Consider the following 288,358-nt stretch of genomic DNA (forward strand, 5'->3'; position numbering starts at 1 on the left):
GCGTCCAAGACAGGAGGAGGCCCCCAGCGGAGGAGGGAGACAAGGAGAGGAGGGAGACCGCTGCTGGAGCTGGAGACAAGGCGACAACAGGATGAAGAAAAGAACAAAAAACAGAAAACAAAAAGAATAAAACAACAGCTTACCTGTCCTGACGGGGATTGCTGATTGGTTCGCCAGCTTGCCACTTCTGGAAGTCACGGTGACCTGATAGGCTGAGCCAGGTGTCAGCTGGTCAATGATCACCTCTGTGGTCTCCGGCAGAAGCGTCCTCTCCCAGAGACTCGTGCCATTGGTCAAGATGGTGGCAACTAGTGCGTCCAGGTCCCCTTCTGGCTGTTGCCATGACAACAACAAGCTTGTGCTGTCATTGTGGTCAGCAGTAAGGTTGAAGACGGCCGCAGGAACTAGAAATAGGTTAACATACAATAATTATTTCCTTTACCTCCTGTCTCCTTCCTCTGCTTCTTCTTCAATCTGTACCTGTCTGAGCCACCATCATCTGACTGTTTTGCAGCCCGCCGGCCTCCGTCACCATGGTAACGTTATACAGTCGCCCCGGTGTCAGGTCGAGGAGCGTGTGTTGCGTTGCCGTGCTCTCTAACGTCACGTTCCTCAGCAGACCTGCAAATGGAGAGAAGGTCACATGACTCTTTTATTCTGAATATTTCATTCGGTAAATGAGAGGAATTTCTCAAAAATGTTTCCAGTAAAAGAATAGTAAACTGGCTGAACTGGTGATTTTAAAACTTTCAAACGGATTATGAAAGAAAGGAAAGTTTAAACTAAATTAACAAAAACCGAGGCAGCAGTTAAAGTAAAGAAAGAAAATAATCAGGGAGACAAATTAACCTACCATCATATAAATGTTGTAAAAAGTAAAATATTTGCCTGTAGTTTGATGTAATTTAGGAAATTCTGTCAAAATAAAAGTAATCAAAACACCCCTAAGAAAACGTGTTTATGTGGTTACTTTTGTAGGGGCCACAGCCCCACGATTCTCGGATGTGACTTCTCAACGAACGAAAGATGAACTATTCACCCTTAAAAGATATACCGACAAAGGTCCCATTGCAGCAGTTGAGTAAACATTCTCCTACAGGTCACTGGACTAACCTGGAGGAAATGTGAGGCCGCTTTATGGCTCGGTTAGAGGATTTACAAACCCTTAAATCAGAGCATCTACAAGTTCTCCACGCACCCCCAAACGAGGAGGACCAGACCTTCAGAGTCACCAGACTTTGAGGCACCTTAACACAGCTGGAAACTGATTAACACCTTTGTTTGACAGAGAGCCTCGATTGAAGTATAAAGGATAACACCTTATCTCTTCCTCACCATTTGCTCCTAAGTCATGTTGAAGACCCCTTCCTCCCCTCCGGGAGTCATAAACTAACGACCTGGTCTGCTGGCATGCAGAGAGAGGTCACATGAACTCTGCAGGAAATCATGTTCACATTTTGACCAATCCAAGAAAAGGATGAGATATGTGTTCAACATTAGTTTAAAACCATCCATAATAATCATTGAAAAATTATGAGCATACTGGCGAACTTCCCGTCGTTCTACGCCGAAGGACAGAGAAGTTACCAAAAATGCTAAAAATTAACATTGTCATTGTAATGGACTTAACTACTGCACTCATGCAGTCAAACGAAAATATGTTTGCTCATTAATCTGCCCACATCACCGAGGACAAAATGCTTACTAAGTTACCAAACTTGTTTGGGCTAACTTGATAGGTTTGCATTGTATGTGTTGGATCGAAGTTCCTTTCAACTCTACCAAAAATGATTTGTACAGAGAAATGTTCACAGTTCATGTTACATTTGTTTGACCTATCATTCTGTGTGAGAACTATATGCAATGTGCCAACTTTGACCATAACGGCAAGATGGTGTTGAAACGTTCTAGTCATAGGATTGCATTTCGTTTTTTTGTTTAACAGTTTAAATCACAAAGATTTCGGACTGTAACTCGAACGGGTCCCTCCTGGACACGCCCCCTCGGTCAGCATAAAAGCTGCGTGTTACAGACACCCGGGGCTCTTGCCTCCCGGGCTCTGGCCTCCCGGCTCTTGCCTCCCCACTTGTGCCACCAGGCACTGGCCACCCGGCCTTCGCCTTTGCTCTTGACCTTTTCATTTTTCGTCCTTTTCTTAGTTCCCAACTTTTACTAGCCTACTTTTACTAGAATAGTTCGTTGTCGTTAGATTCTTCATTTTTGACCTTCGACCTTTTTGAGTTTCAGTAAGCCGAGAAGAAGCGTCATAAAGTAAGACCGAGTCCGCATTCAACAGTAATGACCGAGTTGCAGGGTGAAACTAAGTATAGCGTTTGTTAATATCTAATATCTGTGAGGTCATTTATCCCATTATTCACCTTTTCCTCTTACTAAGGAGTCCAAATTCTTAGGAAGAACACACTCGCCTTTATCGCCAAACGTGCTAGATGAGCTGTTAATCACATTTCCAGTTATATTTCTGGCGTTGTATTGGTGTTTTGTTTATTAGATCTGTTATTGTTTATTCACTTTTGTTTAATCCCTAGTTAATCAATAAATTCTCCTAAAGCATAAAGTCGTTGTCCGTGGATATTTCTTCTGTGCAGAATACAAAGATCCCTATTTCAAGAACTTATGATCTAAGAAAATGAGACTGATTTATTAAATGATATTGATTAATTGTTAATTAATTAATAAGTGGTCATTAGAGTCATTAACGTGAGTTCTGTCTGACCAACAGATGGTGCCCCTTTTATGAGAGCAGGTATTGAAATTGTAGATTAATATACATTGATATACATATTTTAATATCATCCTTAATTTCCTTACATACACAGTTTACGTAGGTACCATTAGGTATTAGGTTACCTTACCTTCCTACACTTTCCTCCCCTGATTGCTTTTTTCTTTTCAAACTGAACTAAACTCAAGGAGTAAACACAACATAAGTGAAAAAATTGAATAAAGGTAAACATAGTTCAAATACTTTTTAGAGCCTGAAACATTTGTTGTAACATGCTGCAGCATTTTAGGATAAGGCACACGACTAAACCTACTTTCACAAGCCTTAGCTTTTATTGTGAAGGTTCCTTTTTATACTTTCAATTAGGGCTTTCACAATTTCAGATTATCATATCCAAAACAATGTATACTTTAATGTGTACGGAGGTGGAGAGAGTCTTTAACCAAAACTGTACATATAAAATGATGTAAGAGGTGTTGGATTATTTCCACAATATTATCATATGTGTATTATTAACATGATATACAATATGTCATTTTTTAAAAACATCACAACACCCTACTTTTAATGATGCTTTTGTTGACTCTGGGCTCATTCACAAACAGTAATATTAATAAGGCTCTAATGTGTCTTTAGAGGACATGAGCCTGAGATGATAAAGATTTGGATGCAACAAATAACATCCTAACATCTTAATAATTAATTTACATAATTAAAATGGTCACTTTGTGAGACACAGAAAACAACAGTTTTCACAACACTTGGATTCATCCTATGGGGTTCATGAATTTAATTTTGTGGAAATAATCTGCCAAACCAGACTTCCGTTTGAAGCTGTGGAACATCTGTGCATGTTTGTATTGATATCACATGAATCTTCAAGATATTTCTAAGCTTTTGTTTCATATGTATCTTCAGTAAGGACAGACTTACCTGAGTGATCCAACAGCTGCAGCCTGAAGCGCTGCGTCCTGCCCAGGCCGGCCTGCCAGGAAAGGCCCAGACTGCTGCAGGTCCTGGAGGTCACCGCCAGGCCGTTCACTGCCGATGGCCCTGATCACACACGCACGCGCACACACACACACACACACACACACACACACACACACACACACACACACATAAATGCATCATTGTTATGCTCCACCACTAAACCAGCAGTGGTAATCCCACATATTCACAGAGGCATATCCACAATTCATATTGTGTTCATATTTCTTATAAAAAAGGGGCAGTCTGTCACAGTTCAGCCTAGTACCCGCCCTTCCCGTTGGTGACTAGGCAGTCTCCTGTGAGCCATACCGGGTTTTCCACATTGCCCGGCATCCTGGCTGACTGACAAGTGAGGCAGCCAATCACATTGCTGGCTGCTCCACACCTGACTCCACTCTCCTCATCAGCCTTGGCTTTAAAAGCCACACTGGGATTACCGTACTGAACTCTGCCTGTTTTTGAACGTGGATTTTTGCCTAGCCCTGCCTGTACTTTTGCTACCTTTTTTGAATGTTTTGTTCCTCATTTGTGGATTCCATTTTTGTTGTCTCCAGTGTCTTACCTGACCTGCCTTGTTTACGAAAAGACATTAAAACACATACGATTGTACTCCTCCTGCTCCTGCGTCCGCTTTTGGGTCCACAAACATTTCTGGCCTCCCCGGCCCTGACACAGTCAGCATGGCTGGACCACACACACACACACACACACACACACACACACACACACACACACACGACACTGTTGTTTAACACCGAGTCTGGATCTTGAAGACAATTTATACAGACGTTTGCCTACAATGGTCACAATGGCATAAAGCATGGAAAAATGGCCGTGACTCTAATCCAGCTACGTTGATTTAATTGCATATGTCCACTAGACTCTGATACTATTTGTATTACATTTACTTTAGCTACTTTTTAAAGTACATTTAAATATATATCTGAGCTTGTCGTAAATGTTTGAAGGCAGAAATGTAAATGACTTGAGTACTTGTTCCTCTGCTGCTGAAAGACAAAAAGCATCATCACTCATGACAGTGTTTTTCTTGGGTAAATGAGGCGGAGATGGTACCATCCAGATCATGTGCACTGTGGCGGTGTGCCTTCTCTAGCTCAAGCCAAATATATTATTGAAGAAAATAAAAAATATTTATTCTAAAAACAGGTTTTCTCTGGTCTCTACACCTATAAACTGGTCCTCCCTGAGCCTGTCAACTACCAGAATGAGGAAAACAAGCACATGGTCTCTGCAGCCCCCCCACTGGTACAACGGCGCTCCTTCAGGCTGTTCAGATTCAGCTCCCGTCGTAACGTAACAAAGGGAGTCATTTGCATTGACCGAACTCCTCTGATGATAGGAGATATCCGAGAGGGGGCGTTCATCACCGAGGTGAAGTTCGGTGTGTCCTGATAGACCAAACTCCTCTGATGATGGGAGATATCCGAGAGGGGGCGTTCATCACCGAAGTGAAGTTCAGTGTGTCCTGCGGTGAGACAGCAGTGAGATAGCGGTGTTTCACAATGTCGTCGCTCAGAGCTAGACACGCAGATTGCTCTGTTGTTGGTTGTACAAATCAACATAAGTGCTAATATTTTGTCCCAGCTACAGAAGAACAGAAGAGACAGTGGTTGCGTTTAATTTTTAATGACAATACCTGGCGTCAGTCAACCTGCACTGCTCCTGACAATTTCATCTGTTCTGGAATCGTTCCTCCCTTTTTAGGGCTGACGGGGTTCAACCGAACTGGCTAGGTAGCAGCATGCTAACAGACAACATGCTCCATGCTGTCCAGTCTGCCACAGGTGAATGACTGTTGACCTGCCACGCTCCCCTGGTCCCCGACGAGTCTTTTTGGTCACCCAAAACTCCACTGTCGCTCACTACAGAACCTCCCTCTTCTTCTCCAGTTCTTCCTCAGGACATTGTTTACAGAGTGAACCCCCCTACTGCCCTTCTATAGCAATAACACAATCACTGGTCACCGGCCAGCTGAAGTAGAGGAGCGAAGTGCTCGCATCGGGGCGTGTGGTTTGACCAGTGTTTGAAGGTAGATGGGTGCCGTTCCATTGATGGCCTTGAAGGCCAGTACTATCGTCTTGAATTGGATGCATGCTGCAACAGGGAGCCAGTGGAGGTCACGGAGGAGGGGGGTCACATGGGAGAATTTAATACTACTACTACTGTTAATGCTACTACTACTGTTGATACTACTAATACCACTACTACTACTGTTAATACTACTAATGTTAATACTACTACTTATGTTAATACCACTGCTACTGTTATTACTACTACTACTACATGTACATTTACATTTAGGTTATTTAGCAGACGCTTTTGTCAAAAGCGACTTACAATAAGTACATTTGTCAAAAGAAGGAAACAAAGAAACCACAACATATCATTGCCGATAAAGTATTAGATACTCGTCTGAGTATAGTAGCTGTTCAGCAAAACATACCTTAAGAGCAACAGTGCTATGATCAAAGTGTTATAGGTAAGGGTTTTTTTTTTTTTTTTTTGGGGGGGGGGGGGGGGGGGGGTGTTAGTAGGTCATGCTATGTAGAGTCGAGGTGAAGTCTGAACACTACTACTACTACTACTACTACTGTTAATACTCCTAATGTTAATACTACTACTTCTGTTAATTCTACTACAACTGTTAATACTACTAATACTACAACTACTACTACTGTTTATACTACTACTGCTGCTCCTGTTAATACTGCTACAACTACTGCTACTGTTAATACTCCTAATGTTAATACTACTACTTCTGTTAATTCTACTACAACTGTTAATACTACTAATACTACAACTACTACTACTGTTTATACTACTACTACTACTGCTCCTGTTACTACTACTACAACTACTGCTACTACTGCTACTGTTAATACTACTACTACTACTACTGTTAATACTACTACTAAAACTAAATGCAGATGGAACGCAAGATCCTGGTCTGCTCCAGATGTCTTGCACAACATCTTTGCACTGTTAAATTGTACATTTGTAATTTGTTCCACTTACGTCCTGTACTGCAGTACTTTGTTTATTGTTTATTCTTCGTAATTATTGTGTGCACTGAACACCAAATTCCTTGTATGTAACAACGTACTTGGCAAGATACTTCTTTCTGATTCTGGTCCTTGTAGTTAAGGCTCACATGTAGAGGTTCATGGAGTGACTTTTACAAATGCAGACTGGATTAAAAAAAATACGATTTTAAAAGATTGAACCACAGGAAAAGAGAGAAAAATCGACTGTGACCTTAAGATGGACAAACAGATAAATGTTTTAGTGGGAATGAGCTTTGTCCATCTCAGGAGGCTGTCCAAGGACAAACCTTTTTTATGTCGTAGTGTTTTTGAAAATGTTATACATGCTTTTATGACTTCTCGTCTTGATTATTGTAATGCCTTGTATGTTTGCGTCAGTCAGGCCTCTCCCTCTCTCGCTTGCAGTTAGTCCAGAACGCTGCTGCTCGTATGCTAACGGGTACTCGTAAGCAAGAGCACATTTCCCCTGTATTGGCTTCCCTCCACTGGCTTCCTGTGCGTTTTAGGATTGATTTTAAGATTCTGCTGTTTGCTTTTAAGCACCTAAATGGCTTGGCATCTTTCTACCTCTCGGACCTGCTGGAATCTTATGTTCCTTCAAGGTCCCTCAGGTCCTCTGATCAGCTCATCCCGGCTGTTCCTCAGTCCAGGCTGAAGCTTAGGGGCAGCCCCAAATTATTATTTATTAGGGCCATGGGGCAATCGCACCGAGCACTGGCCCCTACAGCTATGAAATAGCTGAGGGGACCAGTGCTTGGGGCAAAGTACATGACAGTACATAGTACCTAGTAGTTCTCAGTACTTGAGTCTCAGTAGTACTCGGTAGTACTGAGTACTTGAGTGACAGCTGAGCTCGGTGACATGTATCAAACTTAAACTCATCAAATACACAATCCAACAACTCAAACGCTTTTGTGGACAAGTTGTGACCTGCACATTCACCACGCTATGTGATAATAATGTAACGTTACGAGACGGAGCCATTTTAGAGGTAAATTCATGCAAAACTGCTGATGCGCGTTCCTTTCAGGGACAGTTTTTCAGCAAGCAGTCTCTGTATTTGCCTCTAAAACAACTCCGTCTCGTTTGAACTCTCAAAGAATCTCATCATAATGAGAATGAATGTATATACACTCCGGCAGTAGAATTTTCTAGTTTATTTATTATTATTTTGTTTTTTATTCTTTTATTTTTATTTATTTTATGTTATTCTAATTTCTCATTCATTTTCTCATTGATATCATTGTTGTATCTTATTTATCTTATAAACCTCTAACTTTCTTTTTCCTATTTTGTAAGCATGGATATAACTAAATTGATTATGAAGCTGAGATTTGGCTGTCTAGGGATTAGCTGGGGTTAGGAGAGTCTTGTCTGTGTGAGTGTGGGTGCATGTTTAAGTCCTATAATGTGTTTTCACTGTATTATGTGTTTAAATGTTTACATGTTGTATCATTTTATGAAAGGATGAAATGAGATGATTCATCTCAAGGGGTCTATCCTGAATAAGTAAATTCTAAATCAATTCTAAAGCTCTGGAACAAGCTGCATGTTAGGCAGGCCCCCACTCTGCAGGGGTTTAAATCACGGCTCAAAACATATTTATTTTCTTTGGCTTTTGACATAGCTTAAGAGACTTGTCTTTTTATTTGACATACTGTGTATGTGTTATTGTGTGCTCTGTGTGATTTGTTGTTTGACTTGTACAGCACTTTGTTGTTTTTAAATGTGCTCTATAAGTAAGGTGGATTGGACTGGATTGTTTTGGACATGAGGTTGAGCGGGACTGCAGGGAGGTTGCAGCAGGAAAAGCATCCATGGCTTCAATTTATAACCTTGTCATCAAAGTGTGAGCACTGTGGGAGTCCTGTTGATACTCCCACTCCCCTGCTTCTCTTCAAGCATCCGCCTGACTGAGAGCTCCCTGTTTGTTTTTTCCCACAATGCCTCTCTGTGTGTCGCCACTGGTGCTTCAAACTGAGGTTGAACAATATAATCAGGCGGCAACATCTCTGCCTCAAGTGCCACACTGAGAGAAACAAACAGCAAGTGTCTGCTGATGTTTCTGGATTGATGTTTATGAGTTTGTACGGAAATTAAATGATTCAATAATCCACATGTTTTGGCTGAACCTCAGTTCAAGGGACAGTTTGGTTGTATGAGACAACACTTTCTGACAGGGAACTGAAGCCATTATCTTTGCTCTCTTTGAAGCCACAACATTACACAACAGTACACAACATTACAATCAGTGATTTGATCACAGAACACAGGGGTCTCTGTTCTACCGCTGATCTCTTACTATATTTGTGTCAGTGTGCGACTTTGGTGTTACTTGTCTGACAGCAAGCTTTAGTGGGGGGCGGCTGTGGCTCAGAGGTAGAGTGAGTCTGCATGCCGAGGTTTCCTTGGACTGGAGTGCTAAACATGTTTTAAATTGCGAGTATTTTCAGAAGTTGGGTTTCCAGCTGGCTTCAAGCTTTAAGGAGCCTGCAACAACAAACAGAGGTGCAGAGGTCGTGTGAACTCTAAAGGTCAGTGGACGTAACGGTCGGAAGATAAGAAACCACAAAGTACAAGTGTTTTGCATTACTGAGAAGGTTACTGTCGGGACTCAACTGGGTGCAGTAACACCCCGTTTCCCACACACACACACACACACACACACACACACACACACAAACAAACACACACACACCCTTTTCCCAGTGCTTCCCACAGAACAAAGAAACAATGGAGGCAGGAAATGACTGAACCCTAAGCTCTGCCCACGATGGAAATACTCACTGAGGGTCCAACTTCTGTTCTGGACACTGGCCAGCATGGACATACAACACACACAATACAGACAATACGCACATGCATACACACACAATACACACAACACACACACACTTTTACTGCTCTATCACTCTCTCTCAGCAGGGCTCTGGTTCCTGTAGCTAATCGCAGAGCTACAGAGAAGGGAAGCAACATGACATTACCTCTGAGATTACGCACACACACACACACACACACACACACACAAACACACACACACAAACACACACACACACATGCACTCAACGAGACAAAGAGGTTGTGTTCTTCTACTTCAAATGATGAGAGGTCAGAGGAGATGGAAACAATAGAACCAAACAGAAAACAATGGAATATTTGGAATTTTATAAAACATGAAGATGAAGACTGTGTGACACTGATGAAAGCTCTGGAAAAACAAGAAATTGGAACTTGAGTGTTAAGTGAGAAGTGCAGTAAATGCTGGTTTATGTCTGGACTGGTTTAAATCTGAGGCCTAGGGTCCGTTTCACAAAGCAGGTTTAGTGAAAACCTTGAGTTAGTTAACCCTGAGATGAGGGAAACTCTGGTTTTTCGGTTTCACAAAGCCAGTTCAGCATAAATCTGAGTCAGTTACCAGGGTAATATACTCCGTGAACCTAACCTGCTCGCTAGCAGGTTTGCTTCAACAAACCGTGAGTTTCTCCCTACATGTCTCCGCCTTTTTCCGGAATCTGAACCAACTCTGAAAAAAATGTGCCGTCCTTTCATCGTCAAGCTAATCAATATGGAAATAAAAGTGATTCTAGCAGCTTTGCGTTGGGAGACAATTTTGATTACCTTTCCTTCCAATCACATTAGATATTATCTAAACAATATTCTCCGACATTTTCAACATTTCATATCGCGGACATAATCCGCAACCAGTTTCTTTGCGGAGGTAGTGTTTTTGCGAACGGGAGATTTATGAAATGTTTAAGTACATTTCTGTGTTGAAATATCTGCTTATATTTACTGTTTAATATGTGAAATATGATTAAAATGATATGCCTTAGTCAATGTATTTGCGCAATATTCTTATGCTTCATTTTCAACTGACGCCACTTTCTTTCTGTGCCTCGGGGGATTACACCCAATGAAAATGATAATTCATTTAGTGCTCTACTTTGTGAACTACGGGAGTTGAACCCCTGTCACCTGCACCATAGGCAGCGTTGCTAACCGTTACACCACAGTGTCGCTCTGCAAAGCTGAAAATGAACACTTATTACCTTTAGATCAATCGACTGTTTCATTCAGTTATACACATTAGATCGGGCAGTAATTGTCTGCCACGCCAACTATCGCTACTTTGCTGCAGTTACGTTGCTCCGCTTTCTCAGGATGAGCTCGTTTTCTACATAAACACTGAGTAATATCTAATGACGCTCTCCCCGTTGCCATGGTGAATGGTAGTATCAGAGCTCCATTGATGATGGCTTTATAGAGTCGGCAGGCACGCGCGTAACTCAAAGTTTACATACTCAGAGTTGACTGAACTAATTCAAAACCGCTGTTCTGAAACTGAAAACTCAGAGTTGCCCATCTCAGAGTTGGTGAACTTAGAGTTCAGGGTTAGGTTCAGAGTTTGTTGAACCTGCTTTGTGAAACGGGCCCCTATACTACTCAGCGAGTTCAACATACCAATCATAAGGACACTAGTAGATCTGACTGATTAAATAAACACGTTAACTGTGCTGGTAGCTCAGTGGTAGAGTTACCACCCCATGAATCTGCCCTGCAAACCTCTTTTAAATAATGTTGTCCCTCTCTCTCGTCCTTTAACTCTCACGATGTCTTCCCGCAATAAAAGGCCAAAAATATAACTTTAACAAATTAATGTGTTGCTTGAATGTATTCTTAAAACATTGTGTTGACAATATCAGCCTCATTCTTCAGATGCAATCCCGGCGGTGTAAAACGGACTTGAGAGATAAAATAAATGTAAAAACATAATTCAAAGTGGTAAGTAGGCTGTACGCTGACACAGATAAGTCTTTCCCTCCGATGAAAATTTGTATCTCTCATATAAAACATCGTCAGGGAAAGAAAAAGGGTTTTGCTGGTCTCTGAACACTCTAGTTCTCCTAAGAGACCCTCTCACGATCCACCAAGCTTCTTCTTTTCTTTTTATCTGCGCACCAAGAGAGCTGATTGGTCAGTAGGCGATGTTTTTCTCCACGTTGATCTCTCATCAAGAACATAACCTGCCCTGGAGCAGGTTTGCTCTGCAGCATAAGTTACCATGGCGATCTACCTGGTAAGAAGTGAACCAGCATCGTAGGACAGAAAACCCAGGGTTAACCTCGCTAAGCCCGAATCATGCTTCCTAGTACAGGCCTCTGGTGTGGTTTATGTCTGGTCTGGTCTGGTTTATGTCTGGTCTCGTTGTGCAGTGTCTGTACTGGGTGAGAACTTACTGGTGTGCAGGGTGGCGTTTGCCGTCTCCTGATCTCTCTGGGAATGAACCTGCAGCTGGTAGGCGGTTCCGGGCTCCAGGTGATCCAGCACACAGGTGAAAACATCTCCTTCCTCCTTATTCCCTCCATCCGGGACTCCAAGCTGGTTTGTTCCCAGAAAGTTTGTTCCTACTTCCTCCTCCTTTCCTCGTGCCCTTCCTCTGATCTCAGTCTCCATCTCCTCATCTCCTCCTCTTCTTCTTCTTCTTCTACACTCAGCGGCGTCTGCTCCAACATCTGGAGACGTCACGCTGAAGGAACAGTCTAGTCCAGGCGTGTTGATGGTCAGTGAGATGGAGTCCAGGCTGGATAGTGGCTCAGACAAAGAGATGCTACATGTGTAGGACTGGACCTCTGTGGGATCTGCACTGCTCAGACCCTGAGGAGGAAACAAGAAGCATCATTAAGACGAAGATCTGAACCAGATTTGAGTTTGACCACTGAAAGTTGAGTCATTTCCAGAGTCTCTATCTTGCTTACAGGGATGTATTTCCAAGTAAAACAGGATAGGGGGGGGGGGGGGGGGGGGGGGGGATTACGCAAATGTTATTTAATGGCTGAAAAGATTAGCTCACTACCTCTTCTAGCTCTGATTGGTGATGAATGGATGTCATTGGTTGCTACTAGCTGATCAAGCACACATCATATTTTGGTTTCCAGGAAGAAAAACTTTAGTAGAGTAGTCTAATAATAATAAGAAGAAGAAGAAGAATGATATAACAATATCACTTTTTTGTTTCCGCTCGACTTGGCTATAAAGCGTTTCATTCATGAGATTCATGTCAGTCCATTTATTCTTTTTTAACCAGTTTTAACAAACTGGTATCACATCTCAAAGTACTGCAGCAAAATCCAAACTCCTTGAGCATCAGGATCACTTTACTGATCCTGAAACACTTTGGTTTTATTGCTGCAAGCATCGTCTGGATGGTAAGAAATCAAGGTCAAACAGATACATAGTAGCCCAAATAGAAAAATAAAAACAGTAGTCTGTCATACAACAGTGGTTAGAACACAGAACTGGAATGACAATAAATACATATTTTTGAAGAATATTTTTGGTTGATTTGGTTGATTTATTGTTTAAGTATATATTCTGCTTTCAGCACTGTATTTACTTGAGCTTGATGTTCTTAGCTTATTTACCAATCAATTATATAGAATAGTAATACTGATTTCCTCTATCAACATTTAATACAATTACCCAACAACATAACTTTTGGCGGTAGTTTTTGTGTTAATTGTCCCCCCCCCCAAAAGTGAAATGTATGTAAACCGCTCAGTGCTGAGATCGTCCTTCTGAATCCTAAATGGGAAAAGCAAATGTTGTGTCCTTTTTTTTTGTCTGGCACATGAACTGGTGCATAAAAGTGGTCAGCCTAGATCGGTGGCCAATTGTTTTTTTAATTGACACTTGGCTGGCCCAAAACAGTTAAAAAATATCACATCATTTTTAAAGACTAGGGTAAAGACTCGTCCTCTGAATGTGGGGCACCAACTTTTTTTCAGACTGACCACCTATTTGTGATCTTATGTGGTGGCCCGGTCTGGGCCAAAAAAAAGGGCAGATATTTGGTTTCAGTCCATCCCTGCTAGTAGCTCACACTAGTCCAGAGACCAGACCAGACTATGTGGAGAAACCAGAGACTGTCTGTGGTCCCCCAGAGGTCTAGATAGTAGCTCACATTAGTCCAGAGACCAGACCAGACTATGTGGAGAAACCAGAGACTGTCTGTGGTCCCCCAGAGGTCTAGATAGTAGCTCACATTAGTCCAGAGACCATACCAGATTATGTGGAGAAACCAGAGACTGTCTGTGGTCCCCCAGAGGTCTAGATAGTAGGTCACATTAGTCCAGAGACCAGACCAGACTATGTGGAGAAACCAGAGACTGTCTGTGGTCCCCCAGAGGTCTAGATAGTAGGTCACATTAGTCCAGAGACCAGACCAGACTATGTGGAGAAACCAGAGACTGTCTGTGGTCCCCAGAGGTCTACGATAGTAGGTCACATTAGTCCAGAGACCAGACCAGACTATGGGCCCTAGTTTCGTGGCGCAGCGCAGGGCGGCGCAGGGTGGCGGAGCCGGCGCAATGCAAGTTTCGACCCGCGCAGCCTTGCGCACCGTCAGTTTGGCAGTTTGGTGGATCGCCTGCGCCAAGATGGGTGTGGCGGCGCAGCAGGGGGAGGCGTCACAGATTCAGCTTGGCGTAGCGGAAGTTTCGTGGCAAAAAGCCTCGCCGAGACTGCGCTGAAAGCTCGCCAGCTCCTACCTGGACTACTTTCGGCGCAAGGCGTAAATAAAGTCCATTCATTCAATGCGAATCACAGCTGGCGGAGTGGAAGTTTGGCTGACGGTGCGCAGTGCGCACACGTCACCGAGACCTCACAGGCAGGTTTCCACAGTTCCAGGCACATTTAAATGCAATACATAATCACAACAAACACTATTTAATGCAACTAATTGAATCAACACGTGAATTTATATCTATATAGATTGTCCCGTCACATCTGACGTCAGATCAAAGGCGGATGGCACGAGTAACGGAAACTCAGCCTCTCGGACCAAAACATCTCCCTCTCGCTCTCCTGTTTTTTATAATATGGGCATTGTTATTAGGCTTGTTTCGAATCAAGCATGCGCATGCATTTGCCTCGCAAAACAAGGCATTCTGGGAAAAAAACATCACAAATGCTGGTGATAACTTCCCTTTGCGACATGTCACCTGACTTTAAAAACTTGCGGTATCTCCAGGGTACCTCCCTTCGCATGCTTTTCTCTGCTGATGGTCTGAAATAAGTGCAGACATAAGACACTCCCCTCAACGTTGCCCTAGTTGGTTAGAATTATCACGTGGTATTTCCCACGTGAGAAAATTCCTCAGCCTCCGTCAACAAGGGGAGTTCAAATGCCTCGGCTCGAGTTCGTCAGCGACGAAGAAAGCCAGCGCCACTGGGCAGGCCATATTCTTTGTGCAAAGTCCGTGAAGTTTCCCCTGGCGCGATAGTTTGTGTTATGTATACAATTATTAATAAAGTTTAAATTAAAAAAAAAAAAAAAAAGGTCCATGAAGTGCACCTGTGTCCGACTTGACGTGGTGAGAACTTGGCGTGTTTATGACGAGTTCCGGCGGATCCTCTCAAGTCTCGTGCATGCATCGGCGCAAATGCATGCGATCCGAAACGCGCCCACTATTATGATACGCGCGCACAGCGCGTGATGAGCGTGGTGGGAGCGGCGGCGCTGCTTCTGTCATCGGGTTGTCAAGTGACGGAACTTGCACTGAACCTCCCCTAACGCATTAAAGGAGAGGAGAGGAGCTCATTTGATTGGTGAAGATCTGAATCGGCTGTATTAATCCCAGTCCACGCCTCGTCTCCCACTCACGCCTTCTTCTCCTCCCTCTTTCCCACTTGCGCCGGTGGGCGAGACGGGAGGTGTGCCTGCGCGAGCCTGCGCGGTGCACGAAACTTGCAAAGTCCAGGCGGACACACCCCGTCGGCGCGGCGCAGGTGCGCTGAAAGCTGACTGCGCCTGGTCTACGAAACTAGGGCCCTATGTGGAAAAACCAGAGACTGTCTGTGATCCAAACAACAAGGTCTCTGCTGTATTTAGGTCTAGATGACCTTATTAGGAGTGTTGATGGAGCAGCTACAATGTTAGCGTAGCCTAGAACCCATCGACCAGACTCCATTCAGAAAACCAACGTTTTAAAAGTAGTTATCTTGTGGTCTTGCAGACAGACCTTCCAGTCTGTGTGTCTGTGTGAGCTGGCAGTTCTCACTAGAGTATAACATGCAGGCCAAGACTGAAAATAAGATTCACTGTTCAACTAAAATCTGTATAACCAAAAGCAATGGGTCTTTTGTGTTGGAGAGAAAGCATCAAATGGCTGTCAGAAGTGAATCAGCTGCAGCTATTTCAGGAACTGGAGTGGTTTTAAAAATAATAATTTTGGGGGTTCAACTGACCTGTGGCTTTTTATACTGGAGATATATACTGCAGAACAGAAAATAAAATCATTCACCACTGATAACGAGGTTCAGGGAATTTAGAGACAACAATGGTGGGAGGGGGATTCAGGGAGAAAAGAGAGAGAGACGAGGCAGACAAACAGACAGACAGACAAGAGAGGAAGGAAATGACAACTGAGGAAAAGGAATTTCAGTGTAACAACTTTTAAATCCAGTGAAATGCACTCAAATCAGCATATACATCCTCTAGCTCTCCATTTGTGTCCAACCAGTATAGACATACATTCAGATCATGTTATTATATATATATATATATATATATATATATATATATATATATATATATATATATACTGTATATACAGCATGGGCGAGCGGTCATAATAAGCTATAAATGCAGTGCATGCCCAAGCCCTTCAATAAAAATAATTGAAAATATTAATCTGGCAGTGTGTTCAATTATACAATACCTTAGTTTTACTGTTTTGGTCTTAAATCCGTGCCTAATCTGTCCCGTTTTGCTTGCGAAATGCTGGAAAGCTGACAGCTTGTTTCGCGCATGCGCACTGTGACACCGACTAGTACAGTTACTGCTAAAGGCTGTTTACTGTAGATGAGCATTTTGAATGGCAAAAAAGCTGTCAGTGAAGCAGCTTATCTGCCAACGCGCATGCGCAAAAATGACTTGTTGGAATTGTTCAGCGGGAAACTGTTAGTGGTTCATTCATTGTGTAGCCTGGTCAAAATGGCTGAAAATATTAATTATATTCAGGCTTTGCGTTCAGTGCCGTTTTCGCGGAGACCTTTTGAGGAAAAGAAAGCTATAATTTCAAGTGGACGGCCTACTCCTGAAGTAAATATCACAAAGACTGCAAAGAATTCCGTCCGTCACTTTCAAGCTAGCGCGTATGAGAAACATAAATGGCTAGCTAGCCGACCCCCCTCCCGTCAAACGATCCGGTCTGACAGCGACATATTGCCTGTTCATTCATGAAAACCATCTCGAAACACTCTCAGTCAAACAAGGTGGGGAATGAGAAATCTGCGGCGCTACTAGCCTAGTTCGTTTTAAAAACACACCGGCAGCAGCGCCTACTGATCTGAGACGTGTCAGTGAGTTACTGTAAATGCTGTGCGGAAAACCAGCTGTGGTCTGTGATTGAGGTGCAGACGGGTGAGTTTGGAGCTGACGAGAGGATCGCGCTGACGACCGTTTCGTTACATTTTTCTCATTGAAAAACTATACAACTGGCATTTAGATGATGTTCTCCATAAAAAAAATAAGTGAAATACTGTAATAACAATTCGGTTTTAGTAATCAACGGCTTATAGTGATCAAATGTACTCTGGACCAACGTGATCACTACAAGCTGTTTCCACTAACCATATTATATTTTTTATTAAAAAATATAATGCCCCCCCACGGGCGCGCATGGTATTGACACTTCAGCATGACCACAGTAATAGGTCACCGCTCGCCACTGATATACAGTATATATACACACACGTCAGGAGCATGCCCAGGCGTTGTATGGAGTGCGCATATATATATACACACATATACATATATATATGTATATGTATATATATAGTATTTATATACAGCTCTTGAAAAAATTAAGAGACAACGCCATTTTTATGTATGGCAGATATTAAATTCCATTGAATTCCAACACAGGTACACCTCATTCTAGGTAATGAGGTAGTGATTATGTGATCACCTGAACCAGATCTTATTTAACAAGGGAAAGTATAAAAACATCAAGGACATCAAGTGACCTACAAAAAGGATGGAACATGGCAGCTGGGGTGAAGTGCACAAGGAGGGCAGTTGGAAACAGGCTCCTAGAGGCCGGACTGAAGTCCTGCAAAGCCAGAAAAAAATGAGATGCAAAGACCATGAGGACTGGACCGTAGAGGACTGGACAGTAGAGGACTGGACCATAGAGGGCTGAACCATAGAAGACTGGACCGTAGAGGACTGGACAGTAGAGGACTGGACGGTAGTGGACTGGATGGTAGTGGACTGGACCGTAGAGGACTGGACCGTAGATGACTGGACCGTAGTGGACTGGACCGTAGATGACTGGTCCGTAGAGGACTGGACCATAGTGGACTGGACCGTAGAGGACTGGGCTAAGGTCATCTTCTCTGATGAAGTTTCAGCTTCAACACCTGGTGGTTTAATGTTTAGACTGAGACCTGGATAGTGTCTTACACAGTGTGTGTGTGTGTGTGTGTGTGTGTGTGTGTGTGTGTGTGTGTGTGCGTGTGCGTGTGTGTGTTATTTAGTGGAGGATGGTGATAATCTTGCTGTCCTCAGGAAGACTGGAATCAGGCAGGTTTGTCTGAAGTATGCTTGAATCAAGACCCGTATGAGGTCCTCCTGGAAGAAAAGCTGCTTCTCTCTGCTCTGGAAATGTTCCAAACACTCAGGATGGGTTCTTCCAGCAGGACAATGCTCCATGACAGGTCTATCAACGTGTGGATGGAGGACCACCAGATCAAGACCATGTCATGGCCAGCCCAATCTCCAGACCTGAACCCCACTGAAAACCTCTGGAATGTGATCCAGAGGAAGATGGAGGTCATAAGCCATCAAAGAAAGCCAGTCTGATTTCATGTTTGCACCAGGAGTGACATAGTGAGAGACTGGTGGAGAAATGCCAAGATGCATGAAAGCTGGGATTGCAAATCAGGGTTATTCCACCAAATATTGACTCTAGTATTGTGCTGTCTAAAAATAAGTATGAACTTGTTTTCTTTGCATTATTCGAGGTCTGAAAACACTGAACCTTTTGTGTTATTTTGACCGGTTGTCATTTTCTGAAAATGAATGATGTAAATGTCAATTTCTTTATTTTGTAGTTTATAGAATAAAGCAAAAATGTTAATTTTACTACGCATAGAGACAGACAGGTAACCAGACTATCACAGGGCTGTAGGGGTGTGAATCTTTGGCTTCACTTCGATTCGATTAACGATACAGTAGTTGGCGATTCGATTCAAGGACGATTTTTCTTTTTTGTAACGATTCGATTCGATTCGATTCTGTAAACCACGATTCGATTCAGTAACTTGTAACCAAAATTCTATATCCATTAAATAAACATGCAATAATGCGAGTGAGACTATTTGTATTCTTCTGAAAGGTGAAAAAATAACATATTTATTCTATAAAAAAGTAAACCTGCATAATATTTTATGCTGAATACAAAAATGTAATTAAAATATGCTCGGTTATTTTTAACATTTTCAGTAGACTACATGCTGGCAGGGGAGAGAGTGTCTTAAACGTATTAAAACATTAATCATAAGTAAGAATCACGATTAATCCGATTACAGTTTTTCTCAATTGTTTACACACAAATACTGGTACTTGAGACACAATGACCACAACATGTAACTCATGCACCAACACCCTGAACTAGCTCTGCTAAACTGCAAGCACAATTCCTGCTTTACACTCAAATTGCAGTTTTAAAACACACTTTTTTCAAAACACTACACACAATTCTCTGCATTTGGCACAATTTTCATGAAGAAAATCTCTTGTTTTCACAAGGAACACACTGCCATTCAAAATTCTAAAGTTAATTTCCCTACTATGCACACTGACTCATCACAAGGGAAAACACCTGCAACACAGTTTTACAATTTGCAATCAGAGCATTAGCATAAAAGTGCAACAGGTGAGCTCTTCTGTTTTGGAGCAATGGATACCAACATTGGCAACAGAGGCAGAGCCAGAGGAGCGAGAGTACGAGGAGGAGCCTAGCATGGATTTGCCATGCTAGGCGATATTTCCCCCGCTGCTCGGCCATCGCTTGAATTGCCTGTGATGTGGATGAGGTGCTGTGGCCAGACCGAAACAGAAGGGAGGATGCGGGATAGTTTGTTTTGTTTTTTTCTTTGTAACTGTAAACAGTAAATTCTTCTGGTTTTGTATGTAGACCACTGTATATGCAACTTTGTGTTGGTTGGGATGAACACTGTGTACATTACAGTATTCTTGTGGGAAAAATAAAATATATAAAAACAATATTCTAAAATATTTTACAACACATTTATGTATGTACTGTCTGTAGTGAGTGTAACACTAAACAAAAAAAGGCCAAAGTCATTATGGTAAATGGAGAAGAAGTGTTCATCGTGTTTTACATTGATCACATAAGTGTTCAACTGGTTCTTACAGTTTTTCTCAATTGTTTACACACAAATACTGGTACTTGAGACACAATGACCACAACATGTAACTCATGTACCAACCCCCTGAACTAGCTCTGCTAAACTGCAAGCACAATTCCTGCTTTACACTCAAATTGCAGTTTTAAAACACACTTTTTTCAAAACACTACACACAATTCTCTGCATTTGGCACAATTTTCATGAAGAAAATCTCTTGTTTTCACAAGGAATACACTGCCATTCAAAATTCTAAAGTTAATTTCCCTATTATGCACACTGACTCATCACATGGGCAAACACCTGCAACACAGGGCCCTAGTTTCGTGGCGCAGCGCAGGGCGGCGCAGGGTGGCGGAGCCGGTGCAATGCAAGTTTCGACCCGCGCAGCCTTGCGCACCGTCAGTTTGGCGGTTTGGTGGATCGCCTGCGACAAGATGGGTGTGGCGGCGCAGCAGGGGGAGGCGTCACAGATTCAGCTTGGCGTAGCGGAAGTTTCGTGGCAAAAAGCCTCGCCGAGACTGCGCTGAAAGCTCGCCAGCTCCAACCTGGTCTACTCTCGGCGCAAGGCGTAAATAAAGTCCATTCATTCAATGCGAATCACAGCTGGCAGAGTGGAAGTTTGGCTGACTGCGCGCAGTGCGCACACGTCACCGAGACCTCACAGGCAGGTTTCCACAGTTCCAGGCACATTTAAATGCAATAAACAATCACAACAAATACTATTTAATGCAACTAATTGAATCAACACGTGAATTTATATCTATATAGATTGTCCCGTCACATCTGACGTCAGATCAAAGGCGGATGGCACGCGTAACGGAAACTCAGCCTCTCGGACCAAAACATCTCCCTCTCTCTCTCCTGGTTTTTATAATATCGGCATTGTTATTATTATGATACGCGCGCACAGCGCGTGATGAGCGCGGTGGGAGCGGCGGCACTGCTTCTGTCATCGGGTTGTCAAGTGACGGAACTTGCACTGAACCTCCCCTAACGCATTAAAGGTGAGGAGAGGAGCTCATTTGATTGGTGAAGATCTGAATCGGCTGTATTAATCCCAGTCCACGCCTCGTCTCCTCCTCGTCTCCCACTCACGCCTTCTTCTCCTCCCTCTTTCCCACTTGCTTGGCCATCGCTTGCATTGCCTGTGATATGTATGAGGTGCTGTGGCCAGACCGAAACAGAAGAGAGGATGCGGGATAGTTGTTGTTTGTTTTTTTTGTTGTAACTGTATACAGTAAATTCTTCTGGTTTTGTATGTAGACCACTGGCAACTATGTGTTGGTTGGGATGAAAACTGTATACATTACAGTATTCTTGTGGGAAAAATAAAATATATAAAAACAATATTCTAAAATATTTTACAACACATTTATGTATGTACTGTCTGTAGTGAGTGTAACACTGAACAAAAAAAGGCCTAAGTCATTATGGTAAATGGAGAAGAAGTGTTCATCGTGTTTTACATTGAGCACATCAGTGTTCAACTGGTTCTTATAAATGTCTATTCATATGATGGTTTGTGTGTCATTTGAAAACAAAATACCATTTTGAGAAGAAATAACATTGTTTTGAATGTAAAGTTTCATTTTGCAGGAGAATTGAGGGGTTTTGCCCATTGTGTGTGTGTTTTTTGATTTGTGTGTAGAGTTCTGAGAGTATGAGGCATGCATTCAGAAAATGTGTGTAAACAATCGAGAAAAACTGTATAAATGTCTATTCATATGATGGTTTGTGTGTGTCATTTGACAATAAAATACCGTTTTGATAAGAAATAACATTGTTTTGAATGTAAAGTTTCATTTTGCAGGAGAATTGAGGGGTTTTGCCCATTGTGTGTGTGTTTTTTGATTTGTGTGTAGAGTTCTGAGAGTATGAGGCATGCATTCAGAAAATGTGTGTAAACAATCGAGAAAAACTGTATAAATGTCTATATATGATGGTTTGTGTGTGTCATTTGACAACAAAATACCATTTTGATAAGAAATAACATTGTTTTGAATGTAAAGTTTCATTTTGCAGGAGAATTGAGGGGTTTTGCCCATTGTGTGTGTTTTTTTTATTTGTGTGTAGAGTTCTGAGAGGATGAGGCATGCTTTCAGAAAATGTGTGTAAACGATCGAGAAAAACTGTAAATGCATTTATATCGATTATTGGTGAAGCCAAAACGATTCATTCTATTTATTTATTGTAGCAGATCGATTTAGTATAATCTATAGGACTGACAATCGATTCATCGAATGAATCATTACACCTCAACAGGGCTGACATGTAGAGACAGACAGGTAACCAGACTATCACAGGGCCGACACATTAGCCCCTTTTAGACTTTCTTTTCGTTGTGGGAGTATTCCACCGTTATTCAGCCCTCAGTCTAAACGCTTGCCAAGGCGGAAAGGCGTTTAGACTGAGAGGGAGGGCTAGTATTCCATGTATATTTTTGTACTTTATGTTTACGTAGGCTTACTGTATACAAGTGCTAAATGCTCAAGATTTCTGTTTTTGGTACTTTTATTTTTTATTATGTACAAGTGCTAAATAAACAGGTTTTTTGTTTTGCAACATGCATTTAACCTACAGTAAACAATGAACATTTATTTCTACCTCTTCATGTGCGTCTGAGCATTGTGTTTTCTATTTTTCTATGTAGTGTTTAGTGACTGCTCTGTAGTGTTTTTAATTTTGATTGACTCGGGGCACGATTTGACAACATAGTTCAGTTTTGAGCACCGATTGAACTGTTTTGAGGTGAGAGTTCAGTTTTGGGCACAGATTAAACTGTTTTGAGTTGAAAGTTTGGTTTTGCAAGAAGAGTCTGAGGTTTTGTGAATGTAGCTTGAAAATTGGGTTTTGTGTTCACAGTTTAGAGAAAAGGAGAGCAGCTTTCGAGAAATGTGTCTTAGCAATCGAGAAAAACTGTAAACATTCCAGTAAATTGAAAAACCCAGTTGTAACATCATGTTTTGCATTGCAAATGCTAAAATTGCATGAGAATATGAAGGAATATGCAACTGTAAAAGTACAATGAATTATTGTTTTTGTTAAGAGAAATGAAACATGAGCATTTGTTTTTGAACAGATAAGAATAAATGTCCCTTGTGATGAGGCTCATCTACAGCAGCATGAAAAAGAGTAAATTCCTAATTTTATAAGGTTTTGGAGTCACATTTCTTCACTTATTGTTGCAAAAAAATGTGACATTAAAAGCTTGATAATACCTTTGAGACTTTGTATGTAGACTGTGTATCATGAAGGTATGAAAGAAGCAGACTCACCCAGAGCAGCAGCAGGGAGGTGAACCACAGGCAGCAAAGATAACTGTGAGCTTTACATTTCAGCATTTTAATCCTCCTTCAGATCCTCCGACAGAACAAACTCCACCATAATCCTCAGGCTGCAGTAGAAGACGTGTGTTAAGGTTCACTCCTTATGGCAAAAGATATTCCTTTGTTCTGGATTTGAGGAAAACAGCTGCAAAAAACAAGTTCAAATGTGTCTTCAAATAGCTATTTGCCAATTTTCATTTTGTCCGTCGTCTCTGTCTCATATCCATCCTCAATTCAGACCTCACTCCCAGTCTTTCCTTTCTTTTCTCTGGACTCTGCCCGTCTCACCCTCAGCTGTCTGTCTCTCTTCCTGTCTGTCTGTCTCTCAGTCAGACTCTATAGTGTTGAGGTTGGGAGTCACTAACGGACTTCCTCAATCAAGCCAACAGCTCTGTGACTAAACAAAGGCCTGGGCCCACAATGGCAGCAGGTAGATGGTAGAAATGGAGATGTGTGTTTGACTCGTTCCCACTCGTTTAAAGTTCGCGCTCTTTCTTTTAATGACAGCGTCCTCTTCTTATCCTCAGTTTCTAAGGTGTACATTAAGTTTTGGCTCCACATTAAATCCTTCTTTTGCTTTGCTTTCTGATTTGCAATTGTGGTTCTAAAGAAGCTTTTAAAAGTATATTGTTTTTATTATCATTGAACCAAATGACTAGGTGAAGAAAACAGTTATGAGAAAGGCTTTTATTAACATCATTAAGCAGGTTAAAAACTGTTACATTTCAAACACTAAACATATTTATGATGCTATTATTAACTCTTATTAACAGAGTTTCTAACAACAAGGACCTTAATATAAAAGTTACCTCAAGGGGTGATAAAAATGTTTTGTGGTGCTCAATCTTAAATCAGTGAGATCATAATTACAGTACGTTGTCACAAAATGTATCTGATTTATTCATTGATAAATCTGATAAACAGAGTTTAGACTTGACCCACACAAGATTTGACTTAACTCTTCTCTTATGCAACAGATTAAAAGTCAAAGTGCTTTTGTTTCAGATGGTCGGAGCTCCTGTTAAGCCATCCACACCTCTTTCCTTCTTTCTGGCGCCCCTTCTCTCTCTCCTGAAGTTCAAGCTCTGAATTAACTTCACTTCCATTAATCATCAATAAACAAAACACCCACAACAGTCAACGTGACCAGTTAATCAGCCTGTGCACCAATTGGGATCCCAGTTGAGGATCAAAGCTCTACATGTCATGCAGCTCTACTGTCATACCCCTATGGTACTTTACAAGTACTGTCATATGGTACTTAATAATTACTGTCATATTCTTATGGTACTTTACAAGGTATAGTAACATACCAATTAATGTAACAAAAACAAATGTTCGCCTTGCATTAGTTTGACAACCGTATAATTTGTGTTTATTCATGGAATAATTTATGTTTATTTGCATCACTCGCACTAGATGCACCAGAGAGGAGGTGGTGCTTACCTCCATGTAGACACCGACTAGATTTCATGAATCATGGCTGCTGAATAGATTGAGACAGGATGGATGCTAAAATAACTCCATAATGATGGTGATCAGTAAAAAGTGTGAAGTCATGCTTTGTTAGGTCTGTCTGCAAGATGACAACCTAACTACTTTTAAAATGCTTGTTTTCTGAATGGAGTCTGGATTGATCTGGCTCTAAATGCCGCCATTTGGCTGGCGAAGGACCACCTCGCCATCCAGCACCGAGGCCAAGCAGCAGAGGGGCGTCCACTGGCGGTCACCCATCCGACACCGGTGCCCTGCAGGAAATTGTTGCCGCTACTACCACAGCACACATTGTTTCCTCCAGCCCAGATCCCCGCAGCTGCAGGCGCTGAGCCCGGCCCAGGGGGGTTCCTCAGACACTGGGGCAGGAGTGTTGGTGGTGCGTGCAGCCCGGACACTTTTGGCTGGAGTGCCCACTCATAGAGGTCAGCCAGGTGATCCAGGTTGCAGGATTGCCAACACATAATGGCCCGATTCTATTGGCAGAATTGCAGTGCTGGTGTGTGTCTTGCCCTGAATGCCAGTTGGTTAACCAACCGGCCATCCCCAGGGCGCCTTTGCAGCCATTACCACTGATAGAGGTCTTGTTTGAACGGATTGGCTTGGACCTCATGGGGCCATTTTACCAGAGCGCATGGAGATATCGTTTTGTGTTAGTGTTGGTGGATTACGCATTGCGGTGCCACTGCGCACCATCTCCGCATAGAGTGTTGCTCAGGTGCTGTTTCAGGTCATCTCCTGTGTCAGGATACTGAAAGAGATTTGCCTGTACAATAGAGGAACTAAGCTGTCTTTGTGATCACACGGCGAGTGAGTGAAGTCGATTATGAGGTTGTGCTCTCGGACACAGATATACTACGTCAACCTCCTAAGAGCATGGAGAGAGGCAACGCCTGTCTCTCTGGTAAGTACGGTGATGGAGAGCGATGTGTTGGGGCCTGAGGTGTCAAAACCCACCAATCCCGCCTCACTCATTTTTGATGACCATCTCTCACCGTCCCAGAGAGCAGATATGACCGCTTTGCAACAGCGTTTTGCTGATGTGTTCTCCCCCCTCCTCGGACGCAAAACATTCATACTTTATGTTTATGTATGTGTATGCATGCATGTATGGATGTATGGATTTATGTGTGTGTGTGTGTGTGGGGGGGACGACTATGTATGTATGTATGCATGCATGTGTGTGTGTGTGTGTGTATGCATGAATGTAATATGTACATGTATGTATCTACATTATGGTAGTTAAACTCTAGGTCCAGATTAAGGGAAAGGTAGGCTATTATGTGACGTGTTATTTAATATATTTATGGATGGATGGATGGATGAATGGTTTACTGGAGGGATGAATGGATAGGATGCTATTGCTTATGTACAGGTGGATGGATGGTTGATTGGAGAGATGGATGAATGGATAGGATGTTTTTCTTAAACATGTTCTTTTTGTAAGTTATTTTAAAGGCCCCTCTAGGGACGGGCATTGGAAATTAGCTAAGGCTATAAATGCTATGATGCTTTCTCTTGGATTGTTGCACAATCCACATGACTTGTATCTGTCCCTATCAAATAAACCATATAAAAAATGTAAAAAAATACACATCAAACCTCACCTGGACGTGACGGTGGTTACCTGAACATAAGAGAAATGTGGTTCAGGAAGAATTAGAATCTATAATAGAATTGGGTGTAAGAGAAGAATCCAGCAGTGCCTGGAGTAGCCCCATAGTTCTTGTTCCAAAGAAGGATGGGTCTATTGAATTGTGTGGATTATTGCAAGGTGAATGATGTGTCATGATTTGATGCCTACCCAATGCCCCGGATCGATGAACTCCAGGATCGGTTAGGCATGGCTAGTTTTTTTTACGACACTCGATTTAACCAAGGGCTACTGGCAGATTCCCTTGTCTCTAGAGTCCAAGGGCCCTAGTTTCGTAGACCAGGCGCAGTCAGCTCTCAGCGCACCTGCGCCACGCCGACGGGGTGTGTCCGCCTGGACTTGGCAAGTTTCGTGCACCGTGCAGGCTCGCGCAGGCACACCTCCCGTCACTCCCACCCGCGCAAGTGGGAAAGAGGGAGGAGAAGAAGGCGTGAGTGGGAGACGAGGAGGAGATGAGGAGGAGACGAGGCGTGGACTGGGATTAATACAGCCGATTCAGATCTTCACCAATCAAATGAGCTGCTCTCCTCTCCTTTAATGCGTTAGGGGAGGTTCAGTGCAAGTTCCGTCACTTGACAACCCGATGACAGAAGCAGCGCCGCCGCTCCCACCATGCGCATCACGCGCTGTGCGCGCGTATCATAATAATAATGCCGATATTATAAAAAACAGGAGAGAGAGAGGGAGATGTTTTGGTCCGAGAGGCTGAGTTTCCGTTACGCGTGCCATCCGCCTTTGATCTGACGGGAATTGTCCCGTCAGATCAAAGGCGGATGGCACGTGAATCAACACGTGAATTTATATCTATATAGATTGCTATATAGATATAAATTCACGTGTTGATTCAATTAGTTGCATTAAATAGTGTTTGTTGTGATTATTTATTGCATTTAAATGTGCCTGGAACTGTGGAAACCTGCCTGTGAGGTCTCGGTGACGTGTGCGCACTGCGCGCCGTCAGCCAAACTTCCACTCCGCCAACTGTGATTCGCCTTGAATGAATGGACTTTATTTACGCCTTACGCCTTGCGTAGAGAGTAGACCAGGTCGGAGCTGGCGAGCTTTCAGCGCAGTCTCGGCGAGGCTTTTTGCCACGAAACTTCCGCTACGCCAAGCTGAATCTGTGACGCCTCCCCCTGCTGCGCCGCCACACCCATCTTGGCGCAGGCGATCCACCAAACTGCCAAACTTACTGTGCGCAAGGCTGCGCTGGTCGAAACTTGCATTGCGCCGGCTCCGCCACCCTGCGCCGCCCTGCGCTGCGCCACGAAACTATGGCCCCTAGAGTCAATGTTTGTACCAATTCCTGACACTTCCAGTGGTTCGGTGCCCCAGCCATATGTCAACGCCTCATGGACTGGGTGCAGCGACCTGATGCTGAATATTCTGCCTATTTGGATGATGTCGTCATTATCCACGCGACAGCTGGGCGGAGCATGTGCAGCGGGTGGCCGCGGTGCTCGAGTCACTGAGGCAGGTGGGGCTCACGGCCAACCCGGAGTGTGCGGTTGGACGGAGGGAGGTACGGTATCTGGGGTATCACTTGGGCAGTAGTTGTTGCCATAGGTAGATAAGACCGTGGCAAATGCAGCCTGCCCAGGGCCCAAGACCAAAAAGGAGGTGAGGCAGTTTCTGGGAGTGGCCGGGTATTGTCACCGGTTCAGTGCAAACTTTGCGGACCTGACCAGTCCCCTGACTGATCTCACCTGGAAAGGTGCCTCAGATCCGGTCCAGTGGACAGAGCAGTGCCAGCGGCCGTTTGAGAGGGTGAAACAAACCCTCTGTGGGGAGCCGCTCCGACACACACCAAATTTCTCTCTGCTTTATGTGCTCCAGAGTATGCGGGGAAATGCAACATAACGGAAGCCGGGAGCAGTGGCCATATACGTGCGCTACTATCGTAGACTTCTTGGGATCCGCAGACAGTCTCTGGTTTCTCCACATAGTCTGGTCTGGTCTCTGGACTAATGTCAGCTTCTATCAGTATCACATACATTTCTCGCTCAAGTTTAAATATTTCTACAACGGTCAACCAGGTGAATTCATGGATGGTTTGTAAAACAAAACACAAATTATAATCCAGTTTGAGCCAGTCAGAAAACATGAGTCAGAGCTGCATTGTTTTTATGTCCAGTGTTTATGCGCAGATAACAGGTAACAATATATATGTTTATGTAGATAGAGTTACAGCACTGCTCAGTGGCCAATGTTTCAGACCATTACAACATTCAGGTTGATGAGTAATACAGTTTTAAAACCACGTATCGCACGTACACTAACGAGCATCAGGTGTACTCTAAGCTTGAATGTCCACACAGCAGGAGTTTAAAGGGACACTGACATTATTATTATTATTTAAAAAGTTTGAAATAAAGTTCTATTAGTTTGAGCATAACATACTCGTGTAAATTCAGATTCTGACTACCCATCACCCCTCATTTCCAGATCAGGATCTTTTGTTGCATTTATCGATGCATGTATTGAAAACAGAAAAAAATTGTAAATCTCAATGAAAATAATATCTACTTATTTTTCATCAGAATCAGCAGATTATCTTGGTTTCTCACAAACTTTAGCTTTAGCTAATTAGCAACAGAAAATGTTTAGTATTAATCAACATTCAGTTAAAAAAATCTTTGATCTTCTGGACTGGACAAGCAATTTAACATATGCTGAAACTGGTCCTTTCACTAACTAGTTTAAAAAATGTTAATGTTTTATGTGATCTTAAGTTGGTAATTCCATTAACTATTGTTAGATAAAATGTTTTAATTATTTAAAATTTCAACATACATTAGCTAAATAATTATCTTATTAGCTAGTGTTAACGAAATACAAAATCTTTGACTTCAGCTAATGTTTTACAAGCTGGTGATTTCTAACCCTTCTTCTGTTATGATAGTGGTATCCCTGTAACAGTGTTTATTCTGTCCCCCAGGCCAAATGTGACATTTTATTTTATATTTTATAAAAAACACTTTTACAATTTTAAAGGTAGGTGATTCTATTCAAAAACACTTTATATGTTATATGCCTTGAAATCCTTCTAACATACCAATAGCAATGAATCCATGAAAAGCTCTCACATAAAAAAATAAAATAAAAAAAATGTTGTGGCAGGACTTAACAATAAACAATAAAAAAAAGTTGGACCGGATAAAATAATTGGACGGTCTGCCTGTCTGTCAATATTTACTTTCTGATTGCATGCACTTTGCTGATCTTGAGCACCTGTTTGGCGTTCTGGGGGTTTTTATGTCCAGTGTTTATGAATGAAGGGGCGGGACACTTTCAGTTCGGTGATGCGTTCAAAGTCAAAGTCTTTGTGGTTTTTCCAAGTTACCTACTCTGCCTTTAAGTGCAGTAGCATCATTAACTGTGACAGAAAGGTGACAAACATTTCTAGTACTTCCGTTTATTGCAATTAAATCTTTGTTTGATTTTGGCGCAACCACTGTAGTGAACCAGGTGAAATGTGTCTTGGTATTCAGAGTGAATACAGTTCTATGAAATCCACCGAGCACCTCTGGGTGATGTTATGAACACCTGGTGTATCTGGGACTTCCACATGTACAAAGCAGTAATAGTGGTGATTTCAGATGGGGGAAACATTGTCGGTGTCTACACAGATTGAAGCCCCGCCTTCTCCCCGGCATGTCCAGCTTACATATAAAATTAGGGGACAGCATATTGTTCTGATTGTTCCCAAACCCCAATAATCAGAGAAATGGTCCCAACGGACACAAAACCAGTGATCCTGACACCTAACATACACACTGTCCCTGCAACAAACAGAAGCACATAGCTAACTAGTATGTATTATTTTTAACTCAAAGGACATTTACGTTTTTTTTGCATATGATGGTGTGACCCACCATTACCCCTGTGATTGGCTAGTGCTCATTGTCTTCGGTGGTTAGGTTTAGGTGTGAGGAGAGAGATGGTGAGTGTGAGATTATCAGGTCGCGCTCTGCAAGTCAAAGTCAGCAAGACACAGAACCCCAAATGACAGCAGCCCACTGCTCCTAAATGCTTAAAATGGGTTAAATTGAGAAAGAAATTGCTCTAAAAAGAACAATGGCTGTTTGTTGTCTGGATAGGCGGTCCAATGGGTCATTTTTCTACAGGACTTTTGTCATAATGGGGACAATAATAATAGGTACGATGGCACCAAAAATGATAGGTAATATGTGACCTGTAAAGTAACACCATAACCATAAATTTCAATTCCCACATTGGTCACCATGAGCAAAATGGCTGAAATGCTATGAATTTAAATGAAAGTGTTTTGTTTCGGTCTCACATTTAAAATGTCCAGCGTCCCTTTAAACTCCATCAACAGTCAACAACAATTAAGTACAGGACATGAGCAAACATCTACTGTACATACACAATACAACGTGAGAGGCAGTGTGTTGCCCCGCTGCTACAGAGGGGACGGTAAGTGAACTCACCATCACTTCAGCTCAAACAGGGAAATCACCATCACACTCTGAACTGCCACAGTGAAAACTGGGTTGTTGATAGTACTGTGGAGGAATGTTGGACATGTAGTCAAAGAGGGACTTTTTCAAGGCCTCTTGATTGTATCACAAGAAAAGGAATACTTTAAAAATGATTTGCTACATAGAAAAAGGAGAGTTTTCAAAGTTTCCCATAATAATTGTCTGTCAACAGTCCTGAAGATCCTGAAGGACCCGAAGGTCCTGACAGTCCCAACAGTTTCAGTTTCAGCAGGATGATCTCCTCTTTTGCTTCCATGGATTGGAACTGTAATGTTAGTTGAATAGCACTTATACGTAGTGTACAATTTTATCCCATCACACAGAGAGCAGATAGATGTACAATGTTCAGCTTCTTTGTTACTGGCATTACTGTAGAAACCACAGACCTCTAAAGCAAGTCAACAGCCCAGGAACTGACAAAACCAACTCAGTATTTTTATTTTTGTTTCACTTTTTATTCTAAAAGATGTCATTCTATTGGATGGCTCCTGTTGAGTTGACGATTTAGAGATGATGATGTCTGAATAACGAGCTTTCATGCGAGTTCATAAATGTCCAACAGCTGCTAAAACACATCAAAAACATGTAAAAACAGTATAAAAATAAAGGTAATATTAATTTGATACACCAAAAATAATGTATTCACTAAGATAAGAATTTACAACAGCACATCCATGAGATGACTGCACCATTGTGATGTAATTATTACATTTTTTTGGTATAATGCAACATATCACACCATGGGGATACAAGCAACAAGGTTAACTTTACACTCAATAGTGTAGAAGAGACAAAATAGCATAACATTTCTTAGGACTAATTGTTTCTCAATTAGACCAAGTTCTGAAAATGTATCTTTGAATAAAATGTCAACATATTTTAGCAGGCTTAATTTCAATGAATGGATTTAGGCTATAAATTGTGAAGAAGTGATTGGTCACTTTTGAGCTAGCCATTGTATGTATCTATTATATCTATCTATCTTTTTTAGTCCATAAAAAGATAACTTTAAGAAAAGCTAACACAATAATTTTGTTCACATTCAAAAGATGCAACTCCATACTCCAGATGTACTTGTTAAATGATATCAAAATAACTGCAATAACAAACAAATTATTCTTTTGTGAGCATGGTTTAGCAGTTGAATACTAGATTTAATTATTATTATTTGAAATATTTCATTAGCATAGCAGGCTAATGATAACATGAGCTTTTAGGTCCACATCCATTTTTTGTATCCCTATATTTGAAGCATATGGATTAACAATGAACGACGAAACTAACTTGAGTGAGCTTCTAACGAGATTGCTGTACTACAAAGACTAGTGTAGCAGGAGCTTATTTGTTATTACACTGGTTTGTTAGCTTTAAGCTTACATCTCTGGCTTATTTAGCCCCGTTTGTGACTTCAGCTCTCCTGATCCCGTCTCCTAAAATAATACATCCCCATACAACTAAACTGTAATCTTAATCACGTTTGAGGAAAACATATTACCTTGGGGATTACTGTTGCAGTTTTAAACAATGTTCCAAATTGAAAATAAATTGAAAAATGACATGGTCATGTTTAACAAAATATCATGGTTTGGGTTAACAGCCAGGGATGTCAACGAAAATAAGTCAACGAGGACTTTTGGTTTCATGAGGGATACGAATAGCAGTCTCCTGGGTGAATGTCCGGTTTGTGTGACCCATCCGTCCACCCCAATATTTGCATTACCTCACAAACAAAACCAAAAAAAAGAAAAATGTGTTTTCCTCGAAATGTAATTGACAATGCAGTATCGTAGTTTGGAGATGTCGGGCCCTAGTTTCGTGGCGCAGCGCAGGGCGGCGCAGGGTGGCGGAGCCGGCGCAATGCAAGTTTCGACCAGCGCAGCCTTGCGCACCGTCAGTTTGGCAGTTTGGTGGATCGCCTGCGCCAAGATGGGTGTGGCGGCGCAGCAGGGGGAGGCGTCACAGATTCAGCTTGGCGTAGCGGAAGTTTCGTGGCAAAAAGCCTCGCCGAGACTGCGCTGAAAGCTCGCCAGCTCCAACCTGGTCTACTTTCGGTGCAAGGTGCAAGGCGTAAATAAAGTCCATTCATTCAATGCGAATCACAGCTGGCGGAGTGGAAGTTTGGCTGACTGCGCGCAGTGCGCACACGTCACCGAGACCTCACAGGCAGGTTTCCACAGTTCCAGGCACATTTAAATGCAATAAATAATCACAACAAACACTATTTAATGCAACTAATAGAATCAACATGTGAATTTATATCTATATAGATTGTCCCTTCACATCTGACGTCAGATCAAAGGCGGATGGCATGCGTAACGGAAACTCAGCCTCTCGGACCAAAACATCTCCCTCTCTCTCTCCTGTTTTTTATAATATCGGCATTGTTATTATTATGATACGCGCGCACAGCGCGTGATGCGCGTGGTGGGAGCAGCGGCGCTGCTTCTGTCATCGGGATGTCAAGTGACGGAACTTGCACTGAACCTCCCCTAACGCATTAAAGGAGAGGAGAGGAGCTCATTTGATTGGTGAAGATCTGAATCGGCTGTATTAATCCCAGTCCACGCCTCGTCTCCTCCTCGTCTCCCGCTCACGCCTTCTTCTCCTCCCTCTTTCCCACTTGCGCCGGTGGGCGAGACGGGAGGCGTGCCTGCGCGAGCCTGCGCAGTGCACGAAACTTGCAAAGTCCAGGCGGACACACCCCGTCGGCGCGGCGCAGGTGCGCTGAAAGCTGACTGCGCCTGGTCTACGAAACTAGGGCCCGTCATCTTTAGGAGACCAGGCTGGCTCTCCATAGGTTACAGAGCCAGAATGAAAGATTGTAAAGGTGCACTAATTTCTTGAGTCAAAATGCGTGGTTAGATCAGAGCCGGACCCAATAGTCAGAGCTTCATTCTCAATGTTGACATTTCAATGCTGCACAGCTTCTTTTTTTTTGTTTTGCACGTTTATTTATTCTTATTTATATTATATACAAGATCAGGTTAAACTAATGTGATTCATTTCATATTATATGCAGCATTAGATTCTGGATGGTTTGGTGTGATGCAAATATTCATCATTAAAAGTTTTTTGTCAAATTAAATATTCTGGTTCAATTCATATTTATATAACCTTAACCTTTATATAACCGTATTGAAATTGAGGATTTTGTTTGAGCATTTTATTTATTCAACATCATAAAAACATTATGAATAGATATAGCTTTGAATGTAATATATATATATATATATATATATATATATATATATATATATATATATATATATATATGTATGAGAATGCCTTCGGAGATATGTCACGCTCCTGAATATGAGGTCACAATTACAAAGGTTGAGTCAGTGAATCACACCGCAACATACGGAGTGCAGATGTCACAAAAGCAGCCTGGAAGGGTTGGTTCAACAGTGGTTTAGTAGCTTAACCAAAGGTGCAACTAGCTAACAGTCATTGTCCAATAGCCTTAATAACAAGAAAACCACAATATAAAATAATTTTAAAATCCTGTGAGACAGAGAAACACAACAGTGTTATTGAAGAATGTACCATCGATTTCAGTCAAACTATGTCTGTCACCAAGAAAAGAGGTAATAAGGAGAGTCTGGTTAGTTGAAAACATGATCAGAGAGTTGGTTGAAGAAGGTCTTTCAAGCTCCTCTGAAGAACCACTCACCAACAACACATGAAGAAGAAACACCACAAAGAAGAATGGATAGATTCCAATTTCAGATACTACCTGTCCTCCTTCCTTCAGCAAGTTCCCCCGACAGCAGTCCTCATTGGTTGTCCATCAAAATCAAAGACTGCCTCTCGATTCCCTTATTTCGGAGTTCAAACATGCTCCTTGTATGCCAGCTTCGCTATCTTAGCACACTTCCAGGTTCAAGTCAACGCCTCCTGTGATGTGGTGTGCCCTCATTGGCCGGTTTCTGCAGATAGGCGAGCCTCATACAGACTCAAGGCGTGATGGACGAACTCATACTGCTCACCGGTCTGGATCATACCACCTCTGCACAGACGGACAGACAAATTATTATTAGTTGTTGTGATAATCAGTCGGTAAACAGTACGGTGCAGCTAGAACTTTTTTCTATGGGCTTTTCCCAGCAATCAAACTCCAAAATGTTACAATTCATTTTTACTATTCTGAACTTATCCATGAACAGCAAAAACATGTTTCCTTACCGTTTCTATTCTGCCAACAATAAACAAATAGCTGCAATGTTTATCAACAGCTGAAGGTCAGAGATAGAATTTGGAATAAAGCTTGATTTTACTTCAGTGGGGAAAGTTCACATTAAGTTAAAAGAGATGTTGTCTACATCCTGAGGTGTAGCTCATGGTGCATGGGCCCAGGTAAAATAATATGAAACTTTAAATATAAAACAACCTTCAATATATTATATCATATTGGTTAGGGGTGTGAATCTTTGGCTTCAACAGCGATTTGATTCGATTAACGATACAGTAGTTGGCGATTCGATTCTGTAAACCACTATTCGATTCAGTAACTTGTAACCAAAATTCTATATCCATGAAATAAACATGCAATAATGTGAGTGAGACAATCTGTATTCTTCTGAAAGGTGAAAAATAACATATTTATTCTAGAAAAAAGTAGTCCTGCATAATATTATATGCTGAATACAAAAATGTAATTAAACATTGCTCAGTTATGTTTAACATTATTAAGTAGACTACATGCTGGCAGGGGAGAGTGTGGGCCCTAGTTTCGTAGACCAGGCGCAGTCAGCTTTCAGCGCACCTGCGCCGCGCCGACGGGGTGTGTCCGCCTGGACTTTGCAAGTTTCGTGCACCGCGCAGGCCGTCGCAGGCTCGCGCAGGCACACCTCCCGACTCGCCCACCGGCGCAAGTGGGAAAGAGGGAGGAGAAGAAGGCGTGAGTGGGAGACGAGGAGGAGACGAGGCGTGGACTGGGATAAACACAGCCGATTCAGATCTTCACCAATCAAATGAGCTCCTCTCCTCTCCTTTAATGCGTTAGGGGAGGTTCAGTGCAAGTTCCGTCACTTGACAACCTGATGACATGAGCAGCGCCGCCGCTGTGCGCGCGTATCATAATAATAACAATGCCGATATTATAAAAAACAGGAGAGAGAGAGGGAGATGTTTTGGTCCGAGAGGCTGAGTTTCCGTTACGCGTGCCATCCGCCTTTGATCTGACGTCAGATGTGACGGGACAATCTATATAGATATAAATTCACGTGTTGATTCAATTAGTTGCATTAAATAGTGTTTGTTGTGATTATTTATTGCATGTAAATGTGCCTGGAACTGTGGAAACCTGCCTGTGAGGTCTCGGTGACGTGTGCGCACTGCGCGCCGTCAACCAAACTTCCGATCCGCCAGCTGTGATTCGCATTGAATGAATGGACTTTATTTACGCCTTACGCCTTGCGCCGAAAGTAGACCAGGTTGGAGCTGGCGAGCTTTCAGCGCAGTCTCGGCGAGGCTTTTTGCCACGAAACTTCCGCTACGCCAAGCTGAATCTGTGACGCCTCCCCCTGCTGCGCCGCCACACCCATCTTGGCGCAGGCGATCCACCAAACTGCCAAACTGACGGTGCGCAAGGCTGCGCGGGTCGAAACTTGCACTGCGCCGGCTGCGCCACCCTCCGCCGGTCTACGAAACTAGGGCCCTGTGTCTTAAACGTATTAAAACATTAATCATAAGTGAATCACGATTCATCCCATTAAATGCATTTATATCGATTATTGGTGAAGCCAAAACGATTCATTCTATTTATTTATTTTAGCAGCTCGATTTAGTAGAATTTATAGGACTGACAATCGATTCATTGATTAATCGAATGAATCGTTACACCTCTAATATTAGTCAATGAGGCATTACAATTACCAAGCACTGGCACAGTTTATGTGAATGTTAAGGAAATGTTTGTGTTTTGGAATATCAATTCAACATCCTTGCAACTCCAGTTACTGTGTGTGTTACCTGTCGGCTCGGAGCCGGCAGGTGATGCTCAGAATATCCACTGTTCCCTCCAGCTGCAGCTGTCGACAGCCGATTGTTGTGGCGATGAAGCAGCCTGTCCTGCCAATCCCAGCGCTGCAAACAAGGAGGATGGGTAAATTATGTTATTTGAGTCATTTTCAGCAGCAGTAGTAAAGTTTCCCATTTCTATCTCTCTCCATACCTGCAGTGGACGATGACTGGTCCCATGACGGCGGCTGTCTGTCTGTCCCTCTCGGCGTCAGCCATCAGTTGCAGCAGCGGCATCGTAGACTCAGGGGTTTTGTGGTCGGGCCATGATGTGTACCAGTAATGCTGCAGCACGCGGGTTTGATTCCCACACTGAAGAACAGATACAATTACTATAAACGTGGAGACTTTACATTTCTCTGCTTCACAACACAGAAATGTGAGTAATATAAATGTGAGTGAACCTTGAGTGTGAGGCGGCGAGTGGTGTAGTGTTCACACTCTCTGATGCTATTGACCAACACTTCAACTTTCCCATAGATTCCCCTCTTTTCCGGCCAATACAGAACACACTTCTGCAGAGACAAACACAGACATGTTGGGAGTCAATGCATCATACTGCCTGTTTAAGGTCATACAGCAGCTCAGTGGGATTTAAGTCAGGACTTTCACTATGCCACTCCAAAGCCCAACTGGGCTTGAGCTTCAGGTCACATACTGATGGTTCCATCAATAATCACAATTTGTCCAGGTCCTGAAGCAGCAAAACAACCCTAGACCATCACACTAAAACCACCATGTTTGGTCTACACATTATGTTTGACTGGTGGTATGATGTTCTTATTGTGGAATTATGTGTTATATTCTCACCAGATGTAACAGGACCCATGTCTTCCAAATAACAAAAAGGTAGAACACCTTTGTTTTTTTAAAGATTATTTTTTGGCCAGAGCACCGTTCAAGCCTTTATATTACTTATGACAGTGTGGAAACGGGGAGAGAGGGAGGCGAATACATCCTAGGAGGCGAACCTGGGACCACCGCATGAAAGACGGTAAGCCTCTGCACATGGGGCCGCTGCCCTAACCACTGCGCCACCGGCCGCCCCAAATAGTTCTACCTTTGACATAGGATCTAATGCCGAAGGTCTTGGGGGTCATCAAGATGTTTTTTGGTAAATGTGAGACGAGCCTTTGTGTTCTTTATGGACAGCAGGGGTTTTCGTCTCACAGCTCTCCCATGGGTGCCATGTTTGCCCAGTGTCCTTCTCACTGTGAAATCATGAACACTGACCTTGACTAAGCAAGTGAGGCCTGCAGTCCTGAATTGTTATTTTGTGCTCCTTTGGGACCTCCTGGATGAGTGGAGTTTTGGTGGTTGATCTGTCCTGGGAAGGTTCACCACTGTTCTCTATTTGTTAAAGATCCCTCCAGGCATGTTTTAAGTATATAAAAAATAATCTGCAATGCCTAATATTTTGTTTAACATTGTTTCCCCAAATAAAAAGTAAAAAAAAACCTCTGAAATTGGGCTCTAAAGACATCCACTGCTCTATCCTCATGGAGGAATTCTGAGACACTGAATATTCATGATATGCAAATACCACATGCCGTGCGCCCCGCCCACCACAGCTGCTTGCACTCATGCTTGCTCTTCTATAAGAGAGAGAGAGAGAGAGAGAGAGACACACACACACACAGACCGAGAGAGTGTGTATGCTAGTAGACAGTAGTAGTGCAGATATACCGTTGAAATACACATATTTGTTTATCTACTCTTCACATTTATTAAATGTATTTTCTCTTCCTGTTTCCCAGTGCGAGTTTAGATACACAAATCTGATCGCATTTGTCAATCGCGGTAATTTATTTTGAAAATTGCTTTAATTTTGAAAATTGACCGGATTGTCTCGTGTTTCTTTGTGTGATTTCCTGCCAGAATTGACGCGTTCGCTCGCGGCACGCGCAAAAATAGAGCAGACACGGAAACGATCGCTTCACGGCGGGTCCCGCGCCTATTCGCAGCGCTTGTGAACGCTGGTGTGAACTACACTATGGCTTAACAAGGGCACCGAAAGGAAGCGGGTTCTGCTCTGCGCCTATTCGCGGCGCTTCCGCGGCCGGTGAACCCGGCGTGACACAGATGCGCCCTCCCGTGGATGTTTGCGCGACTGCGTGTGCACTGGAAGGTTCCAGTCCCCCGCCCACATCTGCCTATTCGTCAGTGATTGGTTGGGTGTACTAGAGACGTACATAATCTCGCTTGCCAGGATTCGTTTGAATTTCAAATTTCACAGAGGTGCACAGAAATCTCCTCCTTCAGGAGAGGAATGTGAAAACACCTGTCTAGTGACAAAATCTGCTCAGATACAGTCACTATAGTCAGTGTCAGACATTTTAGAGGACAGAAAAATAAACACATTTTTGAGTGGAGGGGGACTTTAAAAATGGCTCTCACTGTGGTTCACTGTAGTGCCAGATCCTTAGAAATGGCTTTCCAGACTGAAAGATTTCAACTTGAATTTCTTTAGATTGTAGCATGATGTGCTTTTTGAGATATTTTGCCTGCTTTGCTTTGCCAGAAAGGTTCTATTTAAGTGTTTTCTTGGTTGAAAAGGACTGACAGTGATCAGGCCTGGCCATGGCTAGTGAAATTTAACTCAGATTTCCCCAAAAATTAGGTTATCACAGTTCATTCATGATTTGACAGGGATTTTTGGATTTTTTCCCTTAATCAATGAAATCAGCACTTAAAAACTGCATTTTTTATTTATGTTGGTTGTCTGTGTCTTATATTAAAATGTGTTTGATGAAATTTGAGTGAGACAAATATGCAAAAAAATAAGAAATGAGGATGGGGCAAATACATTTTCACAGCACTGTATGTATGTCGCATGGCACTGGTTCTGGTTCAACAAAACTGCAGGAGAGGGGCTGGACGATGGCCTTTTCCAGAGTTGCCCAGGGTGAGAGGCGCTGGGCTGGTGTGGGGATACTCACTCGCCAAGATGTTGGGAGTTTTCCTCGGAGAATGAGAGGGTAGCCCCAATATTCCTGCAAGATGCTGAGAGGAAGTCTCTGACTGTTGCATGTACCAAACAGCAGCTTGGGGAAATCCATAGTTCTGCTAGGGGACTTCATGTGGGCAACGATGGAGTAACGATGGAGTAACCTGGAGGGGGTGATTGGGAGGAATGGCCTGCCTGATCTGGACCTGAGTGGTGAATTGTTGCTGAACTTCTGTGCTAGTAATGGATTTGCCATTACAAACACCATGTTGGAGCATGGGGAGGTTCATAAGTGTAGTACCAGAACACCCTAAGCCAAAGATCGATGATTGACTTTGCGCCGTATGTTTTCGCCACTGGGGGAGCAACAACCCTTGGTTACAGGAGGAACGATGCAGATTCCGCCCGGGCCGTGGAACAGTGGACCAGCTTTTTACCCTTGCAGGTCTGTTGGAGGAAGCATGGAGTTTTCTAATACCATATACATGTGTTTTGTGGACATTGAGAAGGCACACAACCGTGTCCCTCCGGGCATCCTGTGGGAAAATGGGGTATGGTTTGGTTATACAACGAGCCATCTGGTCATGGTATTAACAAAGTGACAGCTGTGTCCATATTCTTAGCACGTTCCCAGTAGGCTTTGGCCTCTGCCAGGGTTGTTCCTTGTCACCAACCCTGTGTCCCTGCTTTTTGAAGATGATGTGTTCTGTTGGCTCCTTCAGAACATGACGTGCAGCGCACACTGCACTCAAGGATAAGGGACTGTGGGTGCAGTCGAATAGTCTATTTTACTTAGGAATGTTCCTAACTGAAGAAGTGAACAAGTGGCCGCCATGATAAGAGCCATTCGGATTCTCTAAATGCAAAGGAAAGGAGCTCCAATGCTTCCTTTCAGAGCTCCTTTAGCATAGGATGCAACAGACTTTCCTATACGAAAGGAAAGGAGATTAGGCGACCCACAATTCTTTGCGAGAGCAACATTTAAAGTGCCGCACACCCCGGCCGTTCATGAAAACAAACGATATGTGCATTTGCATATTTAACAATAACTTTCATGCAGACATAGAGTAATTGGAATTGTGTTGATACATGTGTTTGGACAGTGATAATAATTGAATGGTATTTTTTATTTATTTCAATCATGTTACAAACTTGACAAAAACGAAACTAAAACCACAAATTAAATGTAAATACAGCAAATGTCAAACAGGAAGGAGGAGCCGCTGAACTGAAGCCGGTCAGTGAACAAGCTGTTTATAAAACCAACATGTGGAGAAGTGGACAACGTGTTTTTTGTAGTCCATTATCAACAAGCCCTCCAACTCATACGACCAAATAGGTCGTGTGTCACGTCCTCAAATATACGACCTCTGGGAGCGTATTGCGGAGATTCTTCCGCAACGATAGTAGTGGTTAAGGTTAGGGTTAGGTCGACGTGTGGAGGGGGTCTCTGCCGATGATTGACGAGGGGCAATCGTCCGCGCACGCGCGGGGGGGGGGGGGGGGGGGGCGGGGGTAGGTTTAGGTCGACGTGTGGGGGGGGTCTCTGCCGATGATTGACGGGGGGCGATCGCATCGATTGATGAGTGAGGGGAAAAATGGATCATGACATAGACAGGCGGTTTGGTGCGGTGGCAGCCGTGATGTTGTACCGGATAGTTGTGGTAAAGAGGGAGCAGAGTCGGAAGGCAAAGCTCTCGATTTACCAGTCCATCTACATTCCAACCCTCACTTATGGTATGAGCTGAAATGAGCTTCCTCAGGTTGGCTGGGCTCGGCCTTAGAGATCGGGTGAGGAGCTTAGACATCCAGAGAGAGCCAGGAGTAGAGCCGCTGCTCCTTTACATTGAAAGCAGCCAGTTGAGGTGGTTCGGGCATATCATCAGGATGTCTACTGAACACCTCCTGTTAAAGGTGTTCCAGGCACACTCAACAGGCAAGCGGCTCCAGGGTAGACCCAGAAAATGCTAGAGGAATTATTTATAGCTATCAAGACTGGGAATGCCTCGGGGTCCCCCAGAAGGAGCTGGAAAGCGTTGCTCAAGAAAGGTACCTCTGGAATGCCCTTTTAAGCCTGTTTCCCCCACATCCCGGCCTTGGATAAGCGGAGGATGATGGATGGATAAACTATCCCTTTAACAGCAAAAAATGTTGACTTACTGTTTCTATTCAGAGTTCTACTTTACAACAATAAATACATAGCGGCACTGTATCAACAGCTGAAGGTCGAAATTGAATTAGACCTCAGCATCAACATCCACCTCTCCTCTGCTTGCTTTTTTTAAGTGATCAAACTTTATTTAAACACTCATGAGATTACCTCGTTCTTCTCCTTCAGTTTTGTAATCATGACGATAACGGGCGACTCCTCCTGCCAGGCCATCTGCCAGAAGTCGTTTACCGTGTTCACCATGGGACCCTGTGTGGCAATGAATGACTTCTCCTTGCCTAGGTAACCCTGAGACACAAGCCAATCACACAACAGCGTCAGCAGGGTAGCAACAGCAAAGTTGAAATTAATTCTGGAAGACACCTTAATGTGAAAAATTAATTCAGACTGTCAGTGGGACAGTTAAAATACATGTTATGTTTAATCATCACAGCAGGTACTTGAATTAATTTTATTTTCTAGATGTGAATACATGAGGTGATTAACCCTGTAGTTACAGATTTTAAAAAACAACATCAACATCAAAAGAAACTGTTATTCATTTCATTTTGGAGTGATGTAATTTTCCCAATGTTTGGCACAAAATGTATTAGCACACCAAGGTTGTGCTAATGAATTGAATTAAGTGACTACTGTCTGCAGACTAGCCTTGGGTGGCATTAGGTTATTTCAGGATATTTAGAAATCCTGACGGTAAGAATTTCTATACCGTCATAAATGCAGACGCTGCAGAAAATGAATTTTTATATGAACCTTTAGGTTCATATAAATATTGCTTACAATTTTTAAGTGGCCCACCTGCAAATGACCCAAAAGCATTACAAATATTTTTGTTTGACTCGTAACTCAGATGACACATCAGGGGTCCGTTTCACAAAGCAGAGGGGTATTCCACCAAACTCGCTAATTAAAGCGGCGCTTACCTGGTTAAGCCTGGTTAGAACTAACGCCAACTTCCACTTGCGGCTAAACCCGTTCCATTAACGCATTTCAGCCGCGCCTTGTTGAGGCTTATTCAAGCCAGGCTAACGTTGTCTTGTGTTACGCACGTTCACGGGATATGAAGCCAGACCAGAACCGTGAATGTCGAATCATCGAGAAAATGGCAGAAAAGACCAGAGCAAAAATTATTGATGGAACTGTACGAGGAGTACAAACCCATCATAACCAATAAAGGGAATACTGTAGTGATAAATAAAAATCGTGAGGCTGCTTGGGCAAGAATTGCCGAGCGATTTAATACGGAAGTACCGTTAAGAGTAACATGTTCTAATATAACACTGACTACATTTTCTCTATTGTGAGGATAGTGTAGAGGTAACGTGCCGGCTGTACATGCGGCCGCCCACGGTTCAATTCCCGTCCATAGTCGTCTCTTTTTCTTTCTTTGGCCGGAACTCTCTCTCTCTCTCTCTCTCTCTCTCTCTCTCTCTCTTTTTTTTTTTACAGTCTAGTAAATGCATCTACATTGACCAACTCATTTATCGCAACAATTTAATGAATACATTCAATGAACCTATTAATGAACTCACCTGAAAGGAATTTATGTGGCTGAAAATTGCATGCAGCAATGCCTTTGTCATTGGGATCTATAACATGCTATTATATCTATCATGTTTTTGCAAGTTATATTTGGGTTCTGGGAAAATTGTATGACATATTTATCATAGTTAAAGTAAAATGTTGGTCTAATTCTCTGATCTAAAGACAATTATGCAATCAAAAAAAAAATATTTGTAAGACGTCCTGGCCGGGATGTGAACACGGACTGCCTGCACCTGGGGGCAGGTGCATCACCGCTCACCCAACTGGGAGACTCGAAAACAAGAAATAGATATGTATTTAGATAGTCGGTGTTCAGGAAATAAACGATTTATTCATATTTTTTAATTGCAAGCATGTATTCTTAGACACTTGATGCAAATATAGTTTGTACTTCATATATGTAATTTTTGGTCTTTAACGTGATGAAATCACGAGGACTAGACTTGGCGGAACCTTCTGCTGGTACAGTTGTTTCCGACAGACGGACTTCTCTGAAACCCCCGCTAAAGTAAGCCTGATGTTTAGCCTGCCCCGGAGCAGGCTAGTTTGGTCGGATAAATTCCCATGGTTACTTAGCGGAGAGTCCCTCAAGTCACGTTGATGGAACGCAACTCTCGCTAAAGGTAGCGAGGATTATCGAAATTAGCCCGGCTTTGCGCTTAGCGAGTTTGATGGAATACCCCTCAGGTTTAGTGAAAACCTTGAGTTAGTTAACCCTGAGATGAGGGAAACTCTGGTTTTTCGGTTTCACAAAGCCAGTTCAACATAAATCTGAGTCAGTTACCCGGGTGACATACTCCGTGAACCTAACCTGCTCGCTAGCAGGTTTGCTTCAACAAACCCTGAGTTTCTCCCTACATGTCTCCGCCTTTTTCCGGAATCTGAACCAACTCTGAAAAAAATGTGCCGTCCTTTCATCGTCAACCTAATCGATATGGAAATAAAAGTGATTCTAGCAGCTTTGCGTTGGGAGACAATTTTGATTACCTTTCCTTCCAATCACATTAGATATTATCTAAACAATATTCTCCGACATTTTCAACATTTCATATCACGGACATAATCCGCAACCAGATTCTTTGCGGAGGTAGTGTTTTTGCGAACGGGAGATTTATGAAATGTTTAAGTACATTTCTGTGTTGAAATATCTGCTTATATTTACTGTTTAATATGTGAAATATGATTAAAATCATATGCCTTAGTCAACGTATTTGCGCAATATTCTTATGCTTAATTTTCAACTGACGCCACTTTCTTTCTGTGCCTGGGGGGATTACACCCAATGAAAATGATAATTCATTCAGTGTGCTACTTTGTGAACTACGGGAGTTGAACCCCTGTCGCCTGCGCCGTGGGCGGTGTTGCTAACCATTACGCTACAGTGTCGCTGTACAAGTCTGAAAATAAAGACTTATTACCTTTAGATCAATAGACTGTTTCATTCAGTTATACACATTAGATCGGGGAGTAATTGTCTGCCACGCCAACTATCGCTACTTTGCTGCAGTTACGTTGCTCCGCTTTCTCAGGATGAGCTCGTTTTCTACATAAACACTCAGTAATATCTAATGACGCTCTCCCCGTTGCCATGGTGAATGGTAGTATCGGAGCTCCATTGATGATGGCTTTATAGAGTCGGCAGGCACGCGCGTAACTCAGAGTTTACATACTCAGAGTTGACTGAACTAATTCAAAACCGCTGTTCTGAAACTGAAAACTCAGAGTTGCCCATCTCAGAGTTGGTCAACTCAGAGTTCAGGGTTAGGTTCAGAGTTTGTTGAACCTGCTTTGTGAAACGGGCCCCAGGAGTGTACCTATGTTCCCCGGATCCTATGCTCCCCGCTTTGTATGAGACTGGGGAACACCATCAGTGACGAATTCCACGACAAATAGGCCTATGTAGGCCTACAGGCAACAAAGGACCCTTTTTGGGAAAAACGGGGAACATGGGGATGACCCAGATACATCTAATCTGAATTGAAAGGTTTTCAATCGTAGTTTGTCTACTTTCGGACTTGAAAGTTCTTTAATTTGCTCTGAGAGCGGCACTACAGTGAGGGTGGATGCCAGAGAACTCTTAGAAAGTAAGTAAGTAAGTTAAATGTATTTATAAAGCACATTTAGAAACAGTTCACCCTGACCAAAGTGTCGTACATTGTGCATTAATTAAGTAAAACATGAAAAGATGTTAAATTAAAAAGAGACACATAAACACAAACATCCACATGCTACAGTTAAGATGCAGCAGTGATGAGAAACATAGATGTGCAGAGGTAGGACAACTAAGGAGGAGAAAAAGCCAGGGTGGAAAGATGGGTTTTGAGCCTTGATTTAAATGCAGCAATAGAGGGGGCATCTGTGTGGTGGCAGTTGGTTCCACAAGTGCGGAGCAGCTACTGCAAAGACCCTGTCACCTTTCTGCTTTAGTCTGGAGCCGGGTGCTGATGACACATCACAAACAACTGTATAAAAAGCCCTTCTCAAGACTGAAGAATTGGTCAGACTCTTAAGGAGTCTGCCCCTATCTGGCCAGATTGTTTGCTCTGAAGCTGTATGTCGGTGATGCGGTCTGCTTGGACACCCTGTTTGCGAGGGCTTTAACTTATTAGACTTTGTCTGTTTACAGTCTGTCTGTAGCGACTGCTAGCCTGTTTTGGACTCTTTATAGAATAAATTACTAAAAGTTCTGTTAGGAGTTGTATTTTTATTTCTCATTAGGTAATCATAAACCGATTCCCACCACAAACTTGGCGACGAGGATGGGATTGGACGTGTAATCTGGACTCCGTCGGATGGACACAAGGCCGTATTCCTCCCCAAGGGGTGAGAAGCTGCCCTCCAGCGGAGCCCCAATTGCCGATCCACGGAGAACGCGGTGAGAAATTTTTAATTGTCTAAAGCATACAGAGTCAGAGCAAAAAGATTGTTGAAGAAGAATTCCTCACAACTATTGAGAGTTGTTGACAGACGTGTCATAGTTAAACCTGTAATTATTGGTTAGTATACGCCGGTGAATCCTGACATCAGTGATGTTAAAAACCTGGATTACCTGCAATTTCCTAAACTGCAACTCCTAAAACGGAAGTTATTGTACTTGGGCCTAAACTCCTCCGAAGCTCGCTGTCTGAAGATATAGCTACTATTGATTGCCATCGCCTCATGAGAAAAACTCGTCCATGCATTTGTTACCTCAAGGCTGGACTATTGTAATTCCTTATCAGGCTGTTCTAATTAATCTGGATAATTAGATGATTAGATTAGAATGATACTAATTAGATTAGAATGATACTAATTAGATTGATGATACTAATTAGATTAGAATGATACTAATCATTCTGGACCAGCTCTCCAGCTGGTCCAGAATGCTGCAGCGCGTGTTCTGAACTAAAACTAGAAGAAGGGATCACATTTCTCCTGTATTAGCTTCTCTGCACTGGCTCCCAGTAATATCCAGAATATAATTTAAAATCCTTCTCCTCACTTATAAGGCTCTTAATGGTCAGGCACCATCATATCTTAAAGAGCTCAATAAACCCAACTGTCCTTCTAGAGCACTACACTCTCAGAATAAAGAGTTACTTATAGTTCATAAAGTCTCCAAAATTAGAACAGGGGCCAGAGCTTTCAGCCATCAAGCTCCTCTGCTCTGGAACCGTCTTCCGGTTCTGGTTCGGGAGGCAGACACTGTTCCCGCATTTAAGAATAGGCTTAAAACTTCTCTCTTTGACACCGCTTATAGTTAGGGCTGGCTCAGGTTTGCCTTCAGCCAGCTGTAACACTTGGCCCTTGGTGATGCGTATTCTAGTCCCGCTCAATGTATTAACTGTCCTGAGATGACTTCTGTTGTGATATGACACTATACATAAAATTGAATTGAATATATTACCACTACTGTTAATACTACTACTGTTAATGTTACTACTGTTAATAATACTAGTACTGTTAATATTACAAATACTGTTAATATTACTACTGTAAATATTACTACTAGTATTAATATGACTAATACTGTGAATATTATTACTACTGTTAATATTACTACTGTTAATACTACTACTGCGGTTAATATTACTAATGTTAATACTACTACTACTGTAAATAGTACTCCTACTACTACTAATACAACTAACAACACCAAATGCAGATTGAATCCATGATTTCTGCCTAAATGCCTATTAAGGTAGTTTTTCTCGCCACTGTCGCTGCTGGGACTTTGAAATTGTATTGACCCATAAAATCATGTGTATTCTAATCCTGCTCAATGTGTTAAGTGTGCTATGATAACTTTTGTTGTGATATGACAGTATAAATAAAATAAAATTTAAATAAATTGAACATATATTTTACTATTTTATTTTAGGTCTGGGGGCATAAGGGCCGAGAGTTCGGCGGTGTTTTTGTGTCTATTTACCGGAGGGATTCCCCGCAACGCATCCGAGGGTTTACGGGTATATGGACGGAGCAGAGGTCCGGCTTCGCGGTGCGTAATTGTGGCTACGCGCGGCCGTGAGCTGCCCGGTGTTTGAGTGAGCTCCAAGGGCTTTTCAGACAGCCTTGGGGGCACAAGTGCCGAGAGTTCGGCGGTGTTGAGCCGCATGTTTACCGGCTGGATTGCGAGCGGCGGGTCTTAGAGTTTTAAGTCCGATGGAGAGTCCACATGTGTGGATTCGCGTGGCCGTGGGCTGCCCGGTGTTTGAGTGAGGACCAAGGGCTTTTCGTCCAGCTCTGAGGGCACGAGGCCTGAATATTCGGCGGTGTTCATGTGTCTATTTACCGGAGGGAATCCCCGCAACGCGTCCGAGGGTTTACGGTTCTCTGGACGGACCAGGCCTATTTACGGGCAGTATTTCGGGCTGCGCGTCTTAGAGTTTTGAGTCCGACGGAGCAAAGTAAATTTCCGCTGCTGCTGAGAAACTAGTTCCTCAAAAAATGGATGATTCATGCGATGCAAGGTTAGTTTTGTTTCAAATATTATTCTATCAACACACATATGTACATCGACAGTCTAGTGTTTTAATGGATTTGCCTCGGGTGCACTGTGGAGTGGGCAAGACTGTTTTTAATGCTTGTCTAGCTAAGAACCATTGGCTCGCGCTAGCTATAGCATAAGCGAACTCGGCAATTAGAAGAACTGAATGAAATTTCTTGAAAACGTCTCCAGACGTCTCGAACACACCGGCTCACTTGGAAAATAGGTCTTATGTCCAAAATTCTGAACTATCCCTTTAATATTACTAGTTTTAAGGTGGCAACTCTGCTCCATATTTCCTATTTCTTTCTGTCATCTCCATGTGATGAATGTTTGAATGGGTTGACATGAATAGGAGGATGAAGAATTTGTTCTGTCATGTGGTCTGATAGTTGAAATAGTTTCATAGGTGCTTCCTGACAGGAATAACGTCTATTGTATCTGAGAGCCACTTCTGCAGGAGTAAACTTTCACTGCATGTGTGTGTGTGTGTGTGTGTGTGTGTGTGTGTGTGTGTGTGTGTGTGTGTGTCAGTGTGTGTGTGTGTGTCAGTATGTGTGATGTTTGTTTGCAGTTTTAAAAATGATTAACAAATAAAACACCACAGCACATTCACTCAGATGTAGAAGTACAAGTGTGAAGTACAATACTTGTACTTTACTTGAGTATTTTCTGTTCATTATACTTATTATAATTAATTATACTTCACAACATCTCAGGGAAATATTGTACTTTTTAACAAAGTTACTGAACATATTTAAGCAGTACTGTAAAGGTGAATAGGGTAAACAAATTAACTAATATCAAGCTGAAACTTCTCCAGTTGATTACTCACATTGGGACAATTTTTGTCATACAAGTTTTAGGTTTTAATAGGCATTATTAAATATTAACTGCAAATATTTGCATACTTTTCCAGGACAGATATCTGATCATTGAATCATAATTCTTGGTTGATGTTGGTAATAATATCACCACTGAATAGATGTATTGAGCAAATCAACGATTGGATGGAGCAGAATTCCCTCCAATTAAAAAAAGACAAAACTGAAATAATTGTTTTTGGAGCCAAGGAAGAACGGTCAAAAGTTAGCACCCAGCTTCAAGCGGTAATGCTAAAAACCACAAACAAAGCCAGAAACTTCGGTGTAGTCATGGACTCAGACCTGAACTTCAACAGCCACATTAAATCAGTTAAGAAGCCAGCCTACTATTACCTTTGGAAAATTAAAATGTCCATGCTTTTATCTGCAGCAGGCTCGACTACTGTAACAGTGTCTTTACAGGTCTAGAGCTCTAAAAACTTGATCAGACAGCTGCAGTTTATTCAGAACACTGCTGCTCGAGTCCTCACTAAGACCAAAATACTGGATCATATTACTCTGGTCCTCAGATCTTTATACTGGGTTCCTGTCTGTCAAAGAATTGATTTAAAAATACTACTGCTGGTTTACAAAGCACTGCATAGTTTAGGACCAAAATTCATTTCTGATCTTCTTCTGAGCTACGAACCATCCAGACCTCTCAGACGGTCTGGGACAGTTCTGATCTGTCTCGCTAGAGTCAGAACCAAACACGGAGAGGCAGCCTTCAGTTTTTACTCACCACATATCTGGAACCAACTTCCAGAAAGCTGCAGGTTTGCTGCAAATCTTAGCTCTTTTAAATCAAGACTTTTCTGTTTGCCGCTGCCTTTCAGTAAAAAAGACTATCTATGAACTTCTTATGCTGCACTGTAATTTCTATTCCTTGATATTCTTGTTTTTATTTTTAATTTATTTGCTTGTTTTATTTGTTTTATAATTAATTTTTATATCTGTTTCTTTCCAATACTTTTAATGTGTTATTTAAAGCACTTTGAATTGCCTTGTTGTTGAAAGGTGCTATACAAATAAAATGGCTTTGCCTTGCCTATTGTTACCTACTACCAACACCAAATGCAGATGGAACCCAAGAGCCTGGTCTGCTCCACATTTCTTTTTTTTTTATTAAAAAAAAAAAGAGTTAAATGGCCATTTCTAGTGAACAGGTGGAGGAACAGGTGGATTATCTGGTCTCCACACTACAAGGTGACCTGATCCATCACTGAGAGCTTTGTGTTTTGTGTTTCGGTTTGTTAGTGAGATCTTTCTACCCACCCTTATGTAGTTGGCATTGATGTAGGAGCTCAGCAGGTCGTAGCAGCTCTTTGAATTCAGGATCACTCTGGAATGAGGGTCTAGGACAGACGGCAAGGAGAGGAGGTGAGGACACAAGGGGGGGAGACGAGAGTAAGAAAGGAGGCAATGAGATCAGGAAAAAGAAGAGTATTTATCTTTTGTAGCATTTTACTCGATAGTTTGCCTCTTGACCCTCTTTTAGACTCAGTCCAGACCTGGTTTTGGCCCTCTTTTAGACTCAGTCCTGACTTAGTTTTGACCCTCTTTTAGACTCAGTCCGGACCTGGTTTCGACCCTCTATTGAGACTTAATCCTGACTCAGTTTTGACCCTCTTTTAGACCAAGCCCTGACCTGGTTTTGACTCTATTTTAGACTTGGTCCTGACTTAGTTTTGACCCTCTTTTAGACTCAGTCCTGACCTGGTCGGAAAGAAGGAAGGAGCCAAGTGGAGTTGGGAGGCATCTGCACCACCACATCCCATGATTTCTACAGTTTATGCCACAAACCCCCACCCTGGTCACTATATTGTTAGCCCCGCCCCCTCTCCAAAACATGAGTGGACAAACTAAAAACCAACTTTGAGGTTAAAAGCTTCGCCGGCTGTTTGGAAACAAACTGTACACTAAGGGAAATGTATTGTTGATGTGTGTGTGTGTGTGTGTGTGTGTGTGTGTGTGTGTGTTCAGGTGGGAGGGAGGCACAATAATAGCTTGTCCTTGGGGTTGTCGGCCTTTGACCTTGAGCCACTCCCACATAATAAAACTATTTCCTGGTTCAAAAGGAAATCAGACATAAGGACTGTTTAGGGACGGTTATTGTTTCCTAGCAACACTGAGATTATTTCATATCACACACACACACACACACACACACACACACACACACACACACACACACACACACACACACACACACACACAGAAAGAGTACTCACTGGGCAGTATGGTCTTGTATCTGTTCTTGGTCCCGTGGTTTGGAATATCGAGTTCCTTGGGATCAATAAAATTCATGGGAATTTCCTGAGATAGAATATTCAATGTTAGAACCATGTTAAAGAAATAATGCAGCAGCTGCACTGATACTAGAACCAACAAGTACTGTGAATGAGTAGAAATGAACACAAAACCCCTCATTTTTTTTCAACTTATTTTGTGGGATTTAAACATGTTGTAACTCTTTTTTCCAGGTAATACAATATGACAACATGAAACTCCGAACAAATACAATAGATTCGTTCAAATAAAATATAAAAAAACATGACATACTGAGCATGATTCAAACATGATAGTTTATATTCTACAGACATATTGTAGACAGTACTCAAAAGGTTTGTGTTTTAATTACATTTATCTTTTCACATTAATAATATCAGGCATAAATGTAAGTAAATAAAAGAAACAAATAAAACCCAATACTAAATAAAATAAAAATAAAATAAGGGAAAATGATCAAATAAAAAAGTAAAATAAGAGCTGTAATGATGGAGTTAAACACACATTAATCACAGAAAAAAATGTCAGTCCTTCAGGACATCATTCATCTGAGGCTGCCAGATTCAATTCAATTCAAATTCTATTTTTTTCAAGTGTCATATCAAAACAAAAGTTATCTCGGGACACTTTAAGAGCAGGGGCCTGTACTACGAAGCAGGATTTGGGCTTAGCGAGGTAACTTAAGCGTTAAGCCTGGGTTTTCCGTCCTATGACGCTGGTTCACTTCTTACCGGGGTAGATCGCCATGGTAACTTATGCTGTGGAGCTAACCTGCTCCGGAGCAGGTTATGTTCCTGATAAGAGATCAACGTGGAGAAAAACGCCGCCTACTGACCAATCAGCTCTCTTGGTGTGCGGATAAAAAAAAAGAAGCTTGGTGGATCGTGATAGGGACGATGTTTTTTATGAGAGATACAGATTCTCATAGGAGGGAATGACTTTTCTGTGTCAGCGTACAGCCTAGTTACCACTTTGAATTATGTTTATGTTATATTTATTTTATTTGCTCCCAAGTCCGTTTTACACCACCGGGATTGCAGCTGATGAAGTATGAGGCTGATATTGTCCAAGACCACGTTATAAGAATACATCTAAGTTAAAAAGTTATATTTTTTGGCCTTTTATTTTGGAAGGACATCATAAGAGTTAAAGGGATGAGAGAAAGCAATGACATGATTTAAAAGACAGATGCGGGGCAGATTCAAACCCAGGACCGCTGCAGAGAGCCTCGGTACATGGGGCAGGAACTCCCACTGAGCTATCAGCGCAGTTATTGTGCCCATTCAATCAGTCAGATGTACTAGTGTCCTTATGATGGGGCAGTCATTATACTACTACTAATACTATTGATACGACTCACGCATTCACACAGTCGGCGAGTTTTTGCCAGCTGTCCTTCCTGCATGCTGCAGATGAAACTGTTGCTTTTTGCCTGTATTATATGTTTAACTTCTTCGTATTTCTGTAAGATTATGGTTCGCTCCTCGTACGTGAAATATGCCGCTGCGCTGCCGTAGACTGATCCATGTTTGCGATTGGTCAAATGCTGCAAATGCCACCTCTTTCATGTGCACGTGCTCATAGCTCGACAGGGAAACCCTGGGTTGACTTAAGGCGGTGCTTACCTGGTTAAGCCTGGTTAGAACTAACGCCAACTTCCACTTGCGACTAAACGCATTTCAGCCGCGCCTTGTTAAGGCTAATTCAAGCCAGGTTAACGTTATCGTGTGTTACGCCGTTCACAGTATATAAATCCAGCCCAGAACTGTGAATGTCGAATCATCCAGAAAATGGCCGAAAAGCTGAGTTTTTTCACCCGCAGAGCAAAAATTATTGATGGAACTGTACGAGGAGTACAAACCCATCATAACCAAAAAAGGGAATACTGTAGTGATAAGTAAAAATCGCGAGGCTGCTTGGGCAAGAATTGCCGAACGATTAAATGCGTAAGTACCGTCAAAAGTAACATGTTCTAATATAATACTGACAAAGATGTCCTGAATGTGAGGATAGTGTAGAGGTAACGTGCCGGCTTTGCATGCGGCTGGCCAGGGTTCAATTCTGGACTATGGAAGTTTGTGAAATGTCTTTCTTTAGCCAGAACTGAGTTTTAGTGTGAAGTGTTTTTCTCTTTCTCTCTCTCTCTCTCTCTCTCTCTCTCTCTCTCTCTCTTTTTAGATAGGCCTAGTAAATGCATCTACATTGACCAACACATTTATCTCAACAATTCAATGAACACATTCAATGAACCTATTAAATGTTTTTGCAAGTTATATTTGGGTTCTGCCAGTATTGCCGCTTGGTGGGCTGCCGCTTGGTGGGCTGCCACTAGAGGATGATTGACAGGCGCTCTCCTTCATACAACCACTTCATGGCTGCACCTGATTGGACGAACGCCTTCACAGCTGTCCTGTCTGCTCCCGAATTTCAAATCCCAACATGGCGGCTAGTTTGGAAACTTTCCCTTAGTTTACAAAAATAGTTCACCGAAATGTGTTTCTGAAGTTTCTGGGGGGGGGAAGAGGGGCACATTGTGTTGTGTCTAGGTTCCCCAGTGTCACGATACCAATATTTTGGTACCGGTACTAACATGTATTTCAAATACTTTTCGATACTTTTTCAAATAAAAAGAGAACGATAAAAATGTCATTACTGACTTTATTTTAATAGAAAATCTTAGAACAATAACATATTAATCAGTAAATAAAATAAAATACCACAAAGACAAGCTTTTCTAATGCACACAATTTTAAAATGATGCATGTATGCATTTTACAGCTCTGGAAAAAATAAGGGACCACTTCAGATTTATTGTAAATCAGCATGGCTACATGTATGGCAAAAAGTTTAAAAATCACCGTGAAAATATATATCTCTCTCCCCCCTCCCTTCCTCCCTCCCTCCAACGTCTCTGCTCTCTCCAAGCTTTCCTCCTGCTCCGTTTGTTGCTCCAGCCCACGCTGCTTGCTCACTTGCTAGCTGTTTCCTCCGGCTTGCTTGCTTGCTTTTTCTTTTTTTTTTCTCCCCAAGCTCCGGCTTGCTCCTCGTCCTCTCAGCTGTAGTTACAGCGCGGTGACATCACGTGGCGAGTTCGCCGCGCTGTTGCCGGCGGCGCTGCAAGTACCGGTCCCGTCCAAATGCAATATAGTACCGTTTTAAATGCCTCAGTACCCCGGTACCAAATTAGTACCGGTATACCGTGCAACCCTACTCTGAACCTAACTCTGAGATGGGCAACTAGTTCAATCAACTCTGAGTGTGTAAACTCTGAGTTACGCGCGTGCCTGCCGAACAAAGCTTTTCTACAAAGCCATCATCAATGGAGCTCCGATACTACGATTCACCATGGCAACCGGGAGAGAGTTATTAGATATTACTGAGTGTTTATGTAGAAAACAAGCTCACCCTTAGAAAGCGGAGCAACGTAACTGCAGCAAAGTAGAGATAGTTGGATAGAACTGAATGAAACGGTCGATTGATCTAAAGGTGATGACTCTTTATTTTCAGTCATGCAGAGTGACACTGTGGTGTAATGGTTAGCAACGCTGCCTATGGTGCAGGCGACAGGGGTTCAACTCCTGTAGTTCACAAAGTAGTGGAATGAACAAATTATCATTTTCATAAAGGTGTAATCCTCCCAGGCACACTGGCTTCAGCTGAAAAGCAGGCATAAAAATATTGCACAAATACGTGGACTAAGGCATATGACCTAATCATATTTCACATATTAAACGGTAAATATAAGCGGCTATTTCAACAAAGAAATGTCCTTTTTCAGAAAACTCCCGTTTGCAAAAAAATCGAAAGACCTCTGCAAAGAATCTGGATTATGTCCGCGATATGAAATGTTGAAAATGTCGGAGAATATTGTTTAGATATGTGATTGGTAAGAAAAACAGTAATTTCCTTCTAAGTAATTAAAATTATCTCCCGACGTAAAGCTGCTAGAATCAATTTTATTTCTGTATCGATTAGGTTGACGAGGAAAGGACAGCAATTTTGTTCAGAGTTGGTTCAGATTCCGGAAAAAGGCGGAGACATGTAGGAGAAACTCAGGGTTTGTTGAAGCAAACCTGCCAGCGAGCAGGCTAGGTTCACAGAGTCAGTTACTATGGTAACTGACCTAAAGGTTGAGTTACCTCACTTTCTGGAACGGAAAACTCAGAGTATCCCTCTTCTCAGGGTTAACAATCTCAGAGTTTCAGGAAAACCTGCTTTCTGGAACGGGCCCCAGGGATGTAACAAGTAACTAAACGGATGTTTTGGCTGAAGTGCTTCTACGCTGGAAAAATAAGAAAACGCCAGTGTGCAATCACCATAAAAAACATTCCATCTGATCAACAACAATAAATATATTACACCTGATTTAATTAAACAAATTAACAAAACTAAAAATAAATAATTTTATCAAATTGCTGGAAGTGAAAGATGTCCTATTTGAGTTTATGTTCTGTGTTTTCAACACTTTGATTATTCATATCATTTACGATGGTGATTTCTTTTTGCCACTGGTTAACACCTTTTTGGGGATGCCAGAGAAAACCCTGTCAGACAGTGAGTCAATGGTAGTGCTTGTTTGGATGGATTTGAACCTGCGACCTTGTGCTTCTCACTCAACCACAGTGTCTAAACATTTGAATGAACAACAGTTGGATAGCTACTTACAGCGAACTCTGCGTGCAGCTTGTGCGTATTGTCGACGACGTCTCGGAGCTGCCGTGGCGTCAGAGGCTGTCTGGCCGCCAGCAGGTACTCTCTGGCCGCCGCCCCTCTGGGAGTTACCACGGTGGCGACGCTGAGCGGCTCCACAGAGCCGAGAGCTGACATGTCCAACACCAGAGAAACGTTGGAGCCACGTCTGAGCAAAGAAACAGAAGACCTTCAAGGTGAGGATGTGATGTCATTTTATGATAATCTCATTCTGTCAACATGAAAGATTCTTATGGAATTAATAAACCAATAACCAACCTCTATTTCTACAAGATAGAGAAATTCAGAAATAGATTCACATGACGTTTATTTATGAGGGTTACTAAATCAAAAGTATGACAGGGATGTTTATGATTGAATCAATAAAGATGATGAGAAACCAGAATGAAAACTGTAATGTAAGTTAAAGTTCATGAGATTAATGTGACAGAACTAAGATTAATTCAAAAGATTTACTACATCAAATTAATAAATAATCGGTATTGGAGAGATTTCTTTTTATATTCAATACAATTATGGAATGGTTGCAGCTATAATGGATTTTTAGCAGAATTTTAAAATAAAATAAAATGTAAAAAATTAATTAAAGCATTTAAGATTATATTTATCCATTTGAAATGTTATAGTGGACTTATTTTTCCAATTGAAGTGAATTAACATTTTAAATAAATGTAATTACATTACATGATTTTGTAAAAATGTGAACTGTGTTAGGATTCATCATTCGGCTACGTGTTGGCTGGCTTCCCCTCGAGGAGGCCGTTACTTCCTATCCGTCTGATTGCTGATGGGCTGCCATCCAGAGTGGACAACACACACAGACACACACACGCACAAACACACACACACACACACACACACACACACACACACACACACACACACACACACACGCACACAGACACCAAGAAAAACATCCTGTTCTCACTCTGGGCTGGAATCCTCCTTCCCATACGGATCCCTGTTCTCCTCCCTCTAATACTCGCTACATGCTGAGGAACCAGAATAAAATGGCCGCTGAGGTTCAAAGCTGGAAGTGAGCGGAAGTGTTCTGAGCAGCAGATAAAGGCTAAAGTGCCTTAGTGTAAGTGTAAGTGTGATGTGAGTGGAGGAACAGATTGGGTTGTTTTCGTCTTGCTGCTGAAGCAACAGAAAGTCATTGAAGGAACACTTCAAACGTTTTTCTCACACACTAACTTTGTTTTCAAGTGGTGGAAGCAGTAAAAGTACTAATACCACACTGTGAAAACACTCACAGAAATCTATCATGATGTCACTTCCTTGCAAAGCATTGACTGAAATGACCACACCCTCCAACCACCTGGTTCCAAACAGCCATCAGGTGTGCAAACACTTGTTTGCTTAATTATATACACACTAATCAGGTTTATAAGTTAATGATATACACACTGTTAAAAGAATTTGTCCGTAAACGAATAAATTCACCCAAGGAGGAGATCAGGGACAGAAGTAAAGTCGACGTCTGACTTTAATCTTGGCCAAGAGGAGAAGTCACAATGCAACAACGTGTGAGGATGCTACAGAGAAAGTGCTAAAATCAGTGTTGTGACTTGAGTCTTTTAAAGGCAAAGGAGATAATGCGTCACTGGCAGATAATCTTCGTGTAGAACCAGACATCCTGACTACCAGGCCTCTGATAACATTTAGGTCAGCAATGGGGATACTAAAGTAATAAACAGTTCAACACATAAAGCTGTAACCTGAACAAAGAAAACTTTATGACATGAGGTTATACAAAATTCTTATAACACACACCAATCAAGTTTATATGTTAATGATATACACACCAATCAGGTTTATGAGCACTATAAAAAGCAATCTGACATGTTTGTTTTTACGTATGACATGATATGACATTTTGGACATTGGAATTATATTTCATTTTCATCGTTTTGTAGTAGTTCTGTATATTTGTACTTTATCTGTGTACTTTGTTAATAATAGCCTAATCTAATCATTGGGAAGTAGAAGTGCTGAAATAATTTTAGATTTATCACAGCAGTGTGTAACTAGTTCAAACAGAATATAACGACATAGACACTAGAGGGGCATGATTGGGAAGAATGGACAACCTGATCTGAACCCGAGGGGGGGGTTTGTTGTTGGACTTCTGTGCTAATCATGGACTTTCAATAACAAACACAAAATCCGAACGTAAGGTTGCTCATAAGTGTACCTGGTACCAGCGAACCCTAGACCAAAGATCCATGATCGACTTTGTAGGCATATCGGCAGATCAGCGAACATATGTTTGGATACTCGGGTGAAGAGAGGAGCAGAGCTGTCAACCGATCACCACCTGGTGGAGAGTTGGGTCAGATGGAGGGGAAAGATGCAGGACAGACCTGGTAAACCCAAACAGGTCGTTAGGGTGAGGCGAAGATTAACTCAGGCTGTGTGGGGCCTGTGGGGAAACCTGATGACTCGTACTGAGGACATCGTCAGGCAGTGGAAGGAACACTTGGAGGATGTCCTGAACCCAATCAACACATCTTCTGTGGAGGAGGCAGAGCCTGAAGAGTCAGGGGGCTCACCCATTTCCCTGGCAGAGGTAATTGAGGTAGTTAAAAAGATGCCCAGAGATTCGCCCTGAGATGCTAAAGGCCCTAGACATTGTGGGGCTGTCATGGCTGACACATCTCCACATCCCATTTTTAAAAAAGGGGACCGGAGGGTGTGCTTGAATTACTGAGGAATCACACTGCTCAGCCTCCCTGGGTAAGTTTACTCCAGGGTGCTGGAAAGGCTCCGGCCGATTGACGAACCTGGGAATTTGGATTCTGTCCAGCCCGTGGAACAGTGGACCAAGTGAAGTCCAAGTGAAGTGTTGGGGAACTAGCAGGAGCATATTCGGTTATTAATAGATTATTATTTATATCAACAGAATTATTGATATTAATAGGATTATTAATATAATTAATAATAAACTGGGCACCACCCTGACATCAGGGAAAAGATAACCGAACCTGTATTCACTCTCAATATAAAGGGGTTTGTACTCAAATACCAATAATTAATAACTATTAGCATATGAGTACAACATGGATGCAAACAGCGCCCCGAAAAGCGAAACTCGCTTTTTTCATGGCCAAATAGGTCACTTGTGTGATTTGTCCAGATCCGAAGAGTGGGGGGGGAACTGCGCTGAGCAGAACCAAATAAGTACCAACTGGGGGGGGCAAAAACTGTCAGCCAGTCTCGAAGGCACACCAGTGTGCTGCTGATCTATGATTGGCCATTCACCGCATCAATCGAGTTGCGCGAAGACGCAGCTGAAACAAGTGATGATTGAAGACGGCGGAGCGGAGACGGATTCGGAGCTGAGATTTGGAGTACGAGTGTCGAAACATCAAACGTAACGTTAATATTAGCTTTTTTCGTTGGCTGGCTATGCTTTGAGCATATTTAGCTTGGTTATGAACTGTCTTTTAGTCAATGAATGTTAGCCTTATAAGCCTGTAAACGCATAGCCCTCGTGTGTCATGATGTATTTTGAGGTAACATTAAATGTTAGCTAGTAAAGAGGAACTAATGTGCAAGTCTGGTCGCGTTTCTGCTGTTTTGGTAACGCTCCTCTCCTCCGTGTACATTTGTTACGCGTGTGTATTTGTGTAGTCTTCACCGGCATAAAATAAAAGTTTGCCGCTTACGGTGCGCGTTTGGGTCGCGGTGCGCGGAAAGGAGAGCTAGACACCGTGGCGGCGACCGAGTGACCTTCATCTCCGTCCGCATAGTGCTCTTTCTACGTTATTCACTCACACACACACACACACACACACACACACAGTACACTGTGTACTTGGTTCACAAATACCACATACATTGATCACTATTAATAACATCTCTTGTTATTATGCCTTATTTTGTTACTTGATGTTATGTTGCTACCTTATGTTGCAATACAAGACTATGCTTGTATAGCCTAGTCATGTCAATATCATGTAATATCATCATGTAATATTTGAATTCCAGATGGAGTATGGCTGCAAGAAAACCTGTGCAAGTGCACAAGAAAGCAAGAGGACTGCACAGGAAGAGGAGAAGGAAGCACGGCAGAGATAGCAGCTAAGCAAAGAAATGCTGCTAGAAAGAAAAAGAAGACACAATGATACTTAGCAGCACATCACAAAATCACAAAAAATAAATGAACAAATGTAAATGTCTGTGCACCCTGGCAGAGGGAGTTGTGGCACATGTTACTACAAGCAATTTTTCCCCAGTTCACTGTTAAATGGAAAGCCCTAGATTTGTTTTTTGTACATAGTTTTATGAAATGATTAAACACAATTTATTACTTAACCTGTGTATGTCTCTTATTGATTTGGTAGGTGTCTAAGAATATACGTTTTTCTAGTTTAACAAGTTTTTATTGTTTAATATATCTACCATACTGATCAAAGTAAAATTAGGCAGCCTAGGGATGTTTTTTCTCAATATTGAGGAGAGGACATTTGAATCCCCCCCCCCCCCCCCCCCTTTGCAGAGAAGAGGTTGATATCATTCATTCTTATACAACATGAATAAACACATCAGTATGTTCAAAAGGGGTTTATTAACAATAAACAAATAAACATACACTAAGTCTAAGTGGCCTATCTAACTAAATACTATACAAGTGTGTGTGTGTGTGTGTGTGTGTTACAAGATGGCAGCTGTGGGTGTCGACCAGTCAGCTATGTGTGAGGCTGTGTAGTCCTGCCTGGAGAACAAGTTCCTATATATGTGTATAATTAGTGTAATATACACTTACCCACCGGCCACTTTATTAGATACACCTTGCTAGTACCAGTTTGGACCCCCTTTTGCCTTCAGAACTGCTTTAATCCTTCGTGGCATAGATTCAACAAGGTACTGGAAACATCCCTCAGAGTTTGGTCCATATTGACATGATAGCATCACGCAGTTGCTGCAGATTTGTCTGCTGCACATCCATGATGCGAATCTCCCGTTCCACCACATCCCAAAGGTGCTCTATTGGATTGAGATCTGGTGACTGTGGCGGCCATTTGAGTACAGTGAACTCATTGTCATGTTCAAGAAACCAGTCTGAGATGATTCGCGCTTTATGACATGGCGCGTTATCCTGCTCAGAAGATGGGTACACTGTGGTCATAAAGGGATGGACATGGTCAGCAACAATACTCAGGTAGGCTGTGGCGTTGACACGATGCTCAATTGGTACTAATGGGCCCAAAGTGTGCCAAGAAAATATCCCCCACACCATTACACCACCACCACCAGCTTGAACCGTTGATACAAGGCAGGATGGATCCATGCTTTTATGTTGTTGACGCCAAATTCTGACCCTACCATCCGAATGTCGCAGCAGAAATCGAGACTCATCAGACCAGGCAACGTTTTTCCAATGTTCTATTGTCCAATTTTGGTGAGCCTGTGCGAATTGTAGCTTCAGTTTCCTGTTCTTAGCTGACAGGAGTGGCACCCGGTGTGGTCTTCTGCTGCTGTAGCCCATCCGCCTCAAGGTTCAACGTGTTGTGCGTTCAGAGATGCTCTTCTGCATACCTTGGTTGTAACGAGTGCTTATTTGAGTTACTGTTGCCTTTCTATCAGCTCGAAGCAGTCCGGCCATTCTCCTCTGACCTCTGGCATCAACAAGGCATTTGCGCCCACAGAACTGCCGCTCACTGGATATTTTCTCTTTTTCGGACCATTCGGACCATTCTCTGTGACACTTTCATTGACACAGGCCTGCAGGCAGATGCGGGAGGGGGAAAGACCCCCTGTGGAGGTGCGTGGCTGTGTTTCCACACAGAGGACACTCCAATCTGAATGTTCAGAAACAATTCAATCTGCATCCATGAATTGTTTCATAGACACAAACCCTGAGGTCCCAACAGAGGTTTACAGTTTAAACAGCGGTGTGTGTAGCATTTGAACAAATGTAAATCCACAGTGTTGTGCAGGTTGTGGTTAAAGTCAGTAGAGAAGTGTGTAGAATAGAATAGGCTTTATTTGTCACTATACGAGTACATACAGCGAAATTGCAAAATCACCCTGTCCGTACATATACAGCATACAGTACATATAGTAGACAGACATAACGGGATAACCAGTTGGTAACAGTAGGTAGAAAGGGGGGAGGACAAGAGGAAGGGGGAGGAGGGGAAAAAAGGCTGCTCTCAGACTGTGTTCCTATGGGGGAGCACAGTATGGGACCGGGGAAAAAACCTCAGCAACAATGCAACATATAAGCATACTTAACAACATGAGAACTCAAAACAACAACAACAACCTGCACCAGGGGAGGGGGGTAAGGGGGAGGGAGGTGTACCAACTTTGTAGCTTTGAAAACTGTGTCCAAACAATAAAAAGGAGTTTGGTCCACATGAACTGCTGCTGTGCAGAATCTAGTTAAGAGTTTTCAACATGTGACTTCACTGTGCTCGCTGTCGTTGATCAATCAGAAAAAACTGTGAGTGGTGGAAGTGTAAAATGAGTCTTAGGCTACGTTCACACCGCAGTTACAAGTGACCTGAATCTGATTTTTTCGCTCATATGTGACCCATATCTGATTTGCTTTTGACAATGTGAACAGCACAAGTCGCATTGAATCTGACATTTTCTAATCAGATTCAGGCCACATTTAAATGTGGTACTGAATCGGATACGTATCAGATTTTTTTGAATGCGACCGCAGTCTGAACAGCCAGGTCGCATTTAATGCGACTTTGACGTCATTCTGACCCGCGCTGCACTGTTTTGTAAATGAATGACAAATAAAGTTGATTGAAAAGCGGGCGGGAGCCAAAACAAACATGGAGGACAGCAGCGAAGCAAATTTGCCGGCTGCCGCCACACACTGTTTTTAGCATGAAGCCATACAGTCCCACGTTACCGGTTGCCGTTGCTATGTTCGCTTCCGTAAACACCGCTGTGGCGTGATGTCATCAATGATCAACTGCGCATGCGGGTCACTTCAGGAGCGTGAGCTGTTCACACAGCAATCCGTAGACAGGCCGCATTTAAAGAGGTAATGTGAACAGCCAAACAAAAAATCGGATTTGAGCCATAAATCGGAATTGTGCATTAAGACCTGCGGTGTGAACGTAGCCTTAGTGTTCATGAATCACTGAAGCAGCTCCAATGTACTTGTACTTGACATGAGGACGGAAGACCATGGACTCTGTGTACATTGTTTATGGAGGAAACCTGCTACACTATCTGAATCTTTGAGTGCACACACACACACACACACACACACACACACACACACACACACACACACATGCGCCTCGGTTTGAAGCCTCCTTGTCTGCACGTACGCAGCTCAACACCAAGTGTCCAACAATCACAGGTTACAGGTTACTGTTCACAAACACTTCCGTCCCTAAACATGGCTCAGAGGATGAATCCAAGGACTCACAGGTGTGTTGCTGTCCACACTCCTGCATACAATCATCATGGTATATGTGCAAGCTTTGCTGATGATTGTCCAGTCACTCTTTGACTCAGAGATGTTTCTTTCTCCCTGTTGAGAACCAGAGCACACACTGACTTGACAAGTTGTGCAGCCGGTGTTCAAAAAAACAACAGACACTTTACTAACTAACAAAGAAACCAAAGATAACATTTGTATTTATAACATAAAACGGCAAATTAACACAATAGTCAGTCCAGCACTGCATGATGGGAAATGCTGGCGTTGCCACACACATTCTGGCTACAGCAGAGGTCAAAACAAAGTCCTTAACCCTTTAAGTACGATCCTGTCGCCAGCGACAGAAATTAACATAAATACTGTTACTTCTCAACCATTCTCGCTATCGCTAATTCCAACGGCTCCTAACAGCAGAGAGGCTGCACTTTCCATAGATATACATGACATTACAGTAATGACGTGGCTTTTGGAGGGGGGGAGGGCAGAAGCGTGCGCAGCTGCAGCGAAGAAGGGCGGAGACGGCAAAGTGGAGCGCTGTTTTGGTGGACTTTTTGTGGACTTTTAGCGGACTTTTCGCAGAGGTTTCTGTGTAAATAAGTTTTGTATATAATATAATAGTGTTAGTATTGTTTTTGAGTGATCAATAAGTGTTTACATCCAGCTCATTGATTGTTTGTTTGGATCTGAATCCTCCATGTTTTTTTGTTTTTTTTGTAGTTTTGTATAGTTTATTGATCGTATTATTAGCTGTGAATATGGACAAATGTGTGTTGAGGAGGAGATCGACCAGGGAGAGGAAAGTCCCCTGCAGATTTGTGGGTGAAGATGAACAGGAGGAAGGACCGTCTTCATCACAACTACAGTAAGTAATAGTGTTTCTTGACAGTCAAGTCAACAAACACTATTACAAGTGTAGTTTTTTTCAAGTGTAGTTTTTTTCTTGTTGACTTTGTCTCACACTGCTGTAATGCTTTCAATTCGGGTAGCAAAGTATACAGTTATTTCTCTGTGTCGAGGTTCTTATGTATAAATCTTATCTCATCTTATGATATATCTTTATATCTTTAGAGATCCTTCTAATGAAGTACCAGCAGTGGTACAGGGTGGGGACGGAGTCGGATCAGAGGCAGAGGAGGTGCTGATGCTACTGGTGATGCTCCTCCTGGCGGGTCACCGCATCACCAAGAGGCCTGGGAGTTTTTTGATATTGCTAGCAGCTTTATTGTGCACAAGGAGCAGCAGCAGAAGCCAACGACCCACCTAAGCCCCCCACTCAAGGCCACTGTCATGTCCCCACCGATGCAAGAGAGGACACTAAGGGCCTGTCCACACAAAAACGTTTTCAGTGCGTAAACGCAGAAGTCTTGTGCGTTTCGCCCTTCCGTCCATACAAATCCGGCGTTTTCACAGCGTGAAAATGCACTTTTTTGAAACCAGCTCTCAGGGTGGAAAAGAAAAAAACGGCACCCCTCCGTTTCATGTTCGTTTTCGTGTGGACGGCGAAAACGAATACGCTGACGTCATCGCCCCGCTCCTCGACCCTCGAGCCTGACTTCTTCCCCCGCGACGTCTCGTAACAACAACAATAACGGCGGCCTCCGTGCTCGTAGCAGATATTCTGCTCGTCTGTCACAGACAACACTAAAACACAAAAAGACACAAAAAAGTCACAGATATGCTACTTTATTACGATGCTAACAAACAACCGCTAGCTAACTTCCCATGAATGTAGGCATTTATTTTTCTAATTAAGCCATCTCAACGTGTGAGAATGTTTTTGTAGCAGAAACAGCGCCGCATAAGGGCCTGGAATATGTACTACAGCGCGCTGAGTCGTTTTCAGTGGATTCGTCTGGACACGGATTTTCTTGAAACGACACCAAGGCAAAACGGAGAAAAAAAGTTTGTTTTGCTTCGTCTGGACGGCCCCTAAGAATAGAAAGAAGGCAGGCCTGGGGAGGAAACAGTGCACTCTCTGCCATAGAAGCACCCTGGATGTGTGAGGAACGCATGTTGGGCTACGTCTTCAGCTGGACAGGAACTGTTTCAGGGAATACCACTGCAGCCAAAAAAGCCCGGACAAAGAAAAGCTAACAGCCTGTAACATGGACACTGAAAGCTCTAGGCAAACAAAACAGTTTGAGAAGATGTAAAAATGGTTAAATTTCATTTCTGTAATCGCAAAAATGTTCGTTGTGTACATTCGTTTATAAAGAGAAACCTGATGAAAATTCAAACATATTTTTTACATTTTTGTTTTTGCACACTGTTTTAAGCATTTCGTATAATTCTGACAAAAACTTACCAGATTTTGAAAGCTACACTTGTCTTGAAAAAAGGAGCAAAGTAATTTGCAAAAAAGGACATTTTATGACACATTTACTGCAAAAAAGACAGAAGGACCAACAATTATAGGACTTAGAGGGTTAAATCCTGAAAGTGTGGACTCCACTCTTGCACAGTGCAACCAAAATTACTACTATGATGCTGTATTGATGTGATGCGTTGTACTGACCAGCAGACGCCACCAGAGGTCAGTGTCTCTATAGATAGCTCAGGTAGCTGAGCTCAGAAAGATGGAAGTCCTTACAGTTTTTTCCAATTGCTTAACAGCGGGCACAACTGCAGCTACCTGTGTAAAAGTCACATCACCAACACTCACCTGAGTAAACATCACATCAGCTGCAGAATTCACTCCAAACAACACAACTCTTCACACACATCTCCAACAGGCTCAGTGCTGCGAAACACTTTCAACAATTATCAAGGAGACGATGCACACTGTCACTCAGAACACACTGAGAGGAAAAACACTTACATCACACACCAATAAACGTTAAGACACTTTTCAGTTTGAATCATTAGAGTGACTTAACACAAATCAATATTGTCTTAAAGGAAAGAGGGAAATTCTTTCATGTTAACATTTTTATTTATATATGTATCTCATATATAGGCCTATATATATATTGTGGCGCCCGCGGGACAGAGGTAAGGAGGAGGGAACCGGGGAGCATAATAAATAACGTGTATGTACCGCCGTGGCATGTGACAGCCACAGCGCTGTTGCCACCGCACTCTATCCATCCCTCCAAGGCACCGCGCAGGGAACGGACGGCGTGCCATATATGGAGTTCCGATTGCCCATCAGAATCACCGGCGTGGAGGAACACGGCTGGGAGGAAATCAACGCATGATGACAGGAGGGGATAAAAGGAGACGACGGAGAACACTTTCGTGTGGAGAGTAAGGAGATGATGAGAGAGAGAGAGAGAGAGAGAAAAAAAAAAAAAAAAAAAAAAAAAAAAAGAAGCCCTGTGTATGACCCGCTTCTGTAGGAGAACCCTGCGCCCTGATCGACCCCCGGACCGTCTGGCTACCCGCCTCTACTTCGACCCCCGCCTGCCTGACCGTCGCCTCTCCCGCCGAGCCCCGGACCGTATGACTGCCCGTCCCTGTGTACCGAACCCCGCTCTCGCCCAATGACGTCGCCTCAGCCTCAGCCCCCTCAAGCCAGCCCCGCACTCCGCGGCATTGACAGCAGGGTGCGAGTTACGGGGGAGCAGGGGGAGCCATGGCTCCCCTGGTGGCCACCTGAGCTCCCCTGGAAACATGATTTGTGAAATTTGGGGGGAGCTCTAAAATATTGATATGATTGCCAAATTAATTATATTTTGGCCATGGTTTTCCCTCAAAGGTGTAAAATAAGAGAAATAAAATTGTATTTTTAGTTCGTGATTCATGAAAAAAGTGTTGCCTGCTTGCACGTCGGAGGCGCTTGAAGCGTGGGGGCGCTGCCTGCAGGCCGCAGCTTCATGGTTGGTGCCGCTGGCTGCTCTTATCGCGTGTTTGGCTCTGTGTACAGCTATAGCCTATAGCCATGCGGCGTTCACACCGAACGCGATAGACGCGAATACAATCGCGTCAGAAGCGTGTATCGCGCCGCTTGATCATTTTGGACTTTTTTAGCGTCATTCGCGCCATTCGCTTCATTCGCGTCATTCGCTTCATTCGCGCATGACGCTCATTTTTGAGGGGAGCCGGCGGGTCACGTCGGCGGACCCTCCTCCTCCGCCTCGGGGTACCCGATGCCAGAGTCCGTGAGCCTCCTCCGGGAGCCACGTCCCTCGCACCTCTCCCCAGAGTCGGGGCCACATTCGACCTCAGATCAGATGAGACAATTAACCCGCTGAATTTAAGCATATTACTAAGCGGAGGAAAATAAACTATCTAGGATTCCCTCAGTAGCGGCGAGCGAAGAGGGAAGAGCCCAGCGCCGAATCCCCGTCCGACGGGCGGGCGGACGTGGGAAATGTGGCGTACGGAAGACCGATTGCCCGGTGTCGCGCGGGGGCTTGAGTCCTTCTGTCATCTGTCTGTCGGCTTGAACTCGTCGCTGATTGGATGTCGCGGCGCGATGCCGCCTGAAAAGTTCGATATTTTCAACTTTATTCGCGCCGCGTCAGACGCGCCATTCGCGCCGCGTCAGACGCGGCATTCGCTTCATTCGCGTCAGACGCGCCATTCGCGCCATTCGCGTCATTCGCGCCATTCGCGCCGCGTCTCATCGCGCCAGACGCTCCATTCGCGCCGCCTCCGCCTGAATCGCGTGTCATCGCGCCATTTACATTGGTTTTCAATGTAGAGTCGCCGCTCAATTCGCGTCTATCGCGTTCGGTGTGAACGCCCCTTCTCATGTGATGTATGATGTGATGATGATCGATCGGGTGTTTCATGTAAATATTGTACATAGACCTATGGTGTGCGTGCAACGGATTTTCTCTTTATAATAGGCATATGCTGTTGCTATTAATGACAGGATCAGCATTTAAACTTTGCCCGCCTCCAAAAAAAAAAATGATCGCCCGCCCCCAGCCCCGGCTCCCCCGGACACCGTGGTATAACTCGCACACTGATTGACAGCATCCCTGCAACAGTCTTTAATAAAGAACATTAATTGTGAATTTGGTGTGGACAGCCCTGCGTACTTTTTTTGAAGGTGAAAAAAAAAATTTATGGTGCTGAACCGGGGCCGGATTGGAAGATTTAACGGGCTAGATATTTAAATTATGCAAATCAGCGGGTGACACCAAACAACGTCTGCCCAAGCAAGTCAGAGCTTTTCTTTCTCTCACACAGTGACCTGGAGAGACGCAGCCGCATTTGAGAGGACGATCGCGCATGTGTGCGCAATTGCACATAGCGTGTGTTGGCCCCTCTCCACTACACAATACACCTCGGCTCTAATCTCATCACCTCTCTGCTGCTGAGCACTGTGGGCCGAGCCGATGCATGTCTCTCTCTCCCCGGGCCGGGAGAGTTATCATACCGTACTGTGCGTGTGTGTCCAAGCGTGTGTGTGCGTGCGTGGAGTGCTCAGAGTGTTTAGGGCGGGGATGGAGGGCACAAAAAAAATATTTGCACCAGAGCCTATCACCATGATATACGCTACTGATTTCACTGATACTGAAAACATTAGATTTGGTCTTAAAAAAGTATTTTTCCATTTGTTGTTGTATTTGCCGCTTCTGTGCGTATATTGAAATTGAATCCTGGCGGCGCCACTGGGAAGAGCTCCAGATTATGGGCGGGGAAATTATGACAGTCATTGTTTTTTTGTGAAGATAAGATCCTGATTGGAAGAAAGGATGAGATTGACAACCTGACATAGGCGTGGAAATCTTGGAACCAACAGCATATAAACCGAGGGCACACAGCGCTCGGCTGGTCATTACCCCGGGGTAATCCACGATGTTTGGATCCTGTATTGGCTAATAAACATCTTTTTCTTTCGATTAAAGACTGGCTGGACTTCTTTTCATCTGGGACTACAATTGTGAGGCTATATGTTAGATAGTTAGTTTATCTGAACTGGACCTAGAAATAATGTAGTAGAAGGTTTTTCGCTACAACAATTGGCGAGCCCAGCCAGGAGGACTGGTCCGGCACACAGCCTGCGGCTGAGGACTGGGAGGGCGCGCCCACATACCGCTAAGGTCAGATAAACATTATTATTATTGCGAGTAATGCTGTCCACTCCTCCCAGCCCACAAGTCTAAGGTATTGTCAAAAAACCTTTCCGAAAGAACCTAGAGCCTAGGAATGTTTTTTTTATTAAAAACAATTATTTAAAAAAAAAATTATTATATAACCTGAAATAAGGTATTTTAAGGAAGCATAACAGCAGTCTTCAATCCAAACAATTTATGATTGTGTGATTTATGCATGCATATGAAGGTTAAGATCATGATATGAGAATTATAAAAATGTGTAAAATGACTGGAGAAAGAAATATCTATGTGTAAACCATGCCTAAAAATGGATACATTAGAACAGCTGATTTTTAATGTGTTAATTTTTATGTGGATTTGCATGTGTTTTAGTATAATAAGTGGAATAATATGGTGTGTTGCAAGAAACATGGTAATAATGAGAATAATGCATAATATATCACAAGAAAATAATACTAACTCACTGTTTAATCAAGTAAATGGAACTGGGAATGGGGAGTAGAGAAATTTAAAGCTCAGCTGAGGATAGATGTATGTTAATGTCTGTCATTTATGTTGTAGAGAAAACTCAAAAGTCTGAATTGGAAGATTGCTGGAACCTTTTTTGGGGTGATCTAGACTTAAGAGTTCTTAGTGAAAATAGAGGATTAAGTGTCGAGGAACAACTTCAAAAAAGTAGGTTGTGGCCTTGAGGCACCAGGGACAGTCCTAGGGAAGGACTGTAGCCTGATAAGATAAGATACAGCGCCGATAAGAGGGCTGTGGTCTGCTATAGGAACAGCACCTAAAAGAGGACTGTTGCCTATATTTCTGTTATTTATGTGGTCCGTCGTTTATGTTGTAAAAGAACTGAAAAAGTCTGAATTGGAAGATTGCTGGAACCTTTTTTGGGGTGATCTAGACTTAAGAGTTCTGAGTGAAAATAGAGGATTAAGTGTCGAGAAACAACTTCAAAAAAGTAGCTTGTGGCCTTGAGGCACCGCGGACAGCTCCTAGGGAAGGACTGTAGCCTGATAAGATAAGATACAGCGCCTACAAGAGGGCTGTTGCCTGTAAGAGTAGCTACATAAAATAGGTAGGGAAAACAACTGTAAAATAAAAAAGCATAAGGCCTTGTAAATATGTAGGCTACATAAAAGTGCGCAAAGTGACAAAATATGTGATATGCTATCGGGAAATAGAGGAGAGCAGGAGTACAGTATAAATAAAAAAAGGGAGTAAAAGTGATAGAGTAACAGTAGTAAATAATAAAAGTAGAGAAATCAAATAAGTAAGAATTAAGAGAAAAATTAGTTAAAGGTGAAAAAGGCATAACTAGAGGAATAAAATGAGTAAGAATTAAAAGAAAGTTATTTAAAGGTCCGTCTATCGGCTACCGCTTATCCTGTACGCAGGGTCGCTGGAGCCGATCCCAGCAGTAATAATTTAAAGTAAAAAGAAAAATAAAAGCAGAGAAAATAGCAAGAAAGTAGCATTCAAAAGAAAATTAGTTAAAGGTAAACAAGTTAAAGTTGTAATAAAAAAAAAAAAGTAAGACATAAAAGAAAGTAATTTAAAGAATAAATCAACAGTCTGAGGGCCAGATTAGGAGAAGGCGAGCGAAATAATATGTGATAATACAGGAGCAAGATAGCACAGCGCCGTCGGGCCGCTGCACCCGGCCAGTGTGTAAAAGAAAAATGGGTACAAATTACAGTATACAGTCAGAAGGACTGACAGCAGTTGAATTGGTAATGTTGAAACACCCAAGACAAAAAAGACAAATTAAAAAACAAACACTTCTTACCTTTCTTGCAGTCCTGCGGCAGGTTTCATCCTGAAGGGGGAGGGGCAGGGCTTTAGCTCGTTATTGGCTGTCACTTGGGCAATGCTGGTCAGGGGGGCGTGGCCGTTGCTGCTGATGACAGGGGCAGGGTTGGAGCTAGGAGAAAAAGTTGGACATCTGGTTAATTTTAATGGATACAAATTGGGACATATTAGGATGCATTGTCAGCTGACTTACCTGGGCAGAGGGACGACAGGGGGAGCGAGGCGGTGACAAGCTACGATTGGCTGCTGCTGGCAAATGGGCGTGGCTACAGATGGAGGGAGCTCAGCTTGTACCATTCTACCTGACGTCACAACCTGGAGGATGAAAAGGGCTCATTAATGAGTCATTAACATGGAACAGGCCTACCAGTTACAGGCCTACCAGGTACAGGCCTACTGGGTACAGGCATCAGGCCTATCAGGTACAGGCCTACCAGTTACAGGTCTACCAGGTACAGTCCTACTGGGTACAGGCATCAGGCCTACCAAGTACAGGCCTACCAAGGTACAGGCCTACCAGGTACAGGCCAAAGGGCTAGTTGCACATACAGGGCTCCCACACCTGGTCTTATGCTAAGATAGTTACAGCGGTTGTATCATCAAAGTTTATGGTGTGTTTTTTTATGGTGAGCTGGTTTATTTATATTATTATATTTTATATTATATTATTATATTTATATTTTCACAGTGATATTTAAACTTTTTGCCATACATGTAGCCATAGCCAGAGCTGTAAAATGCATATATGCATTATTTTAAAATTGTGTGCATAAGAAAAGCTTGTCTTTGTGGTATTTTATTTTATTTACTGATTAATATGTTATTGTTCTAAGATTTTCTATTAAAATAAAGTCAGTAATGACATATTTTGCGTTTTCTTTTTTATTTGAAATAGTATAGAAAAGTATCGAAAAGTATCGAAAAGTATCGAAATACCGGTACCAAAATGTTGGTATCGTGACAACACTAGTCTGTGGTCCCCCAGAGGTCTAGATAGTAGCTCACATTAGTCCAGAGACCAGACTAGACTATGTGGAGAAACCAGAGACTGTCTGTGGTCCCCGAGAGGTCTACGATAGTAGGTTACATTAGTCCAGAGACCAGACCAGACTGTGTGGCGAAACCAGAGACGTCAAGATGACTTCAAACAATACACTAGCGGAAGACTACAGTGTTTCTTATGTCTGTCATGTTTTACATTACGTTACGAAGAGGTGCTGGCTCATAATCTACACATGCTCTTTAGGCTTTTTGTGTATTTTTACAAACATTTTGGTGTCAGGTGCTGACCTTGGTGCCCTTTGACCTCTGGGCGGAGTCTGATTGGACAGTCGGGGTCAGGTGGAGGTCAGGGGGCGGTGCCTTCAGCTGTCTGTCAGAAACCTGAACCTTCTCCTTGAGTCGGTACAAAACCTAGAGATCAGACAGGAGGGAGAAACAGAATATTACTTATTATTCTATTCTATTATTAGAATATCAAATTTTCCTTTTAAAGAAGAACTGATGAAACCTCGAGATGGTGATCCAAATCGGAAATCCAGCAAGTAGACACATCCTGCCATGAGAATTTTAGGGCTATGTATAAAAGTTTGGCATCATTTTTAACAAGAAACCTTTTTACTTTCTCATTAGTTCTTCATTCAAGAGTGATTCAACGGGAAGTTTGTTCCATCAAAGAAAACAATTCAAACATTTACATTTGCCAGACTATGAACAACGTCTTGTTTTGGTTACCGATTTGTGTAGATATCTATATGATCTAGAAACTGGGTTTCCCACCATTTAGTCCTTCTGCAGTATCTTTTCTCCTCCTTCAAAAGTGAATCACTTTTACTTTTATCTAAAACATATTTAGTGCCTTGATAAAAGGCAATTAGCATTCACATGACAACATATTAGAGGGAACAATATTTACAGAGTCAACCCTTACAGAAGAAAGATTGAAGATTGATTTCAAGAAAAGATGCAGTCATGGTATGGTAAAGCAAGTACATTAACTCCTTTGGATATAATTAGGTCCAGGTTATGATCCAGATAATGATGGTTACAGATGTGTTCTTTTCAAGTAGAAGAAAAGTTTTTATCCTCTTGAGGAAACGATGGCATGTTTGACAATATTGCAGCATCAACGTTTGAGCTGCAGCCGTTGGTATGAAACAGGTTTACATCACCGGGTCAGACAGAATAAGGCTCATGCAGCCAAAAGATTACATATAGGCAACACATGATATTAATATAATAACACACTTAGCTAGTTACAGTCAGATCTATGGTGCTCTAGACGGTCAGTGATCTCATGAATACAAATGCTAATTCTGAGCTTCTTCTTTGTTCCATGGCTTTACTGTAAATCCAATGATAAAATCATAAAAATCAAAATATGTTTTCTTGTAATTATTTATGGTTTGCATCAATGGGAACTGCTGCGTCCCTGTGGATGAGAGAAGCAGGTGTACTGCTTCACTACACTATATATGGCCAAGCATGCGCCCATAAAACAACACCAAAATAGCACCAGGGAAACTTGTTAGTTGTAAGTTAGTTTCCTATCTTACCAACGTGTGTATCTGGCGGAAAGGTCCGCTGTGCGTCGGATGGAAAATAGCAATGATACTTGCGTTGGTGTTGAAAGTGCAAGATAGGGCCCTAAGTGCGTGTGTGTGTGTGTTCGTGCTTGTGGGTGTGTCTTTGTGTGTGTGTGTGTGTGTGTGTGTGTGACTGTATTTTACCATTAAGCAGGTGATGACGATGGCGAAGATGGTGAAGAAGAGGATGATGGTGTAAAAACCTTCTCTGCTCCACATATGATCCCTCTGCTCACCCTGCAGGACGTTCTTCTACAGGAAACAATAAGGGTCAAAACAAGGTTCCAGTGCTATGTTGTGTGTGTGAGCTGCTCACTGATTGGTTACTGTAATATTATTACAGAGGAGCTGTCACATCTCTCCACTGGCCCTGAGAGTAATAATACTAATGTCATCTATAAAGCTGCTCTGTTCTTCCTCAGGCTGACAGATGGGACTTTAATTGTTCCATTAAACTTTTAGCAGCAATCTGCTCTCTAATAATCCCAATCCATCCTCTCTGCCCATCACCATGGAGACTAACGAGGCTGTTGAACACGCTGCAGTTACCAAGGAGACGGAGCAGCAGGCACACTAATAGTTTTCAAACACACACCTCAGTTGAGACTTCTGTGATGCCGAAGTGGCCCAGGTGGCGGTGGAGGACCCTGACATTCAGTGATTGGATGACTTCTTCAGCAGGTCGGGGCTCAGTGATGCCCAGCCTATCAGAGGACACGAAGAGCTCGATGCCATTCTTCTTCTCCTGTGAAAGCCATCAATCAATCATTGAATCAATCAATCATTACAATAAAGTATAATAGACAAATATTGTGTGTCTTACATTCAGCCGGTTGATGTGGACGTGACCTGCAGGAACGCCAAGTGCTGCCGCTACGCCATTCCGAAACCACCGAAGAAGACTGACGTTCAGCCTCCTCACATCCACAGCCAGGTACTGAGAGACAATGGGGGGGGGGGGGGGGAGAGAGAGAGAGAGTCATGTTCTGACCATGTGAAGCCGATAATTCTGATTTCATATTTTGACAGTATTGATGAGTAAATATGTTCGTTAACAACCTTTTCTCCAGTGACTCAGATGAGACAAACACCAACTGTGACCATATCAACATTTCATGATTGACAAACACTTATTTTCTTCTTTTCCGATCAAATAATAATATCATTATAATAATAAAACTTTATATGAAACATCATAAACTGCAGCTCAGAATGCTTAAAAAACGAATCCACAAGTCACTGTATTACAGTTTTTTACGATCGCTAAAACAAATTTTCAATACTTTTGACAATATTTCTATTTTCATCATGAATCGGGTGAGTTTGGTTGATTTTTTCCCCCTTATTTCTGCTTGTTTGCATGGCAGTCTTTTCTTTTATAGTGGTGGCAAATATGGAGTTTAAGTTGAACTGAAGACTTACATGAGAAGTTTTAGTGTAAATGTGACCTGTGGCCATTTGTGTGTGTTTTGCGACCCATGTGTGGTTTACGACCTAGGTGTGGTTTACGACCCAGGTGGGGTTTGCGACCCATGCAAGGTCTGGATAAACATCTGAGTTTATTACTCCCGTCCCTGTGAATTGAGAGTGAGAACACACCCACAAAAGATAGATAAATACTATGCTTGTTTCACAGCACATTGAGTCTTCACTTTGTAACAGACCAGCATGTTGCTCTGTGAATTCTCCTCTTGATCAAGATTAAATCCCTGTTTGAATTTTGAGCTGACTCTGATCTCCTTCCTCCAGTTCTAAATGATCGCGGAATTATTTTAACAGAAAGCTGAATTAATTCTGAATTAATGAGTCTTTTGATGTGTTTGTGCCAGTTAATATTTATAGTTTAAAGGGATAGTTCGGAATTTTGTGCACCAGTTAATATTTATAGTTTAAAGGGATAGTTCGGAATTTTGTGCACCCGAGGCAAATCAATTAAAACACTAGACTGTCGATGTATCGATGTATCAATATCTGTGTTGATAGAATGTTTGAAATAAAGAATTCGGCAACTAGAAGAACTGAATGAAATTTCTTGAAAACGTCTCCAGACAATTAAACAAACCGGCTGACTTGGAAAATAGGTCTTATGTCCAAAACTTCTGGTCGATAAGTTAACTGGAAGGGGTTTGTTTGATCAGCCAGCTCCTGTATTGGGAGTTGGAGGCTGGCATTCCTGGCCCACTCCATGCCAGACTGGCTTCAAATTGACTCTGCACATAAGGGAGGTTGAATTGGGAAACTGGGAGTTGGAGGTGAAGGCCATGCATCTCAGGTTGAGGGCTCTTGAGATAGAGCAGGGAGCTGCTGCTGCAGCCAGACCCTCACCCTCCCTGACACCCCAGGACAGTTTTGATGTTAGCAAGAACATCACTTTAGTTCCAACATTTAGAGAGTCTGAAGTGAACTCCTATTTCAACGTGTTATTTCGACCGCATCGCAGCTACGTTGAAATGGCCAATAAATGTATGGCCTCTGCTACAGTAGCATCTAGTTTGCTACAGTGCAAACTAGATGGTAAAGCCCAACAAGTGTGCACGTTTTTGTTAATTGAAGACAGTCTGAATTATGATGATATGAAAGCCACCATACTTCGTGCATACAAGCTAATGCCAGAAGCGTATAGGCAAAAATTCAGGAAATGTGAAAAAACTGCCATCCAAACATATGGGGAATTTGCAAGGGAAAAAGGTGCGCTGTTTGACAAATGGTGCCAAGCCTGTAAAATTGAAACCTTCGAGGGGCTGCGTGAACTATTGCTAATGGAAGAGTTTAAGAATCGGCTTCCTGATAAGATTGTGATTTATCTGAATGAGCAAAAAGTTGTAACCCTTGTTGATAATGCTGTACTGGCAGATGAATTTGCATTCTGTATGCAAGTGCTTTTTTCTTCCCCAGTCCTTTGGAAACCAGTCTCCACGGACCGAAGAGTAAGATCCCCCAATAGCGTTCGTCAAAATAAGTTTACCGCAACTACTGTCTGGGAAACTCGTGAATGTTTTTATTGTCACGAGCAGGGACATCGAATCAACACGTCCTTCTCTTAAAAGAAAAACACAAATTAGACAAACCAAAACACCATCTCCAATTAACCTAATCCAAACCCAACCACCCTCGGCCAAAAGCACAAGGTAGTGGAATCGAAAAAAAAGCAGCCAAGGTAACCCGACTGTGAATACGAGTGTTTCTGTTCTTCTGCTGGGCCAGACTCGTCTCCCCTGTTTCCCGTGTGTGCCATAACCCGTGCTCAAGCATGTACATTTGGAGACTTGGTGTACCTGAGTGACTCCTTCATGAGTTACTCCCAGTTGAACCACCAAGTTCACCTCTCGAGTGTGAAATAAGTGCAACCGTTACAGAGTTCTAGCCTGATGACAAAACCCTCACTTTAGTAGACAAAGAATGGCTGAGTAAGGCTCCGAAAGTGACACAACTGTTTCGGCAGCTAAATCTGCCTTCTGCCTGTCAAAGATCAACTCATCCGCCTCCAACCCCAGGAAACTCTCTCCATGTTCTCCTGCCTCCTCACCCCTACCCCTCCTTCCTCCCTCACTGCTGATGACTTTGCAACTTACTTTACCAAGAAAGTAAAAGACATCAGCTACTCATTCACTCCTATACCCTCCCAGAAAACATCCCCCCCAACTCTCACCTATGATGGCCTTAACAGCTTCAGCCCTCTCTCCTCTGAAGATGTTCACATACTTGTTACATCTAACCTGCTCTCTTGACCCGATTCCCTCCTCTCTTCTCCAAGGCATCTCACACGACATCTTGCCATTCCTCACCACCCTGAGCAACTCCTCCCTCACCTTGTATAAATATGCATTATTTTAGTAATGTCTTAGAAAGTACTGTTTTTATCCTAGAATGTTTAGTTTTATCTTACCTGGTATTTTAGTTATTTATGCACGTTTCTTTCATTTTCTGTTTTGCACGTTTGGATAATTGGGTAATTTGGGTGTTAATTATGCAGATTGGCTGTAATTAGTTTGGATTGGTCACTTTTAGTTTATACATCACGGATGCCACTTATTAGTATGTTGGGATTGCCATGGTAGAGAGATGTCAGGTCTAGTGGCGGTCACACATACTTTTTCAGCCACTTTCGCTACTGTGCTGTTTTCGTGACACTTCATTTTGGAAACATTTATCACCCTAGAAATAAAGCAACACTATCCTTTCGATACAGTTGTTGGAATTGCGTATGAATCCAGACCAGTTCACTAGGCCGACGGCCTTGTCTGAAACTTGGAACTTGACACACCCTGACGAGAGCGCAGATGAAGAGCCAAGGCGCCTTCCAGGGTCTCGCTAGCCTCCAGCTGCAAAAGTGCTTCTTCATCTTCATCTTCTAGCGTCTCCAGTGCGTACGTTCAGGCCGAAGTGGAGCACGCTGCTTTGGTAGCCAAGATGCAGGCGCTTCAAGAAAAACATGCGCTCGAACGTGAAGAGCTGGAATTAAAAGCAAGGAAAGAAGCGCTGGCTTTAAGAACGGATTTGGCTGTTGCGAATGCTAAATTGGGCGTCTTTACAGCAATGCAAGACCAGCAGCCCAGTGAGCGCCGGTCTGAAGCTTCATCCTCCAGTAGCATGGTGAGTTCCACTACCGAATGTATTCTCCCTGCTACTAATAAGAAGTCTGCAAAGCCACCATTAGAAAAAGCTACTAAAGTGTCACCTATAAGTTTAAAAGCCTCTGCCATGTCTCTGCACATAGATAAATCAACCAAGCAAGACACAACAATGAAAACAGAAAAGAAAAGTCCTGGGAAAAGCCCAGTTGATTTTGGTTACAATGCTTTTGCAGAGATAATGGGAAAACATAATGAAATCACCGAAATTCTTGTGAAACAGCAGAAAATATCCTCCCTTCCACCGGTGACAATCCCCATTTTTTTTAATGGTAAACCTCTGCATTACAGATCATTTATCAAAGCAATTGAGCAGGGAATAGAACCCAAAACAGACAATATGCAAGACAGACTGTATTACTTGGAGCAATGTACCACAGGTCACATGCAGCCACAAACCGCATATGCTGAAGCAAAGAAACAACTTGAATTGAACTTTTGAAACAGAGTGAAAATAAAATCTGCATTCGTTGATAAAGCACTGAAATGGGCAGTCATCAAACCAGATGATGCTTATGCATTAAGAGCTTATGCACTGTTTTTTAAGAAGTTGTTTTAACATCATGAATGAAACTGGTTTTATTGATGAGCTGGAAAATGCTACCAATATGTTCTGGTGTCCAAGCTGCCTTTCAGATTGCGGCATAGATGGTGAGTGGCAGTCGTCAACATCGGTGAAAAGCGTGACCGCAGGCCAACACTCAAAGACCTCCTGGATTTTTTGGAGAAGCAAGCAAAAGCTGCATTGGATCCCATCTATGGAGAGGCCCAGATCACGATAGAAAGGGTAACTGCCAAAACCACAAAACCAGTTTACAAACCTAAAGCCAACTTTGCTACATCTGTTGTTCCTGTATGCAGCAGCCCAGTCATAAGCAGTCAAGACCTGAAAAAGGAAATGCAATTCAAACCAATTGTCTTTTCTGTGACAAAAAACATTTAATTAAACTTGTTGTGATTCATTCAGACAGAGACATAACAAAGAAAAGGTGTTTGTCAAGATCAAAGGTTTGTGTTTTGGCTGCCTAGAGAAAGGACATATGAGTAACAGCTGTCCCAAACGTTTGTCATGCCAAACATGTCTAAAGAACCATCCAACTGTTCTTCATATAGAGAACCCACAAGAACCCTCAAAGCAGTCTGAACGTCTCCAGAGTGCTCCAGTCTCCTTAGATCCTGGAAGAGATGCTGGAAGTCATACTGGGGCCGGAGCAAGAGAATGTGCCCTGTGTGTTGTTCTGCGAAATGTCTGCGAAAAAGATTTAACAAAGACCCATCATTCTTTGAAGATTACAGAGAATTCATGCGAAATGTCGGTGCAGAAAAGCATTCTGAATAATCCTGCATGATCAGCTGAAACATGAGGAAGGAAAAGTGTGGTATGTACCACATCACCGTGTCACACAAAAGAAAACATTGCGTGTTGTGTTTGATTGTGCCTCAACCTACGTTGGAACTTCATTGAATAAAGAACTTTTACAAGGGCCATACTTGATGAACACATTGCTAGGCGTTCTCATCCGCTTTCGCCAAGGGCCCATTGCAATGATAACCGATATCAAGGGTATGTTCCATCAAGTCAGAATGGCTGAGGAGCATGTCAACTACCTGCGGTTCCTCAGCCATCAAGTCAGAATGGCTGAGGAGCATGTCAACTACCTGCGGTTCCTCTGGTGGCCTGATGGCGACATCACCAAAGATCTTGCTGAGCACAGAATGTTAGTCCACATATTAGGAGCATGTGTCCTCTCCCAGCTGTGCCACATATGCTCTGTTAAAAACTGCTGACGACAATCAAGATCTGTATCCAGATGAAGTCATAAATACAATCAGGCATCATTTCTGTACAGCAGGCTATCTCTCTGTACCAGCAACTTACAGAGGTGTGTGCCAGAGGGGGCTTCAGGCTCAATAAGTCTGCAACAAGCGCACTGTCCTCTCCCAGATCCCGGAGGAAAACCGTGCCAAAGAAAGTTTCTCTCTGGCACTGCCTCAAGCGGCAGCTTGTAGCCGCAGCTCCCATCGTGTTTTTCGTAACTTTGTTTATTTGTTGGTTTTTGTCTTTCGTTTGTTTTTCAAATAATTACAATCCGTTGAACGTTGAGACAATGGCTGGACTGAGTTTTGTTCCTTTTCTCTGCGTTCTTCTGTTACTTCTATTACTTTTTGTAACAGAGAAATTTGCCGGTAGTAGTGAGGGCATTGTTTACACGCGTGAACAGCTGATTGCGCTGTGTAAGCCTGTGCTGCTGCCCGGAGACAGACCTGCGGTCCCGCAGGAGATACGGAGGAGACCTCGGGGTTGCAGGGCTGGAACCAAACAGAGGGAGAAAAGAAGAAGACACAAGCCAGCGGTCCCAGCGATTATAATGGGAAACGTGAGGTCTTTGGGAAATAAGATGGCAGACTTTCAGCGCTAGTGAAGACCCAGAGGGAATAACGCGAGTGCAGTTTATTTTGCTTCAGTGAAACTTGGCTGCACTCGGACATCCTGGACAGCAGCGTTGAGGTTCCTGGTTACAGTTTGGTACGTGGACACAGAGACTGTTCCAAGAGTCGGAAGAAGAAGAGTGGCGGGCTTGCACTTTATGTGAGTGAGAGGTGGTGCAAATCCTGGACATGTCAGTGTGAAGGAACGTCTCTGTACCCATTACTATCGCTGTTTACATCCCCCCGTCAGCTGATGCAGCAGTGACCTGTGAAGTTATCAGCTCCGCCACGGCTAAACTGCAGACTGAACACCAAGATGCTTTCATGATCATTACAGTTGATTTCAATCAGGCCTCGCTGAACAATATTTTTAATAAGTTTCACCAATATGTTGACTGCCCCACCAGAGACAATAAAACATTGGATTTATTATATGCAAATGTCATGGGCTCATATGATGCCACAGCCCTTCCCCCCCCTCGGCAGGTCAGACCACAACCTGGTCATGATGACTCCTAAGTATGTCCCTCTTGTTAGAAGGCAGCCTGTGCACACCAGGACAGTGAGGAGGTGGACACAGGAGACTGCTGAGGCACTGCAGGACTGCTTCGAGTCGACAGACTGGGATGTACTCTGTGAGCCACATGGGGAGGACATCGATAAGATGACTGACTGCATCACTGATTACATCAGATTCTGTGAAGACACCACCATGTCAACCCGGACCGTTTGCTGCTTGTCCATCAACAAGCCCTGGATTACCAGTGACCTGAAAGCATGAACTCCGAGAGATGCTGAGGACGTGCAAGGACAACTACAGGAGAAAGCTGGAGGCCAAACTCCAACAGAACAGTGTGAGGGATGTGTGGGCGGGCATGAAGCACATCACAGGGATGAAGGGGAAAGACAGGCAGACATCTGGGAGCCTGGATAGAGCTAACCAGTATAACCAGTTTTTCAACAGGTTAAGCTCACCTCCTGTTACCCCTCCGACACCCCCAGCTCCCCACACACTCACACTGTCCCAAATGGCGCGACCCTCCCCCCAGCATTCTCCTGTACAACACCTCTCCATCTGCCCCCCCTATCCAGTTTCAACACCATTCAGCCTCTGCTAATGGGTGACAAGCTACGGGTGGTGGGTGTTGATGACTCTGTGATCTCCTTGATTACTGACTACTTGACAGGCAGGCCACAGTTTGTCCGTCTGGGCAGTGTCCTGTCTGATGTGGTGGTCAGTGATACAGGAGCTCCACAGGAGCTCCACAGGGAACTGTGCCGGTCCTCTTCACCTGACTTTCAGTACAACTCTGAGTCATGTCACCTGCAGAAGTTCTCTGCCGACCCAGCTGTTGTCAGTGTATAAGGGGGGGAGATGAGGGTGAGTACAGGACACTGGTAGACAACTTTGTGGAGTGGTCCGAACAGAATCACCTGCGGCTGAATGTCAACAAGACCAGAGAGATGGTGATCGACTTCGGGAGGAAGAAGAGGATGCCTTCACAGCCACTATGGATCAGGGGGAGTGAGGAGGTGGAGGACTACCAATACTTGGGAGTGGTGATTGACAACAGACTGGACTAGAAATCTAACACAGAGGCTGTGTACAAGAAGGGGATGAGCAGACTTTATTTCCTGAGGATGCTGAGATCCTTCAACATGTGCAGCAAGATGTTGGAGATCTTCTACCAGTCTATTGTTTCCAGCGCCATTTTCTTTGCTGCTGTGTGTTGGGACAGCAGCATCAGTGCCAGCGACACCAACAGACTTGATAAAATCATCTGGCTCTGTACTTGGTCTCAGGCTGGAGTCTCTTAAGACCGTGGTGGAGAGGAGAACGCTGAATAAATTGTTATCCATCATAGACAATGATCAGCACCCTCTCCATCACACAGTGGTCAAACAGTGGAGCACCTTCTCCCACAGGCTGCTCCAGCTCCGCTGTCGGAGGGACAGATACAGGAAATATTTCCTGCCACATGCCATCACACTGTACAATAAAAACTAAAACCTTAGCCTATTATGTTTATCTGTTCACTGCACCTGATTTTTTCACTTTCCAATTTGCACTTTAATTTACTGCTATTTATACATTTTATACTTTTTATATTGCTCTTTTTATATCATTTATTTACCTATTGTGTTTTTTTATCTTTAGTTTCTGTGTTGTCACTGTGTGTAATGCTGCTGCTACACTTTAATTTCCCAGCTTGGGATCAATAAAGTATATCTATCTATCTAAAGACCCTGGACCTCAGCCGTGATCAGCTCCGCTTGGAAAGAGCTCTGGGGGTCCAGTGGGATGTGGAGGGCGACATCTACACGTTCAGTGTCACCAACAAGCACAAGCCACTGACAAAGACGTGGCATTTTGTCTGCCGTGAGTTTATTTATGACCCCTTGGGGTTTTTGGCTCCAGTAATTCCCACTGCAAAGCAAATTCTTCAATGTCTGTGTAAGATGAAGTTTGGCTGGGATGAAGCAGTACCAGTGGAAATATCACAATAATGGAAAAGGCAGACAAGAAGTGTGTGTAGCATTTGTTATTGGGAAAGCAAGAGTAGCACCACTTAAACAAATAACCCTACCGCACTTGGAGCTTGCTAGCTGTTCTAGCTGTGCGCATAGACAAGATGCTCTCAGCTCAACTAGGGCTCAGCCTAAGTCAGTCAGTCTTTTGGTCAGACAGCACATCTGTCCTGAAGTACATTGCAACCACAACTGCACGGCTCCAAGCTGAACCTTGCAGATGTAGCCTCTTATGGCATGAAAGTAGGCCTTTTCCTCAACTCAACCTGGATCAGCTGACCAGAGTTTCTGACAAGAGCTCAGTGTCAGTGGCCTGCAACCATCAATGGAACATCTGTCCACCTAGAAGATGAGCCTGAGGTGAGAGAAGAGAGTAAGTCTTGTGCAGTCTTGTGCATTGGAGCAGGAAATGTGTCCCACCACTAAGCTATTGACTTATTTCTCTAGTTGGACCAAACTCAAAAGAGCTGTGGCATGGGTTCTAAAGCTTAAAGAAAAAGTCCAGCAGCAAGTCAAAGAGAAAAAACAAAAGTACACAGCAAATGGAAATGTTTGTGTTAAGCATGGAAAACTGGCACTCACAACTATCAGCTGATGACTTGGCTTTGGCTGTGGAGGCCATATTATGCTTTGTACAGACATTGAATTATGGAGATGAAATGACTGCCTTGCGCTCTGGTGTTGTGAAGAAGTCAAGCCCTCTGTACAAGCTTGATCCAGTTGTCACTGATGGAGTTTTGAGAGTAGGTGGCAGGCTTAACAAGGCGGCCTTGCCTGAAGAAACAAAGCCTCCTGCAATTCTTCCATAAAACAGTCATATTTCAAAGCTCATTCTACAGTACATACACAAAAAGATTGGCCATACAGGGAAGGAAGCACATGCTGTCTACACTGCGTCGTCAGTACTGGGTCCCTCAAGCCAACTCAGCTGCTAGAAGAATCATCAGGGAGTGCATGACGTGCCAACGACAGCGGCAAAAGCCAGGTATGCAAAAAATGTCTGATCTTCCTGTTGACAGAATCTCAGCTGATATTTCTCCATTTACACATGTTGGTGTAGACTATTTTGGGCCATTAGAAGTAAAGAAGGGCAGAAGCCTTGCCAAAAGATATGCTGTCCTATTTACATGTCTAACCTGCCGAGCAGTCCACCTGGATGTTGCATTCCCTTTTTATTGCCATCAGAAGGTTCATCTGCCGCAGAGGACAAGTCAAGGAAATCCGCTCCGACAATGGGACCAACTTCGTCAGCTCAAACTGTGAGTTAAAGCAAGCCATCTCTGAATTTAATCAAACCAAAATTCAAAGTAATTTAATGCAAGATGGAATAAAATGGATGTTTAACCCCCCGCATGGACTCGCCCGAACTTTGCAGATGGAGATGTGGTTCTCATCGTTGATGAATCACCGCCGAGAAATTCTTGGCCCATTGGACGCATTACTGAGGCAATGGCAGACTCACAAGGGTTCATTCGGTGGGTTCATGTGAAGACATGAACAAATGAATTGGAAAAGCCCATCAACAAAATCTGCCTTCTGATGGAGGCAATGTAAAAGGCAACAGTGAAAGTTGACCTTCAAGTGAGTCTTCTGCTTGAACCGCTGACTCTGCATGTACACTGATATTATGCAACCAGTCAGGTGAACAGGTGTTGGTTTTGCTGCCCGTCGTTAGTTCTGCACTGCCAGCCAAATTTTCTGGACCATATCTGGTTGATCGGCAACTCAGTGAGACAGATTATGTAATCCAAACACCTGACCGCTGAAAGAAAACTTGCGTATGCCACATCAACATGCTGAAAAAGTATGTTGGTCGTGAGGATTGTGCCAACCTGTCCACTATTGTTGCGCCTGTTTTCTCCATGTCATGCAGCACCCATACAACACTACGGATGATGGGCTGAATGACAGGTACAACTCTGTCCCCTGTGCGTGCCTCCAAAATTCTGAGATGTTGAGTAAATTAGATGTCTATCTTGAACATCTGTACGACTCCGCCAGGTCCAATATTTGTGGTCTCATCCAAGACTTTCCGACTCTTTTTGGTGACATTCCCACCCATGTAATCGAACATGATATTGACGTGAAAAATCACAGGTGTCCATCCTTGCAATACCTTCTTGATCATGGTTTCGCTGTCCCAAGCAGTAGCTCTTGGAGATCCCCTTCCATACTTGTCCCAAAGTCTGACCTTTCTGCAATGATTACCGTAAGGTTAATGCTGTTACCAAGCCAGACTTCCCGTTACTGCTAATGGGTGACCTCATTGATCGTGTCGGATCTGCCAAGTATGTGACAAAATTAGACCTCCAAGGGTCCTGGCAGGTCCCACTAACACGTCTGAGATTAGCACCTTTTTCACGCCTGATAATTTCTTACAGTACACCGTCATGCCTTTCGGGCTGAGAAATGCACCTGCCACTTTCCAGCGGCTGATGAGTACTGTCCTATATGGTGTATAGGTGACAGTGAAGTCTATCCAGATGATATTGTGGCATACTCATCTACTTGGACAAAACATGTAAAAACCGTGCGATTTCTGACCGCCACCCTTACCCTTAACCTGGCGAAATGTGAGTTCGGAAAGGCCGCTGTCACCTACCTCGGCGAACGGGTGGGTCAAGGTCAGGTTTGTCCAGTGCAGGCCATCGTTGATTTTCCAGCTCCTCAAATGTGTCTTGAGCTCCGTCAGTTCCTGGGGATGGTGGTGTACTACAGGGCCTTCTGTAAAAAATTCTCTGACGTAGTAGCTCCGCTCACAAGCTTGGCAAGCCCAAAAAAACAGTTTAAGTCATCAGAGAAATGTCAAGCGCAATTCGAGGCCAAAGCTCTCCTCTGCAGCGCTCTGGTGCAAACTTTGGGCAGCCCTTTTAAGCTTGACGTAGACGCCAACGCTCTCGGTGCGGGTGCGGTGCTCCTACAGGAGGATGAGTGTGGCTGATCAGCCGATTTGTTATTTTTCAAGGAAGTTAAAAAAACATCAGCTACACTTATAGCACGATTGAAAAAGAGGCTTTAGCCCTTCTCCTGGCACTACAGCACTAAGCTGCGTTAATTATTGCATTGAAAGCTTTTTATATAGGCTACAGTTCACTGGTTTTCTCTCAGGGATATGCTCATCGCCCGTAATAGGAGGACTTTGTGTTCATAGAAAGTAATATCTACTTGTGACAAAGAAAAGCCTTTTCTTTAATAAATTAGAGAAGGTAATTTAACCTGTTGAAATTCTTTAATAATTATCACAGTAGGATGTGACAAACTCAGATTTAATTTGTTTTTGTTAAATCATGCATGAAAATGTACAAAAAAAAAATGTTGCATCTCTTTCTCTGCGTGAGAAATACTTGGTGTGGCGTGCAAGCAAGCAATGAGCAATACATATTTTCTAGTTTAGTCTCTTACTTTTGTTATAGAGGTCTGTTGCTAAATTTTTATTTTAACCCCAGTTATAAATTAATCCCTCCTGCTTTTTTCCAGAACACATGCAATGTAAATTCTGCAAGTTCAGCAACTTCAATCAAGAGGTTCTCCTAAAGCACGTTTGCATTCATCACAGAGGACCAAACTGGCCGTGCCTTTTTCCGGATTGTTTCTGCAGCTTCAAAACTCCAGGTGCATTGAGATCGCATCTTTCTCGTACAGGAGGAGGCAGGAGAATTCAACCTTTTCATGTGAATTATGTGATTTTAAAGACATTTGTAATGAAATGACATTCTTTACTCACATCGGACATCATTTAAGAAAACAAGAAACTGTGCGGTGCCCCTTTACGAAGTGTGCCTTTAAAACCAACATACTTTCAAGCTTCAGCTCTCACAGAAGTAGGCATCATAAAGCTCACACATTTAAAGATTTTAGGAGCTCAGTATCAGTAGAGCCAAAGTCAGTTGATAGTGACACATGCGCTGATCTTGAAGAGGGGCCTTCCACACAGACAGAGGTGCCCTGCTCACAAACAGAAGAGAGTGCTGTAGAGAGAAACTTTGGAACTTTGGAAACTCTTGAACACAAGCTTGCATCTCTGTTCTTGCGTATGCAAACAGAATTGCATATTTCAAAAAGTGCAACACAGAAAATAATTGAAGAACTAAATGATATTTTGAGTGTTTCTAAATTCCATACACTAACCAATATAAAAGAGATACTTGCTAAACATAGCATACAAATCGATAATAGTGTTGTTCAAGAATTAACCGATGCAATATATCTAACAAATCCTCTTCTTGTATCTACATCAGAGAAAGGTAACTTATTTACAGATTATAGAAGGAATTTCAGAGGACAGGATACATAAAAATATCTTTGTCTATGTTTCAGTCACTCAAGTTCTTGAGCGCTAATTAAGCCGTACCAATTTCTTAGATAAGGTAGTCTTTCATCAGGAATGTTTACCAGGACAATACAATTCTTTTCGAGATGGTCAGTATTTTAAAGAAAATACTCTCTTAGGAGAGGAGGATAAATGTATGTGTGAAGTTTGTAATCCTCTGCGCACATCACGAAAAATACATAAGATCACTGCTGTGTACTGGGTCCTTCTCAATTTACCCGCAAAATTTCGATCTTCTTTACATTCCATTCAACTAGCAGTGTTTGGCAAGAGTGCTGACATCAGACAGTTTGGATATGAAAAGTTCCTACAGGAAGGGATATATGTTGAGGCTCTTGGTCAGTTTGTTAAGGGTACAGTCTTCTGTGTGTGTGCTGATAATCTAGGGGCCCACAGCCTTGCTGGTTTTCAGGAAAGCTTCAGTGCCGAAAAGTTCTGCAGATTTTGTCTTATCAGTCAAAATGAGATAGCTACTACTGAAGCCAGTGATTTTCTATTAAGAACCACCCAAGAGCATGATACCTTTGTAGAGGAACTTAAGGAAAGTGACACACTTCTGAGTGTTAATGGTGTAAAAAGGGAATGCGTCCTGAATAAGCACCTATCCTATTTTCACCCCATCAGAGGATTTCCTACAGACATCTTGCATTACTTTTTTGAAGGAATTATTCCTATTGAATTGTCCTTGTGCCTGAAGGAATTGATTTCTAGAGGATTCATTTCATTCGATGGCTTGAATACAGAGATTGACTCATTTCCGTACAAATATTCAGACAGGGTGAATAAGCCAAAAAAGATTGCAAAAACAAGCTTTGCAAAAGGGACCAAAGGTGGGAATGGACATGAGAATTGGGCTCTGCTACAATTGCTCCCCCTGATGATAGGCAGTAGAGTCCCTGAAAATGAGCCTTCATGGGAGATTTTGATGGACCTTAAAGAAATCGTTGAATTGGCTCTCTGAAAAAACACTTTGTTACTTAGAGAGCAAGATATCTGATCACAAAAGCCTACTGACTGAAACTTTTCCTGATCTGAGACTGAGACCAAAGCATCACTTTGTAGACCATTACCCACACCTAATCCGTTGCTTTGGGCCTTTGGTGGCATTATGGACCATGCAGTTTGAAGCAAAGCACAGCTTCTTTAAGAAAATAGTCCATGATACTCACAATTTCAAGAACGTGCTTCTCACGCTGGCCACCAAACATCAGCAGATGATCGCCTACTATCTGGATGGCCAAAGTGTTCTCAAACAACAGCGCTATGTTGAAGGTGTGAAGGTAGTTGCAATAGCTTCTTTGGATGCAACAAAGAGGTCTGCGGTCAGTCTAAAGTATCCTCATCAAGAGTCTTTGTCTCTGTCCTCTGATGTGCATCTGCATGGGGTGCGATATGTTGAGGGCATGGTCATTTCTGCTGGGCATTGCAGTGGACTGCCTGAGTTCTTCAAGATACTGGACATTGTTGTTGAAACTGACAAAGTGGCATTTGTGGCGATAAAGATGGCATCATGGTATGTGGAACACTACAGGTCCTATGAGCTTATTGAAAGCTGTTACACTGAGGTACACATCCTGGATTTTGAGGCATTGAATGACCATCAACCTTTGCCCGCCTATTCAGTAGGAGGAAAGCTGTTTGTGACCTTGAGGACATCTCTACTTAATTGAATGGTATGACATATGGTATAGAGATTATAATCTTGTAATCCTGGAGACACCCTGATTGCTATTCTTTTCTACCACAGGCCATGCTTCTGCGCGTGAACGTCTCTCCAGACATCTATAGGAGAGTCCAACTTACTGGATTTCCTGCTTCCGTAGACCATCTGAAAGACATACTAAGAGAAAAATTGGGACTACAAGGTGACTTCAATCTCCAGTTTGAAGACCCAGAGTTTGGGGGGGCTCTGTGTAACCTATTTGAGATCTCTGAACTTCCTACAGATAGGGCCTGTTTGAAAATACTTTTTGTGAAAGACTCTGCTGCTCTTGACAAAAACGACTCATGCTCTCAAGACCAAAGTGATGCGGTTTCTGTTTCCTCCTGTGCCAGTGCTCCCTCTGCTCCTTCCACCCCAGGCTCCTCAGATACCATTATACTGTCCACTCAAAGTTCACCTCAAAACTACCTGAGAAGTACGTCACGGTGGCCTTCAGTCTTCCCAATCCCTACCTTCTCCTATGATGTAGAGCTGAGGCTGCGCAGGTTTTTCAAGAGACAAAGAAAAGTCTCAGTGTACGGAGAGAAATTAAATCAGACATCCTACATCACATTGCACAGGCAATTTATGCATACAAACCCTACCCAGAGCCTGATGAGATAGGGTCTGTTGCTGCTGCACTTGTCCTCAAGCACCCATGCCTTAAGGAGCCAGGATCAGGCAAGGCATATGAGGGCTGGCTAACAAGCATCACCTATAAGCTTGGGAACTACAGGTCCAAGCTCCGTGCAGCTGGCTGTGCAGAAGTCAATGTGAACAAAAGAGTAAGAGATGAGGAATCAGAGGAGAGCCAGAAGACCATGAAGAAATCCAAAAGAGGTGAAGTCAATTACCTTCCTGACCATCCAGTGGGTGGAAACGATAACAGCCTAGAGGAAGACAGACTGAACCTGTTGGAAGAAGTGAAGAAAAGGAGAGGGGATCCAACTATTATCCGTGAGAAGATGCAGCACACCTTTTCGCTTAGAAGAAAGGAAATAGTGATGCAATCTCCAATGGTGTCTGAAGTCCAGGAACGAGGGCCAGCACTGTTCTGTGAAGACGAGGTGTGTATCTGTCTGTCTGTCTGTCTGTCTGTGTGTGTGCATTTTTGCGTGCATCCATCTGTCCATTTGCCTGACTGTTCTTGGGTTATGTTTTTTTACCAACAGATCTGCGCTGAATTTAAACGTGTTACAAATGTGGACCTGCTGCCTACATTTCGATCTGCATTGGACCAGCACACTTCCCAGTTCCTGAGACTGTACAGGACCAAACAGGGATTGTTTGGAAAAGAAATGGATGTAGTACTGGGCAGGCTGGACAAACAGGTAACCTCTTAGACATTTAAGTAATTTATATCATGCTTGACTTTCTTGATCCAATGAGTTCTAAATATATGTTAAAGCTGTAACAGGTTTGTTTGTAAACATTTGCATTGTTTGTAAACATTCAAGTAAAAAAAATTACCTGCATTGGAATGTAGTAGGTGTTAATTGTCACGCTGGTGAGGTAATGTCTCGTCTTGGGTTTTCGTCTTGTCATTTCCTGTCTTATTTTGAAAATAACTCCCTTCTCGTTTCAGGTCACTTGCTCTTCCTCATGTGTTCCCTGGTCTGATGTCATCCCTGATCCCTGATTGTTGCCACCTGTTGCTCGTTATCCCTCTGTGTATTTAAGTCTGCGTCTCCCCTTGTCTTGTGCCAGTTCGTCATTCGTCTTTTGTCACGTCACGTTCCATGTCACGTTCCACGTCACCTCAGGTTAAGTTAAGTTGGTATTTTTGTAGTTTTGCTTGTAGCCTCGTTTTGTTTCCTCCCGGTGGAGTGATTTTGTGTTTATACTTTTTTTGTTAAGAATAAAAGCCTTTTTTCACACTGCCCCTGCATTTGGGTCCTCCCTCCTTGCCTGGTTCATGACAGTACGAACTGGCCAGTAAGGACCCAGCGGAGGCAGCAGCAGAAGCCAGCATGGACCCAGCCATCTTCCGGATGGAATTCAATGAGGTTATGGACTGCCTCCAGTACCTCCAAATCTGCTACGACTGTGCAGACACCAAGGGGGAGAGGAAGACTTTCCGGAAGGAGGCAGGGGAACTGGTTTCCTCCAGGCCGTGACTCAGGGGCTCTCTGCCTGACTGGGATACACACCTGGTTTCCGCCCCTGAACCCCGGCCAGCCTCAGCTCCATCCATGCTACCAGCCTATGCCACAGTTCCAGCCATGCTACCAGTCCAGGCCTCAGTCAAAGCCAAGCATCCAGTCCAGGCCTCAGTCAAGCATCCAGTCCAGGCCTCAGCCACAGCCAAGCATCCAGTCCAGGCCTTAGCCACAGCCAAGCATCCAGTCCAGGCCTTAGCCACAGCCAAGCATCCAGCCCAGGCCTTAGCCACAGCCAAGCATCCAGCCCAGGCCTTAGTCACAGCCAAGAAACCAGCCTATGTCTCGGTCACTGGTCTTCAGTCGGCGGTCCGGTCGACACCTGCCATTGGTCTTCAGTCGGCGGTCCGGTCGACACCTGCCATTGGTCTTCAGTCGGCGGTCCGGTCGACACCTGCCAGTGGTCTTCAGTCGGCGGCCCGGTCGACGCCTGCCAGTGGTCTTCAGTCGGCGGTCCGGTCGACGCCTGCCAGTGGTCTTCAGTCGGCGGTCCGGTCGACGCCTGCCAGTGGTCTTCAGTCGGCGGCCCGGTCGACACTCTCCAGTGGTCTTCAGTCGGCGGCCCGTCCGTCACCAGTCCCGGCGGAGGATCGCCCGGCACCAGCCCAGACAGGGGACCGTCCCACACCTGCTCCTCGCAGCCTATTGGGGGTTCGCCTGTCACCCATTCCTGTTCCGACGGGGGGCCGTCCCACGCCTGCTCCACGCAGCCTTCGGGAGGTCCGCTCGTCACCCGTTCCTGTTCCGACGGGGGGCCGTCCCACGCCTGCTCCACGCAGCCTTCGGGAGGTCCGCTCGTCACCCGTTCCTGTTCCGACGGGGGGCCGTCCCACGCCTGCTCCACGCAGCCTTCGGGAGGTCCGCTCGTCACCCGTTCCTGTTCCGACGGGGGGCCGTCCCACGCCTGCTCCACGCAGCCTTCGGGAGGTCCGCTCGTCACCCGTTCCTGTTCCGACGGGGGGCCGTCCCACGCCTGCTCCACGCAGCCTTCGGGAGGTCCGCTCGTCACCAGTTCCTGTTCCGACGGGGGGCCGTCCCACGCCTGCTCCACGCAGCCTTCGGGAGGTCCGCTCGTCACCCGTTCCTGTTCCGACGGGGGGCCGTCCTACGCCTGCTCCACGCAGCTTTCGGGAGGTCCGCTCGTCACCCGTTCATGTTCCGACGGGGGGTCGTCCTACGCCTGCTCTACGTCGTCTTCCTGAGCGGCCCCGTCGGCTAGGTCGCCCTCATGCCCGGCCTCCTGAGCGGCCCCGCCCGCTAGGTCGCCCTCATGCCCGGCCTCCTGAGCGGTCCCGCCCGCTAGGTCGCCCTCATGCCCGGCCTCCTGAGCGGCCCCGTCCGCTGGGGCGCCCTCATGCCCGGCCTCCTGAGCGGCCTCCTGAGCGGCCCCGTCCGCTGGGTCGCCCTCATGCCCGTCCTCCTGAGCCCCTCCTCCTGGCCCCCTCCACCCGCCCTACGTATCATGGACCTTAGGGACATCTGGGATCTGTCCCTTAAGGGGGGGGTAGTGTCACGCTGGTGAGGTAATGTCTCGTCTTGGGTTTTCGTCTTGTCATTTCCTGTCTTATTTTGAAAATAACTCCCTTCTCGTTTCAGGTCACTTGCCCTTCCTCATGTGTTCCCTGGTCTGATGTCATCCCTGATCCCTGATTGTTGCCACCTGTTGCTCGTTATCCCTCTGTGTATTTAAGTCTGCGTCTCCCCTTGTCTTGTGCCAGTTCGTCATTCGTCTTTTGTCACGTCACGTTCCATGTCACGTTCCACGTCACCTCAGGTTAAGTTAAGTTGGTATTTTTGTAGTTTTGCTTGTAGCCTCGTTTTGTTTCCTCCCGGTCGAGTGATTTTGTGTTTATACTTTTTTTTGTTAAGAATAAAAGCCTTTTTTCACACTGCCCCTGCATTTGGGTCCTCCCTCCTTGCCTGGCACTTGACATTAATGGACTATTTCCCATCAACAACTCAACTCAAAATTAGAGCTTTTACCCACAATTGATATAGTTGAATAAATTACAGATTGGGCCTTGTAAGAAAATGATCACTCTCTCTCACATCTCCATTGATAGATGGTCAACTTCAGGCAGAAATCATTTTGGCTCTGTTCTACTCAAAGAAAATGCTGCCTACTATTGGATACCTCTAGGGTCATATCACAATCTTAATTAGAAGTGGGCTAGTACAAGGTAGATTTTAGACAATGGTGACAGTGGCACTAAGGAGAGGATATAGTCCATGCCAGTTGCAAATAATTGCTTTACAGTATTATGAATGTCTCAAATACTTGTATTATATTAAGTATCTTGTGCACTTTTAGACTACCAACATCATGACACACCGCAAGGCTGCAGTTATCGAAGGGTTGCCTATGTATCTACGTGAAGATCCCAGATTTCTTTTCAAGACATGTTTGGTGAGGATCTTTAATGCACCTCTGCAACAAATGCAATTTGTGACCAAAAAATAGTCTGTAGGGTTTGTTGGACTAATGTTTTTTACGCTCTGTCCTTGTTTTAACCAGGACACTGCTTCGGAGGGAAGCCACACCAGAGACATGAAACTTGGCATCCTGAAGGTGGTGGATGATGACGTGGCCATGTCCTCCACACCACCAACTGTGAAGAGCATCGCTATAGTACTGGAGGAAGCGGTTGTCCTCAAAGATCTTCCTGATGTACCAAGTGCTGTCGCCTATCTCTTCGGACTCATCTTTGCCTTGAATATGGAGTACCCGAAATAAGTTAGATACACCTTTGAGGTAATCGAGAAAATATTCTTTGAGCTGAATATCCACTGCTCTTCTAGGGTGAAGGCAGTGACGACAAAGCTCTTGCTCTAAGCTCATGGCTGGACTCTCAAGATATGTCCACTTATGTCTTAAAAACAGACAGATTTATTTAGACTTACTTTTATATTAGTGCATTTGCAATGCAATGGAAGACAGACATTGATACAGACATTGACTATACCTTTACAATTACATGTCTGGGATTTTAGTTACAGGGTTTTCTTAATGCGCTTTTGCATATGGAATAGGCCTGATTCATTTTTTTTTTTTTACATTAATGCATTCTCAATGCAATGGAAAGCACGTCATGTTATATTTATATATTTTACTATGTGCAATTTATTTTACTGATTTGTTATTACAGTCCTATTTTATAGACAGACAGACAGACAGACACAGTGAGCAGACAGACATTGACACAGACAGACAGACATCGATACAGACATTGATACAGACAAGACAATAACACAGCCACACATACAGACTGCGGCACACGCACACACACCCAGAAAGACACACAATGTTGAAACAGTCAGTGAGACACACGTGACTGGTAATGAGACGGACTTGTATTGAGAGAAGTTTCTGTTTGCTCTGTTCACAATTGCACTATTAAAAAGTGAAGTAATTTTATGTTATTACTTTTCTATGAGATCTGTCCGTTGTATCCGTTTTGACAGACAATGCTGATGACATGTTCGTCTCCATCAGATTTCAATCCGTTTAGATGGACAGAAATGTTCAAACGGTTTTAACTATTTGATTGGTCCCTAAAAAAAATGTTGATGTGATAGTGACCCTCTGTCCATCCATAGTGGCCGCCCTCTTACATGTCAGGGATTTTGCTTATGCTGTTATGCAGCTGGAATAGGCCTGATTCAGTTTTTTTTTATTACTGCATTTGCAATGCAATGGAAATCATTTGATACTAAAAAGATATATTTTACTATGCGCAATTTATTTTAACGATTTCTTATTACAATCCTATTTTATAGCCTTGATGTGGTTGTTTATTGCCTTTATTTAAGGACCTTCAAGTATATTTAGTGTTGATATATTGCTTGCTTTTTTGCAATGCTGCTGTACTGTGCCCTTTATGTTAGATTTGACATGTATTATTATATTAAATTATAATCCAGAGAGAGTATGCAAGCTGTTAATGCACCACTTTCAGTTCCTTTAATTTAATTCCTGCCAAAAAAGTGAATTGTTCTCTTTTGCTACGTATGTTGTTTTCTATGCTTGCAATGTTTACAAAGCAATGTTTTCAAAATAAACATGGATTTCAAAACAAACTGCTATAGTATCCTTATTGGTAGATTTTGCACAAATAACCAGTGTTGGTTTAACTTGATGGAGAACGGTATCGACTGTAAAGTCAACTCCTTCTTGTGAGTAGGTAACTTCAAGGTAACTTGAATTTTTGTGTACGGTTGAGTCCTGGCAATATCAAATTGTTTATGTAATGTAAGTATTTAAGTTTTTCTAACTGTTAAATATGTATCAGCTAAACAAAAGAGTGTACGTTGAGAGGACTTGTGATTTGACTCGACAATCCAAGTCAGTTGAACATGTGTGCCCAATTTTGTTCAACTTCTGTAGTCAAGTTCAGTTAACTCAAAATCCTAGTGAAGCATGTTGCCTTGAAATTTTAAGTTGATGCAACTTCTTTTTTTTAACAGTGAGTGAGAAGTAGTAGGAGGGAGTGAGAAGGTGTGATAAAGAGTGAGAAGGAGTGAGAAGGAGTGGGAAGCAGTGGAAAGGAATGAGAATGAGTGGGAAGGAGTGAGAATGAGTGGGAAGGAGTGGGAAGCGGTGGGGAGGAGTGAGGAGTGAGAAGGAGTAGGAAACAGTGAAATGAGTGGGAAGCAGTGGAAAGGAGTGGGAAGCAGTGGGAAGGAGTAAGAAGGAGCGGGAAGGAGTGATGGTGAGTGATAAGTAGTGGGAAGCAGTGGGAAGGAGTGATAAGCAGTAGAAAGGAGTGAGAAGGGGTAGGAAGAAGTGATAAGCAGTGGGAAGGAGTGGGAAGGATTGAAAAGGAGTAGTCAGGAATGATACGCAGTGGGAAGGAGTGAGAACGAGTGAGAGAGTGAGACAGTGTGGGAAGGAGTCAGAAGGAGTGAGAAGCAGTGGGAAGGAGTGAGAAGCAGTGGGGAGAAGTGAGGAGTGAGACTGTCTGGGAAGGAGTGAGAAGGAGTAAGAAGCAGTGGGAAGGAGTGAGAAGCCATGAGGAGTGGGAAGGACTGGGAAGTCATGAGGAGGAGTGGGAAGGAGTGAGAAGCAGTGGGAGGAGTGAGAAGCAGTATGGAGGAGAGAGGAGTGAGAAGGAGTGAGAAGCAGTGGGGAGGAGTGAGAAGCAGTGGGGGGATTGGGAAGGAGTGAGAAGCAGTGGGGAGGAGTGAGAAGCAGTAGGAAGGAGTGAGAAGCAGTATGGGGGAGTTGGAAGGAGTGAGAAGCAGTGGAAAGGAATGGGAAGGAGTGAGAAGGAGTAAGAAGCAGTGGAAAGGAGTGAGAAGCAGTGGGAAGGAGTGAGAATGAGTGAGAAGGAGTGGGGAGGAGAGAGAAGGAGTGAGAAGCAGTAGGAAGGAGTGAGAAAGAGCAAGACGCAGTGGGAAGGAGTGGAAAAAAGTGAGGAGTGAGAAGCAGTGGAAAGGAGTGAGAAGGAATAGTCTGTGCTGCAAAATAATACCCCAACACAAATGAGCAGAAGTTTCCTTTTCCTTTTGCAATATTCAAGTACAAATTTTAAGTATTAGAGTTTTCATCCAACAACAAAATGGAGTTGAATTGTTATTGAATCATAGATGTTCATATTTAAGGAGTTCTCGGCGTGTTGGCAGTGAAGGCTTTTCTCTTACCGTGGTGAAAAAGCAGTTTGTCGGTTTACATCCAACACCCCTCCTCCAGTCGTTCTGCATCACCAAACAGATGGAATCATGAGATCACCTCTGCGTCTCCTGCTGTGTTATTCTCCCTCTCTCTCTCTCTCTCTCTCTCTTTCTCTCTCTGTCTCTGTCCTCACCACCCACTCCCCCTCCTCCACCTCTCCCCTCTTGTCTGGTTCCTCTGGTTTTCCCAACAGTCTCTCAGCTTACAGCAAAAGTGATATGAGGGACAGGTGAAACACACACACACACTAAAGACTCATACTAAAGAGGAGTGTGTGTGTGTGTAGTGTTTTGTAAAACAACAGGAAGCATCTTCAGAAGGCCCCTGAGGGCTTATGAACACACACACACACACACTGATGTTGCTAAGAAACAAAGACTACGGACGCCTCACGCTGAAAAACTCATCTCCCTTAACGTAGGGTTCTGTGTTAAGACGATCCACCAGGGCTGTCAAACGCGATATGTGAAATGTGAAAAAGTTATTTATTTAAATGTTTCAATAAAATGCACTGCTGTTCCATTGGGCTGTCCTACTATGAGTAACAGACACTACGCTGGTTATGTTATGACAGATACTACGTTCTTATGTAGTATCTGTTTGTGCTCAGAGAAGATCATATTAAGCATCACTATCACACTCATCATGGTGAAGAACAAGAAGATACATTAATTGTTAGCAGGTTTGAGGAGACAGCAGTTTGTTTTAAGTCTTTTCTTCTTCTCGTAATTGTGAATATTTTCCATTATCGGGAAAATTATAAAAAAATCACCATTAGTGACTTGAAAAGGTAAGTGAAAAAGAGTCAGATTTTTTTAATTTTTGTAAGTACAAACATAGTTTTTTAAAATGTATTTATCATGTTTTTATGCAGGGAGACCTACTAAAAAGTATGTTCACTAAGAAAAGATGTCTTATCTGTGACACAATACAACAATATTCCTTTCTGTTATAAGAATTTTGTATAACCACATGATTTTAGTGTTTTAATGACTTTAGTATTTCCACTGATGACCTTAACAGGGCCTAAATCTATCCTGCAGAACAGCTAACCGTTATCAGGGGCCCTGTGCACATGATGTCTTGTATTACATGTTTTCAATGACGCGTTATCTCCTGTGCCTTTAAAAGACTCAAGTCACAACAATGATTTGAGCACTTCCTCTGTAGCATCCTCACACGTTGTTGCACTGTAACTGCTCCTCTTGTACAAGATTCAAGTCAGACGTCGACTTTAAATATGTCTCCGATCTCCTCCTTGGGTGAATTTATTCGTTTACGGAAAAATTCTTTTAACATTTGCCGCCCAACGTGGGGCCCAATATCTGTTTCTCTTCTCCAACTACCGGACCTGAACACCTTGCAAGGCGGGCCCGGCTGGAGAGGAGAGCAGTGACGGGGTCCGAACGAAGGAGGAATCTGAGGCATCAAAAAGAAATTAGGTGGAGTATTAACCAATCGGATAAAAAAAAAAAGGGGTTATTTTGTAAGGAAAATTCCTGAGTGAGGGTTTCCACCATTTGGTAAAACTTCCGAGATCTAGAATCTCGTAGACTGTGTTTGGAACCAGTAGTGCAGCTAGGTTTAAAGTCCGTGGGTTTGATGCCCGAAAAGCGCCGTGGAGCTGCCAAGGATTCCTAGGTTTAAAGTCCGTGGGTGTGAGGCCCAAAAAGCGCCGTATAGTTGAATCCAGGATTCTCAACTTGCCGAGAATAGGGTTTTGCCAAATAGTAAGGAAAGGTTTCTACTCATTTAGCAAGACACAGAGAACTGTGTTGACGAAAGTCGACCAGTTACAAAAAAAAAAAAAAGAGAAAGGAGGGATTCTCCTATCGGGGTAGTTTTGATTAGGAGGGAGTCTTGCTAAGTCAGTAAAAAAAAACGAGGTCATGCACCTAAGAGTATGCACCTAATAGTACTGGGTCTAAGAACAGTATAAGGTACGTCTTTGGACAGACGAGACCTACTTTGATCCCTGCCTCAGAGTACTGGGTCTTGAGGCCAGTAAATACATCTTTGGAACGACGTGAACTACTTTGATCCCCCAGGCCGCCTGAGTTATCAAAACCGCGCAGTCACTCAGGTAAGACAAACTTAAGTTTTTTATGTTAATTTTGTTTTATTGTTTGTTAAAAGTTGTTCGTATATATATATACAATCTATACAGAATAAAATAGAATAGAGTGAACTAGATATAAATAAAATATGATGGGTAACAGCCATTCGTGTTGCGGCCGGAACACGGAAGCTGAGTATACGGGAGATAGAAAAGAAAAAGAAGCACACAAACAGACAAATTCTAATCTTTGTCTTGTTCTTTATTCTCGCCGAGAGTAACGGAGAGATGATGACGGAGTCCCTCTGGGTCCGACGCCTGTCCCTCCCCCTACCCGGATCAGCCTCATCTGCGGCCACCTCCACTCCACCCCAGGCCGGCACATGTTTTGGCCTCCTCCGAACCGCCAGAAGCCTCCGCTCCGCAAATACAAGGGCACGTATCGGTAAGACATTCAATCCTCTTATTTCATCACATACACAGAAACAAGGGAAAGGAGAAGATAAGTGACTACTTTGTTTTGATGATGATGATGGTGATGATTGGAGGAGTGATTGCAATGTGTTTTACCGAGAGGGTGCACCGAGAAAGCGGGGTGGATGGCGGAGAGGAGGAGGAGGAGAGGAGGAGGAGGAGGGGGCGCGGAGGGGAGCAGATCGAGAGACAGGAACGATGTTTGCTAAAACTGGACATTGGGTGAGAGACTGCAGGTCCGGAGGAGGACGAGGAGGAGGGGCAAGAGGCAGAGGACTCAGACGGCATCGAGACTCATCTCCCCGGCACCGAGAATCACCACCTGCGTGACTATCTCAGCAGACAGGTCGTAATGGCACACACACACACACACAGCCCACAGAATCTACTGACACACACACACAGCCCACAGAGTCTCCGCACACACAAACCCACACACAGGGAGCTGACACAGAGGCAGATAAGGTTCTTTCAGTGGTAACAATAGACGTCTTGTTAAGCTTAGCAGAGAAACTGTTTGTTACATTAAAAGTAAACATTCGCAAAAATAAAATTCCTGTGCAATACCGGTGCATGCAAATCAGTTGTGCGGGAAGAAGATGCTGGAAGTCTAATTAGATCAAGGTCAGACGGACTTAGAGTTAAATCAGCCACAGGGCATGTGATAATCGAACCAATGTGCGACCCAGTGTGGATCGAGGATCCTAACACCAAAAGAAAAGTACAAACATCGATGGCCATCTCAAAACTATGCCCAGTTAACTTATTGGGGAGTTACCTTTTTACCCAAATTGGAGATTTATATCATGCAGCTAAATTGGATAACAAACGGTACAAAGGCTGTTCATCTAAAAGGGGGGAACAAACAAAACGTGGCAGAATGATACCAATTAACTGAAGAAGAAGAAGAAGAAGAACATCAGTTAATAGGTGTTCCACTAATATTATGGTCAACTGGGTCAGGCAGAGAACCAATCATAAAAGATCTGGCTAAAGCAGGAATCGTCATAGAATGTCCTGATTCACCCTGTAACACACCTCTGTTTCCAGTCAAAAAAGCAGCACCATCTACAGGATGGCGCATGGTTCAAGACTTGCAGGCTGTCAACAGAGCTGTGATACCAAGGGTGCCCCTAGTGCCAGATCCACATACGCTGCTAAATGAGTTAAGTCCACAGGCTAAATTATTTTCAGTTATTGATCTAGCGAATGCTTTCTTCTCTATTCCAGTGCACCCAGACTCACAGTTTTGGTTTGCATTTCAATACAGAGGAAAGAAGTACACAATATCCCTGAGGATCCCTCAGGGATATTGTGAAAGTCCTACCATTTTCTCCCAGGCAATGTCATCAAATCTAGCCAAATTTAACCCACCAAAACAAAGTCAAATTCTGTTGTATGATATTTTGATAGCTTCAAAAACTCAAGGTGACTGTAAAACAGACACTCTGGCGCTGCTGAAGTTTTTAGCTGAACAAGGTCACAAGGCGAGTAGAAACAAACTCCAGTTGTGGAAACAAACGGTGAAGTATTTGGGTTTCAACATATCTCAGGAAGGAAAACATCTTGATGACAAATGCAAAGAAGCTATTCTGCAAGCTCCAAAAACAAAAAACAAAAAAGCAAATGATGTCGTTCTTAGGCATGACAAGCTTTTGCAGGCAATGGATTGCTAATTACGCTGAATTAGCACAACCACTGCAGGGTCTAATCTATGATCAACCTATGGCAGCCGGGGATAAGATTATTTGGACGCAGGAGGCAGAACAATCCTTCAAACAACTAAAACAGGTTTTAGTGAGCACATCAGTATTAGCACTCCCAGACTACAAAAAACCTTTCATTCAAACATGTGACGCGAGACAAGGATTCATGACCAGTATTCTAACACAGCCTTTTGGACAAAAACTATGACCGATAGCTTATTACTCTTCTAAACTTGATCCCATAGCAAGAGCTATGCCTCCATGCTTGCAGGCAGTGCAGGCAACAGCTATTGCTGTACAAAGTTCAGCTTCGCTCGTGTCGTTTCATCCATTGACATTGAAGATTTCACATGCGATTTCTGTACTTCTGATGCAAAACAAAGTAGCTTTCATGTCGCCAGCACGGCATCTCAATTGTATGACAATACTAATGGTGCAGCCACATTTGACAATAAAACGCTGCAACACATTGAATCCATCTACACTTTTGCCACACGAACAGGACGGTGAGAAACATGACTGCTTAGCTAAAACTGAGGAGACTGTTTTGCTGAGAGCAGACCTGACTGATACACCACTCACACATCCAGACATAACAATGTTTGTTGATGGTTCCTGCAAAAAGAATCCAGATGGCACAAATGCCAGTGGCTACGCGGTGGTGACACAGGAGAGGGGGTTGAAATCCTCACGTTTGCCATCACATTTCTCAGCACAGGCAGCAAAAAGAATCTTTGACGGAGGCATGTAGATTGGGGGAAGGGAAAGCCACCACAGTCTACACAGATAGCCAGTATGCATTCTCCACACTGCATGTTTTTGCACAACAGTGGAAAAACAGAGGCATGGTAACATCTACAGGCAAATCTATTCAACACAAAGATTTGATTCTAACTTTATTGGATGCTATTCTCCTACCAAAAGCAGTTGCAGTTTGTGAATGTGCAGCACACACTACCAGGACTGATCCAGTTTCACAAGGAAACCGCAAAGCAGACAAAGAAGCTAAACGTGCAGCAACAGAGGGACGGGACCCAGATCACATTTTTGTAACTGATATTGACACAGAACACATTGACCATGATATCTTAAAGGACATGCAAGCCACAACACCAGACACTGAGAGAACACTGTGGCGAGACAAAGGAGCAAAACAAACAGATGATGCCATCTAGAGATGACCTGAGGGTAAGCCCATCCTTCCTAAAACCCTCTATCGATTGGCAGCTATTTTGAGCCATGGAATTACCCATGTCTCAACAGGAGGGATGGTGACAATGATAAGTAAATGTTTTACAATATATGGATTTCAAAATTACTCTAAACATTTTTGTGCATCCTGTTTGATTTGCTCCAAGCAAAACTCGCAAGGAAGAATGAGACCTAAAAGAGGAGCGTTCCCGAAAGCTGAATATCCTTTCCAAACAATATGCATGGACTTCATAGAACTAAACAAATCAGAGGGGAAGAAATACTGTCTGGTAATAGTAGATATGTTTTCAAAATGGGTTGAAATCATACCAACAGCAACAAACGACGCTATAGTGGTAGCAAAAATCTTTGCTACTATTATTGCACTAAGGTTCGGATTCCCAGAAACAATTTATTGTGATAACGGTCCACATTTCAGAAACCAAGTCATGGCTAAATTATCAGAAATGTCTAACATTCAACTAAAAGTTTAATTGCAGTTATCACTGGTCATCTACTCGCTGGGAAGGTCCATATCAGGTTCTGCTATCTACACCGACAGCAGTCCGCATCGCTGAGAGAGGAACGTGGGTTCATCTGACACACTGTAAGAGAGCATACAGCACTCCAGAGGGGAGACAGATAAGTAAAAACACCACACCATGGCAGACAGACCGTGGAATCCATACCGAAGGACGGGATGCGGTATGAGAGGAACACTGTGTCTAATCAGTCTGGTAGCATTGATAGTGGTAGTTCCGATACTCTGGGTACACGAACGTCACTCTCGACAATCGAATGGCAACAACAATCGCACCGCAGCTGAATCACTGATTGTAAATTCGACACTAGCCAATACAACGCTAGCTAATTCAACACCAGCCAAATTAAGAGCTAAAAGAGAAATTGGACCGCAAATTGTATAACTTTGTGTCTCTACCCGCTGACAGGAACTGCACCACTGTACACCAATTGTTTCCCCTTGTGCCAACTCACACGCGGCCACCCTGGTTTGAGCCATATGACGGCAACTACACCTGTCTGTCTAGAGAAGAAGGTACGGTTAGTGTAGGAACTTTGGCTCCCTGTAATCTAACCCTGAAGTTATCAGCAGGAGACTGGGGTTTGCAGGATGTGTGGGTGAGAAGACAACTTGTGACCAGGGCGGACATCTGGTGGTTCTGCGGTGGTAAGACACTTAGACCAACATTAACAATTGATTGGATTAACTATTTGTATTATAACCAACAAAGGTTCATCAATTATGTCAGAGACAGCATCAAGGGGTTGTCATCACAATTAGATAGGACTAGTCTCATGGCATGGCAGAAACGGCTGGCGCTGGACATGCTGCTGGCCGAGAAGGGAGGCGTGTGTAAGATGTTTGGGGATATGTGTTGCACTTTCATTCCCAACAACACCGCTCATGACGGCAGTGGGACTAGGGCGCTGGCAGGTTTGACATCGCTATATCCGAGGAGTTCGCAGAAAATTCAGGTATTGACGATCACCCTTACTTTTCATGGATGGAGAGCATGTTTGGGAGGTGGTCAGGGCTCATACAATCAGTTTTGATAACCATAAATATAATTACCATAATTATGACTGCGTTGTGTTGTTGTTGTGTTCCATTCCCGAGAGACTTAGTTCAGAGGCTGATTGACGTTGCCATGAACAAGATGTTACTGTACACCAGAGTGCCGGATGAGGAGGATAAAGGTGATGCGACATCATATCTATCAGAATACAGTGACGATGAAATAACCCCTGTGAAGTGTGCTTCCCGATTCCTAGGTGAGCAGAAAGTTCCAGGTGATCTGGAAGCTGAGGACATGCACGGGGACTTGGAGGCTTTCTATGATTAGTAGTTTAAATAAAAATAAAAACATAAATTCCACAGCACAATGATGTATTTACAGAAAATCCCAAAAAGAAGATGTAAAAACTGATAAGCATTATGAGTGTAGCCTAAGAGAAGGATGTTGTCTCCACTATGTATATATATGTTAATCACATGATGGAAGGAAGTCTGTAATGTTTTATTATTTTCCACAAGCTTAGGGTGAGATTTCTTAGGCAGGGCCAGGTTCAACTAACGGGATCGATGGGTTGACCAGCCTGCGTTGGACATTTTGTTTGATTTCTATTCTTCCTTCCTATTAAGCTTTAGACTGTTAGAGATTAAATTTGCTAGATGTATTATATATAACCTTGTTTGAATTGAATCATTGCATTTTCCCGATTGGACTGGAGGACCACAAGGCGGTCGCCTGTAGGCAGAGGGGCCGTGAGAGAATTTCCCTGCCTGAATGTAAAGATGGTCACTGGAAGTTGCTAAGAAACTGCCTGACAGGGTTTTTCGCTCTCACCCTCCACAAAATGTAACTAATGATTATGCTTAAGATAAGCATAAACAGGAGGGAATGTTATAAGAATTTTGTATAACCACATGATTTTAGTGTTTTAATGACTTTAGTATTTCCACTGATGACCTAAACAGGGCCTAAAGCTATCCTGCAGAACAGCTAACCCTGTGCACATGATGTCTTGTATTACATGTTTTCAATGACGCGTTATCTCCTGTGCCTTTAAAAGACTCAAGTCACAACAATGATTTGAGCACTTCCTCTGTAGCATCCTCACACGTTGTTGCACTGTAACTGCTCCTCTTGTACAAGATTAAAGTCAGACGTCGACTTTAAATATGTCTCCGATCTCCTCCTTGGGTGAATTTATTCGTTTACGGAAAAATTCTTTTAACACTTTCTTCACTACATGTATATTTTAGTGCCATTGTAAGAGTATTAAGCATATTTTGATGAATATCAGATTAATATTGTGAATCACAATTATTTTGTATGGTGTATGGTCCTGTTCATGCATCCTGTTTTATGCATCTGCACACAGAGTATACTGTATGTAGATCAATGCACGTAAAAGGAACTATTACTGCTGCAGCAACATGTGCTAAATGAAGTTTGTGCAAGAAAGTGAGATGCTGGAGCTGGAAGAGCAGGGGCTCAGCCACAACAGCATGCCAACGCACATTCAACCAAACATCTCCTCATGTGACTTACAGCCTGCTGGGAAAGTGTGTTTGCCAGCAGGAGGATGGCGTCTGTCTCTGACAAGGAAACGGATCCTTATGAGTGCTATCAACGATACCAAATTGTGAAAACTAAACATGAAGCAAGTTGAAAAAAGCCTCAGTTATCTTTTATTTATCTTTGATATTTTTGTGAAGGAACATCCAACAAAAGCATCTCCATGGGAACCTTTCTGCTCCCGGGGATCACCGCTGTCTGTCCCAGCAGGGGAAACACAGCAACAGTGATGTGACGAGGTAAAAGAATGTAAAGACTACTCTTGGAATCGTGTTGAGATTAGTCAATTCATCAATTATCAATTGTCATTTGCCACTTCAAGCATAAAAAGTAGTGCTGTCAAAATTAACGCATTAATATTTGCGTAAATTATGAAATATTTAACTAAATTAATGCAGCTGTGTTTTGTTTACTTCTCGTGGCGGCTGGCGTAAGACCTATGACAACGTGTGCCACAAAGCCGTTAGCCATTCGTTTTAAAGTTCAGCGTAAGTTTTTGGCTGAGGCTTCGGCGTCAGCGGGGAGGGGGGGATCGTGGCGAGCAATCGCCGAGCAGTTTTTTTTTAATTATCCTGGTAATTTGTCTGCGTGAGAAACACTAGATGTGGCGTGTGCTGCTTTGTCCTCTGACAATGTAAACAGACTGGTCTGTCTCAGTAACGGGCTGAATGTAAAGTAGGACTAAGCTGAGTTGTTCTATGGAGTGAAAAGGATTTATCATTCTGACTTCACAGCAGAATATTTCCTTGTTCTTTTTTCCATATTTGCATGTTCTATTGTGGACCTTTTTGAAATGTTCTGTTGCATATAAGAAATATGCCTTTTTCAAGCTGACAGTTAATTTTGATGGCCTTGATGGTTTCTTTGGAAATCTGTAGTTCACATGAGAGAATCTGTGCTTAAAGTTAAAAAAGCTGCTATTTAACAATAGTATTTGAATTTAAATACTTCCTTTGTGTTGATTCTACATAAATTCCATAATTTTACATTTAAATATCCATTATAACATACTTTATTCTTAAGAAGAAAGAAAGCGATTAATTGCGATTAATTACGGCAAATTGTGCGAATAATTAGTACATTTTTTTTATTGATTGACAGCACTAATGTCACGGTTCTGCCGGGACAGTCTGGGGTATCTGTCTTGTGTGTCTTTCCCTGTCTGTTTTCCCCCTCCTTCCTCTCCCTCAACGGCTCCTCCTCGGGGTGTGTCTGGTGGGCGTGCCGGCTGTCCAGGCGGAGTAGGCACACCTGTTCTCCATTCTGCTCATCAAGCTCCCAGCCTATTTAACCCTGGTCTCTCCGCCACTTCATCACCAGATGAATCAGTCCCTACGGTGATGTTGACACGCGCCGTATCGTTCACCTTCGTTAGCCTAAACGTGCTTCTGTGTACCGTAGCTTTCTCCACTAACGCCTTGTCTTGTGGCGTTGCTCTCTAGGAAATCCCCAGCGCCTCTCCGCCTGGACTCCTGCCTGCCTGCCTGCCCGCCTGCTCGTCACCTCGACTGTTCCCTGCCGATCTGCCCGCACGGCCACATCATCCGCACCAGCTCGATGCACATTTACCTCTTGTAAATAAAACTTCACCTACCGCTCAGCCTCTCTGTCTCTCAGTCCGGGTCCACAGACAAACACAACAACTAATAAAAAGTCAAACATTCTGTGGTCCAAGCTTCTCTGATGGGAGATTTTGCTGTTTTTTATGAATATAAATCAATATCTTTGGGTTTTAGATTGTTGATTGGACAAAACGACTTATTCATCTTGTTCAACCTGATTTAATCAGTAATAAAAACTATAATTTTCAAGATGGCGGAAGGCACTGCTGCATCCCCAGGTGCTCCAGTGTTTGCCAGAGCCCGATTAAAACCAGACATTTATAAGACTGTTGAAGGCAAAGTCATAGTGGAAGATGAACTTTTACACTTCCTTGCTATAAAAATGAGAATATTAAGTCAGGATGAGATTATCCTGTTAGCTGTCAACAACTTCGACTCAGACTGGATAGTGGCTTCAAAGAAAATGCTGTTTGAACTCTGTCCTACTACACAACGGAACATCTCACACAAAGGAGCACAGAAAGACGCTAATAACATCAAGAGCTGTCTCAAAGTGCGGAGACAATGTTCCGAGATTTGTATCTCACTATTTGGACGAGCTACCACCTGTGACTTTTACCAACATGGTTCGAAAAATAGAGCAGCTTCACACTGAGGTCTCTGCTATGAAACATGCGCTACACCGGCAGACTGAAACGAGTGAAGGTTTGCGTGTAGTCAAGGCGGACGTGAACCGCCAGGTTTTTGCCCTGGAACAGCACTTTGACCACAGCAGTGCTGTCTTCGTTGCGGTGGTGAGGCGGCCTAACGCAGGGAATGCTAGCGCCGCGCAGGCTACCAAGTCAGCGGCTGTTGGAGACACCGACGGATCGGCGGAGGTGACTGAAACTCCAGATGACAGACACCGAGGAGACGCACAGGGACCGCTGCATCTAACAGTGGAGAGCGCCACACCAGCACTTAGCCCTGGGTTAACGATGCCCTTGCCTGGATCATCAATGTGGAGCCGAGTTGTGCAGCAGGGGAAACAAAAGCGCACTGAGGATTACCAACATGGATTACGCACCGGCACATCTGCGGTGGGAAAGAAGAAAGCTGCCAAAACTATTGTGGGCACTGGAGTTGCAGGAGACATCAAAATGATAACAACTAAACAGGTGAGCATCTTTGCAACTAAGTTTTCACCCGACATAGGCGCTGAACTACTGCATGCTCATCTTGAGAATAAACTTGGACGTGGCGTGTCATGTGAAAGGATTGTTACTGTCAACAGCAGATACGCAAATTTAAAGTATCCGCTGAATGCAAAGATGTTGGCGATATGTATAATCCGGAGCTCTGGCCAGAGGGAGCGTATGTACGGTGTTTCTATGAACCACGTAAAGCTGGAGTCATTGCTAATGCGGCTACTGTATCTGCTGGGGCAACGAGTGTGCTCGCTACTGGCAAAAATGCCTAAATATGATGTTGCTATGGATTTCAGCATCCTGTCATACAACTGTCGTGGCCTGCGCTTGGATCAAAGTGCTGGGGATAAAGCTCGCCGCATTATTGTTGATCAGTTGTAGGAGCACTGTGACATTCTGTGCCTACAGGAAACTTTGCAAGTAAAGCAGGATTTAAAGGGACTAAACTCTCAGTCTGGGTATAAAAAGGGGCAGAATTCCAGGAGGTGTGTCTATTCTGTGGAATAAGAAACTGGACTCAGCTATTAATGTCATTAGGCTTGGTGTGGACTGGTGCATTGCTATACATTTTAAATATTTACACTCCATATGAATGTCAACATAATGAAGAAGACTATGTAAATAAGCTTGCTTTTATTACTTCCTACTTACAAAATGAGTGTTTCACAAATATTTTTATTGTTGGGGATATGAATGCAGATATTTCAGACAAGAGGTACATTTTTGCTAAACACCTAAATCATCTCTGTACAGATAATAATTTGATACTGTCTAGCAGAGAGCTCTTGCCAGCTGAAAGCTACACACATAAGTGAGGCCTGGCATACCACATCCTGGTTAGACCACTGTCTCTCAACAGCTGATGCTCATGCTTCTTTGGCACACTTGGAAATCTTATACAATGTATCCACCTCTGATCACATTCCTGTAAAGATGGTTATCAGATCTGAGCTCATACCTGAAACTGTAAAATGTTCAAATAATTCTAATCTTGGTAAACTGGACTGGTCCTCTCTTCCATGTGAAGACATTGCTTCTTACTGTAAATATACTGATCAGTTATTGAGCAATATCTCTAGAGAGGCACTCGTATGTTAAAACAGTAACTGTACAAACACCAAACATAATACAGATATTTCTGCAATGTATACTGATATTGTCTCAGCTTTACTTGAAGCTAGTAAGCCTCAACTTAAGCGCATAACGAGAGGAAATGCTCGGCCTGGTTGGAATACTTATGTGGCTGAATTCTATGCTGAGGCTCGTGAAGCTACTAAATCCTGGGCAATGGCTGGTAAACCAAGACAGGGGCCCATTTTTGAATATAAGAAGAGTACAAACTCAAAATATAAAAATGCAATACGTTTCATTAGTAAAAACGATGAGGGCCGACTCTATGGCCAAGAAACTTTTAAAGAATACTAATAAAGATTTCTGGAAAGAGGTGAAACGCATTAATAACTGCAAACCCTCCTTACCATATACAGTAGATGGAGTCTCTGGTGCTAGTGCTATTGCTGAGTTCTGGCGAAGGCATTAGAGTAAATTGTTTAACTGTGTACAGACTAATGACTATCAAGTAGCAAATGTTGAAAATATAGATATGATCACAACTCATGAGGTTTCGAAAGCGATTAAGGGAGGTTTTCAGCAAGACTAAGGCCATGTTCCTGCCTCCTCACAGACCTTATGACTGCGCGATTGACCTGCAGCCCCCAAGGGACGTCTTTACTCCCTGTCCGCTTCTGAGAGAGGGTCTATGGAGACCTACATCGCAGACTCCTTGGTCACTGATACCATCATCCTCACCTGCAAGAGCAGGTTTTTTATTTGTGGAGAAGAAGGACAAGACTCTGAGGCCCTGTTCTGCAGCGTCTTCTGGAAAACTCCCTCTTTGTTAAGGCAAAAAAGCGGGAGTTCTTCCGTCTCCTTCCTAGGGTACTTCATTGAACAGGGCAATATCCAGATGGATCCAGTTAAAGGTCTCGACAGTCACTTCCTGGGAAAATCCAGACTCCCATAAAAAGCTCCAACGCTTCCTGGGGTTTGCCAATTTTAATGCCGCTTCATACGAAACTTCAGCTCCATCACCGCCCCCCTCACAGCTCTCAGCTCCTCTAAGGTCCCCTTCCTTTGGCCCCAAGCCATGGAAGAGGCTTTTTGAACACTTAAGGCAAGATTTACCCCGGCCTCATCCTTCAAGTTCCTGATCCTGACCGGCAGTTTTTCGTGGAAGTGGACGCTTCTGATGTGGGAGTGGGGGCTGTCTTGTCCCAACGTGCTGCTACTGACCAGAAGCTCCATCCATGCGCCTTCTTCTCACAATGTCCATCTCCAGCCGAGAGAAACTATGACATCGGCAACAGAGAGCTCCTGGCGGTCAAGCTGGCCCTTGAAGAGTGGCGACACTGGCTGGAGGGAACCAAGCATCCAGTCCTGGTTTGGACTGATCATTAACACCTTGAATATATTCGGACCGCGAGGAGACTAAACTCGCGTCAAGCACGGTGGTCATTGTTTTTTAGTCATTTCCACTTCTCCCTTTCTACCACCCGGGGTCTCACAATGTCAAGCCCGATGCCTTGTCTCGATAGTTCCTGGAGGAGGAGACCTCCACCACCACAGATCAAACGTCTAGAACACTGATAAAAAAAATTCCCTCCTTTTCCCCATTGGTAGTGCGTCGCCTAAATCGCCACAATCAGTGATGGGAATAACGGCGTTATAAGTAGCGGCGTTAGTAACGCCATTACTTTTTTCAGTAACGAGTAATCTAATTGATTACTCATCTCATTATTATAACGCCGTTATTGTTACTGCCAAAAAATGTGTCGCGTTACTTCACTGAAGGCAGAAAAAAACAAATGTTACGCGATATTAAACAGAGACGCGTCAAGCACTAGGACCAAGCGGAAAACGGCCGCTCAAGCTGAAGCCTGTGTGATTGGCTGTCCCCGCTGTCACTCCTTCTTGCTTGCACACCGGTCTGCTAGTGAGGAGTCCTACAGGAGTCCGCTACTGTAAGTTGGGAGTTTGTTCTGCCTGGTTCACGTCAGCTAGAAGGATTGTAATATCAGAGGTTTCATTTACAATAACGTTTGAATCGGTGTCCATGTGCGTATGTGCGCGCGTGCGTGCGTGCGTATGTGTGTTTGGTAAGCAGACGCAGCCAGGATGTCTAAAAAAAGAAAAGTGGACATAAGAGACTCCTACACCCATCCTGCAATACCTTCACTGGCTCCCAATAAAGCAGCATATCTACTTCAAGATCCTCCTCATCATTTACAAAGCTCTCAATAATCTGATAAATAAAATGTATTATTATTATTACTATTGGATTAGAATTGGGTGATAATGTTTTGCTACATGATTGACAACCAGTCAAACCCAAAAAGGGAACAGTAAACTTAAAAGTAGCAATAGAAAACTAAAAGAACTACTAGAAAACACAGTGAACTGAAAGAGTTAGAGTTTTATTAAAAATACTTTTATCCCCCCCACCTCTGAAATCAAAATTTCGTCCTTGCACACATTAGGCAAAAACATACGTACAGTATGTCTACTGTTTTTTCCCCCTAATTTACACTACAAGAGTAAATATATTTATTATTTATATTTGGTACATTGCTTAACAAGCATAATTTAATTTTGCTTAGTTGTGACCTGTTGAGGTGCAATAAATATCAAAAGTTCCAAAAGATATATTGTGTTATTTTTATCAATCCACTCTATAAGCATAGTAATTATAATATCTCCAATAAAATTGTTTAGATCCGTGCCTGTGGATTTCTGTTTGTAATGTATTGAGTATCCATTTCATTATAATACTCAGATTTATCATAAATAATTGAACACGCACATGTATTTTAAGTTCCGTCAAAGAGGGATGGAGATGGGGTCCAAATTATTTGACACATCAGTATTTAAAAATTATTTGAAAGTAACGCAATAGTTACTTTCCAAAGTGACTAGTTACTTTTAGAATTTGTAACTGAGTAACTACTTTAGTTACTTTCTGGGAGAAGTAACTAGTACTTTAACTAGTTACTTTTTTAGAGTAACTTACCCAACACTGGCCCCAATACACAAACCTGCTGAAGCTTCACTTTTAGATTCAAAGGTTGCCGTCTGGTGTCATCGTGACAAATGCCGGTTCAGTCTGTTTGCAAAAAATCAAACCAGCTTAATCTTGTACACTGAACCAGCAACACCTATTGGTAGTGATCTAAGTGTGGATGAGTCTGGCCTCTGCAGCTGTGTGTGTGTGTGTGTGTGTGCGTGTGCGCGCACCCGTGCACACGGAGAAAATGTTGCCAGTTAATTCAATATCAGGAGCAACAGCCAGCCAGAGAGGCTCAACACACCAGTGAATGAAGAACTAGTCACCTGCAGACAACTTGTTTTGTAGATTAATCTTAGTAATTTTTTTGCTCTTTAAAGTGCCAGTAAATTTCTTCAAATCTTTGTTTTTGTCCGATTAACAATCCAAACCCCTAAAACATTCCTTTTACCGTCAAAAAAAATGATAGAAACTTAATATGTTTACATTTTTGCTTTTGATAATTGATGCAGATCCATTTGACCATTTTTTCGTTATTGTTTCAGCAGTTTAAGCAACTGAAAGACAATTACACCATTTAAAATACACCAGCAAAGAAAAACAATTCAGTAATTCAAGAAAGAATCAAACAACTACAGCCTCTATGTACGAATAAAAATGACCTGAACAACTAAACAACCTTACCAAGTAAACAAGTAAACATTGTTGATCCTCCCTGTCGAGCACAGGAAGCCTTTCACTCAACCAACACAGAGAGACGGAGAGAGAGGAGCTGCCTGTCAGTCAGAGCTCAGGGACTCTCCACTGAATATCCTGATCTAATCATTCTGTGATCTGTGATTGGTTTAGAGGGGGACAGAGCTCAACATGCCACCTGATTGGCTATCGTCCAGGTAATGCCATTATCCTGCTGCACTTCCTGTTAGGATCAGGTGCTATTTCCATCCCAACAAACACATTTGCACACACACACACACACACACAACGTAATATCCACTAATTAGCTGATAGCCCTTAGTGGAGGGAGGTCCAATCAGACATCAGTGGGTGTGTGCGTGTGTGTGTGTGTGAAATGTGACAATTTGCTATTTTTCTTTTTCATACATGACTGCAACTGTAATATGTTAAAGGTTTTGGACTGTTAGTTGGACAAAACAAAGACTACAAGACGGGTTTTGCTGAAATGTATTCCTACAAGCTGTTTATGTGCATAAAAGCCCCCATGACCTACGACCTTGGACCACACTCCCTAAAATACTTAACATTCTCTCCTCTTCCAGCTGCTCCCCTGGTGTTCTGTACAAGAACGGCCTCCGTTTTATCAAAGAAGAATCAAAAGAAGGGGTGGCCGGTGGCGCAGTGGTTAGGGCAGCTGCCCCATGTACAGAGGCTCAACGTCCTTGATGCAGTGGTCCCGGGTTCGACTCCCGGCCTGGGATCAGTTTCCCATATGTCTTCTCCCTCTCTTTCTCTACCTGTTTCCACATTGTCTGAATAAAATAATAAAAAAGGCTTGAACAGCGCTCTAGCTGGAAAAAAAAAATCAAAAGAAAGAATAAATATTAAAAAGGAATGAATTTGAAATCAAATCCCAGACAAAACAGTTCAACTTCAGCTAAGTTGGTAGAAGCAACGTGTTCACAATCATAATCATGTCGCTACTATTATTGTGTGTAAAGTTCAGGTGCAGGACAGCCCCACTCTGAACTCACAGTCAGAGTCAACGGTTGTGGCTTTTGTGGATGTCAACAGGAAGTCGACTGTTGCCCGGAGACAGTGAGGAAGCTCCGACTTGAGTCCCGTTTTCATTTCCTTCTTTTTTCAATTTTTTTTAACGATCCTCATTAAAATGATGCTAAAGTTTCTCTAACCGACTGCTGTTTGCAGCGTCTCCATGGAGTCGACGATCACTGTATGAACATTAATGGAGATCACTGTATGAACATTCATCACAGAATTCTTCTCACTTCTGCAGTAATTTGTCTCTGATATCTAAGCCTTCAACATCTTCCTCCTTGCATTTCATGTTCCTTCTTTCTCAAGCTTTCACCTTGAATCTTTGCTCTTATTTTCGCTTCATAATAACATCCCATTCAAAATACTGATCAACCATATTATCACAACTGTAAATGTTACACTGACTTTTATAATGTTTGTTTTATGAGCTGTTATCATCTCTAAATAATTCAAAAATTAATTTTTAATTAATTTATTAGCTAAAATCAATATTTTCATTCATAAATAGATCCTCATAAGTGTATAATGACCTCTGCCAATAATCTGATTTATGCTCCTAAGCGAAGAATATCTTATTTGTATTCATATTGGATAGACAAGTCCTAAGGAGGCTTGCATGTCGTCATTGCCGCCATTTTGACTATAACCTCCGGGGAGGGACATGACGCCTAAACGTGATGTCGTTCAGAGCCAGCGTGAATGAAAGGAGAACACATCAGCGAGAGGCACTTTCGCACGGGCAGGACCAGCTCTCCCCCGGGCAGACAGCGACTTTTTATCCACCAGTGATGCATTAATCAGAAAAGTATCGATGCATTAATCAGGAAAGTATCGAAGAGTTTTTAAATTCAAGAGTCTGAGTCTCTTTCCTACAATCACTAGACCCAGTAGAATAACGTCTCATAGTGCAACTCTGATTGATAACATATTCACCAATGTAATAGAAAACAACACAATAAGTGGTTTTTAATTAGTGATATCACAGATCACCTTCCAGTATTCACAGTATATGACAATAATTGTAGAATTAAAGTAAAGGAACATAAACAATATAGACGAATTAGGACAGAGGAGGCAATAGCTACTCTAAAACATGAATTAATGGCACAGGACTGGGATGCAATATATAATGAAGCAGATGTAAATGCATACAACAAATTATTAAACACATTCACTTCATTATATGATAAGAACTGTCCCATTAAGAGATATAATAAAACACTAGAACATATGAGCAGTCCATGGTTGACTAAAGGTTTAAGAAATGCCTGTAAAAAGAAAAATTTACTCTACAGGAACTTCATAAAACAGAGAACAGAAGAAACAGAAGATAAATATAAAAGATATACGGTAAGAATAAGTTAACGAATATTATAAGATTAAGCAAAAAAGAATACTATAAAATGAAATTAGAGGATAATAGAAACAATATGAAAGGGATATGGAATATACTTAACAATATTATTAGAGATGGTGCTAAACAAAACAATTTACCTAAATATTTTGTTATAAATGATAATGAAAATTATAATGTGGATGAAGTGGCAAACAGTTTTAATCAGTTCTTTGTAGATGTTGGTCCTGAGCTAGCAAAAAACATCCCAAATCCAGGGCCGGATAGAGACTACATGGATAAACTAATAGAAAGGAATCCCCACTCAATGTTCCTGGAAGCAATAGAAGAAAATGAAATTATCAACATAGTAAAAAAGTGTAAAAATAAAACATCTACAGACTACAATGGCATTGACATGTCATTAATTAAACAGGTCATTGAGGGGGATATCGAAGCCATTAGCACACATCTGCAATTTATCTTTTCAAACTGGTACATTTCCAAACCAGATAAAAATTGCTAAGGTCATTCCGCTATACAAAACTGGGAGCAAGCACAACTTTACAAACTACAGACCTGCCTTAATACTGCCACAACTCTCAAAAATATTGGAAAAGCTTTTCAACAATAGAATGGATGCATTTTTGGAAAAACACAAACTATTTTCAGAGTCAGTATGGGTTTAGGGTTAACAGATCAACATCACAGGCAATAATGGAATCAATTGAGGAAATCACAGATGCAATAGACAATAAAAAACATGCAATAGGAGTATTCATCGATCTTAAAAAAAGCATTTGATACAATTAATCATAACATACTATTCAACAAACTGGAAAAATATGGGATAAGGGGACTAGTATTAGACTGGGTAAAGAGTTATTTGAAAGGACGGCAACAGTTTGTAAAGTTGGGTAATCACTGCTCTAGATATTTGGACATTGCTTGCGGGGTCCCCCAGGGGTCAGTATTGGGCCCCAAATTGTTTATCCTGTATATAAATTATGTGTAAAGTATCTAGGTGGTTAAAATTGGTCAATTTCGCAGATGACATAAATATCTTTGGTTAAGGAGAAAACATTAAACAAGTGGAAACAGTTATAAATGAGGAAATGAAAAAACTAAAGATATGGTTTGACTGGAATAAATTATCATTAAATGTAAATAATAGGGGTGTAACGGTACATGTATTTGTATTGAACCGTTTCGGTACGGGGTGCTCGGTTCGGAACGGAGGCGTACCGAACGAGTTTCCATACGGACATATTAAGTAGAGGACCGCATGTGTGGAGCATGCTGCAGCCGCACATGCGCAGTTGCGCACACCGCGACACAATAAACAGCAGTAGTAGCGGACGTCATGGCTAATGCCGCTAGCGTTGGCAACAAGCCAGAGTTGGAGGACCCTCCCGCGACACTAAGGTCTCCCGTTTGGGAACAAGCAAAGCGGTTTGCCGACATTGTTCATGTGAGGTCGGGTATGTTTCTGGCAACACGTCAAACCTGTTGACGCATTTGAAACGGCACCACCCCCACGTGAACATCGCTACAACGAGGAGAAAGACGAGCGTAACGTTCAAACACAGCTCCCCACCGCATTTAAACAGCCTCTCCCTGCCCTGTTCAATTTTGCACATCAGATGGAGAAAAGATTTGTTTTAAAGAAACAGTCTGTTATTTTTATTTATTTTTATTTTTTAAATAAATATTTTAAATACTTGTATTTATATTTTTGAGCAGCATTCTAGCTCCAGTGCATGTTCCTACTGTTAAAAGCACAAAAGTAATAAACAACTAGCACATTTATATTTTGCATTTTGTTTTCTTACTGTACCGAAAATGAACCGAACCGTGACCTCAAAACCGAGGTACGTACCGAACCGAGATTTTTGTGTACCGTTACACCCCTAGTAAATAAGACTAAGTTTATGTTGTTTGGCAAATGCACAGCGAACACAAAGGTGCAGATAGAATTAGATGGGGTTCAAATTGAAAGGGTGCATGAAAACAAATTTCTTGGGGTTACAGTAGATGACAGACTGAGTTGGAAACCACACATCAAACATGTACAGTCCAAAGTTTCAAGAAGAATGCAGTCATACACAAAGCAAAACAATTACTGGATCATAATTCTCTTCGCACACTTTACTGTTCACTTGTCTTGCCATATTTACATTACTGTGCTGAGGTTTGGGGAAACACTTACAAAACTTCATTACGGTCACTTACCATCCTTTTATACAATCACACTACTGAAATTCACTGACATTGTATCCTACCAAACAGCACTCATGTATAAGGCAAAAAACAGACAATTACCAGGAAATATACAAAATCTACTTAGGAATCGGGAGGGAGGTTATCAATTAAGAGGGGAACATAACTTCAAAAGCTTAAATAGACGAACAACCTTGAAAAGTTTCTGTGTATCTATTTCTGGTGTCAAGCTATGGAACAATCTAAGGGAGGAACTCAAGCAAAGTCAAAATATTAACCAGTTCAAGAAAATGTACAAAAACATGTTATTTAGCGGGTACACTGGATAATGGTCATTAATGATCATTGGTGATTATTATTTATTAATTGATGTGGCAAGGTGACGAGAGGTAGAGAATGCGAATGTATATGTGTGTGTATATGTATGTATGTGTATATATGCATGTATATGTGTGTGTGTATAAGTATATGTGTATGTATATACTGTATATATATAATTTTATTTAGACAAAGGTGAGAGCTAACAAGCTATGCTTCTTCTCATTCCTTTTCGATATGTCAATTATTATTTTATTTTTTTCTGTGCTTCAATATTTTGCTTCCTCAAAATCTTCATTTCTATATTATGTTGTGCAAATAATTTGTTAAATAGCAATCAGGAAGCCTTGCAATATTTACATATTCGGATATATATATATATCTAAAAAAAAAAATAATCCTGCGGATCCCGTTCACTGTAGTTACATTCGCTTGTGTTTGTTGTGTGTCTAGTTAGCTGATGCTATAGGCTACGACATAGTAATGGAAGGCTACCAAAAGCGAAACCAATATTGGCATGGCAACATAAATCACTATCTTGCTGGAGGAGTAATGTTTGAAATATCAACCTCATCACCTGAAATGCTGGTGAACAGTGTTGGGCAAGTTACTTCAAAAGCGTAATGCATTATTTATTACTTGTTACTGTCATTTCAAAGTAATTAGTTACATTACAATATTACTGTCTTTGAATTGTAAGGCATTACACTACTTTTACATTACTTTTGCATTACTTTTCGCCAAAATAAATGGAAATATGGATTCTGTATTCTCAATAGATCTTCTTGTGTTCAATGCAGCTCATTACACAGCAGGAGGTGATGTGGTATGGCATAATGACTGAGCTAGGCTTAAAGGGATAGTTCGGAATTTTGGACATAAGACCATTTTTCCAAGTCAGCCGGTGTGTTCGAGACGTCTGGAGACGTTTTCAATAAATTTCATTCAGTTCTTCTAGTTGCCAATCCAATCCACTTTATTTATATAGCACAATTTAAACAAACACAACGGTTTCCAAATTGCTTCACAGTAAATAAATAAATTTCAACACAACTGAAGCACAATAACAATGATGGACACAATAGAATAGAATCATAATAAAATAAAATAAAATAAAATAAAATAAGAGAAAACGCAAATAAGACCAGATAAAATCAGATAAAACTCAAATAAAATAATTAAAATAATAAGAAAATAAAAGGGTGCACTGCCCGCACAAGATAAAAATAAAATAAAATTGAACAATAAAAAGGTAAAAAGTATGCACATATACACATAAAATCAACACTCTACATGGTGTCAAACGCCAAAGAGAAGAGGTGGGTTTTAAAAAGAGATTTAAAATGAGACAGTGAAGAGGCCTGTCTCATGTGCAGTGGCAATCCGTTCCAAAGTCTTGGAGCTGCGACAGCAAATGCTCGCTCCCCTCTGAGCCTCAGCCTGGCTTTAGGCACTGTCAGGAGCAGCTGGTCAGCTGACCTGAGAGAGCGGCTGGGAGTGTAGGGGTGTAAGCAGCTCAGAGAGGTAGGGTGGAGCAAGGCCATTTAAGGCTTTAAAAGCAAATAAAAGGATTTTAAAATGAATCCTAAAATGAACGGGCAGCCAGTGGAGGGAAGATAAAATAGGTGAAATGTGCTCAAACGTTCTTGTGCCAGTTAAAAGACGTGCAGCAGACGTGCAACTGAAAAAAGCTAGCTTTCACCACAGCTTTTATCTGGCTGTCGAATTTAAGCTCTGCGTCCACCTTTACCCCCAGATTGTTCACAATTGGCTTGTGATGTTGTGCCAAAGAACCCAGGTCAACTAGGGGGGTCACAGAAGCGCCACCAAAGACCATGACCTCTGTTTTTTTTTCATTAAAATTAAGAAAATTTAAAGACATCCAGGCTTTGATGTCATGTAGGCAGTCTAGGAGTGGCTTAATATTGTAGAGGTCTGGCTTTTTAAGGGGGACATAGATCTGACTGTCATCCGCGTAACAATGAAAGGAGCAGTGGAGGACACAGAGTCATCAAGGCTGACACAGAAGGTTCGATGTGACAGGTATGACCTGAACCATTCAAGTGCTGCGCTACTGATGCCCACCCACTGCTCTAAACGAGCAATCAGGATTTTATGGTCCACCGTATCAAATGCTGCAGTCAGATCTAAAAGAACAAGGATACCCCGGTGACCAGAGTCAGTAGCTAAAAAGATGTCATTAAAAACTCTTAAAAGCACTGATTCAGTGCTGTGCAATGTTTTAAAACCGGATTGGAAAATCTCAAGAATATTTTGTTCATTTAAAAAGTCCATGAGCTGAGAATGCACAATCTTTTTAGAAGATTTTAGAAAGGAAAGGCAATTTAGAGATAGGCCTGGAATGTGTCATCACTGTAGGATCAACCCCAGGTTTCTTCAGCAAAGGTTGCACAACTGCATGCTTAAAATTAGCAGGGACCACTCCAGAGGACAGACTGCTATTACTGAGAGAAAGGATGGACCAACAGTCTGGAAAACCTCCTTAAAAAGTCGGGGAGGGACAGTATCTTCAGGGGACCCCGAGGGCTTCAAATGATCAACAGTCTCCTGAAGGAAGGACAGGGTCACAGGTTCAAATGTGTCCAACTCAGCAGAGCAGGGGACACAGAGTGAAGGATCAATGGCAGGAGGTAAAATAAGTGCTCTGGCAGAAGACACTTTATCAATGAAAAAGTGGAGACATTTTTCACACATTGCAGGGGAGACCTCTATTCCAACAGTCTGTGGTGCATTCAGAGCGGAGTTAATAACTTTAAACAATACACGAGGCTTGAGGGAATTCAACAGAACAATATCAGAAAAATATTTTTGTTTTAGCCTCTTTCACAGTGTATTGATAATTACGCCAAGCATCCCTCAACACTTGAAAAGACACTTGTAATTTGTCGTTTTTCCACTTTCGTTCAGCTCTTCTACACTCCTGTCTGGCAGCACGGGTTGTTTCATTCAGCCAGGGCTCCGATGTAGTTTTATGCAGTCTGGTCTTTAATGGTGCCGCAATGTCTATGGCAGTTTGACAGGTGTCGAGAAACCATGAATTAAGAGCCTCCGTATCCTCATACACAGATTCAGGAATGACGCAGCTCTGTCCGAAAGCAGCCGAGAAGTGGGCAGCAGTGGAGGGGTTAATAACTCGACATCTGCGAGCAGAAGCGCGAGGTTTAACTGTATGACAGCAGACAGCAGCCTCAAACAGCACAGGCATATGATCAGAGAAGAAAGCGTCACAGATCTCCAGGTTAAAAACAGGCAAACCATGAGATAAAACAAGATCCAGAGTGTGACCACGTTCATGTGTAGGCCCAAGTACAGACTGCACAAGATTAAAAGAGTCAATTATGTTTAAAAAGTCCTGCGCCTGTGGGTTTTCAGGGCAACACACATGAATATTAAAATCTCCAACAATAAGGACCCGGTCATATTTAGGCATAATATCAGCCAAGAACGCAGAGAAATCTGTTAAAAAGTCACTGTTATGTTTCGGAGGCCTATAAACCACAGCGCAACACTGTGTGAGGATGCCCCAGCTCAAACAAACTGTTCAAAGCTCGTGAAGGAGGATGACAGCGATATCTTTTTACACTTAAAGTCATTCTTAAAAACAGTCACAATTCCTTCTCCTCGGCCAGACATCCGAGGAGAGTTAAAAAAACAGCACTCGTCGGGTAAAAGTTCGGTGAAGACACTCGACTCACCAACACTCAGCCAAGTCTCGGAGATGAAGAGGAAATCCAGTTCCCGGGATATGAAGAAATCCTTTAGGATGAATGATTTATTGCCAAGTGATCTAGCGTTAACCAGACCAAACCTAGCAGGAGCTGGCGGGTCCGGGCGAACAGCTGACGAGGAGGCCCGACACAGAGGCCGCAGGTTCCCCAGATTCACTCCGCGCCAGCGGAGACGAGGAGAGCAGGGTCCACGGGGATGGAACAGGACATCTGAGCCAGCCACCGGTACCAAACAGGCAGCAATAGGTTCCCAGGAACGTTGAGAGACACACGGGCGAGGTCCAGCACCAAATCCACCACGATCCAGGCTCACCAACCCAGCCCTCAGCCTCACAAGACAGCCACTACGCTTTCCCCGGCGCCGGTGCCGTTTTCGCAAAATTCGGTGCAAGAGTGCGGCGGAGGTATGTAGGGATATCCGATAGGAAATGAGGCTCACTTTTTTGTCCATAATAGTCGGATCTGACGAGATTTTGAGCATTGATTCTTAGATTTAGTAGCGTCTGACGATCATACACCAGAGTGTTAACAGTTTGTGTAAAAAGTGTGAGAAATAGCAAAAACACACACAACAGTTTGAGCAGCTGACGGCCCGCCTGACACACTGGCGCCATCTTGCCTCTGGCTAGCGCAAGTCAATCGTTCTAGTTATAGCATGGCATTAAAAACACTTATACCGACTCCACAGTGCACCCGAGGCAAATCAATTGTAATGGCAGACTATCGATGTACATATTTGTGTTGGTAGAATAATATTTGAAACAAAACTAACCTTGCATCGCATGAATCATCCATTTTTTGAGGGGCTAGTTTCTCAGCAGCAGGGGAATTTTACAAAATTTTACTAACGTGGACATAAGAGCGGTTAAAGACCAACGGGGAGAATCGGAGCCTCCGCCTCTTCGCCGCCGCCACTCAGCTGTTGATCCTCGGAGTGACCGGCTTTCACGCTTTTCCAAAAGTATGCCCATCTCGCGATCGCGAATGTAGATGACTCTGCTGCTGCCGACATCTTCTCCTCAATCGCTAGCAGTAAGAGGAAGTAAACATTTGCGAGGATTTTTTTCTCCTCTGTGGATCTCGCAGTGATGGCGAATTTGTAAAAAAACAACACACAAATTGATGTAACGCTGAAATTTTTACAGAGTAAAACTGAGATTTGTACCGAGTAAAATATTACCAATTTTTTTTAGTAATGCCTTACATTACTGCGTTACAGCTAAACGTAATGCATTACAGTAATGCATTACTTTTGTAACGCGTTACTCCCAACACTGCTGGTGAAGTAGTATTGGATGATGATGTGGTCAAAGCTTCTTGGTACATAACGTCTACCGTTGTTGCAACAAAGCGATGCGCTACAGAGCACTATTTGTTTGAATGCAAAATACAATTTCACCACGAGATGGGAGTAACTCCTACACACTGTCTCTTTAACTATTTCCATCCATCCATCGGCTTCCGCTTATCCTGTATTCAGGGTCGCGGGGGTGCTGGAGCCGATCCCAGCTGTCATTGGGCGAAGGGGGGTACACCCTGGACAGGACGCCAGTCCATCGCAGGGCCAACATGTAGAGACAAACAACCATTCACGCTCACAAGTAATGCCCATCCTGCATGTCTTTGGACTGCGGGAGGAAGCCGGAGAACCCACGCTCACACGGGGAGAACATGCAAACTCCACACAGAAGGAAGCCGGGGCCGACCCGGGAATCGAACCCAGGACCCTCTCGCTGTGAGGCGAAAGTGCTACCCACTACACCACCGTGCAGCCCTCTTAACTATTTCCAGTAAGCTGAAAATATTTTATCTCGTATGAATGCCATTGATCGGCTAATACTGACACACATAAAGCTGTCTATTCTTACAGAATACTGTATTGAATCCGGCCTCAGCAATGAAACTATTGTAAGCGAGTCATTTGCAGTGTGTTGGCTGTACAGCTTCTCATCAGAGCGTTGTTAGAATTGACTTTTACTTTGTTCACTTAAGACTTGTAGTACTTTAGACTTTTTCATTGAACTCATATAAATCACTGGTTGTGCTCATCAGAGCAGTGTGACATGTGATAAGCAGGAACCTGTTGAATCTTCAAGGCCCTCTTTGATCCGACAGTTAGGTTTGCTAGAATAGATACACGCCTGAAGGACAACACCCATACATGTTTCATATTACATTTCTGTAAGTTCACGTCAGAGATAACTGACCAGTGAGACTCGGCTGCATGAAAGTCCAACGGGGCTCGCTCTGACTGAGATCCTGTGGGAGCTCTTCCATTCCGAGCCCAGGGCTGCCATACTTTACCCGTGACTAGGGATGGCCAAAACAAAAAATATTTTTGCGTTATTAAAATGCCCCCCCCCCCGATCCGCGCCTGCTGCTTATCTCTCTCCCGTTATGTCTCCGACTCACACACACACACTCTGCCCCGGCACCGCCCTTCCACTCACGTCACTTTTTTAAATCCCCTCAGCGCGAAACATCGGGTCCCGCGGTTCATTTAGGAAAATGACAGCTCCGAGACGCTGCTTGTTTAGTTTGAGGAGATGGTAGTGCTAATAATAATAAAGCAAGATGATTATTATCATGACCTTATCTGTTAGCATTGAAAATCCTTAAATGTAGTAATGATCCGAATCCAAGCCCATCCAAGATAAAACAGGCACCTTTGGAATGCGTAAAAGACGCACCGGCGCGAAATATTTTTATTTGGGCTATTAAGTATAAATAGCCTACGTTACCTGTGTCAGCGCTTCAACACCCCACCACCCTCCAGCGCACCCGTTGAGTCTCGTTCTTACTCCCAGGAGAAATCGACTGTCGGACAGACGTTTCGGAAATCTTCTTCTGCTACGTTTTAATCACTACTTTGAAGAGTAAATGTAAGTGGACGATGGTAAAGTGAATTTAGGCCTGTGACACTTGAATAGTATTTTAGTTCGGCTATTAGGCTATTTGTCATTTGCCTGTGTGCCAGTAAGCGATTTTATTCGGCCTGTTATCATTTTTGTTCGACATAGATCCAGCTGTTAAAATTTCTGTTAGACTGTGACTGGTCGTTCATTTCTAAATGGATCTGAATCTGCTACCTGTTTACCTGAGATTGTGTTTACAAGTAAGCGCACTTTATGCACTTTCATAACTGCATTCGGGTTAAAAAAATTCAGGAGTTACCTAATCGTGTTTGGTGCTCATATATAGGCTTCCTGGGCTGGGTAGGTGTGAATTTTGATTCATATGTTGTGTGATAAAACATTTTTTTTTTAAATAAAGCGCTATGTGGCATAGTTAATTTGGTTGGATGACTGACGTTATTCATCATTGTCACAACTTCTCGGTGCATTTAAAGGAGGCTGTGTGTGTGTCAGTTAAGTTAAGTTAAGTTGCAGCATGTGCGAGGCACTGCAAACGGCTTTTAATTTTTGGTAATGCACGAGTATTCTAACGCGTTACTTTTATTCACAGGTAACGCTGTAACGTAACTGATACTTTTAATTGATGGTAACTTTGTAAGCTAATTAACTACTTTCCAAAGTAACTATACCCAACACTGATTGAGACAACAAACACACTCCACGCTGACCTGATTTTTATTTTTTTAACCGACTACCGACAAGTTTAATCGGTTAACGATACGGTCAACCACCGGTCAAACAGTCATCGGTTAACATCCCTATCTGTGACCTGAATAAATACTATATCTGTGAACTGAAGAGTTCTCCGGTTTATCCTTGGGCTTCCAACAAAAGAACTGGGGGTTAATAATTTGGTGCCGTGGGCCTGGATTGGTTGACTCTGAGGCCGCGTCTGATTGAGGACCGCCGGAGTCGATTGGAGGAGACCCTTTTTTCAGACAATTCTAGGCACCTAAAGTCAAAAGTTAGCAGAAAACCTCTTTCCTATCTGAAATTTCTGCACACTTTACACGCTAAAACTAAATTGTCTAATTAATACTCTCCTCTGATCACTAAAAGCATAGTTAATGTCTATCCATAAATAAATGTTTGTTTTTTCAACTGAATGGTCACATGTCAAGTATATAACACATAGACTCACGTGAGGTGTCCTTGTTGTTCTAATAAGGGAAACATAAAAGACGTAAAATTCATGGTATAAATGAATAACCACTGAGGGTTGTCCTGTTCTAAATGTTTAACAAGGACACTAGATTCCGTACGATGCCGCGAGAAGGCGAGGTAATACAAAGTGTTTTTATGTTGATTAATTGAATAAGTAACTCCGTAAGAGTCTCCCATTGATTGGTAGAGAAGATAATCTCCAGTTGAGCCCATAAAGTTAAAGTTGTTCATGAGGACACAGAGATAAGTTTTGTTGTGTTTCATGTAAATCAGGGGGGTTTCCTAGTTGATGGATTGATATTTTCACTGTGGGTCACATGAGTCAGTGTATCGGACAGTACAGACTGCTCGAAAATACCTTCACTCACACAGATCTCAAGTAGTTGTGTGTACGGGGGATTGGAACAGCTAGAAGGGGATATTTTAGTTAGGGTGTTTCAGAAGTTGGTGAATTAAAATTAGTGTATAGACTGGGAAAACCCTCAACGATCAAGCACACAGAATAATAGACTGCTGTGTAGAAGCTTCTTGATCGGGTCCTCACTCGGGCGCTGTGCCATTCACCTGCTCTGAATAACACGTGTAATAGTGTTTAAAATGTTGCAGAAACTTGTGGATAAATGATAGGAGTGTAAATCCGGCTCTCTTGCTGAAACAATGGTAAGATGGCAGAAAAAAGTTCCAAATGATGAAGAGAAAAGGGCAGAAAAGTTTTTGGCAGACGGCCACTGTTTTCAGGGAGATATTAAATTATCCATACAATCACTGTCCTCTGTGCCAACGATACATCAAATGCCAGTTAAGACCTTAACACAGCAACCTGAGCAAAAGATAAGACTGACACACACACACATACACACACACATACACACAACCCAGAGCTCACCTCCTATGATACAAACTATAACCCTCCTCTGCAATGGACAGCAACTGTGGAAAAAGCATTCATAGACGTTAAAACATCATGATCTACAGCATGCAGCCTACACACTCCCAACTACGGTGAACCATTTCATCTGGATGTTGATGAAAAGGCCGTTCTTTTTCAAAAGGGGGAGGGTAGGAGTACAACAGACATAAAAGTCTAGTCCTGCTCACTGTGTTAGTGTCCTGAGATGATTTCTGTTGTGATATTATAGACACTATAAATAAAAGTGAATTGAATTAAATTGAAGTGAAATTGGACAATATAGAAACAAGACAAGCACACATGATACATGACATGTATCACTGGAGAAGGAAAGTTTTTGTGACCTCATCTGGCACCCATTAAACATTTGAACCAACTATTCTACCTTTACAATGCATTATTAGAGCCACAACAAGTAGTCATAGTCAAGTGCAGAGGACATCAAGTGATAAACCAAGAAGCCCACAGTAGAGGCCACTGTGTGAGCTCAAAAGTAACGGCTCTCATTTCTCAGCATTGGTGGCAACCCCACTTTAAAGACATCACTAAATATTTTGTGCAGTCATGTGAAATCTCTAATCAGTTTCATTTAAAGGTTTCACTCAAGGCAGGACTAGGACATTTTCCAGTTCATTCCATCCAGCATCTCAGGGAGTAGTAGAAAGGGTTAATCGTACTATCGAAGGATTGGCTAAAGTCTGCGCAGACACAAAACTAACCTGAATTGAAGCCCTCCCTGTAGTGCTATTTAACCTGAGATCCACTCCAAATGTGACAATGAATATCAGCCCACATGAGACTTTGATAGGAAGGAAAATTCCCTGTCCATTTACTAGACCTGTGTTATTACAGTATGAAGATCTGAGTGAGAATGTTAAACAACTAAATAACACTGTGATAAGCATCTCTCAACAGGTCACGGAAATACTCACTAAAGAATAGGACCTCTACACATCTCCTGTTGAGGTGGGGAGCTGGGTCTGAAGGAAAGTCAATAAGCTCAATTGGTCCTCCCAATTTTAATGTTCAAAGGCTTAATAATGTGACGAGAAATTTAATTGCCGGACTACATGAACAATTGGCTGCTACTTCCCTGATGACTTACTAAAACAAAATGGCCCTTTATTTTCTCCTAGCTGAAAGAGGTGGTGTGTGTTCTATGTTTTCCCAAGATTGCTGTGTGTTCATTCCTAACAACACAGCCCCGGATGGCAAGTATAGACAATCCGTTATCTGATTGGCTAAACATAGCCTTTGGCAAGTGGGAAACATTAATAATGGTTGTGTTACTTTCACTAGTTGTTGCAGTGACTGTGTTAACCTTATTGGGATGTTGCTGCATACCATGTATCAGACACCTCTGTCTAAAGTGTATTACCACAGCCATTAATGATAAATTCCCCACACCACCTCCTTACCAATTATCACAGCATACAGGTGAAAGTGTCCCACTGATCTCCCTCTCTGAACCCGGAGAGGATGAGACAGCTTACAAGGATGCTGATGAAGACTGCTGTTTGTACTCCTGAATAGCCATAGACACACAGATTTTGCTAAAGTTACCACATACCCACATATAAGAGGAAAATCTACGAGTCTCACGCCTCTACGTGTAATACTATGATTATTGTGCTCATAGCAGACATGTTATCAGAGTTATGGAAGGTTGTGTTCTCCTGGGAAAGAGGTTATGTTCCTGGTACCATGAGGGGGTTGATATGAGGTCAGATTATTCACGCTTGTGTTGGTTTCTTTGAGAAAAAATGGCTCTAGTTCAGATCAGAGCCGGCTCATAGACATTTTCACTGATTTAATATTACATTGAAATCAATGCATTCTATTTTAAAATGCTCTTCAACCATGGAGGCAATCTTTCAAAATGTGAAATATTATGATAATCCATTATAGTTTTTTCCAATTGCTAACACACCGAGATTTTTTTCAGCAGCCGCCACTGGATTTGATGGTGAAAAAGATGAAATGTAAAATTCTTTGTTATGATGTCATGATTGATCCCGGTACTGCAGTCTTGGATGCACAAGGGAAGAAAAATGTTGCATGTGGTTTTGCATCATGTTCACGTGCATCCATAAAATGATTCCACTTACCTGAGTTGTCATATGTTTTATTGTTTTTGCTCATCATAATCTTTGTTTTTTTTCCTTAAGCTGAAGTAATATTCCCTGCCTGCATTTATAAAGTATTGATCAATATGTCAGAGCATTTGAGAGATGTTGGATATGAAACCTGCAGGTATTTATATATTTTTTGTATTTCCATATTATAACAATACAGTAATTATTACAGGTATTTTTCTGACCATATATAAATGTGATGATGATGATGTCATGGGGCAGCAGCAGCCTGCAGGGACAGGTCATGTGACGACAAACATACAGGGGGTCAATTAAGAGAGAAGAGGATTACATAAGACGGTGTGGAGGTAGTCATTGATTGCAGTTAGGCTTCGGCCTGTGTTGGGGTACTAGCAGGAGCAGATTCCGTTATTAATGGATAATTATTGATATCAATAGAATTATTGGCATTAATAGGATTATTGTACAAAATCCCCACTTGCTTCCCAAATAACCGGCTTGTCATCATGCCGCTCCGCACCTCACCTAGAGTGTTCCCACTCATTTTCATGGTCCTCCGAGCCGGAGGAGAGAGACGATGGCAGGTCTATGGGTTGGAGGCTAGCATGGCAGAGCATCCAGAGGAGGAAGATGGTCTCCAGAATCTAGATGCAACCGGTCAAGGGCTCCAGCCAGGTGGAACTGGTTTGCGGCCCCAACGAGCGAGGACACCACCAGACCGCTACATTGTCCCAATGAACTCCTCTAAGGGGACACCCCTTTCCAAACTCCTTATAAAGGGTGCAGCACAGGCTCCAGAATGCCTCGATGACGAGGTCCCCAGATCGGCTGTTAAATAAGACAGTAAGTGTCCACTGGAGGCTGTTGTGAGGACATTAGTAGTCAACAGGCCGCTTGGATCGATAAACTTAACAAAGCCGAACTGGAACGCCCCCAGCGCAACCTTTTTATCTACTGGGATTTTTGTAGTTCCTGGCACCAAATGTTTTGTCTTTTGTTTATTATAGCCACGTGTACCTTAGCTTAGCTCTGTTTCCTCAGACCTTAGCTCTGTTACCTCAGACCTTAGCTTAGCTCTGTTCCCTCAGACCATAGCTCTGTTCCCTCAGACTTCAGCCCTGTTTCCTCAGACGTTAGCTCGGTCCCCTCAGACGTTAGCTAGGTTTCCTCAGACGTGCTCCTTCAGATGTGGACAGGAGATAAGTGGATAGCCAGAAGTCCTGCTGATGGCACCAGAAGGGGAGACCCTGCGAGACTGCACACGACATCAGGAGAAATCCTGCTGATATCACCAGAGGGGAGACCCTGCAAGACGACGGAGTCAAGGGCCACCGTTCTGGCTGACCCCTGAGGCGCGGTGGCCTGCCTTCTTCCTGACAGCCATTCCTCTGCCCCCAAGTGAGATGGAGAAGCTGAGGAAGTCTGTCACCCATTACCTGGCAGAACAACAGGCTGGAAGATCTGATCACGACCGCAGCCAAGATGATCTCTGATGGGGCGGCCACTGCTTCTTCTCATCTCACCGTTGAAACACTGCTTGCCCTCTTCCGGTTTGACGAGCCAGGCCATGTCAGCTTAGAGAACGTGCTCCTGACAATTTTAGTCAAAAGTTACCCACCGCAACCCGGATATCTAAAAAAAAAATAGTTTACAGTTTGATTAAAGTTAGTGGGCCTTGAGAATGCCTATAAGAAAAACAAAAAGTCAATGCAGACGGAGTTATTCGACGACGACAGAGCTAGCCAACTTCCTCACCTAGCAATGTAATGGAGGATGGAGGACACGCAGACGCACCGCAAAGTGAGTCAAAGAGAGAGTAGGGACCTGGGCCTAATACCGAAAGAACTGAGAGGGTTCAGAGAAGATAACAATGAACAAAACCAGTGCTAGGATTGAAGAGACTGAGAGAAGGATTGATGCAACTGAAACACGGCTACAAGTGGCGGAGGATACCGTGCAGGAGCTGCTACATCTTCAGATACATCTGGACGCTAAACTGACAGATTTAGAAGGCCGCTCCAGACGAGAAAATATCAGAATCTACGGCATTAAAGAGGGAGCGGAGGAGAATTCCCCGTCGATGGTGGTGTATGTGGGCCGCTTGCTGCGGGAGGGCTTGGAGCTCCCGGGCACATTTGAACTACGCGTGGAAAGAGCTCACCGCGCCTTCATGCCGAAGCTGCCCGGGGATGCTCCGCCGAGGTCCATCGTTGTCAAGATGTCAAGCTACAGGATGAAAGAAGAGCTGCTGAGGACGGCCTGGCAAAAGCGAGGATTTGAACACCTCGGGGAAACGAGTAAATCTGGATCACGACTACGCGCCTGATGTCTTAAAAAAGCGAAGAGAATATGCCGAAGCCAAAGCGGTCCTGAAGGAGAAGAAAATCCGGTTTCAGACGCTGTTCGCCGCCAGGTTCAGAGTGTTCTACCAGGAGGGTGCTGTGGTGTATGAATCGGCAGCAGAGGCGACAGAGGATATGGTGAAGAGGGGTCTCCCGGACTCGCTTTTGGAGCGGATCCAGCGGTTCACGTGGCGCACCGTTGAGAGACCGGGGAACCGTGATAGAGCTGGCAGAGCTCTGGTCTTTAAGGATAAACTACAGGTGTTTAGGCACCAGGACTCAGGGTGTCTAAGTGATCTGAAAACTGTTGTGTGCGCGTTAACTCAGAATGTAGCGGGCGAGTCCGGTAAGTCTTTATTTTGTTTTAATTTTTTTCTCTGGGGACTCCCAGCAGAGGGAGGGATTAGTCTGTTAAAGGGGCCATATTATGAAAAACAGGTTTTCTCTGTTCTCTACACCTATAAACTGGTCCTCCCTGAGCCTGCCAACTCCCAGGATGAGGAAAACAAGCAATTCCTGCATGGTCTCTGCAGCCCACCCTCTGGTAAAACGGTGCTCCTATAGGCTGTTCAGATTTAGCTCCTTTCTTCACATAATGAAAGGAGTCATTTGCATAATCCCGAACTCCTCTGCACGATGATAGGAGATCCGAAAGGGGGGCGTTTCGCAACACAGCGCTGGGAGCCGACAGCGCGGACTGAGAAAGCGGACAGACAGCACCAACCAGAGAGACCCACGGAGAGCGCTGACGGAGAGCACGGACAGACCGACAGCAGGACTGACAGCCCAGGCCGACAGCAGCACAGACCTACATGGACCGACAGCACGCACGGACCGACAGCACGCACGGACCCACAGCACACACGGACCCACAGCAAGCATGGAGAGTGTGGACCAACATCACGGACAGACAGCGCGGGCGACCGACAGACCCATAGCTGCACGCACGGAGAGCGGCACGGGCAGACAGCGTGCACGGACCCACAGCGTGCACGCCCAACTTACCGGTCATGGCGCTGGGTGATCCGGCTGGTGCTCCGTGAATAAATCCCTGTGCAGGTGAAGCTGGAGATAATCCTCCGTCTGTCTCACGCGCTCTGGTGCGTCTTCTGCTGCCTCCGGTCGGACGGAACCCGGGGGCGTGTGTCCGACAGAGTGCCGTGCACGGCGGTCCGGGTCTCGTCTCTTGTGTTTCATTTTTACGGCTACAATCCGTGTTAGCTTCTATGTGTGTGCTAACCACTTCACATCGGGCTGCTTCAGTAACAAGGGTCAGTACAAAGCTGGCTTTGCCTCGACACTGACCCTAGTAAAAGTATCTGTTCCCCACAATACGGGCCCCAGCAACTTCACCTGAGCGATAGCGATACATTAGTGATGTGTCGGTCGCGAACGATCCGGCTCAAACAGCCGGCTCTTTGACGTGAACGATTGGAACCGGCTCTACGATGGGAGCCGTTTTAAGATCCTATTTGGGAGCCGTTTTTTTTTTTTCAGTTTTTCGCTCTCTCCGCCTCCCTGTCGCTGTGCTTGTGCTCTGCTTTTCGTTTTTTTCTCCTGCGGTGCCTCGCTGTCTCTTCCCCTGCCCTCCCCCTCTCACTCTCTCTCTCCCGCCCCTCCCCCTCTCACTCTCTCTCCTTGCGCGTTCTGCCTGACGGTAAAGCAGAGTTTTTTTTTTTTCCTCCGTCGGTGCCTTAATGTCTCCGTGTCAAGCGTGTGCTCCACACATCTGACCAATCACACGCAGCTTTCAATTAATAATGTGCCGGGAAAACACTGAAAAAAAAAAGTTTCTCTCCACTTTTTTTTTGGAAACCGCAGGCAATTGGCCAAGCAGCGTTCGTGGGCAGGTGTCAGTCAATGCACAGTCACGCATGCAGCAGTCAAGGGCACACACGGCATAATGAGTGACAGAAAACGGAGCAAAATCTGGACGCATTTTAATGCTACGTCAGACTCCACCAGGGCAGAGTGTAGACTCTGCAAAACAAGAATATCGTATCGTGCAGGCTCCACTAACAACCTGCACAGACACATGCGGACATCGTATGCAGCGGTGTTGCTGGAGGAGTCGAGGACAGAAAATGAACCACAACCGTCTGCCAGCGCAAGTGCAACAGCTGCAGCTTCCTCAGGTGCCAGAACAACTGCTTCCTCAGCATCAGCAACAACTGCCTCCATTTTTACACCCCAGCCTGCAACCCACCCTCCTGCACCCACAACCCAGAGCTCTATGAAGCAGTTCCTCCAGAAATCCTTAACTCCAGCAAGACAGACAGCAATAGACGAGGAGTTGGCCAAGATGGTGGCCAGAGATTACCAACCCTTTTCCATTGTTGAGGATGTTGGATTTAGGAATTTTTGCCAAGCCCTCAATCCTATGTATGCCCTCCCCAGCCGAAAAACCCTCACACAGAAATTCATCCCAGGCCTATATGATGCTGCACGGGCCTCCCTGCAAGAGAGGGTGAAGACAGCCTCAGCTGTATGCCTGACAACTGACTGCTGGACATCCCGCGCCACCACGTCATTCATGGCCGTCACCTATCATTTCATAGAAAATTACAGTATGGCATCATGTCTACTGGACTGCTTTGAATTTAGTGACAGGCACACATCAGAAAACCTGGCTGAAGAGCTCCACCGAGTGGCAAGAGAGTGGGGGATGGAGAACAAAGTTGTGTGTTGTGTCACAGATAATGCAGCCAATATAACAAAAGCCATTCAGCTGCTGAAATGGACACACCATCCATGCCTGGCTCACACCATAAATCTGTTTGTGAGAAATGCTCTGAAGGCTATAAAGCCCACTGTGGATAAAGTAAAGGCCATAGTGGAATTTTTCCACAGAAGCACAGCAGCCACCCAAAAACTGAAATCCACCCAACGGCAGATGTCTATGGCAGAGCTGAAGCTCAAACAGGAGTGTGTCACCCGTTGGAATTCGGCATTCCATATGATCCAGCGAATCCTGGAATCTAAGGATGCGGTTATCGCAACATTGGCGGTCATCAACGCACCTGTGGCTCCTCTCAGCCAAGAGGAGTGGGAGGCTCTGCAAGAGGCCTGCAGCGTCCTGGAGCCCTTTGACCAGGTCACAGTGGAGATCAGCGCAGAGAGGTACAGTGTTCAAACATCATCTCATTGAACTTTACTATAATATTACTATGACCTATTAAACTTTATTAGGATGTTATTATCATTGTAATTATTTGTTAAATATTTTTTTTGACAAACAGGTTTAGAAGTGGGTGAAAATAATATTATTAAATAAAAAATATTAGTAGCCTATGTCAAGCAATTTAGAAGTGAAGCTTAAAATAATATTGCTAAATAGCCTAAATGAATAAATTTTATATAAAATATAATATTTTGATGCTTCTTTTTTCAGGTATGTTACTGCCTCCAAAATGCTCATACTGTGCAGGGGTCTTCAGAGGGTGACAACAGAGCACCAGAGCAGAGTCACCACAGCGTGCGTGAAGGATCTGGTGAATTCCCTCTCTTCAAGCATTGACAAAAAATTCCACCGGATGGAATACAATGCAGTTCTGTCCGAAACCACCATCCTCGACCCCCGCTTCAAAAAGGCGGCCTTTAGTGACAACAGAGCAGTCGACGAAGCCCTCCAAAGAATTACCACAGCAGCATCCAGGCATAGGCAGTCATCTCACCTGCAAGGGGGTCATGGAGGAGAGGAGGGAGCAGCAGCACATGAGCCGGAGGAGCCCCAAGCATCGGCTGTTTGGAGGTTTTTTGAGGAGCGGGCAAGCGGAGACACTGCACCCAGGAATCCTACAGCTGATGCTATTCTGGAGGTGAGGTCCTACCTTGAGGAGCCTCTTTTCCAGCGCAGTGCCGACCCACTGAGGTGGTGGGAGACAAAGGCACTGATCTATCCACAGCTCTCTTACGTGATGGCACGTAGACTGTGCATAGTGGCAACATCCGTCCCATCAGAGAGGATCTTCTCCAAAACTGGACAGATCATAACTGAGAGAAGGAACAGGATCAGCCCTGCCAAGCTTAGACACCTGGTGTTTCTCAACGCCAATCTAAGTCTTTGAGTGATACAGTGAGTTCCTTGTCTCTATAGTGGTTCAAAACTTGTGTTGTTCACATGTGTTTTATACTTTAATTTAATAGCACTATAGGTCTAAATAATACTTGAAATTATGCCTTTTTGGCATGAAGCTGCTTTAATACTTTTCTCATACTGTGATGGGTATCTGTGTTTAATACAGTGAGTGAGTGGTTCAAAACGTGTGTTTTGTTTTGTCATAGTGTTATACTTAAATTTAAAAGCACTTTATTTGATATTTGTATTGTGGCTTTTCTGTTATGAAGCTGCTTTGATTGCCTACTTTTTGTATTGTGGTGGGTGTTGTTTGTATTTATATTTAACTGTTCAATTTTTTCTAGTTATTTTTTTTGGAAGTGGTGCTATTTTGTAATAAAGGTTTTATTCATAAAGCATTGTTATGCTGCATTTTTACTCATAAGTGCTTAACAATGTCAATAATGAAACAAAATGTTATAAAATTAGGTTTAAGCTATTAATTAATTAATAATGTAAAACATGTGTATGGGGAGCCGTTTGGGCGCGAAAGAGCCGGCTCTCCACAGTAAGAAGAGCCATTAGAGCCGCATCTCGCAAAGGAGCCGAAAATCCCATCACTACGATACATCCACGTAAAGATTTGCCGCATGCTGCCGCGTAGCGCAAGCCGTCCTGTCTCTCTCCGAGTAGGCGATGACAGCCAGAGCTCATTAGCATTTAAAGGTGCAGACACAGAAGCATGTTCTCAGTAGAGCTCATTTGAGCAACTTTTAGACAGCTGAAATTCAGGACCACAGATGGGTTTGGGGCAATGCATATCGAATACAGTGCTGTTGGACCTCTGACAGCTGTGTGAAGTTGATGAAAACAGTATAATATGTGACCTTTAACACATCCTGCTTATCAAAGAAACACTGTAAGGGCTATATAACTAAGTTTATAATGTAAACGTTGGGGGGATTTTTTCTCTATATGCTGCCGGGACAAAGACAATATCATGCTTAAAGGCCCTCTGCCAACTGACAGGGGGAGAGGCTTTACCTCAGAGCCCTCTAACCATCAGGGCTTCATCAGGGTTAATATTAAGACCCCACAGTTGGAAGTCTTATTTTCTGTCTTCCTTGTTCTTATTGTGTTATGTGCGTTGTGTCAGTATCTGTTGCTGTTTTTTGCTGCAGTTCTTGGCAGCTTCTGTGGGGTAACCTGTGATTTATCTTATTACTTATGGACACTTATGGTGGTGTGTTTTTGGCTTATTTCATTTATCTTTTCTCCCCTCATTAGACACTGAATGCAAGCAGTTAAAATAGCAACTTATAATGTGAATGGCCTTGTCAATCCCATTAAGAGAAGTAAGATATTAACTAAATTAAAAAGAGATGGAGTTCTGGTGGATACAGAACATGCTAAATTAAAACGATTGGGTTTCAACAGTATTCATCTTCTTATTCGGCTGGGCATAGGAGGGGGGTGGCTATATTAATCTCCAACAAGACCAGCTTCGAACCCATCTTTGAAAAAAAAGACACCGAGGGAAGATTTATTTTAGTGAGGGGAAATTTAGGGGGCTCATTGGTTACTCTAATAAATATGTACGCTCCCCCTCATTCTGACTGGAAGTTTTTTAAACAAATATTTGATGAACGGCGGAGACCCATGGGGGTCTGATCTGCGGGGGGATCTCAACATTAGATTGAATCCCAAACTGGACTCCTCAAATACACATATAGCCCAGCCAAAAGTGATAAACAAAAAAAGAAATCTGGCTATGAAAGAAATTGGGTTAATTGATATCTGGAGAGAATTAAATCCGTCAAAGAGAGACTACACATTCTTTTCTAATCCACATTTGGCATATTCAAGGATTGATTATTTTCTTACTTTTGCTAAAGATCTTTACAGGATTGGTGGCTGCAATATGGGGAGCATGGACCTTTCAGACCATAGCCCTATTTATTTCAAACTAAATCTTGAACAGTATCGGAGAGATACCTCATGGAGGTTAAATAGTTTTGTACTGAATCAGATGAAGGAACAAATCAAGAAGGATATTGCTGAATACTTGGAACAGAATAACAATGGTGAAGTTTCCCCTCCAATGTTATGGGATGCATTTAAAGCTGTGCTTCGAGGTAAAATAATTGGATACAGTGCCCACCTAAAGAGGAAAAGGCAAAAAAAAAAAAGTTCAGTTGGAAGGGGAATTAAAACAATTGGAACAAAATCATAAAGACACAAATGATCAGAAAATTAGGGAGCTACTTAGGAAAAAAGAATGAAATAAATTTGATTGTAGAAAAGACAAAAAAAAGGAAATTTTTACAAAACAGAAATATTATGGAGGAGGAAAAGCCAGTAAACTCTTAGCTTATAGGCTGAAAAAACAACAAGCAGAGAACTCAATTCATAAAATAAAAAGCCCTATTACTAATACTGTACACTACAAATTAAAAGAAATACAAGATTGTTTTGAAAAATATTCAGGAAGACAATATTAAAGGAATAGCAATGAAAGGGGGAGAACAAATTATTTCGTTATTTGCTGATGATGTATTGGTGTATTTATCCAACCCCGAACATTCTTTGGCACGGTTATTTGTACTTTTGTAACAATATGGATCCTTCTCGGGATATAAGCTGAATGTTCCAAAAACACAAATCCTCTGTTTTAATTACAGCCCCTCGGTAAATGTGAAAAATAAGTACAACTTGAACTTGGATCCGGAATCAATTAGATATTTGGGGTTTTTCACTTAACTACTTCCCCCTGTAGGGACCTCACCATCAGGACTACACAATGCGGCCTACAAGGAGGCCCAGAAGCCTTCACATGCGGTCAGGACAAAAGGACAAAGGGGATAATAAAAAACTACAACCGCCATTTTGGCTTTACTTCTCACCCAGGTGCGAAGTGCAACGTCACACAACTGGTGCCCTATTGGCTGACAACCACAGGTACCCCAGGGGGTCCCCGGGAGCAGCCGTGAGGTATAAAACCTGGCGCCGCCTTATGAACTCTCTCTTCCATTGCAACACCACGTTGCAACAGGAGGTGAGCTCCTCCACCGCAGCACACAGGAGAGGAACTTTTAACGTCTGCAGCATTTCCTTTGTCTTAGGCCACAGTCTTTTCCCTAAACTCGCTGGACGAGCAACAGACTGTTTTCCCCTGTTTTCCGCGACTCGCCTTTTTAGTCTTATTTTCTTTTTGGATCCTGAGAGATCGCCGCACCCCCGCGATTCTTTGTTTGCCTGCAGAAGAGGAACGAAAGGTTCCTTTATTTCAGCGACCAACAGGAAGGGTAACCTCTGCGCCCCGATCCTGTCTGAAGTCAGCTGACTAATCACCAAGCCGTGCGATTCTAGTGTTGCCCGTGGAAGGAAGGAACACAAACTGTTTTCTTCATTAGAGTTGATCAACGGGAGGGATAACTGCTACGCCCCGCTCTCGTCTGGACTCTACAGACTTGTTGCGTCCCCCGCTGCCGCTGAGGACTCGTGAACCACAAGCCGCCGCCGCCGCGTCAAGAAGCACCGCCGCCACACAAGACGGACTTATGCACATCGACAAAGTAAGAGGCTATCTGTCTGGGCAGAGATATAAGTTTGATAGTGTAGGATATGCTTGTAATTCCTGTTAACGTGTTTTAAGCTTTGATCACGGACCGCCGAGTCCGTTGCTTTGTGTTGTTGTATTTGAATGCTGATTGTGTACCCACGCCGCTGGGGTTCATTTCGGTCCAACCTCGGACACATTCATGAGCTCAGTAAGTGATCTACCATCAGTTAAAAGACCGGGGTCCCGCCGAACGAACGCCAGTTCATTCACGAGCTCTCGTGTGATGATGGTAATCGCTTACTGATCCTTTGTGCATTACGTGGGCATTCTCTCTCTCTTTGTTCCGGCTAACACACATGTGCACACACATACACCGCCCCCACACGTATCCTCTGCCAGCTGTTTCCGTCTCTGGACGCCAAGGAAATAGCTCCATCTGGTGGCTGTACCCGGCCATCTCTCTCTCTCTCTCTCTCTCTCTCGCTATTCTATCTGATGTCAGCGGCCCCGCCCCTGAACGCTGTGAGGAAAAGCTCCACTTGGTGGTCGCGCCCGGCCATCTCTATCTCTCTCTCTCTCTCTCCCTCTCCACACACACGCACGCACACACACACACTCCACGTGTGTCTCTTCCTTTGTTTAGCTTAGCTTTGTGTGTTAGGTAGTTAAGTAGTAAGGCTTTGTTAATTGCAGTGTTATTGATTGTGATCATTATTACTGATTTTAATAAATATCATTATATTATAACTAGCAGTCTCTTGTGCTTGTTGTGTATATGTCACTGGATAACAGCAGGTTGTAAAGGCTAGTGCTCGAATTTCACGCCTTTTTAATTGTTCGATTGTTTTTTGTCATGATCTGTGTTTTGTCATGTTCTGTTTCATTAGTTTTGATTTCCTGTTTTATTTTGCCCTCAGTGTCATTTCCTGTCTCGTACTTCCTGGTCCTCGTTGTTTCCACTGTCTTGACTCCCCCACCCTCTCGTGTTGATTACCATGCCTGCCCTGATGTGTTTCACCTGTCCCTCGTCAGCTCCCTGCCTCCCTGTGTATATAGTCTGTGTGTTTCCCCTGTCTCTTGTTGGTTCACTGTCATTGTCGTTTGTCGCTGTCGCTGTCATGCACCCCGTCATGTCCCTGGATTTGTCTCTGTACCTGCGTCCTGCCTTCCGTGTCCCTTTGCGTTCTGGTTTTCTTTCGTAAGTGTTTCTTTGACTGATGTTTTTTGCCCCTGAGGTCTTTCTGGTTTGATACTTTGTTTTTGTGGTCTTCCTGGGTTGATACTTTGTTCCTGTCTTAGTTATTGTTTTTGTATTTAGTTAAGAATTTAAATAAATCCTTCCTTTTTTAACTGCATTTGGGTCCTCACCTCCTGTTTTCAAGTCCACGTCTTGTCCAGAACCTGACAGAATGAACCAACCACAAGAGGACCCAGCAGTCGATGGACTTAAAACCATACAATGGTATGTGGACTTTATGACAAATCCTGCTAGCAGGGCTCGCCAAATTGCTGCAAGCAAACTTTTTTTTGAAGCCGCAGCTAAACCACCAGTTCATGTCTCAGCCACCGCACAGCTTCCCAGCTCCTGCCCGAACCCGTTTAGGGGTACTCGTCTGGCCCTGGGAGGGCCAAGGAGCATCCAGCTGGCTAACCGGCAGTTGGCTCGTCGGTTGCCGGCCTCAAGGAGGAGGTGCGGCACTAGGAAGCGAGCCTCCCCGATGCTGCTCACATCGGTTCTGACGGGGGGCCGTCCGTCACCAGTTCCAGCGGAGGCCCACCCGTTCAAGCAACTAGCCCACGCCTCGGTCACAGCCAAGCAACCAGCCCACGCCTCGGTCACTGGCCTTCAGTCGGCGGCCCGGTCGACACTCTCCAGTGGTCTTCAGTCGGCGGCCCGGTCGACACTCTCAAGTGGTCTTCAGTCGGCGGCCCGGTCGACACTCTCAAGTGGTCTTCAGTCGGCGGCCCGGTCGACACTCTCCAGTGGTCTTCAGTCGGCGGCCCGTCCGTCACCAGTCCCGGCGGAGGATCGTCCGGCACCAGCCCAGACAGGGGACCGTCCCACACCTGCTCCTCGCAGCCTATTGGGGGTTCGCCTGTCACCCGTTCCTGTTCCGACGGGGGGCCGTCCCACGCCTGCTCCACGCAGCCTTCGGGAGGTCCGCTCGTCACCCGTTCCTGTTCCGACGGGGGGCCGTCCTACGCCTGTTCCACGCAGCCTTCGGGAGGTCCGCTCGTCACCCGTTCCTGTTCCGACGGTGGTCCGTCCGACGCCTGCTCCACGCAGCCTTCGGGAGGTCCGCTCGTCACCTGTTCCTGTTCCGACGGGGGGGCCGTCCCACGCCTGCTCCGCGCAGCCTTCGGGAGGTCCGCTCGTCACCCGTTCCTGTTCCGACGGGGGGGCCGTCCCACGCCTGCTCCGCGCAGCCTTCGGGAGGTCCGCTCGTCACCCGTTCCTGTTTCGACGGAGGGCCGTCCTACGCCTGCTCCGAGCAGCCTTCGGGAGGTCCGCTCGTCACCCGTTCCTGTTCCGACGGGGGGTCGTCCTACGCCTGCTCCGAGCAGCCTTCGGGAGGTCCGCTCGTCACCCGTTCCTGTTCCGATGGGGGGTCGTCCTACGCCTGCTCCGAGCAGCCTTCGGGAGGTCCGCTCGTCACCCGTTCCTGTTCCGACGGGGGGTCGTCCTACGCCTGCTCCACGTCGCCTTCCTGAGCGGCCCCGTCGGCTAGGTCGCCCTCATGCCCGGCCTCCTGAGCGGTCCCGCCCGCTAGGTCGCCCTCATGCCCGGCCTCCTGAGCGGTCCCGCCCGCTAGGTCGCCCTCATGCCCGGCCTCCTGAGCGGCACCGCCCGCTGGCGCGCCCTCATGCCCGGCCACCTGAGCGGCCCCGTCCGCTGGGGCGCCTTCATGCCCGGCCTCCTGAGCAGCCCCGTCCGCTGGGTCGCCCTCATGCCCGGCCTCCTGAGCCCTGCCCCCAGACCCCCTCCACCCACCCTACGTATCTTGAATCCCTCCTCCTGGCCCCCTCCACCCGCCCTACGTATCATGAACCTTGGGGACATCTGGGATCCGTCCCTTGAGGGGGGGGTACTGTCATGATCTGTGTTTTGTCATGTTCTGTTTCATTAGTTTTGATTTCCTGTTTTATTTTGCCCTCAGTGTCATTTCCTGTCTCGTACTTCCTGGTCCTCGTTGTTTCCACTGTCTTGACTCCCCCACCCTCTCGTGTTGATTACCATGCCTGCCCTGATGTGTTTCACCTGTCCCTCGTCAGCTCCCTGCCTCCCTGTGTATATAGTCTGTGTGTTTCCCCTGTCTCTTGTTGGTTCACTGTCATTGTCGTTCGTCGCTGTCACTGTCATGCACCCCGTCATGTCCCTGGATTTGTCTCTGTACCTGCGTCCTGCCTTCCGTGTCCCTTTTGCGTTCTGGTTTGCTTTCGTAAGTGTTTCTTTGACTGATGTTTTTTGCCCCTGAGGTCTTTCTGGTTTGATACTTTGTTTTTGTGGTCTTCCTGGGTTGATACTTTGTTCCTGTCTTAGTTATTGTTTTTGTATTTAGTTAAGAATTTAAATAAATCCTTCCTTTTTTAACTGCATTTGGGTCCTCACCTCCTGTTTTCAAGTCCACTTCTTGTCCAGAACCTGACATTTTTATACTTCCATGCCAATGATCACGATGATTGGCATGTGAGTATAAAACCTTTATATTGAGACTGATTACAGTTTTAGGTTCTTTTCCCTGATCCCAGGGTGGTGCCCTGTATATTCATGATTATATCATAATAATATATTAAATATAATTATGAATATCGATTATCATATTGACATTAATAATTAGCTGTTGATAACCAAATCTGCTCCTGCTACTACCCCAACACCCCTGAACAAAAAGATTAAGGAAGACATAAGGAGATGGGATCTTATATCTTTTCTTAATTTTGGGTCACACGTGGAATCTGTCAAAATGGTTATTTTGGTGCAACCCAGGATACTGTGCTAGATGAAAGGAGAGTGAAAGTGCTGTATCAGAAGAATTTTCAATCCAGGCTGCAATTGGGGACAGGGGCTTGATGAATAATTTAAAGAAATTGGGTAACCCATGGATATGCTTATCACTCAAGATGTGCAACAAGGTAGTAGCTCAAAATCACCTGAAAGAAGAGGTAAAGGTCTTAAGATGGTGTGCATTTGATACAGATTTTTTGCCTAAAAAATGGGACGCAAGATTCAAGAGACGGGGTGCGCAAGGTTTAACAGCATACTGCACATTTCTACATAAGGGGATTATGAATAGCTTCCAAAATCTGAAGAGGCAGTTGGCTTGGATAAAGATCATTTTAACAGATAGCTTAAGGTCCGGCATTATATTAACCAAATACAGAAGGGGGGTACACAAGTAGGCTGGGACAATATTCTGCTGAAAGTGTTTATAGAGGCTTACCATGCTGGCTCTAACCAGAAACTCATCTCAAGAATCTACAAGGGTTTACAACAAACAAAATGTGGTTCATTGTATGTAAAACAAAAATGGGAACAGGAAGGAAACCTTGTTTTGAAGGAAGAAGATTGGGATAACTTCTGTGAGATACAATGGAAAACTTCAAGCTCAGCTGTATGGCGAGAGTTTTGCTGGAAAAACCGTATACGGTTTTTCATCACTCCAGCTCAAAAGAGGCAATACACAAATTCTTCTGCATGCTGGCGACAGTGTGGGTGCCTTGAAGCAAACCATTTACACATATTCTGGTCCTGTGCATCATTGATTCCATTTTGACAGGAGGTATATAACGTTTTGCAAAGCATTTTTCAGATGGACATTCAATTTAAATTTGAGTCTTTATATTTGGGAGCCATAACATCAGAATGTGTTTCTTCTAATGTCAAATACTTATTCCGGATCCTAAGTGCTGCTAGCAGAAAAGCTATTACTAGAAGGTGGTTAAAACCAGGAAAACTCACTGTGGAGGAATGGATTGACATAGTCTATGACATTTTTAAGATCAAAAGGATTACTTTTGCTCTGAGACTGCAACAGGGAACTTTTTTGAAAAGATGGGAAAGATGGATAATGTATGTCACACCAATATGACCATCATTTGTCTAAAGTAGATTTTTGTGTCCTTTTTGTTTTTATTTTATACTCCCTCTGTAGAGGGCTTTATGTCACTGAGGTTTACCCCAGCAGATTTGTTTGTTGAGTGTGATGGGAATTTTTCATTTAGTAGTTCATTATAGTATAATTAGTAGTTTGAGTAGTTTTAACTCATACTATTCCAAGTGTCATGAGGTAACCTGTATTCTGCACTTATGTCATGTCATGTGTTACATGAGTTGTGAAATGCATCTTGTGACACCAGCACAGCTGGCAAGTCAATATGGATCTATGGACACTGATGAGTGGTTCAAACACCACATTCTGGACAAAGTCCAGAACAATGCTTTCTGATGACACATCACAAACAACTGTATAAAAAGCCCTTCTCAAGACTGAAGAATTGGTCAGACTCTTAAGGAGTCTGCCCCTATCTGGCCAGATAGTTTGCTCTGAAGCTGTATGTCGGTGATGCGGTCCGCTTGGACACCCTGTTTGCGAGGGCTTTGACTTATTAGACTTTGTCTGTTTACAGTCTGTCTGTAGCGACTGCTAGCCTGTTTTGGACTCTTTATAGAATAAATTACTAAAAGCGCTGTTAGGAGTTGTATTCTTATTTCTCATCAGGTGATCATAAACTGATTTCCACCACAGACTCTTGTTCTTATTCTACTATAATTAAGAGAAATGGTTATATGTATAATTACTGGATGAGTGATTGCTTAATGGTTCCTTGCACGCTTTTGTATTGTTTACTATGTCTGGGATACCTACAATTGTACATTTGTAAATGACTGAATGAGAAGTATGATATGTATTATCGTTGACTGTATGGACCTAGAGAATCATAATTATAAAAAAAGAATAAAAAAAAAAAGAAACACTGCTTGCCCGAGAGCCAGAAGGGCTCCTTTCTCCTGGCCGGCAAACTCTACCTGCAAGCGTCATTAGCATGCCACAGTTTGCCTCCGGATCGCTCGCCCAAGAGCACAACACGTCTCCTTTCTCCAGGCCGGCAAACGTAACCTGTGTGCGTCATTACAAACGTGAGTGTGGTTCTGCCTTTGATCTGGGCTGTATCCAACATTCTCCAGCGCTGGCCTGTACGGTGACGTAACTGCGAGTGCAGCGCGCCCGCAAGCATGGTTGGGGAGGAATAATTTATGTTAACGTTGCCATGGTAATTATGTAACGTTCTGATGTATAGTGTGCTGATGATGGAGTGCCTTATATCTTATGTTATTCTTCCTCTTTGTCGTACAGCACACACGCAACCACACATACACCAACACACACACACGCAACCACCCACAACCACACACACACATGTACTCTAACCATTCTGGAAAGGAAAAGAGAAAAAGGAAGAAAAAGAACTGTCAATAAATACCCGTATGTGGCCAAACTGGATTCTCTGCCTGTGTCCTCCTTCCAACTCCCTAACCATCTGACCGTGGTTAGCCTGTTCCCAGCCTCTCTCCAAACTGTCCCAGTGCCGCACCTCACCTAGAGTGTTCCCACTTATTTTCAATTATTGATATAATTAAAACTGTAAGCAGTATCGTGACGGGCCCTCGCTCATATGCGGTCGTGGAGTGCCTGCGGTCACACGACAGTGTAGTGGACGCTAACTGTGCTGCGGCCGCCTGCTTGTGGCGCAAGTTGAGACACAAGCGATTGACATTCAAAGGCATCCATCTCTCATATGCGGTCGTGGAGTGCCTACGGTCACACGGCAGCGTCGCAGTTGCCGACCTGTGCTGCAGCCGCCTCCTCATGGCACAAGTTTAGACACAAGCGATTGACAGTCAAAGCCATCTATCTCCCTGACTGGTGTCTGAGGTGCGTGCGAATTGTGGAGCAGATGAGACAATGAATAAAATCATTAGCAGGTGTGGAAATTTTCAGGACTGTTGATCTGGGGCCCGTTTCACAAAGCAGGTTCAACAAACTCTGAACCTCCTAACCCTGAACTCTGAGTTGACCAACTCTGAGATGGGCAACTCTGAGTTTTCAGTTTCAGAACAGCGGTTTTGAATTAGTTCAGTCAACTCTGAGTATGTAAACTCTGAGTTACGCGCGTGCCTGCCGACTCTATAAAGCCATCATCAATGGAGCTCCGATACTACAATTCACCATGGCAACGGGGAGAGCGTCATTAGATATTACTGAGTGTTTATGTAGAAAACGAGCTCATCCTGAGAAAGCGGAGTAACGTAACTGCAGCAAAGTAGCGATAGTTAGCGTGGCAGACAATAACTGCCCTATCTAATGTGTATACGTGAATGAAACAGTCTATTGATCTAAAGGTAATAAGTCTTTATTTTCAGACTTGCACAGCGACACTGTGGTGTAATGGTTAGCAATGCCGCCCACGGCGCAGGCGACAGGGGTTCAACTCCCGTAGTTCACAAAGTAGCGCACTGAATGAATTATCATTTTCATTGGGTGTACCCCCAGGCACAGAAAGAAAGTGGCGTCAGTTGAAAATTAAGCATAAGAATATTGCGCAAATACGTTTACTAAGGCATATGATTTTAATCATATTTCACATATTAAACAGTAAATATAAGCAAATATTTCAACAAAGAAATGTACTTAAAACATTTCATAAATCTACCGTTCGCAAAAACACTACCTCCGCAAAGAATCTGGTTGCGGATTATGTCCGCGATATGAAATGTTGAAAATGTCGGAGAATATTGTTTAGATAATATCTAATGTGATTGGAAGGAAAGGTAATCAAAATTGTCTCCCAACGCAAAGCTGCTAGAATTACTTTTATTTCCATATCGATTAGGTTGGAAAGGATGGCACATTTTTTTTAGAGTTGGTTCAGATTCCGGAAAAAGGCGGAGACATGTAGGGAGAAACTCACGGTTTGTTGAAGCAAACCTGCTAGCGAGCAGGTTAGGTTCACGGAGTATGTTACCCGGGTAACTGACTCAGATTTATGCTGAACTGGCTTTGTGAAACCGAAAAACCAGAGTTTCCCTCATGTCAGGGTTAACTAACTCAAGGCTTTCACTAAACCTGCTTTGTGAAACAGACCCCTGGTGTGATCCAAAGTGAAACTACATTTCAGTCACAGAGCTCACACACTTCTCCATGCCTTCCTGACATATCTCCTCCTCCCCCTAGTGTGACCCCCCCTCCTCCCCGTGTCCTCCTTGCAGGCTGAAATGAGAGGAATTAGTCAAAAAATAACCAAGTGTGGCTGTTACTTGGAAAAAGTCACAAAAACAATGACATTTCCTGTCGCCAGTAGGTGGCGCCCTTACTGTGAGTCAATATCACAGTGCAGACATGTTCAGGAAGAAACTCTAATCAAGTATGGGAAGTTTGGAGCAGATCAGAGAAGAAACATTGTTATAATAGTTTTGATGTTTATGGCGAAGGTTCCACTGACAGCTGTCTGAGGTGCATGTGAAGTTTGGAGTAGATCAGACAATGTATAATTAGTAATAAGTCATTAGAAAGTTTCATGAGTGTTGATCTGGTGTTAAACAGTGGCAGAGGTCACATCTTCTCCATGCCTTCCTGACATCTCTCTGAGTCCCCTTAGTGTTTCTCCTTCCCCTTCCTCCACTATTTACAGTCACAGAGCTGATACGCAGGTGGTTAAAAAAATGTTTTTTGCCCACTTAATGTTGATCTTTAGGCGGTGGGTCCAAGAAGCTTTTTTGTACATCTCCACATGGGCTATCTAGGAAAAAATATTTTGTGCATGTACGCCCAACCAAGACCTAACCTAGGCTGTTACTCAGAAAAAGGGCATATAATCAGTCACATTTCATCAAGAAAATCACTTGGAAATGTTAATGTCATCACATTCAGTTTCTGTCCTTAACTATGCCCAGGCCATGTGACGTATTCAATGAGCATAGGAAATCCAATTCAAATTAAAACAAACCAGAAAATAATTACAGGTAAGTTAAAAATGCCAGAGGGAAGGTTGCTTTTCAGCACGTTCAATTGTATCATTCGTGACTGCATCTATTTAACGAAGTTCAGAGCTCATAGCATGCGCATATGAAACGCTGGCATGCTATGTGGAAGAATCTAAGGTAAATGTAAAGGAATGCAGCTTTATAATAGCTGTTCAATAGTTATTCAAGTGAAGAAGACGTACTGTGGCATGTTTGTTACGACCTAAGTCTTTCTCAAACCTCAAATGTGTGGCGCAGCGCCACATAATCAACACTGAGCGACCGAGCATTGATTCCAGGTTTTTTTTTCAAAGCGATTTTGAAATATAAATATTGTTCCGTTCATTCATCTCCGCATAGCACCCTTTCTCCCTGTCATTCTCGTTTATTTTTTCTTACTATTTAAATGGGTAAAATCGAATTTAATTGTAGAGCTGCACGCAGCACATCAGCCCCTCCCCCGCTCTCGCTCTCTCTCAGACCCGTCTGTGAACAGCCCCTCCTCTCCGTGAACAGCCCCTCCTCTCCATGAACAGCCCCTCCCCTCTGTGAATAGCCCCACCTCTCTGGGAATAGCCCCTCCTCTCTGTGAATAGCCCCACCTCTCTGTGAATAGCCCCTCCTCTCCGTGAACAGCCCCTCCTCTCCATGAACAGCCCCTCCCCTCTGTGAATAGCCCCACCTCTCTGGGAATAGCCCCTCCTCTCTGTGAATAGCCCCACCTCTCTGTGAATAGCCCCTCCTCTCTGTGAATAGCCCCTCCTCTCTGTGAATAGCCCTTCCTCTCCGTGCACACTCAATGCTCGTGCGCAGGAAGGATTGTTTTCCCTGCAGAGAAAACGGCTGGCTGAATTCCCCAATAAAATCAAACTTTGCTAGTAGTAGGCTGTGGAGCCGTCATTCAAAGTGAAGCAATGGAGCACTCACTGGATATATTTTTTTATTTGACACAAAGTGTTGGCAATGGAGCACTGTATATTTTTCAGTTATTTGAAAAAGTGCAAAAGTGAAAAAAAAGTGAAAGTGAAAAAATGAAAGTGTAGCAACGGAGCACTCACTGTATTCATTGTTCAGTTATTTGACACAAAGTACTTGCCAATTAAAATACAATGGAGCACATTATATACAGTGGCAGATATAGCATCCTTCTTCTGTCAGTATGGCAAGAAGAAGTTAGCTGAGGTGCAGAAGTGTGAAAGACAGGGAGAGATGTTTCAAGACTCAGACTCAGAGAGCCAGAGTGAGTGAGAGAGTATATATACACTCACCGGCCACTTTATTAGGTACACCTGTCCAACTGCTCGTTAACGCAAATTTCTAATCAGCCAATCACATGGCAGCAACTCAATGCATTTAGGCATGTAGACATGGTCAAGACGATCTGCTGCAGTTCAAACCGAGCATCAGAATGGGGAAGAAAGGTGATTTAAGTGACTTTGAACATGGCATGGTTGTTGGTGCCAGACGGGCTGATCTGAGTATTTCAGAAACTGCTGATCTCCTGGGATTTTCACGCACAACCATTTCTAGGGTTTACAGAGAATGGTCCGAAAAAGAGAAAATATCCAGTGAGCAGCAGTTCTGTGGGCGCAAATGCCTTGTTGATGCCAGAGGAGAATGGCCAGACTGGTTAGAGCTGATAGAAAGGCAACAGTAACTCAAATAACCACTCGTTACAACCAAGGTATGCAGAAGAGCATCTCTGAAGGCACAACACGTCGAACCTAGAAGCGGATGGGCTACAGCAGCAGAAGACCACACCGGGTGCCACTCCTGTCAGCTAAGAACAGGAAACTGAGGCTATAATTCGCACAGGCTCACCAAAATTGGACAATAGAAGATTGGAAAAACGTTGCCTGGTCTGATGAGTCTCGATTTCTGCTGCAACATTCGGGTGGTAGGGTCAGAATTTGGCATCAACAACATGAAAGCATGGATCCATCCTGCCTTGTATCAACGGTTCAGGCTGGTGGTGGTGGTGTAATGGTGTGGGGGATATTTTCTTGGCACACTTTGGGCCCATTAGTACCAATCGTGTCAACGCCACAGCCTACCTGAGTATTGTTGCTGACCATGTCCATCCCTTTATGACCACAGTGTACCCATCTTCTGATGGCTACTTCCAGCAGGATAACGCACCATGTCATAAAGCGTGAATCATCTCAGACTGGTTTCTTGAACATGACAATGAGTTCACTGTACTCAAATGGCCTCCACAGTCACCAGATCTCAATCCAATAGAGCACCTTTGGGATATGGTGGAACAGGAGATTCGCATCATGGATGTGCAGCCGACAAATCTGCAGCAACTGCGTGATGCTATCATGTCAATATGGACCCAACTCTTGTTGAATCTATGCCACGAAGGATTAAGGCAGTTCTGAAGGCAAAAGGGGGTCCAACCCGGTACTAGCAAGGTGGACCTAATAAAGTGGCTGGTGAGTGTGTGTGTGTATATATATATATATATATATATATATATATATATATATATATATATATATATTAGTGGTGGGCATAGATTAATTTTTTTAATCTAGATTAAATCCCACCGCTTTGCACTCACACTGCTCAGCCCAAATGGGCCTCGACCGATTGCCGGTTACGGGTACGGATCTGTCGCATCACACACAGACACACCCCCCGAAAGACTGTCATTGGACTCACCCATTCGATCTCCGCTCCCCCAGCATTTTTTTAATGCTCCCCCAAGCAGCCTCGCGATTTTTATTTGTCACTATACAGTATTCCCTTTTTTGGATATGAACGGTTTGTACTCCTCGTACAGTTCCATCAATAATTTTTGCTCTGGTCTTTTCTACCATTTTCTCGATGACTCGACATTCACGGTTCTGGTCTGGCTTCATATCCCATGAACGGTGTAACACACGACAACGTTAACCTGGCTTGAATTAGCCTCAACAAGGCGCGGCTGAAATGCGTTAATGGAATGGGTTTAGTCGCAAGTGGAAGTTGGCGTTAGTTCTAACCAGGCTTAACCAGGTAAGCGCCGCCTTAATTAGCGAGTTTGGTGGAATACCCCTCTGAGCATGCATGTCAGACTGTTGTGGCCGGGGCTGGAGCCCCTGAAGTTTCCTAGTGTGTTCCTGTGTTTTTCCCTCCCTTGTGTTTCCAGTGCCCCCTGTCTCTCTCTCTGTTGTCTTGTTTGTGTTCTTGCATGGGCGTGGCTTCTCCTCCTGGCTCAGCTGCTTCCTCCTGCAAATCAGCTCCTCACTCCAACCAGTCTGCACACCTGCCTCTCATCATCTCATCACCTGCAGTATTTATACCCCGGCTCTCCAACCACGCGGCGCCAGATTGTTGTTTCACTACAAGTGGTAGTTACTCTCAGGCCTCCGCGTGTTTTGCTACTCCTAGTGTTATATCGTTTCTAACTGTGGTCTCTTGTGCTCCAGGATCATCACCATCTCATCCCTCCGTCAGCCAACCTGCCATTTCCTACCTGCCACGCCACTGCCTCAGCCCACTCACGCCAGCCTGCTTACCTGCCTCCTAATTATCAGTAAATCACCTTTACTTACCTGTTCAGTGTCCTGCTTACGGTCTCCGTCCGAGTCCGTAACACAGACAGATTCAGAAAGTAAAACAGGAGCCCCTGGACCATGTGATTGTTAACATAAATAGACCTCCAGGTATTCTTTGTTATTGTCCACTTGTGTATTCTGTTTACATATTGAGCAAATAATGTACAAATGCATTAACAGCTTTTGGAAAATAATTTAACTATTTTAAAAATATGCCACCCATTTGATTATTTTCCAGGTGTTTCCCAAAGATCTGAACTTGAACACGCGAGACAGGAGCCCCCAAACGTAGTGAGTGCTGCCTCAACCTCCACGTATTCCAACTCTCTCTGATACATTAATGTTTTTAGTCAATCATAGTTATCATATATCATATCATAAAAAATCTATGAATAGTTAATATTCATAGATTTAGATAGAGTTACTACAAGCCATTGTTTTTCTAAGAAGATTGGAGGATATGTAGATCAGGAAAATTGAGGCCTTTTGAAATGTGACTGACAGAATGAGTCGCAAATGATTGATTGATTGATTGATTGATTGATTTTGGTTGACATTGGCTCTGTGCCCGATGAGACCGGACCAGTATCTTACAGTGCGAGGGGAGACAGGTGTTACGTGCAAGATCGAAGAAGAGACCGGGGTCAGAGCCAATCAGAGACGAAGGCCCGCCCCTACTCTGCCTCTGATTGGCTCAGACCGTGGTGATTCATCTCTGTACGCTGTGGGGGGGCTACACACACAAACAGACCAACTGAATGGAGCACCGGCGCGACCAAAGAACATATTTAGTAGCATGTCACTGATTTTTGGTCACATGTGCGCCCAAAATGGTCACACTCTAGAGCCCTGTACAACTATTGTTCATGAGCGCATGTCTCTGCACAGACAGATGCACCAACAGTGTATCTAAACTACACAGCGTTTTAGAATGATCTAAATGACCAGAGGTCATCAAATGGAATGCCACGATCCTCATCAGCAGCGGTCAGATGTATCCAGTCCAATAACCAGTGAACTTGTCTTGAAACGGTGAACTAACATTTGGCAGTAAAGCAAGAATTTGATCGCCAGGGCCCAGTATTTCAAAAGTGATCCAACTGGATTATCCTGGTCGGATTGGATTAAATCGTGATCTGATCTGAAAACTGGGTATTTCAACACAGATCCAGAGAATCACGATCCTGAAGATCAGGATTCAGCTTTGGTAATCCAATCCTCCCTTGAATCCAGATAAAGGGCTGGATTTGGGTATTTCAAAACGTAAGGCAGAGATCTGGATCAGCTTGATACCAAAATTTCAGGATCATTTGGATCCCACCTCAGAGGTGGATTTGACTTGGATTGACAATGTCTCAGCTCCGCTTCTCCTAGATATTGTTACTCAAGATGTTCATTACACTTAATCTAAATTGTCAGTGCATTACTTGAAACAAATTGGAGTAATTTAAGGCTCTAGCAAAAGTATTTGGCTATGTTTGTGTACAAACTGATTATTTTACTTAACCAAATCAGATGCTATTTTGCTTTAAATTACCACAATTATGTTTAGTGAGAGCCTTCTACATAAAGGGAGACAAATTAGGATGGAACATTTTTATCTAATTGTGTCACTGATCAAGCAATAATACATAAAAATAATGCAACTACAATTTCAAACACTTTCCAGCACTTTATTCAAAATCCAACAACTTATCACTGCACTTGAAGCATTTCCAAGGATTTCCAGCACTCATACAGACCCTGTCCTTAATAGCTGAGTGGGCTCTGAAAGTAGAAAAAAGGGGAGTATGAGTAATATCTTTGTCTTCATTTGGAATTCACAATAGTCACAGAAATTGTGTGCATGATGATAACAGCATGATTTCCCCAGCATTACTGTAGCATTCTGACACTTCTGAATGAACTGCATAGTTCATACACAACACACATACACAGTGTGTGGTCTGTACACATGTAGCCTATTTTCAGTCTCCTGTGTTGCCAATGACGTAATGCTAATAAACTCTAAACAGGTTGATGTTAGTTTAAACAGTTATGGTATAATGTACGTCAGGTTAATTACCTTGTAAATCAAACCATGGACCGCAAAATTCGTAAACAAAGCCAGCGACCGCTAGCCCGCTAGCTGCTTAACACGCAAGTCAATGGAGCCGAGTTAGCTACCGTTAGCACGTCCGCGGCTCAATTAGAGATCACTACAGCCTGGTTTTCAGTACGTGACAATTCATATAGTTAGCTAGCACAATATGTTGGTTGGCGTTCATATGGTCCTTAAACCGCTAAACGTTAGACGACGGTAAACTTACATTTTTGACGTGAAAGTCGTGCTCCCAGCTGCTCCTTCCGTGAAGTAGTCCGCCATGTTTCAGATCTGGAGGTGGAGATTTGAGACTTGGTAATCCGTATCCAGCCAGGTCGGGATCACGGTGATCCACCCGGCCAGTGTTTTGAAATACTCCGATAAAGTCAGCAGGATCACCTTGATCCATGACTGAGAAAAGGAGGATTTCATTATCCGGATTATTCTGATCCGGATTACAAGTTTTGAAAAACTGGGCCCAGGATATAATATTATATTGAGAACCGTTGCAAACCTAGTGTCTAGGGATAAACAATTCATGGATGCAGATTGAATTTTGAACACTAAACTAAACCATCTATTGGGAATCTTCCTATTTCTCATGAATTTGGTTCCTAGTCAAGACGCAAGATTATTGTAAGTCGCTTTGGACAAAAGCGTCTGCTAAATGACCTAAATGTAAATGTAAATGTAAATGCAAGACTTCAGAGGAATAACCAACCCTTCTTCAAGGACTGGTAACAATCTGGGCATAGTTTAGGACAGAAACTTAATATAATGACTAGGGATGTCCCGATCCGATATTTGGATCGGATCGGCCGCCGATATTAGCAAAAAATGCATATCGATATCGGATCGGCCTGCACGGGAAAATCCCGATCCGGACTCCCGATCCAGTTTTTTTTCAAAACTCCGCACCGATGTAGGTAATCCATTCCAGTTTTTTTCAGTTTTTCCCCAGAATCCGGTCCATGTTTTCCAGCACACCTAGCGCACACCTCGCGACCTGTCCAGCATCCACTAAACAACAACAAGACGGACTTGTGTGCATGTCCAGTGTTTCCCCTACCATTGTACAGGCCATAAAATCAATACGCCCAAAATAAGCCACCTATCAATTCATTCATAAATCATTAATCATTTACATTAGGAGCGCCTCCGCGCAGCACAGTAGACTTGCTCCGCAAGACGCGCAGCCAAAACAATCCTCGCCGCGCGCTCCCGCTACGTTCTTCTTCGTGTACTTTACGCGCTTGATGTTGTTCTGATGCCGTTCCGCCTCGTTAAACCACCACGATGTCGCTTTCTACTTTGAAAACACGGAGTTGACACTGTATTTTGATCAGCTGTTGCACTCTTCAGACTCGTGGTGTGAGCGGAACTGGACCGGTACCGGAACCGGACCGGCTTCCGCGCTGCCTGCTCGCACAGATCCGCTCGTGCGCACATGCGCTGATGCAGGTCGAGTGTTGTCGATAAATATATGCACTCCTTCAAAACAGCATCAAGCCATATTGTGTGTGTAGTATTAGGACGTGATGACGTGTGTACGGGCTAAAGCCCGTTTGGGCTGGAGCAGTGTGACTGCAAAGCAAGGGACTCCCTGTGGGAGGAGGATTGTTTTTGATAAGCTGTGGAACTCTGAGTTATATTTCTAACTGAATTTCTATTAACTATTAAGCTGTTGAGAAAACCTATAACTTATATTTTACTTGATAAAATAAGACAATACATGCACTCATGTCGTTCCCTGTTAAGAATAAACAGGTCAGCTTCTCATTACCAATCATTGTGGATTATTCAAACTAACCTATTTAAGTTGGCTAGTTGTTCTTAAGAGTAAAACCCTTTTTAACACATGAGTCTGACAACAAAATAAGTAAATATCTTTAATCTCTAATACATGCTTGGATCGGCCGGTATCGGTATCGGCCGATACTAAAAGCTAAAATATCGGTATCGGATCGGAAGTGCAAAAAGCTGGATCGGGACATCCCTAGTAATGACATTAATGTTTCAATGGGATTTTCTGATCGATGTGATGTTTAGTAAAGTTTGTACACTTAGTTCAGTTGTTGCTCATCTAGAACAGTGTTTCTCAACAAGGGGGTCGTGGCCCACTAGGGGGCATCAGAGAGCTGCCAGGGGGGCCTTGAGAAGGCTGTGAATGTTTAAAAATACAGAAAAATACCATCCATCCATCCATCGTCTTCCACTTATCCTGTATTCAGGGTCACAGGGGGTCTGGAGACGATCCCAGCTGTCAATGGGCGAAGGCAGCGTTCACCTGGACAGGTCACTAGTCTATCACAGGTCTGACATGTAGAGACAGACAGGTAACCAGTCTATCACAGGGCCGACATGTAGAGACAGACAGGTAACCAGTCTATCACAGGGCTGACATGTAGAGACAGACAGGTCACCAGTCTATCACAGGGCTGACATGTAGAGACAGAAAGGTAACCAGTCTATCACAGGGCCGACATGTAGAGACAGTCAACTCATGCTCACATTCACACCTACGGGAATTTAGAGTCATCAATGAACCTATCCCCATCCTGCATGTCTTTGGACTGTGGGAGAAAGCCGGAGAACCCGAAGAACATGCAAACTCCACACAGAAGGAACCCCAACCCGACCCAGGAATCAAACCCGGGACCCTCTCACTGTGAGGCAACAGTGCTACCCACTACACCACCGTGCAGCCCACAGAAAAATACTTTAATTTTCTCCACTCAATTTTTCTCATTCCAGTCACTTGTGTCACTCCTTGAAGCAGTTCCATTTGCAAAGGCTGTGCAAATGTTAATTTATCTCCATTTTGGCCATGGAAGATTTTGTATATATATATATAGTTGTGTGCTTTTAGAGGTATTCTGCAAAATACTGATGCTGCCACGTGGGATTGGTGGCACCGTGTAATCCATTCATGGTGTACAGACAGGAGGGAAAAGTCTTTGTCCTATGTAGGGGGCCTCTGAAATGTTTTATTGGATACAGGGAGGGCTTGGCAGCAGACAGGTTGAAACAACTGATCTAGAACAGTTTGCATGCTCATATGATATGATATCAACCTCTTCTCCCAGTGTAATGTGTGAATGGATGCATGTTGGCCTGCCAAACAAAGCTCTATAATAACAGTAAAGATGCTGCCATGCTCACAATGCTAACATGCTGATGTTTAGCACGTGTAATGTTTGCCATCTCAGTTTAGCATGCAAACTAGGGGTAGGAATCACAGAGTAACTCACGATACCATAATATCACGATATTTTGCCCACGATAGTGATGACATCACGATACTATGATATGCGATACATTGCAAAATAATCTACGATATGCATTATGATATTTGTGTATCTGAAGAATAAAATATACCAGCGAAAAGGCAAAAGCCGGAACAAATGGTATACTGTGTTTATTCACTGCATTGTGCATCAGTTTCACAGAAAGTGCAGTCTTATCTTAGTCCCTCACACACACACACACACACACACACACACACACACACACACACACACACACACACACACACACACACACACACACACACACACATTCCAATATAACCATAAACTGGCAAAAGGCCAAGAGGAGTCATGAAGTAGTGACTCTGGTGAGGCAAAATGGTAACAGGCTTACCATGGAATCAGTAAACAGCACTGGCATATAAAAAAAAAAAAGATTGAGTTTTTTTAAATCTTTTTTTTTTTTATCTATATGTATCGGGAAATGGTACTCCCAGGCACCGACTGAATTACCTACAATTCCCAGTTTCAGTTCCTACATAATTAAATGAAGTCATTGAAAACGATGAAACCTTTAAAGGCCCCCACACACCGCCCAGACGTCCAACTGCCTTATCCGACCACTCTCCGCCCACTCTGTTGCCTCTCGTCTGACCCGTTCGGCAGAAAAGTTGCGTTGTACACACCGCTTCGACCTGCTTCCGACAACACAGCAGCGTGTACGTTCTGCGCTTGCGCGAGATGCAATAAGCCTCCTTAACAGCGGGTGGCGCCAGTACTCCTAAACAGGAAAACAGGAAATGACGGAACGGAGTGCAGATAAAAACAATGCACACACAGTCTTGGTTCAGTATTCGTTCGACTCGAGAAGACCTTTGTGGACTAAATACTTGGCATTTCTGGAAAGATGACTCTGGCTAGGGTGACAGGGCTGAAGAGGCATTATTTGACTTTTGACCACTGGAGAGCAGCCGCTACCTTAGTTATAGTTTGAGTTTGAAAACCATTTCTTTTAATTCCCTAAAAACATTATTAAATCCTTCATTATACCCTAACTTGCTTGAGTTATCCCGCTGAGAGCCGTGTAGCCTCTCATGACATCACAGTTTGTGCTAGCTTCAAAGCTACAGTCTATGCAGCTAGCATTAGCTAGTTCAGCCAGGCACGCTAGCTACCTTACAGCAACAGTGGAGCGAAAGTTAGCATGTTGAAAAGTACAAAAACCTAAACTTGGTAAACAACAAGCAATGGCAATAATATAGATGAAGTAGCTGCAGTTTTGTTGCCACTGTCGGAAGAAGTTGCCGCGGCTGTTGCTGATTGATGGCGTTGCCTCGGATGACCGTGTCTTGTCGTAGACTGTGCAGTTGTCAGCCTCAAATTCACACGATGCAGGATTAAGGCAGGAACACACCGTGTTCCTGCCTTATCATGAGAGGTCATGAGAGGCTACACGGCTCTCAGCGGGATAACTCAAGCAAGTTAGGGTATAATGAAGGATTTAATAATGTTTTTAGGGAATTAAAAGAAATGGTTTTCAAACTCAAACTATAACTAAGGTAGCGGCTGCTCTCCAGTGGTCAAAAGTCAAATAATGCCTCTTCAGCCCTTCAACTGTGGAAATCCAAACTCAGGTACAGATCCGCTCAATAAACCGTCTTCCAGGTAAGTAATCCAAATGATAAATCCCCCACAGGTCACGCTCGTGGTCTGGCTGGTACTCTCCAGAGCATTCAGCGTGGAGCCTGTCTCCACCAACACACACTCGCACTCCCTGCGTCTCCAACCCTCAAAAGCCCTGCAGTCAATTAGTCCCTGATCAGCCTCAGGTGTGTTGGTGTGGAGTTCCGAACTCCCCCACCAGGTGGAGCCATAGCAGTCAGAGATTGGAGCCATCTGTGGGGAATATAGCTCCCCTCCAGGTAGGGCTGGGCGATATGGCCTAAAAATTGAATCTCCGATTTTTTCACACCAAACTCGATTTACGATTTTATTTGATTTACTTCCTTCTTTAAAAAAAAAACTTCAAATGACAGAAATTTTTTAAAGAACTGCTTTTATTTTTATGCTTTAAAATAGCATTTTTGTAAACAAAATGGTCCTGCCATTTTAAACAGTGTGCACCTTTATTTTGTAAAAATAAATAAAAGCTCTACCTCTTGAAAAAAAAAAAAGTTTCTCTTTTTGACAACGCTTTTGTAAACATGCACTTTTGTAAACATAAATTTAACATAGGATTGCAGGCTATTACAAAAACAGATCAATTTCCCCATTAGGATTGATAAAGTGCAAACATAACTTTAATTAAACACATTTTTTGTGGATAAATAAAAGGTGCCTTTTGTATACAAAACATATTTTGACATGAGGTGCATGCTTGCTGTTTTTACACATTTTTGGCAAGAAAGACAAGCCTGTCCACTATCTCTGGTTTGAGGCATGCCCTGTTGCATGTAACAATCCCACCCCCCACACTGAAAACCCTCTCTGACGGGGCACTTGTAGCAGGGATAGAGAGGTATTTCTTGGCCAGGTTAGTGAGCCTTGGGAAGTTTGGTTCATGGCGCTTCCACCACTGAAGTGGATCAGTATCTGGGTCTGCCTCAGGGGAGAGCAGGTAGGATGCCAGCTCAGTCTCTATTTTGACTGCCTCTGACTTGTGGTGGGAATGTGGCACTGGCGCATTCTTCTTGAAGAAGGTAGCTAAAGTCTTTTTCTTCTTGGGCTCAGGCTGAGGTTGTGCTTCCACAGCTGGACCAGGCTGCGCTGGTGTAGTGTTGCTAGCAGGCAGAGCCAGCAGCTCAGTGACAGCTCTCTTCTTGACTTGTTCCACCTTGTCTGGGTCAATGTAAGTTGTCCGGAACCTGGGGTCCATCAGTGAGGTCATGTCCAAGAGTTCATCCTTCACAGGGTCGCTGTATTTGTTGTCAAGGTACCCCAGTATGTTTCTTTTTATTGTTTTAGTGAGGTCTGTGTCTTCCTCATCTGGCTGTAGGAGACTGGTTTTAAACAAATGGAGCACTGGTTTAATATAGGAGACGCTGACATAAGCATCACCGGACAGGGCGTCAGTAAAGTCTTGGAGTGGTTTGACAGCTTTATTTATGGACTCTAATACCTCAATGTCTTGCCAAGAAGGCACAAGATGCCGGCTTTTCTTCTCCGACCCCAGAACACAGGCTATGGCCTTCTGCTGTTCCAGGAATCTCTCAATCATTTTCTGCCGTGACCCCCATCTGGTTGGGGATTCTGTTATAAGCTGATGAGGGGGTAGACCAAGCTCAGCCTGTATTTCACTCATGTCTCTTCTTTTTTTCCAGCTATAGGAAAAGGCAGCAACTGCCTTTTTACAAACCCCAATGGCACGTTCGATCCGTGGGTCCTTCACACCATTCTCTATATAAAAATAAAAACACGCACATTATGGTCAATGTCCAGGTATTTTTTTTTCACATTTCAAAAATGTTATTAATGCATACACAAGACACTGCCATTATAATGAATCATGCATTAACATTTTGTGAAAAACATGTTTTAATTTGATTAAAATGTATTAATTGCATCATACATTAAGGGGGCAGCTAATGCAGCATTAGACATTTAGACTCTTACCTATAGCGTTGTGCAGTCTGTGCCCGAAGCATTGGAGGTTTGGCCACCCGTTGTCTTTCAGAGCTTTTATCATGTTGGTGCCGCTGTCTGTTGTCATACAGATGTGTTGGTCTTCAGCAAGGTTCCAGGAGCTCAGAGCATCTTTTAGACCCTGGGCAATGAAGTCACCCCTGTGGTCCTCGGGGAAGTAAGCCGTTTGGAGGCAGACACTGCGCAGAGCCCAGTCGTCGTTAATGAAATGCACCGCCAAACTCATGTAGGGCTGCATGGTTCGGCTGGACCATATGTCTGCTGTAGTGGAGTAAAACGACACCCCCTCCAGCTCTTTAGCGATCTTCTCGCGTGTACATTTGTACAGGTGAGGCAAGGCAACTTCAGCAAAATACTTGCGGCTTGGTAGCACATACCTGGGGTCCAACGTTTTCATCATGTGGATAAACCCGGACTTTTCCACTGTATATATGGGCACCATGTCTTTCGCGATATGCAGCGTGACTGCATCCGTTACAGCTTTCCACCGGGACCCTTTCTTGTCGTATGGGATGCAATGAGAAAATAACTCCGCTAAAGTTGACTGCTTCTTAGCATGTGTTTGTGGGTTGCTGCGGTCTTGTACACGTAGAGAACAACAGTCGTCCCACTCTGTTGCGTGGTTCTGTTTCAAATGCTGAAACAAATTGGTTGTGCTGCTAGCTTTAGTGGCGACAGGCTTTAAACAAACTTTACACCGGACCGTACTTTGTTCGAGGTCGGAAGCCGCTAGTGTTGTCACGATACCAACATTTTGGTACCGGTACCGGTACCAACATGTGTTTCGGTACTTTTCGATACTTTTCGATACTTTTTCAAATAAAAAGTGAATGCAAAAAAAACTTTATTTTAATAGAAAATCTTAGAACAATAACATATTTATCAGTAAATAAAATAAAATACCACAAAGACAATATTTTCTAATGAACACAATTTTAAAAATGTGAAAATATAAATACAATAATATAATATAAAATATAATAATATAAATAAACCAGCTCTATTTTTTTCTTCCAGAGCTACTTTTGTTAAGGGGGGGTGGCGCTTGCTTTAATCACTGAATGTGGCTTTTTTTCCTGAGTAAATTACCTGTCGTTCCCTGAGCTCAGTGTACAGGTCTGGGTGCTTGTCCTTTAAGTGTTTGGCTAAGTCGGAGGTGTTTCCGCTGTTAGCCATGCATGTATTAAACACCGTTTACACAGTGGTGCATCGGCGTTAACTGCCTCGCCTTGCGCATTTGTTTTTAGCTAAAGTACGGCCATATCGGACTTCGCGGCGCTGGTTTGTCCGCAAGTTGCGGCGTGGTGATGGTTGCAGCAGCCATTCTCCTCTCCGTGCTTCGCTCGCGCTCGCTCGCTCTCGCTCGCTCTCTCTCGCTCTCTCGCTCACTCTCTCGCTCTCTCTCTCTCCCGCGCTCTCTCCAAGCTTTCCTCCTGCTCCGTTTGTTGCTCCAGTCCATGCTGCTCGCTAACTTGCTAGCCGTTTCCTCCGGCTTGCTTGTTTTTTCCTTTTATCTCCCCAAGCTGCCGGTCGCTCCTCGTCCTCTCAGCTGTAGTTACAACGCAGTGACGTCACGTGGCGAGTTCGCCGCGCTATTGCGGGCGCTGCCGGCGGCGCTGCAAGTACCGGTCCCGTCCAAATGCAATATAGTACCGTTTTAAATGCCTCAGTACCCCGGTACCAAATTAGTACCGGTATAGCGTGCAACCCTAGAAGCCGCAAAACCAAAGTACTTCCAAACCACTGAAGAAACGTGGCCTTTTTTGGGGACAAACTCCGTGCTTGCAGCCATGTTGCTTGTGTTTGTGTTTCTGTGGGAAGGAAACGCGGGGGGAGGGCGGACCCCACTATGAACTACAGGAGCCCATGGGGAGCGGCGGCGACGGAGGAGGAACTTGCAGAGAAAATAGATTTTCATTTTTTAAAATCGTCCCAAACCACAAACTCGAATTAATCGATTATTAATTATATATATATTTTACCCGAGACTGTTTTTCCACGCATGACGCAGGGTGGGAATTTCACGACGACGCCTGTCAAAATTTCAGTGTAAACAGCGCTAGTGATGCGTGGTGAGCTTTTATGGAATTACAGCCACCCTCGTGCGCACATGTTTGTAGTCAACACGAGCGGAGCTGATTGAGCAAGTGGCCATGAGCGGGCAGCGGATTTTAATGAGAGCGGCATTTTTATTATAAAAGTCCCCCGGTCCCGCTCACACCACGAGTCTGAAGCCCAAGCCCGACCCAGAATCCCGCTGTGTCCTACACAGTCATCAACAGTATGTTCAGTCATAAAACGGCTCGATTATTATTATTATTATTATTCTCCCATCCATTCTGTGATTGGTGATCGGTATCAGTATCGGCCCCCAAAAATGCTGATCGGAGCATCCCTACAAACTGATGTAAGAAAGCCTTTTTGGCCATTTTATAGAGAACTTGAACTCAGAAAATGATTTTAAAAAGTGACAAATTTATAAAAAAAAATATGAAATCAACTTTATAAACTCTTGTAAAAAGAGATTTTTCAAATGTATTCTTTGCTTACTTTTATTCCTTATTTTTCCAGCTGTGGCCCTGAGTATTGCATTGTGGGAAAAAAGTGTCCATTGACACAGGATTAAAAAATGCTGATGTGATTTTAGTGTGTGTCATATTTCAGTGTGAACACAGACTGTAAACACAGCTGTGGCTGACACACAAACAAACACACACACACACACACACACACACACACACACCACACACACACACACAAACAAACAAACACACGCGCAGTTCAATGTCTGGGACACAAAGGCTTTGTTTAAAAGAGAATCAAATGTTATGAAGCTATGTTGCATGTATGTTCTACCTTTTTCATTCCATCCATCATAAGAATACATTTTTGCCAACTGATTGCGAATCATAGATGAACCCAGAACACCCATCTGTCTCTCTCTGTCATCCTGTCTCACTACGTCTCCATTGTCAACCAGCACATACCTGTCTGCCTGTTCTGTCTCAATGTCACTCTGAAGGTCGCTGATGTTTATCTAGTTATGCAACCACCCATTGTGGCGATAAGTAGGTCTCTCTCACACACACACCCACATGAATAGTGTTTCCATGGCAACAGAGAGTGCAGCATCTCTCCTCCAGTGCCACAACTCCACAGGAGTTTGCAACTCTTCATCGAATGTTCACTTGCTGTCTGTTTGCTCTGACCTTTGACCTCCTCTGTGACCTCTTAGATTGACAGGATGAACCTTTTTTCATCAAACGATCACATCGGCCAAAGTTTGCTCACACCAGCTTCTACAAATGTCTCATCTGCAGTCAAACCGAGGCTCTCAGATGGAACACGTTACATAAATAAGTAATATAAGATGCACATCTCATTTGTCAAGATTCAGATTTACATTTGCATTGTAATCTTTAAAGTGAAGCCTGAGGCCATGAACACAAACAAAATGTACGTATCATATTTTAAGTGGGCACTGTGGGCATGCATGTGCGTCTAATGTGTATTAAAGTACACATTTATTGAACTCATTTAAATGAGGGTTAGTTAAACTATGAGTTTTCCAAAATCAAACTCAAAGTTCATGACAGCACCTCTGGGTAAAGTCATGAATTCAGACAGGACGGCGTTTGGTTTCCTGATGGATCTGGGACTTCAACATGCAATAGTGCTGATTTCAGCTGTGATGGAAGAATCTTTGTCAGTGTCTACTTGGAGGTAAGCCCCGCCCCCTCTCTGGCGCGTCCAGCCCATGCGACGCAAATAAACAAAAATGGCTGTGCAACCAAACTCACACCAAGTAACGCAACATGAACGCTTCCTGCGTGTTTGGTGTGAATGCGCTTTAAGAGAAAGAAAGAAAGAAAGAAAGAAAGAAAGAAAGAAAGAAAGAAAGCATCATGTGCTCATAAATACATAAAAGGGCCTATAGACATAGTAATGTGACTTAGACACGTAAAGTCTAAAGTATGAAAGTATTAAATAATAACATCAAACATATGTAATATATTAACATAATGTGTATATAAAAACAATATACTGTATAATAGTGTATCTGAAGTTGAGGTAGTAGTAGTATGTAGTATTCAAGTGGTAATAGTAGTATGTAGTATTGAGGTAATAGCATGATAGAATATAGTGCACAAAAGTGTAATTATACATTAGAAAAGTTTGACAGTTATACTCAATTATTAATACATATATAATATATTAAATGTGTATCGTTGTATTCTTTCCTTTCTAATTTTCATGTCTGCTAGTAGGCTAATTGCGCGTTTTGATAAGGGCTATAAATAACCTTGATTGTTGTTGTTATTATTATTGTTGTTGTTGTTATTATCATCAACAAAACAATGTATGTTTGTCAATATATTAAACTTTCATTGTACAACATATGACTAAAAGCCAACGATCTTTCAACCGTGAAATATTAGAATTTCTAATAAACATGGTGTAAAAAATAAGAGCCAATCAGCTCCTAGATGATGAAAAAACTGTCATGATGTCGTGAGGTTATCGTGACCACGTGTATGATGTCAGAGCAAGTCGGGATCAAGTCGGACACAAAACTAACCAGCATGCATTGTGCGGCGATCAGGACTGGCTCATCTCCAACGAGCCTCATAACAACCTGTTCCTTCAGTGCACTGTTCAACGTAGACATAAGATCAGATGTTGACGTAGACCTGATCTACGAGGATCACCATCATTCAAGATATGTTCCCACCACATTGCTTTATCTTGGCCAGGCGGTGTATATGGCCACAATATTAAACCATTTCATGTATTTATGGGCTTTTCTGGTGTAGGAACACTGATGACAGAACACATTCAATATTGTGCTGCTCCTTCTATTTCCCTGTCTGAAAACCTCCTAACACGGCTTGGTCATAGTTCTGCACATCCAGGCTTAGGGATCATTCAAAGGGCACAGACCTTTAGAGGATCTCCTCATCCTCACAAATCAGGTGATCCGATGTGCACTAATCAGATAACCGCAACATTTTGCAAGTGTGAAAAGATAATACTTCCCACCCACTTCCCTTCTTTTTCACCCAGAGAACCTCTGGTAGCAAATTACTCACCACAGTCACCAGATGGCGGGCAGACACCACAGCGTGCTCCGGCTGCACGTCGTGATGCCGTCCTGCCAGCAGGTGGAGGGTCCCCTGGCTGCCAGGCTCCTGCCCAAACAGAGACTCCAAAAGGGCAGCTGGCGCCACTTTGGTTAGTCTGGCAGGGTGCTGATGATGGAGCTGATGAATAAGATGCTGATGATGGTGGAGGTGGTGGGGGCGGGACTCAAGCACACTGTCTACACCGGGCTGTGTGTTCATGTCGTGCTGAGGCTGGCGTGGAAGACGACTGGAGTGGCGAGAAGAAAAGAGACGAAGCTCATGATCCCCAGAATACGATTCTAAGAGAGAAGAAGAAGAAGATGATGTAAGGTCAGATAAATACGGAGGACAAATGTTTCAGACCTTTGTTGGCACAAAGTCAGCATCATGCTTCTCTTGCCAATTTGGGGATATTCAGTGGCGCATTTAGCAATTTGGGGGCCCAAGGCGAACTTAGCTTGGGGGCCCTCCTCATTCATTCTTTTAACACAAAAAAGCAGGAAGGGCCACCCCAAAGTCACCTGTCAGTACTTGCACTAAATGAAGAGTGAATGTAATGCGATAATTAAGTTTCAGATATAAGTAAGTACCGTAAATCCTCTAATACTGGCCTGTATTCTATTTCCGGCCGGTCTCTAACATTGGCTGGTCTCGCTGTCGGTGGAGGTAAATAACGGCCGGTCTCTAATGGAGGCCGGGGCAAGTGTCCACAGGCAGCGTTATTTCCACGCTTCCCATTCATTGTCAGCCGTGCAATGCCTTCGTGTCGCGGAGGTTTTGGCTGAAGCTATATTAGAAGCCCTGCAATGCATTCGCCTTACGGCGAGTGTCGAGAGACGGTGGGCCGCAACCTCCCACAAGCTCTCGAAAATCTTTTAAACCGACCGTTGTCGATCTAAAATAAAGACAGATTCAGCAACTGCATAGCTTATTTCTCGCATAAAATGTTTTCAGAAACACATTTCGGTGAACTATTGTCGTAAATTAGAGAAATTTTCCAAATGAGCCGCCATGTTGGTCGGTTTGAAATCCGGGAGCATACAGGACAGCTGTGAAAGCGATCATCCAATAAGGTGCAGCCATGAAGTGTGTGTCTGATTGTATGAAGGATCGCCTGTCAATCATCCTCCTAGTGGCAGCCCACCAAGCGTGCAATACTGGCAAGCGGTAAACGTTGTTTACCGTAATACGGCAGTTGCGGAGCACCTAGTATTTTATAGGTTAAAATAGACACAAAATCTCGTTTTTATTCATTCTACTGGTAGTCTGTTTTGCTCAAATAGAAATAGGGGCCTGTCTCTAATTCTGGCCTCCTTCCAATAAAGGCCTAGGCTGTGATGCGCTTGAGTAAATAAAGGCCCGGGCCTATATTAGAGGATTTACTTAGGTAAGTAAGTAAAATGTATTTACAAAGCACATTTAAATACAGTTTACACTGACCAAAGTGCCATACATAGTGCAAAAGTTTATAAAAGAACACACACCTATAGCCACACATTGTAGCTAATGTAAATAAAAAGACAAAACATGAGAACATATAACAATATCAATGTCATAAAAGGGCAGGAAAAGACAAGGAGAAGACATGTGTTTTTAACCTATAGATTTATAACTGGAGATGGAAGGAGCGACCTTGATAGAAGGCAGCAGTTGGTTCCATAGACAGCAAAAGCTGTGTGACCTCTCTGCCTGAGTCTGGTGTGTGGAAAAAGCAGGAGACCCATGCTACTAGATCTAAGGGACCCGGGAGTTGAGTGGTGATGAATGAGCTCTGCGATGTAGGATGGGGCCGGGCTATTTAGCACTTTAAAAACCAATAACAGAATCTTGAAATGTATTTTGTGGCGAATATGCAACTAGTGGAGGGTTATAACACCAGTGTATTTCAAAATGCCAAATATTTATTTTTCAAAAAATCACAACATACACGTGTGTGTGTGTGTCATATAAGGCACAGAATAAGGCAGAAGAAGCTACTCACCCTGCAGAGCGCAGAGCACGTCTCATTCGTAAACAAGCCGCTACACTTCACTTCCTGGCTGCTGTCTTTCGTCTTTTCGCGGTTATGCAATAGAGATAATCCGAATTTGGCATTCTAATTTTTTGTTGTTGTTTAGAAGTACACAGTTATAATTTACAATGACAATGATGGGGGGCTACTGGCTGGTGGCCCCTGCTGAAGGGGGGGCCCAAGCCAATTGCCTTCCTCTGCCTTAATGGTAAGACCGCAGAGTTTGCATGTTCTTCAGGTTCTCCGGCTTCCTCCCAGAGTCCAAAGACATGCAGGATGGGGATAGGTTCATTGATGACAAAATTTCCCTTAGGTGTGAATGTGAGCATGAGTTGTCTGTCTCTACATGTCGGCCCTGTGATAGACTGGTGACCTGTCTGTCTCTACATGTCAGCCCCTGTGGTAGACTGGTTACCTGTCTGTCTCTCCATGTGATAGACTGGTGACCTGTCTGTCTCTACATGTCAGCCCTGTGGTAGACTGGTTACCTGTCTGTCTCTACATGTCAGCCCTGTGGTAGACTGGTTACCTGTCTGTCTCTACATGTCAGCCCTGTTATAGACTGGTTACCTGTCTGTCTCTACATGTCAGCCCTGTGATAGACTGGTGACCTGTCTGTCTCTACATGTCAGCCCTGTGGTAGACTGGTGACCTGTCTGTCTCTACATGTCAGCCCTGTGGTAGACTGGTGACCTGTCTGTCTCTTCATGTCAGCCCTGTGATAGTCTTGCGACCTGTCCAGGTGAACCCTGCCTTCGTCCCAGTCCTGCTCTGAACCCCAATATTCAAGGTAGAAATCCACCTCGTGCTGTAAACAATCTCTTTACTTGCTGGCCTAGAACGTTGGTTTGATGATGGAGCCCCAGACAAAGTAAGCACAGTCAGATGTAGAATTAATGGGAATTTAGGGGAACTAACTGGGAATATTTTATATCCAAGCATAAATATGAACAGAAGTCATAAGAAAACATCCATACAAAATGTTTTCAACAGATATTTCAACAGATTTATTTGAAAGTAGAACAGAACAGAACACTGCAAGCTCTCGAAAATCTTTTAAACTGAGTGTTGTCGATCTAAAATAAAGACAGATTCAGCAACTGCATAGCTTATTTCTCGCCTAAAATTTTTTCAGAAACACATTTCGTTGAACTATTTTTGTAATATAAGAGGTAGGTGGGAGGCTGCGAGGGGAGAACGATACAAGCTCGGAGGAGCACAGAGGGGAGGGGTGTGGGGGGGTGCTTTTTTCAAACCTTTGAAATCGTAGACTAGAGCTTTAATAAATATATTTCCCCATAATAGCATCAAAACTTACTTCACTTCATTTAGTCCAGAAGCTCAAATGTGTGACCTGTGCATTTTAACCCATTGTAAGCATTTAGAGAGCAGTGAGCGGCTGTAAAGCACTCAGTATCGGCCTCTGCCGCTTCAACAGTTTGTTTGGTGTTTCCTTTGGCTTAGTGGTAAGGTGAAAACGATTAGTTGTGTGTGCACTGCCTAGGAAGTAGTTGTTGCAAATTACCCTACACAAATAGTCTTTGTGCTTCAGGCTCAAAAGTGTGGTCCAGTCTTCAAGTGATCTTCTGTACATGTGATGGAGGCATGCACAGTGCCAGTAGGGGGTGTGGTCTCAATAGCCATGCACTAAGCAGTGTGCTCTGTGCATGTGGTTGAGGAATGGCATGGATATTCATGTGTATTTGAATGGCATCTGTTTGTTTTAGTCAAGATTATGCTACAAAATAACTTTCCTCAAATAAATTTAAGTCCCCTTTGAAGAGCCAACCATCAATTTTAAAAATTCCCAGTTTATTCCTGTTTATTCCCATAAATTCCCATGGAAAGTTTCCACTTTTGAAAATTCCCGGAATTTTGCAACCCTAGTCAGATGCAACAAAGCTGTCACCCTGCCGGCTGGCAGTGAATATCTGCTGTGGGGGAAATTTCCTCAAAATGTGAAGATATCTCCAGGCTGTACTGTTATGATTGAGCCAACCTCTTCTCACTCTGTGCCCAGGAGCATCATGGTTGCCAGGGTGGTGACACCTCTCTGGGGTGACGGATGGGTCCCACTGAAGATCCTTAACGTCTCGAACAGCCCTGTCACCCTGCAGAGAAACGCCAAGCTCGCTGATGTCTACACTTGCCTCGCGCTGGAGGATATGGAGATCCCAGAGGTCAAGAGCTCTCACCAGGCTACCTCTGTTGAGCCTGTTAGAACATCAGCTCCAACAGGGGATGCCAAAGCTGTGCAGGAGAGGCTGGAGCATATTGGCCTGGGAGACCTGGACCTCGAGTCTTGTGATGTTTCAGCAGATTGGCAGAGCCATCATCTGGACTGCGGTGAGGCCAAGGGGTTTGTGCATAGGATTCAGCTCACGGATGAGAGGCCGTTCCGTCTGCCCTACCAACGTGTGCCACCTGCCGAATACCTAAAGCTCCGCCAAGTTGTAAATGAGATGGAAGAGAAGGAGTTAATCAGGAAGTCTGCCAGCAAGTTTGCCTCACCCCTTGTCCTTGTATGGAAAAAGAACGGTGACTTGCGGGTGTGCACAGACTTCCGATGGCTCAACAAACAAACACTGAAAGATGTTCATCCCCTGCCGCACCAAGCTGACTGCCTGGTCGCCCTGGGTGGAAATGTGTTTTTCAGTACGATGGACCTAACCTCTGGCTTTTACAACATGCCACTGCATGAAGAGGACCGCAAGTACTCTGCATTCACGACACCCATGGGTTTGTACGAGTACAATCGTCTCCCTCAGGGCTTGTGTAACAGTCCAGCCAGCTTCATGAGACTGATGACCTCTATATTTGGCGACCAGAACTTTCTCAGCCTGTTGTGTTACCTCGATGACTTGCTAGTCTTTGCACCAACCGAGGGGTTAGCTTTGGAACAGCTGGAGCTGGTTTTCAGTCGCCTTTGCCTGCACAATCTGAAATTGGCCCCGAAGAAGTGTTGGCTGCTGAGAAGGTCCATGAAATTCCTTGGGCACATCATTGATGAGACTGGTGTGGCCACAGACCCGGCCAAAGTCGAGGCTGTCAGCAAAATGACCACCGTGGATCTGACGGACCCTGATGGTGTCACCCCATCTCAGTCTCATGTCAGATCTTTTCTGGGAATGGTTAACTATTACCAGCACTTTGTCTCCATTGGTTCCCCCTGACGAAGATCCACTACCTGTGTTCTCGGAGAGTGAGTTGCAGAGAGGGCAGTTGAGGGATCCTGTCCTCTCCAGAGTGTTGTACTTTGTTGAACGCAGTCGACGCCCGTCTAGGAGAGAAAAACTCAAGGAGCCTGTCATGGTCATCAGGTACCTGAAACATTGGGAGAAATTGGCGACTTGCAACGGTATCCTGTACAGGGTATCCAAGGGTCAGGTCTCTAAGAAGAGGAGATACCAGTTTGTAGTCCCTGATTCCTTGAAATCCGAGGTGCTCAAAGGAATTCATGACAGCGCTGGCCATCCGGGGCAGTTTAGGAGCTTGAGTCTGGCCCGTCAGAGATTCTTCTGGCCTCACATTGATCGAGATGTCAAAGACTATGTCCGCCAGTGCCCAAGGTGTATCATCAGCAAGACTGCTGATCCAGAGGGGAGAGCGCCTCTGGAGAGTATAAAGACCTCTGCACCCTTGGAGATTGTGTGCATTGATTTCTGGACTGCAGAGGACTCTAACAACAAGTCTGTCGATGTGCAGGTAGTGACGGACCATTTTACCAGGCTGGCGCAGGCTTTCCCTTGTCGAGATCAGTCCGCTAAACAGGTGGCGAAGCAACTCTGGGACAAGTACTTTTGCATTTATGGATTTCCTGAGAGGATCCATTCGGATCAGGGCGCCTCGTTCGAGAGTCAACTGATTAGCGAATTGTTGAAGGTTGCTGGTGTGAGGAAGTCCCGGACGACTCTGTACCATCCAATGGGCAACGGTAGTGTGGAACGCTTCAATAGGACGCTAGGTAACATTATTCGAGCCCTCTCACCTGATGCAAAGCACAATTGGCCCCAACAACTCCAAACTGTAACTTTCATGTATAACTGTACTGTCCATGAGACCACCAGCTACCCCGCTAGTTCCGCGTCTCCCAGTTGATGTCCTTTTCAAGAACATTCTGAAAGATCCAGAGATTGGCAGTTATGACAGCTATGTGGTTTCTCTGACCTTCAAGAGGCCATGGCTATTGCTCAAGGACATATTGACAAGGAACAGAGTCACCAGGCTGAACTCTATAACCGCCGAACTAAGAGGAAGTCCATCACTACAGGCGACCGTGTCCTGGTCTCAAACAAACGTGTCAGAGGGAAAGGAAAGACAGCAGACCGATGGGAGTCCATGATATACACTGTTGTGAATGTGAATTCCTCCACTCACACATATCGGATTAGGAATCCTATGACTGGACAAGAGAGAGTTGTGCATCGTAACCTGCTGATGCTTGTTAACCTCTTGCCTGTTGATGTGGACTGTGTCTCGGATCATAGCTTTCTGTCCTCCTGTGAGAATGAGTCCATTGATGTCACCGACGTGGATGGAGTGATGTCTGTTATGGAAGCCGGAGATGCTGGGAGCAGAACCCGGGAGTGGGTCGGCAATTTGACAAGCGCGTCTGTGGACAACCATGCAGGGGATTGTTTGACTGGGGATGTTCTGAATGTGGATGATGAACCCGAGCATGCAGGCAGCTCTCACCCTCGATCACAGACGGAGATGAGTGCTGAACACGGCTGCACACATGCCCCTTCAGCTGACACCCAAAGTGTACACACACGCTTCACGCATTCTGTTCTCTCAGACACTGCACCCAGCACAAAAACACCTTCCATTCACTCTGATTCAAGCAACACACACAGAGTTAGAACTCGTGTTGGACGTGTAGTGAGGCCAGTTAACCGTCTGCTGCATCAGATGTCTAATCAGGGTGTTAGTGATGCCGGTCAGTTTGTTGACAAAGTCTCTAAGTCACTATGTTCTGTGTTCCAGTGAAACTGTGGCCTTCAAGTGTAGTTTCAGTGCATTTCAGGGTATTCTTTGTAATGTTATGTCATCGCTTCACCACAGGTTAGTTTTAGTCCTGGTGTAGGGACCTGTTTCTATGTATGTGACAAGGTTTGTGTGGGGTGTAGACGGCATCCTACTTCCGGAAGCTGGCAGAGAGTTAGGCGCTGCTCTCTTTCCACTTTATCCTTTTGGGGATACTTTTCAAGTTGGAGTGGATGTGTTACCATGTCAAGTTAGGTTTTCTTTTGGAATATTATGGTGAACGCGGTGCTGTGCATGTCTATCATTTTGGGCGAAATTCAGTAGGGGTGGGTGTAACAGAGTTAGAAATAACCTGTTATGAATTTCTACAAAATAGACATGCTTGTCTTATAAACATGTATACTGTGATTTTGGAGCCACCTGGTGGGTTAATAGCGCAATTGCACAGTCAGATTCCTCTTTACGTGCCGTGCAGTACGTGCCTCCGTAGAGGAAAATATTCCCGAGCTGGAGGTGGGTACATGTGCGCGATGCTGCATTCAATGTTTCTGTCTATAATGTTCTAAGGGTTTTTGAAACCATGAGTAGCATGTAATTTTACTATAAGGACTACTAGCATGTAAACTGAAAGTTATAGACGTTTTTGTGCCGAAATAGTAACTTTATGAACGAGTAGTTTACACGTGCCGCTAATGCTACTTAGCTAGCCATGCACTTGCTAGCTTGGTCCCGGTGCAATATTCCGTTGTTATTACTTCGGATAGTAATTTTTCTACTTCTCATCACACAGATCTGAATGTTTGCAGCTGCATAACATTGTGGATATTGACTGTGTTTTGCTGATTTCTGTACCAGGTAGGCTTTGTTAAATGTGATTTTATATTATCTCAATGTAAGGTTTCTGTACCAGGTAGGCTTTGTTAACAAAAACCTGTTGTATTATAACAACAAAATGTTCTGTTCATTGTCTATGGACAAAATACAATGTTTCTGAGGTCTTTATTGTAAATGTAAAAGAGAAAATTGTATTTTATAGGAGTCTTTTGTAACGGTAGAGGAAAATATTCCCGAGCTGGAGATCTGAATGTTTGCAGCTGCATAACATTGTGGATATTGACTGTGTTTTGCTGATTTCTGTACCAGTAAAAGGGAACCAGACCGAGAGCAAATCCTGTGTGGCTGTGTCGTCCTTCCTGCACCATAGACACGAAAGAGGGTACATCCACCGTAGAACCATGCGAAGACACAACCCGTTACACATGCACGACACTGAGCTGAGAGGTGATCTGATTGGATAGAGGAGTCAACCTTTGCCTAGCCTCTGTGGGAGCTGTCGCCAGTCAGAGGTTGACACACACACTAGAAAATGTTGCTTCTAAAGTTGTGTTGCTATAAAGATAAATGAATCATTTATAAATCAGACGTTTCAGTGTTTGTGTCTCACATGTAATCAGCCGACACAAAAGTAAAACAAAACACAAAAAATCCTCCTTCACCATCCTTCAGATGCAGTGTTTTAGACCTAATAAATGTTCCTCTTCTTCCTATTATAATAGGAACTTTTGCTCTGTTTTCCCCATTTGACCAAATGTTATTAAAACTGACAGAAGTATGGATGAATCACAGACCGGAGGGTTTGTAATAGGGGTGTAACGTACATGAAATAGGCGGTTCAGTAGCTCGATATTGGGCTGAACGGTGGTGTAGTGGGTAGCACTGTCGCCTCACAGAGAAAGGGTCCCGGGTTTGATGTGTATTCTGTGTTAGCGTGGGTTCTCTCCGGGTTCTCCAGAGATGCAGGATGGGGATAGGTTCATTGATGACTCTAAATTGCACGTAGGTCCATGGATGGTAGCTCCATTTTAGGTTTTTCAGTACAATAGAGAAAACAAAGAAAATAAGTTAATTTGTTCATTTATTTTGAAAATTATAAAAATTCAACATTTACTCATTGACTATAATTGTGACTTAAACTCCATCCATCCATCCATTGTCTACAGCTTATCCTGTATTCAGGGTTGACTTAAACTCAAATACTGAAATATTATTGTTAAAAATGTAGTAAAAAAATAAAACGTCTAATAGTAATGTAACTCAGTATACCCCAGGGATTGATAAAGTATGTTTGATTGTGTTATCCTCCATCATCAGACCTGTTGATAATTCCTGAACTGGACTGTGACTTGAACTCGTCACTTAGACACAAAAAAATGATGATGGCTGTGTCCGAAATCATTCCCTACTCCCTACTCCCTATATAGGGTAGTTCTATGGAGGGCACTATATAGTGGACTCAAAGGCAAAATGAAAAAACACTTTCGGACACTACTCGGGGGATTTCTTTCGGCGCCGTTGATGACGTTGTCCTGACGCATAATTAATACGTGTCAGATTCCGCCAACGGCTCTTAAGTCTCACGCAGAGAAATTACCAGGATAATTATTTTTTAATACATATTCGTTGCGAAAATTTACAAAACCAAAAGAACTAGTCCTCCAGCAATAAGGGGAACGTGGCCGTCTCATTTCTTGAGAAAAAAATAATTTTCAATAATGAGACAATCACTACATTGTCCTCACTGCTATTTTTATTTCCAACAATCCCGATCGGGTCCAGGTTGACTTCAGGACCAGGTTGCAGCACTACCGGCACCCCACATCTCCGCGATCCACCAGACCTGAACAGGCTGCAGTCCGTCCCCGATCCCAAACTCCTCGGCGATCGCTTGCCACAATCTGTCAATCAAATCCGCATCTTTATAGTTTTCAGACTGTCATACGGCGCTTTGGTTTGAGTGACGGTTTTTGACGGACGAAGACTCAGCCGAAGCCTGTCGCAGGCCACCGCAGCTTATCGCCGGCCGGCCGGCCGCCACGGCCACCGCCAACTGCCGCCTATCACCGGCCGCCGCGGCCACCACCGCCGCCGGCCACCGCCAACTGTCGCCGGCCCCTGCCGCCTGCCGCCTGTCGCCGGGCGCCGGCCGGCCGCCGCTCGCCCAAAGTCTCATATAAATAATTTATATATATCGCGTTTTTTTTAAGTAAATAAAGGAAAACATCACACTTTGGCCGTTTGTGTCGTCTTGTTCTGCTCTGCAATAGGCCTACATATATTAAATATTAACATTTATTATTGTACGATTATTCATATTTCCTCCGCTTTTTCCTGCTCTCTCTCCTCTCTTCCCTTCGCGATTTGTCTTTCAGCGCAATGCATGATGGTAAAATTTGCTCGGCTAGTGACCATCAGCTGTACACTACTTTTCACGATGCATTGTGGGAAACTTTGAGTGGACTATATAGGGAATAGTAATGCTCACTACACATTCGGACACCCCTACAAAATGGCGAACTCCCTATATAGTGTACTATATAGGGAGTAGGGAGTGATTTCGGACACAGCCCATGTGAAGGCTCATTGTTGCGGCTCAAATACTTTGACCACATCCTCTACAATGGAGTCTGGTCACATACACACCGATAAACACTATAACATGAGTAACCTTGTGTGAATCTGCAGTGGGAGGAGCCTGAACGCTGTGAGGACAAGGACTCACCTGCCAGTCTGTTTATGTTTCATCAGCTAATCCCTTCAGGTGATGCTGTCGTCAACTTCATGTTTGAAGTGTATCCTCAGATGTTGTAAACTAAATGTTTGAAGTGTATCCTCAGATAAAGTAAATGTTTGCAGTGTATCCTCAGATATCGTAAACTAAATGTTTATATTGTATCCTCAGGTATCGTAAACTAAATGTTTGAAGTGCACCCTAAAATATAGTAAACTAAATATTTGAAGTGTATCCTCAGATGTTGTAAACTAAATATTTGAAGTGTATCCTCAGATGTCGTAAACTAAATATTTGAAGTGTATCCTCAGATGTCGTAAACTAAATGTTTGAAGTGTATCCTCAGATGTCGTAAACTAAATGTTTGAAGTGTATCCTCAGATGTGGTTTCTAAATGTTTGTCTAAATGTACAGAATCAGTTCCATGTGAGCGAGTAGTCGACATTAACAACTGATTGGGTCAAATTTGATACAAATACACCTTCAGTTCTTCAAATCATTCCTGAAAGTTTACTGCTGCTCACCAGCAGGGGAAGCCAAGAAGGCAACTACTGCCACTCGTCAAACAAGAATGTAAAGTGACAAAGTGTCTGTATATCACCCGTTCAGTCTCGATATTATTTTGAAAAGGATAATAATTCTGTATGAGAAGAAAGAGTTACTCACATGTAGTAACCTATATTTCTAAAAGTGTAGTTGGAGTTTTTTTGCATTCACATTAATGCAGCCACTATCGAATTGACAACTGCAACTGGGAACCAGTTAGACACCCAGTTCTGTGAGACCTCCGTCTGGTGCCTTCGCCTGACCTGAATTGAAAACACCTGCTGTAATTCCAAATAATCACCATATACATAAAGGGATGTTATGTTAAAACGTAGGGGTTAAGATTTAAATATGCTGCTGACCAAGGTCTTTCTAGATGAAATCACCTTAACAGCAGGCTAATATTCCTCCATATTGTGAGGATTTACAGTTTTTCTCTATCATTTTAGACTGAATCAACATCAATTTATGATGGCTTATTCTGTTCAGTATCATTGTAGCCTATCCCTGTAGGACCTTTTCCATGTCATATATTCACAGCAGTGAGGAAATATCTGGCATGTTTCTACTTATATGATCAGAATAAAAATCCAAGATTTCCCTGTGAGAACCACATGACAATATTATTATATTGTATTCTTGCTTCAGGTTTGTGGTTTAGTTATGTGGAGTGTGTGCAGATTTCTGGCCTTAAACAAAAATTATTTAAGGATCAAATTGGCAACACACTATGCAACTGAAATATGTATTAGCAACACAAAGAAATGCTCACATTTGAGGAGCATTTTTAGTTGATTTTTAAAAGGTGAAACGACCACTTCAAATGCAAATTAACAGGTTAATTAACAGGCTAAGCCGCCGATGAGAGCGCTATTTCTGCCATTATTTTTCGTCCATACAGACAACACACGCGTACCTGTGATCAGCAGCTGTCTCCATGTTAGACACAAGAAAAGAAACATGGTGAGAAATCCCCCTCTTCCTCTTCTGAAGCGCATCCTTCCTTCCTGCAGCTCAAACTGATAGAAATGGGCTCCTGCGGCTCTCTCGGTGCTGAACTGCGCACGAAGGGAAGATTTCCGTGCTTCTCTTTGTAGCGCAGCAGCGCAGCAGCATGAGGGGGAGACGCCGCCGGAGCTCCACAACACCGGCCACCTGCAACGCTCCTTCCCCGTCCTGCGATGTCCTACAGCGGCCTGGCGAAAGGAGGAACAGCCGCTCTGCAGCAGCAGCTCCAGGACGAGCCGAGGTTTTTTTCCATGAGCTCGAGCGGGGTGGGCTTCAGGGGGGGAGGGAGATGATGAGAGGGGGAGAAGGGGGAGGACAACAGGCGCGGTGGTGGGAGAGAGAAGGACAAGCTGATTCATAAAAACTATAGTTAGTTATTGCAGGATATTTCAATAACTAACGTGTATTCAAATAATAACAAAAATTTTGGTTGAGCGTTTATTCGTGTTTTATTTCATTGTTGACAGCAAATAATTGTTGTAGTTTTTAACCATAGCAAACTGGTCTACTATGCTAACATTTTACAAGATAATTAGCATGTAATATTATCATATTAATGCTCTGTGACGTCACCTCACTAATCACAAGCAGCTGGGTGTCCACCTCAGCTGAAACATCAATGAGTTGTCATTAGGTTTGTACATGTATTGCAGGGCTGCCAACTTTTCAACAAACCTTGTGTGGCATGAGCAAGGAGATAAAGGTTGCGACAACGCCACCTGCGGCAGTTTCACCCGCAGGAAATCCTGAACTTCTAACAGTTCTTCATGTAACTAAGACACACAGGTTCGAAATACCACAGGGGCGAGAGACGGTTTCAAATAAGGAGAATACTTTATTAAACAAAAATAATTAACCAAAATCCCCCACATTACTACTAATAATAATATTAATAGTCACAAATGTTAGCACTGGGCAAGGATAAAAAAAACAGTTAAGGGTGAGGGCAGGGGCTTACCAGGCGGCAGGGACAAATCAAAGTAGAAGGGTCCTTAACTTAAAACACCCGTGACACTACACTCACACATCAAACAAGAGAAAAAGGAAATGGTGAAGGGGACCGCCACCAGGAACTGGACTGCCGCCTCTGGGCCACCGCACCTAACCAAACACGAAACAAACAATTAAAACATGCCAAAAAGTGCTGAACAAGACTGGTGGGGAGGAAAAGTAAAGGGTTCAACACAAAAATACAAAATACTAAATAATGCAAAATAATCAATAACATCAATCAATAAAAACAATCAATAAATCAATAATAATCAGCCTCAATGAGAGGGTGACGATCTTAATTGAGGAGTCCGGTAACCAGGCCAAAGTTGGCTCAGCGACTCTCAGTCGCATTCAACTCAGAATGGAAGAGTCGGTAAATCACGCGCCGGCGTCACGCGGCAAGCCAGACGCGTCCACAATGTATTAAAGAGAGGGAGCCAAAACAGCAGCGCAGATCCAGGGAACGGTGGCTGGATACGCGCCAGTGGATAACCAAGGCCTCTACAAGAGGGCACACATGATTTAGTAAACAAATATATATTTACCATAAACATTTTTAAAAGAGTTGCTAAAAGAGTTTATACATACCACTCTGAGCTACATTACCGCTCCAGAGCGACGGGAAAGGGACGCGCTGCGCGTCAAATCGCCCAGCTACAAACGCCAGAGAAAAATGAGCTAAAAACAAATGAGTGATGGAGCCACTAAAATGCAAACAATTGAGGACATACCAAAAGGAGCAAGCAATCGCACCCAGGAAGGGCTTCAGGCGGAGCGATGCGTCCTCCACAGCCCCAGCAGCCGGTTACGCTATAAAAGCGGAAAGCGCGTCACCAAAACGCCCGTTTGATGCACACAGGAACAACGGTAAAGTGACAAAGTGCATTACCTGAACGATGAGGATTGCACACAAACAACCACGCTGGCCACACCGAACGGCCCAGTCCCCACAGGGAAGCGGAAGAGAGAAAGAGAGAGGACAGGTTTGCGCACCTGTATATATCAAGTGCGCCGCCCCTCAATTAGTGCACTCAGCGGATTGACATAGTGTCCCATAATGGTAAGGAGGGAGACGACCTGTCACACTTGCATACACGGCAATATTTTGCTTGGCCCATTCAGCATCATAACCATAGAGCAAAAAAAAAAAAGTTTTAATTCCATTTATCAGTGGTTCTCAATGGATTAAGTAATCAAACACAAAACAGATATGCAACATGTTGCAAGAAACATTTAAATAAAAAAATAAAAACAAATGCTAGGAAACGTTATTTTCAACTTTAAAAGATTTCTTGTTTCTCGCTTCTCTTCCCAGCTCAAAGTCCTTAAGAGCTGTGTGCTCGATGATTTCTCTCTGGTTCTGACCATAGCCAGTAGGTTCTCACCAAAGAGTAGACTATACGGGTCGAGATCCGAGCTCCACCCCCTCGCTGGCTCTGAAAGCTTAAAGGAGAAATCCGGTCATTTTTCCGACTTATTAGAAGCAAAAAACCCGACAAAAATTGACGTTGCCTAGCCCGAGATCTGTACCTGCCTGGCAGCCTTCCAGACTTGCTCCAATGCTAACCCATTGGGGCAACTTGTATCTGCTTTCCTGGGCCTCAGAAAACAATTCCAAGACCTATGCAACACAGGTTGGGTCCGTACGAGACACCACGGCGCTCGTTTAGCTCAAATAGTGTGGCAAAACGACATAAATGTGTGTTATTGCATGGAGTTACTCATCTCAAATCACCCCGTAGACATTAGCAATAGATAGCCGAGTGCCTGTCGTCCCTCCCTGTCACGCAGAAACGAAAACGTTTTCCACGTAGTTTTGATTTTGTATCCATAAAGAAACGATCGAGCAGTGCAGTCCTCATGTCCGTAATAAATCCATGAAGCTGTTATGTCCATATGTATGACTATGTTACAACATAGCAACGATAGCTTCAGCTAGTAACGTGCTGGGCACTCGTCCGTACCAGTCACCGCAGAAACAAAAACGTTTTCCTCGTAGATTTTGTATCCATAAAGAAACGACCGAGCTGTGCAGTCGTCATGTCCGTAATAAATCCATGAAGCTGTTATGTCCATATGTATGACTATATTACAACATAGCAACGACTGCTTACAGCTAAACAGTAGCCGGGAGCCAAAAGTCTCGCGCAAGTTCCCGTCTCCCGACGTCCTCACTCTGGAGCTGTTTTCAAGCCAATACAGTGACAAACTTCTTTCCATCGAGCAGTGCCGTCATGTCCATATGACAGTGTAACTAGCGCTAGTCTACATAGTAAGATTGCTTAGCCTTTGTGACAGTTGGACCTGCTACAACGGCAACAAATCTCGCGCAGTCTCAGTAGGCTAGTTGTGTTGACAGCATGAGTGGGAGTCGCGTGTGCAGACTGCAGTCTCTCATCAACAGAGTGAGATCAAAGTGACCCTCGCGCGACTGTCCAAGATTTGTCACTGTACTGGCTTGAAAACAGCTCCAGAGTGAGGACGGCAGACGGGAACTTGCGCGAGACTTGCATTGTTTTGGCTCCCGGCTACTGTTTAGCTGTAAGCAGTCGTTGCTATGTTGTAACATAGTCATACATATGGATATAACAGCTTAATGGATTTATTACGGACAGGACGACTGCACAGCTCGGTCGTTTTTTTATGGATACAAAATCAAAACTACGAGGAAAACGTTTTCGTTTCTGCGTGACAGGGAGGGACGACAGGTGCTATTGCTAATGTCTACGGGGTGATTTGAGGTGAGTAACTCCATGCAAAAACACACATATTTATGTCGTTTTGCCACACTATTTGAGCTAAACGAGCGCGGTGGTGTCTCGTACGGACCCAACCTGTGTTGCATAGGTCTTGGAATTGTTTTCTGAGGCCCAGGAAAGCAGATACAAGTTGCCCCAATGGGTTAGCATTGGAGCAAGTCTGGAAGGCTGCCAGGTAGGTACAGATCTCGGGCTAGGCAACGTCAATTTTTGTCGGGTTTTTTGCTTCTAATAAGTCGAGATGACCCTGGGGACAACGGAAATGGGGTCAAAAATGACCGGATTTCTCCTTTAACTAATCCATCACGATGGCGTTTGTCAAGCTAAACTCAACTAGAGCCCTATGCAATCTGTTTTAATTATTCCAGATTCCGTTTTTTTTCCCCCAAGTTTCGTGTGCACCAGTTTTATTTTTTCTTAATTCTGTTTTTTTTTTAATTTAAAGATCCCATGCTGTATTATGAAAAACAGGTTTTCTCTGGTTTCTACACCGATAAATTGGTCCTCCCCGAGCCTGTCAAATCCCAGGATGAGGAAAACAAGCGACTCCTGCATGGTCTCTGCAGCCCCCCCACTGGTACAACGGCGCCCCTATAGGCTGTTCAGATTCAGCTCCCGTCGTTACGTAACGAAGGGAGTAATTTGCTTAGGCCAAACTCCTCTGATGAGATATCCTAGAGGGGGCGTTCATCACCGAGGTGAAGTTCGGTGTGTCCTGATAGGCCGACCTCCTCTGACGATAGGAGATATCCGAGAGGGGGCGTTCATCACCGAGGTGACGTTCGGTGTGTCCTGATAGGCCGAACTCCTCTGACGATAGGTGATATCCGAGAGGGGGCGTTCAATCACCGAGGTGAAGTGTGAGACAGCAGTGAGATAGCGGTGTTTCACAATGTCGTCGCTCACAGCTAGACACCAGTGTTGTGCATGAACGAGTTCAAAAGAACGCGTTCATTGAACACGTTCAATTTTCTGTGAACTTTGAACTGAACGCAACGCATTTGTAAATAAAGAACTTGAATGTGAATTAGTTCAGATTGTGTGAAATGAACGACGAACGTCAATGTTGTGGTCCAATTAAACATAACAGATTTTTATTTTGTGAGTCGAGTGACATGACCTGCCTGCACTTTAGAAACATTATAGTATCTCTTCTATAAGTTCAGCAAATCACTAGGATTTCTTCACAGACTCCTCTCCACATCTCAGGTTCACACCGGCCGCGAAGCGGCGCGCCCACAAAAAACACGCGCGATCCACTGCCCCCCAGTTCAGACCAGACACGTATTTCTCCGCGGCGGTCGACAATGGTCAGTTTAAAAGATTTTCGAGAGCGTGCGGGAGGCGGCGGCGGCGCACCGTCTCTCGACACTCGCCGTGAGGCGAATGCATTGCAGGGCTTCTAACATATCGTAAATCCTCTAATATAGCTTCAGCCAAAATCTCCGTGACACGAAGGCATTACATGGCTGACAATGAATGGGAAGCGTGGAAATAACGGTGCCTGTGGACACTTGCCCCGGCTTCCATTAGAGACCGGCCGTTATTTACCTCCGCCGACAGCGAGACCGGCCAATGTTAGAGATTGGCCGGTAATAGAATACAGGCCAGTATTAGAGGATTTACGATAAGAGGATTGTGGCTCCAAAAGGCAATTAGCATAACTCCATAACCTTTGGGCCAATCATCACAAAACTCGAAAGCTATGTTGACATAGCTTCAAAGAATATAGATGTCGATTTTCATCAAAATCCAGTAATCTGGGGCGCTTTCAAAAAATGTTTGCCATTTTCGGCCGTTTTTGCCCACTCACAGGGGTTGTACCTGATCTAATTTGGACTATATCAGTGATCCGATTGATACCAAAATTGGATATATGGTTGGAAAGGCCTTGAGGACAAAAGGTTATCCAAAGATGTTCCAAAAGTTGAAGGGCGTTTTTTTTACTTCTACCACGACCAGATAAATATGCCTGTACAAAGAAATCATAATCCTGAATTAACAAACCCCAACTCCAACCCTAACCCACTAACCCTAATCCTAAACCTTAGCCTAACCCTTATTGCCTGATGCTATCTCGTCAAACAAATCCGCAATCATTAGCAATATTGGATTCACAGGATGTTTGTATGAATATGATGATTTTATATAGATATTTAAATATAAAACTGACAAAAAAAAAATCAGTTTCTCATTCGGCCACAAAAAGTTGCTCGTTAGCGCCACCTAGCGTGGCCATTCGCCAGCCCCACCACACCGGAACTCCGATTGATATGAAATGTTGCACATATGTGCAGACAAGTGTCCTCTACCAAAAAATCCTCTTGGAGTACCAGTCCGCCTCCCGAAATATTCTGCCATCTTGGATTTTATGAAAAAAACAATTTTGCTAATTTCTCCGACACCATTGATCCGATTTGGCCGAAATTTGGTGTGCCTACTCGTGCCTACTCAAAAAGGTTTTGGGAATATGGTTTTATTTAGAAGATATCAGGCAATGAAAATCAGAGGGTTGTGCCACCAAAACGCAATTAGCATAACTCCATAACCTTTGGGCCAATCATCACAAAACTCGAAACCTATACATAGCTTCAAAGAACATAGATGTCGATTTTCCTTAAACTCGAGTAATGTTACGCTTCCAAACAAAATCCAAAATTGCCATTTTTGGCCGTTTTGGGTCATTCACAGGGGTTTTACTTGATCTAACTTGGACTATACCGTTGATCTGATTGATACCAAAATTGGATATATGGTTGGAAAGGCCTTAAGGACATAAATGTATCCAAAGATGTCCCAAAAGTTTAGGGGTGTGGCCAGGGCGACGCCATGACTGCGCTACTATTTTGAACCTTCGCCAAAAGCATCAAAGCTGTTAAAACTTAAGTGTTTCTTCTCCTATCTGCTCCAAAAAATCATGTCTGCACTGCAATATTGACTCACAGTCAGAGTGCTACCTAATGGCAACATGAAATGTGACTGATTTAAGCCCTTTTTCTGAATAACAGCCCCCCCCCCCTTTAGGTTGGGTGTACATGCATGGAATATTTTTTGCTAGATAGCCCATGTGGAGATGTACAAAAAGCCTCTTGGACCCACTGCCTAAAGTCAACATGAAGTGGGCAAAAAAATGTTTTAACCACCTGTGTATTCCTACTCTCACTCTTAAGCCGAAGTTATGCTTCCGCGTTGACACAACGCAAGGGGGCTTACGGACCCATTACGTCCTTATGGACCCACCGCAAGGGCCTGACGTGCACCTCCCGAAAATCCTAGACGTGCGTTGAGGCGACGCAACACCAACGCAGCGGCATTGGCTGTGATTGGTCCGCTAACTACATCCGCTGGAGACCGTCTTTCCGGTTTCCACTCATAAAACACCGCCATTTAAACTTTTAATAAGCTACTTTTATTGTTTGCACCTTGTTTTATTGTTTTCACCTTGTCGCTTTTGCACAAAGAAATAAAACTCCAAGTTCTGAAAAATTGTGGATGTTTAAAGCCGGAAGGTAAACAAATAGGCTATAACGAGGCTAACGACGATATACGTCTATTTACACAAGAGTCTCGGTCGGTCGGTCAGTCTTTACAAAAAAACATAGCGCCCTCTACCGGTGTGGCATTGTCAGTGGAACCTTCGCCATAAACATCAAAACTATGATAACGTCAGTGTTTTTTCTCTGATCTGCTCCAAAAAATTCATACTTGATAAGAGTCCCACCCTGAACACGTCTGCACTGTAATATTGACTCACAGTCACCTACTGGCGACAGGAAATGTCACTGATTTGTGACTTTTTCCAAGTAACAGCCACACCTGAGTATTTTTTTGACTAATTCCTCTCATTTCAGCCTGCAGATAAGACACAGGGGGAGGAGGAGGGGTCACACTAGGGGGAGGAGGAGAGATGTCAGGAAGGCATGTGTGTGAGCTCTGTGACTGAAATGTAGTTTCACTTTGGATTACACCAGATCAACAATCGTGAAACTTTCCACACCTGCTAATGATTTTATTCATTGCCTTATCTGCTCCAAACTTCGCATTTATTTTAGTGTAACTTTAGGATGTTTCTTTGACAACATTAGCGCATTCATTCAGCAAAATGACAGTTGTAATGTAAAGTACGTTTACCTTACACTGGCCAAATGGTTACTAAAGTTCAAACTTCACCAGCCACGGTGAATAACGAGCTAGAGATAACCATTGTTTTGTGACTGGTGAGTGAAGCTAATGTGCCTGCCACCAACGTTATGGTATTTGAAGAGCATTTGGCTTTGTGGCTGCAGCTAATTTCTGATGTAGGAATTTTGTTCACAAGTTAGTCAATCAGAAGGACCTCACAGAGTCTATATTGCGTTGTTCAGATTCTGCAGGAGGATCACGAAGACAGCGGAGTCGTTGGTTCTTTAGTTCGCCATTACTGCAGGCATTTATTTGCAGATGGACATCAGATGAACAGACGTCTGGAGAAAATCTCTTCTCTAGCTACGAGCTGCTGTGTGCAACACAGTGCTCGGTACCAGAGGCAAAATGTTCTGGCCCCTATTCTGTCTGCTCCAGACCATATATTGTTACAAAGGCAGGGCTTATGTGTCATGCTTATGCGTGCAGATGTGTATTTTTGAATTGATGCTCCCTCCTCCGAGAGGTTCCTCTTTTCGTCTTTGAGATGATGGATGCAGTTAGAGTCCCGAGAGTTGGGGCCTCTCCCTGCTCGCTGACTTCATCCTCTCCATCCTCGGGTCCTGCAAAGAAAACACTAATGCGCGTCTACCATACATTATGTGTTCCCCCCCCTGTCTGGCTCAGACTGGTATTTCTGCAACGAAAATACTAATGCGCGTCTACCACACATCATATGTCTTCCCCTGTCTGTCTCAGGCAACTTATAAGTGATAACTTCGTGTGTGTAAGCGTCTGCTGTTTTTGTTCCTCTAATGCGATTAAATGCGTTCATGGAAAGTGTATAAGTTCATGAACTTCCTCTATTCGGCTGCGTCTGTGCTCTACAATAAGTGTCTCATGGCAGTGCTTTTGCTGTTTGTGACTTTCCAGCCGCTGTCTGAGGATGACAGGATAGATTAATATCAAACACATTACATGATTATAAAACATACATGATTATGGAAAACCTATATGATTATGAAAAGCTACATGATTGTAAAAAGCCTCCATGATTATGAGACATGTAATTTATGAAACCTACAATTTCCAGTGTGATTAACTTCTAATCATTTTTATATCTACACTGACTGTGGTAATTACCAACATAGCTAATATTTATAACATTGGATAAAGCTTGCTAACAAGCTGACATAAGTGTACAGTCATTATCATGTAACAGCAGTAGTATGATTCAATGTCTCAAGCCAAGTGTTATGTGCCAGTGTCACTGAGATAATTTGTGAAACCATTTCCATTATAAGACAATATAAATGGTATGAATAGCACTGATGAAAACAAAGTAAATACAAGAAAAACAGAAATGTCAATATGTCATAACTGGTATTATACTAAGTTGAATCAGAATAAAAATAACATCAAATAAAATCATAACATCAGAATAAAAATAACATCAAATAAAATCATAACATCCCTTTGAGGATTACTAAAGTTATTATTATTATTGTTCTCAATGTTTTTGTTTCAGGATTTGGAATCGACTCTGGAAGGAGTGGCACACATGTTCCAGATAGAGGGCAGCCTGCTTGGTGCACCTGCCTGAACTGCCGACGCATGCCAACCCAAATGGAGAACTTGTGCTGTCGGCAGGCTCCGGACCAGTGTCTGAGCAGGAGTGCCCATCTGGAGATGTACTTCCTGGATGAGGGTACACTGCGTCTGGTCAGGATGACGTGGAACGACATCTTCGCTCTGGAGGACAGCCAAGATGTGGGCAGCGATAACAGAGAGTTTCGGTTTGCTGCCTACCGGCAATTTACGATATGGCAGAATGGGCGTCTGGGAAGAGGGAACCGGAGGCCGATACCGAGCTGCTGTGTTATTCGCATCCGGGCCAAATTCCCTGACCCTTTTGCGAATTACACAGGTTAGAAGGAAGCTCCATTTAGGGTGCCGGACTGACAATTTCTACAATACCTCAAAAAAATAACATTTTTCAGCCAAAGATTTCATCCAAAAATAAAAACCATTTATGTACATTCTATATTTTTACAGTTATTTTCAAAGTTTACAGAAAAACAAAGTATTTTTCAAATTTGCAGTATGTACATAGTTTTATTTTGTATTTATTTTTTATATGTTTATAATAAAATAAATGTCTGGTAAACAAGACGGTCTTGTCTTCTCTCTTCTCTTGCTCACATCTCTGGATCATGTAGCTGAGGCCTTTATGGAGAGAAGAGAACAGTAGCGTTAGAACACATACCAATGCTCCAACTCCAGCCATTAGAATATCTTCCGTCAAGATAATGTCACCAGTGTAATCAGTGGTGTGTGTGTGTGTAGTTGGGAAGTGTGGCTAAATACATGTCAGCACTTCATGTTATTTTATATTATAATATTTTTCAATGTTTTGTCTATATTCTGAAAAGATTGAAATTCCTGAAAACATACTAACCCCTCAGACACTGGTTCGATTGGTGATAATCGATGAGAGATTTTAGCAGCTGTCCGCTTGCTGGGTGTTGATGTTCTCATCTCCTTACTTCCCTGAGTAGCTGCTTCAGGAGTTTGCTTCTTCTGGTAGCTGGAAAACAGCAATATTTTAAAAAGTTACAGTCTGAGTCAGCAAGCTGGCTGTGACTTTGCTACCTTGGTGTCTTTTCTCTTTGGCCAGAACAACTATGGCCATACAATGTTTGCCTGCAACAATAATAATATGAAAATACGCGTCTCAGTCGTTCGGTAATATTGTGCGCTTCACTTTTACAAACAATTTATTCTGCTTTACATACAACGCAATGTATAATGTCTGGAGCAATCTTGTGTGGAAGGTACAACACAAGTCAAAAAAAATAAATGCTAAAAGCTCTCTCTCTGAACTTGTTTACATGCGATTGTGCACTTCACGGTTAGCTCTAAATGCCTTTTATTCAGCTACATCACAACAGTATAATCAACACGTCAACACAATAGCCCCTAACACACAGCCTGTAAATACCGTTACTGTACCCCCTAAATACTGTATTTCCCGGGGACGGGAACGAGACGGGAGCCGGTGCTGTGTGTATGATATAGCTTTATCCCCTACACTCACGAAGCAGCCGGGGAGTTGGTGACCAACCCAAAACAACTGGATCTACGGAAAGCCAAGTGGTACAAAAAGTTTGACGAGTTGCGTAAGAGATTGCGTGCGAAAACGCGATTTTTATTGTTTCTATTATTGTTTATTCTGTTCTTTAAATATACTATTACTTATGTTATGAGTCATTGTATTTAATGTAATATAGTTAATTGCTTTTGTAATATGTCAGATCTGAGTACACGCCTGGGATCTGTTGACTTGTAAATAATAAAAAAATAATTAAAAAAATAAAAATAAATACCATGCTTTGTTGTTGAATTGGTATCGTGTCTATGCAACAGTTGAAGAGGTCAATCATCACAATGACAATCATGTAGGCCTATAGCTTATTTTATGGGCATGTCGTTCAATAGATATAGATAATGGGTAGGCCTACATTGGCTTTCAGAAAACAATATTTTGTTCGGTGAATTGATCATTGATTTGTGTGAATTCATGAATGAATAGGCATTCTAAGCTGCCTAGTTCTTTAAAATCTTATAAATCATGCATTTCTTTGGAACCAGGCCTAATAAAGAAATTACTCTGTTGTTGTCTGTTTGGTCTGATCGAGGCAATATAATAATAGCTTAATTGAATAGGGCGTAACCTAACCAATAACGATGGGCGCAACGTGTATAAATTCACGTGGGAAGGTTGTACATGAGCTGGGAAACGACGATTGAATGAATTTCAAGTTCATGGTGAAGAGTCGACAATGGACCGAAAACTGTACAATGAGATTCTCAATTAGAAAAAAACGGATCCTATCCCATAGCGATATCGAAGGAGCAGAAATATGTTATTCGTAGACGGTCCGCCCGTTTTCTGCTTGATGGTAAGCCATTGTAACGCTATGCCTACCTAATAATTCCCTGATCTCTAACTCGATTGCTTATCAGAGTAAATTAAGTGTTTATTGTATTCTACTGACAACAACCTTGTTTCAATAGGTGATACAATGTATTACGTATCATGCAAAAACGACATGGAGGTCCGTAAGAAAGTAGTGGTTGGGGAGGAGGAGGCCAACAAAATCTTTCTGGATTTCCATGATAGTGCCCATGGAGGCCACTGTGGAACCCAGAAGACCAAATATGCAGTCACCGCCAGGTTTTATTGGCCTGGAATGGGGGTTGACTTGGATAAATGGGTAAATGGAATTATTTAATCGTACTGTATAGTAGATTGAGCTCATCCATATATTTTCTTGCTTCCTAGACTTTATTTCCCATGTCTACTTTTGAACCACCAGGTTTCACAGTGTGCTAAATGCCAATACAGTAGGCTCTCCATCAAAAAGGAGCCAGATTATATTCCAATTCATGTATGTACTAAGCCTTTCATTTCACTGAATACTTTCAAACAACATCCATGCTTTGTGATAACAATGATATATATTTGGGGATTTTCAGGTTGACCACCCACTTGAGTTGGTCGGCATGGACTTGGTGGGAAAACTGACTAAAACCCAAGATGGCAACATGTACATGTGTGTCATGGTGGACTACTACACCAAATGGGCAGAAGTCTACGCCATACCCAACAAAAGTGCACAGGTGGTCTCGCAGTGCATAATGAAATTCTTTTATAGGTTTGGCGCACCGCAACGCATCCTCACCGATCAGGGCAGTGAGTTTGTGAATGAGGTTAGTCAATTTTGGCTTGGTGTATAAACCAGCACTGCTCTTCATGGTCAGAAAGCTGTATGTACCTACTACTCTATGCAATACAAAACACATCTGTGGTTAAATTGTACTCTTCATGTTTTTCAACAGCTCAACTCAAACATCTGCACATTTTTAAATGTGGAGAGGAGTCTGTGCGCTCCGTACCATCCACAGACAAATGGTCTTGTGGAAAAGTTGAATGGAACAATTCAGAGGTGAAGCTGTAATTAGGAAATGACTCAAAATAGATTGCAGAAGAGCTATTAGCTTGTCAACAATATTGGTGTCATTTAAAAAAACATGATGACTGATGACAATTATTTCCTTCTGTCTATACAGAGCATTATGCAAACTTGTGGGTGAAAAGCCAGACACATGGGACCTATACTTGGATGCCGTGATGTTTGGCCTCAGAACAAAGCCACACTTCACCACCAGGTTCTCTCCTTTCTTTATGATGTTTGGTATGGAGGCACGGTACCCATGCGAAGTAGCAGAGGATTTCACGGTATGGCATGTTGTCTCACTTGTGTCAGGTAATTTCAGCATTCCAATTCCATTCTTAATCTTTGTTTATTTTTCTATTGGAAAGGTGGACAGCTCAGTGGAAGATGTTGTGGCGAACAAAGCCGTATCTGCAGGCATAGCGTTAAAGGAAACATTTGATGCCATGGTTCGAAACAGCGTTGTGAAAAAACAGGAAAAAAGGCAGAAAATTCCTTTCAAGTCTGCTTTTACTGTGGGCCAGAGGGTCCTGCGGAAAAACATTAGAACGCAGCAGCGGAAAGGGGGAAAACTGGAGCGTACCTGGCTTGGACCATATCGCATCACTAAAATAGATGGGAAAAGTGCAGACCTCGTAGATGATAACGGCAATCAACACGCCAAAATCAACACCGACCATCTGAAACAATTCATTGATCCTGCACCGCGCATACCTCATCGAATTCAGAAAACATCCCCAGAAGAACTCCCAATGAAAAAAACGTTTATTGTCAGTCCCACTATCCCCTCAGTCACCCATTCACCTTTACCGACACCGCTTGACCTCTCAAATAAACCCGCCTACCACTCACCACCTGCTCCATCCTCACCCAAATCACCAATTAATCTAACAGTTCACGCACCATCTGCACCTTCACCGTCTCAGGCCGCTTGTACACTGGACCCAGTAATCCCATACGATCTTGTGCGCAGCCGTAAGTGATACATACCCAACAATGGCCTTTATTTAAAAACTCTTTATTGTTGTTTGTTAATTGTGCTCTGTGTTACAGGTATCATGGATGCCTGGAATGGCAATAAAAGCCAAGTGCTACTGGCAAAGGTTGGGCCCTACAAGGTCTTTTACCAAGACATCTTCCAGCTGGGCCCTGGCCAGGAATTGGAGTCCGAGGTACATATTCCTGAATTCCAAAGGCATTATGGCTTCACCTGCAAAGTTTTAATCATTTTTAATGTTGATGTAGGTAATCAATTCGTATCTGAAAATAATGGTGAGGCAGCATGCAGAAAAAAAGCCTACCACCTGGACACTTTCGCCATGACATCCATGTGGCAGAAAAAAAATCTCAAACTGAAGGTGTGCTGAAACATGATAATGGTGTTGGTGGTGGTGTTCTCGGCTCTGAGATTGAAAGAAGAGGGTTTATTTGTTCAGTGCTGCAAGTGCAAGCCACCAGTTATCATATAGTTGATGTTGAGGGTTGTTTGGGTGAAAAGGTGGGCTTAATGATGGGTTTAAAGGCTATAATTAACCTACACTCATTATTTGTGATGCTTTTCTCAGCTGGATGCCTCTGCCTATGAGACAATTCTAGGCATTGTGAATGATTGCCACCATTGGTTTCTTGTTGTAAGTATGTGACAAAGAAGGGAGTTCCCAGGACTTTTCCTAAATTAAAATGTAAAAAGGCCTACATACTTTTACAATCCTATTACCATATATATATATATATTTTCCCAGGCCATGTATCCATCCAAAAAGAAAACTATTTTACTGGACTCTCTAGGAGAGTCACCAGTGAAGATAAAAAGGTGTTTGGAGACAACGAGGTAGCCTATATTTTCCTACAGCAGTGATATTTGGTTTTTACTAGTTCACTAGTAACAACTTCACAAACTTTTCTTTAGAGCCCTGATGAGAAGAATGGCCGTGAACGTGTCTCACTGGACGTGTGACACTCTGAAGCACCCACTCCAGCAGGACACAATATCTTGTGGGGTGTTTGCTTTGAAAGTATGCTATATTACATGGCAAATGATATCACAGTAGTAAACGCTATATCACGCATTGGGGGACCTGTGAATTATGGGCTCATTCTCACACTTTCAGTTTGCAGAACACCTCATCGATGCTACAACATCCATCGATTTCCCCCCGTCCTCTGTGAATAATCTAAGGATGGAAATAGCCACCACCATCCTCACTCAATCTGGTAAGCACTTCAAATCTTTTAATCAATGCCCTTTCCTTATAGGAGTAGGCACACAGGTCAGGATTTCAACCTGTGTCAGTGTGTTGGTCGCGAGTCCTACCGCTCCACCAAGTGGCTTGAATAGGGATAATGGTGTAACCTGACCCTATTAGACTTTGCTTCCCGTGTCTGTCAAATTCTTTACAAAAGTTATCTTAATTCGTAGATGACTTGAGTGACCTGTGTCATTTTTGTGGGGAGGCAGAGACCTTTAATGATATGGAAAACCTGACTTGGGTAAGTAGCATTATACTATAGGATTGGCGTGCAGCCCTTATTAACCAGCACATATTTATAAGCCAGCCTAATTCTACCTTTATTTATTTGCAGATTGCTTGTGATAGGTGCGAACGATGGTTCCACACTGAGTGTGTGGGAAAGCCGTCCATGGAAGGCATATTTGAATGCCAGGCATGCCTTCAGGGAAAATAATGCGTTAAGCGTTAACGCAATCTTTATTTTTTTTATACAAAGAGCGAATTAACTCGCCTTCTCATTTATTATTATTTTTTTACAAAGAGCGAATTAACTCGCCTTCTCATTTATTATTATTTTTATACAAAGAGCGAATTAACTCGCCTTCTCATTTATTATTATTTTTTTTCTCAATTCAATTTAATTTGTATAGCCCTTAATCACCATTACAGTCTCAAAGCGCTTAACAGGCTTGGGAAGGAGCGCTGAGTGGGGGATTCCTCCTTCCAGGGATGGTTCAGGAGGGCAATGGTTGCCACAATTGACATACATAGATACAGACAAAACATTACAAATGATGATGGGCTGCTGGCCGGTTAACCATGAGAAGAGTCCAGTCGCAGTCACTGCAACACGCTAGAACAGACAGAAGAGTGAATTTTACTTTGATTTTGAAAGGTATTGCCCACAGAATGTCAACATTCATATCAGAAATCATTTGTTTGTTAACTACACTTGTAACTGTTTGTTTACAATTGTACTAATTAACTGCCTGTTTACAATTCCCAAATCTGTTGTGTTCCGTAAGTTTCATATTCAATCAACAAACAAAGTCAACAAAATGAAATGAAAACTCCCTGAAGATCACTTGGCCAAGATTTTGGTTATTAGGTACATTTTGTATGACTGATAACGTGTCATTCAATTTGAATCTTTTAACTTCAATTGGAGTTAATTTAAAACGGAATTTTGAAAGTGTTATTAATTGCGAGTTAACTATGAGTTAACACGATATGCGATTAAAACTGCCCTAATAAATACATCATTGATGGAAACTGTTTCCCCTATTATTGTCCTTTAATCTTATTCCTTTGTCAAATGACCAACCAATGGCTGGTCAAGCAAATACCTTTACATTTTTTTTGCTTTAATGTAATAAGTAACATAACAGTAGTCTACACAATATAGGCCTAGTTGTTTTGTGACGCTAAAATCAACGCAGCACATTACAGCCGCACAGCCTGGTGTGAGGTTTGTCCCATTTCGCTTTCCGTACATCCAGCTGTTTTCACGTTGCGGTTTTTTCCGTAAATACGTACGGTAACACAGCAACTACGCACGGATCGTCAGTAAATCGGCGTAAAGGGGAACAGGAACTGGGGGGGAACCAAATCGGGTGTCTCACCGGCTCGCTGTGTGTAGCTAGCGGCTAATATGACTACACAGACACGAACAAATCGTTAGCCTGTTGCTACAGCCAGCTGCTAACGTCACCTCCCGGATAACAGTTGGGCTTTCGGTCCCATATATAAAGGGACATATTTATAACTATTCGGTTTCAGACTAAAGGACCGTGGACAATGCGCAGTCTGTAATTATTCAGTGTTACACAGCGTTGGACTAAGTTACATGTTAGCAGCTAACGCTACTTTGCACTTTAGCTCATTCCGAGTCCTCGGTGATCTCATAAGATTTTCAAATCAAGCCGTAAACATGACCTGTAATGTATTCTTACCTGGTTACTAGGAAATTAGCCATGTCAGCATCTGTTTTCAGTCCGAGTTCAAATTGAAGCAGCCTCCATGAGTCGAACGCATATCCAATGTTTATCCGGGTGCCAGCCCGGCTTTGGTCATAACTTCGTTTGGACTCACGACTTGCCGCTGATAAAACCTTCGTTTTCTTCTTGGTATTACTTTTTAGTGGACTTTGTGTGGTGGTGGGTCATTTTCCGGCCGAAGCAGAGTCCATTACTACACATACAGTACTTGAATCCACCGCGCTTGTCTTTTTCCGGTCTCCAAGCCGTCGAGTACGCGCATTCAGCGTCATTTGACGTCACGTCCGCCTGACTGCGCGGGAAATTCGGACCACGAATTGCAGTACATCATGCAGCACACAGCCTGTTCAAGGCAATGGGGAGATATGTGTGTGGTCTCATTCTTTTTGGTTTTGAACGCTTCATCACCCATTAGCATTAAAAGACTTAAAGTGAATGTTTATTTTTTCACAAATCCTGCCCTAAGTTCCTTTAATGATAAAATATACGTTTTAAGTCGCTTGGATCTAATAGCACATGCTTTTAGTTTAATGTCTAAGGCAGTGGTTCCCAAACTGTTTCTACTTCTGTAGATAGAAAAAAATGGTTAAATTGGACATTTCTTTTCATCAAATGGTGTCTAATCATGTGGTTGATGAATCAAAATTCAATTGAAAAACTAAAAAAATGTAAGAAAATGAGAGCAGAAATATTAATGTATAAGTGCAATAATTGATGGGTGAGTCACAACACTTACCACCCACGTTTTAAATCATTACTTTTAGCTTTTTGCTTCTGCAGAGAAGACCATGTTGCATTAGAGGGCTGTGTAAGGGATGAGTGCAAAAATCTTCAGGAAGCTGCAGACAAAAAACTACGTTTGAAGCTCTTACGCCGTTTGTGTGAAATTAAAAGAAAAACCAGAGGATGTCGGTACATATTTCGTTCTTTTCCTCATTATCAGTCCTCGTGAAGTCTTGTTCTCCTAAAAACATTGTTTCTATCAAGTTTAATATAAATCCTGTGTTCCACAAAGCGTGAGACCAAAAACCTCCGTTACAAGAGATTAAACCATCAAAAAATATTTTCTTTTAATAACTGATCTTTCTCACAGAAGAATGTATTAATATTGAGTAGCCAGAATCCTCACAAAACGTCAGGAAGTAAAGAACATAACTTCTAAATTCTAACAATTGTCTCCACTCTTTCATTCATCCTTCAATCCAGAGGAGAAGAGGAGACATTAAGAGAAAGGAAATCTGGATTTAGAGATGAAAGTCTACAAATTCAGCATTGAGACATTAATCTTAGCTCGATAGGTTTCCCTTATTGTAATTTTAGTACTTTTGAAAAATGCTCTTAAATTTATTTTCTTGATCAAGTCGAATCCAGAAAAGGATTTTAAGAGCCAACGTCTGAATTTGAAGATTAAAGTCTCAAAAAAAAGAAAATACTTTTTTTTTTGTGACCTGGATCAACGAGGCCAACGACATGAAATAATTTGATTGGTATGATTAGAAGTTGAACAATCACGATCATCAGAAGAAAAAACACAAGATCCATTCAGCCCCGCCTCGACCAATCAGATTCACGCTCAACTCGACTCAACTAAAAAGAATAAGAAAGTTGCTACAGATCTTTTCAGAGCTTCTTGCCAGTAGAAAAAAAAACCCAGTGGGAGCAGTCAGGACTCCTTGTAGTGACGTAGGCACTCTGAAACCACCCCCCCTCCACAACAGACAGACTACTGGACTCCCGGACCCTGGACTCCCAGACCCTCCCCTAGTACTCAGGAGGGTTGTGCAGCTCCTGGTATTTGGGAGGAGGCGTAGTGAAGATGGCGGGGACCGTCAGCAGGACGGTGGGTCTGTTGGGGTAACGCATCTGGTGGATCATGATGGAGGACAGAACCATGCCCAGCAGCTGGAGGGGACACAGGAAGGAAGTCTATCAGCCACAACAACGGATCACTCAACCTACCAGCTTCCTCAGTCACTCTGCTACATACGGACATGACTTCCCATATGAGATACGAGTATATGAGCAGAGAATAGAAACAGGTTTACATCACCGGGGCAGAAAGAATACGGTTTATTTGTTGTCATACAGGCATAGGTCAGATTGATAAGCTCTAGATGCTCAGTGATGTTATCAGTCATTGATTTATTACGAGCTGTCCTTCCTCCATTTGTCAGTTTAAACTGTTTCTTTGAGTCTGAATATGATTTGACCTCGCTTCACCCAGGCCCGATCCCAACGTCCCCCCTCATGGACTTTGAATGGTGTTCCCGTGAAGTAAATAAATTAATGTGTTTCTGAGATGTATTCTTATAACATGCTGTATGACAATATCAGCCTAATTCTTTTAGCTGCAATCCCGGCGGTGTAAAACGGACTTGGGTGCAAATCAAATAAATATAAAAACATAATTCAAAGTGGTAAGTAGGCTGTACTCTGACACAGATACGTCATTCCCTCCGATGAGAATCTGTATCTTTCATATAAAACATCGTCAGGGACAGAAAGAGGGTTTTGCCGGTCTCTGAACTCTCTAGTTCTCCTAAGAGACCCGATCCACGATCCACCAAGCTTCTTTTTTTTTTATCCACGCACCAAGAGAGCTGATTGGTCAGTAGGCGGTGTTTTTCTCCATGTTGATCTCTTATCAGGAACATAACGGAGCAGGTTAGCTCCACAGCGTAACTTACCTTGGCGATCTCCCCCGGTAAGAAGTGAACCAGCATCGTAGGACGGAAAACCCAGGGTTAACGCTTAAGTTAAACCCAAATCCTGCTTCCTAGTACAGGCCTCTGGTGCAGGTTCAAACCCCGTGTATGCAGCTAACACTCTATTATATAAACATCCAACTCAATGGGGAATACCTTTTTATTATCTCGTTTTGATTTTCTCCAATGCTACTGTCACTTTTTTAATCATACGGCAAATAAAAGCAGCAAATTGGAGACAGAAAATTTGGCCTTTTGTCAAAAAAACAAAACCATTATTTGATGAGAAAAAATGATTGCCAATTAATTGTCTGTCAACTAAAGGCCTAATTGTTGCAGCTGAAGTCATGTGACAGATGTGGTTAGCCTTGCTAGCTCGTCTGTTAGTACAGTGAGAAGGTCATTAGTCAAGAACATGAACACAACTGTCCTTTAAAACGCAACACATTTCTTTCAAATGTAAATTCAAGACAACCTCCGCCCAGAATATTATTAATAATCATGCAAACAACTTCTACTAAATTTAGATTCTGTAAACCACATTTACGGATCCCTTCAATATAAATGACTTTCAAATTGCTGAATTTTACTTGAAGTTCAGTCAGTGTGTCAGAAATATCAGATGATGATAAGAAATCATCTTATTCCCACTGCGTTGTGTCCATTGTGATGATTTTCATATATAAGCTCATGAAACACATGGTGGGTTCATGTGAGAAGTCATTTGTTTGAGGAGGTAACAGATGTCTGTTTCTGCAAAGTGAACTGTAAGATTAACGGAACTGATGTTGATGGAACGAAGGCTTGTTTCTAGTTGCAAGCGTAGATGGAAGGTTTCCATCCCGGTTTATCGGTGTGTTAACTTTTGAAAGTAAGTGTGTTGTCTCACCGCCAGAACCCCCAGAGTGAAGACGACTCCGATGAGGACGTCAGCGAACAGCAGCACGAAGTGGACGATGGCGGGGAAGCAGGTCTGGGGCAGAAAGGTAATTCCATCAACTGACTGACTCGGCTTGTTCACTCACCTTTAGGTAATACTCAACTGGCTCCACTGACCTTCACGTAGACCGACTTCCTCTGCAGCAGGACACCCTGCAGCAGACCACAGAAGAAGAAAAACATGACTCACCTGCATTTAGAAACTCTACATGATGATGTGAGTGTTTGTTGGAGACTCACTTGGTAGCTGACTGACTGACACTTTCCCTCCATCACCTCCTGCTGGTCGCACACACACGAGTCGGGGATGTTGTCCTCCCAGTCGGAGTAGCTGAACAGACCACAGCAGTGCAGCTAAAACCAGAGGAGAAGAAGAAGTTAACTCTCCATTCCCTAACAGCAGAGTGAAGACATCACATGTGTTGCATGGAAGCCGGATGGAGGCGTTTCATAGCAAACACGTTTGGGTTCAGCTGCTGTCGTCTGGAACAATCAGCTGGTGAGAAGCAGCATCGGGTTGTCACGTTACAAGTAGTTTGATATCAAGTGCAAACAGGACAATAAATCTTCTGTATCACGTCAACTAAATGTGACCGACTTTTAGAGAGAGAGAGAGAGAGTGTGAAGAGAGTGTGAATGTGCGTGTGCATGCAATTGCATGTGTGTTACCTCTGTCTGCAGGCTGTCAGCCATGTTCTTCACATCGTCTGAAGCTTTGTCCAGAGGCAGAAACACCCGAAACTTCTCCTCCAACAGGCCCGCCAGCTACAAACAGAAACCCAGACCCTCATTGTGGAATACATGGAAAGGCTGTCGTGTCTGGATACATCATCTGATAAGATGTTATTCAGAAATGGTGAGTTTTTCTCAGGGCAAAGATCAGCGTCCTCATTTATCAACACTGCGTACGCACAGGTGTGTGTAATGGGTGTGTACGATCATTCCTACGCAAAGTGTGGAGTTTATCAACTTGTACTTGTACAATATGTGTGTTGATATAAGCACAGCTCTGACCATGCTTACACACAGCACCTAGTGGTAGAATAGGGGAACTGCAAATAGAAAGCAATGTCACAGCGTTAAACAACCTCAACATCTGCATTATGTTACCAGTAACATCCAGCTGGTTGTTTATGTGTGTAGTGAAATGTTTTTTCCCCACAGCAAACAGTGAAGAAGAATCACCACGGTCTGAGCCAATCAGAGGCCGAGTAGGGGCGGGCCTTAGTCTCTGATTGGCTGTGACCCTGGTCTCTTCTTCGCTACATGTTTGTGGGAAAAAGAAATCTGGCAATCAGATTATTCAACGCAGGAATTAAATATCGGGTACATCTCTTGTATGCAGTAGATCAACAGGAGAACAACAGTAGATCAACAGGAGAACAACAGTAGAACAGCAGTAGAAGAACAGAAGAAAAGTAGAGCGGTTGTTACCCTGGGACGGGCGGCAGCGGTGGGGATTCCAACTCGCAGCATCATCAGACTTCCAATGACCATACACACCAGGAACTGCAGAGAAAGACGGGAAAGGACCTGAAGCACTAACTCCATGATGCTGATGAATGAATCCTTCCATCGTCACCATCGCAAAGATGGCGCAAATTCAACCAATCTCTCCTAATTTTGCACAGCCTTACAATCTTGGCAATCACATTAGTGTGACTTTTTTTGTAAATTCACTTTCTCCCCAAAACATTGCAACTTTCCTAAAGTCAGGCATTTTAGGCCACAGCAATCACAAAATAATGTGCGTGAAGTCGTGGAGGGGACGGGTTCATACAGGGTTCCACGGGTCAGATGTCAGCTGGAGAAGGATTTCATACACTCTCATAGAAGCCCTTCAAATTAGGGATAAGAAATTACTCGATTAAAATAAAATGAATTGCAATTAATTGCGTTTTGAACCCGCAATTCCCCGCCAGTCCACGTGAGGGCGCGCTTGACGCCAGACGTACTTGACGCACATGCGCGAACACAAGCGAGGCAGGGCTCTGACGACAACAACAAGGCGTACGGGAAGCGGGACGCTGGCAGCAGTGTTTCACACACATTGACCATAGTCTCGATGTTCGCCCAAAATTATTTCATCAAGGCAAATGGACTTAACTAGCGGCTCTAATGGTAGGCCTAAACAGGAGGGCAGCTGCGCTTATTATAAGGGGGAATCCTCACGGCTGGTTTGGCTCATCAACGTTCTGTTTTCCCCCGTCGCCATGGCAAGGTGTCCCCCGCGCCGACCCCCCCTCAGCTGGCGAGTTTGACGGCGCGTATAGCCCCGTTCACATACGTCGCTACTCGGTTTCTCACTGAATTCTACTCGCTGGCAAAAAAAAATCACTGCCGCCGACGGCTAGTTTCAAGCGGCAACTCTCTGTGGAACTCTCTGTTGACGTTAACTGTCAATCATCTCTATTCTACATTCCGATTGGTACTCGCTTCACTCGCATCGCAGGAAGTTAAAGTTATTTTATCTCCGTCCCCGCCCACATCGCATCGCCTGTCCTGACCACATTCCGCTAGAACTCATTCACATTCATTGACAGTTGTCGCTCAGAGATGGGCGAGTGGAGACGTATGTGAACGAGGCTTCAGTCAAAACCAGGAAGGAAGGCTGAGGAATAGTCACCCACTTATATTATTAATAATAATAATAGTCATAATAAACTAATAGTATAAAGGCTCAGCACTGTGTTTTAGTCATTTTTGTTTTCACCTTTTCTTGAACGCTTAAATTCCTCAACCCCATTTAGTATGTCAACATTTGTAACAGTACCAGCAGTTTGTAAGAAATTGGTCAGTAATTGATGTCATATTTGGTTCTCAAAATTCACCAAATTGATGCATTAAAATGAAATTATTCAAAATATGATTTGCATTTTCTTTTTATCATAAGGAAGATAGCATTTTATTTTACGTATACAGTAGATAGAACCTATTCAGAGGGAAATTCAGCTTCTCAGAAGAATTGCCGCTTATCAATTAATCGATCATCCCTACTTCAAATGTCAATAACGTTTGGTATTTTTTAAGGAGGCAGCCATCATGTTTAGAGTCCAAATAAGCAAAGAAACTACACACATCCTGTTGTTCTCTTTAGACTTTAGTCTGAGCAGCAGGTTGTTTCCACTCAGAGATGCGCAGATGTGAGTCTAGATGTTTCCTGTGAGTCTGCTTTAGGAAAATGATGTAAAAATGATGAAAGCCTTTCAGAGAGACCTTTCATCACCCTGTTCAGTCCACGTGTCAGCTGATCTCCGTACTCACCACGATCAGGCACACTTTGCTCTCCTTGTGGGCGCCGTAGGCTCCAAGGATGGCGATCACCATGGTGATGGAGCCCACCACGTAGAGGACGATAAGGCTGGCAGTCCGACCCTCAAGCTGCAGGCAGAAGATGTGATTGACAGATAAAGATAAATAAAGATCTTTTATATAAACGGTTATTTTTCCATTTGTTAATTCCAGGTTTGAATGTAGTTTTTTCTTACGCCTTCGCCTCCTTTCATGTTTGTGAGGACCTGAGACAGCAGAGCGACCACAATAATGGCGCCGCCAATAATCTGAAACAAAACATAGATCACATCCAACACAGGTTAAAGCTCCTCGTCACCTGCCAAGGTGCTCCATCAGAACAGCGACTGAACGTCTGACGGGATCACGGAATTTGACAAAATGCTAAATTTTGTGAAATTTTTCAAAATCTGGATACAATTGATCAACAGTGATCAATAGTCATGTCAAAGACATTTATTATGGAGAACATATTCTCTCTGAGTTTTGAATCCGTGTGATGAGCAGCTACAAGCAGAATCCCACATCAGAAACATTCAGAAATAAACTGATTCACAAACTGAAACTTAAATAGCACCAGATACGGTAAAATTCGGGGGTCCAAAGTAATGATTTTAAAGTTGGTGGGACGACCATGAATGTATATAAGACCGTTACAATATAACAAATATAACATATGTTAAAACAATTCTATCAGGCATAAAGGTAGCATTCTTATCCATTTATGCTCCAAATGTTTATAGTGCAGACTTTTTTACTTGCTTAAAGTGATGGTTCGAAATTAAATTGGACCCTAGGTCATTTCCACCAAGAGATCCAGCCAATTACCCCCTCGGAAGCATTTTTAGCGATGGTCAGCATTGGTCAAGATAGGGCTATGAGGGTTTGATTCAGAATCATACCGAAAATCAAAGTGGAAAATCAGATCGCAGGCTGATCCAACTTTTGTGGAGATTTTCCAAGACATGTGAAAATGATCCTCAGTAGTGCGTGTGGCCTCCACGTGCCTGTATGCACTCCCTACCACGCCTGGGCATGCTCCTGATGAGACAGATGGTCCCCTGAGGGATCTCCTCCCAGACCTGGACCAGAGCAGCAGTTGACTCCTGGACAGTCTGTGGTGTGACATAACGTTGGTGGATGGAACGAGACATGATGTCCCAGATGTGCTCAATAGGATTCAGGTCTGGGGAACGGGCAGGGCAGTCCATAACATCAATGCCTTCATCATGCAGGAACTGCTGACACACTCCAGCCACATGAGGCCTAGCATTGTCATGCATTAGAGGGAACCTAGGGCCCACTGCACCAGCATATGGTCGCACAATGGGTCTGAGGATCTGATCCCAGTACCTAATGGCAGTCAGGGTACCTCCGGCAAGCACATGGAGGGCTGTGTGACCTTCCAAAGAAATGCCTCCCCAGACCATCACTGACCCACCGCCAAACTGGTCATGCTGGAGGATGTTGCAGGCAGCAGAACGTTCTCCGCGGCGTCGCCAGACCATGTCACGTTGGTCACATGTCCTCAGGGTGAACCTGCTCTCATCCGTGAAGAGCACAGGGCGCCAATGGGAATCTGCCAATCTCTGTGATCTCTAGCAAATGCCAATCGCATTGTATGGTGAGATGAGATTGTGAAATATGAGATTTTACCTGTACAAATAAAGGTTAATAAAAAAAAATAAAAAATGGTGTTGGGTTGTAAGTACAGGCCTTATTTGTGGACGTCGGGCCCTCAAACCACCCTCATGGAGTCGATTTTGGGCCGTTTGAGTTGAAACTTGAACAGCCGTGGCCTGCTGGAGGTCATTTTGTAGGGCTCTGGCAGTGCTCCTTCTGTTCTTCCGTGCAAAAAAGGAGCAGATATCGGGCCTGCTGTTGGGTTGTTGTCCTACTTCGGCCCCCTCCACTGGGCAACTTTTGTGGGTTGGAGAAACTGCCTCATGCTAACTCTAGTGGTGCAAACACTGCCAAAATTAAAAAAAGAAAAAATATGCCAGAAAGGCAGAGAACAGAGAAATGGTCTGTGGTCACCACCTGCAGAACAATTCCTTTATAGGGATGTCTTGCTAATTGCCACTCGTTTCCACCTGTGGTCTGTTCCATTTGCACAACAGCCGGTGAAATTGATTCCCAATCAGTGCTGCTTCCTAATTGGACAGGCTGATATCTCAGAAATATGATTGACTTGCAGTTACATTATGTTGTTTTAGTGTTCCCTTTATTTTTTTTAGCAGTTTATGTATATATATGTATGTATGTGTGTATGTATATGAATGTATGTATATACACTCAACAAAAATATAAACGCAACACTTTTGTTTTTGCTCCCATTTTTCATGAGATGGACTTAAAGATCTAAAATTCATTCCAGATACACAATATTACCATTTCTCTCAAACATTGTTCACAAATCAGTCTAAATGTGTGATAGTGAGCACTTCTGCTTTGCTGAGATAATCCATCCCACCTCACAGGTGTGCCACATCAAGATGCTGATCTGACATCATGATTAGTGCACAGGTGTGCCTTAGACTGTCCACAATAAAAGGCCACCCTGAAATGTGCATTTTTTTGCTTTATTGGGGGTCTGGGGACTCAGAACCAGTCAGTATCTGGTGTGACCACCATTTGCCTCATGCAGTGCAACACATCTTCTTCGCATAGAGTTTATCAGATTGTCAATTGTGACCTGTGGAATGTTGGTCCACTCCCCTTCAATGGCTGTGCGAAGTTGCTGGATATTAGTGGGAACTGGTACACGCTGTCCAGTCGTATACGCCGGTCAAGCACATCCCAAACATGCTCAATGGGTGACATGTCCGGTGAGTATGCTGGCCATGCAAGAACTGGGACATTTTCAGCTTCCAAGAATTGTGTACAGATCCTTGCAACATGGGGCCCTGCATTATCTTGCTGAAACATGAGGTGATGTTCATGGATGTATGGCACAACAATGGGCCTCAGGATCTCATCACGGTATCTCTGTGCATTCAAAATGCCATCAATAAAATGCACCTGTGTTCTTCGTCCATAACAGATGCCTGCCCATACCATAACCCCACCACCACCATGGGCCACTCGATCCACAACATTGACATCAGCAAAGCGCTCACCCACACGACGCCACACACGCTGTCTGCCATCTGCCCTGAACAATGTAAACCGAGATTCATCCGTGAAGAGAACACCTCTCCAACGTGCCAGACGCCATTGAATGTGAGCATTTGCCCCTCAATGCTTGTGGCATCTGTGGCATTTTGCTGTGAGACAAAACTGCACATTTCAGAGTGGCCTTTTATTGTGGGCAGTATAAGGTACACCTGTGCACTAATCATGATGTCAGATCAGCATCTTGATGTGGCACACCTGTGAGGTGGGATGGATTATCTCAGCAAAGCAGAAGTGCTCACTATCACACATTTAGACAGATTTGTGAACAATGTTTGAGAGAAATGGTAATATTGTGTATCTGGAATGAATTTTAGATCTTTAAGTCCATCTCATGAAAAATGGGAGCAAAAACAAAAGTGTTGCGTTTATATTTTTGTTGAGTGTATATATATAAAGATATGTGTAAACACAGCAACCAAGCGATACAAAGGTCAGTGTTCCCAAGGAAGGAGTACAAGACTTTTTTTGACGTAGTCAAGTGGTTTTATTAACACAAGTGTTTTATTTTGAAAAGTTTTATTGTTGAGTATGTACCGAACTTCCTGTTTCGCTATATTTGCCCTGTGCTGAAATGCTGCGCCGTGGTCCGGCATCCGCCAGAAATAGAAGTCCGTATTTGTTGCGGAGAGCTGCGGACTGCCGGAGCTGAGACGCAGCGGACACGCAGCGCAGCGGACCTGGTGGGGATTGACCCATAGACTAAAGTGAAACGTATCTGCTCCGCTGGCGTGGCGGAGACGCAACGCAGCGGAGACGCATGCAGTGGAAATGCGTGTAGCAACAGTGCTAAACAAGTAGCCTACACGTTAAAATTACGATATAAACGACAGAGGGTTATATCCTACGGTAGACATTTTTATATCGTACTACGATATATATCGTAATATCGCACAGCTCTACTCCCTGCTACGTACAACTGACATCGTACCATACAAGTTTCTCAGGTTCAACTTATTGTTTGGGTACAGAATGTTCATTTGTTATGCTCCCATCCCGTCACAACACCATGTCTGCCGATTCATGCCTCAGACCTTTTTCAACTATCATGCAATAATCTGTACCGTTCAACGGTTGAATTTACATACTTTTTCTTGAAGACACTTAGTGTTGCTGATTTTTTGACTTCTTCTTCTAACACATTCCATTGTCTAACACCTGTGACCGATAAGGAAAAGGATTTTAACGTAGTTCGTACCTTCCTTTGCCTGAAAATCATGTTCCCTCTAAGATTGTGTCTCTCTCTGTCTAGGAAAAGTATTTGCAGGTTCTGGGGGAGAGTTCTGTGAGAAGCTTGGTACATCATTTGTACTGTGCGATAGTTTATTGAATCATATAGTTTGAGTATTCTTGATTCGATAAATAACTGATTTGTGTGTGCCCTGTAGTTGGCATAGTGTAAGATTCTCAAGGCTCTTTTTTGGAGAATTAACAAGGGCTGTGTGGAGCCTTTATATGTGTGTCCCCACACCTCTGCACAGTATTGCAGGTGCAGAGAGACTAGTGCGCAGTATAACAGATGAAGTGCTTTTTGATTTGGTATTTTTTGTACTTTCCAAAGTATGGACACACTCCTGGCCAACTTCCTTTTTTCCTTTTTTTGTGTGGCTTCCAACTTAACATGTCATCGATAATCACTCCCAGAACCTTATTCTCACGGACCCTCTCAATATTCACTCTGTTTACTTGAATGTTGGGACTGTTGTTGCAACCTCTTTTCCCATATAGCATGTATTTAGTTTTTCCAAGATTTAGTGATAATTTATTTATATTAAACCACACTTGAAGTTTAGCCATTTCCTGATTTACTGTTTCCACAAGTTGGTTCAAGTCACTCCCCGAACAGAAAATATTTGTGTCATCCGCGAATAATATTAATTTCAGAGTATTTGACACTTTGCATATATCATTTATGTATAGTATAAACAGCTTTGGACCCAGAACTGACCCCTGTGGGACCCCACAGACTATGTCCAAGCTAGTCGATGTGCTATCATTTATTTTGACATAGTGGGATCTGTTGTGTAGATAGCTCTTTACCCACTGCAGTGCTACACCTCTAAGGCCATATCTCTCCAGTTTAGCTATTAAAATATCATGGTTAACGGTGTCAAATGCTTTTTTCAGGTCTATGAAAATTCCTATGGAATAATGTTTTTGGTCAATGGCGTCAGTAATGATTTCCACAGACTCAGTTAAAGCTAGGGCAGTCGAATGGTTCTTTCTGAAGCCGTATTGGCTGTCATATAACAATTTATGTTTGTTGATGAAGTTGTCGAGCCTATTGTTGAATAGCTTCTCTAGGATTTTTGACAGTTGTGGCAGTATTGAAATTGGTCTGTAGTTGGTAAACTCGTGTGTGTCACCATTCTTAAACAGTGGCACAACCTTGGCAACTTTCATTTTGGTGGGAAACGTCCCGGTTTGAAATGACAGATTGAAAATGTATGTCAGGGGTGAAATGATTCCATCTAATACTTTCTTAATTAGCCTCATGTCCAGGTCGTCAGCATCAGTAGAAGTTTTGGCTACGCATATGTTGACCAGGTGTCTAATCTCTGTGTCCTTCACTGGTGTGAGAAACATTGAGCTGGGATTTCTGTCTCCATCCTTATCAAAGTGGCCCCAGTGCAGGGGTGAGTCAGAAATGTCCTTGGCTAGCTCTGGCCCGATGTTTACAAAAAATTGGTTGAATCTATTTGTTATGACCTCCGGGTTATCCTCCTGCATGTTGTTATACTTGAAGTAGGGAGGGTAGTTTGGTTTTTTACTTTTATTATTAGTCATGTTGTTTAGAATATCCCATAATTTTTTAGTATACTTCATGTTTTCTGCTAGTAAATTGCTGTAATATTCGTTCTTGCGTTAATTTAGGATAGTGTTTAACTTGTTTCTATACCGTTTTAATCTCACTTCTGACTGGGCCGTCCTTGATTAAATGAACTGTCTGTACAGAGTTTTTTTTTTTTCCTGCAGGCGTTTATCAATGTTTTTGTGAGCCATGGTTTCTGCTCCTTATTCCGATTTGGGTGTATTTTTTTCACAGGACAGTGTCTGTCGTACAGTGTTTTAAATATTTGCAAAAAGGAATCATATGCATCATTCACATCTGTTTCATTGTAAACATTTTTCCAGTTTTGTATCAGTAGTTCATTTTTCAGTTTCCTTCTTCAGTTCTGACCCTTATGCATATGTTTTTGTTCGGTGTCTGTCCCACAGTGAATATGCAGTCATAGATAGCAAAGATAGGTAGGTGGTCACTTATATCATTTATCAGGAGTCCACTTGCTGTGTCAGTAACGTTAGTAAAGATATTATCAATCAGAGTAGCACTGTGTGTAGTGATCCTGCTAGGGCGTGTGATGAGAGGTTGTAAGCCCATTGTATACATCATGTTAATGAACTCATCAATTCCCGTGTTTTGTTTTGGATTGATTAAGTCAATATTTATGTCGCCACAGATAAAAACTCTCTGTTGGCTTGTTTCAGAGAATATTTCACCCACACATTCATTGAAGTCTTCTATTTTTGAGTCCGGTGCTCTGTAAACACAGCTTATAACTATATTTTTACCTTTCGTTACACAGATTTCAATTGTCACACATTCCAACAAGTGATCCACAGCTTTAGACATATTTTGTACTGTCTCATACTTGGTGTTACCGTCAATGAATAGGGCCACTCCTCCACCACCTTTGCTCCTCCTATTAACACATACAAGATTATATCCATCCAGGAAAAACTCTGTGCCTTTGTCTTCATTAATCCATGTTTCTGACACCGCGATGATGGTGAAAGGGTTTTTGAAGTAATTTAGGTATTCCTTGATGTGGCCAAAGTTGGTGTATAGACTCCTGCTATTAAAGTGAATTAAAGACAGTTTCCCGTCCATCTCAATGCTGTCATTGTATTGAACTTCAGTGTAGTACTGACATTTCCCAGTCATGTTGAAATAGAAATGGTTGTCCGGGTCAATTCCTTCATTCGGGTCAGATAAGGTATAATCCACATGTCGATTTGTAATGAGCTCCACACTTCCCTGCTCAGCAATCCTTTCAGATATTCCCATCAGTCTTTCAGTCCGTGTAAGAACCGTTGAACTTTGCTGTGTTGTAGTTATGGAGTGTTTGTGAGCCATACCTTAGTTATCGTATTTCTCCAGCTCATCCTTACTCCTGATCTGGATTACTTTGACTTCTTCTGCTGATGCTCCCTTTGTTTTGATGTAGATTCTGCAGTTTGCCGTCCAGGTGTGTTGTATCTTGCCATCCTTCCTCAGTTGACGAGCTGTTCTGGCGATGTCTGCGTTCTTTTTGGTGAGGTTCTCGTTGATGTAGACGTCCGAGCCTTTGAGCTTCCTGCCCTGCTTCAGCAGAGCAGTCTTGAATTTTCTGTTGGTGAATTTCAGCACAACAGCTCGAGTTGCAGACTCTCTCCTTCGGGGTAAGAGGTGACATACTTCGACGTTGTCGAAATTCACCTCAATGTCTTTGCCAGTCAGGAACTCAGCCACCTGCATCTCCACAGATTTAATCTCGGATTCATCTGGCTCCGAGGCTGCATCCGCAACCGCCCTTGCGTAGGTTGGAGGCCTGATTTTGAGGCCATTCACAATCACCTCATTCAGTTTACCCTGTTGGTCCAGCTCCTCCACTCTGTTCCCCAGCTCCTTTATCAACTCGTCTTTCTCCGCAGTCTCCTCCCGGAGTTGTTTGACTTCAGCCATCAACTTTTGGAGAGGTTCCATCTTTTTCTTCATGTCTTTCAGCTCCGCCATCAGCCGTTCTTCAGCCCTCTCGTCTTCAGCCCTCTTGTCATTCTTCACCAGCTCTTCCTTCATTGCCTCCAGGCTTTCCTTCATTGCCTCCAGGCTTTCGGTCAATAAGTACAATTTGGAGTCAGTTTCAGCGTAGTTTTTCTTCGGCGCCTTGTCAAACTTTTATTTTAAGAACAAGTTATCTCGAAAACTTGTTTTTGGGTCATTCCGTGCCAACTCAGCCACCCATGTACATGACACCTCTCAGATTTTGCTGAAAAGCAGTGAAAATATGCCTTATGTTACCAAACAAAGGAATCTGAAGTTTCAGGTCAATATCTCAAACGGTTTGCCCGTGGCATCCATTTGAATTTCAAGTGCCACACCCCTTTTTGACACATTGGAATTTCACATTTCATTTGTTGGCATTTTTGGAGGCCTATAACTTCTGTTCTAATAGTGATAGAAGGCTGAGAGGTGGGTCACCAAAGTCCAATTTATTTTCGACGGCCAAAATTATATTTCACTTTTTGGGTGCTCCTAGCACCACGATGAATGATCATATTTATTCTAAACAGGATTATTTGTTATATTTGGGACCTTTGCTCTTGCCAAAATGAATTTGAAGGGTATGGTGCCACTGGTGGGGGTTTTATGGGGGTCCAAAAACCCTCCCGGGCAGAGGTGACTCTTTTGGAACCCCATATTTGGACCCCCAAATGACCACGTGGGCACTTGATGATCCTAATGGGATTTATACCAGATAAAGATACATATTTGTTCTTTTTAATGAAATAAAACCTTTGACTATGAAGCTCCTTAATATGAATTTCATTGGTCAAAATGCACCATTTTGGACTTTTTTTTCCAGAAGTCTGGAATGTAGATCAGGGAGAATTTAGTGATGATAAAGCATGAAAATAGTGGAAATAACTTAGTATTATGCTCAGTGATGGCAAACCATTAAATATTATTTAGACTGCTGGCCATTCATTTCCTGAAAATCACAAATTAACCCCTTATCCCCGATGAAAGAGACCCGCCTGTGACAAGCGACTTGCAGCACGAGCAAGTCTGCAAGCCACTGATGCAAACCACATTCTGACACCAATGGAGATGTTTCAATGGGCAAAAGAAAACATTAAGAACATTACATTCTTCTTTGTTAGTGCAGAAAATATTAAAAAACACGAGGAAACATACAAATTGGAGAGACGTTACGCCTCGGCTAAAACGTTCAGTGGAACACGATCACATCATTGCTTTATACCAATTTCCAAAAATAAGATACGGATGAAAAGAATATCACAGGATACAATATTCACAGATGTCGATGCAGGACAACAATCGGATTCAGAACACTTGGATACAGAACACCCGGAAGCAGAACACCCGCAGTCAGATCAGCCACAAAACTCCAGCCAGGAAAATGCATTGCCTGTATCTGTATTCATTGGAAACGTTGTTGAAGGTTCAGATAAACATGGTGATGTTTTTGTAAAATTCATCTATGGACGCAGTGCTCGCCAATACAAACGCGACCAAAAGGACCATGACAAAATTATGTTACTGTTTCCACAATTTCTTGGATAATAGTTATCCATAGATGAATTTCACAAAAACGTCACCATGTTCATCTGAACGTTCAACAATGTTTCCAATGAACCAGTCATCATCATAGATACAGGCAATGTATTTTCCTGGTTGGAAAATGTAGTTTTGTGGCTGATCTGACTGCGAGTGTTCTCCCTCCGGGTGTTCTGTATCCAAGTGTTCTGAATCTGATTGTTGTCCTGCATCGACATCTGTGAATATTGTATCCTGTGATATTCTTTTCATCCGTATCTTATCTTTGGAAATTGGTATAAAGCAATGATGCGATCGTGTTCCACTGATCGCTTTGGCCGAGGCGTAACGTCTCTACAATTTGTACGTTTCCTCATGTTTTTTAATATTTTCTGCACTAACAAAGAAGAATGTAATGTTCTTAATGTTTTCTTTTGCCCATTGAAACATCTACATTGGTGTCAGAATATGGTTTGCATCAGTGGCCTGCAGACTTGCTCATGCTGCAAGTCGCTTGTCACAGGCAGGTCTCTTTCATCGGGGATAAGGGGTTAATTTGTGATTTTCAGGAAATGAATGGACAGCAGTCTAAATATTTAATTGTTTGCCATCACTGAGCATAATACTAAGTTATTTCCACTATTTTCATGCTTTATCATCACTAAATTCTCCCTGATCTACATTCCAGACTTCTGGAAAAAAAAGTCCAAAATGGTGCATTTTGACGAATAAAATTAATATTAAGGAGCTTCATAGTCAAAGGTTTTATTTCATTAAAAGAAAGAACAAATATGTATCTTTATCTGGTATAAATCCCATTAGGATCATCAAGTGCCCACGCGGTCATTTGGGGGTCCAAATATGGGGTTCCAAAAGAGTCACCTCTGCCCGGGAGGGTTTTTGGACCCCCATAAAACCCCCACCAGTGGTACCATACCCTTCAAATTCATTTTGGCAAGAGCAAAGGTCCCAAATATAACAATTAATCCTGTTTAGAATAAATGTGATCATTCATCGTGGTGCTAGGAGCACCCAAAAAGTGAAAAATAATTTTGGCCGTCAAAATAAAATTGGACTTTGGTGACCCTACTGTCACCCAAACAGTAAGGAATGTTAATTCTGCCTTAGAATTGTGTAGTACACATTACAATGAACTTACAGAGCAATTTTCAGCCTTCTATCACTATTAGAACAGAAGTTATGGGCCTCCAAAAATGCCAACAAATGAAATGCGAAATTCCAATGTGTCAAAAAGGGGTGTGGCACTTGAAATTCAAATGGACGCCACGGGCAAACCGATTGAGATATTGACCTGAAACGTCAGATTCCCTCGTTTGGTAACATAAGGCATATTTTCACCGCTTTTCAGCAAAATCTGAGAGGTGTCATGTACATGATACCCCGATTTTGGCTGTTTTCACATGGAATGACCCTTTTGTCTCAGCGCGCTCTCTGCTGCTGCTCTGTCTCAGGGACGAAAGACTAATGACATAATTGCAGCTAGCAACACCATCAGTCCTGCCGTCTTAACATTTAGAGACGTTAATTTAACAGGATAACACAATAGCATGTGTCTAAAAAGTCAACCAGCTAATATGGTGCCAAGTCACCAGAAACACAGGAAATAAACAGGACTGTAGCTGAATACATATAATATAAATTATACAAACACTACAGTTATGTAACCGTTTTCTTTTTTTTGCACTACGTCAGAAACCTTTTTAAAATGTGGTATATATGGTATTGTTCTAATCTTTATTTAAAAAATTCGTCCTCTAAAGTTGTATTAATTTTCTCCCTGTGGTATTGAAAATGGTATTGAGTATTTTCCTGGGTATCGGTATCGACCAGGGCTGTTGGAATGAACTTCGGGAATCAAATATGATTAGAATAGTAAAAAAATCTGTACTATTCGAATGCTGCAATTAGTATAAATTTTTTATTTATTTTTTTTAACGTGTTTTCGCACATCTGGCCCTCCTCGCCTTGGCCTACCCGCATAAACGGATGCTTTTGACACAGGAAGTCTGATGAATAAAGTTTTCTGAATCACAATCTCACTATCAGAAAAGACGACAGCGGCACATCACGGAGGTAACCATGCAGCAGCACTTGGTGAAATGAAACAAAGATATAGGCGGAGCTCTAGAAGCGATGATGTCATGACAAAGATGCATTCATGCTGCTTACTGCTAGCTAGATCGACCCACGTCTCCATCGGCTGATTCATCTGGAACGAAATAAACAGCAGGATGTACGTGAGAACGTAAAAGTAGAGCCGACGATGAGACGAGGAGGGCGTAGCCATAGCAACGGGTACACAGCATCCCCAGGAGAACGGCAATGTGGTTGTTTTACGTTCTTAATTATTACTAAACAGATTTATTGGTAACCAATACCAACCACATTGCCAATAACGGCATTGGCAACGTATACGCCTGTGTAGTGTAGTTAATATTAATAATAGGCTGAATTTGAGCTTTAAATATTCAAATATAATTTGAATATTGAAACAAATATGGAATGCAATTCAAATATTATTATAGAGGAAAATTGACAGCTTTAGTATCGACTTTAAAATGATAGTATCGTGACAATCCTAGCCAGCACCAGGGGCTTTTATTGTGAAAGATCAAAGCTGGGACTTTTCTGGAGAGAAATACAGCTGCAAACTATAACATGCAGTGTTTCCCCTAGAATTTTTTTCAGGCCCGGTGGTACCCACCGAGAAAACCCTAAACGGACGAGATGCGTGGGATGGTGTATTGGTGCAGTTGGATTAAGTCAGGTGGCACAGCAGGCAGTCTGCAATTCTGCAATTATTATATTTGCATTCAACATTTTTGTTCAACCAGAGTGTATTCAAGGTTTTCAAGGATTCAAGGAGAGAGTGACTTATTAAGGTGCCGGTTGATGGAAATGATCCAAAATTAGGGGCCGGAAAAATATGGCTTGAAAATGAGGAGCATAACATTAATAATAGCTACAGATACTGTAAAACACTACAACGACATATGAGTGCATATATTGTCTTATATTAGTAAAATATAAGTTCTAGGTTTACTCTACAGCCTAATAGTTCATAGAAATTCAGGTAGAAATAGGTTAACTCAGAGTTCCACAGCTTATCAAAAAACAATCCTTATTTTATTAACATAGGCTGCCTAAGGGCACGATCAGTAGCGTGCTGGGCACGATTGTCCCCGGCTTTGCATTCACACTGCTCCAGCCCAAACGGGCTTTGGCCCGTTAGCCGGTTGTACATACGTCACCACGTCCTCATACTACACACGCATGGCTTGATGTTGTTTTTAAGGAGCGCCATCTGTGCATATATTTCTCGAGAACGCTCGAATGTGCTCACGAGCGGATCTGTGCGAGCAGGCAGCGCGAGGAAAGCGGATTTTGGACGGAGACACACAGCGGCATTTTTCTTATAAATGCACTGGTCCGGTTCCGGCACCGGTCCGGTTCCGCTCACACCACGAGTCTGAAGAGTGCAACAGCTTATCAAAATACAGTGTCAACTTTCCGTGTTTTCAAAGTAGAAAGCGACATCGTGGAGGTTTAACGAGGCGTCAACACAACATCAAGCGCTTAAAGTACACGAAGAAGAACATAGCGGGAGCGCGCAGCGAGGATTGTTGCGGCCGCGCGTATTGCGGAGCAAGTCTACTGTGCTGCGCGGAGGCGCTCCTAATGTAAATGATTATTGATTTATGAATGAATTGATAGGTGGCTTATTTTTGGCGTATTGATTTTTTTTTTTTTGGCCTGGCGGTAGGTCTCCTTGGACTGGCGGCCCCGCCAGGCCTGTACAATGGTAGGGGAAACACTGACATGTAATTATTGTGTTGCCTTCAGACTGACTGGAAACCAGCAGAAACACAAACACAGGAACCAAAGGGGAAAAAACTCTTGCTTGTAAAAAAAAAAGTACTAGTTGGTTAAGAAAAAAATAATTGTCTCGTAGGTTCCAGCATCTAAATGTTTCTGAAACTTTGTTCTTGTCAACTTGCATAATTCTGTTTTATTATTATTTTTGATTTATGTGTCATACTAAACTGAATAATAACTACACCAAACTACATTTTGACTAGTGTTGGGACAATATATCGAAATATCACAATATGCTACCATAAGTTATCGATACATTGGCGCCAAATTTTCTTTTCCTTTAGATTTTTTTAAAATTATTATTATTATTACTCACCAGTGACTACATGACTCCTCTTGGCCTTTTGCCAGTTCATGGTAATATTGGAATGATGGCACATGTAGACAATGTTCAGTCAGTGTGTGTGTGTGTGTGTGTGTGTGTGTGTGTGTGTGTGCGTGCGTGCGTGTGTTAAAGAGGGACTAAGATAAGACTCTGCACAGGGGTTGAAACTAACTTTTTGGCTTACCAGACAACTGGCGAGTAGATGAAAATTTTTACTAGACAAACAGATTTTTTACCAGACAAAAATATTATATTGCCATTTGTTAGAATTACTTTTTCGTATGTCTGTCTAAATTGATTTTCAATCATAGTAATCGCAGTCTCTTTTCTTCACAATATTTATTAGCAGTATATATACAGAAACATTTTTCATTTCATTTGTAACACACTTCAATCTCTGTGCCTCACCCGACACCGTGTAGCGTCACTTCTCATTAAATTTGCGAACATAATATTTAGCCGGTTATGACTGAGACGAGGTGGGCGCTGAGACGCTGTCGGTCGATTCTTCCTCCGTCCTCGTTTTTTTTCTTGGGGGCTGCCCCCCCACAAGAAATCTCCACATAATGGAGTAGCTAAATCGGGAAAAAATAGTTTATAGGCTGCGGTAAAAAGGTCTACAAAGTATGAATGAACAAGTGTGGGAAGTGGTGTTGATTTTCGCGGGATCATCTGGGATAGCCCGCCTTACTCTGCCTCTGATTGGCTTACCCTGATTCCTCACTCCTCATGCCTACACCTAACCGCCAATGAGAGGCGTCCATCCCAGAACTGACGGGAGACGTGTTAAGTTGCTGATCAAAACACACAACTTCCGGTTGTTGCTGCTTCACATTAAAAGCTTCTACACAAGAAAGATATGATGGGCTTTTATTTTTTTAGATTACTCGCCAGAGTGGCGAGTGGTCTTCATAAATTACTCGACAAATACAAAAATTACTCGCATTTGGCGAGTAAAACAGCTTAATTTCAACCCCTGACTCTGCACATTTCATACATGCTGTGAAACTGACACCACAATACAGTAAATAAACACAGTATACGATTAAGGGCGGTCCACTAGGGCTGTAACGATACACGTATCGAAGCTGAAATCGCGACACTCAGATCCACGAACCTGTCTTGCGCCACGAGAAGGCAGAATCGCGACACAACTTCCGGTCCAGATCAGCACTATGAGCTGTAAGTAACACCACATTAACACCGCAGCGGTCGTTCGCCGCCGTTGTTCGTTCACACGGAGCGAAGCACCGCTGCAGTAAAGACGAACCGCTGTGTAATTCACAGAAAGCAGCGCAAAAAGACGTCCCGGTACACGTCATGATGATGACGTGTGTGCGTTTTCAAGGGGGTTCCCTGGAGTCTCCCTGTCACTCAAAACCCAACGGAGGCTGTCTTCCGGGGTAAAGTTCACTGAAGTCTCGGTCCGGAGGGCTGACCGTCGCGGAGATTTTTTTTCCCCATCATAAACACTCGGTGAGTTAAAGTTTTTTTTGCCGGTGACAGACGCTGTTTATCGGGCAGAAATGTGAGGAGGAGTCGGTAGGACGGGCGGGAGGAAGGACGCTTCTCCACGTACAGCTGCGGTATTTGTTTCCCCGTTGCCAAAGACAGTTACAGTTACTACGTTACCTTAGTTTGGTTCTGCAACGTTGCTTTGTGGGACATTTCCCTGTAGTAAGTTGAGTGAGGGACCTGTGCAGTTAACAGACCATCAGATAGACACGCCCTCCACGCTGTTGGGGTTGTAGCAGGAGCAGATTTGGTTATCAACAGTTAACTATCAATATGATTATCAGTATTAATAATTATATTTAATATATTATCATGATATAATCATGAATAAACGGGGCACCACCCTGGGATCAGGGAAAAGATAACCTAAAACTGTATTCAGTCTCAATATAAAGGTTTTATACTCACATGCCAATCATCGTGATCATTGGCATGGAAGCATAAAACAATCTAACAATTAAGAAGGGCGTGAAATTCAAGCACTAGCCTTCACAACCTGCTGTTATCCAGTGACATATACACAACAAGCACAAGAGACCGCTAGTTATAATATAATAAGATTTATTAAAATCAGTAATAATGATCACAATCAATAACACTGCAATTAACAAAGCCTTATTACCTAACTACCTAACACACAAAGCTAAGCTAAACAAAGGGAGAGACACACGTGGAGTGTGTGTGTGTGCGTGTGCGTGTGCATGTGTGTGCTGTGTGCGTGTCGAGAGAGAGAGAGCGAGAGACAGATGGCTATGTGCGGCCACCAGATGGAGCTATTCCTCGCAGCGTTCAGGGGCGGAGCCACTGACGTCCGATGGAGTAGCGAGAGAGAGAGAGAGAGAGAGAGAGATAGCCATATGTAGCCACCAGATGTAGCTATGTCCCTAGCGTCCGCCGGGAACAGCTGGCTTAGGACACGTGTGTGCGGCGTGTATGTGTGTGTGTGTGTGTTAGCGGGACACAAACAAAGAGAGAGAGAATGCGCGAGCGATATTCTGAGGCTCAGAAGCCGTGCCGCTATCACACGGGCTCGCGTGAATGAACTGGCGTTTATTCCGCGAGACCGGTCTTTTAACTGATAGTAGAGGCTTTCTGAGCTCGCGAATATGGCGGAGGTTAGTCGAAAACACTGTTACAGAAATCAACCCAGCTGCGTGGGTACACGATCAGCATTCGAATACAGCAGCACATGAACAAACGGACTCGGCGGTCCGCGATCAGAACTTAAAACACATTAACAAGAATTACAAGCATGTCCTACACTATCGAATCTCTGCTTCTGCCCAGACAAATAGCCTCTTACTTTTGTCGATGTGAGATGCGTCGATGTGAGGGTTTCGTCCCGTGCGGTGATGGCGTTCCTTGACGCCGGCAATGGACGGTAGTTCGTGGGCGCTCGTTCAGCGCCGGATCCAATTGGTTGAAGAAAACCGTTAGTTATTCTTCCTTCTGCAGGGAAATGAGGAACAATCGCGGGGCTCTGCGATTTAGTCAGCTGATTTCAGACAAAGACGGGTCGAGTTATCCGTTCTGCTGGCAGCTGGGACGAAGAAAGTTTTTCTTCTTACCGCGGGGAACGGGAGAGTCGCGCTGTCGCGGTGGTCTCCTCGGGATCCAAAATGATAAACAAAAGAAAAATAAAACGAGTAGAGAAAAAGAGGGGTAAAACAGTCTGTTGCTCGTCCAGCGAGTTTGGGGGAAAGACTGCGGCCTAGGACAAAGGGAAACGCTGCAGACGTAATGTTCACCTCCTGGTGTAACGCGAGTTACGTTGGAGAGAGGAGGTTCTTCTGGTGGCGCCAGGATTTATAGCTCACGGCTGGTCCGGGGGACCCCCGGAGTCCCCTGCAGTTGTCAGCCAATAGGGCACCAGTTGTGTGACGTCACATCTCGCGACCAGGTGGAGGTGACACTAAAATGGTGGTTGTAGTTTTTATCTCCTTTGTTCCTTTGTCCTGGCCGCATTGTGTAGGCTTTGTAGGCCGCATTGTGTAGTCCTAACGGTTAGGTCCCAACAACGCCAAATCTGCATCTTACATAAATCAAATGTTTAATTAAAAAAAAATAATAATATCGAAATTTGTATCGAACCGTGGGTCAAGAATCGTGATACAAACCGAATCGTGAGTTTGGTGTATCGTTACAGCCCTACAGTCCACACAGAAACGTTTGAGACTTTGGTGCGTGTAAACGCACCCTGTTGAAACCAGAGGGGTATTCCATCAAACTCGCTAAGCGCAAAGCCGGGCTAATTTCAATAAGCCTCGCTACCTTTAGCGAGAGTTGCGTTCAATCAACGTGACTTGAGGCACTCTCCGCTAAGTAACCATGGGAATTTATTTATCCGACCAAACCATCAGGCTTACTTAAGCGGGGGTATCAGAGAAGTCCGTCTGTCGGAAACAACTGTACCAGCAGAAGGTTCCGCCAAGCCTAGTCCTCGTGATTTCGTCACGTGAAAGACCAAAAATTACCAAAATTACATATATGAAGTACAAACAGACTATATTTTCACCAAGCGTCTAAGAATACATGCTTGCAATTAAAAAAATATGAATAAATCGTTTATTTTGTTTAACACCGACTGGCCATATCATTGTCTAAAGCCCCCAGTTGGGTGAGTGGTGATGCACCTGCCCCCGAACGTGGGCATCCCAGGTTCACATCCTGGCGAGGACATCTCATGTGTGGTTTTTTTTTGTTTGTTTTTTTTTTTGCCTGTATAATTGTCTTTAGATCAGAGAATTAGACCATTTTACCTTAACTATGATAAATATGTCATACAATTTCGCCAGAACCCAAATATAACCTGCAAAAACATGATAGGCATAAAGATGTTATTATTAATAGCATGATATAGATCCCAATGACAAAGGCATTGCTGCATGCAATTTTCAGCCACATAAATTCCTTTCAGGTGAGTTCATTAATAGGTTAATTGAATATGTTGAGATAAATGTGTTGGTCAATGTAGATGCATTTACTAGGCCTATTAAAAAAGAGAGAGAAAGAGAGAGAGAGAGAGAGAGAGAGAGAGAGAGAGAGAGAGTTCAGGCCAAAGAAAGAAGTTTCACAAAGTTCCATAGTCGGGAATTGAACCGTGGTCGGCCACGTGTGAAGAACACACCTGATCCAACCAATCAAGGTGTGAAGGCAAATCAGGTAGGTGAATAAGTCGAGTCAGGTGTTTTCTTGCTTGGTTGGAATGAAAACCTGCAGCCACAGCGGCCCTTTACAGGATCAGTTTGACACACCTGCTCTACACTATCCTCACGTTTGAGAAATTGTTGTCAGTGTTATATTAGAAGATGTTACTCTTAACGGTACTTCCGTATTTAATCGCTTGGCAATTCTTGCCCAAGCAGCCTCGCGATTTTTATTTATCACTACAGTGTTCCCTTTTTTGGTTATGATGGGTTTGTACTCCTCGTACAGTTCCATCAATATTTTTTGCTCTGGTCTTTTCTGCCATTTTCTCGATGATTCGACATTCACGGTTCTGGGCCCTCATTTATAAAACTGTGCGTAGGATCCTTACTAAAAGTGTACGTACGCCAAAAAGCCAAAGTTTGCGTGCGTAAAAAAAAAATCTGATTTATAAAACTGTGCACACGCAAGCTGTACACAATGTTACCTTTAAAATTACAGGATCACCTACAAGTGTGCGTACCTGAATCCTGCACTGTACACGCCCACATTTTACTATGTTAATGAGCTGGCATGCAATTGTTTCCGTGTGGTGAATCACGGCGACAGGTCAGAAAAATAGCGAAGAAACGTAACTTTTCAGAAACGGAGAAGAGACACTTGTTGGGGAGGTGGAGGCCCGGAAAATAATTTTATTTAGTGGTCACAGCAGCGGGATCACGAACAAAAAGAAGCAGTGCGAGTGGCAACACATTGCTGCTGCTGTCAACGGCATCAGTGGGACGGAGGAGCGGACGGTGATCTGAAGGTAAATGACATCTTTCCGCTCCTAACATGGATTTAATGTATTGCTAGAGTACTTGAGGAAGTTTGATTTTGATGTGACTTTGACGGGGATTGTGTCCGAAAAGGAGGGAGACACAGACGCGAGTGAGACCAGAGGGATAAGGGTAAACCGATTTTAAACTTTTATTGTATATAAAACAAAGCAGCAGCGCACCCCGGGCGCATGGCACATCAAGCGGTCGGGTGCTCACTGATGCTGTCCTGCAACTTCAGCGAGACACAATCACCGCCATCAACAACGTTGCAGATGAGACAGCAAACGCGCACTGTGATTAATAAAATAATACGTTTACAATGAACATTGATTGTTGTCTTCCTTATATTACAAACGCATAACATCCTCACGGATTCTTGCGCCCTGTTGATACCCCTCCAGTCGGGCAGGGGGCCGTGGCTCGGGGTCATCGATAAATTTGCGCTCTCCACGCTCCACGAATGAGCGTGCACGAGCGTGCCACTCATTAAAGCGCATTTCCTCTGCGCTCTGGTGGTTTAAAAACGAGGATAAGTGTAACAATTATACGATGGCTTAATGGCTGTATGTATGTGTGTTGATGACATATGCACATAAATAAGGACAATATTTAGTTATTCCCACTGTGTTCTGCAGTGATCGAATGGAAGGTATTTATCGTATACAGTATTACATGCATTTGGGCCGTCTCCTCCTCCTGCGGTGACAGCGCTGATTCAATATTTCAAAATGATTTTGATTTAAGATACAAGTCAGATTTTAAAAGAAGGTGTTAACATGAAAAAAACTATCACTCATTAAGGGCGTCAAAAACATTTCTGGAGTTCATCATGATAACGCAGATCTAACGTATGATATGGAGTGTAATTAAATGTGTGCGAGTCATCAAACATATATAGTTCTTCTCACGTTTACTGCTGATTCCCTTCCAGTCTCCAGAATGTGCGTACCGGTACGCATGCCTCAGAGTTTGCTTACGGGTACGCACACTTTCCCGTCAAGTTTGGTTTTTATAGATCACAACATTTGCGTGGAAAGTGGCCTTCGCACGTTTCCAGCCCCATTTTGTGCATACGCAAGCTTTATAAATGAGGCCCCTGGTCTGGCTTCATATCCCGTGAACGCGCGTAACAACGTTAACCTGGCTTGAATTAGCCTCAACAAGGCGCAGCTGAAATACGGTTTTAGCCGCAAGTGGAAGTTGGCGTTAGTTCTAACCAGGCTTAACTAGGTAAGCGCCGCCTTAATTAGCGAGTTTGGTGGAATACCCCTCAGGTCCCAGGGTGAAAAAGAAAAACACCGCCCTCCGTTTCGTGTTCGCGTAGATGGCAAATATGCAAACGTGATGTCCACGCACTATCACATCCGTGAGTTTTAACGTGATGACGCCCGAAAAGTTTTTAAGCGAGAGAAATTACGTCATACACGTCAACCGGTCGCGTGGGGGACTAAACCCTCTGTTGTTGTTGGATGGGTCAGAGAAGTTGCCAGTTTTAGAGTAAAACGTCACTCTTGTGTCACCGAGGAGACGTTCCGTGATGGACAGGGAACATACAACACCAAATACATGCAAACAAAGGCTGACAGGAATGTTTACCGTCGGTGTTGGACCGGAGGCCGACGGACTCGGTCAAATCCTCTATGTGCTTTTAATTCGTGGACCGCAGGACCGAGAGCAGGCGGCGTTTTTTAAGTGTGATGAATAGGTGCTAACTCACCGCGAAGAAGAGGTTGAAGATGGTGAGGACGCGTTTGAGGCAGGCGTTGACCTGAGCCATGGTTCCGGACTAAGACTCGAGAAAAACACAGGCACCTTTGGCGAATCTCCGACTGCTGAGCCGTCAGTGAGACGGGGGTAGGAGGGTGGTTTTAGGTGACAGAGAGACCTGCTGGGGCGGGGACTTACGGGGCGTACCCACCAAACGCGATGAAACTTCATCGCGCGACAAGATTACATGTAAAGTCAATGCAAAGACGCGATTAGACGCTTCATCGCGCCGGGCGACGCGATGGACGCGATAGCGCGGCGCGATGGACGCGATGGACGCGAAAAATCGCTTCATCGCTTCATCGCTTCATCGCGCCATCGCTTCATCGCGCCATCGCGCCATCGCTCGAGTTGAAATAATTGAACTTTTGCGGCGAATTCGCGTGAAGACGCGCCGCGACAGCCTATCAGCGTTGAGATCGTCACCGACGTGCTGACGTACGGACGTCCTGGTGTTCCCTCGCTTTTTGCCACAATATTTATATATTATATTATATTATATATTGCCCATAATCAAAGTTGGGGGGCGCACGCACGCGCGCGCACACACACACACATACATACATATCAATCCCAGCTCTTTCACACACAGAGATCTTTTTTTTTGCGATTGTTTATCACTGGGGCTTATGGCCGGCTATGAAGCACCAGTTCTGGGCAGAGCAGCAGCTAAACCTCCCGGTCCTGTACCCTGGTTAGCAGGTCTTCAAACTGGGCAACAGTCAGCCTGAAGTACCGCTGGAACCGGCCGTCGTCCAGGCGCAGCTCCTGCAGGAGACGGTGGAACTCGCCGAGCTCACGCCGCCTCCGTAGGGTAGCATGCACCCAGAACCGACGTCGGCGCCTAGCCCGCAGACGAAGCTGGGAACTTCTCCAGAGTAGATACAGTGCAGCGATGGTGGTTATCTCAGCCATGATCGACGAGAGAATGAAATGGCGGAAGAAATGTTGTTGTTTGGGCGGGCTCGTCGCGCGACGCGATGCCGCGATGAGGCGTTTTTTGGCATATTGGACCGGCGTCAAAACTGGAGCGTCTAGCGCGACGCGATTTCATTTGTCGCGCGTTTCAATCGCGTTCATCGCGTTTGGTGGGTACGCTCCGTTACAGGAAGGGGAGGCGCCGCTGGGATGCTCGCTTCATTCCGGGAAGATTGTCCGCTGCGCTGGGAGGGAGGGCGTGGCGGGCCAGATCCCGGAGATGACTGGTTTCATCATCAGTAGCCTACATTCTTGATCACAGCACAAATAAAAGAAGAACAAAATATCCCACATTTCTCAAAGTACGTATATCGTGTAGTAAAAGTAGCAATACTACAATGTCAAAGTAAAAGTCCTGCTTATATATCTTACCCAGGTACAAAACTATCATACAAATATATTTAAAGTAGCCTACAAAAAGTAGTTCATAACCATGCAGCAAAAACAAGAAATAAGTTTTAATTCTGTTTATCAGTGGTTCTCAGTGTATTAGCCTAACTCAGAGTACAAATAGAACCTATTGACCCAACAGTAAGATACAAGACACAGCTTGGCTCATCTTGTGCATGTTTACTTTGGGATTCTGTATAAAAAATAAAGTAATACGAAAAAAAAAAAAGCTAGGTAACATTATTTTAAAGTACCACGATTAAAAAGATTTCTTGTTTCTAGCTTCTCTTCCCAGCTCAAAGTCCTTAAGAGCTTTGTGCTCTTGATGATTTCTCTCGTTCTACCATAGCCAGTAGGTTCCCACCAAGGATTAGAATATGGGGCGAGATTTCAGAGCATTCTTTCCATCAAATGTCTAATCATGTGATTGATGACTAAAAATGAAATACATTAATTAGAAAATATGAGAAATGTATTGAAGAAACATTCTCGTAGTTCTAATTCTAATCCCTTGTCATTCAGAGACAAATGTGAATAACATTTAGTGTAATCACTTATGGAGGAGTCACAATATACCACCCACTTTTTAAAATAACATCATTCAGTTGTGAATCAGTTAATTTCTAAACGTTTCTGATCATTGTCGACTTCAGGAAGAACCAGCCCAGCCACACTCCACTTCTCATCAACAACACGGCCGTAGAGGTGCAGCAGCACTAAGTTCCTGGGGATGCAGATCACAGATGACCTCACCTGGTCTGTGAACACCACGTCACTGGTCAAACAAAAAAAAAATTATTCTGTTATTCTGTTCCGTGACTTTATTTATTCCGTTGTGTATATGCACATATTTTTTCAAATCTCTGCACTTAACCTAACTTTGTCTGAGCAAATGCAATGAAATTTTGTTCTGTATACACCCTGTGATGTGAGATTCTGTTTGTAGCTGCTCATCACACGGATTCTCGAGGGTCGACTCATTCTTATGTTGACCAAACTCAGAGAGAGTTCTGTGTGTGTGTGTGTGTGTGTGTGTGTGTGTGTGTGTGTGTGTGTGTGTGTGTGTGTGTGTGTGCGTGTGTGTGTGTGTGTGTGTGAAACAGACAGAGAGGGGAGACGCTGGATGAAGCGGTGTGCCATTAATTACACTATTTTCTATTAGTCATCTGAATCTTCATGTGACTGGAGTAGTTAATTACACTTTACTTTCCTTTACTTCTACCTATACTCCTACATTACCTCAGAGGGAAAGCATGTATCGGATAACTTTAGCTACTTCACAGATCATGAATACAAAATATTATAATTTTATTATGAAGAATACTTTACTTCTGGTACCTTGAGTATATTTTGATAATACATTTTTCTTGTACTTGCAAGTACTATAGTGTTGTAATTTTCAACAATATATGTTCATACTGTTGTATTATTAGTAGACTTGATCCAGCACTGTACTTTTACTTAATAACTTTTAATTGACAGCTACACTTACACTGCTGATTATTATTATTATTATTATTATTATTATTATTAATAATAATAATGTTGTTGTTTTTATCAATTTTATTATTAAGATACAAAACATTTTTATTGAATTGTTATATATTTACTTTACTTTCATGCAGACATATAGTAATCTGAACTCTGTTGATAAATGTGTGTGGACAGTGATCATAATTTAATTATATTAATTTAATGGTTTATGTATTTATTTATTTTAATCATGTTATAAATGTTTAAAAAAAAAAAACTAATACAACAAATGAAAACAAATGTAAATACAGCAAATAACGTATTCATGCTTATGAACAACATTCATAATCATGAATCCATTTCTCCATAAGTCAAACAATAAATAACTTAATTTATCATAAACTATTGTGACTGGAAGCCTGGATTCCTTTTTTTAATGTCAGTTGATAAATCATGTAAGTGAGCTGCCTGTCCATGTTTAAGTTTGAGTTGATTTGAACAGCAGCAGGAAGGAGGAGCTGCTTGACTGAAGCCGGTGAGTGAACCAGCTGCTTATAAAACCAACAACATGGGGAGAAGTGTACAACGCGTTTTTTGTACTCCATTATTGTAGTTTCTCCAGCGCAGACACACGTCAATCACCGGTGCCGATCATCAGCTGTCAATCATCAGCAGCATTATAATGATGTAGCTTAGTGAAAGTCCAGTCGGATTCTCTGAGCTCCGCAGTCGACTTTTCCTAAATCCTTTTGAGTTCTCCTACGGAGGCATTAAGAGGCAGACGCACCAAGCAGCGGGGGAGGAGTGGGATCACAAAGGAGGAAGCTGGCCAGACTAGGGAGCTGAGAGACAACTCACCCTCTCCACTGGGACCGAGACTCACCAACTCTCTCTGCTCTGCCCCCCAGGAGGAGGAGGAGGCCTGTGACTCACTGCCGAAGAATGGGACGAAGGAGCATCATGAGGTTCTTATAGGAGACAAGCTGCTTGTTGTAGAGGAATTAACTGGAAATCACTCATTCACACTGATCTGATGTTGCATGTGCATGTACTTTGTTTTAGCGACTTAGCATGCTATCATTCGGTAATTAGCAGTAAAGACTCTACAACTCAGGCTGATGGGATTGCATTAGATCTGCACACAAACCACCAAACAACCCCAAACCAGATGATGTCTGCACATTTTTAAATGGATTGATAAAAAACATTCTTCTATTGTTGGCTCATTGCATGTGGTTGCAGTGTGGAAACATTGGAGCAACTAACTTGCCGAGCCATGGTTTGGTCAAGTGACTAGTGACGTTTGAAGCAGTGGAGTGCTTCGGACGTCATGCGACTCACCAGGGCCCAGTAGTTCAAAATTTTTAATCTCAATCCGATCAGATTTTGAAATCCCATTTTTTGTGATCCAGACAGATTTTGTCCCAGTATTTCAAAGCAATTCAGGATAGGATCACCCTGATCCAGACTTCACGTTTACTAGATCCTGAATATCAGTGCTTTAATCCTACCTATATCCATCTAGTGGATATGAAAAAGAATACAAGGAAGACAAGAGACCACATTGCAGAGACATCTATATTGTCTTATTATATTTTTAAATACATAAAATCATAATGGAATTGCAATTAAAAGAAGTACTCCCACTAGGGTAACGATAAAAAAAAGATGAATTCAAAAGGCAGCTCGATCATCCAGTCATGCTTTGAGGAGCTGAATTCTAAGTGAGGTTTCAGTTTGCTGAAGCCAGCACAGCTGTATTTGTTCTCTGGCCAGACGAATCTGCATCTCTTCCCTCTCTGTTTCCGTTCGTAGGCATCATCCCCTCTGCTCTGGTTGTCTGGCGCTTTTGCATTTTCTCTTTCAAGGTGGCTCTTGCAGTGTGTCATCAGCCTTGGCTGAAGGTCCAGCTTCTGGATCCACATGGGTCAGGAGGACCTCGTCTTGAATGGTGTGTCACATCAGGTGCGTTGACTACATGAATTGAAAGTATATCTTTATACTTTATACCCCTTAATAAGATGATCAAAAGCATGCAAGCTCCTGGAAAATAGTATTGTAACAACACGGATGCTATATTAGAAATATAGCCATTGTAGTACTTTGAAAATCGCAATTATACAAGATAATAATTGTAGTTCTACAAGCACATACCTGCAACTCACCATCCAGCACAATGTTTGGTATTCCATGTAAAGATTGTGACTGTTGAACACCAATGATATCTAGTACCATATCTGTGTATTCTCCACCTTTTATATGGTTTGTTACCCATCTGTGGGTTTTTAGCCTGGCTGTGGTCTTTGGTAGCTTGCTGCTTCAAATTCTTCCACCTCAACCTCACTTGGTCCACTGTCCTCTTGTGTCCAGATCCTGTGGCATTCACATTGTCTGGAACTTCCATCCATATTCCGCTCTTCACTTTAGTCGCTCCACCCTCTCTGTTAAAACGACTAACTATGGAGTCATACTTATTCCTTACAATCTGCAGCAGTGCATGGGTCTTAGCAGATGTAGAAGTAGGCACCTTTTTGTCCATCTCTCCAACTAACTGGTTTGGTCAGGTCAGCATTTAGTTTTTATAGGTCTGGCCATTACTTGCTATCAATTACATAATTAACCACAGGCCCTAACAAATCAGGACATGCATTGCAGGTGTGTATCGGCAATTACTAATTGTTCAGAGAGTGATATTGGCCTACTGACTTAAAGAACAGTCAGAATACAGTCATGGCAGGGATTGTTCACATCTTCCATGCTGGAAGGAAAGGTTACCACCAAAGGGTCCACACCAAGCACCCCAAACCTCAAATAGTACGCAACAGAAGAACTTTACGATCGTTTTCGATTTGGACTTGATGACATCAACTACATTGCTGATTTGGTCAGGCCACAACTGCAGTGCAGAACCTGCTCTGACTGTAGAGGAACAGGTCTTCATAGCCCTGCACATTTACGCATGTGGAACATTTTATCTGGTCATAGCTGACAGCATGGGAGTCCACAAGACAATAATGGGTGAAGTGGTGACAGCTGTGCCTGCTGGATCATTTTGTGACTTTTCCCTAACCCTTCTTTTCTGAGACATGCCCAGGGAGGGAGTGGGAAAATGGCTGCTGTCAAATAGTCTATTTTGCTTGGGAAGGTTCCTAACTGAAGAAGTGACCCGGAAGTAAACAAGTGGCCGCCATGATAAGAGCCATTCGGATTCTCTCAATGCAAAGGAAAGGAGCTCCAATGCTTCCTTCCAGATCTCCTTTAGCATTGGATGCAACAGACCTTCCTATAAGAAAAGAAAGGAGATCACGCCGACCCACAATTCTTTGCGAGAGCAACATTTAAAGTGCCGCACACCTCGGCCGTTCATGAAAACAAACGATATGCTTATTTGCATATTTAACAATTACTTTCATGCAGACATATAGTAATTGGAATTGTGTTGATAAATGTTTGTGGACAGTGATAATAATTTAATGATTATTTATTTCAATTATGTTACAAATGTTTGACAGAAACAAAACTAAAACCACAAATGAAATCGGTCAAACTGAACTGAAGCCGGTCAGTGAACCAGCTGCTTATAAAACCAACAACATGGGGAGAAGTGGACGACATGCTTTTTATAGTCCATTATTGTAGTTTCTCCAGGCAGACTCACGTCACTCACCGATGCCGATCATCAGCTGTCAATCATCAGCAGCATTATAATGATGTAGCTTAGTGAAAGTCCAGTCGGATTCTCTGAGCACCGCAGTCGGCTTTTCCTAAATCCTTTTGAGTTCTCCTATCGCCTTTCCTTAACCCTGTGACGTTTTCCCCAGAGGTCAAGGAATAGGAGTTAGGAATAGGAGTAAGGACCTAATTTTTTGACTATTCGACTGCAACCTATGTCAACAGGAAAGGGAGGCACAGCATCAATATGCAACTTGACCTTGCCATCACCAACTGTGTTGTGAGATGGGCTGGGTCAGTCCATGATGCACGAATCTTCAGAGAGAGCTGGTTGTTCACTGAATTCCAAACCAACAGGCTAGATGAAGTTATATTTGCCGTCAGTGCCTACCCACTCCTACCATGGTTGATGACACCTTTTCCCACGGCCAACACTCCCACACTGGAAGAACAAGGTGTGCCATTGAGCGCTTTAAATGGAGAATTGAAGAAATGGTAAATAAATTGTAAATGTCCTCATTTATATAGCGCTTTTCTCCAAAGCGCTTTACAGGAATGACTGACATTCACCCATCCACGCACACATTCACACACCGACGGCGTAGTCAATCACGCAGGGCGACAGCCAGCTCGTCAGGAGCAATTGGGGTGAGGTGTCTTGCTCAGGGACACCAGGCACTCAGCTAGGAGGCGTTTTGCATGCCTCAGCTATCTGAGAGTCGAACCCCAACGAGCATGCCGCATAACACTGGCTTGTATTGTGCTTCACAATATCGCTGTCCTTTGCAGAGTCCTCCTCTCATATCGATGATCCCCCAGAGCCCTTTGCACCTGCTGATGATTTAGGCCCACCCACCCTCTAAATGAGAGACTGAGTGATGGTGCAATGCACTATTGCAATTACTTTTGAAAGGTGATGACAGATGATGGACTTTTCTTGTGTTGAAGATATTTTTTCTTTAATCTGAATTACATTTGTGATTGACAATTTTTGTTGTGATACTTTTATGGGCATAAACATTTATGTCATCAACATTTGGTTGAAAACATAGGCCACCACATACGTGACCAAAAAATAAAAAATTGATTTGACACGAAGCTGGTTATCAACTCAGTGGGCCCTAGTTTCGTAGACCAGGTGCAGTCAGCTCTCAGCGCACCTGCGCCACGCCGACGGGGTGTGTCCGCCTGGACTTTGCAAGTTTCGTGCACCGCGCAGGCTCGCGCAGGCACACCTCCCGTCTCGCCCACCCGCGCAAGTGGGAAAGAGGGAGGAGAAGAAGGCGTGAGTGGGAGACGAGGAGGAGACAAGGCGTGGACTGGGAATGGGCGCGTTTGGGATCGCATGCATTTGCGCCGATGCATGCACGAGACTTGAGAGGATCCGCCGGAACTCGTCATAAACACGCCAAGTTCTCACTACGTCAAGTCGGACACAGGTGCACTTCACAGACCTTTTTTTATTTATTTTTTATTTAAACTTTATTAATAATTGTATACATAACAAAAACTATCGCGCCAGGGGAAACACGGACTTTGCACAAAGAATATGGCCTGCCCAGTGGCGCTGGCTTTCTTCGTCGCTGACGAACTCGAGCTGAGGCATTTGAAGTCCCGTTGTTGACGGAGGCTGAGGAATTTTCTCACGTGGGAAATACCACGTGATAATTCTAACCAACTAGGGCAACGTTGAGGGGAGCTCCCCTCAACGTTGCCCTAGGCTGCGTTTCAATAACAGTTTGAGTCGCCCTCGCTCACTTGCCCTCAGCCCTTGCTATGACGTCACACGGAGGCCACTTGGAGGGCGGAGGGAAAGAGGGCGGAGGGGGAGTGAAAGAGGTAAATGGAACACACCTGCCCTCGTTCACTAACAGCCCAGACAATCATGAATCAACCACACGTTGTTGGAGTAGCGCTATACTGCCTATTCCAAATTACACAGAATATGCGGAGACTCATTTCATTGAGACGAAGACGTATTCTACGCTTGATGGCAATACGTCGGCACCTGGTAATTATCAGAATTATTCGTTTTGTATAAAAGTTTGTTCAGGCAATTCTTTATTTATTTATTTTTCTTTACCTTATAATTTGTAGACAGTTTTGTTGTTTAACCTACTTTAAGTTTAGTTGACATTAGTTTTAGTTTTAGATAGGGTTTTTTTCCTGATAGGCTACTTATTAGGCAAACAATACAAACACAACACTTAAAGTCATGTAGGATAGACGTTACAAGCAACAATGTTTAGAGCAAAGAACAGATCATTACCCAAACATTTACAAAACTTGTTTAAATTGGAGGAAAGGGGCAACAGACTGAAGCTTGATTTTAAACATTCATTTGCAAGGTTAAGCTTAAAACAAATGTGTATGTTTGTTGCTGGTGTAAAACTATGGCGTTCACAAAGCACGGGATTGAAAAGTTGTACAAGTATGTCTCAGTTTAAGAAAAATGTTTAAAAAAGACAAGATAAGCATCTTCAAAAAAGGAGAGAAAAAGAAGGGAAAAAAGGAAAGATAGATAGACGAGTGGTGTCTAGGCCTACTGCTATTTTGTTTGTTTTCTTGTCACTACTATGTTTCATCATCTTTCATATTTTGAAGCAGAGTACAATATTGGTGTTGAAGTAAGCCAATGTAATTGTAACAATAGAGAGGGGCAGGTACTATAAGTTTTCGTCATCATGCTCCTTTTTATTTATGGTGACAATGTGTACATCATGTAAATATGTGCAACTATGTGAGAATGTATACCATGAATGGAATAAATCTGAATGAAATGACATGAAACAATTTTCTATAATATAATAAATGAGAAGAAAGCATAGTTTGTTGTGCATTCTTTTGTGATACAGTTTTGATTTTATTTTTTCCAGACACCCTCTGTTCGTTATGCCGTCATCAACACAGCACTACCGTTGATGGCAGTATATTTGGATCCCCAGGAGGATCCAAAGAGGGATTTCCGTCTGTCACGTGATGCCATAAACATGTTGATGGAATTGCTTGACATCAACAAAAGTCATGGCTGGGAACCTGATTTTGAAGTTCTTTTATTTTTGTACTGGCTGGCTCATGGGGCCTCTTACAGTGTTGTTTCCCGGGCATTTGGTTCCCCGAAGACAAGTGTCTTCCGTGCTGTCCATAAGGTGGCAGGAAAAATAGTGGAGAAGAGGAGCCACTGCATCACCTTCCCCAAACCAAATGAGCTGGAGGCAACAGGAGAGGGGTTTGCTGCCCTTGCACAACATGAGGCATTCAAAGCATGTGTGGGTGCCATTGATGGCTGCCACATCAGAATAAAGGCACCTGCAGGTCCTGCCTCCATGGACTACACTAATCGCAAGCTCTTTCATTCCATCCAGCTCCAAGCTGTGTGTGACAGTGGAGGCAGGTTTTTGGACACATTTACAGGTTATCCTGGGTCTGTCCATGATACACGTGTGCTAAAGAACAGTCCTATTTACACAGGTCAACTCTACCCCCCAGCAGGCTATTTCATTGTAGGTGATGGTGGATACCCCTGCATTGAGCAGCCAATTTGCCTAATGACACCATACAGAGAGCCACTGCAGTCCAGGGTCCAGGAGCGCTACAACGGCTGTCACTCCAGGGCCCGTTCAGTTATTGAAAGGTCTTTTGGTATGATGAAGACTCGATGGCGCAGCATCTTTTTTAAGGCCCTGGAAGTTGACGCAATGTTTGTGCCATCTGTCATCACCTGTTGTGCTGTACTGCATAACATATGCCTGGGTGTCGGGGATATCGAGGACGCAGTCCAGGAAGCTTGGGCGGACAATATCCCTCTTGCCCCTCTTGCTGTTGAGGTCGGTGGAGCAGCACTTAGAGAAAGGCTGGCAGGCCGCATCTCCGCACCGGTCCAACAACTACTGGACCATGATTACCTAATGTAAACATTGTGAATGCGAATGAGACACCACACAATTATGCTTTGGAGATTTATTTTTCCACATTTCCTTTCCACATGTGGTGTATTTCTGTTTGAGTTAAAAAAAAAAGAAAAGATTGAAACTACATGAAATTTATGTTCATGTCTAAATAAAAGAAAACAAATGAGGGTGTTGTGATTAATTACTGAACTTAAACTCACAAGGCATACATCAGGGCCTAAACAAACAAAAGAAACAAAAACAAAACAAAAACAAAAGTTTCCAAACTCAATTTGCCTACATTTTGTCCACCATCTTCTCAAAAATGTTCAGAAGCCTGTCCGTCTGTGCCTCCAATCGGTTAAAGCGGTCCTCATCCCTCTCTCCTTCCTTCAGGATTATGTCAAGAAGACGTTCCCTCCGGGCTATTTTTTTGGGTGGCGATGAATGTGGTTGTTGTGGTGGTGATTGTGATGATGATGCTGATGATGATGATGATGCTGCTGATGCTGCTGATGAGGATGCTGATGAGGATGCTGATGCTGATGAGGATGCTGCTGAAGGTGTTTCTGGAGGTCCTGGCAGACTGCTGGCAGTGGCAGTGCTGCTCGTTGATGGTGGCTCATTTCCCCCTGTGCATGAGGCAATAAGGGCAGGTGGTGTTATTGATGGCCGTGACCCAATTGCCTCATGCATCAGGGGAAACCACTGCCAGCTGTCTGCCTTTTCCTCCCCCTGATCGGTTCCTGCTCCAGTAGGGGGGGCTTTCAGGTCCTATAGGGGAGAAAACAGAAGTAACACGGTCTATTTTTTTTTTTTATGAGTGAATTTGTTTCACCAATTGGATAGCTACTGTATACTAATTACCTTGTATTTCTTTTTTAGGTTTTCCCACTTTTTGGCCGCCTGTGTTGCCGTCAGCCTCCCCTGCAGACCCATCTTCTGTACAATTGTCCTGTTTACACAATAAAACAGTTATGTTATGCTCACCAAACGTATTTTCCGGACTATATGTCGCACCTGAGTATTAGTCGCATCTGTCAAAAAATATGCCATGATGAGAAAAATAAAACATACGTCGCACCGGTTTATGAGTCGCATTTATTTTTCAAACATTTAATTACTAGCCGGGTCTCATAATGGCCGGGGCTTTGAGGCCAACATCAAATAGCCTACAGGCGGGTAAAAAAAAAAACTGGAAAAAAAACTGTCGCCTGGAGCAAACGGAGGATGTGATCAGAAACTATTTGTGGACTGTCTGTGAAGACGACCTCTCCTCTGTTTCAGAGAGGGACAGCCGCTTGCACTGTCGGACCTGGGTCTCTGGTCCGTGTCCGGAGCCCGGTCGGGATCGGAGCAGAGACCGAAGACGGGCCGACAGCGCAGCGAGAATAGCACGTGAGGAAGATGAAGATGAGCTACTGCCAAACTAAACGCGACTTATAGTCAAGAAAATACGGTAGCCTACATTAAAACCTTTATATAGTCTCCCACAAATAAAATTAGCACCACAACAAAGAAGCAATGGTAAGTAATAAGTAACAGAACTACATTCAAATGCAATGCGACAGTAGGTTACAAACAAACTCACTCCCAGGCCAGCTTTGAGGCATTTCTTTTGCCAGTAAAGATATCTTGATTTGTCATTCTGAGGTTTATGAGGAGCTCTGTGTCCTCATCAGACCCTGTAACAATATGGACACAATCCCTTAATCACACAGAATGCACAGCAAACAATGTGACATCAGAAAAATAAAATGCTAGATACAAGTATTTTGCTTTCTTTTTCTTTTGTTTGTGACAAAAGCTTATATACTTACACTTGTAAACGTTGGGCTCTGCCATGACTCTGCAACACAGACAGTCTAATTGCACAATTAGTACCTGCCCGTGCTGCCTCCTTTAATTCATTTTCTTCTTCCTTGGTGGTGAATAGACAGCAGACAATGGTGTTTGAGGTTCATTATCGCCACCGCATGGACATATTTTTCGTGCACCACTGCAATGCATTGTGGGTGATATACAGCTCTGAAGTGACTATCGTTGTTCACTCGATCACTCAGCCCTCAAGGGTCGATCTCACGGAGTTCACTTCAGCTGTTCAGGGAATTGGAACAGCCCTTAAGATGGCGGCGGGGATTCCCCCGAGGGCAAGTGCTTAGGGCAAGTGAGCGAGGGCGACTCAAACCGTTATTGAAACGCAGCTCTAGTGTCTTATGTCCGCACTTATTTCAGACCATCTGCAGAGAAAAGCATGCGAAGGGAGGTACCTGGAGATCCGCGAGTTTTTAAAGTCATGTGACATGTCGCAAAGGGAAGTTATCACCAGCATTTGTGACGTTTTTTTCCCAGAATGCCTTGTTTTGCGAGGCAAATGCATGCGCATGCTTAGCTGCGTTTCAATAACGGTTTGAGTCGCCCTCGCTCACTTGCCCTCAGCCCTTGCTATGACGTCACACGGAGGCCCCTTGGAGGGCGGAGGGAAAGAGGGCGGAGGGAGAGTGAAAGGGGTAAATGGAACACACCTGCCCTCGTTCACTAACAGCCCAGACAATCATGGATCAACCACACGTTGTTGGAGTAGCGCTATACTGCCTATTCCAAATTACACTAAATATGCGGAGACTCATTTCATTGAGACGAAGACGTATTCTGCGCTTGATGGCAATACGTCGGCTTATATACTTACACTTGTAAACGGTGGGCTCTGCCATAACTCTGCAACAGACAGTCTAACTGCACAATTTAAGAAAATGAATTAAATTTAATTCATTTTCTTCTTCCTTCTTTCTTCTTCTTCCTTGGTGGTGAATAGACAGCAGACAATGGTGTTTGAGGTTCATTATCGCCACCGCATGGACATATTTTTCGTGCACCACTGCAATGCATTGTGGGTGATATACAGCTCTGAAGTGGCCATCGTTGTTCACTCGATCACTCAGCCCTCAAGGGTCGATCTCACGGAGTTCACTTCAGCTGTTCAGGGAAATGGAACAGCCCTTAAGATGGCGGCGGGGATTCCCCCGAGGGCAAGTGCTTAGGGCAAGTGAGCGAGGGCAACTCAAACCGTTATTGAAACGCAGCTCTTGATTCCAAACAAGCCTATTAATACAGCCGATTCAGATCTTCACCAATCAAATGAGCTCCTCTCCTCTCCTTTAATGCGTTAGGGGAGGTTCAGTGCAAGATCCGTCACTTGACAACCCGATGACAGAAGCAGCGCAGCCGCTCCCACCACGCGCATCACGCGCTGTGCGTGCGTATCATAAGAATAACAATGCCGATATTATAAAAAACAGGAGAGAGAGCGGGAGATGTTTTGGTCTGAGAGGCTGAGTTTCCGTTACGCGTGCCATCCGCCTTTGATCTGACGTCAGATGTGACGGGGCAATCTATATAGATATAAATTCACGTGTTGATTCAATAAGTTGCATTAAATAGTGTTTGTTGTGATTATTTATTGCATTTAAATGTGCCTGGAACTGTGGAAACCTGCCTGTGAGGTCTCGGTGACGTGTGCGCACTGCGCGCCGTCAGCCAAACTTCCACTCCGCCAGCTGTGATTCGCATTGAATGAATGGACTTTATTTACGCCTTGCGCCGAGAGTAGACCAGGTTGGAGCTGGCGAGCTTTCAGCGCAGTCTCGGCGAGGCTTTTTGCCACGAAACTTCCGCTACGCCAAGCTGAATCTGTGACGCTTCCCCCTGCTGCGCCGCCACACCCATCTTGGCGCAGGCGATCTACCAAACTGCCAAACTGACCGTGCGCAAGGCTACGCGGGTCGAAACTTGCATTGCGCCGGCTCCGCCACCCTGCGCTGCGCCACGAAACTAGGGCCCAATGTGTTAACCCGTTGATAGCTCAGTGGTAGAGTTACTGCCCCATGTACCGAGGCTCCCTGCAGCGGTCCAGCCGCGGATCCCCATAGGAGACTCTTTCTTAACCAGAGGCACTTCAAAAATGACACGGTTCGGTTCCCTCCTTTACCAAACACAACCTCCCATATTTGGTTCAGGATGGTTTGTGACAGGATGTGTACAGAATACAAAACGGTTATATTCATCTCTTAAAAGTTTTTCAGTTAAATTAAATCATATGGAAAACAATCATGTGGAAACAATAATTGTTTGTATTTAATGATAATGGTAATAATAATTCAAGAAAAACCCTTAAAATAGTAATGCAAATAAGATATGCATTTCCAAATATATTGCTCAAGGTTTTACTTATATTAAGGTACAACCATATATGTTTATTGTAGAGATCTGTGTACAGCTGAGTATAAAAACATAAATGTCAGTCACAGTGATGCTTTCAAAGATCATTTATTTAGAAAACACACAAAGTCCAAACTACTATGCCCCTAAACATCATAAATAAAACAAATGAAAAGTAAATTAAATACACAGTAAATATACAGTACATTGTGTAGTAATTTACTATTTATATGTAATTATGTTAATATGCTTTTTTCATCTTGAATGACACCAGTCACTTTAGTGCAATACCATTCATTTTAGTACAATAATTATATTCATTATAGTGCAAGTAATGCTATATTATTCTTTATTAACTATATGAATAGTATATTTTTATTCTACTATAATAATAATAATAATAATAATAATAATATTAACAATTAAAGGAACTTAGGGCAGGATTTGTGAAAAAATAAACATTCACTTTAAGTCTTTTAATGCTAATGGGTGATGAAGCGTTCAAAACCAAAAAGAATGAGACCACACACATATCTCCCCATTGCCATTGGGGTGTGCTGCATGATGTACTGCAATTCGTGGTCCGAATTTCCCGCGCAGTCCGGCGGACGTGACGTCAAATGACGCTGAATGCGCGTACTCGACGGCTTGGAGACCGGAAAAAGACAAGCGCGGTGGATTCAAGTACTGTATGTGTAGTAATGGACTCTGCTTCGGCCGGAAAATGACCCACCACCACACAAAGTCCACTAAAAAGTAATACCAAGAAGAAAACGAAGGTTTTATCAGCGGCAAGTCGTGAGTCCAAACGAAGTTATGACCAAAGCCGGGCTGGCACCCGGATAAACATTGGATATGCGTTCGACTCATGGAGGCTGCTTCAATTTGAACTCGGACTGAAAACAGATGCTGACATGGCTAATTTCCTACTAACAAGGTAAGAATACATTACAGGTCATGTTTACGGCTTGATTTGAAAATCTTATGAGATCACCGAGGACTCGGAATGAGCTAAAGTGCAAAGTAGCGTTAGCTGCTAACATGTAACTTAGTCCAACGCTGTGTAACACTGAATAATTACAGACTGCGCATTGTCCACGGTCCTTTAGTCTGAAACCGAATAGTTATAAATATGTCCCTTTATATATGGGACCGAAAGCCCAACTGTTATCCGGGAGGTGACGTTAGCAGCTGGCTGTAGCAACAGGCTAACGATTTGTTCGTGTCTGTGTAGTCATATTAGCCGCTAGCTACACACAGCGAGCCGGCTCCCCGGCTGCTTCGTGAGTGTAGGGGATAAAGCTATATCATACACACAGCACCGGCTCCCGTCTCGTTCCCGTCCCCGGGAAATACAGTATTTAGGGGGTACAGTAACGGTATTTACAGGCTGTGTGTTAGGGGCTATTGTGTTGACGTGTTGATTATACTGTTGTGATGTAGCTGAATAAAAGTCATTTAGAGCTAACCGTGAAGTGCACAATCGCATGTAAACAAGTTCAGAGAGAGAGAGCTTTTAGCATTTTTTTTTTTGACTTGTGTTGTACCTTCCACACAAGATTGCTCCAGACATTATACATTGCGTTGTATGTAAAGCAGAATAAATTGTTTGTAAAAGTGAAGCGCACAATATTACTGAACGACTGAGACGCGTATTTTCATATTATTATTGTTGCAGGCAAACATTGTATGGCCATAGTTGTTCTGGCCAAAGAGAAAAGACACCAAGGTAGCAAAGTCACAGCCAGCTTGCTGACTCAGACTGTAACTTTTTAAAATATTGCTGTTTTCCAGCTACCAGAAGAAGCAAACTCCTGAAGCAGCTACTCAGGGAAGTAAGGAGATGAGAACATCAACACCTAGCAAGCGGACAGCTGCTAAAATCTCTCATCGATTATCACCAATCGAACCAGTGTCTGAGGGGTTAGTATGTTTTCAGGAATTTCAATCTTTTCAGAATATAGACAAAACATTGAAAAATATTATAATATAAAATAACATGAAGTGCTGACATGTATTTAGCCACACTTCCCAACTACACACACACACCACTGATTACACTGGTGACATTATCTTGACGGAAGATATTCTAATGGCTGGAGTTGGAGCATTGGTATGTGTTCTAACGCTACTGTTCTCTTCTCTCCATAAAGGCCTCAGCTACATGATCCAGAGATGTGAGCAAGAGAAGAGAGAAGACAAGACCGTCTTGTTTACCAGACATTTATTTTATTATAAACATATAAAAAATAAATACAAAATAAAACTATGTACATACTGCAAATTTGAAAAATACTTTGTTTTTCTGTAAACTTTGAAAATAAATATAAAAATATAGAATGTACATAAATGGTTTTTATTTTTGGATGAAATCTTTGGCTGAAAAATGTTATTTTTTGAGGTATTGTAGAAATTGTCAGTCAGGCACCCTAAATGGAGCTTCCTTGTAACCTGTGTAATTCGCAAAAGGGTCAGGGAATTTGGCCCGGATGCGAATAACACAGCAGCTCGGTATCGGCCTCCGGTTCCCTCTTCCCAGACGCCCATTCTGCCATATCGTAAATTGCCGGTAGGCAGCAAACCGAAACTCTCTGTTATCGCTGCCCACATCTTGGCTGTCCTCCAGAGCGAAGATGTCGTTCCACGTCATCCTGACCAGAGGCAGTGTACCCTCATCCAGGAAGTACATCTCCAGATGGGCACTCCTGCTCAGACACTGGTCCGGAGCCTGCCGACAGCACAAGTTCTCCATTTGGGTTGGCATGCGTCGGCAGTTCAGGCAGGTGCACCAAGCAGGCTGCCCTCTATCTGGAACATGTGTGCCACTCCTTCCAGAGTCAATTCCAAATCCTGAAACAAAAACATTGAGAACAATAATAATAATAACTTTAGTAATCCTCAAAGGGATGTTATGATTTTATTTGATGTTATTTTTATTCTGATTCAACTTAGTATAATACCAGTTATGACATATTGACATTTCTGTTTTTCTTGTATTTACTTTGTTTTCATCAGTGCTATTCATACCATTTATATTGTCTTATAATGGAAATGGTTTCACAAATTATCTCAGTGACACTGGCACATAACACTTGGCTTGAGACATTGAATCATACTACTGCTGTTATATGATAATGACTGTACACTTATGTCAGCTTGTTAGCAAGCTTTATCCAATGTTATAAATATTAGCTATGTTGGTAATTACCACAGTCAGAAATTAGCTGCAGCCACAAAGCCAAATGCTCTTCAAATACCATAACGTTGGTGGCAGGCACATTAGCTTCACTCACCAGTCACAAAACAATGGTTATCTCTAGCTCGTTATTCACCGTGGCTGGTGAAGTTTGAACTTTAGTAACCATTTGGCCAGTGTAAGGTAAACGTACTTTACATTACAACTGTCATTTTGCTGAATGAATGCGCTAATGTTGTCAAAGAAACATCCTAAAGTTACACTAAAATAAACACTTGTTTACTTACTTCGTCGCTTGACATGATGCTGTTCGCAGATGTATGCTACCAACGTAGTTCCGCGGAGGCATGTGCGGAGGTCTTGTAGTAAACAGTCACGTGAACAGCGAGTAAATAAATAACCGTGTCACAGCATCAGCTGCACTGAAGAGTTCATGCGCGCTCCCGCGCCGGCTTGGCAGATGGCTGCAGTTACCCTAACGGCCGTCGTGTCACTGTTGAGTCTTATTTCTTGATCCTGCCCTAAGTTCCTTTAAAAGTGTAGAAAGTCACTTATTGAGCTGAATAATAAAGGTTTTTCATCTTTTCGTTGTCTCATGTGTGATTCTCTGCTGTAAACTAATAGCTTTGCTCCCAACAACTCCAATAAACAAAGATCTCAACTTAATACTGTAGTAACAAAGTCAAATACTAATAAAAAAAACAAATACGCAAATTTCTAATCAGCCAATCACATGGCAGCAACTCAATGCATTTAGGCATGTAGACATGGTCAAGATGATCTGCTGCAGTTCAAACCGAGCATCAGAATGGGGAAGAAAGGTGATTTAACTGACTTTGAACGTGGTATGGTTGTTGGTGCCAGACGGGCTGGTCTGAGTATTTCAGAAACTGCTGATCTACTGGGATTTTCACGCACAACCATCTCTAGGGTTTACAGAGAATGGTCCGAAAAAGAGAAAATATCCAGTGAGCAGCAGTTCTGTGGGCGCAAATGCCTTGTTGATGCCAGAGGTCAGAGGAGAATGGCCAGACTGGTTCGAGCTGATAGAAAGGCAACAGTAACTCAAATAACCACTCGTTACAACCAAGGTATGCAGAAGAGCATCTCTGAACGCACAACACGTCGAACCTTGAGGCGGATGGGCTACAGCAGCAAAAGACCACACCGGGTGCCACTCCTGTCAGCTAAGAACAGGAAACCAAGGCTACAATTCACACAGGCTCACCAAAATTGGACAATAGAAGATTGGAAAAACGTTGCCTGGTCTGATGAGTCTCGATTTCTGCTGCGACATTTGGATGGTAGGGTCATAATTTGGTGTCAACAACATGAAAGTATGGATCCATCCTGCCTTGTATCAATGGTTCAGGCTGGTGGTGGTGGTGTAATGGTGTGGGGGATATTTTCTTGGCACACTTTGGGCCCATTAGTACCAATCGTGTCAACAGCCTACCTGAGTCCATCCCTTTATGACCACAGTGTACCCATCTTCTGATGGCTACTTCCAGCAGGATAACGCGCCATGTCATAAAGCGTGAATCATCTCAGACTGGTTTCTTGAACATGACAATGAGTTCGCTGTACTCAAATGGCCACAGTCACCAGATCTCAATCCAATAGAGCACCTTTGGGATGTGGTGGAACGGGAGATTCACATCATGGATGTGCAGCCGACAAATCAGCAGCAACTGCGTGATGCTATCATGTCAATATGGACCAAACTCTCTGAGGAATGTTTCCAGTACCTTGTTAAATCTATGCCACGAAGGATTAAGGCAGTTCTGAAGGCAAAAGGGGGTCCAACCCGGTACTAGCAAGGTGTACCTAATAAAGTGGCCGGTGAGTGTATACTATTAATGACCTATTAATAACCTAATGTGATCCTGCGAGGGCCCCTGTAGTTTCTTTGGCACGTTCCCTCAAAGGTGTGATGGTTGATGAATGAATCTGCAGAGTCAGGCAGGTGGAATGAGAGTGATCTTTATTTAAACACCAAGCCTGGGTCCTAAACCGTCGGTGGCCACACCCGGTTCTTCCAGTTCCTGGCAGAGTACTTCCGAGAGCCTCGCCACCTGTTCCACCGGTTCCAGTCCTACCGAGCCCTTCAATGCAGGAAATCTAAACTCCCTGCCACATGTGCTTCTTTTAAAGCGCTCTTCTTCCTGATCAGCCTTCTTTCTGCTCATTCTGTCACCTTAGTCAATGTATTCTCTTCCTCTCCAATAGAAGGGAGAGAGAGAGGTTGCCAGGAGCTCCATCCTGAAGCTTTGCCTGTTCTTATAAAGTCATGTGTAGCTTTGCTGTTTCAGCGGCAAAAAGATAGTCTGTTACTCCCTTATATGGGTTAACTTCCTATAGCTAGCTTCTAATTCAATTCCATTTTATTTATAGTGTCATATCACAACAGAAGTCCTCTCAGGACATTTAACACATTGAGCAGGACTAGAATATGCTCATGATTTCCAGAGTCGCATACAATTTCAAAGTCCCAACATCACCAGGGTGCGAAAGTGGCGAGAAAAAACTGCCTTAATAGGCTTTTAGGCAGAAATCTGGTGCAACCCAGGCCCTTGGGTTCCAACTGCATTTGGTGTTGGTAGTAGTATAATAGTAGTAGCATTAACAGTAGTGGTGGTGCTCACTTTATAGAACAAACACATCATTACAACAAGAGGTGCAGAGGTATGCTGAACACAATTTGATTTTGCTGTCTTAAAGCTGTAGTCTACGATTTGAAAGGTTTGGAAAAAGCAGTAATAGTGTTTATTACGGCCACAAATGATGAAACGTTATCGGTGTAAATGCAGCGGGTGCCGGACGGATTTCTCTCTCACCCCGACTGCAGTACGTTCCCGATCCCAAACTGCTCAGCGATCGCTCGCCACAATCCATGCAGACCACATTGGCTACTATTGGATCAATTTTGGCTCAATTGAAAAATCTTTCAAATCATAGACTACAGCTTTAACATAAAGCTGCCTCAATTTTATGTGTCTTTACTGACTTATTATTTTCTAGTACACATCATTTCGTAAAAATTAGTCAGAGCAACATTAAATGTAAAGGTTGAGTTCAGCTTACATTTCTTTGTTTGTATAAATTAAAATCTTTGAGTAGAAAAAAAAACCCTACATTTGTGTTGTACTGTTTACATCAACACATCGTAAATATTTAATGTTAAAATGGCATATATTGTTATGCTTAATGGACAACATGGAAACTGTACACTAAGTTTACATTAAGTAATTATTTTATCTTGTGAATTGGTGTAAAAAAATATCTACTCAGTTGTTTTGTTTATTTGACAAACTTCATCTTTTTATTCAGAAGTAGAACTTCTTCCACTGTGGCTGGCTTCAGTCTGCTCCTCTTCTGGCTCACGATGAACACTACTACGAACCAATGATATATTCAATATGGCTCTGAAGTTTGGCAAAGATGTGTTTACTTCCATTTTTGAGCCTTAAAGGAGAAATCCGGTCATTTTTGACCCCATTTTCGTTGTCCCCAGGGTCATTCCGACTTATTAGAAGCAAAAAACCTGACAAAAATTGACGTTGCCTAGCCCGAGATCTGAACCTGCCTGGCAGCCTTCCAGACTCGCTCCAATGCTAACCCATTGGGGCAACTTTTATCTGCTTTCCTGGGCCTCAGAAAATAATTCCAAGACCTATGCAACACAGGTTGGGTCCGTACGAGACACGACGGCGCTCGTTTAGCTCAAATAGTGTGGCAAAACGACATACATATGTGTGTTTTTGCATGGAGTTACTCACCTCAAATCACCCTGTAGACATTAGCAGTAGATAGCCGAGCGCCTGTCGTCCCTCCCAGTCACCGCAGAAACGTTTTCCTCGTAGTTTTGATTTTGTATCCATAAAGACACAACCGAGCTGTGCAGTTGTCATGTCCGTAATAAATCCATGAAGCTGTTATGTCCATATGTATGACTATGTTGCAAACATAGCAACGATAGCTTCAGCTAGTAACGTGCCGGGCGCTCGTCCGTCCCAGTCACCGCAGAAACGAAAATGTTTTCCTCGTAGTTTTGATTTTGTATCCATAAAGAAACAACTGAGCTGTGCAGTCGTCATGTCCGTAATAAATCCATGAAGCTGTTATGTCCATGTATGACTATGTTGCAACATAGCAACGATAGCTTCAGCTAGTAACGTGCCTGGTGCGCGCTCGTCCGTCCCAGTCACCGCAGAAACGAAAACATTTTCCTCGTAGATTTTGTATCCATAAAGAAACGATCGAGTCGTCATGTCCGTAATAAATCCATGAAGCTGTTATATCCATATGTATGACTATGTTACAACATAGCAACGACTGCTTACAACTAAACAGTAGCCGGGAGCCAAAACAATGCAAGTCTCGTGCAAGTTCCCGTGTGCCGTCCTCACTCTGGAGCTGTTTTCAAGCCAGTACAGTGACACTGTAACACTAACACTGGAGATAGAGGCAGAAGTGATAGAAGTCTTTTATCTGCAAAATTGGGAGCTCAGCCACTCTTCAAATTTGCTACTTCATTTCGACAAGCCACTTTTTGGGAGAAGTTTAAGTACCTACCATACTATGTTATACTTGAGCTCAGTGGCGTGCACAGGTAGACACTAGGTGGTGCTAAAGCATTTGCCCTTGCCCTCTGGACCAAGCAAGTGGCAGCAGACAGTGCACAGCTGCAGCCCAAACACACCTCCTCCCCTGCCCACCAGCAGGTAACACATAATGAATCGAGTCGAGTGTGTTGTTTGCCCCCTAAGCCTCAGTTGCCAAGCTGTAACTTGCATTTATGTGTCTTTGTTGTGAAGTAGCCTGTCTCGACGCCTCACAGCTGGGCATAAATTAGCGACTGCTCACCTGCTTAACAAGCTAGACGCTACTCAAAATCAATAATAGATATGACGTGATGATGACCACCGGTAGAGTTTGTCATTGGTATCCTACAGCATGTGAATCTATCAGTATACTTACTTAAAATGAATATTTAGTAGCTTGTTGTGTAGGTTTACATTAGGCTACATAATTAACACGTGCAGTAATTTATTTGCTTAATGACAAACAGGCAATTCCCAATTGCCTGCAGGAAAAGTAGCCCTGTGCCTTGTTGAAATATAACCAAACAGTCTTATTCATATTGTTGGTCTCTTTTTATTTACCAATTGCAGCATAATGCCTAGAAAGGAGAGGATAAGAAGGGGAAAAGAAAGGGCGCTACAGCAGGCAGCCCAGGGGAGCAGCTCTCTAGGAAATAAAACAATAGTGATTGACTGATCAGTGCTATAGTGTGAAACTGTACCAGTTCAAAGGTCAAGTAATTTTATTAAGATATTGATAAATAAATATGCAATTACGTTCAACATGTGCCTGTAATTATTATTTATTTTTTAAAATCTCACTCAGCTATAAGCCAGCCGTCAGTTCTACATGCCGCATAAAGTGCCCTTAGTTTTCACCGAGCACCTGCCCCCCAAAATGTCTGTGCACGCCACTGCTTGAGCTACACCCCTGATATTCCATGTCTGGAGGCTATTAGTAACAGATATACACTGTAGAAATGTTGAAGGCCACAGGTGAGATAGTTTTCAAGATATTACTGTTTAAAATGGCTTTTCAGAATATGATGCCAAAAACTGTCTAAACTGCCCTTCATTCAATGATGTTTCATGAGAACACTGTTGACAGTAGAGACCTAACATTTTTCCTATTAACAAGTGTGTCTTTGTACTAGATTTTTTCAAGAAATTCTGTGATGGTCTTTACAGTTTGAATCTTTTCAGTGACTTCACACAAATCAATATTTTCTTTCAAGAAAGGAGTGAAATTCTTTCACATGAACATTTTTATTTTATAACAGACCAGTTTTTTTTTAGGTAAAACAAGAAGGAAAGAAAATCATCAGTTCGCTTCAATAGAAATATATATATATTTTTATTTTGTATGTAGTAATTTACTAATCCTATTAACAACCGCATTTTCCTTCATCTTAACATATCGTTCCTCTTCCTCCCTCCTTTGGGTCCTTTTGTAAAGTGACTATATCCACATGTGTTCTGTCTAAAAGCAGACACCTGCTGAGGCTTTCAGCTAACATGACAATGATCAGTGTTTGAAAGCCAGCAGGCTGAAATCATTCTGTATTGAATGTGAGGTTTCAAAAAAAAAAAAAAAAAAAAATACTTTTCTCAAACGTCTCAAACCATGATGAGTGTTTGTGGCTGCAGAGAGACATGTCATCACTCACAGAATACATTTCATGATCCGCTGTTCAGGTTTTTATTTACCATTTATTTTCAAAGTGAAACAAAAAAGCCATTTACAGAAATCCAACATGCACAGTATTATTTCTCTGAGCGTGTTTTTAAAACCATGGAGATGAAGAGGAGGAAGATGAAGGAGCTCAGCTCTGAGCTGCACAATAACGAGGAAGATATTATACTTAGAACATGAATAAACAATTACAAAGATGATTCAGAATTTAAATTGTTTGACATTTTGTCAAGCAAAAACAAAAACAAAATGTTTCCAGTTTCTTCTGTTTAATATTGAAAAAAACAACCAATTTACAGAAGTCAGCTTTTGTTGCCCTCCTGATTTGATCATTGTTTGTATCATATAAATACACACACATATGTATATATGCATACATATACACATACATATAAATCAACATGTTTCAGTTATTCTGTTTTATGTCATTAAAACTTTATTAAAATCTTCAGGTTTCAGATAAATAAGATGAAACTATTAAATAAACCCACTTTTGATTCATGTTTTCAGATATTTTTCAGCAAACAGACGTTTACGTTGGAAATTGATTTCATTTACAAAAAATATGGTTGTTTTATGTTCTCGTTTTATTACTGCTGTATTAACATTTTTTTTAATAATATATTAATTTTGCTTTAATAATGAACAATTAAATGAATTTGAGTTGACCATAAATCACCTGTGGCTTCTTACAAGCTGGAAACATGTTTCCTATTTTAATAATGACTTTGAATTAAACGTGCAGCTCTGACTAAAGTCCGTGTTCGTATTGACACTAGGGCTGGTTTAATGAACTTCGGGAATCGAATATAATTCGATAGTAAAACAAATCAGTAGCCTACTATTCGAATGCTGCCTTGTTGACTAGCGTCAGCACATCTGGCCCTCCTCGCCGCGGCCTGCCTGCTACACGGATGCTTTTGACACAAGAAGTCTGATGAGCGATAAAGTTTTCTGAATCAATCTCAATATCAGAAAAGACGACAGCGGCGCGCACCCGGAGGTAACCGCGCAGCAGCAGTCGGTGAGATGAAATAACGATGTGGGCGGAGCTCTAGAAGCGATGACGTCATGACAAAGATGCATTCATGCTGCTTACTGCTAGCTAGATCGGCCCGTGTCTCCATCAGCTGATTCATCTGGAACGAGACCAACAGCAGGATGTACGTGAGAACGTGAACGTAGACGGTGAGACGAGGAGGGCGTAGCCATGGCAACGGGGAAACAGCGTCTCCAGGAGAACACAATGTGGTTGTTTTACTTTCTTCATTATTATTTATCTAGAAAGCTGTCAGCTGTTGGTAATTCAACATATTTATTGGTAATGTTTGTGGAACGCCCTCTAGTGGACAGGAAGTAAAACAACCACATTGCCGACAATGGCATTGGCAACGTATAAGCCTGTGTAGTGTAGTTAATGTTAATAGGCTGAATTTGAAAATTAAATATTCGAATATAATTTGAATATTGAAACAAATATGGAATGAAATTCAAATAGTATTATAGAGGAAAATTGACAGCTCTAGTTGACACATTTAATGAGTTCAGCTCTCAAAGTAAACTGCTGATTAAAGGTCAAGTTCTGTTGGGCCACAAAGTCTAAACCAGCTCACAGATATTTAAAGAGTTACTGATCCCTGCTCATCCCTCCAGTACGTACCGCCAACATCCTGAAACATCGCCCAGGATGAAGAAACTCACCCGTTTGTCTAAATCACTGTTCAACTTTACGGCTCCCTTTAAAGGGACAGTGCATTATGTGTTGGGGAGCAGACCAGGGCAGCAAACACTCGTCTGAATTGTTGAGCTGCTGCTCAGGCTTCGGTGAACCAACAACATCACAAAGGAACCAACGGACCAAAGCAGCAACAGCAACCCGAGAGGTCAAACTGTGTCTGGCTTTGAAGAGAGCAACCCAACAGCTTCAGGTCCCCATTACAAAGGGCTGTGAAGCGGTGGAAAGAGTTTAAATATAGCGAACACATGGACTATAGATACGGATCAAATACAACCCAACTTGAAATTAAACTATCCCTTTAAAAGAGTGTTAAAACCTCCATCTGACAGAGTATGTGTGTTATGAAGAGAGACTTACAAGTATTCTACTGCACATGTTGGTGTTGTAAGATATACTGAAAAAAATTAACACCTGCCTTTTAATATTTTGTCCAGCAAACTAGTCCACCTGCTGCTCCTCTGGGTTTGAAAACAGTTAACATGTTTATATTGTTAGATAAATATGATGATTAATGGAGCTTTATACAGTGTGTTTGTATGTATTATCCCACCAAAAAAAACCTAAATAAATCTGTCGCCATGTTATGTCCTTAAAGTGATGGTTCGGAGTGAAATGCACCCTAGGTAATTTCCACCATGACATCCAGCCAAATACCCCCTCGGAAGCATTTTTAGCGATGGTCGGCATTGGTCAAGATAGCTGCTATCAGCCGAATGGCTTAGTACTAGCGCTATAGTACATAGAGTATATCTCATAAATTACCCCACTAATAATGCATGGAATGTTACCAAACTTCTGCAGTAGTACACATAGGGTATGTACTCACAAAACGAGGCATTTGAAAGTTTGTAAGTACACCACTGACATCAGTGACCTGATAATACAAGCATTTATAAACATTTAGCAAAACTTTTTCATACTCTTGCGTGAAACTCGCGTCAAGGCATCGGCTGGGTAAACACGGAAGTAGCGTCTACGCTGCAGTAGCGTTAGTTAGCGTTAGTAGCCGAGGATAGAAGCTATCAGGCTATCAGTGTTCATTTAAATAAACTCCTGATGTACTTACAAACTTTCAAATGCCTCGTTTTGTGAGTAAAGACACTATGTGTACTGCTGCAGAAGTTTGGTAACATTCCATGCATTATTAGTGGGGTAATTTACGAGATATACCCTCTGTACCATAGCGCTAGTACTAAGCCATTCGGCTGATAGCGGCAATCTTGAACAATGCTGACCATCGCTAAAAATGCTTCCGAGGGGGGTGTTTGGCTGGATGTCATGGTGGAAATTACCTAGGGTGCATTTCACTCCGAACCATCACTTAAAAGTTACATCAGCTCTTTTTTATTGACGTATAAACACACAAAACAGCAATCAGTGTTTTTAAGTTTTAATCTCTGTTTCTCTAGGAAATTATTATTTAAGTGCTGAAAATGTGACATCACATTTTTTTGCTCATGTCTGATGATGAATTCCTTTCATGATTGGGGGAACAAGTGTTCAAACCATTTTAAATTGGATTTGCCATGCTGCATAGCAGCAGAGGCAGCGCTGAATAAAGACAGCAGCAACAGTTGGGAGGGTTCTTTAGGACTTTAAAGCAAGAGACAGACTCAAGTATGAATAGTATGTCTGCTAGTGTGTGTGTGTGTGTGTGTGTGTGTGTTAGCCAGAAGAGCAGCAGCCTCCGGCGGGTGTGGCTTGTGGTTCATCATCGACGATCTGTACGCCCCGCCTACTCGAGGCTGATTGGCTTGCCCCGTTGCCCTTCAATCTCTCCTCAGCCTGAGCCATTTCCATCATTCCTGTAAACAACCCAGAAAGAAAGCACTGAAACAAACTAGTTTATATCACAATCAACTCTTTTCCTCATCAAACTACTTTAATCCAACTTTGAAATGATTTATCTGCTATGAAATACTTCCTAGCAAATAAAACAAGTTTAAAGCCCTCACAATAAATAAGAGGAAACCTCCATTCGCTCTTTCTTATTGACGTATAAACGCACAAAAACAGCATAAGTGTTTGTGCCACGTGTAAAGTTTGGTGGAGGGGGGTTATGGTGTGGGGTGTTTTTCAGGAGCTGGGCTTGGCCCCTTAGTTCCAGTGAAAGGAACTCTGAATGCTTCAGCATACCAAGATATGTTGGACAATTCCATGCTCCCAACTTTGTGGAACAGTTTGGGGATGTCCCCTTCCTGTTCCAACATGACCACCAGGTCCATAAAGACATGGATGAGAGAGTTTGGTGTGGATGGAAAGTTGTACCTTGGTGTTTCCCACCAAGGCTCATCGTGTTGTGTCACGTCTCTTCTGGGTCAGAGCATCGCCGGCGTCTGGACTGTTGACTGCCGCTTCTGTCCATGTTTTCATGTTTTCGTCTAGTTTCTAACGTCTTTCTAGTGTACCTGTTTTTTTTGTTGTTTTTTTGTTTTATCTCTCGTCGTAATTTCACCAGTTCGTCTCCGCGCTCCTCTCTAATCTATCCCGCACCTCTGCTGTTCCCGTTTTCATCACCCCCTACCTGGACTATCAGCCTCGTCAGCCACTAGCTAACTGTCTGCCGGTTAACTCTCCACTTCTGGATTCCTCTGTCTCCCGGCTCTAAGTGTGTGGACTGCTTGCCGTTGACCTGGGTAAGTAGGTGTTTCTGTGGTGGTGATTGTGCCAACCCACAACTGTCTCGCTTAGAGTTGGGCGGTATCCAAATTTTGATACCGTCAAACCTCCTCCCTATTTTACCCCGGTATACGGGATTACCGTGACTAATTAAAAATTATGACGTAAGGCTCAGACGACGTCACCAAACTCATTAGAGTTTAGCTTCTCTGCCTGAGCCCGAGCCCGAACCGACCCACGGGCCGGGTCGGGCCGAAATTTCCCACCACTACCCTCGGGCTGGGTCAGGCCGGGACGTTTGTGTTCGTTCGTTCTTTTTTCTTTTTCTTCTATCATTGCATTTATGCCTAGCCTTCTCCCCTAATCTGAGGAGAAGGCTAGGCATAAACATTAAACATTATTGGTTATATGTTTAGCAGAGTAGGTCTACGTAAGAAATGTGTACAAAGTTACACAAAGTAAAAAAAAAAAAAAAGACGCTACACATAGTGCGCACGCATCATTCATAACGGTTCCGCTCTGTGCAGCTAAATTAAAGAATAAAGGAGTTACGCTAAAGTGCAACATGGAACTTGGAGACATAAAGGATGAATTAAAAAAAGGACAATTAACGTTGAGAAAGTCATCAGGAAAGTCCGAGGTACGGGATCATTTCAAGTGACTAGTGGGAGAAGGCGATAACATAGGCCTACGTGTCGGCTTTGTCCAGTCATATCCTAATCGCGGCACTAACGTAGCCTATAAAAAGATTTGTATATTTTTGTGACTGAGTAGCGGTGCAGCCGCACCCCCACTTCCCACGGATATGCACATGCATGAAATATAAATAATTGTCGGGTTGAAATCGGGCTCGGGCTCTTAATTACAGTTAATGTGTCAGGTCGGTCCGGGTTCGGACAGAACGCGCACAGGCTCGGGTAGGGTCGGGCTTGATTTTCTGTGCCCGAACTAGCTCTACTTCTCATAAGGTCGGAACCCGAAATACTGCCAAACTGCATTAGTGTTCTTCTTTGAGACCAGGTCACTCGGTGCGCGACTCGCCATCTCTCTCTCTCTCTCTCTCTCATATATAAGTGCATTGCATTTTTTTAATGACGGTATTGAAACTGATACGTTGCTATTTTTAAGACCCGTGGTATACTGTATTACCGCCCAAGCCTAGTCTCGCTGCGTGCTCAGCATTAGCCCCGCTCCGTCCCAGCCCGTCGGCTGTAGCCTAGCGTGTGCTGCTAAAAACATTAGCCCAGCTGTTTGGCTACCCAGTCGGCGTTCGCGGGGGAGCCCCCACTCCCTCCCAGCTCGTCATCTGTCGCCTAGCTGAGGGCCTCGCTAACATGGCACAGTGGGATTTGCCTGCCACGCGTGTATGGTCTGGGGCAACCAACTTCACCCACTCCATCAACTTCAACCCCTGGTCCGCTGCAGCTTCAACTCAACTTGCCTGCCAGCTAGTAGCTAACCAGCTACTAGCAACATCAGATCAGTTGACCCCCACTCACTCTCCCAGCTCATCTCTTCTGCCCTCCCCCCTGACTCTACTGTGTTTTTAACTGAAACATGGCTAGAACAAAATAACAGTGCAAGCATTCAGGGGAAACAGATGTCCCTTGGTGTTTTTCCATCATTCGAATATCTTTGTGCTTTGTTGAAATGCTCTCCCAGAGTTCTCCTGTTAATTATTTACAGGCCACCTAAATATTCGTCAAATTTTTTCGATGATTTTAGTGAATTATTGTCTAGCATCTCCACTGATTTTGACTGCCTAGTTATAACTGGTGACTTTAATTTTCATATTGATGATTTGAATGACAAGGGTGCAAAAGAACTTTTTAATATTCTAGACACATTTGACCTTTCTCAACATGTGAAAGAGGCTACTCATTGTAAGGGACACACCCTGGACCTGATTATCACAAAAGGTCTCCATGTTTCTGATGTTTTTGTGACTGATCCTTCATTGTCTGATCACTTCTGTGTTTTCTTTAATATTTCTTTCATTCCTGACACACAAACAGAATCAAATAAGGTCAAAAAGCGGTACATCAATGAACATGCCAATGTACTCTTTAAAAATGCCATTTCCTCGTTACCACCTCTAAACCCATGTCATGCTGATGATCTTGTAAACATCTTTAATTCCAAAATTCTGAATGTCATAGATGTCATTGCACCTGCTACGGTTAAAACAATTTCTGGTAAGCAAAAGGCACCCTGGAGAAAAGCTGCTGTTGTGACAGCCCAGAGAAGAGAGTGCAGGAAGGCTGAACGAATCTGGCGGAGTACTAAACTTCATATTCACCATGACATCTATAAAGAGAGCCTCCGGGCCTACAATTTAGTCTTAAAAAGTGCGAGAGAAACATACTTCTCCAATATCATAAACAACAACACTAATAAGGCGAAAACCCTATTTGCAACTGTTGACAGACTGACCAACCCCCCAACACAAATACCAGCTAAACTCCATTCCACGCAGAAATGCAATGAGTTTGCATTCTTTTATACTAATAAAATTGAAGGCATCAGACGCGCCATCAATATCTCAAACAAAAAAGTTGGATCACCACCCTGTTCAGGCAAAAGTAACACAGCAATGATGGCAAGCTTTAATGCCATAGACTCTAAAACTCTAGTGGAAACGGTGACAAATCTAAAATCATCCACCTGCTGCCTTGATGCTTTACCTACCAACTTTTTTAAGAATGTTTTTGACTGCCTATCAATAGACGTATTGCAAATAGTTAATAACTCCATTCAATCAGGCAATTTCCCAAAGGCCTTCAAAACTGCAGTCATTAAACCTCTTCTAAAAAAGCGGAGCCTAGATGCCTCTATTATCAACAACTACAGACCAATTTCAAATCTACCCTTCATAAGTAAAATAATTGAGAAAGTTGTTCAACTAAATCACTTCCTGGCTTCAACTGGCTGCCACAACAACTTCCAGTCAGGATTTCGACCTTTTCATAGCACCGAGACGGCCCTTATTAAAGTTGTAAATGACATCCGTCTTAACACAGACTCTGGCAAAACTTCAATATTAATGCTATTAGACCTCAGTGCTGCATTTGACACTGTCGACCACTCAATACTCTTGGACAGGTTGGAAAACTGGGTGGGGCTCTCAGGCACAGTCTTAAACTGGTTCAAGTCATATCTACAAGATAGGAACTATTTTGTTTCCATTGGCGACTTTGTATCAGAACCTACCAATGTAACGTGTGGAGTCCCCCAAGGTTCAATCTTGGGGCCAACTTTATTCAACATCTACATGCTCCCACTAGGACAAATCATGCAAAATAATAACATTGACCACCATTGCTATGCCGATGACACCCAAATCTATGTAGCACTATCACCAAACGACTATCGCCCCATAGATCTTCTGTGCCAGTGCATTGAGCAAGTCAAAGACTGGATGTGCCAAAACTTCCTACAACTTAATGAGGACAAAACTGAGATAATTGTTTTTGGTGCTAAAATAGAAAGGTTTAAAGTAATTCAACACCTTCACTCTCTGTCCCTGAAAACCTCAAACAAAGCCAGAAATCTTGGGGTTATTATGGATTCTGATTTACATTTCGACAGTCACGTTAAATCAGTAACAAAATCAGCCTACTATCACCTAAAAAATGTAGCAAGACTTAGAGGGCTCATGTCAGCTCAAGACTTAGAAAAACTTGTACATGCCTTTATTACTAGTAGGCTAGACTACTGTAATGGTCTCCTTGCAGGTCTTCCGAAAAAAACTGTCAGGTAGCTACAGCTTGTTCAGAACGCTGCTGCTAGAGTTCTTACAAAGACCAAAAAATGTGAGCACATTACACCAATTCTTAAATCCTTACATTGGCTCCCTGTATGTCAGAGGATTGATTTCAAAATCCTCCTGCTCACATATAAATCACTACATGGTCTAGGACCGAAGTATATCACTGATATGCTCCCACTACATAAGCCTTCTAGACCACTAAGATCTTCTGAGACCAATCTGTTAGTGATTCCCAGAGTAAACAACAATCACGGGAGAGCATCATTTAGTCACTATGCAACAAATGGCTGGAATAAACTTCCTGAAGATGTAAGACTTGCCCCAACTCTGACCACTTTTAAAACTAGACTGAAAACTTTAATGTTCACCATAGCTTTCTGCTAAATCTTTTAATGTCTGCACTGTTTTTAATTATTGCAAATATGTTTTTATTCTATTTTCTTTCTGTAATGCATTTTTAAAATTTTTATTATTTTCTTTTAATTCTTCTATTTTTTCTTCTTTTTTCTTCTCACTTTGTTTTATGATGTGAAGCACTTTGAGTCTGCCTTGTGTATGAAATGTGCTATACAAATAAAGTTGCCTTGCCTTGCCTTGCCTACTGTAAAGTAGTACCTTAAGAGCAACAGTGCTATGATCAGAGTGCTATAGGTAAGGTTGGTTTTTTTGGGGGGGGGGGGGGGGTTAAGTGGGTCATGCTATGTAGAGTCGAGGTGAAGTCTGAACAGGTGAGTCTTGAGCCTTTTTCGGAAGATGGCAAATGACTCTGCTGTCCTGACATTGGTCGGGAGTTCATTCCACCACTGAGGCGCCAGAACAGAGAAGAGTCTGGACTTTGCTGAGCGACATTTGTTTGATTTCAGCGATGGTGGTACCAGCCGGCCAGCTGAAGTAGAGGAGCGAAGTGCTCGCTTCGGGGTGTGTGGTTTGACCAGTGTTTGAAGGTAGATGGGTGCCGTTCCATTGATGGCCTTGAAGGCCAGTGCCATCGTCTTGAATTGGATGCATGCTGCAACAGGGAGCCAGTGGAGGTCACGGAGGAGGGGGGGGTCACATGGGAGAATTTGGGTAGATTGAAGATAAGGCGTGCTGCAGCGTTCTGGATACGCTGCAATGGTTTAGTCGCAGAGGCCGGGAGTTGCAGTAGTCAAGGCGGGAGATGACCAGTGCTTGGACCAGGAGTTGCGTTGCATCCTTAGTGAGGAAGGTCCGAATCCTGCGGATATTGTAGAGGACAAATCTGCAGGATCGGGCCACAGCAGTGATGTTGGGGGTGCAGGATAGTTGGTCATCGAGGATTACACCCAGGTTCCTCGCAGTTGAGGAAGGTAATACTGTGATGCCCTCAACAGTGACCGACAGGTCCATGCGAGGGCAGTCTTTCCCTGAGATGAAGAGGAGTTCGGTTTTATTCAGGTTAAGCTTGAGGTGATGTGCAGTTGTCCAGACAGAGATGTCAGCCGGACAGTCCGAGATGTGAGTTGCAATGTGAGTGTCAGAGGTTGGGGGAAAAGTGAGGAACAGCTGGGTGTCATCTGCGTAGCAATGATAGGAGAATCCATGCGATGTAATAACAGAACCTAGTGATCTGGTGTATAGTGAGAACAGAAGCGGTCCTAATACTGAGCCTTGAGGGACACCCGTGTCTATTAAAGATAGGGATGCACGATAATTATCGGACCGATAATTATCGGCCCGATAATAGGAATTATGACGTCAACCCGATAAATCCGATACAATTATTAATACCTCCGATAATCCGAAGATAGGATGTTTGTGTTAAAACAGCGGGTGGATTGGGATGAGGGACGTTAGTTTTTTTCTAGGCGCCTCCCGTTTAGCATGTGATGTGGTTACTGTGGTATCACAGGTTTCGGAGGAGGGAGTTAATCCACAAATCGAGCGCTCCCTTCTCATGCCTGGCTGTGACGTAGAGGCTGCGAGCGAGTGGAGGAGGAAGACTAGTAAACAAACACGCATGGCGTCTGTACTGTGGGACTACTTCAAAGTTTCTGAGGAAACTGAATCGTTTGCCATTTGTAACAAATGCAATGCAGAAGTTCCAAGAGGAGGGAAAAAGGCATCGAGCTTTAATACATCCAACCTTAAAAGTCACCTCGCACATCACCATCGCTACGACGGTGTGTTAAAAGCGTATGAAGACGCCGGCGCCGCTAAAGAAGCAGCGAGCCCGTAGCTTAGCGTTTTGATGCACGGGTGAAGTAGCGGTCCTTGTACCTCGGGTCCAATATAGTTGAGAGATAATACAGTGGCTTTTCCTCGATGTCACCAAAACGCGTTTCCACTGCTTTTAACGGGGTTTCCTTTGATGTTTTCACTCCGTGGTCTGTTGGTAACGTTTGTTTTAGCAGTCGCGTCAGCGCTTGAATGGAGGGGATCACATCCGCAGTAGTGGCTGTTGCTTTGCTGATATTTCTGCCTATTACCGTAGTTTACATTTCTGTGTGGATCAGGACCAACAGTTTAATGTAGCAGCACTTGTGTGTGCATATCCCATGCTGCTCAGGGAAAGTTGTCATTGACTGACTGACTCACTTACATATTTATTTGAAAAAAATAAATATTGTCATTTTATTGAAGAGTCAAAACTGTTCTTGGCTTTCTTTTGTTCATAGTAATAATTATCATGTCACTGTGATACATCTGGTTAGGTGTTTGGTAAAAGGCAAAGCTATGCTAAATCTACCTAAGCTTAGTCATTAGTGTTTTTGACCTGAATTTGATCTGAATATACATTCAAAAACGAATAACAATATCATCGGTTATCGGTATCGGTCCCGAGGAGCAGAAAGTTATCGATATCGGTATCGGCTTCAAAAAATCAATATCGTGCATCCCTAATTAAAGATTTACTGTTTTATATGGTTTTACGCAACATAAACTTGGCTAGTTTTATGTGGTTTTGTCTTGTTTTTTTTCCTCCACATTTAGATTTGTATCCCTGTGTACATTTTTTAATTGTTTATTCTCATCTGAAAGTTAGCCCAAACAAGACTGTTTTCAAAATGTTGCTTTAAAATAAAACGAGAACGTACGAATAACATTTCTGTGAGGTCCACCTGATCTGGATGAAAAACACAAAAAGAGTCACAGCTCTATTATGAGATCAACATGTTCCTTTGCAGACGTCTGGTTATCAGGTGAATAGTGAAAACATGATGTTAAGCTTAAATGTTGATGTCTTACTTTTGCAGAGATCCAGGAAGAGCTCCTCGATGCCTTTATTTAACTTGGCTGAAGTGTGGTAATGTTTGGCTCCAACCGACTCTGCATAACTTCACAGAAACAGAGAGAGTGAGACGGCGTCCATCAACATCATCATGTGTTCAGAGTTCAGGGTTCAGTCTTTACCTCTCAGCTTCTTCCACTGAAACGTGTCTGTCTTTGTCCAAATCTATTTTATTACCTGCAGAGAAAAGAAAGCAAACATTATTTCATTTATTTGGTTTCCTGCCATTAGGTGGCACTGTAACGCTTGCTCCTGGTGATGTTGGGACTTAAAGACTGTGTTCTCGTCCTGCTCCATGTGTAAAAGGTCCTGACATAACTTTTGTTGTGATACCACACTAGAAATCAAATTGAATTTAATTGAAATTAATTTATGTATTTTTTAAAAGTTTTGTATATGTAGTTACAGTATGTATAATTAAGTTATGTATTCTTCGGTCCAGCTCAAAGATAACCACTATTCATTTGGATGATCGTTGTTCAGAGTTGACAGGATTCATAAGGACCAGGAAAAAAGAATATCGTTACTAAAAGTCATTTTAACGATGTGAAAAATAGATTGAGGATATCATCATTTTAAAAAATGCCCTCTCTTCTCACTTCTGCTCAAGAGAATTTATTTCAAAGACTGTTTTGTTAAAGGGACTTAGGGCAGGATTTGTGAAAAAATAAACATTCACTTTAAGTCTTTTAATGCTAATGGGTGATGAAGCGTTCAAAACCAAAAAGAATGAGACCACACACATATCTCCCCATTGCCTTGAACAGGCTGTGTGCTGCATGATGTACTGCAATTCGTGGTCCGAATTTCCCGCGCAGTCCGGCGGACGTGACGTCAAATGACGCTGAATGCGCGTACTCGACGGCTTGGAGACCAGAAGAAGACAAGCGCGGTGGACTCAAGTACTGTATGTGTAGTAATGGACTCTGCTTCGGCCGGAAAACGACCCACCACCACACAAAGTCCACTAAAAAGTAATACCAAGAAGAAAACGAAGGTTTTATCAGCGGCAATTCGTCATCCTAAAGTTACACTAAAATAAACACTTGTTTACTTACTTCGTGGCTTGACATGATGCGGTTCGCAGATGTATGCTACCAACGTAGTTCCGCGGAGGCATGTGCGGAGGGCTTGTAGTAAACAGTCACGTGAACAGCGAGTAAATAAATAACCGTGTCACAGCATCAGCTGCACTGAAGAGTTCGTGCGCGCTACCGCGCCGGCTTGGCAGATGGCTGCAGTTACCCTAACGGCCGTCGTGTCACTGTTGAGTCTTATTTCTTGATCCTGCCCTAAGTCCCTTTAAATTTCATTAATTTAATTTGTGAGTGAATAAATAATAATATTTTTTATTCATGATTTTTTTTTTTTTTTACTTTTAAATAGTTTTAGATATAATCGAATTATGATTTTACCAACTCATCCTGAGGTGGTAAATTATTTGCACAGTACATTTATTTATTATATTAAAGTGATGGTTCGGAGTGAAATGCACCCTAGGTCATTTCCATGGATGTCATGGTGGAATTGACCTAGGGTGCATTTTACTCTGAACCATCACTTTAACTGATACAATCTGTAGTTTTCATACCTACAGAAGCTCATTTAGATTTTTTTTTTAATGAAGACCAGAAATATTCTGTCAAAATTGTAAAATGCTCCTTGATATAACGCTGTATCGCGGCTAATGTATGTATCAAAGAAAGAAAAAGAAAAACCTGAGATCATGAAGTCACTAAAACATACGGGAAAAGAAATATCTCAATTTCTGTTGCTTCAATTTTCACATTTGGACCAACACCATCACGCTGCCACTTACTGTGTATTATGACTGAATCAGATTATACTTAGCAATCATGATTATTAATAAGGAAATACTGGTGATTTTAGACCAGAATTACTGTGTTCTAGTATCTGAACTTCAAAGAGATATTACTCTGAATTTGTTCTATTGTGATGAAAAAAATATACTGATTTGATTTATTTCTGGGTTTTTCCCATCGAAAATGTAACCTCTTTAATCTCAGGAGTTTTTTCTGTATCTACCATTTTAAAGTCAGAAATGTTGAGCTTGTTTTGTGAATATTCCCCCCGCTAAACTGGCTCCGTCATGTTTTACCTCAATGGCCGTGATTGCTGTCACAGCCGAATCAATCACGTGGACAATAGGAGAGATGGTTGGTTTATTACAACTTGGTCAATATAATAACAATAATAACAATATGAGTGTCTCTTTGGGAGTTCAACAGAGCCTCACACCTCACCATCCCACTCCTCAAAATCCCTTTGAAGGATGCCCTCATGTGATCTCCTGCTTCATCCAAAGCACCAGAATTCCATTATCAAACATGTATGCACATGTAATAACTGCAGCTCCCCCACAGTATGAAGATGAACACGTGATGACCAGGACATCAACAACATAATCCGGTTAAAACTAAATCTCCCTGATGAAGCCACGTCAATAAATAACAGGATTTTGAGAAGCTATGGTAATAAGATCAACAAACATTTCTTAGTGACACAAAAACATGAGGCAAACCCCATTAAGATAAACTAATTGGTGCGATGAAAACTTTCCTGTGTCAGAGAATTGTAAACGGCTGTGCAGACTGTGGTCTTGTGATGAAGCTTGAAATCCCTCCATTGGTGAATCAAGCTGGACATCCTGTGTCCTAACTAGGGCTGTAACGTCTGCCGGTGACAGACGCTGTTTATCGGGCAGAAATGTGAGGAGGAGTCGGTAGGACGGGCGGGAGGAAGGACGCTTCTCCACGTACAGCTGCGGTATTTGTTTCCCCGTTGCCAAAGACAGTTACAGTTACTAAGTTACCTTAGTTTGGTTCTGCAACGTTGCTTTGTGGGACATTTCTCTGTAGTAAGTTGAGTGAGGGACCTGTGCAGTTAACAGACCATCAGATAGACACGCCCTCCACGCCAAATCTGCATCTTACATAAATCAAATGTTTAATTTAAAAAAATAAATAATATCGAAATTTGTATCGAACCGTGGGTCAAAAATCGTGATACAAACCGAATCATGAGTTTGGTGTATCGTTACAGCCCTAGTCCTAACACACCTTCACTGAAGCCATCCTCATATTTAAAAACACACTCTAGACATGTTTAAGACAAAAAAACAAAACAAAAAAAAAACTTTAATATTCATTCTCTCTGCATGTGATGGCTACAATATAAATGATCTCATTCTGATAAATGATAACGGCTCGTGCAACAAAGGACAGCACAGAGCTTCTGCGTGAGAGAGACTCCAGCCTTCATCACCATGTCCATGTCTCCACAGGGGAGTTTCCCTGATGTCTTCATAAAGGCCTATATGTCCTCTCTGAAACTAGACAACAAAACAACAGAAGGGAATAGAAGTCTGCAGACATCAACCTAGTTACTCTGCCGAGTAACTAGGTTAACCCTCCAGGCTGCTGCTCAAATGTGGAGTGGGTCAAGCTCCAATCACAAAGGCAGTGGTTTGATGCCTGCCTCCTCCAGTCAAAATGTCAAAATGTCCTGAACCCCAAAGGCCTGTGTGAATGTGTGGATGTAGCGCATTCACAAGACTAGACATATTGACTTTCCAGGCTCCTCCTGCTCTCTGTCATCACCTAGGGCAATGACAGAATGAATGTTTCTGTCATACGATTAAGCTACCGTCAACCTGTTACCAGACATTCATTACAAGCTGCTCATCTGTATCTCATGAACGTCTACTGATCAAGTTTTTTTTAAAACAGGTCTACAACAAGACATACAGAGCCAGGGGGTAGGGTAAAAATGTTTGTGATTTAAGTGGTAAATTTAGGAAAAAAAACTTGAATGTTCTCTTGAGATTAAAGGGTTAGATTTATTAGAAAGAACATGGATTTTATCTGAGATTGTGGTAAATGGGGAAAGACATGGCTAATGTCTGAGATCAAATTGGTAGATTTACGAGACACATATCACCACGTTGTTTTCTTCCGAATAGGCCCAATCACAGCAATGTCTCTTAAACATCCGGATGTTGATGATATTATGGTGATTCTGGGTGTTTTTCTTTATTGATAAATCCAATTGGAAAGTATAATTGGATTAGGTCATCCACTGCCTTATAATACATGGCAAGGCGTGGCTCCTGTGATGTAAGGGAGTTGATCCATACTGGAGAAGTGAAGCGACGTGTTCTTTGACAACACTTTGTTTTACAATGGCCCCGATATGTCATACTTGTGTAATTGACATTCAAAGTGAAAGTGGCAGAGGCCCTTTTTTTTCTTACTTTATTGTTACACACGTCACCCGACTGCTAGTGTTAACTTACACAAAAACATGGCGTCTTATGATTTATCAACTCCAAAGTTAGATTTATGGATAAGGAAAACAGAAAAACAGAGAGAAGTTTTACATTGAATCAAAAACGATTGCAGTTGTTATTGATGCTCTCAAATATTCAGGTGAAGAAAATGTTAGGAAGTAGGATTTTGATAACTTACCTACTATACATAAACAAATCTCGTTCCCCAACATTTTCCTCAACTCTTTCACCCAGTTCTTCACCTGCAACACACAGACGGTGCAACATTTACAACATCAGGTTTTACACCAACAGGAGAAGCTACGATGGAGAAAATGGAGGAAAGAATAAAAAGATCTAAAGTGAGGAAGATATGAAGATAGTTCAAAGGAGAACTTTAATATCAGAGAAATAATAAGAAATTATTGAGGAGTCAACAAATTAGACAATTTAATTTCTTTCATTCAACCAGACAAGGATTCCAGAATCTTTCTGGTGTTAAAGCCTTATTTTATATTTTTCATTTTTCATTAGTATGCCACCAAAGCCTTCATAATTACAAGAAAAACAGACTTCCTTCCTTACCCGAGTTTGAAAGACATACTGTAAATCACTAAAACACAGTAGAGAATCGATGCAACATGTTTTTTTCTTCTTTTGGCTGAGGTGATGAGAAAAACCCCGGACATTTGTCTATGTATGGGAAACACTGCCTCCATAGGTCCTCTACATCGCCCTCTACATTTTGTCTGGAGAAAGGAAGGAAGTTGCTTTGTCTCTTGTTGGTAAGTCAGAAACTAATTGTAGATTTGGGTTTAGGCATTCTGTGAGTAAAGCTAGTTGTCTTCCGACATGGTCCTCTACATGGCCCTCTACATGGTCTCTACTACGCCCTCTACATTCTCCCTACATCGCCCTCTACATGGTCCCTACTACGCCCTTTACATTCTCCCTACATCGCCCTCTACATGGTCCCTACTACGCCCTCTACATTCTCACTACATCGCCCTCTACATGGTCCCCTACATGGTCTCTACTACACCATCTACATTCTCCCTACATCGCCCTGTACATGGTCCCTACTACTCCCTCTACATGGTCCCTACTACGCCGTCTACATGGTCCCTACATTGCCCTCTACATGGTCTCTACTACGCCCTCTACATGGTCCCTACATCACCCTCTACATGGTCCCTACATCGCCCTCTACATCGCTCTCTACATGGTCCCATCATCGCCCTCTACATGGTCTCTACTACGCCCTCTACATTCTCCCTACATCACCCTCTACATGGTCCCTACTATGCCCTCTACATGGTCTCTACATCACCCTCTACATGGTCCCTACTATGCCCTCTACATGGTCCCTACATCGCCCTCTACATGGTCACTACATCGCCCTCTACATGGTCTCTACTACGCCCTCTACATTCTCCCTACATCACCCTCTACATAATACCTACATCGCCCTCTACATACACTAGTACTACTCTATTTAAGAACATTACTTGAGTAAATCTACCAAGTTATGTTACACCATTGGAACAAATACAAGTTATTGTATTGTATTAACCCCATGATTACACAGATGTTAAAAGTGTGAATGTGGCTATGAGCAAATCACTCCCTACTCCGTATAGAGTGCACTATATGTTTGCCATTTTGTAGTGGTGTCTGAATGTTTAGTGAGCATTACTATTCCCTATATAGTACACTAAAAGTTTCCCACAATGCATTGTGAAAAGAAATGTACGACCGATGGTCACTAGCCGAGCAAATTTTACCATTCTGCATTGCGCTGAAGGACAAATCGTGAAGGGACAAGAGGGGAGAGAGCGGCAAAAATATTAATAATAAGTATAGTATAAGTATATCAATACGCAATGTACATTTATTATTTATATGAGAGCTTGGGTGAGCGGCAGCAGCGGGGGGGGGGGGGGGGGGGTCTTCGTCCATCACTCGTCATTCAAAGCAAAGCGCTGTACGACAGTCTGAAGACTATAAAGATGCGGTGAGGAGGGACAGATGGTGGCGAGCAATCGCAGAGGAGTTTGAGATCGAGGATGTACTGCTGCCTGTTCAGGGACCGACAGATCGCGGAGATGGGGAGTCCTGGTTCTGCTCCAAACAGGACCAGATCCGATTCTGGACCCGATCGAGATCGTTGAAAAAAAATCCAGTAGTGAGGACGATGTAGTGATCATCTCATTATTAAAAGAAAAGAAAAAAGATGAAAACTGTTGGCTGTTATTATTTTTTCAAGAAATGAGACGGTCACGGAATCTCCCTCCTGCTGGAGGACTTGTTCTTTTCATTTTGCAAATTTCCGCAACGAATATGTATTAAAAAAATAATTATCCTGGTAATTTCTCTGTGTGAGCTTGAGACTTGAGAGCCGTCTGCGGGATCTGATACGTATTAATTATGCGCCAGGAACGACGTCATCAACGACGTCATCAATGGCGCCGAAAGAAATCCCCCGAGTAGTGTCCGAAAGTGTTTTTTCATTTTGCCGATGAGTCCACTATATAGTGCTCTACATTGAACTCCCCTATGTAGGGAGGAGGGAATGATTTCAGACACAGCCTAAAAGTTTAATACAAAGCCCTACTTTTGAGGAATAGTAGAAGTGCATTAGTGTAAGTTGCTGAGCTGTTACCTTCTGAAAGGAGTCTTCATCTGTAATGTCGTACACTAGTATGGCTCCATTGGAGTCTCTGTAGTAGATGGGACCTAACGCATGAAAACGCTCCTGACCTGCTGTGTCCTGAAAACACAAACACACAATCAAGTCCATATATTCAGCAAATACTTAACCTTGGCAGAATTAAAAGGTGAAGAACGACTCTCACCCATATGGCCAGGTTAACTCTCTTTCCTGTGATGTTGAGCTTCTTTGTGAGGAAGGATGCCTGCATAAGGAGGAAAGCACAGTGGTTCTAATAATAATAACCAGGTTTCATTCATTAAAACAAACCAGGCTAAATAAGTACATGTAATTGAAGCATCTGTATTTCAAGGCAAATCCTAAAGTCCTTTGAGACAATAATGAATAAAATGTATTGGTACATACGAAAAGCAAGGAATTTGACTGTTTTCATTGTTACCGTTGTAATTTAATGTTGGGATTTAATATTATTAAATAGAATAAAATCAAAAGTAAAATACTGTGTCTGTATGTCATTTAATGAAAAGTGATTACGAAGTAGATATTAGGTACACACTTTGGCTGCATTCACACTAGGGATGGGTAAAAATATCGATTCAGCAATGCATTGCGATTCTTTTCCCCGCAATTCAATATCGATTCAGCCATTTTCTGAATCGATTCAAGCCCCTGGCCAGTGGGGGCACTGTGACCGACACCCTCGTGTGATTCGCGCTGTACGGACGGGGGCCGCACTAGACCAAACCATTACAATATGGCGACCGGAGTGAGTACAGCGTTCACACTGGCCGCGGAAGCGCCGCGAATAGGCGCGTTGCGGAGCCCGCTTCCTTTCGGCGCCCTTGTTAAGCCATAGTGTAGTTCACACCAGACACGGAGCGCCGCGAATAGGCGCGGCCGTCCCGCGCCGTGAAGCGATCGTTTCGGTGTCTGCTCTATTTATTGCGCGTGCCGCTAGCGAACGCGTCAGTTCTGGCAGGAAATCACACAAAGAGAAATGAGATAATCCGGTCAATTTTCAAAATAAAAGCAATTTTCAAAATAAAAGCAATTTTCAAAATAAAATACCGCAATTGACAAATGCGATCATATTTGTGTATCTCAACTCGCACTGGGAAACAGGAAGAGACAATACATTTAATAAATGTGAAGAGTAGATAAACAAATATGTGCATTTCAACGGTATATCTGCACTACTAGGGCCCTAGTTTCGTAGACCAGGCGCAGTCAGCATTCAGCGCACCTGTGCCACACCGACGGGGTGTGTCCGCCTGGACTTTGCAAGTTTCGTGCACCGCGCAGGCTCGCGCAGGCACACCTCCCGTCTCGCCCACCCGCGCAAGTGGGAAAGAGGGAGGAGAAGAAGGCGTGAGTGGGAGACGAGGAGGAGACGAGGCGTGGACTGGGATTAATACAGCCGATTCAGATCTTCACCAATCAAATGAGCTCCTCTCCTCACCTTTAATGCGTTAGGGGAGGTTCAGTGCAAGTTCCGTCACTTGACAACCCGATGACAGAAGCAGCGCCGCCGCTCCCACCACGCGCATCACGTGCTGTGCGTGTGTATCATAATAATAACAATGCCGATATTATAAAAAACAGGAGAGAGAGACGGAGATGTTTTGGTCCGAGAGGCTGAGTTTCCGTTACGCGTGCCATCCGCCGTTTGATCCGACGTCAGATGTGACAGGACAATCTATATAGATATACATTCACGTGTTGATTCAATTAGTTGAATTAAATAGTGTTTGTTGTGATTATTTCTTGCATTTAAATGTGCCTGGAACTGTGGAAACCCGCCTGTGAGGTCTCGTGACGTGTGCGCACTGCGCGCCGTCAGCCAAACTTCCACTCCGCCAGCTGTGATTCGCCTTGAATGAATGGACTTTATTTGCGCCTTGCGCCGAGAGTAGACCAGGTTGGAGCTGGCGAGCTTTCAGCACAGTCTTGGCGAGGCTTTTTGCCACGAAACTTCCGCTACGCCAAGCTGAATCTGTGACGCCTCCCCCTGCTGCGCCGCCACACCCATCTTGGCGCAAGCGATCCACCAAACTGCCAAACTGACCGTGCGCAAGGCTGCGTAGGTTGAAACTTGCATTACGCCGGCTCCACCACCCTGCGCTGCGCCACGAAACTAGGGCCCCTACTGTCTACTACCATAGCTTCCGCGGCCGGTGTGAACCCGTTACATGCACTGTAGTTCAGTGTTTAAGCAGTGTCCTGTTTTATCATGCCATGAGTTATACCACGGCTGTTCATAAGGCATGAAACTAAATAAATTATTTGAAAAAATGATCTGGTACTCTTACTTGTGTATTTCTACTTGATACCGAATCGATATTAGGGATGCAAATTATCGAGTAATTCATTAATCGATAGTTGTTTCATCTTATCGATCAATGATCGATTAATTGATAAGCGGCAATTCTTCTGAGAAGCTGAATTTCCCTCAGAATAGGTTCCATCTACTGTATACATAACATCAAATGCTATCTTCCTTATGATATAAAGAAAAATGATCATCATCATCAATCATATTTTGAATAATTTCATTTTAATGCATCAATTTGGGGAATTTTGAGAACCAAAATATGACATTGTTTCCTGACCAATTTCTTACAAACTGCTGGTTCTGATCCAAATGTTGACATACTAAATGGGGTTGAGGAGTTTAAGCATTCAAGAAAAGATTAAAACAAAAATGACTAAAACACAGTGCTGAGCCTTTAAACTATTAGTTTAATATGACTATTATTATTATTATTATTATTATTATTATTATTATTATTATTATTAATATTAATATAAGTGGGTGACTATTCCTCAGCCTTCCTTGGTGTTTTGGTTTTGACTGAAGCCTCGTTCACATACGTCGCCACTAGCCCATCTCTGAGCGACAGCTGTCAATGAATGTGAATGAGTTCTAGCGGAATGTGGCCAGGACAGGCGATGCGATGTGGGCGGGGACGGAGAGAAAATAATTTAACTTTCTGCGATGCGAGTGAAGCGAGTACCAATCGGGATGTAGAATAGAGATGATTGACAGTTGACGTCAACAGAGAGTCCCACAGAGAGTTGCCGCTTGAACTAGCCGTCGGCGGCAGTGAATTTTTTTTTTGCCAGCAAGTAGAATTCAGCGAGAAAGCGAGTGACGGGCGAGTAGCGACGTATGTGAACGGGGCTATACGCGCCGTCAAACTCGGCAGCTGGGGGGGGGGGGGGGTCGGCGCGGGGGACGCCTTGCCATGGCGACGGGGGAAAACAGAACGTTGATGAGCCAAACCAGCCGTGAGGATTTCCCCTTATAATAAGCGCTGCTGCCCTCCTGTTTAGGCCTATCATTAGAGCCGCTAGTTAAGTCCATTTGCCTTGATAAAATAATTTTGGGAGAACATCGAGACTATGGCGGCCTAAATTAGACTGCGGCGGTGCGCCATAGTCTCGACAATGTGGGAAACACTGCTTCTCGTTTTGTCTTGTTGTTGTCGTCAGAGCCTTGCTTCGCTTGTTACTGCATGTGCGTCAAGTACGTCTGGCGTCAAGCGCGCCCTCACGTGGACTGGCGGAGAATTACGGGTTCAAAAAGCAATTAATAGCAATTTATTTATTTTAATCGAGTAATTTCTTATCGACAATTAATCGATAATCGATTAATTGTTTGCATCCCTAATCGATATCGAAGCATTTCAATCAATATCGAATCGAAATTGAATCGAATCGTGACCCAACGAATCTAAATCGAATCGAATCGTGAGATTCTAAACAATACCCAGCCCAAATTCACACCGCATCTGGATGTGGGTGGTACATTGAACGGGGTACCGGGACGTTGTACACTCAATGGGCCATGAGTGAACCACAACACAGCACAACCCCTGCTCTAGTGTGAATGACACCTCGGACACAATGGGTACTTGTTATTGATATACTTGTCTTGTATCCTTCGCATTTAAAGAGTAATAAAGTATGTGAGCACCAAATTACGTCAGAAAACAGTGCCAAATTTTATAATAATTTGAATACATTCACACAATAATGAATACGTGTGAACCATCAAACTGGCTTTCAGCCAGGAAAAGAAATTGAGATATAATGCAGCTACAGCGATTTATTTATTGTTTCTGGGAGATCTATTATAAAGCATGTGTTTAGTGTGATTGTGAGTATAGAAAGAAAGAGGAGAGGAAAATAATTATAAAAATGATAATGACAATAATATTCATAATACATGTAATGTATCATGAATATAAAATAGTATACTATAGGGCTGGGCGATATGGAAAAAAAATGTACGATCATTTTTTCAGTCCAGTCTAACCTTTTTACATTGGTCGCAGTGGTGCGCCTAACTTTTTCATTTAGGTGCACACAAAACTTTTCGCTGTGCCTTTTTGCACCACGCTCAGACCACCATGCACCTGTCCCGGTACCGCCCGGTTCACGACACCGGCTCGGACGGAGACGCGTGAGACAACTGCAACTTTCTGTACGAAAAAAACAATATCACTGATATTTGGTCGCATGTGTGCCCAAAATGGTCGCACTCTGGAGCCCTGGATATGTTTCTCAATATGAATCACTTTTTTTCCGAATATCTGTCAAGTTTAAAGGGTTCTTTTTAGTGAGATAGATATGACGATGTTAGTATTGGTTTTAATAAGATTTCATTTCTTTCTGAAGTTGAACATCACACAAAACAATGCAGAACATTATAAAAATGAGTTTCAAGTAATAAAATGGCCATGTACAATGAACTAAATGTGGGCAATGATGATGGAGCAGCGTGATTGAGAGGAACGGCCTCCCTGATCTAAGCCCGAGCGTCGTTTGTTACTGGATTTCTGTACTAGTCATGGACTGTGCACAACACCATGTTGGAACATAGAGGTGCTCTACATGGTACCAGAGCAGCCTAGGCTGAAGGTGATTGATTTGGTGATTGTATAATCTGATCTGAGGATGCATGTTTTGGACACTCGGGTGAAGAGAGGGTCGGAGCTGTCAACTGGAACATGTCTCTTCAACATTGCGTGGAATGGTAAATGGACCTGCATTCATATAGCACTTTTCTAGCTAACTAGCTACTCAAGGTGCTTCACACTACATTCAGTCACTTTCACCCTTTCACACGGCATTCATACACTGATGGCACATCAGGATCTAAGTCAGGGGCTCCCAACTCTGGTCCTGGAGAGCTACTGTCCTGCATGTTTGAGGTTTCTCCCTGCTCTTACACACCTGATTCTAATGCTGTGCTCGTTATCAAGCAACTGAAGCTTGTCACAGGTTTGAAAATCAGGTGTGTTCGGGCAGGGAGAAACCTAAAATATGCAGGACAGTGGCTTTCCAGGACCGGAGTTGGGCACCCCTGATCTAACTCATTTATACACATTCACACAATTCAGTATCTTGCCCAAGGACACTTTGGCATGCAGACTGGAGCAGCCGGGATTCGATCCGCCTATTTTCTGATTGGAGGACGACTCGCTCTACCTCTGAGCACAGGGACAGAGCCTAAGGAGTGGCCCCCTGTTCAAAAAGGGGGGTCAAAGAGTGTGTATCAACTACAGGGGTATCACACTACTCAGCCTGGCTGTTCATCTCGTCTTCTGTTAAGAAGATCAACCTGTCTTATATTTCTATCAAGGAAAAGTTATATTGGGATAATTATGGCTATTGTGTCATCGCTAGGGATGTCCCGATCCGATATTTGGATGGGATCGGCCGCCGATATTAGCAAAAAAATGCATATCAATATCGGATCGGCCTGCACGGGAAAATCCCGATCTGGACTCCCGATCCAGTTTTTTTTTTCAAAACTCTGGTCCGTGTTTTCCAGCGCACCGATGTATCCATTCCATTTTTTTTTCAGTTTTTCCCCCAAAATCCGGTCCGCGTTATCCAGCACACCTAGCGCCCACCTAGCGACCTGTCCAGCATCCCCTAAACAACAGCAAGACGGACTTGTCTGTCCATGTCCCACTAAGAATTTAAAGTTATCGATAAAAATGTCAGCTGTGTGGGATTATTTTACCCTAAAAGACGAAAAAAGGCGGAGTGCAATACTTGCCACAATAAAGTCAAGCGTGGTGGTGTGGTAGTGTTGTCACGATACCAACATTTTGGTACCGGTACCAACATGTGTTTCGGTACTTTTCGATACTTTTCGATACTTTTTCAAATAAAAAGTGAACGTAAAAAATGTCATTACTGACTTTATTTTAATAGAAAACAATAACATATTAAACAATAACATATTAATCAGCAAATAAAATAAAATACCACAAAGACAAGCTTTTCTAATGCACACAATTTTAAAAATGTGAAAATATAAATACAATAATATAATATAAAATATAATAATATAAATAAACCAGCTCTATTTTTTTTCTTCCAGAGCTACTTTTGTTGAAGGGCGGTGGCGCTTGCTTTTAGCACTGAATGTGGGTTTTTTTCATGAGTTTAAATGACCTGTCGTTCCCTGAGCTCAGTGTGCAGGTCTCGGTGCTTGTCCTTTAAGTCGGAGGTGTTTCCGCCGTTAGCTAGCATGTTTTTCAACACCGTTTACACAGTGGTGCATCGGCGTTAACTGCCTCGCTTTGCGCATTTGTTTTTAGCTAAAGTACGGCTATATCGCACTTCGCGGCGCTGGTTTGTCCACAAGTTGCGGCGTGGTGACGGGTGCAGCAGCCATTCTCCTCTCCGTACTCCTCTCTCTCTCTCTCTCTCTCTCTCTCTCTCTCTCTCTCTCTCTCTCTCTCCAAGCTTTGCTCCGTTTGTTGCTCCAGTCCATGCTGCTTGCTAACTTGCTAACTGTTTCCTCCGGCTTGCTTGCTTTTTCTTTTTATCTCCCCAAGCCACGGCTCGCTCCTCGTCCTCTCAGCTGTAGTTACAACGCGGTGACGTCACGCGGCGAGTTCGCCGCGCTGTTGCGGGCGCTGCCGGCGGCGCTGCAAGTACCGGTCCCGTCCAAATGCAATATAGTACCGTTTTAAATGCCTCAGTACCCCGGTACCAAATTAGTACCGGTATACCGTGCAACCCTACGGTGTGGTAATTTGACTATTTTCTACTCAGGTTTTGTGTGTATTGCTTTTATATATAATTTTATATAGTTTACAATATTGTTTACACTGATGGCTTTTTTAAGCCTTGGTTTACACTCTTGTTGTTCAAGAGCAGAGCACTGATGCCAATTCAGTTTGTGTGGTTAATTGACTATTTATTATTTTGTCTATTTTGTGTTTATTTAACCCTGTTAAGAATAAACAGGTCAGCTTCTCATTACCAACCATTGTGGATTATTCAAACTAACCTAATTAAGTTGGCTAGTTGTTCTTAAGAGTAAAACCCTTTTCAACATGAGTCTGACAACAAAATAAGTAAATATCTTTAATCTTTAATACATGCTTGGATCGGCCGGTATCGGTATCGGCCGATACTAAACGCTACAATATCGGTATCGGATCGGAAGTGCAAAAAGCTGGATCGGGACATCCCTAGTCATCGCCCAGCCCTACTATATTATATAATAAAATAAAATAATTTTACTATCAAGGTCAATTCATTTAATAATAACAATAGTAATACCTTTGTTGATTCTCTGACTATTCATCTCGTCATGCCTGCAAAGCTAATGACATTCAATCAGCCTCAGCTGGACTTTGTGTCAAATGTTAGCATGCAAACTCAAATTGGCAAATATTATAGACGTTATCAACATATCAGATATCAGAAACGAATAAATCAACCAAATGAAGGACTGTGTCTGAGCCAATGCCTTGCCGATGTGGTCACATGATCGTCTTCACTGCCAGTGACCTTTGACCATGTCAGTGTTTGTTTGACTGTCATTAGTCGATCACACATGAAGGATTAACATACTACTGTACTTAATTTAAATCTCTCTCGAGTGAAGTGACGCCTGAATAATTCACATGTCAACACTAAAGTGTGAAAGGCGTCAACATTTAAGGTCATTTTCTTTTTAAGAGAAGATTTTTTGGCTAGAGCGCCATTGAAGCCTTTTTATTCCTTTTATCAGACAGTGTGGAAACAGAGAGAGAGCGAGGGAGAAATGCGTCCCGGGACCACCGCGTCAAGAACATTGAGCCTCTGTACATGGGGCGGCTGCCCTCACCACTGCGCCACCGGCTGCCCCGATTTAAGTTATTTTAATATTCATGATAAAGATAAGACTATAAATAATCCTAAATTTAAAAAGAAAATCTCCACATACTTTTTTTTTTTAGCAATCAATGCGAAAAGTATTCCTTTTGGTTCACTGACCTGTTTAAAGCAACATATTTAGTTACACTTCTATTAGAAGGGGAGATGGGCATATGGCATAACATAATATGAGGCATAACAAAATTGCTGTTGATAGACTTAGGAATAGTTATAGGTATGTAGATAGGGTACAGGTGGACAGGCGGGCCTTGGTAAAGGGTTGTATGTTTTAACAGGTGGAAGGGCGTACATAAATGTATATTTTGCTTCTGGAAGTAAAGATGGGGTCTTTAAAGCCCCAAAATAAAAAAAATGTCTCTTGTAGCCCATCCCAGAAAAAACGTGTTCAATGAAATACAATAAATAATAATATAATGTAGCCTGGGTGTAGAAAGCAGGGGTTCAAATAATAATAAATCCGTAAGATAGCTAAACTAAAGTAATTTGGTTTTATAAAGAGTAAAAATGGTTAACTCAGAGATTCAGACAAATGAACCATAAATGAGTAAATTATTGTAAATGTTTGTAACAGTACGGTAAACTGTGGGAAATAGAGACCGTGCCTCTGGTAGAGAGGAGAGATAGGATAGCACGAAGGAGCAGTAAACGGAGATCGCAAACTTTTGTAGGTATTCTCGTTAATTGGAAAAAGGACGTTTGAGTTAGTGGACATTTCTAAGGTCCGTCTGTCGGGGCCGGTGAATGTGATCGTATGTGGCTGACGTTTGCTCGCGTTCTGGAAAGTGAGAGAGTCTTCTACTACGGAGTCCCTTAAAGCAAAACAAATCTGCGGCATCCAGAACTGTTTTTAAATCGCAATTTTGTGGTTCAGCCATTTCACAAACCGTAGGAAAGTAAAAATTAAAATTGATCAATTAAATCGAAAAAAATCACCCTAACAAAAAAAAAATAAATCACCCTAAGCCCTAATTTTGAGCACTAACTTAGATATATTTGTATGCAACACCATGTGCACCTTGCACCTGGAGTTGTAAGTATATCCCCAATATAAACAACCATCAGTTCATTTAAAAAGGGGACTACTGAGAGCTACACACTAAATGTCCACTTCCTATGCTGTCTTGCATTACCAGGCTGATGACCAATAATACTGGGACATACATTTTGAAAGGGTTTGACATTTTACACTAAACAATTCATTATTTGGAAAATAAGTCCATTCAAATGGAGAAGGTAAAGTAAACAAGAGGTATACTAAGCTACAAGAGTAAGAGTAATTAAGAAATTAATTAAGAAAATCTAATTAGTTATTAAAGGAGAAGCTATTATTGGCCCAGGTCACACAGCGACAAGGAGAACAACACTAAGCCTACAGAAATGATGTGGATATGAAAAATATGTGAAACGTTCCACTCTGAATTAGTCTTGTGATGAACTGACAGTTTCATCATGCAGAGCACGTGTTGGGAGATGGGCGTTACTCATCTTCTCATTCACAAAGCTCAGATGGTGACATCTCATTTAATGCTCGCTTTCAAATCTGTATGCCAGATATGTGGAGAATCTTAAGCAATAAAATAGAATCTTCTCCAGCTAAAAGTGTCCATGCATCCAGCCGAGTCCCAAAATGCACCTCTGGGCTGTAGGTCACATGACTGAGTGGAAACCAAATCGGAGCCCTGCAGATATACAGCTGACGAGCACTGAAGACCACAGCTGTGTCCGAAAGGCCTCACTACTCACTTTAGTGAGTTTGCCATGTTGTAGTGTTGTCTGAGTGTGTACTGAGAATACTACTGCTAGTCCACTATATAGTGGACTAGCACACTTCATCTTGAGAAGTAGTGAACCATCGTTGGTCACTAACTGAGCGTTAGTAGTGTTGGGGTTGTAGCAGGAGCAGATTTGGTTATCAACAGCTAATTATTAATGTCAATATGATTATCGATATTAATAATTATATTTAATATATTATCATGATATAATCATGAATAAACGGGGCACCACCCTGGGATCAGGGAAAAGATAACCTAAAACTGTATTCAGTCTCAATATAAAGGTTTTATACTCACATGCCAATCATCGTGATCATTGGCATAGGAGTACAAAACCAATCGAACAATTAAAAAGGCGTGAACGTGTGCGTATGTGTGTGCGTGTGCATGTGCGTGTGTGTGCTGCGTGCGTGTCGAGAGAGAGAGAGCGAGAGAAAGAGAGGGAGAGATGGCTATGTGCGGCCACCAGATGGAGCTATTCCTCGCAGCGTTCAGGGGCGGAGCCACTGATGTCCGATGGGGTAGCGAGAGAGAGAGAGAGAGAGAGGTGGAGCTATTCCTCGCAGCGTTCAGGGGCGGAGCCACTGACGTCCGATGGAGTAGTGAGAGAGAGAGAGAGAGAGAGAGAGAGAGAGAGAGAGAGAGAGAGAGATAGCCGTATGTAGCCACCAGATGTAGCTATGTCCCTAGCGTCCGCCGGGAACAGCTGGCTTAGGACATGTGTGTGCGGCGTGTATGTGTGTGTGTGTGTGTTAGCGGGACACAAACAAAGAGAGAGAGAATGCGCTAGTGATATTCTGAGGCTCAGAAGCCGTGCCGCTATCACACGGGCTCGAGTGAATAAACTGGCGTTTATTCCGCGAGACCGGTCTTTTAACTGATAGTTAGGGCTGCAACGATTCATCGAGTTACTCGATTAACTCGATTATGAAAATTCCTCGAGGCAAAACATCTGCCATTTAGTTGGCGCGATGGCGGAAAGTCAGACTCAGAATGTCCGTAAACGACAGAGAGTATCGGGGCTAAACAACGGTATCCTGCTTGTCCATGTGAGCGATTTATTTCTGACAACAAAACGAATGCGTAAAGTTGTAAAATGTGTGACTAGATGTCTCCTCGTCTCCGTGGCGCATTTCTCCGTTTTGTTGTATATCGATCACTTCTCATCCGCCATCTTGCGAGTGACGTATAGAGTTACGTTTATGCATCGGACGCTCGTATTGGCTCCCGTAGCAGCTTTTACAGCCAATCGGAAAGCCTGATTTACGCTTGGCTGTGAGTTGTTGTGTTTGCCCAAACGGACGGAGGAGTTCAAAGCAGAGAAAAGAACGGTCAAACAGTTACTGTAGTGATAGAGAAAGCTAAATACATAAATGGCACAGAAGAAGTACATTATATACACACATATTTAGGGCAGGGAGAGGAAAGGGCCATTGCTGGCAAAACAAAACGTAAATTAAATGTTATCCATGTTTTATCCAAGTTGATTTAACTGTATTGTTGTTAAATTCTCACTGGCACTTAATAAATGGGCTTAGTTTTGGAGCCAAATTCTGTAGTTGGAATGAATACCTCTGTTTATTTTTTTTTAGAAATGCTTGATAATTTTACAGCCACATCATTTTCGTTATGCATTATTTGTTTTGGTTGTTTAAAAACGCAATTTTTTTTTATCCGATTCCTCGATTAATCGATCGATAAAGTGCTAAATTAATCGATTACAAAAATAATCGATAGCTGCAGCCCTACTGATAGTAGAGGCTTTCTGAGCTCGCGAATATGGCGGAGGTTAGTCGCAAACACTGTTACAGAAATCAACCCAGCTGCGTAGGTACACGATCAGTATTCAAATACAGCAGCACATGTACAAACGGACTCGGCGGTCCGCGATCAGAACTTAAAACACGTTAGCAAGAATTACAAGCATATCCTACACTATCACTTGTGTCTCTGCCCAGACTGATAGCCTCTTACTGGTATTGTTGCGTAAGACGATGACAGCGTTCCGTAACGGCGGTAGTTCGTGGGCCCCGGCGTCAGCGGGGGACGTGATGAGTCGGCTTCGTCCAGACGAGAGCGGAGCGGGTTTCCTCTCGTTGATCAAACTCAAATAAAGAAAACAGTGGGTGTTTCCTCCTTCCACGAGCGGCGATATAATCGCGGCTTGGCGATTTAGTCAGCTTACTTCAGACAGCGTCTGGTAGCTGGAAGGCAGGAACCGGCTTGGTTCCTCTTGTTGCAGCGGTGCGCTGCAGGAGGGGGTCGCCTCCCGTTGCAACGTGGTGTTGCGCCGGTTGTAGGAAGAGACGCCAGAGTAGGAGTCAGAGTAAGAGAGCGTTCTCCAGGCGGCTTCGGTTTATAAAGCTCAGGCCGCTCCAGGGGACCCCCCGGGGTTCCCTGAAGATTGTCAGCCAATAGGGCACCAGTTGGGTGGCGTCGCATCTCTCACCTGGGTGAGATGTGAAACTAAAATGGCGGTGTAGTTTTTAATCCCCTTTGTCCTGTTGTCCTGGCCGCATGTGTAGGCTTTTGTAGGCCGCATTGTGTAGTCCTAACGGTTAGGTCCCAACAGTAGATAGAGCAACGATTGAGACAAATCGTTGAGGCGTGGAAATAATATGTTCAACATGAGTAGAGCATTGCATCACTGAGATGGCCACAAAGTACTTTGTATATATTTAGTAATTTGTTAAAATTTTCTTATTGCCTCCACCTTGACAACAGCAGCATACAGTATATCACTCCTTTCATTCTTACCTTTCACAATAAAAGCCCGAGAGATACATGGCATCAGTGCTTACTAGTGATCCAAACTTGAGCGATGCTGTCATTTAGCTGATCACGACTGGAACGTAAAAATGAATAAAGACAAAATGATACCCGACCTGCTTTCCCCTCGGACTCCAGTCCGTTCTCATCTCACGCAGGTATCTGTGGTCAGCAGGCGCTGCATCTTCCCACCGTGAGATTCATTCAACCAATGAGGTTTTAGAAAATAATTATTACTTAAATATTTATATAAACATTTAAGTAACATTGGACTACTTTATGTACATTTTATTTTGACTGACCCGAATATCATTACAAATATTTTTGGGTTGACTTAAATTACAACAAATTAGTATACAATATGCATTTATTAAAAAAACCTTTCCCTATTTATTATGGATGGTCAACCAGCCTCCTGCACATTTTAATTGTGTGACAGCAGTTACGTATTTAAGGGAGCAGGAAAAATGGACGTGGCTGTATGATGTACTACGTTATTGAACAAATTTTACTACAGTAGAAGATGGACTTTGGGAGCAAAGCAATGTATTGCTGTGGACATATTTTAGACACCTACAACAGACAATATGAGTTTACGTTGTATTGTATAGAAGGCCCCTAGGTGCCATGATATGCCAATATTCCAGCTAATTAGTTACCTGACACCTGATCCTGCCTTAGCACGAGTGTTCAGTGTTCAATCAAGCATGCATTCAGGAGTGCCGAGTGCTACGTGGACCGTTCTTCCACAAGATAGTAGCGAGAGAACCGTTAACCTCGCCTACATTTCTGTATGAGATTTGTAACACAGTGGAAGTTGAGCGGTTCTCTCCTTGAACATACACAGTTGATAACCGCGCAGCAGCAGTCGGTGAGATGAAACAAAGATATGGACGGAGCTCTAGAAGCGATGAAGTCATGACAAAGATGCATTCATGTACGTGAGAACGAGAAAGTAGAGCTGACTGTGAGACGAGGAGGGCGCAGCTGTGGGTAAGTTATAAATGTATATAAAAATAAATGTGTACCTACTTATAAGTATTATCTACGATGTCGAGTTCATTGTGTTTCATTGCAATTGCCATGTATTAAAAGTGATATGAAGAAGAATGTATTAAGCAGGCCTCAAGCCCCGGAAAATCTAAACAAGCATATGAGCAAGCAACCGTCTGTTGATGACACACATCTCTCTAACTAGTTTTTCCCAGACTGTTGTCTGTCACAACAAGAAGAATGATAACAGAAAGAACTGCAGGCCTGTACGTCATGCTGATAGCGGTGCTGTCATAGTAAACTATCAGTCTGTTCGGGGAACTGATGATGCTGGCATGATGACATCACCGGGAGGAATCGGGAGGACGTGGCGTGGACCCATCTGGTCGCTCCACCCAGCAGAAGAAGTCAGCAGTCACATCTCTCATTCTCTGAGTTGCCTTCTAACTAAATTACAGTTGTTAACACGCTACCTCTATTAGCTACTTAGCTCAACAGCTAGCCTAGCAGCTATGATGCCATTTCCCTCTCCTCCTTCTGTTCTCTCCTGCTCGGTGTGTCTGATGTTCAGCTACTACTCTGCCTCCTTAACTGATAAGAGTACATGTCATGAATGTAGTTCACTTTTTGCTTTGGAGGCGAGGATAAATGATTTCGAAGCGCGGCTCCGCACCAATCCCCTTCGTCGGCTGCTGCTGTAACCAGCCAGCTGACACTAGCTGTAGCTGCACTATACTCATTATCATTGGATCTTCGAGGAAGAGAAAAAGTTATATTGTAATAATTATCGCTATCCTTCGATTCGCCCAGCCCTAGACCGAAGTATCAATAAGCTCCGCCGTTATCGGTTCTGCAGCTGGTACATTTACGAATTATTATTGCTACATAAATGTAATCTTGCACTTTTTATCTCATCAACTCTGTTTCGGATCAAGACATTCATCTATGATGCAGTTTTGCTCTTCCCAAACCAAAAGAGACGTGTGCAAAGACACACGCACACAGGGAGAACGAAATGTTCACAAATGTGGTTCCACTTCACAAGAGTAGAGCCAACATAGAGACAGGAAATGTAACGTCTAGCAGCTGTACGTAACCGCTGATAAAGCCATAGGCAGACAGCAAGCCAGAGGTCGAACTTTCAGCCAATCGTTGACCTTCTTTGTACTTTGATTCGGCCCTCTGAGCTGTCAATCACAACAGAGCGCAAGAGAGCCGTTGAGCTGAATGTGATTACGGCTTGAATATGGACAAACAAAGAAACTTTCCAAAATTTTGGTAAACATGATCGAGGTTTATGTAAGCTAGGTGGCCGTTGTTGTCGAAGGGCAATAGTAACACTGGTCTGATCCTTTAACAAGGATGTTTTTGACTGGTTGCGCAAGTCAGCCTATTGGTTAATTTACTGATATATTAAAACATTTAGCTGCTCAGATGTCCACATGGACCCAATGACACAGCTGGACCCAAAACGCTGGACAGTGCGCTGCCGCTACATTCTCCTTTGTGTACTTTTCACACCTGATGTTGTTCTGATGACCGTTCCGTCCGGTTGTATCGCCACAATGTCGCTTTCTACTTTGAAAAAATGGAAAGTTGACACAGAAAACACTGTATTTGATAAGCTGTTGCACTCTTCAGACTCGTGGTGTGAGCGGAACTGGACCGGACCTTTCATAATACAAATGCGAGTGTGTGTCTCCGTCCAAAATCCGCTCCGCTCACGCTGCCTGCTCGCACAGATCCGCTCAGGCTCGCATGTTCTGATGCAGGCCGAGTGTTTACTAGAAATATGTGCAGACAGACTTGTCAATAAAGTTTCAGTCATGTTCTGCGTGTTGTTCTCGATTGTGATGACTTGAGACAGCACTCCTTCAAAACAACATCAAGCCATGCGTGTGTCGTATTACGACGTGATGTCGTATGTCCAACAGGCAATCAGGCCGAAGCCTGTTTGGGCTGGAGCAGTGTCAGTGCAAACTGGCTGGGGACCCCCGGTGGGGGGGCAATCATGCCGAGGCACGGTACGGATGGGCCTGGTGTGGGTCCTTAGTTAACAGTTAGAGGCAGCCTCTGTTCATTAAATAAGGATTGGTTTTTCGATAAGCTGTGGAAATCTGAGTTAACCTATAACTTATATTGTACTTGATTAAATAAAGATAATATATGCACTCCTATGTCATTGTAGTGTTTTACAGTATCTATAGCTATTAATGTGATGCTCATCATTTTCAAGCCATATTTTTCCGGCCCCTCATTTTGGATCATTTCCATCAACCAGCCCTCATTCAAAACTAAGTTAATAGCCCTGGTCTAGAGGCTAAGGCTAGAAAGCAGACAACGGAGTATTGAAAATGTTTCAATACAGACACAGAGTTTCCATCTTTCTGAACTCGGCTTCCTCTTACCACAGACACCCTCTGGTGGCATCTGCTGCTCACTACAACACGTCACATCAATAAAGGATCATACATTTACATTTAGGTCATTTAGCAGACGCTTTTGTCCAAAGCGACTTACAATAAGTACATTTGTCAAAAGAAATCATAGAAAGATCAACATCCGGATTTATGATGGGATAGAAATTCAAACTGTCAGGATATCATTATACCACCCAAGCCTCCCAGGCAACAGTCCAACAGTAAACTGGGCTAAACATTATCCATCTTTATCCTGAAACCAATCAGAACATAAAACCAAGCAGAGTTTGGCTTCAGAGCTTCAACACAAGATGCTGCAAGAGCTCTGCTAATGACACAACTCACATCCTCTGAGGTGTTTGAATCCAACGCCAGCTTACACAACTACTAGCAGATTCAAGTTTGGAGTCTTTCTTTCTCATCCGTCAGCAGTTGTAAGTTATTATTGATCCATCACTGGCTGCTCTGATGGAAATGGTGCATATCATATTTCTGGGATTTCCCCCTCTTTTTGTTTTTCTCCCAATATCCACAGCAGTGTTAATTTTGGCGGCTATTTTAGATTTAGTCTTAGTCTTTAGACGAAAATGCTTATTAGTTTTAGTCACATTTAGTCATAGTTTTAGTCTAGTTTAAGTCGACGAAAAGTAAAAACATTTTAGTCAACTTTTAGTCATTACTTTTAGTCACATTTGAGCACTGGTCCATAACTTGGCCTATGTTGAATCTGTTATCTCATTCTTTTCCTATGGGCTGCATGTGGCGAGCTATTACAACAAGACAATTCCATTCCATCAAGCTTCTACACAGTAAATTTGCCAGTGTAAAAAATGTGTTGTCAAAGTATTTTAACTCTTACGGAGTTCTTCCAACAACGGAGAGAGTAAAATTGAACAAGAAAACTTCCAGTGTTGGTGAAAATAATCAGAGTTGACAGTGGTTTTACTCTGTCAGTGTCATTGACCCTCTCAGAGTTAAATCAACACCGATTAGAGCAAGATACCTTCCAGTGTTAAAAAAAATACTCTGAAAAGCCCCGCCCATCAGCTTCCACGGCCAAACTGAGAAGGTGGACTCTGGCATCGCCCTCTTCCGCGCATTGAAATACTGTGGTAAGTTTTTCTAGATAAACTATTCCCGTTGTTTTTTTCTTCATTCAAGTAGAATCTGTATAAGAATAAAGGGACGTCGTAATTTACCACGCTAGTCAATGTTGGTACGTGTCTTCAAATACCGAATTTCAAATGGCTAATGTGATATCGGGTCGGTGGTTAGCTTAAATGTACCAGCCACGTGGCTGACCACGCAACACCAAACTGAACAAGAACGCCACAAGGCAGTTAATGTCAGCGAGGACGGGCTGTTGTGGTGTGTTATGTGTCATACTTGCACATTTGTTTCAGTTAAATGACGACAAAAATTTGTTGACGCAGTCGTATTTATTATTTATATTTGAGCCGAGCAAATCGCTTTAGCGTCACGTAACAATTTGGTTGAGCATACCGGGACATGTCACGGACATGCGGACATGCTCATTGGACCCACTGTTTCACCGGCAGACTGAGAGGAATGCACGGAGTCGACCCCCGTTAACGTGAACCAAGCCACGGCTCCAAGAGGCTCAGTCAGCTGCTGTTAGCTGTTAGCCGTTAGCTGTTAGCCAGAGCAGCAGCGCTACAAGGCTGGTTTAAGCTGCTTTCGCACGGTGCGCAGCACTCGGTTCCGACACGTGTTTTCACTCTGGTCCAAACAGTAGATGAGTGACGCGTTTACATGATGACACGTTTTCTGGGGGAAAACTATTTTAAAACAGTAGGCTATGTTATTCATCTTTCATGGGTTTAATTTGCTCTGAGAATATCAGGTTTACATATTTTCATTTCTTTTTTTCTTTCAGAATGTACTGTGGTGCTCTGGTGGTAATAAGTTAATGTACTTGATGTAAAATGTTATTTTGTTTGTGATTTTTAAAGCTGAAATTTTCAGGTTGTCAGCTTGTACTGGTGTTGTGGATCATAATGTTGATTTCAGTTTGCTGTCTTTGCAGATACCATCATGTTGATCAAAACAGGATCTCAGGCAGCGATGAGGCTCATAAGGAGTCAGCAGATCGCGGATATAGGCAGGAGCCTGACCATTCAAGGCTTTAAAAACAAGCAGTAAAATCTTAAAATCAATTCTAAAACTCACAGGTAACCAGTGAAGGGCAGCAAGGATTGGAGTAATGTGGTCGCATCTCTAAGTACGTCAGTGTTTCCCCTACCATTGTACAGGCCTGGCGGCCCGCCAGGCCAAGGAGACCTGCCGCCAGGCCCAAAAAAAAATCAATATACCAAAAATAAGCCACCTATCAATTCATTCATAAATCAATAATCATTTACATTAGGAGCGCCTCCGCGCAGCACAGCAGACTTGCTCCGCAAGACGCGCGCTCCCGCTACGTTCTTCTTCCGTGTACTTGTCGCTTTCTACTTTGAAAACACGGAACGTTGACACTGTATTTTGATAAGCTGTTGCACTCTTCAGACTCGTGGTGTGAGCGGAACCGGTCAATAGGGTCCATAATATTTATTTTATTACATTACATTATTATTTATTTTTACATAATAAAAATGCCGCTGTGTGTCTCCGTCCAAAACCCGCTGCGCTCGCGCTGCCTGCTCGCACAGATCCGCTCGTGCGCACATGCGCTGATGCAGGTCGAGTGTTGTCGAGAAATATAAGCAGAGACGGCGCTCCTTAAAAATAACATCACGCCATGTGTGTGTAGTATTAGGACGTGATGACGTATGTACAACCGGCCAAAGCCCGTTTGCCCCCCCTCCCCGGGGGGGAGGATTGTTTTTGATAAGATGTGGAACTTTGAGTTAACTGCTGTTGAGTAAACCTATAAATTATATTTTACTTGATAAAATAAGACAATATATGCACTCATATGTCGTTGTAGTGTTTTACAGTATCTGTAGCTATTAATGTGATGCTCATCATTTTCCAGACATATTTTTCTGGACCCTGATCATTTCCATCAACCAGCACCTTAATAAGTCACTCTCTCCTTGTGATCTTGAATACACTCTGGTTGAACAAAAATGTTGAATGCAAATATAATAATTGCAGAATTGCAGACTGCTTGCTGTGCCACCTGACTTAATCCAACTGCACCAATACACCATCCCACGCGTCTCGTCTGTTTAGGGTTTTTTCGGTGGGTACCACCGGGCCTGAAAAAAATTCTAGGGGAAACACTGAAGTATGTGTTAAAAACCTAGCAGCAGCGTTTTGTATCAGCTGCAGTCGTTGGATGTTACGCCTGCTGATACCAGAACAAAGTGCGTTGCAGTAGTCCAATCTGGAGGAGATAAAAGCATGGATGACCTTTTTTAAGTCTGCAGAGGACAGGAATGGTCTGATCTTGGTTAGCAGTCTCAGTTGGGCAAAGCAGGACTGCACCACTTTAGTCACCTGAGTATCGAAAGATAATTCAGAGTCAAAAATTACACCCAGATTGCGGGCCTCTTTTCTTACATTGTTGGATAAGGCGCCCAGACTAGAGGAGAGATTGTCCAAGCTACTAGTGCTGGGGCCAAAGGGGGTAATTATGACAATGTCTGATTTGGAGTCATTCAGCTGCAAAAAAATTTCAGACATCCAACGTTTTATCTCAGCAAGGCAGGACATAATGCAGGAAACCTCGATTATGCCCGGCCGTAGTGGGACATACAACCGAGTGTCATCTGCATAACAATGGAAGTCAATGTTGTGTCTACGCATGATTTGCCCCAGGGGTAGCATGTACACAGTGAATAGGAGGGGAACCAAGATAGACCCCTGAGGAACCCCACAGGAGAGAGGAGACCAAGAAGAGGAGGCTTCTCCAAGCGATACAGAGAATGACCTGTTGGACAAATAGGAGATGAACCAATCCAGAGCCACATCACTGTACAATGTACAATACACAGAAGTATGTCAAGATAAAAGAGCCAAGCCTTGAGGAAGTTCTGGTAAGATGTAACCAGTATGACACTGTCAGTTACACACCGTTGGTAAAACTAAAGGAGCTAAGCGTGTTGGTGTGGTCATCGTTTTTTTTTTTTTTTTTTAATTGAAAATAATCGTTGTCTTAACCTTTTTGGCAAGCTACCCTATGGGCATGTTAAGGGGTCAGCAATTCAGATCAGATTTTTGTGGTTGGTTTAGGTGGTCAGTTGTTCAGTTGTACACCATTGAAAGATTCAATGCCTGCATCAGTGCATGTTTGCACCTCAGACCATGCTACTAATGCATCAATGTGTTTTTGGAGAATGGCCTTGGTTAATCTTGAGCATTTTCTATCGATTGAAATCTTTTTTTTTTTTTTTTTTGTCATAGCTTTCTTGAAGTTCTCAGTTCCGCCAGTCAATGAAGGTGTCAAGGTTTTTGATGAAACAGGAACTGAGGTGGATGCAGAGGTCTTCTCTGACATAGCGCAGCAGCCCAACACTGGCATACTAACCATCAAGTTTGATGCCGGTATAGTTGCTCACTATAATCCATGGAATGTAATGATGAACTCAACTTTTTTATTGTTACAAATTGGTATTATTCTGTCCTGTCTCTTTCTCCTGAACCACAGATTTCAAGGAAACTTTGTCCAGCAGTTCCCAAGATGCAAATTCCAGTGCACTGTCTGCTAGTAGTAGTGACACAGTCATCCTCGAAATCGTGTCCTGCAACTCAGATGACACAATCATACTGGAGGAGAGTACCAGTCCATCCAGAAAGCGACAGAGGGCAGATGAAGAGGCCAAACGTGTAAGTTGGTGTAGGAAATTGCTTTGTTAGATTTTTAAGTGTATGTATTGTCAGTTGTGAAAAGCTTGTCCACTTCACAGGTGGTTGAATTGGCGCTAACAAGGAGACCTGGGGGCGACCGTATCATCAAAGAGTACCACCGCACTAAAAGTCTGACCGACTCCTCACACTGATTGATGACACTCTTGCCCTTGGTAGTGTTTTTTTTAATTTGTTGATTTCTTTTCCGAATGTGAGTGTGAATGGTTGTTTGTCTCTACATGTCGGCCCTGCGATAGACTGGCGTCCTGTCCAGGGTGTACCCTGCCTTCGCCCAATGACAGCTGGGATCGGCTCCAGCCCCCCCGCGACCCTGAATACAGGATAAGCGGTAGAAAATGGATGGATGGATGGATTTATTTTCCTGTTTTATTCCCTCATCTTTTTGTTACAGCTGTAATTCAAAATAATGTTTTTAAATTATAACAGTACATTTTGCTGTTATTTCTAAATACAGGCTGGGACAGCGATCTTGCATCCATTATCCTCCTCCTCCACCTGATCCCTCCTTCAGCCCAAGGCCGGAGAAGACCAGGCAAGGTGTCTGCAGCCCAAGCTGAGAAACATCTTGTCCTGTTCAAGAAGGTTTGCGTTATTGCGTATGAGGATTATCTTTACAGATGGCAATAAGAGAATGGGACTGTTTTTAATCTGTGATTTTCAACTTTTAATTTTGACTTCTTCTTTATCCTCAGAGTGGAACCAGTCTTCAAGAACATGTTGATGCAATCAAATGCACCACTCAACCGTATCTTCTTGCTGTTGGGATGAAGAGGAGCACCATCCATGAGTTCTTCATTATTCTGGACAAGCAGGTCATACCGTGCAAGTCAACCAGTACCCTAGGAGCTTTTGACGAACTCTTTATAGCACACTTTGTATTTGGTACCATGTACAACCAGATGCTCCACAACATGTACACCATCATTCAGACAACCATTTACAACATAGATATTGGTCAAGTCCAGGAGAGCCCACGTGTTGCTGAGGTTAGGGCCAGGCTGCTGCACTAGTTAATAGATGACTCACGGTGGGCAACATATTTGTCACTTTTCACTAAACACTCTTGTATCTGTATTTTGAGTGATTTTCCCATCTCACTCTGTCTTAATCAATATCATGGGCCTGATTTGTTTTGTTTGCCACTCTCATTTTGTGGGAACCAATGATCTTGTGAGGCATCTGCGGTTGATTCATGGTTTATGTCCAGGTAAATCACTTCGCCTAAAATGTGCACAGAGAGGATGTTGTCATGTTCTTAGTACCTTTTCAGGTTTCAGGAAACATTTAAACTCTAAACATGCTGAGAACACTGAGAGTGAAGCTGAACCTGATAACATTGTAGACGGTTATGATGCTGCAGATGATACTCGGTCACAACATTTTGAAGGAGCGGC

At 43.1% G+C, this 288,358-nt stretch overlaps 4 protein-coding genes and 4 long non-coding RNA genes across 13 annotated transcripts in view; 3 read left to right on the top strand and 5 right to left on the bottom strand.

Annotated features, from left to right (window-relative positions):
* The window catches only part of ptprb (protein tyrosine phosphatase receptor type b), a 138,125-nt gene extending 114,259 nt beyond the window's left edge, over nucleotides 1-23,866 (bottom strand). Inside the window, exons 1-6 of one of the 3 annotated variants that reach the window (XM_084038457.1) lie at nucleotides 23,514-23,866; nucleotides 12,039-12,456; nucleotides 3,677-3,796; nucleotides 481-621; nucleotides 144-404; nucleotides 1-69 (exon numbers count right to left, since the gene is read on the bottom strand). The exon at nucleotides 1-69 is cut by the window's left edge and continues 198 nt beyond it. In XM_084038457.1, the coding sequence (XP_083894583.1) occupies nucleotides 1-69; nucleotides 144-404; nucleotides 481-621; nucleotides 3,677-3,796; nucleotides 12,039-12,456; nucleotides 23,514-23,579 (1,075 nt within the window). In that variant the 5' untranslated portion in view covers nucleotides 23,580-23,866. The remainder of the gene's footprint in view (nucleotides 70-143; nucleotides 405-480; nucleotides 622-3,676; nucleotides 3,797-12,038; nucleotides 12,457-23,513) is intronic. The other 2 variants (XM_084038458.1, XM_084038456.1) reach the window with 2 other exon arrangements.
* A 10,662-nt stretch (nucleotides 23,867-34,528) lies between these two features.
* ptprr (protein tyrosine phosphatase receptor type R) lies at nucleotides 34,529-178,710 on the bottom strand. Of its 4 annotated transcripts, XR_014599121.1 has the most exons (17): nucleotides 178,442-178,710; nucleotides 166,382-166,713; nucleotides 75,380-75,493; nucleotides 75,152-75,301; nucleotides 74,701-74,805; nucleotides 73,262-73,384; nucleotides 72,165-72,286; nucleotides 71,949-72,083; nucleotides 56,687-56,879; nucleotides 51,964-52,048; nucleotides 51,008-51,087; nucleotides 42,506-42,643; nucleotides 37,643-37,753; nucleotides 37,393-37,550; nucleotides 37,191-37,304; nucleotides 34,954-35,226; nucleotides 34,529-34,721 (listed from the first exon to the last, which is right to left on the bottom strand). XR_014599121.1 is itself a non-coding variant. In XM_084038504.1 (16 exons), the coding sequence occupies exons 1-16, from the start codon at nucleotides 178,462-178,464 to the stop codon at nucleotides 35,133-35,135; spliced, it is 2,025 nt and encodes a 674-aa protein (XP_083894630.1). In that variant the 5' UTR covers nucleotides 178,465-178,710; the 3' UTR covers nucleotides 34,529-35,132. The 4 variants fall into 4 exon arrangements, 3 of the variants coding, with proteins under 3 accessions (XP_083894630.1, XP_083894629.1, XP_083894631.1); XM_084038504.1 differs by having other exon boundaries at nucleotides 34,529-35,226; nucleotides 166,382-166,661; XM_084038503.1 differs by having other exon boundaries at nucleotides 34,529-35,226.
* A 9,763-nt stretch (nucleotides 178,711-188,473) lies between these two features.
* LOC311032316 lies at nucleotides 188,474-195,912 on the bottom strand. Its single transcript, XR_014599171.1, has 4 exons — nucleotides 195,672-195,912; nucleotides 195,609-195,639; nucleotides 188,866-188,994; nucleotides 188,474-188,633 (listed from the first exon to the last, which is right to left on the bottom strand). It is a non-coding gene; the product is annotated as an uncharacterized lncRNA (long non-coding RNA).
* On the top strand, nucleotides 190,497-191,415 carry LOC311031988. The gene is made up of 4 exons (XR_014599130.1): nucleotides 190,497-190,684; nucleotides 190,787-190,858; nucleotides 190,947-191,180; nucleotides 191,310-191,415. It is a non-coding gene; the product is annotated as an uncharacterized lncRNA (long non-coding RNA).
* An 896-nt stretch (nucleotides 195,913-196,808) lies between the features above and the next one.
* LOC311031943 (tetraspanin-8-like) lies at nucleotides 196,809-223,680 on the bottom strand. Its single transcript, XM_084038539.1, has 9 exons — nucleotides 223,507-223,680; nucleotides 202,786-202,857; nucleotides 202,562-202,678; nucleotides 200,732-200,806; nucleotides 199,967-200,062; nucleotides 199,538-199,651; nucleotides 199,415-199,450; nucleotides 199,248-199,331; nucleotides 196,809-197,555 (listed from the first exon to the last, which is right to left on the bottom strand). The coding sequence occupies exons 1-9, from the start codon at nucleotides 223,564-223,566 to the stop codon at nucleotides 197,415-197,417; spliced, it is 795 nt and encodes a 264-aa protein (XP_083894665.1). The 5' UTR covers nucleotides 223,567-223,680; the 3' UTR covers nucleotides 196,809-197,414.
* A 15,060-nt stretch (nucleotides 223,681-238,740) lies between these two features.
* LOC311031997 lies at nucleotides 238,741-240,518 on the top strand. The gene is made up of 3 exons (XR_014599131.1): nucleotides 238,741-239,114; nucleotides 239,972-240,100; nucleotides 240,331-240,518. It is a non-coding gene; the product is annotated as an uncharacterized lncRNA (long non-coding RNA).
* A 7,123-nt stretch (nucleotides 240,519-247,641) lies between these two features.
* rab21 (RAB21, member RAS oncogene family) overlaps nucleotides 247,642-288,358 on the bottom strand; it is a 50,856-nt gene continuing 10,139 nt past the window's right edge. Inside the window, exons 2-7 of the mRNA XM_084038549.1 lie at nucleotides 266,169-266,228; nucleotides 265,976-266,083; nucleotides 263,513-263,576; nucleotides 259,148-259,202; nucleotides 258,983-259,071; nucleotides 247,642-251,192 (exon numbers count right to left, since the gene is read on the bottom strand). Of these exons, the coding sequence (XP_083894675.1) occupies nucleotides 251,053-251,192; nucleotides 258,983-259,071; nucleotides 259,148-259,202; nucleotides 263,513-263,576; nucleotides 265,976-266,083; nucleotides 266,169-266,228 (516 nt within the window). The 3' untranslated portion in view covers nucleotides 247,642-251,052. The remainder of the gene's footprint in view (nucleotides 251,193-258,982; nucleotides 259,072-259,147; nucleotides 259,203-263,512; nucleotides 263,577-265,975; nucleotides 266,084-266,168; nucleotides 266,229-288,358) is intronic.
* The window catches only part of LOC311031965, a 2,788-nt gene continuing 1,523 nt past the window's right edge, over nucleotides 287,094-288,358 (top strand). The window contains exons 1-3 of the long non-coding RNA XR_014599124.1: nucleotides 287,094-287,116; nucleotides 287,419-287,546; nucleotides 287,657-288,358. The exon at nucleotides 287,657-288,358 is cut by the window's right edge and continues 1,523 nt beyond it. This is a non-coding gene — a long non-coding RNA (uncharacterized lncRNA). The remainder of the gene's footprint in view (nucleotides 287,117-287,418; nucleotides 287,547-287,656) is intronic.

The sequence above is a fragment of the Eutrigla gurnardus genome, assembly GCF_963514095.1.
Source record: "Eutrigla gurnardus genome assembly, chromosome: 21".
Lineage (NCBI taxonomy): Eukaryota > Metazoa > Chordata > Actinopteri > Perciformes > Triglidae > Eutrigla > Eutrigla gurnardus.

Coding starts and splice junctions, on each gene's coding strand:
- ptprr (XM_084038503.1), bottom strand. CDS start 178,523: ATGCGCTTCAGAAGAGGAAGAGGGGGATTTCTCACCATGTTTCTTTTC. Junction 75,302..75,379: donor TCCACATCAACCGGCTGAAT/GTAAGACACACA, acceptor TGGCTTTCACAG/GAGAAGAAGAATGGCATCGA. Junction 37,305..37,392: donor CCAGTCATCGTCCACTGCAG/GTATGGAGAGAG, acceptor CCTTGTTTGCAG/CGCTGGGATTGGCAGGACAG.
- LOC311031943 (XM_084038539.1), bottom strand. CDS start 223,566: ATGGCTCAGGTCAACGCCTGCCTCAAACGCGTCCTCACCATCTTCAAC. Junction 200,807..202,561: donor GCAAAGTGTGCCTGATCGTG/GTGAGTACGGAG, acceptor CTTTCTCTGCAG/TTCCTGGTGTGTATGGTCAT. Junction 197,556..199,247: donor TCACTCTGGGGGTTCTGGCG/GTGAGACAACAC, acceptor TGTCCCCTCCAG/CTGCTGGGCATGGTTCTGTC.